The sequence below is a fragment of the Pleurodeles waltl genome, chromosome 8, assembly GCF_031143425.1.
Source record: "Pleurodeles waltl isolate 20211129_DDA chromosome 8, aPleWal1.hap1.20221129, whole genome shotgun sequence".
Classification (NCBI taxonomy): domain Eukaryota; kingdom Metazoa; phylum Chordata; class Amphibia; order Caudata; family Salamandridae; genus Pleurodeles; species Pleurodeles waltl.
Window position 1 is genome coordinate 642,105,529 of NC_090447.1, and position 288,358 is coordinate 642,393,886.

Genomic DNA, 288,358 nt, shown 5'->3' on the forward strand with positions numbered 1-288,358 from the left:
GACCTCTACTGCCAGCACCTGGACTCTCTGTTGAGACTCCTACCCTGCCAAGTGGTGCCCCATTCAGTCCCGGGGCCCTTAAGAGGTGGAGCTGTCAGAACAGACTGAAATCTACGCACAGAACATCGTGAGGGGAACATTTTGTTGCACCACCTGAAACGCTGCTTCAAAACGATGCACCACCTGCTTTGTGGATGAAATCGATGCCCACCTGCATTGCGGCTGGGAAATCAATGCATCACAGCTGGAGAAACAATGCAACACCCGCTTGTGGCTGCTGATAACAACGCAAACCCCACGCAGTGCTGTTTTTCAACACCGTGCGACTGGGTTTCTCACGCGTCATTGCTGGGCATCAAAGTCATTGTGAACTTGCACGGAACCGAGGTGCCCTGTCCCAAAATCGAGGCATTGTTTTCTCTTGCAGGAGAGAAAAACGATGCATCCTTTACCGACCGGAGAAGAAATGATGCACGACCTCACTTGCGAGTAAGGAATCGACCATTCGCTGACATTTCTGATGCACGCTCGCTTGTGCGGCTTTATTTTTATGAAAGCCAAGTACATTTGTATAAAATCAACATTTCCATTGTTTCCTATGGAGTAAGGCCCTTTCTGCTTTGAAAATTCATATCTTGACTTGTGTATATTGGATTTTTGTTGTTTTGCTCTTCTTGATTTAGATAAATATTACATATTTTTCTAAACTGGTGTGGTGTCCATTTTGTAGTGTTTTCACTGTAATATTGTGTGTGTTGGTAAAAATACTTTACACATTGCCTTTGAGATAAGCCTGACTGCTTGTGACAAGCTACCAAGGGGGTGAGCAGGGGTTATCTATGTGTGTATCTTCATTGACCAGACTAGAGTGAGGGTACCTGCTTGGACAGAGTGCAAACTGACTGCCAACCAGATACCCCATTTCTAACATTGGTGATCAGCAGTGAGTACTGAACTTGTATTTGTATTTGACATACAGTGATTGAGTGTACACTGCTATTTTTCAGTGCAGACCATTATATAACCACATACTATTTGTTTTTGTGAGTTAGCTTTTTCTCTTTTTGGACTTTTCTACCCTCCATTTTTTTACTTTTGAACCTCTCATTGGAAACTCTGTGTTTTGCCTTTGTAGTTTGCACTTTTGACTTACCATCATGTCTCAATCTGGAGATGCACCAGCTGGAATTGTCTTTGAGTTGGAGAATCTGGCGAGATATACAGCTGCTCAACTGAAACAGTTCAATAAGGATCTTGCCTGTCCATTTAGTAGCTCCACCAGGAATGAGGAGCTACAAAAGGCACTGAGGGCCTAGGTGACAGGCAAGGAAGTTGGGGGGCACACAGAGGGATGAAATTAAGGTTGAGGAGGTGCAAAACAGCCATGAGGATGTAGTAGAGGTACCTGTATTGCCTGGCAAGGGGGTCTCCAGGGCAGGTAACAATGTGTTCTTTAAGGGACTGACTCCTCAAGAGTTGTACGACAGACAGGCATAAAGGGTGCACTTGTTTGAATTAGAGAAGCTTAAGATGGAGAGGGAGATGGAAGAGAGGAGGATGGTCATTGAGGAGAAAACATTTTCTTGGCACATGAGCTTAGTTTGAGGGAACTAGAACAGAGGAGCCAGTTTAGTAGAGATGGTGGCAGCAGTACCACAGTGCAGCCTGAGAGGAGGGTGCACATTCCTAAAGACCTAGTGAAGGATTATAAGAGGGAGGATGGCATTTACTTGTGGTTTAAGCGGTATGAGTCTGCTCTCCACATGAACATGGTCCCTGAAACACATTGGGGGGCAGGTCTGTGGAAGCACTTTGAGGCAGAAGGGAGGGATACTCTGACATCCTTAGGGGATCCGCAGGGGCTCACTTACTCTATCATGAAGGATGCCCTACACACAAGGTATGGTCTCACCCCTGAGCAGTGCAAGTACAAGTTTAGGTCCCACAAAAAGAAGGAATCCCAAACTTGGCTAGAATGTATTGACTCTTTCTGTAGGTCACTGGATGCTTGGGTGAAGGGCGGTAAGTAATAACTTATGAGGGGCTTTACAACTTCATTGCATGGGAGCACTTGTACAGTCTCTGTTTTCCAGAGCTGCACCAGCACCTGATTGACAGCAAGCTGACTGACCCCAGGAAGCTTGAGCAGGAAGTGGACCATTGGAAGAGCACCAGGGTCCCAAGGAGGAATGGGGGAGACCATGCCAAGGGTGGGCAGGGTCCCTCTCAGAAGAATAAGGGGGGGTACGGGTAAACAGGGGGAGTTTTCTAAAGGGCCCCAACCTAGTTCCCAGGGTAAGGATTCCAAGTCCCCAACTAATAGAAGCCTTGGTTTTCTGAAGGGAAACCTGCAGAGTGGGTTCACCGCAAGTGTTATGCATGTGACCAGGTGGGTCATGTGAAGGGGTTCCCAAATGTCCCAAGTGGACACTGGCAACCAATGGTGCTCAGTCACAGGGTTTGGCCAGTGTAGCGCTTGGAGAGGAGTTGGTTCCAGGTGGGTGGGAGCCACTTGAGATGACCCTTGTCTCACTAGGGGACTGTGAGATGGTCCAGAGAACCCTTGTGCCTGAGAACACTAAGAAGTACAGGCAGTAGGTGACCATCAATGGACAGAGAGTGGAGGCTGTGAGAGAGACACAGGAGCCAGTGCAAATACTGTGAGAAGTTACCTGGTGTCTGAAGAGCAGATAGATGCCCATGTGCTTCACCAAGTAGTTGCGGCAGACAACTCAAAGCACCTGTGCAGAGTAGCGCCGGTTCCCTTTGAATGGGGGGTCTCAGGTGGGTTGAGAGTAGCTATGAGTCCAATCATGCCTGTAGATTGTCTGCTTGCATTGACCTGGAGGATTCCCCTTGAAAGGAGGTAGACACAGGTCTTACTTGGAGATGTTTGGTCTGCCTGGGTGGGTGTATGTTTCCACCCTGCCAATGGCGGCCCGTCAGGGTGATCAGGAGACCCTGGAACCTGAAAGAGTACCCCAGGTGTCTGCCAGTAGGAGGAAGGGCAACGAGTGCGGGAAATACACCCCAGAAGTTCCCATGGCCCTGGAGGATGCTGAACCTAAGGGGGATGCCCCAGGACCTACAGGGGAACAGGTAGCTAAATTGGGGGAGGTCCCTGAGCTGACTTAGTGGCAGCAGGATTGGGGACCCATCAGAGAAGCATTCTGTGAGGCACAGAGTACATGCCCTTCTCTGGAGGGTTTGCAGCAGCTAGGAGAATGGCCTTCTATATAATGAGCCTAGAGTTGCTGAGCCTGGGTCAGCCCTTGTGATGGTGGTACCCCAGTTCTTCAGAGCCTTCCTACTGTGTCTGGCTCATGATATGCCTTTAGCTGCACATTTGCGGCAGGACAAGACCTTTGAAAGACTTGTCACCCACTTTTACTGGCCCCAAATATGCAGGCACTCTGATGCGGAATGTAGGTCTTGCCACACTTGTCAGGCAAGTAGCAAGAGTGGGGGAAAATGTAAGGCTCCCCTTCAACCTTACCCTGTTGTCAGCACCACCTTTGAAAGGGTTGGTATTGACATTGTGGGTCTCTGGATCCCAAGACAGCCATGGGCAACAGGTTTATCCTGGTCTTAGTGGACTTGCCACCCGGTACCCAGAAGCTATTCATTTGAGGTTAATTACCTACCCTGTGGTGGGACGTCCATTGATGAGGGTTTTTACCCACATGGGGTTCCCCAAGGAGGTGGTATTTGATAGGGCTACCAACTTCATATCAACATATATTAAGTCTCTGTGGAAGGGGTGCAGGTGACATATAATTTCACTACACCTTACCACCCCCAAAGTAACGGTCTGGTTGAGATATTCAACCACACCTTGAAGGGCATGATCATGGGCCTGTCAGAGCCCTTGAGGCATAAGTGGGACATCATCTTGCCATGCTTTCTGTTCACCTACAGGGAGGTGCCTCAAAAGGGTCTTGGATTTAGCCCTTTTAAGTTACTGTACGGCCACCCTGTCAGGGGACATTTGAGCCTGGTTAGGGAAGGCTTGGAGAAAGACTCCAGTAAGACCCCCAGGATGTATTCAGTCACATGCTGGCTTTTGGAAACCAGACAGCCCGCTTCAGAAAGCTCACCCAAGAGAACCTGGAAGCAAGCCAGGAAGATATGAAACGCTCATATGACCAGAATGCCACTCTGGTTGAGTTTCAGCCTGGCCAGAAAATGTGGGTGATGGCCCCAGTAGAGCCTAGGGCTCTCCAGCATAAGTGGACTAGGCTTTTTGAGGTAGTGAAGCGCAAGAGTAATGTCACATAATTGGTGAACTTGTGGACTCCCAGGAACCCTTTGAGGGTCCTACATGTGAACCGCGTAAAGCCTCATTTTGAGAGGACAGAGGTGACAATGCTCCTAGCAACAGATGATGGGGTGGAGGAAGAGAGTGAACTTCTTCCTGACCTCTTGTCTGCTAAGGAGAAAGATGGGTCCATGGAGGGTGTAAACTTCTCCACCTCACTGACCCCAGAGCAACAGAGGGACTGTCCCCAAGTGTTGGGACAGTTTGCCTCTCTATTTTCCTTGATCCCAGGAGTCACTCATCTGTGTACATATGATGTGGACACTGGGTACAGTCCTCCTGTAAAACATAAGGTTTACCGAGTGACTGACAAGCTTAGGGCTAACATCAAGGATGAGGTGTCCAAGATGTTAGCATTAAGGGTTATTGTGTTTTCCAGTAGCTCTTGGGCCAGCCCTTTGGCTGTGGAGAAGTGTGGCTCAATGGTTAGAGCGTCAGACCCTGAAGCAGAGATCTGGCTCAAGACCAGGGTTCAAGTCCCGCTTCAGCAGGTCTTGGGCTCAATTCCCCTTGACCAGATAATTCTCGCCTTGGTGCCTAATCTAATTCATGGGTCCACTCTGCAACTCTGGGCAATAGCTTGCTTAATCTCCACAACAGCCCCAACAGTGCTTGGATGCCTGGCTTCACCCTGGAGGTGCTCAGGAGTGGGCGCCTCACAGGGAAAAGCCAGGAGGGGTTCCATAGCAGTATGAGTACAGCACCTTGAGACCCTAACGGGTGAGTAGTGCGCTATACAAGTGCTAATTTACATTTTTTACATTTTTTTTACAAAAGCTGCTGCTCCTGGTGCCACTCCAGAACTCAGGTTCTGTGTGGATTACTGGGGCCTCAATGCAGTCACTAAGACTGAAACACACCCCATCCCCCAAGCTGATGAGCTCATTGATCGGTTAGGGGCTGCCAAATATCTCAACACGTTTGACTTAACATCTCAATATTGGCAGATCGCCCTGACTGAGGGAGCCAAGGAGATGTCTGCATTTCCTATCCCAGATGGGCACTACCAGTTTAGGGTGAAACCTTTTGGGATAACAAATGCCCTGCCACCTTTCAGAGTATGGTTAATCAGGTGTTGGCTTGATTGGATGATTTCAGTGCAGCCTACCTGGACAACATTGCTGTGTTCAGCTCCACTTGGAAGGAACACTTGCAGCACCTCTGTTAGAGGCCCTGCAGAAGGCAGGCCTCACCATTAAGGCAAGCAAGTGCCAAATAGGGCAGAGTTCTGTGGTATACTTGGGACACCAGGTGGGGAGTGGCCAGGTGGCACCCCTACAGCCAAAGATTGACTCCATTCTGGCTTGGGAGCCTCCCAAAACCCAGACTGAGGTGAAACTTTTTAGATCCGACAGGATACTATACGAGGTTTGTCAATGGGTATGGCACTATTATTGCTCCCCTGACTGAGTTAACCTCCAAAAAGCAACCCTTACAGGTGATCTGGACAGAGGGTTGCCAGACAGTTTTTGATGCCCTGAAGCAGCCATGTGCATGGCACCTGTGCTGGAGGCACCTGACTACGCTAAAGAATTTGTCTTGCAGACTGATGCTTCAGAGCATGGTGTAGGAGCAGTGTTGTCTAAGCTAAATGAAGAGGACCCAGACTAGCCTGTAGCCTTCATTAGTAGGAGGTTACTTCCCCAGGAACGTAGGTGGAGTGAAATTGAGTATGGAGCATTTTCTGTGGTATGGGCGCTGGAGAAGCTAAGACCCTACTTGTCTGGGACTCACTTCCAGGTTCAGACAGACCACAGGCCCCTCAGATGGTTAATGCAGATGAGGGATGAGCCCCCAAAACTGTTGAGGTGATCCATCTTCTTACAGGGAATGGACTGTATGGTGGAACACTGCACTGGAACAGAACACAACAATGCTGATGATCTATCCAGATTCTTCTGCCTTAGTGATGAGAACTCACATTAGCTTGCGGTGTCCCCCCACTTTCAGCTGGGGGGGGAAGTGTTAGACCTGGCATCCTTGGTGTGGTCACCCCCAACCTTTTTCTCTACTTCCCAGGTTGTTGCTGTGTGGGACTCTGTTTTTTCTGTTTTTGTTACTCTGGGCATTTTACTACTACTAACCAGTGCTAAAGTTCAAGGGCTGCCTATGTAGAATTGTATGTGTAATTGGCTTTTCCACAATTGGCATGTTTGATTTACTAGTAAGTCCCTAGTAAACTGCACTATAGATGCCTAGTGCCTGTAAATCAAATGCTACTAGTGGGTGTGCAGCACTGATTGTGCCCCTCACATGAATAGCCCTGTAAACATGGCTCCGACCTCCCACTGCAGCGTCTGTGTGTGCAGTTTCAAAACTGCCAATTCGATCTGGCCAGTGTACCCACTTGCCTGGCCTAAACCATCCCTTTTTGTACATGTAAGACACCCATAAGGTAGGCCCTAGGTACCCCCATGGGCAGGGTGCAGGGTATGTTAAAGGTAGGAAATGTACTTATGTGGTTTCACATGTCCTAACAGTGAAATACTGCCAAATTTGTTTTTCACTGTTGCAAGGCCTATCTCTCTCACAGGATAACATGGGGGCTGCCTTTAGCTATCCTTAAAGTGTAGTTCCCCCTTAAGAGCAAATGGAAATGTGGAGTTTGGGGTCTTTGAACTCACAATTTAAAAATACATCTTTTAGTAAAATTTGTTTTTAGATTGTGTGTTTGAAAGTGCTACTTTTAGAACGTAGGCATTTTTTGCTTTTACCATTCCGTGAATTTGCGTTTTTGTGGATTTCCTGTCTGGGTCAGACTGACAGTTGGGCTGTTTGTGAATCTTCTCTAGATAGTGACACAAAGGGAGCTGGGGTGTAGCCTGCATATCCTGATGAGCCATCTGTGCTAGAGTGGAGGGAGCGTTGGTCACAAAGACTTTTCTTCGAAGTGGGACAACCTCAAAGGCAGAAAGGGGTATAAGTATTGGACCCAAAACCCCAGATTCAAGAGGACCCTCTGCCAAGGAGAGGAGCTGAGCAGAAGTGTTGCCCCTGCCTGTGATTGTGCTTTGTTGGGCTATCCTCCAGTTGCTGCTTCTGCCTGTGAAAGGGGACAAAGACTGGACTTTGTGGTGAATTCCTGCTTGAGAGGTAGCTTCAAGAGCTGGGCTGAGCTTGCCCCCTGTTATGACGTCTCAGGGCCATCAAAGATTTCCTCTGTCAGTACCTGGAATCTCTGCTGAGACTCCAGCCCTGCCAAGTGGTGCCCCATCCAGTCCCTGGGCCCTTGAGATGTGAAGATGGCTGAAAAAGGACTGAAGTCCACGCACAGAACACCGTGTGGTGAAAATTTCAAAGCACCATCTGTAACGTGGCTGAAAAACGATGTGCCGCCTGCTTCATGGCTGAAACCGCTTGCAGCTGCTGATAACGATGCAAACACAACGCAGTGCATTTTTCCAACCCTGTGCAATCGGATTTCTCACCCACCATCACTGGGCATCAAAGTCATCGTGAACCTGTGCAGATCTGATGTGCACTGTCCGGAAATCGACACATCGCTCTCTTGTGGGAGGCGGAAACAACACACCATCCACCTGACCTGATTAGAAATGACGCAGGGACTCACTTGCGAGCAAGGAATCAACGCATCGCTGAGTTTTCCAATGCACGCTTGCCCGCGTGGCTTTATTTTTTATGCAAACCAGGTACTTTGTGTAAAATCAGCATTTCTATAGTTTTCTATAGAGGAAGATACTATTTACTAAGACGATTCATATCTTGACTTGTGCATGTTGGATTATTGTTGCTTTGGTCTTGTTTGATTTATATATATATATATTACCTATTTTTCTAAACTGGTGTGGTGTTGATTTTGTAGTGTTTTCACTGTATTACTGTGTGTGTTGGTACAAATACTTTACACATTGCCTTTGAGATAAGCCTGACTGCTTGTGCCAAGCTACCAAGGGGGTGAGCAGGGGTTATCTAAGTATATATCTCCATTGCCCTGACTAGAGTGAGGGCCCCTGCTTTGATAGAGTGCAAACTGACTGCCAACGAGAGACCCCATTTCTAACAGCAGCACTTACAGATGTACTGCCCAATATTGGGTATAGTTCCTGAAGCAGATTATAATACACTCCCATACATAAAATGTGCTTAAAATAGCAGCCACCTGACCTACTGTAACGGACATGTGGATGTGACCTAAGTCTGCCTAGGTAAGTCGTCATGTCAGTAGGCGGTCATAACTGCAGTGTTAATTTCCATTGGAACACATTGCTGCCTTTGGCGGACTTTGGCCGATGGCGATGTCAGCCGGCAGTGACTATCATGTACATTGTGGACATGACAGTCATCTTCTGCAGGATTGCTCACTTCATGACCTGAGCTGCTGTGTACTGCCTCTGGGAGCTATCATGCCACGGCCTGCAGGTGATAGGGCCTCAGCCTCCACCCTGGAAGAGATTGATAAGCTTGTGGAGGAGGTCCTAGCCCTGTATGGATAGCTACATGGAGCACCAGAGGAGAAGGTGAGTCCAATGTAATACCAATGTGTGATAGGTGTGGTGTATAAAGGTGTACGGTTAATGTAAACTAGTGAAGTTGTTGATGTATGCAGATGGCATATTGTGAAGGAGTGTGAGCTGAGAGGATGGGAAATGTTTGCCTTATTGTTGTTACTAAAGTGCTATGTCCGCTACTATTTGTATGGTTCACGTGGACATGACTATCTCCTTTTGTCTGTGTCATCCATGCAGGTCAACGTTCATCAGAAGAAGGGAATTTAGTGTGCCATCATCCTGGGGGTCCACAGCCGGTGGAGCACCCACTGTAGGATGCGGTGGGAGGACCTGGGACTCTGGGCCCGGAAGACAACAGAGGCACAGCTGGTGATATCTTCCCAATGAGGGAGGAGTGCACGCCGGACCTTGACCTCCCTAGTGGGCTGCATTTTGGCGGTGGCCTACACTGAGCTTGATGGGCAGTACAGCAGCCAGAAGGGAGTAGGTAGTGAAGGTACCCATGTTCTTGCCTCTGCCAGCTAAGTGTATGATTGCAAAGTGCTGATGTACAGGTGAAGTATCTCCAAGGAAAACATGGTACTTCAGTTTCCAACTAGAAACACAGATGTGGCCATTGTATTGTGTGTGTAGACATGTTAATCAACATGTCAACCATATAGTATGACTGAATGTGGAGAAACACATGTGATTGTGTTATATGTGTGACCCACCTCAGCGATATATATGTGTTACCTCCTGTGTCATCCTTCCCACCTAGTGTCCCCATGTAAAATTCACCCAATTGGTAAGTTATGTAGCTCAAAGCTGTCTGAACACTCCTATTTCACTGGATTTGCTCTATGTGCAACATTGTGTCTGGCAGATGAGTTACAGGGCCAATTAATCCTGTGTCCTGAAATAGTTAGACACTTCATGTGAGGTTGGCATCCAAGTCAGGCTTTGGCAAAGGGCAACTTAGTGCTGTCCCTATAAGGTCTGAGAAGGTGACCCCATTGTCATATCATAATCACACAATGCGAAATGTGTAATTACATAAGGCTGGTCATCCTACTATGCTAAAGTCATGTTGTCTAGTTTACCTACACATTCCATGTTATGACTGTAACATCGGTACAAATTACTTATATCCCAATGTCTTTGTTGTACAGAAGGCAAGTGGCTAGACTGCTTACCCCTTAGCCCATGTGTATTTTCCATACTAGATAGGCCAGTGCCTATCCTATAAGTGCTACATATGCCCTTTGCTGCCAGCATCATGTGTCAAATGATCCTTTGTGACTGAAAATATATTTAAAGCTCTTTTTCCCAGACTTACCTTAGCTGATCTGAGGCTGTTCGGACAGGTATGGTTATGGCTCAGATAATTTCTGCCTGACCTAATGATGTAGTGGATGTTCCATGTCACATACACCTGTTGGTGTCCATAGTTTTTTGTTGTAACTGTGCTGCCTGTGGTATACTGTGGATGTATCCTGTGTGTTAGGCCCTAATCGCAGTACATAGTGGTGTTGTGTATGTGACAGTGTTTCTGATTAGTGGGTGCTGAAACACCTTATGAATCTTTTACTAGTAATTAGTTGGATGTTTACCAGACATGCAGTGTACATTTTTGATGGGCACTGTATGACAATGCTACATCTACTGCATTCATCTGACATATTAATCAATATGTACATTATGTACAGAATGGTCAGTTAGGCATCAGAATGGAAGGCAACATGCTGTGTCGAATGTGATGTGAGATGACTTACCTTCCATGAAACCTGACTTTTGGTGATAGACTGGGCAGGTGTGTAGTCGGAGTAGGATTAATATTGTGTCATCAGTCACCTGCATTCCCTTAAACTGATGTGATTGAGACAGTGATGAACTGTATGTGGATATAGGTATTAGTTTAACTAATCCTTCATGTGCATGATGCTTGTGAGTAATAGATTAATAAAGGGGATGGTCAAGGAGTGGTTAGATGGTTGGCTTATGTTGTGGGTAAGACTGTTGTCAGATATAAAAGTTTGAAGTATCTTGTTGTGACATGATGTAGGCTCTGAAGACTTTTTAAGTGGGACTTTCATAGCAGGAGATGAATAGCTGCTCTTATGTATGTTGTAATGTTTGTGTATGTGAAGAATGTGATGACCCCCCCTCTCTCTCTCTGTTTGTGTGCATCAGCATCGGCAGGTGAAGTAGATGGAGCACAGGCAAGTGGGGAAGATGCCGGCCACAGGTCCCAGAGTGCTGACACCACGGACAGCGAGAGACCCACTGGTCTAGAGGGGGAGGGGAGTGCCACAATGGAGACAGAATCCAGTTCTTCATCATCAGAATTCTCCTCCAGTGGACACTCCCTGCTGGTGGTGGACCTAACTGGGACCACTCAAGCACCATTTTTGTCCACCACCCCGCTTTCTACCACTGCCCTACCTGTAGCCCCAACCCAGTTGTCTGTGCCCACTCACCCAAGAGGGTGGGCATCTCCTTTGCCGCAGGCACCTCAACATCCCAGGGTAGCTCAGACAACCACAAGCACCACAAGACACACAACAGGGAATCACACAAGCAACATCCACCTGCAGACAAAGCAACAGTCAAAACCTGCCCTGACACCCCACCACCCCATGCATCACAGACAGTACACCAGGCAGACCTGCAGACACCACAGCAACACTCACAGATCCAGCCACTACACCTATCTTACCCACAGACAGCATGACAGCAAACCCTCAGACATCCACTCCAGTCACCACATCCGCAGACACAACAACCACAGACATGCCTATATGCAGCACATCCACCATACCTGCAGTCACCACCCCAACAGACAGTCACCCATCCACTACATCTCCCAGCACCTCAACCCCCTCTCCTCCCAAGACACATAGGGGGTCATTATGACCCTGGCGGAAGGTGGAGAAGCGGCGGTAAGACCACCAACAGGCTGGGGGTCTTTTTGTTTGTATCATGACCATGGCGGTTACCACCATGGTCATCCGCTGCTTCTCCGTTCCGCCCGCTAGGGAGGAGACGACCGCTGGGCTGGAGACCTGGGTCTCCAGCCCGGCGGCCGTCACTTTACCGCCAGCGGTATTTGGACCCGGCTGACCGCCTTGGATTTCATGCGGTTTGAAACCGCCATGAAATCCATGGCAGTGAGCACTATCAGTGCCAGGGAATTCCTTCCCTGACACTGATAGGGGTCTCCCCCACCCCCCACCCCCACCCCGACTCCCTCCCCTAACGCCCCACCACCCCTGCCACCCCCCAAAGGTGACAGGACCCCCCTCCCCTCCCCGACCCCCAACATTACATCACCCATACACCCACGACACGCACTCAGGCACCACCAACACGCACACACACCGACATACATGCCAACATCCACACACACAGTCAGACACGCACACCCACATTCAAACATACACGCACACATCCATACAGACATACCTACAGACATACACGCACTCATTCCCAAACACACAACACCCCGCAAGCATACACGCACTCACACACCCCCCCTACATACACACACGCACACCCCCATGCACGCACACAACACACAACACCCCCCCACCCCCTCCCCTCATGGACCATCGACTTCCCTGGTCCGACGATCCTCTGGGAGGGGACGGGAGCCATGGGGGCTGCTCTGCCGACACCACACCGTCAACAGAACACCGCCACTGCGAATCACAGGACGTGATTCGCTGGGCGGTGTTCTGTTGGCGTGGCGGTGGAGGTGGAGCAACCTCCACTTCCCGCCTGTATGGCTGTTGGTGGCTCTCCGTCCCTAAAAGGACGGAGAGCTGCCAACGGTCATAATAGGCCGAGCGGCAAACTGCCACCACTGGCGGCCTTCCGCACATCGGTCCCTAGGCGGTCTTGGAAGAAGACCGCCGAGGTCAAAATGAACCCCATAAATGCCCACACTCACCCACCCAACAGACACCCATCACCCACAAGCATATGTTGCACAAACATGCACCCAAGATATCCAAACCAACACCTCTTACAACTACTCCCTGTCCTCCACAAACAAACCCTTTTGCTATGACCATCCCCGTGTGTGTAAGAAAGCTTTCCTTTTGGAGTTTACCCTCTTCCCTACTCCTCTCCCACCCGTGCTACCCCTAAACATGCAGTGTACCTCCCCAAGTCCAGCCCTTCCATCTCCAAGACCTCCCCTGCCCCCCTGCAAGTACCCATTCCCCTCCCCCACCAAGAAGTCCACCTCTCCCAAGAGTACCCAGCCCACCCCTAACCATAGACCTAAATCCCCACAGCCCATTCCCAAAGGTCCCCCTCCCAATCCTAAGCCGACCCCCACATATCACTCCCATAAGCCCTTAGGTGCCCGCCTGCCCCCTTGATGCCCCTACCTCGGGAAGTAACATGGCAGTCAGGAGTCACACATATATGCACCATGTGCATACTACATTTTAATTGTGGACTAGCCTATGGCCTTTGAGTTAAAAAAAATATATATATGGTTAATATATTTAAACCAACATGTTGGTTCACAGCTTCAATCTCTGTTAAGCATTTTTTTGCCAAGTATGGAGCTGTTCCTGGCTGACATAAGTTGTGTGTCTGTATGTGTGTGGAGCTTGGGCTACATTTGTTATTTAGACAGTATGTGAGGTTGTATGCAGTGCGTTTCCCCCCAGTGATGGGTGTGTGTTGCATGATGGGCATGTGTATGTTGGGGACATGTTGTTGTGATGGTATTGAGTGGAGTTTTTTTTGACATATGTTTGTTTCAGTGTTGTGTGGCTTTGTCTGCTTGGACTGTGTGCATGAGCGTGTGTGGTGAATGGTATGTCAGATATGTTGTGATGTGTGATTGCAGGGTATATGGACAGCTGTGTTGTATGATTGGTATGCTGTGTGTGCCTATGTACTTAGACATTTTACAACGTTGACAGGTAAATGTGCATACTTACAGTTGCTGTTGTCATCATCATTGCAGATTCCGTAGTTGTTGGATGTAGGAGGCTGGCCTGGTTTGTAGTGGGTGTCTTGGGTACTTACATCTTATACCAAGTCCAGTTATCCCCTATTAGTGAAATGTAGTAGTGTTCTAGCAGCTTAGGCTGATACAGATAGCTATAGCAGAGCAGCTTAGGCTAAACTAGGAGACCTGCAAAGCTCATGCCATACCACTTATAGTTACACAGTCCTTATACATCAGTAAAGACAATACTCAGTGTTACCAAAAATAAAGGTATTTATTTGAGTGACAGTAACAAAAATATCTTAAAGACAATACTCCTTCTGGATGTAAGTATAATACACAATATATATACTAGACACCAAAATTAGACAAGTTAAGAGTCATAGAACAGTGCAGATAATAGGAAATGCTGTAGAATGCAATAGGATAAAATAGGTCTAGGGGCAACACAAACCATATACTATGAAAGTGGAATGTGAATCATGAATTCACCCCTAGACAAGTACAGTGTGTGCAGAATCGCTGGGAGAGTAAGAATACAGTAAAGGTAAGTAAATTACCCCCCCGAGCCCAGAAAAGCAGGAGAAAGTACTGCAAGTTTCCTTAGGACACACTACACATCGTGATTGGGATATTGCAGTAACCAACTGTTAGAAATGGGGTCTTTGGTTGGCAGTCAGGCTACCCCTTGTCCAAGCAAAGACCCTCACTCTAGTCAGGGTAAGTCACACACAATCCAAATTATCCTGTGCCCACCCTCTGGTAGCTTGGCACTGAGCAGTCAGGCTTAACTTAGAAGGCAATGTTTAAAGTATTTGTGCAATAAATCATACAATAACACAAGATAGCACCACAAAAATACACCACACAGTGTTTAGAAAAATATATAATATTTATCTGGATATTTGCAGGTCAAAACGCTAAAAGATGCAATATGAATTTGTAGAGATATCACTGAAAAGTGATATAAAGGGGGTCATTCCGACCCCGGGATGCGGGAGCACCGCCAACAGGCTGGCGGTGCCCCGCCGGGCATTCTGACCGCGGCGGTTTGGCCGCGGTCAGACAAGGAAAACCGGCGGTCTCCCGCCGGTTCTGACACCCCCTACCGCCATCCTGTTCCTGGCGGTTCGCCCGCCAGGAACAGGATGGCGGTAGGGGGTGCCGCGGGGCCCCTGGGGGCCCCTGCAGTGCCCATGCCAATGGCATGGGCACTGCAGGGGCCCCCGTAAGAGGGCCCCACTGTGTATTTCAGTGTCTGCAATGCAGACACTGAAATACGCGACGGGTGCAAACTGCACCCGTCGCACATACCCACTCCGCCGGCTCCATTCGGAGCCGGCTTCCTCGTGGGGAGGGGTTTCCCGCTGGGCTGGCGGGCGGCCTCCTGGCGGTCGCCCGCCAGCCCAGCGGGAAAGCCTGAATGGCCTCCGCGGTCTTTCGACCGCAGAGCGGCCATATGGCGGTTCCCGCCAGGCGGGCGGCGACCACCGCCCGCCGGCCTCGGAATAAGGCCCAAAGTGTCTTAAGTCTTTAAAAAGCAAACAAAGTCTCTTTCAAGCACAAAGTACCTGGTTTGGAGTGGAAAATCCCAGCAGAGGGCCACAGAGGAGGAGATGCATGGAAAAATGGTGTGTGCGTCGGTTTCGCCCCTTCACACACGGACTTGCGTCGTTATTATCCACGCGGGGAAGACGTGCATCGTTTTCCGGGAAAATGGTGTGTGTCGGTTTCGCCCCTTCACACACGGACTTGCGTCGTTATTTTTCACGCGGGGAGGACGTGCATCATTTTCCGGCACGCAGACCGTCTCCTTCTGTGGGTCGTGGGTTTACCAGATGTTCTGTGCGTGGAATCCTAGGCTTGTTATCCGGCTGTGCGTTGTTCCGGTGGGCTGTGCGTGGAATTTTCTTCCTCACGGCAGGCGTTGCGTCGATTTCCTCTCTGGAAGTCATGCGGCGTTGTCCAGGAGGGCCATGCGTCAAAGTTCCGGTCGCACCGCAGGCGTCGCGTCGATCTTTTCCTTGCTGGTCAAGCGCCGTCTTTCTGGATCGGAGTGCAGTGAATTTTTCACCGCAGAGCAAGCTGTGCGTCAAATTATTCGGCGCACAAGGAGTCCAGTTCAAAAGGAGAAGTCTTTTTGGTCCTGAGACTTCAGGGAACAGGAGGCAAGCTCTATCCAAGCCCTAGGAGAGCACTTCTGCAGCAAGGCAGCAGACCAACAGCAAGGCAGCAGTCCTTTGTAGAAAGCAGTCAGGTGAGTCCTTTGAGCAGCCAGGCAGTTCTAATTGGCAGGATGCAGGTTCTGGTTCAGGTTTCTTCTCCAGCAAGCGTCTGAGGTGGTAGGGCAGAGGCCCTGTTTTATACCCAAATGTGCCTTTAAAGTGGGGGAGACTTCAAAGAGTGGCGGAGAAGTGCACTAGGTCCCCTTTCAGTTCAATCCTGTCTGCCAAGGTCCCAGTAGGGGGTGTGGCAGTCCTTTGTGTGAGAGCAGGCCCTCCACCCTCCCAGCCCAGGAAGACCCATTCAAAGTGCAGATGTATGCAAGTGAAGCTGAGTACCCTGTGTTTGGGGTGTGTCTGAGTGAATGCACAAGGAGCTGTCAACTAAACCTAGCCAGACGTGGATTGTAAGGCACAGAAAGATTTAAGTGCAAAGAAATGCTCACTTTCTAAAAGTGGCATTTCTAGAATAGTAATATTAAATCCAACTTCACCAGTCATCAGGATTTTGTATTACCATTCTGACCATACTAAATATGACCTTCCTACTCCTTTCAGATCAGCAGCTACCACTTCAATTATGCATGAGGGCAGCCCCAATGTTAGCCTATGAAGGGAGCAGGCCTCACAGTAGTGGAAAAACGAATTTGGGAGTTTTACACTACCAGGACATGTAACTACACAGGTACATGTACTGCCTTTTACCCACACAGCACCCTGCTCTAGGGGTTACCTAGGGCACACATTAGGGGTGAATTATATGTAGAAAAAGGGGAGTTTTAGGCTTGGCAAGTACTTTTAAATGCCAAGTCGAAGTGGCAGTGAAACTGCACACACAGGCCTTGCAATGGCAGGCCTGAGACAAGGTAAAGGGGCTACTAAAGTGGGTGGCACAACCAGTGCTGCAGGCCCACTAGTAGCATTTAATCTACAGGCCCTGGGCACATACAGTGCACCTTACTAGGGACTTATAGGTAAATTAAATAGTCCAATTTGGTATGATCCAATGTTACCATGTTTAAAGGGAGAGAGCATAGGCACTTTAGCACTGGTTAGCAGTGGTAAAGTGCGCAGAGTCTAAAAGCCAGCAAAAATGAGGTCAGAAAAAGAGAAGGAGGAAGGCAAAAAGTCTGGGGATAACCCTGCAGAAGGGCCATTTCCAACATATCCCCCTTCCAGCCTAAAGCCAAGGTAGACTAATGGACACTCTGATGGACTTCCCTGCTTAAGGCGCTAGAACCTGGACAATGGCCCTCTACTGCAGGGGCACTTGCCAGTTCTATGCCTTTCTGAACTCAATGAGGCTTCTTCGTCTATACTCTTTGGGGCCACTGAACTGGCCCATGGGCAACCCTTCTCATCACTTGGGGACCCCACCTGTGAAGCTCCTAATTTTAACATGCTCACAGATGCATCCCAGTATGCAGACAGTACCACCATGGCCAACAAAGTGATGTGGCTCGTTCCATTCCTTGGGTCTGACTTCTGTCCCCAACCCAGGGAAAACTCTGCCCATAAGGACAGAAACCAACAGACGCCACTGACAGCTGTCAGTGTCATGAGCTAGGCCCCAGACCATCCACTGCTAAGTGGAGACCCTGAGGGGGGCCGTTGGATGAGCTTCTCCTCCAACTGGGGGTCTGGTAGGGAGCTCTCAAGGGGCTACTGAAGCATCCCAAAATGGGGGGCTGTAGCCCCAGGGGTCTTGCACCCCTTCTCCATTCTCACCAGTTCAGGGGTGGGTCCCTAATACTGGTCACTCAGCCCAGGGTCTGTGCCCTGAGGCTGAACAGAGGACAAGGGTGAGTCCTTCCTTACTGTGCCTCCATATCTGGGCTCACATACCCTCCTCTGGGGAGTGGTACTGCCAGACATCTGAACTGTCAGGGCACCCTTAGAAGTCAACCCTCTCAGCTCCCCTGACACTAGGGGAAACTCATTCCCCAGAATGCAGTCAATGGGCAGCTGGGGACTAACTATGACCCGCCTGTGGGTCACCTCCCCACCCCACTCTAGGAACACCTGGGCCATGGGGTGGAATAAATCTTCCTCAATGGCTGGAGTCACTCTACACACCTGTCTGGTGTACTGCTCTGGTGACACTAGTCTCTCCACAATCATGGTAAGACTAGCCCCTGTGTCTCTCAGAGCAGTGACTGGGACCCCATTCACTCCCACCTGGTGGAAGTGACGACTCCCACCCTCAGGGATCATCAGTTTACCCTCTGAGTCCACCTCCCAACTAAAAGAGATGAAGGCATGGTCTACGACCTGCCCCTGGGGACTACTTTCCCCTAAGGCCACATGGGCCACCCCTGTAGAGGTCCCAATACTGGGTGAGTTCTTTGGACAGACAGAGTCCCCCTTCCTGTGTCCTAGCTGGGAACACTCAAAGCAGCGGGATTGGGAATGGGATGCTTTGGGCCACTGCCCACCAGAACCACCACCCTGTTTCTCAGATGGGGCATGGGAACCCTTTCCTCCCCCCGTACTCTGGGACTTGTCTGGGTCATCTCTAACCTCCCCCTCACTCTGTCGGGTGGAACTGGAACCACCCTTCTCGGGGTCACTCCCAGATAACTTTTTGGACACCCTGGTGCTAGTCCAGAGGTCCGCATCCTCAGCAAGCTTCCTGGGATCAGTCAGCTTACTATCTACCAAGTGCTGGCGCAACTGTGTAAAAGAAATACTGAGTATATGCTCTCTCAAAATCAAGTCCTATAACCCTTTGTAATCATCTACTTTGCTGCCCCGCACCCATCCATTCAGTGCCTTACTGGAAAAGTCCAAGAAATCTACCCATGTTTGTGTGGATTGTTTGATGCTGTCCCTGAACCTCTGACGGTATCCCTCAGGGGTCAGCCTAAACTTGGCAAGTAAAATGGCTTTCTGAAGTGGGTATGTGTTGTGATCCTTTATGTCCAATGTGAGAAGTGTGTCCCTCCACAAAGGTGGCACATAACCCCAAATGGCTGTACCCCATTGCCCTTCATGAACCTCATGAGCCCTTAGTGCAACTTCATAAGCAGCTAACCATTTATCTATGTCATCTCCCACCACAAAACTGGACACCACATTTTTAGGTATACGAACCTTCTTTTCTCCAGCAGGTCCTGTCAGTATGCTGCCACCATTACTGCTGGATTCAGACTGTCTTGCCTTGATCTCCATGAGACTCAGTTTATGAGCCAACAATAGTTTCTTTTTAGCCAAAGCTCTCTCAGCTGCAGCTTCAGCTCTTTCAGCTTCCATCTGTTTTGCTGCTCTTTCAGCCTCCAACTGTTTGGCTGCTCTTTCAGCTTCGGCTCGCTTTGCTTCTCTCTCTGCCCTCCTTATCTCCTGTTGAGCCTCAATTTTCAGTTTTGCCATTTGCAATTGGAACTCCCTTTCTTCTCTCTTTTCCTCTGCGGTCAGGCTTTGCTCAGAGACACTGCTCCCTGGTCTGGAAGGGGGCACAATTGCAGTGGTAACATCACCCACTGATGGCAATAAATCCTCTGAGGGGCCATTTTCTGGCTCCTCTTCTTCATCATCCTCCTCTAAATGGGCTTCTGCCCAGGCCCTCAGCGCCACTTGAAAGTCCCCCTTTCTGGAGGCCTCTTAGGTGGGTACTCTCATCACACTGCAGAACCCTTTTAGCTGTTTGACAGTATGTGTCTCCAACAGGGCTAGGTCCAAATCTCCTGCTTGAGACCCAGCCAGAGACATGTTGAGTGAGGATTTAGTTTTTGAAAATTGTCAGGAAAAACTAATTTGCAAAAAGAGATAAAAATCAAGTTGACCTTCAACTGTGGGTAGGTAGTAAAATACTTAGCTACTGTATGTTACTGCACAAATACAAGTCCTATCCTCACCGCTAATAACCAATGTTAGAAATGGGGTCTTTGGTTGGCAGTCAGGTTACCCCCTGTCCAAGCAAGGACCCTCACTCTAGTCAGGGTAAGTCACACACAATCCAAATTATCCTGTGCCCACCCTCTGGTAGCTTGGTACTGAGCAGTCAGGCTTAACTTAGAAGGCAATGTGTAAAGTATTTGTGCAATAAATCATACAATAACACAAGATAGCACCACAAAAATACACCACACAGTGTTTAGAAAAATATATAATATTTATCTGGATATTTGCAGGTCAAAACGATAAAAGATGCAATATGAATTTGTAGAGATATCACTGAAAAGTGACATAAAGGGGGTGATTCCGACCCCGGCGGTCCTTGACCGCCAGGGCCGGGGTCGGCGGGAGCACCGCCAACAGGCTGGCGGTGCTCCTAAGGGCATTCTGACCGCGGCGGTATGGCCGCGGTCAGAACCGGAAAACCGGCGGTGTCCCGCCGGTTTTCCGCCGCCATGGGGGATTCCGACCCCCTCACCGCCATCCTGTTCCTGGCGGTTTCGACCGCCAGGAACAGGATGGCGGTGAGGGGTGTCGTGGGGCCCCTGGGGGCCCCTGCAGTGCCCATGCCAATGGCATGGGCACTGCAGGGGCCCCCGTAAGAGGGCCTCACTTTGAATTTCAGTGTCTGCTTAGCAGACACTGAAATTCGCGACGGGTGCTACTGCACCCGTCGCACACCTTCCACTCCGCCGGCTCCATTCGGAGCCGGCTTCCTCGTAGAAGGGTGTTTCCCACTGGGCTGGCGGGCGGCCTTTTGGCGGTCGCCCGCCAGCCCAGTGGGAAACCCAGAATGACCGCTGCGGTCTTTTGACCGCGGTACGGTCTTCTGGCGGTTCCCGCTTGCTGGGCGGCTCCCCCCGCCCGCCAAGCTTGGAATGACCCCCAAAGTGTCTTAAGTCTTTAAAAAGCAAACAAAGGGGGTCATTACAACATTGGCGGTAAAAGGCGCTTACCGCCGTGCAGAAGACCGCCAATACACCGCGGCGGTAGTCCGCCACAGCTATTATGACACACATCTCGGAATCCGCCGAAATTCAGACACCCACAGAACTCCGCCACACCAAAGGTCATTGTTAAACTGGCGAAAACAAAACCTCCACCTCCACGCCAACAGAAACACGCCCATGCTGTTACGACCCACGAATCCACGCGGCGGTCTTTCAACCGCGGTATTCCATTGGCGTTACACACCGCCGCACTCAAAATACACACACATCTCCAAAACACCGCCACTTTGGACAATTCGAAATACACACACCTGATACACATACACACACCACTCCCACACACCCAACACAATATAAAACACACACCCAAATCACCCACAAACCCCTACGACCACAATTTCGAGACAAAGGCCAGAGAGAAAGCACAGCCAAGACAACACCACCATACAGAGGCACACAACACCATCACCCACACCACATCCACGCAAAAAACACCACACACCACTACACATCACCACACACATCAACACTCACACCGCCCCACACATCACACACACCACCCCATGTCACGCCAAAGACTCCCCCGCTTCTCTGAGGAGGAGCTCAGGGTCATGGTGGAGGAAATCATCCGGGTAGAGCCACAGCTATTTGGCTCACAGGTACAGCACACCTCCATAGCCAGGAAGATGGAGATATGGCGAAGAATCGTGGACAGGGTCAACGCCGTGGGACAGCACCCAAGAAATAGGGAGGACATCAGGAAGAGGTGGAACGACCTACGGGGGAAGGTGCGTTCAACGGTCTCCAGGCACAACATCGCGGTTCAGCGGACTGGCGGCGGACCCCCACCTCCTCTCCCACAACTAACAACATGGGAGGAGCAAGTCTTGACCATCATGCATCCTGAGGGCCTCAGAGGAGTCGGTGGAGGATGGGACACTGATAAGTCAAATCTTAACTATCATATCCCCCACCCTACCTGCATGCTTTCACACACACCCACCCTCACCCCCTCCCCTAACACTACAACTGTTCACTAATGTACTCATAACACAAACCACCCATCCCAACACCAAGCCCTGCATGACATAACTAAGCATGGACACCCAGCACTAAAGCATGCCCACTGCACATACCCATACAACCCCCAAAACCACCATCACACAAGCTCCCACACAGGAATGCTTGCACTGGGGTACACGCTCACCCACCCATTGCACACCATTACACACACACATGCAATAATCATGCTCTGCAGGAACTCGAAGGACCGTCACCACACCAGAGGGTCCAGACCACACCACTCCACCCCCAGAAGAGGCCCACAGTGACGATAGCAGCTCTGCCCTACTGGATCCTGATGACCAGCCCGGACCATCGTGGGCCTCGGGACAGTCGGTTCCCCCTGCACAGGCACAGCCCAACACCGACCTTCCACCCTCTGGTAACACCAGCACAGCACCCACCCAGCGGGCCCAAACCTCCGTACCCAGGACAGGTCAATCAGCGGTGTGTCCACCACTACAGGGAACCCAGGAGAACCCACCACCCCAACAACAACAGGGACCTGGGGGCAGTGGTAGTGGGCACACGGTCCAGGGGACGGAGGCACAGGAACACAGGGGAACTGGGAGGGCTGCTGTGCGACAGGGGGCAGACAGGCCAAGGGAACCCACTCTCCACGAGGCCCTATCCTCCATCATGGGAGCATACCACCACTCCCAGGAGACGATGGCGACGGTCCTGGACAAGTTGCAGGAGACCCTGCGCCTGCAGGAGGAACAGTATTTGGGGTTCAGGGAGGAGCTCAGGACCATCAGCTCCGCCCTGGGCACCATCGTAGGGGTGCTGAAGGACATACAGCAGGCCTTGAGGGACACCGTGGCACTCCAAGGGTCCCCTGACACTAGCCAGGACGATGAAATGCCCACCACCTCCACCGGCGCTAGTGGACAGGATGCCCCGCCACAGGACCACCACACCAGCACCCCACCCCCTGCAGACGGACAACCACTACGCAAGCGGTCCCTGAGATCCAGGAACAGGACAGAGCAAGACCCCCGGCAGGAAATGAGACCACCCTGTTTGTCCTCCCACTGTCCCACTTTGTTACCCTGTCCATACATAAACTGCCCCAGCTCCACTTCCTATGCCCAGATGGGCAGTGCACCTGTGAGACTAATAGACTGGACTCTGCCATGGACATTCCTCCGCCATCACCCATCCTCATTTTACAACACCCTCCCATTTCTGAGCACTTCAATAAACACCCTCGAAACACAAAACAATCTGGAGTCAGTCTGTGATTTAGTAAATATGTATTATCAATGACAGTGTCATAATGCGTTTCCTATTGTAAAGCTAACATACCTATGTCACACATCACAAGTCCTTGAAGGATGCAAACAGATGACACGTTGGTAACCACACTTGTGAAACCGTAATGGAAAGGTACAACTCAGTTACCAAATACTGGTTGAAATCGAAAGACAGGATAGAGGTAGACGTGTGAAAGTTAATGTAATGGTAAAAATGAAAATGTTCTCACCTGTGTGTCACTGGAAATATTGCTGTATGACTGACTCCCTGTTGTCGTTGTCTTCTTCCTCAGCTTCCTCCTCATCACTGTCCACAGGCTCCACAGGCTCCACAGCTGCTAAAACACCATCATCTGGATCATCCTCCTGCAGAAAAGGCACCTGGCGTCGCAAAGCCAAATTATGAAGCATCGAGCAGGCGATGATGATCTGGCACACCTTCTTCGGTGAGTAGAATAGGGAACCACCTGTCATATGGAGGCACCTGAACCTTGCCTTCAGGAGGCCTAAGTTGCGTTCGATCACCCTCCTAGTCCGCCCATTGGCCTCATTGTAGCGTTCCTCTGCCCTGGTCCTGGGATTCCTCACTGGGGTCAATAGCCAGGACAGGTTGGGGTAACCAGAGTCCCCCAATAGCCATCCACGGTGCCTCTGGAAAGGACCCATCATATCAGGGATGCTGCTATTCCGCAGGATGTAGGCGTCATGCACTGAGAAAGGGAACATAGCATTTACCTGCGAGATGTACTGGTCTGCCAAACAGACCATCTGAACATTCATAGAATGATAACTCTTCCTGTTCCTGTACACCTGTTCACTCCTGTGGGGGGGGACCAGAGCTACATGGGTCCCATCAATGGCACCTATGACGTTGGGGATATGTCCAAGGGCATAGAAGTCACCTTTAACTGTAGGCAAATCTGCCACCTCGGGGAAAATGATGTATCTCCTTACGTGTTTCAGCAGGGCAGACAACACTCTGGACAGCACGTTGGAAAACATAGGCTGGGACATCCCTGATGCCATGACCACTGTTGTCTGAAAAGACCCACTAGGAAGGAAATGGAGCACTGACAGCACATGCACGTCAGGGGGGATTCCAGTCGGATGGCGGATTGGTGACATCAGGTCTGGCTCCAACTGGGTACATAGTTCCTGGATTGTGGCACGGTCAAACCGGTAGGTGACGATGACATGTCGCTCTTCCATTGTCAACAGGTCCACCAGCGGTCGGTACACCAGAGTATTCCGCCATCTCCTCACATGTCCCAGCTGACGGTGCCTACGAAGGACAACAGCGACAAATCAGTCATTATTCCTCCAGGTATGTACACACAGTTACACACAAGACTACACCACTCACAAAACCCTTCCTGTATGTGTGTTGAGTGTAGGCCTAGCTATGTGTGACGCAGAGGTAAATTAAGCCATGTGGGCCCCTGAAATGGCGGCTGCCTGACCTCTAAACTGGGACAATGGGATTGTGGGGTAACTGCGCTGGCGTTGCACACCGTCGCGGCGCAATGCTGCATTGGTTGACATTGGACCCTATGGGTCCCAGGAGCCAATGAACAGGTCCGCTGGTGGTGATGATGCGCACCGCCACGGACGTCACCGCCATTTTCTGTCTGTTCAATCACTAGATACCTGACCTTCGACAGGAGAGGACCTACACTGCAAGTGCTGCTGTGACCTTGGTCTGGAAGCGACGATGGCTGCTGCGTCTGGGGAAAGGACCCCTGCCTTCACTTCACAGGAGTTGGAGAAACTGGTAGACGGGGTCCTCCCCCAGTACACGCTACTCTATGGTCCTCCAGACCAACAGGTTAGTACACAGGGAGCACGTTGTATGGGTAATGCCTGGGTGAAGAGGGCTGGTTGGAAGAGGGATGGGGGCCGAGTTCATAGAACATTAATGCATGGGAATGAATGGGCCACATGGCCAGAGTAGGGAGGGGGCCACTCACATGGACGGTGCAGTTGGTAATGACTGTTCCTCTTTCCTTGTGCATGTCATGTAGGCCAGCGCCCACCAGAAGAGGGACATCTGGCGTGCCATCGCCAAGGAGGTCCGGACCCTGGGGGCCCACCAGAGACGGGGCACCCACTGCCGGAAAAGATGTGAGGACATTCGCCGCTGCAGCAAGAAGACGACGGAAGCTCAGCTGGGGATGGCCTCCCAACGTGGGAGGGGTGCCCGTCGCACCATGACCCCCCTGATGTTCAGGATCCTGGCGGTGGCCTACCCGGAGTTGGATGGGCGCTTGAGGGCATCACAGCAGCCGCAAGGGGGTGAGTACACTCTCATTCTGCTGACTTTGCGTGCAGTGGAGGTGTCTGGGTGGGGGAGGTGGGCTGTGGGTTTCCCTAGGCCAGGGCGAGTTCGGTAGGCAAGGCCCCTCCGTAAGGCAGGCCATTTGGCACTCTACCCCACCTCAACAGAGCGCCAAGTACAGGTATAGTTGCCCCTGTGGCAACCATGTGTGCAGATGTCCACCATTGCCATGTAGGCCATATCACAAAAATTGCATATGCAGAGGGCAGGAGCACGGCGTAATGCAGGGGGCTGCTGTGTCTGTCTTGTCCGCCAACGGTAGCGGTATGCCATGCACTCAAACTCTCTTTCTTCTGTCTCCCCCCCCCTTTTTCTGCTCTCCCTGTCCTTTTGTACATCAGCATCATCAGGCGGAGGTACAGTGGCACCGGAGCACGAGGGAGCTGCATCCCACATGGCCATGGAGGGCCACACCACGGACTCTGAATGCACCAGTGGAACAGAGGGCGAGGGGAGCTTCACGTCGGCCACCGGATCACAAAGCAGCGACACGGACTCGTTCGCCGATGGGGGCTCCCTTGTGGTGGCGGCACCATCTGTGCGCCCCACTTCTACAGGTACAGCCGCCACCTCCCCTACCAGCACCGCCCTCCCAGCAGCCCCTCAGCGTTCGCCCCGTGCCCGCTCACCCAGGAGGGTGGGCATCACCTTGCCCCAGGCACCTCAGGCCCTGCCCCAGTCACCCCTGCTGCCCTCAGTGAGGAGGCCATTGACCTCCTCAGGTCACTCACTGTTGGGCAGTCTACCATTGTGAATGCCATCCAGGGTGTAGAACGAGAGTTGCAACACGGTAATGCATTCCTGGAGGGCATTCATTCTGGTCAGGCTGTCCTTCAGCGAACCCTGCAATCTCTGGCCTCAGCACTGATGGCAGCCATTGCCCCTGTGTCTAGCCTCCCCCCTCCAACCTCCTCCACCCAGACCCAATCCCCTGTACCCCAGCCCATCCCAAGCACACCTACAGACCAGCATGCACACAAGTCAGCACACACAAGTAGCTCAAGCACCATGAATCGCACAAGGAGACCCAGCACCCCAAGCCGCTCACCTGCACTCACCACCTCCACTGCCATTTACACGTCCCCTGTGTCCTCTCCCAGTGTGTCTGTGACGCCCCCTCCCAAAGTACACAAACGCCGGCAACCACACACCCAACATCCATCCACCTCACGACAGCCTCCAGTACCTGCACCTGCACTCAAAACACCTAAAGTGACACCTCCGACAACCACCTCCTCTTCCTCCACTCCCAGACCCCCTCCAACTACCCATCCCAGTATACGTCAGAAACTGTCCCTCTGTAAAGCTGACCTTTTTGACCCCCCCTCCAATTCATCAGTCCTGTCGTAGCGCCTCAGCCAAAAAGCCTCCAATACCAGTGGTGCCTGTTCAAGGTTTGTGGAGTGCACCGGCCACCAGGGCAGGCAGTGTGACCGGAGCCAAGGCACTGGCAGCCCACCCCTTGTAAAGGCTCTAAAATTGGAGAGTGGACGACGGGACCGTGTGAAGACTCCTGGTGGGAAAACAACTGACATGGGTTCCAAGGGGATTGGAGAGTCAGCTGTGACTCCACCAAAGGTGGGGAAGGGCCAGAGGAAGTCTGCCCAGCCTGTTGTGAGTGTCACGGCAGAGAAGGGCAGCATCATTCCCGGCGTTCGAGACACAACCGCCAGCACCGTCGTCACTGGTCAGGAGACCCCCGCCTCCGCCAGAGTCAGTGCCCAGGAGGGCCCAAGTATCTTCACTGGTCAGGAGACCACCGCCGGAGTCACAGCCCAGGAGGGCCCAAGTATCGTCACTGGTCAGGAGACCACCGCCGGAGTCACAGCCCAGGAGGGCCCAAGTATCGTCACTGGTCAGGAGACCACCGCCAGAGTCACAGCCCAGGAGGGCCCAAGTATCGTCACTGGTCAGGAGACCACCACCACCGCCGAAGTCAGTGCCCAAGAGGGACCCGGCTGCCACAGCCCAGGTGGGCTATGATGGAACATCATGCCACACACCAATGCCCAGTGTAGGGAACCTCATCCCACACACCAATGTCCGTACCAGAACCGCCATGGCAAAGCACCGCTGAACAGTCCAGAACCGCCATGGCAAAGCACCGCTGAACAGGGCAAAGACCGCCATGGCAAAGCACCGCTGAACAGGGCAAAAACCGCCATGGTAAAGCACCGCTGAACAGTCCAGAACCGCCATGGCAAAGCACCGCTGAACAGGGCAAAGACCGCCATGGCAAAGCACCGCTGAACAGGGCAAAGACCACCATGGCAAAGCACCGCTGAACAGTCCAGAGACCGCCATGGCAAAGCACCGCTAAACAGGGCAAAGACCGCCATGGTAAAGCACCGCTGAACAGTCCAGAACCGCCATGGAAAAGCACCGCTGAACAGTCCAGAACCGCCATGGCAAAGCACCGCTGAACAGTCCAGAACCGCCATGGCAAAGCACCGCTGAACAGTCCAGAGACCGCCATGGCAAAGCACCGCTGAACAGGGCAAAGACCGCCATGGCAAAGCACCGCTGAACAGGGCAAAGACCGCCATGGTAAAGCACCGCTGAACAGTGCAGAACCGCCATGGCAAAGCACAGCTGAACAGTCCAGAACCGCCATGGCAAAGCACCGCTGAACAGTCCAGAGACCGCCATGGCAAAGCACCGCTGAACAGGGCAAAGACCGCCATGGTGAAGACCGCTGAACAGGGCAAGCACCGGGTAGGAATGAATAGACCGCCACATCAGTCATCCTTATCCCATGTGCAGCTGGGACAGTGACAGGACAGGAACTTTCACGGGGAGAATCATCCAGTCTGGGCACCAGTCCCCCTCCAGAACCAGTGGAGACATGCATCCACTACCTCAGTCCTGCACAGGATGAAGCACTCTGGGCACCAGTCCCCCCCCAGAACCAGTGGAGAATGTTATCGACTTGAGAGACTGTGGCTTTGCACTCCCCAGGATACATCAATCGGCATGGAGCCCCATCATGGATCTGGCTTTGCAGTCATCCGGCTGAGGTGCCCCCCTTCCCTTCCCCCTGAGGTGCCTGTAGTATTTCTATCTGATGCCCCGGCAGTGTTCTCTCCGATTGTGGTCAGGTATCTTTTGTGGGCCTCGCCCATGCATTTTTGGACTGTTGGTGCACGGATATTGTTATGAACATATCTGCACTACTTCTCGTAATGTATATATTTCTGACTGAATTTCGTATATATCTGTATATTTTTAAAAGACATGTATATTGCAACATTACAATGTTTGAACGGATTTCGCTTTGTCTTTTCATTCTTCCAGGGGGATTGTGGGTTGTTACTGTGATTTTTGTGGATGCATTGGTGTGTATGTTGTAATATGTGAGGGTGGGGTTGGGGGTGTTTGGTGGGTGTCCCCCTAACTTTTGCCTCCCCCCTTCCCCATGTCGTAGGTGCAGTACTCACTGTTGTCTTTGGCGCCTACGTAGATGGTGGTCGTAGAGGAGCAGAAAGACAAGGGCAGGGAGTATTTGGAGTTCCGGGTCCATGGAGTCCTCGTTCCTCGTGGGATGTGTTCAGGTGAGCGTTTTCCCATTGCAAAAACTGTTTCTGTCGTGTTTTTATCCATGGTGAATCCGCCCTGGAAAAGGTGGCGGATTGGCGGGTTGTGATACTATGGGTGGTACATTGTCTTCCGCCTGTCTGTTGGCGGTGACCGCTGCGCTGCTTGTCTGTACCGCCGTGGCGGGCGGTGTGTTAAAGTGGCTGTCTTTGTTGGCGGTTTCCGCCTGGGTCATAATTCCCTTTTGTTTTATCCGCCGCCCTGTTTGCGGTATTACCGCAGCTTTAACACCGTCCGACAGGGTTGTAATGACCCCCAAAGTCTCTTTCAAGCACAAAGTACCTGGTTTGGAGTGGAAAATCTCCGCAGAGGGCCGCAGAGGAGGAGATGCGTGGAAAAATTGTGTGTGCGTCGGTTTTGCCCCTTCACACACGGACTTGCGTCGTTATTTTCCACGCGGGGAAGACGTGCGTCGTTTTCGGGGAAAAATGGTGTGTGTCGGTTTCGCCCCTACACACACGGACTTGCGTAGTTATTTTTCACGCTGGGAAGACGTGCGTCGTTTTCCGGCACGCGGACGGTCTCCGCCTGTGGGTCGCGGGATTACCAGATGTCCCGGGGTCTGTGCGTGGAATCCTAGGCTTGTTTTCCGGCTGCGCGTTGTTCCGGTGGGCTGTGCGTGTAATTTTCTTCCTCACCGCAGGCGTCGCGTCGATTTCTTCTCTGGAAGTCGGGTGGCGTTGTCCAGGCGGGCCGTGCGTCGAAGTTCCGGTCGCACCGCAGGCGTCGCGTCGGTCTTTTCCTTGCGGGGTCGAGCGCCGTCTTTCCGGATCGGCGTGCAGTGAATTTTTCACCGCGGAGCAAGCTGTGCGTCAAATATTTCTGCGCACAAGGAGTCCAGTTGAAAAAGAGAAGTCTTTTTGGTCCTGAGACTTCAGGAAACAGGAGGCAAGCTCTATCCAAGCCCTTGGAGAGCACTTCTGCAGCAAGGCAAGAGTTCAGCAAGGCAGCAGGCCAACAGCAAGGCAGCAGTCCTTTGTAGAAAGCAGTCAGGTGAGTCCTTTGAGCAGCCAGGCAGTCCTTCTTGGCAGGATGCAGGTTCTGGTTCAGGTTTCTTCTCCAGCAAGTGTTTGAGGTGGTAATGCAGAGGCCCTGTTTTATACCCAAATGTGCCTTTGAAGTGGGGGAGACTTCAAAGAGTGGCTAAGAAGTACACCAGGTCCCCTTTCAGTTCAATCCTGTCTGCCAGGGTCCCAGTAGGGGGTGTGGCAGTCCTTTGTGTGAGAGCAGACCCTCCATCCTCCCAGCCCAGGAAGACCCATTCAAAATGCAGATGTATGCAAGTGAAGCTGAGTACCCTATGTTTGGGGTGTGTCTGAGTGAATGCACAAGGAGCTGTCAACTAAACCTAGCCAGATGTGGATTGTAAGGCACAGAAAGATTTAAGTGCAAAGAAATGCTCACTTTCTAAAAGTAGCATTTCTAGAATAGTAATATTAAATCCAACTTCACCAGTCAGCAGGATTTTGTATTACCATTCTGACCATACTAAATATGACCTTCCTACTCCTTTCAGATCAGCAGCTACCACTTCAATAATGTATGAGGGCAACCCCAATGTTAGCCTATGAAGGGAGCAGGCCTCACAGTAGTGGAAAAACGAATTTGGGAGTTTTACACTACCAGGACATGTAACTACACAGGTACATTTCCTGCCTTTTACCCACACAGCACCCTGCTCTAGGGCTTACCTAGGGCACACATTAGGGGTGACTTATATGTAGAAAAAGGGGAGTTTTAGGCTTGGCAAGTACTTTTAAATGCCAAGTCGAAGTGGCAGTGAAACTGCACACACTGGCCTTGCAATGGCAGGCCTGAGACAAGGTAAAGGGGCTACTAAAGTGGGTGGCACAACCAGTGCTGCAGGCCCACTAGTAGCATTTAATCTACAGGCCCTGGGCACAGACAGTGCACCTTACTAGGGACTTATAGGTAAATTAAATAGTCCAATTGGGTATGATCCAATGTTATCATGTTTAAAGGGAGAGAGCATAGGCACTTTAGCACTGGTTAGCAGTGGTAAAGTGCGCAGAGTCTAAAAGCCAGCAAAAATGTGGCCAGAAAAAGAGAAGGAGGAAGGCAAAAAGTCTGGGGATAACCCTGCAGAAGGGCCATTTCCAACACCAACCAAGTCTGCTGGATTCCTGGACCTGAAGATGTGCAAAAGAAGGGGACCAAGTCCAGAAGTTGAAAAACGTTCCAGGAAGTACAGGAGCCCCTGCCAACCCAGAAGAGGGTGCCAAAGAAGAGTCCCCGGTTAGTCGAAGACTGCGGAAATGCACCCTAGGAAGATGCCAGTGGGTTCCTGCATGATGCAAAGGATGTCCATCGATGTGAAGATGGATGCAGATGTGATTTTGTGTTGGAAGTCGCCAACAAGCCTTGGTTAAAACAAAAGTGCATTTTGAGTCAAGATGGTGCTGGCTGGACCCAGGAGGGATCTGGAGGCCTCAACTCTGTGTGAGGAGGAAGAGGGGGCTCTCAGCGCTTTAGAGAACCCTCAGGATGCCAGACAGCACACACGGGAGTCCCAGGACATGGGGACAAAGGAGGTGCAAGATGCGGTTGGTGCAGCACAACAAAGGAAGGTCCCACGCCACCGAACTCAGCGAGTTGAGCGTCACAGGATGGAGTGCTGGGGACCTGGGCCATGCTGTGCACAAAGGAATTTTGCAAATAGTGCACAGAGGCACTCAGGAGGTGAAGAAGACGTAGTACACAGGGGTACCATCACTCTCAAGGAAGGCAAGGTCTTACCTCCTCCAAATTGCGTCAGCAGGACCTCAGGACAGTCTATGTTGATGATGTCCAACCTCTGTGACCTTAGGAGCACTCTCATCACTGTGAGAGGAGTCCAAAGGTACCAGTCATCATCTTTGAAGGTGCCTGCTTGAGCAGGGGAGTGACTCCATCACCCCACAGGAGATTTCTTCAGTCCTTCTGGTCCAGGGTGAAGACAGGGAGTCCACAGAGCGTGCACACCGTAGACACTGTTGCAGTTGCTGGCTGGAACTGAAGTTGCAGAGGAAAGGTATCTCTGCTGGATACTTTGTTGCTGTTACAGCGGTTCCTGGAGCAGGCTGCGGTTGATCCAAGGTCAGATGATGAAGTAGTAGTTGCAGAAGATTCCTGAAGGAAACTTGCAAGCAGAATCTGAAGAGAACCCACAGGAGAGACCCTAAATGGCCCTGAGAGGGGGATTGGCTACCTCATCGGGAATGGACCTATCAGAAGGGGTCTCTGATGTCACCTGCTGCACTGGCCACTCAGAGCCTCCAAAGTGCCCCCACATCTTGCAAAGCAAGATGGCTGAAGTCTGGAACACACTGGAGGAGCTCTGGGCACCACCCCTAGGGTGGTGATGGACAGGGGAGTAGTCACTCCCCTTTCCTTTGTCCAGTTTTGTGCCAGAGCAGGGGAGAAGGGGTCCCTGAACCAGTGTAGACTGGTTTATGCAAGGAGGGCACCATCTGTGCCCTTTAAAGCATTTCCAGAGGCTGGGGGAGGTTACCCCTCCCCAGCCTGTAACACCTATTTCCAAAGGGCGAGGGTGTAACACCCTGCTCTCAGAGCACTGGGCTGCCCAGACCCCAGGAGGGCAGAATCCTGTTTGTGAGGTGGCAGCAGCTGTAGCTGCAGTGCAAGCCTCAGAGGGCTGGTTTGGCAGTACTGGGGGTCCATGGTGGAGCCCCCAGGATGCATGGAATTGGCTCCAACATACCAGATTTGGAGTGGGGGACAATTCCATGATCTTAGACATGTTACATTGCCATATTCGGAGTTACCATTGTGAAGCTACATATAAGTATTGACCTACATGTAGTGCACACATGTAATGGCATCCCTGCACTCACAAAGTACTGTGAAATGGCCTTGAACTATGTGGGGGCACCTTTGCTAGTGCTAGAGTGGCCTCACACTTACTAACTTTGCTTCTAACCTTCAGCAAGTGGAGATTAGACATTTAGGTGACTTTTAAGTTACTTAAGTGCAGTGAAAATGGCTGTGAAATAACTTGTTTGTTATTTCACGCAGGCTGCAATGGCAGACCTGTGCAAGAGTTTGTCTGAACTCCCTATGGGTGGCAAAGGAAATGCTGTAACCCATACGGATCTCCTGGAACCCCAATGCCCTGGGTACCTAAGTACCATATAATAGGGACTTATAAGGGGGTTCCAGTGTGCCACTTGAAATTGGTAAACAAATTCACTAGCCTACAGTGACAAATTTAGAAGCAGAGAGAGCATAAACACTGAGGTTCTGGTTAGCAGAGCCTCAGTGACACAGTAAAGCACTATACAGACACACACATTCGGCCATAAACTATGAGCACTGGGGTCCTGACCAGCAGGATCCCAGTAAGACAGGCAAAAACATACTGACATACAGGTAAAAAATGGGGGTAACATGCCAAGGAAGATGGTACTTTCCTACATTGGGCGAACAGGAGCAGCAGGAAGACGTGTAGTTCTGGATCCATGGCAGCTCCAGACGAGTATGTTTTCCTGAAGGTGAGTGTCTCCTTTTATACAGTTGATTTCTGCCTGGGTTTACGTGGTGGTGTAACTGCGTCGAAAACCTTGGTAGTGTGCTGCATTGTAACCTGTCCGGCTGAAACATGTTCTCCTCCGGCCTGCAGGTGGCTACTGTCGTCCGTGGCGGCCTGACCCCTGTGGCGGTGTGGGCGATGCTATGGCTGTATTCAGTAGAGAATACCACCATGGTCATAATTTGGAGTTCTTCTCTGCCAGCCTGTTGGCGGTCTGACCACCACCGCCAATATGGAGGTCCTCAGACCACCAGGACCATAATGAGGACCTCTAGTTAAAACTATGTGGCTAATTACAACCTTGACGAATGGGATACTTCATCACAAATGTGACTAATATCCCGTCTGCCGTATTACAAGTTCCATTATAGCCTATGGAACTTGTAAAATGGCAAGCGTTATATGTGACGGGTTATCCCATCACCCAAGGCCGTAATCAGGCCATTTGTCACAGAACTAATCTTAAATGAATGGTCCTCATGTTGACTTTTCGAAATAGCGCAAGATCTTTCTAAAATGTCGTTATTATTTTAATATTACATTGCTGGAACTGTCAAATAATAGATTAAGCATTTATTAAAGTTCCTCCAGAATGGAGAAAGGCATGCACATGAAATATTATTTGTCCTAATAGCATTTCAATGAACATTGTTTCCTATCATTGTTTACAAATGATCCCTTAATGGATTGTGCATCAAACCAGACGATCTATGAGTCAGAGACATCTTTTTCAGAGAATAAGGTATATTGATGAGTTGTATGCCCCAGTCGTTTGCATGACTCATTGTGCCCCGTTGTGAAACCAAGATGACAGAGTTCATACTGTGCAGGTTAATATCGCGATTCTATAACATGTCAAGCAGCACTGTCACATTTGGCATTGGGTAGCTGACCCTGGCCCATATTGGAAAAAGACGCCAATTAATGTCCGTTTTCTGATAAACTCGTAAATGCTATGACAGTTATGCCTTGCAAATGAAATACCATTGATGTCTTCTGAAAAAAGAACATCGTGCTATCCTTGGCATTTACAGCATCATTTCTTACACTGACAGACTCCGTTTCTTCACTCTGACCAGAATTGAATCAGTTTCCTCAGTAACCCCGAGTGTTTGTCATTTGTTATATTCGAGGCGGCGCGCACGGGCGCGCACACACACACACGCATTGAATCTTCCATTAATTTGTATCCTTCGAGTTAAATTGGCTAAATCGGATTAAGCCTGCTGCTGTCTGATAGCAGCCACTCTGTGGTCATTTCCTGCCATTGCAAAACAAGCTATTATGTGCTGAAGAGGTATTGAGGGAGAGAACAACTGAAATCTGTCATGCACAGCCCAGTCTGTGCGAAAAGCTTAGATGGAATGTTTGCCAGGTCTGACTCCATCTGTGAATCACCAGAGTACTCCTTAGTAAAGAAAGCTCATCTGCCCATTAATTGTTATGCATTTTATAAAGAGACAAATAAAAAGTTTTTTTAAATGACGCATACTATTTTGTGACATATAAAGAATGTTCGAATTAAAGCTCTTTCAGTGTCTGAGTCGATCAACCACTGCCATATTCGCTGGCTCTTGCGCCAATACAACATTCACAGAAAACGGTCCTTTTTTAGGGTCGAGGGCGCAAAGCACTCTGTCCCTGGTGTAATCCCTCTGTGGGCTTTAAACCACGCCCATCAGTTTGGTTGGTTCGCGTGCTTGCCTTTTGAAATTCGCTTGATTTAATTAGAGAAAGGCATGCATACATGATGCCTTTTCCAGTGTTTAGCCCGCCTCGAGCGCACCGGTCAACCACTGAAAACATACGAGGCTCCATGTTTTCGGTATGGTTTCTAAACTACTTTTTCTCTTTATTTCGTAGGCAGTGTGATCTCGCTGGGCAGTAGTCTGTAGTGTTGGGGCCCTAGGCCCCCATGCTACTGAATCAGAAAACACGGACACCGTTATTTGGTAGGTACGACTGGCCCTTGGCACGTGCGCCCGGCCCTTTTTATTGCCAGGGTCACCTGACCAGTAACGCCTGTGTTGGGTGGGTGTGGGGTGTATGTGGGAGGCCAGCCCTCAGCAGAGAGGCTGGCCAAACACTAGAACGTGTCCAGCAGGACACTACATAGTCGAGCGCTTTCCATGACATTGACCCTGTTACATGGATATTTGCATTTTTGCTGGCTACATGGATAATTGTACTTTTACCGGATACATGGATAATTGCTCTTTCTGAATCACATACAATTGGAATCGATGTCACAGTTGGGAAACAGAGAATGATTATCTATTTCCATTTCTGAGCTCTGCTGTGCGCAGTGAATTTGTTACTCTGAAAATTCTGACTTAAGTGTATACACTTTAGAAAGCCCAATCGTATAACAGAAGCAAAGCTGTGCCATGCAGAAAAACAAAGACCCGAATTTAAGAAAAGTGGTGCTGAATCCAATTCAGCGCTACTTTTCTTGGGCTTCTTAGCACCCCCCTATCGCCACCATGTGTGTGCTGCATGTAATATATAGCCCAGCATGGCACAAGGTAGGGGCAATAGAGTCCAAATGTTCATGCTATTGATGTACTGTGAAGGATTATTGCCAAAATGTTGGTGCTAATCCTGCAGAATACAGAGGGACCAATTGAAAACAATGGTATGCCCCCCTTTAATACCTGCTTGGTTCAGGCATTAAAAATAGTCGCTAAAAATGACGCAGTCAAATCTATTAGATTCCACTGTGCCATTTTTGTGGTCCCCCTGATGGGGGAACGCTCCCCCTTGCATACATTATGCCTGGTGCAGGCATAATGTGGCACAAGGGGTTACAAAGTTTGTAAATATGTCACAGAAAATTTGGCCTCGTTAGGCCATATAAGCATTATAAAAAATTATGCTAATGTGGCACAAGGAGGCCCTAGGCCCTTTTAAATGTGGGCCACACTTTCATGGTACGGACCCCAGAATTTATCAGTGTATATTTTTGCTACAATTGATAAAAGTTGAAGTTGCATAGAGCAACACTTATATCTGAAATTTCTGAAAATCTGTTATATTCCTCTTAAGCCCCAAAGTGTTAGAAAAGTGCAGAAGCAACATCACCAACACCTCAGAGTACTCCATTTCCGGGACGTGGAAGAATGGTTTCATCCTAAGGCTCACTCTTAAGAATTGGAAATTACCAGATTCTCAAATTTAAAGAGATTATTTTTCAATAATGGATCAAGTTTCTTCAAAGAGTTAGTTGATGCTATGCAACAATCTACATATACTGATATTGTCATTCCTCCAACCACATTGATGAAATTGAATTTATGTTTACCTGTCCCTTCTTTCAATTGAGAATAGTTATTTGCGGTAAAGCTCTTTTAACGTTTGAAATTAATGCAGAATTCATCTTTACATAAAAGAACCAAGGTAAACAGCCTTGACCCATTTAGGCTCATTTCTGGAAGCTGCTGTCGCAGCCCAGTAGACTAGCAAACTTTCTTGTGGTTGGTGCCTCTCTTTAAAAACTCAATTACCAACTTGCCTGTTGAAGACAACGCTTTTAGAATGTTGGTCAACCAGCTCATTGCCATCTGGTTCTTTTGGAGTTCTCCGTCCCAGCTGATATGATCATCCACAAGGCCTTCTTTCCTATATTTATCAGATGCATGAGGCTAAGAAGTAGGAATTCAGAATGCTTAATGGAGTTTTTTTGTGATTAGATGTATCTTACCAAATTTGAATCACCCATATGTCCTCCCATTTCAGCGTCCGATAGCAGAATGTTCTACATTGTTACTTTATCTCTTTAATAACCGTATGAAGCTACTAAGTGATCTAGTAAAGTTGGGGGCCCTTCTTTATACACGTCTACTAATTATACTCAGTTCCATTTTGAAATTTCTCCCTGGGATATTAAGCATCTACAAGAAGCTGATCCCCATGAAGATTGTCTTCCTCATTTTAGGTCTTGCTAAAGAAGTGTTTGCTGTAATGTTTCAAAAACTAGTCATTTATGTTAATAAAGGAGTAGCATGCATGCTAACATTGGTGTGAGATCTTAAGTACATACTTGCCCTCACGGAGGCCATCTTTGGTAAATCACAGCTGCAATTCGAATTTCGAATGAGGTGCAATACCCATCAGTGCCTCATGGAAACATGGCCCAAGGGGAACTAGATGTTGAAGATGAACAACAGTACCTGAATTTAGTGAGTGCAGGAAGCTGGAAGTCGATGATGGATCATGTTCACTCCTTTTAGGAGGTGAATAGGAAAGGTGCAGACTCTAGTATGAAAAGAAACAGGAGGCAATGACTTCATAGCAGGTGAGGTTGCAATGCACCTCCTGCTTCATCTTTAGGTTAGTGGATTTTTCACTTTTATTGCTCTTATTCAATAGTGTTCTCCTGACTCCCCAAAGATACTTTGAGTAATAGCTCATGAAATGCCATTCTTCTTTCGCTTTTATGCCTTACGGAGGATATTAGAGGATACTGTGCTCATTGAGTAGTTACAGCCTCTATGTCAAGAGCTTGCTCTCTGTTTCGCCTGCAGCACTTACATTAGTCACCATTGAGATCGTTTCACTTAGCTGGTAACTGGTTGGGCACAATGTAAGAGTAGAAGTAAGTTCTCAGACAGCTAGAAAGAAAGCAATAAGAGCCAGCAACACTCAGGCTGTCTGTGGATATCTTAAAAAGGGTTCTGTTTGTCATCTTACACTAAAACTGCTTGATAATTGGTACAGCTGCAAGGTTCTATGGGGGCATGTTCAAGAAAAGTGGCGCTGTACACAGTGCAGCACCACTTTTCTTGCACCCCTTAGCGCCCCTCATTGCCAACTTGTGTGCGCCGTTTTTAAAATATGGTGCACCATGGCAGTAGTAAGGGGACTAGCATCAAAAGTTTTAATGCTAGTCCGGTGCTTTGCAGGATTAGCATAAAAAATTTGACTCTAATCCTGCAAAGCACCCAGAGGCCCATTGTAACCATTTGAAGCCACCTTTTAACGCTTGCTCTGAGCACGCATTAAAAGTTCTGAAAAAAATGGCGGCAAGAAATCTTGTAGATTTCCTTGTGTCATGTATTTTCTCCCCCTAATGGGAGAACACCCCCTCTGCATAGTTTATGCCTGGCACAGGCATAATGTAGCGCAAATGGTTACAAAGTGGTGCTATGCATGCATTGTGCCACCTTGTAAATATGGCGCAGCGTTTTTGGCCTTCACATTATCAAAAAATGATGCAAATGTGACGGAATTGAGCTGGGGGCTCTTAAATTTGCCCCAAAGTTTCAAATACTTCACTCGAGGATAGTTTCTTCTGGAGGTCTGAGTTATAAGACTCTGAACATTTGTTAGGTGCATTGGACTTGACATTTAAAAAAGTAGAAAGCCTGCACATGCAGGCTTGTGAAGTTGACTGGGTGCACAATGCTGACGTTTTGAAATTCACCCCATGACAGTAGTTAGTTTTTAGGTGTACTCCTGGAGAACTAGGTACAGATTCACTAACATTGTATGCAATGCAGCACAGCATCAAAGCTTCTGCACTGCAAGTGCCAAAGGGGGAGAGCAGAAAGGTGCCACATCTACTAAGATATGGGGTTGTTTTCTCACCCCAGGACTGGCCATCTATGGGCATCTTTACACCACACACAAACAAATTTGCAGGATAGTGCAAGTCTGTGTGCATGGTGGCTTTCACACGTTTGTTTTCTTTTTAATGGAATTGAACTCTTCTAGTACAAAATACTATGGCCCAGATTTACAAGAATCTGGTGCATCAGTACTGACGCACCAGATTTCTTGCGCCGTCTACCACTGCCACCTAACAACACCATGGGTGCACCATATTTACAATGCGGTGCACCATGGTGCACATGAGGCCAATAGCGTCAAAATGTTTGATGCTATTGTGGCACTTTGCTGCACTTGCATTAACAGTTTGATGCTAGAGCAGCAAAGTGCAATGAGGCCCATTGATTTCAATGGGAGTGTCCTTTTAACACCTGCTTTGAGTAGGCGTTAAAGATGAAGCCAACAATGACGTAATTAAATTGTGTAGCTTTAATTGTGTCATTTTGTAGGCCTCCTAACGTGGAAACGTCCCCCTTGTATACATTATGCCTGGTGCAGGCATAATTTGGCACAAGGGGTGGCAAAATGGCACAATGCATGCATTGCGCCACTTAGTAAATATAGCGCAGCGGTTTTTGCCTTGTTAAGCCACATTTGCGTAAAAATAAATGATACTAATGTGACGCAAAGAGGTGCTAGGGCCTTTTAAATTTTGCCCTATGTTTATATGTATGTTAACACGTTTCCAGGTTTGTCTATATGCTATAGAGTACAGCGCATATGCAAAGTTATAAATGTTTGGAGAATTGAAACCTTTCGCCAACGGTATACTGGCCTCAAGGAGGCATACATTTGTGTTGGATATTCCTATCTATCGGTGCTCGGAGATAGGAGTTTGCGTCAAAACCCATGTGTGGTCACATGGTAATGCCCATGTACCACCCATGGTATGCCCACTTTAGGAAAAGAAGCACAGAGTAGTGTATAGTGCTACTTTGCATTACTGTGCAAAATACGCTCCCTTTCTTTCCTCATAGATTTAGTTGAACATACATACAGGTGAGTAAATCATTCATGAGCCCACAACAAACTTTTGGAACTATCAAAGGTGTTTTTTATGTTGTAAACACAGCCTATTTGCATTTGAAGTTAGACGTAAATGAGTAAAAAGGTAGAGGATAGAGCCCATTGTGTGCATAATATAGTTGTTCAACTATAAATATTTTTTCAGATTCAGAAACTTGTAAACTACAATCTAGGTAGAATTATTTGGCTTGTGAAGGAAAATAAGGCCCATATTTATGTTTGTGCCGCCATAGCTTAATTTTTTATATGCTAAAGCAGCGCTAACTTAACTCCATATTTATATTTTGACGCTAGACCCATCTAGTGTCAAAATATCAGAGATAGTGCCATTTTTAGGAAGCGCCAACCCACCTGGTGTCTCATTGTAACAATGAGATACAAGGTAGGCTATCCCTTCATAATCATGATGTTAGCCCCCTAGCGCCATATCTTACTCCCTACGCTAAAATCACACACACCTAGAAAGCGGACCCAAAAAATGACGCTAAGTCTGATTAGCTTCAACATTTAATGTCTGGTTATACCATGCATTAAAGTGCAGCTAGGCACATTTCCTTAGGCAAACACCATGGATTCCACCATGGTGTCCCTATTTTGGGCACATAGATGCCCACCCCAAACCCCAGCATCACCCCACCCACACCACAGGGACACTGCAGGTGGATGGAGTCCTTTCCAGGAAAGTTTCGGTAAGTATATATTTTTACTATTATTTGCCACTGGGTGCCACTTATATGTGGCCCCCTGGATGGCACTGGGTATGTTGGGGTTGACACTGGTCCCCAGTGGTGGGCATTGGGGTTGTGGTAATGACTCCTGTCTATATTTAGACAGGAGTCATTCTTTGGCTGCTTGTGCGTGAAAAAATGATGCTAGGCTGACTAGTGGCACATATTTTGCCGCTAATCTGCTAAGTGCCATTTTTTCTACCACCATCCAGCCCTGGCTACTGTCATTTTTCATGACACTAGCCATTTCATAGCACCATTGTGCATCATTTTATAAATATGGTGCACAAATGACTCTAAAGAATGGTGTTAGCTCGCACTACATTTTTTGCATGGTTGTGCATCATTTTTCATAAATATGGGGCTAAATGCACCAACAATCAGGGTACCTCCCATAATTGAGCTAAACACAATTTTCTCTATAGAAATTATAATACAGCAAGGCACGATGCAAGATATTCCAGTTTTATTATAACAAAATATAACTACCTCCCCTGTCTCCACCTACTGCAGCATATCTGCTAAGAAGTTCCAAAATCACCGTAGCAAAGATCATCAGAGCAAACACTGAAAGGCAATGTAAACCTATACCTAACAAAAAGTACATCTGAATGTCTGTAGTATGCCTAAAGTGCCTGGAGGTTCTATTTATTGATGGTGCTTCATGACCTTTACTGAGTTTCAGCTTTTAAGGTGGTTTACCATCAAATTTACTCATGCTGGGGATCGATAAAATCAGCTCATTCCCCTGGTTGCTATTGGATGCTTTTGTCAGTCTTTATTTTCTTCTCTGCATATTACAGCCTCAGGCCATGCAGCAAAGCAGCTCCTATATGTGCTAGGGGCAAGCTTTGGTGCTTTCTATAAGAGTTAACTACCTTTTAGCTACCAAAAAAACCTAGGCAGTGGTTCTGAACTGAGAGAGCATAACTTGGCTGTGCCATTATGCGTTCTAGATATGTCAATAAAATAGTAATCACAACAATATATATAATGTGTTTAGATTGTATACATGTAATCGTGGTGCACTGAAAGTCTCATAATCGAAGTGCACTTATAAGTAGAAATGTACAAAAGTCATATGCAAGTCACATGTATGCAACTTTATTCAAATATCTTGGTATTATAATATCTTAGTTAAATGATATTTTCATAGTTATTGTTCATTTATATTGTTTATATTGTTTATGAGAAAGGCATATATTATCATGTATTCAAATGTGCATTGAGTTCTGTGGTAAGATGGCTGGAATTAAGGCCTGAGATGTTCTGTGTTTAACCTTCAAAGTGGAGTTTTGCTATTGCTGCTTGTGTCTTTATTTGCAGGTGCATCTGCAGAAGTCTTTAGTTAATGAAAAGCTTATTGTTAGCTTTAGATAAAGGGTAATGGGAAGACAGGTTGCCAAGGACAAGGAGTGTTAACGAGGAACCATGAAGAAGAACTCCCCTCCGGATTCCTGGACACAGGAGTGATCCAAGGTTGTCCTGATGCTTTGTCCAAGAGATAAGAGGCTAATGAGAGTAATACATTTCAAACCCTGCACTGACTGTGGAAAGCTACTGACAGTGACTTTTACCCTTGGACTAGAGCGGACCCTTAGAGGCTTAGGGCCTGATTACAACCTTGCCGGAGAGGATTACTTCATCATAAACATGAGGATATCCCGCCTGCGGTATTACAAGTTGTGACAGAGCAATCCCCTCCACCAAGGTAGTAATCAGGTCCTTAGGGGTTTGTCACAGATGGTTACACTGGCACAAAGCTGACGGATATCCCACCTGCCGTTTTTTAAATTCCTAGCCTATGGAACTTATAATATAGCAGAAGGGATATCTGTCACATTTGTGATGTAGTATCCCCTTCACCAAGCTTTAAATCAGGCCCTCAATGAGGGACATACCTCTTCTCCTTAGCTTTGGCATATGTAGCTTTATGCTATGCACATCTCTCTCTTTTAGAACTCCTACAGAGGTTCCGTTACGCTGACTCTTGATTAATTTCCTATTTCCATGATCTGGAGATTTCTTAGGTTTTCCCTTAGCTTTGTAGAGCAGTTAGAGTTCTGTAGGTTCAATGGTTAGGCAGGATAATCAAAGTCTGGCATCTGAAGTGTTGCTTCTTAACCTTTGCATTGCCGCTACAGAGATTCTGGTATGCATTATGCTTTCACAAATATATCTGATTCAAAGCTATAACTCACGTTTTGTGATTATGTACTTTTATAAGATGTTTTGGAGACTTATTTATATGTCTGGCTTTGAATTTTTGTTAAACCTTTTGAACTTTAGTTTTGCCTCCAAGATTCAATGTGTGGCTTAATGGGTTGCTCCATAAATCAACTGAAATTGATTTAACGTGTCTCCCCTTACCTCTCAGAACTCCTAAAAAGTTTCATGGGGCATAGTAAAATAGTGAATAGGCCAGATGTTGGATCAGAACCTTTGATTAGGAGACCCCTCAGGGTTTTCAAACCCTACTCAGGGGGTCTGCAACTGCTTAGAAAATTAAATAATTTTAGCAGATTATTAAAGTGCACATAAATATAGAAGCCAAATATAAACTTGAACATGTTAAAACGTTCAGTAAATGGAAAGGAATTTGAAATTGGTTGCAAAAAATTATGGGGCATATTTATACTCAGTTTCCCCCAAATGTGCGTCATATTTTTTTACCCAAATTCGGCGTAAACCTAACTCCATATTTATATTTTGACATTAGGCACATTTAACGTTAAAATATAGGGGTTTGCACCATTTTTTTGATGCAGGCACCTACCTTGCGTCAATGAGATGCAAGGTAGGCGTTCCCATCTAAAAAATGGTGCTATCCCCATAGCCCCATATTTATCCCCTGTGCTAAATTGATGCACAGATGGGAGGAGGGGCTAAATAATGGTGCAAACCTTGCTTTGCACCATTATTTAACGCCTGGGTCAGACCAGGCGTAAGGAGACCTGTTGACCCATTTCCATGGTTAAACACCATGGAACGGGTCCACAGGTGCCCTCCCCAAGCCCCAGGAACACTCCCACCCCCACCAGAGGGACACCAGAGGACGGGGGACCCCATTCCAGGTAAGTAGGGTAAGTATTTTTTAATTTATTATTTTATGCCATTGTGGACCCTAACTTGGGGCCCCCTGCATGGCACAGGGTGCAATGGCCATGCTCAGGGGTTTCTTGTCCCCTGTGCTGGCTATTGGGGTGGTGGTCATGACTCCTGCCTTTTTTAAGACAGGAGACATGTTTTTGGTGGTTATGTGCCAGTAAATGGTGCTAGTCTGGTTAGAGACATTTTCTTTACCTCTAACCAGGCTAGTGTCATTTTTTGATGCACAACACCCTCCTTCCCTACCTCCACTCCAACCCAGCTCGTGTATTTTTTAAGATGCTAGCCCAAGTTTAGTGCCGGCTTGTGATATTCCTTTAATATGGTGCCCGGCTGGCTCTGTGGAATGGCGCAAGCCAGCGCTATACTTTTTGCTGCAAAACTGGATTGTGCATTTTTGTTGCAAAAAGTATACACCTGGGTCTATGTTTCCTCAGATTGATTCATGAGAGCAGTGTATGTCAGTCAAACAGAACATGGTATGGACAATGAGTGGCCTCAGTTGAATTTAGACTAGCAACAACCTTCTGATTAAAATTGTGTATTTTTATATTTGTTTTTTAATTAAATTAAACATTTCATCATTTGTGTATGTGTTTGCTGAATGCTTGTTTCTGTATTTATTGTGCATTGTTTTGAGGTTCAAATGATTGAATATTGTTAGCCGGTTTCCTCAGTTTCCAGAAATGACTGAGCGGAGGTTTCCTTATTCCAATAATGATTCACTAGGGGTCCCCTGGTTCCAATACCACTGCGCTAGGGAAATACATTTAGACATAACCTTGTCCTTTTTAGGTCTTTTGACTAACCCAAAATACATCTTTAAAAAGTACCTAGATATGCGACATAGCACATTGGCACCCTCACTACAGAAGGGTAGAAGACAAGGGGAACCTCATAAAATGTTCTTAAAATCAGAATACTCATTATTGCCATTTGGGGCACACTGCCCCAATGCTTAGGTAGATCACTCATTCTGGATGGTGTCAAGTAACCTCATATGCAGAACATAGAATTGTATAAGTTTAGACCAAACATTGTGGGAGATCTTATGAGGCAATTGCAACAGCCCCTCCCATTCTTCGTCATTAGATATTCGACTTATGTCCACTTGCCATTATCCCTGGGTAGCAGCAGCAAAATTAATTTATGGTCTATGAAGCCAACTAATAAGCCTTCATCCTTCCCCTATGGTATTTAGCACGTGTAAAACTGCATGTATAGGTGAGTCACTGCATGATATACCTCAGTGTGCTCTGACCTTTTTCACCAATCTAATGTTTGACAAAAATGGACCCACCTGATGGCCCCATCTGATTGCAATGATTGGAAATCTGCCAGCGTACCCTCATGGAACAGACCGACGATCACTGTGATCCCAACCTCCTAATAAAGCATCAAATGGCTTGTTTGTGCCTGTGTGGATTGGGTAAACCCTTCAGTGGAATTGATGGGCATATGGTTTAGTCAAGCATGACAACCAGAATTTGCATTGCAGGAAAGCCCATGCAGTTAGGACAAGTCTAGGAGAATCCTTTGGGGGTTCCCTCTGGGGGATAATGACAGTGTGTAACCACCACTCCTGTCTGTAACTGCTTAGAAAATTAAATAATTTTAGCAGATTATTAAAGTGCACATAAATATAGAAGCAAAATATAAACTTGAACATGTTAAAACGTTCTGTAAATGGAAAGGAATTTGAAATTGGTGGCTAAAAATTCTGTGGCATATTTATACTCAGTTTGCCCCAAATTTGCGTCATATTTTTTTACTCAAATTCGGCGTAAACCTAACTCCATATTTATATTTTGACATTAGGCACATTTAACGTCAAAATATAGGAGTTTGCACCATTTTTTGGATGCGGGCACCTACTTTGCGTCAATGTGATGCAAGGTAGGCGTTCCCATCTAAAAAATGGTGCTATCCCCATAGCCCCATATTTATCCCCTGTGCTAAAATGATGCACAGATGGGAGGAGGGGCTAAATAATGGTGCAAAGCTTGCTTTGCACCATTATTTAATGCATGGGTCAGACCAGGCGTAAGGGGACCTGTGGACCCATTTCCATGGTTAAACACCATGGAATGTGTCCACAGGTGCCCTCCCCAGGCCCCAGGAACACTCCCACCCCCACCAGAGAGACACCAGAGGACGGGGACCCCATTCCAGGTAAGTAGGGTAAGTATTTTTTAATTTATTATTTTTATGCCGTTGTGGACCCTAACATGGGGCCCCCTGCATGGCACAGGGTGCAATGGCCATGCTCAGGGGTTTCTTGTCCCCTGTGCTGGCTATTGGGATGGTGGGCATGACTCCTGGCTTTTTTAAGACAGGAGACATGTTTTTGGTGGTTATGTGCCAGGAAATGGCGCTAGTCTGGTTAGAGGCATTTTCTTTACCTCTAACCAGGCAAGTGTCATTTTTTGATGCACAACACCCTCCTTCCCTACCTCCACTCCAACCCAGCTAGTGTATTTTTTAAGATGCTAGCCCAAGTTTAGTGCCGGCTTGTGCCATTCCTTTAATATGGTGCCCGGCTGGCTCTGTGGAATGGCGCAAGCCAGCGCTATACTTTTTGCTGCAAAACTAGTTTGTGCATTTTTGTTGCAAAAAGTATACATCTGGGTCTATGTTTCCTCAGATTGATTCATGAGAGCAGTGCAAGTCAGTCAAACAGAACATGGTATGAACAATGAGTGGCCTCAGTTGAATTTAGACAACCAACAACCTTCTGATTAAAATTGTGTATTTTTATATTTGTTTTTGAATTAAATTAAACATTTCATCATTTGTGTATGTGTTTGCTGATGCTTGTTTCTGTATTTATTGTGCATTGTTTTGAGGTTCAAATAATTGAATATTGTTAGCCGGTTTCCTCAGTTTCCAGAAATGACTGAGCGGAGGTCTCCTTATTCCAATAATGATTCACTGGGGGTCCCCTGGTTCCAATACCACTGCGCTAGGGAAATAAATTTAGACATAACCTTGTCCTTTTTAGGTCTTTTGACTAACCCAAAATACATCTTTAAAAAGTACCTAGATATGCGACATAGCACATTGGCACTCTCATTACAGAAGGGTAGAAGACAAGGGGAACCTCATAAAATGTTCTTAAAATCAGAATACTCATTATTGCCATTTGGGGCACACTGCCCCAATGCTTAGGTAGATCACTCATTCTGGATGGTGTCAAGTAACCTCATATGCAGAACATAGAATTGTATAAGTTTAGACCAAGCATTGTCGGAGGTCTTATGAGGCAATTGCAACAGCCCCTCCCATTCTTCTTCATTAGATATTCGACTTATGTCCACTTGCCATTATGCCTGGGTAGCTGCAGCTAAATTAATTTATGGTCTATGAAGCCAACTAATAAGCTTTCATCCTTCCCCTATGGTATTTAGCACGTGTAAAACTGCATGTATAGGTGAGTCACTGCATGTTATACCTCAGTGTGCTCTGACCTTTGTCACCAATCTAATGTGTGACAAAAATTTACCCACCTGATGGCCCCATCTGATTGCAATGATTGGAAATCTGCCAGCGTACCCTCATGGAACGGACCGACGATCACTATGATCCCAACCTCCTAATAAAGCTTCAAATGGCTTGTTCGTGCCTGTGTGGATTGGGTAAACCCTTCAGTGGAATTGATGGGCATATGGTTTAGTCAAGCATGACAACCAGTATTCGCATTGCAGGAAAGCCCATGCAGTTAAGACAAGTCTAGGAGAATCCTTTGGGGTTTCCCTCTGGGGGATAATGACAGTGTGTAACCTCCGCTACGGTCTGCAACTGCTTAGAAAATTAAATAATTTTAGCAGATTATTAAAGTGCACATAAATATAGAAGCAAAATATAAACTTGAACATGTTAAAACGTTCTGTAAATGGAAAGGAATTTGAAATTGGTGGCTAAAAATTATGTGGCATATTTATACTCAGTTTGTGCCAAATTTGTGTCATATTTGTTTACTCAAATTCGGCATAAACCTAACTCCATATTTATATTTTGGCATTAGGCACATTTAACATCAAATTATAGGAGTTTGCACCATTTTGTGAATGTGTGCACCTACCTTGCGTCAATGAGATGCAAGGTAGGCGTTTGCAGCTGAAAAACCTTTTGTAGTTAGTCTACATCCCACCAACCAATTGACCACACTTTACAACTGGGCTGCATGGTAGTTACCTTCAGAATCTGGGACTCCTAAATCTCTTTATAAGTTGGTGACTGTTCTTTCGTTAGGCCACCCTATGTCTATTTGATTGCCAAATTGAAGAACCTAAAAGACCCAATACTTCCTAGGGATCAATGAGGAGGTTAGAAAAATAATAAAGGAGGTGCAGCACCACAATCATCTTCACCAGTGTAATTCTACCTACTACTGAAAGTGGAAGTGAAGACCCGAACATCATTTTAGAACACAGGGAGCGAATAACCGCTCATATACTACCTTCCAATAAGTCAGCACCTGTATGGTATATTTTGATACCTAGATACTGAAACATATGATGGTCCCAGCACAAACTTCCATTGATCAGGCTGGGTGGAGTGTTGCAGTCCATGTGCAGAGCTTGGATGAAAGGAACAGGGGTTACTTCAATTAATTCCAAAACCAAAATCTCCTGAAAGGCTCACAGGGCTTTAGATAAATTGGATAAATCTTTATTGTATATCAAAGGTCATTGTGAATATTAAAATAGCATGGGTAACACCTCTGATTCTGAGACCTTAAGCCTTAACAATATCCCTGATCCAAGTTCCATGACCAGAGCTGAGGGGACACAGGGCAGCCCACCCTTTCCCCCTATTAACCTTGAATGCCTTAAAGAGACCTACCCTATTTGCACCCTAGATGAATGGTTGGAGGAGATCACTTTGCAAACCACATAGGTTTTATAAAATTCAATTTGAAGCTCATTGGAGCCAGTGCCTACTAATTGCTAAATCTAAACACAATCTTGTAATCTCTTGTTCTGTGATAGGTTGTTCCAGAACTGCAGGCTGTTGAGAGGTCTAGCTGGATAGTTTCACTGCAGAGAAGATATAATTAACTTTTTCCTTCACCTGGGTTCTATCTTCTATGTACGATTGGTTATGGGACTCATGAAAGGCAAAGCTGATGTCAACCTATGTGTGGAACATTCTACTGGAAAAAATCTTTATTTGCCCCTATCAGGAGTTTAAAATGCCATGGACACAACAGCTAAGCCAGAAGCATAACTGTCTATGCACCTCTGCATGCATTTTGGCTCAATAATAATTTTGATCCATATGCTTCAATCATTCAAGCACCTCTGCATGTTTTTGTTTTCTTGTATTAGTGCTACATACCCCGCTACAGTCTTAGCAGCTTCTTGTTCTACTTGTAAGAGTGAATTTTCTATCTTTCGGATGCAGGGGAAGATTTAAGGAAAGTCCTTGTGCCCCTTAGAGCACCTCTTAGAGCACCCCTATTGCCACCATGTGTGTGCTCTATTTAAAATACAATGCACCACGGTGCAGGGATAGGGGGGAATAGCATCAGAATTTTTTATGTTATTGATGTACTGTTCAGTGTTAGCGCAAACATTTTGGGACTAACCCTGAATAGTAGATAGGGGGCCATTGTAACCAATAGTGTGCCCCCTTTTAACGCCTGCTCTGAGCAGGCGTTAAAAATGCTGAAAAATGGCACAAAGAAATCTTTTTGATTTCTTTGCACCATTTTTTTGCCCCCTAATGGGGGAACGCCCCTCTTGCATACATTGTGCCTGGCATAGGCATAAAGTGGCGCAAGGGGTTACAAAGTGACACAATGCATGCATACATTGAACCACTCTATAAATTTGGTGCAGCGTTTTTGTCATGATACCCCCACATCAGCATCTAAAGAATTACACTAATGTGGTGATATATGGCACAAGGGGCTCTTAAATCTGCCCCACAATTTTCAATTGTCTAGGAAGTTTCAGCCTTGGCATCAATACAAGTCCCCCTAAAAAAAAGTTTTGAAATCCTTCCGTTCAATGAAGGGGAGGAAACCCTGGCCCGTGCTGCACAGTGTAGGCCCCAACCCTCCAATCCTTTAAGGAAGACCCATTCAGCCAATGCATATATGTGAGAGATGGGAGACTGAGGAGTTCCTCATCTCATTTTGTAGGGCGAGGGGATAATTTTGTGTTACACCACTAAGAAGTCCCAGCCTACATTTAAGGTACAATAATTCTCTGGAGTTGTAAGCCTGTTGAGAAAACAGCATCCTCGAACTAAGCAGGCTGCAGTTACCACATAGGGATCACAGTGGGAATCATATCCCAATTAATACACAGTTCTAATTAGGTGTGGCAGGAAATGTTCTTTCCCATGTAGGCAGTTTTTGTAATATAACTCTGTACATCTTTGGCAAGAAGAAAGCGATCAACCCTGACAGTTAAGTAGTGCAGGGTTGCTAGACCTGGCATCCTTGGCACATTTGATTTACTAGTAAGTCCCTAGTAAAGTGTACTAGAGGTGCCCATGGTCTGTAGCACAAATGCTACTAGTGGACCTGTAACACTGGTTGTGCCACCCATTTTAGTAGCCCTGTTAACATGGCTCAGACCAGCCACTGCAGTGTCTGTGTGTGCGGTTTTAACCTGCCAATTCGACTTTGCAAGTGTACCCACTTGCCAGGTCTAAACCATCCCTTTTTATACATGTAAGGAACCCCTAAGGTAGGCCCTAGGTAGCCCCATGGGCAGGGTGCAATGTATGCTAAAGGTGGGACATGTACTGATGTGTTTTACATGTCCTAACATGTCCTAACAGTTAAATACTGCCAAATTTGGTTTAAGTGTTTCAAGGCTTATCTCTCTCATAGGTTAACATGGGAACGCCTTTATATATTTTTAAACTGCAGATTCACTTAAAGAGAAGAGGGAAATTTGGAGTTTGGGGTATCTGAACTCACAATTTAAAAATACATCTGTTAGTGAAGTGGTTTTTTAAATTGTTAGTTTGAAAATGCCACTTTTAGAAGGTAGGCATTTTCTTGCTTTAATGATTTTGTGACTCTGCCTCTTTGTGGATTCCCTGTCTGGGTCCGACTGACATTTGGGCTATTTGTGAATCCCCTCTGGACAGTGACACAAAGGGGGCTTGGGTGTAACCTGCACATCCTGATGAGACATCTGAGCTGGAGTGGAGAGAGGATTGGTCACTCACACCTGAATGGGCTGTGCTCACACAATGCAGTCTCCAACCCCTTGGTGTGTGTCTGGGGCCTGGCCTGGGCAAGGCAGGATTTTGTGAACCACAGAAACTTTCCATTGAAGTTTGCCTACTTTAAAGGTAGAAAGCGGGATAAGTAGTGGACCCAGAGCCCCAGACTTTTAGATCACTTCTAGAGCCAAGGGGAACCTCTGCCAAGGAGAAGAGCTGAAGAGCTGAGGAGAAGTGCTGCCCCAGTCTGTGACTGTGCTTTGTTGTGCTATCCTGAAGTTGCTGCTTCTGCCTGTGAAAGGGACAAAGACTAGAATGTGTTGTGCATTCGTGCTTGAAGGAGAATCTCCAAGCTTGCCTCCTCTTTTGAAGTCTCAGGGCCATCAAAGACTTCCTCTGCCAGCACCTGGACTCTCTGGTGAGACTCCCGCCCTGCCAATGGGTGCTGTATCAAGCCTTTGAGAGGTGAAGTTGGCAGAAAAAGAGCTGAAATCCATGCATAGAAAGCTAGACGGAGACATTTTCGATGCACCATCTGCAACACGGCTGACGAATAACGCACCACCTGCTTCACGGCTAAAATCAATGCTTCCCCCTGCATTGCGGTTGGGAGATTGACGCATCACAGCTGGAGAAATGAGGCAACACTGTTTGGGGCTGCTGATAACGACGCAAACCCCATGCAGTGCAGTCTTCTACAATTGTGCGACCGGATTTCTCACGCATCATCCCCGGGCGTCAAAGTCATTGTGAACCTGTGCGGACCTGAGGTGTCCCATCCCGAAATCGACCGACCAGAGAAAAAAATTATGCACGGCCTCACTTGCATCGCTGACTTTTCCGATGCACTTTCGCCCGTGTGACTTTATCATTGACACAAACCAGGCAGTTTGTGTAAAATCAATGTTTCCATTGTTTCCTATGGAGTAAGACTCTCATTCTTTCGAAAATTCATATCTTGACTTGTGCATTTTGGATTTTTATCATTTTGGTCTTATTTGACTTAGATAAATATTACTTTTTTCTCTAAACTGGTGTAGTGTCCATTTTCTAGTGTTTTCACTGTATTACTGTGTGTGTTAGTACACATACTTTACACATTGCTTCTGAGATAAGCCTGACTGCTTGCCAAGCAGGTTAGCTAAGTGTGTTTCTCCACTGCCCTGACTAGAGAGTCTCTGCTTGGACAAACTGACTGTCAACCAGAGGCTGTATTTCTAACACTAGTGATTAGAGGTGAGGATTGGACTTGTATTTGTTCTTGATACTCAGGGTCATATTTATACTCAGTTTGCTCTGAATTTGCGTAATTTTGTTTTGCAAATTCAGCACAAACTGAACTCCATATTTCTACTTTGACACTAGACCTGGCTAGCGTCAAAATATTGGAGTTAACGTCATTTTTTGGATGCGTGAAACCATCTTGCGTTAATGAGATGCAAGGTAGGTGTTACCGTCCAAAAAATGACTTAAAGCCCCTACAGTCATATTTATCCCCCTATGCAAAGATGATGCACGAGTGGAAGGCAGACCCAAAAAATGATGATAATACTTTTTTGTGTCAAATTTTAACACCTGGGTCTGACCAAGCATTAAAATGTGGCACATACACCACTATATAAGGAAAAGTCACCGAAGGAAGATTTGCTACCTCCAGGACAACATGGAAGTCGTACTGCTCCAGCTAGACACATGCCGCAGACATCCACAACAAAAGCCTCTTCCTCCACCTACTCAACAGCAACCCCAAATACCATCACAGCACCCACAAAGGCAACGAAGAAGGCAGGAGAGGATATTTCGGCAGAGGACAACCCTCCTTGGCCTCAGATAGCAAGACATAATCAGGACTTTCCATCTCAACCGGGCGTCCATTCTACGTCTGCTGAACCAGATTGCACCAGGCATTACAGCAACACTGCAAACTTTCTACAACATACTACCCAATACAAAGCTCCTCACTGTTCTGCATATGCTGGCTTATGGATCATTTTAGACAACAGGAAGACTAGTGCCTGGTGTCTCCCAGCCATCAATATCTGTTATCCTGCCTAAAGTCCTAGATGCGATCATCCCCCACGCACCCCATCACATCTGCTTCCCAAACATTCAGCAACTGCAGTAGGAGAACAAGCAAGGATTCTTTCTGATTGCTGGGTTTCCGCATGTGCTGGGTGCAATGGACTGCACCCATATACGACTGGTGCCACCTGCAGCTACGGAACACCTATACAGGACCCGCAAGCAAACACATTCGATAAATGTGCAGGCCATTGTGGACCACCGTGGGCTCTTCACCAAAATCTCAGCCAAATACCCCAGCAGTGTCCATGATGCTTACAAATTCTGGCACTCCACCATCAACGGTTCCAGGATGGACAATATGGCAACAGCCTACTTGTCAGTAAGTCAAGCAACCAACCAATCACTACACACACCACACACCAACCCTGTAGGGCAAACAACATATACACCACAACAAAGACGCATGGGCATGGGACCACAGATGTTGTATTGGCAACAACACATATATAACATGCCACAGTACACCATAATGATTTGACATCACAAGCGCAGACACCCACATGTATCTAACACAGCCACAAACTAACAGCCACACCACATGAAGGACAGGAAGAGCTATGTTCTCTCTGCATACAGAATAAAACCAAAAACCACTACAAGTGTCTACTGGTTGACTACTAAGTATACTTCACACATAATAGACCAAACCAAGAAAAGCTCCACCATGCCAGTGGCCTATGGCATGAGCATGTAAAGAAAGTCACACCTAGGCACATCCCCACATCATTCACGGTGTGCAAGACTCAGGCACAATCCACATCAAATGCCACTCAAGTGGTGCCAACTACAATTACATCCCATGTACATGTGCCTGACATACCTGTAGGCTGCACATACATTTGTCAAATGCATTGCATTGCACACTTGGAAAGACCAATGTACCTGCCATTATAGACAATGGGGCAGAATCATGAGAAATGGTGCCACAATTACTCAACTGACACCTCATATGCCCCACATAGCTCCTCATTACACCATCATGCATGCCTGTACTGTAGACTAACAATAGTACACCATGGCGCAGATTGACTGCTACACTGTAATGTACATGGATGCGACAGTAGACCCCTGTCGGAGTATGGAGGACATGTGTTGAAAAATGGGTTATTGGTAAGGGTAGATAAGTATCTACACTCAGCAATAGGCCACTAACCTCCACTTAGGTCCAGTTAGGTCTCTGTAAATTAAACCTAGATCAACCCTTGGTAGCTTGGCAACAAGCGACAGGGCTTAATTTAGGAGACAAAGCGTAAAGCATTCAAAAATCACAAAACAGTAATTAAGTAAAATACAGGAAACAGTTTCAAAATTCCAAACCAATTTATAAATATAGGAAATAATTTTATCTGAATCGCTAGTAAACTAGGGAGCCGCCCCATAGGCACAATGCTGGACACTTACAGGGCTAGAGTTGTTTCCACTGGTTGCGTATGGTACCGGGGTGTGGGGTTACACCAAAAGTGGTCCCCTACAATTAGAGAATTGTTTCCTAAAACGCATGTTATGTCTACCCATATCAGCTTCTAATTGGATCACGCATCAAGAAATGGACATACAATATTTGGAAAATGTGCTACAGGTGAGACCTCTGCTTCTATGGCATAGCATATGGCCTAAGGAAGCCACTGGATTTACTAAATATCTCATATTAGACTGTATGAAACTGGACAACGCTATGTGTAGACGCTGGTTAGCTTTTATTGAATCCTCCTTTAAATCTGGTTTTGACAGATCTATAAAACATAATCCAGAGGAAGTGCTGTCACTATAAAAAAATGTATCAAGGACATTTTTATGATATATAGGAAGCTAACTGAATCTACCAAAACCACTGTTGGTTTTTACTTGTCTTACTCATTGGATGAAAGTAGGTTCGGTTATCTTTCCACAGTCACCAACATGCAGCACAGGTTTGTGTTAATTAGACTAAGACTGGGCATTGCGCACCACATAGTAGCATTTTCCCAAACTAGGCATTGCCCACTAGAATAAGATAGATGCCCTTGTGATTCAGTTAGCAAACAAAGCACTTTGCATTTTGTCCTATTCTGTAAATTCTATGAACATCTTAGAATTACCTACCTTAAACCGCATTTTAGTGTACTTAACATAAGAACTTATCAGGATGCACTGGAATTCTTGTTAGCCTCAGACACCCCGAATGTATGCTACAGGGTGGCAAATTATATCCTGAAAGCAATTCTTTTGAGGAAAAGCCTTACTGCACTTTAAAAAATTGTTTAAAGTATCAATTATAGTTTATTTATTTTATGATTTTATATTTTATATTTTAATTTCCAATCCTTGTTGTGAGCTTATTGATTCACGTCCTACTGTTTTTATTGTATTTTATCATGTGCTTTTATGTCTTACTTTTGGTATAGCCGAATAAAGATTATGAGCTGAACTGAGCTGAACTGAGCTGAACTGGAGAACCTGGTTGTCCCTCAGCAACACCTACTTGGTCATCAGTACCAAAATACTGACGCCCATAGCAACACTGTTAGCTACCCCATGGCTGTTGTGAATCTCAACTGGTGGTGGGGTTACTGGTCCTAAAAAGGTTGTGGTATCCACTGACTTACCTGTAGAGTGTCTATTGGGCAATGATTTGGAAACTTCAGTTTGGGTTGAAGTGGAGTTGGAGGACCATGCAGCCATGCTGGGCATTCCAGGGCACATCTTTGCTCTAACCAGGGCTCAGGCCAAGAAGCAAAGAGGACAGGGCAACTTCGATCCTGGATCAATGGACCTTGTGCTCCCAAACACGAGGGGTAGAAAGGGCAAACCCTTGTCCACTATCCCTCCCTCTCCAGATGATTTCCCTTTTGATGACAAGGAGTCAACTCCTTGTGCAGAACCTACAGCAGAGGAGCTTCAGGCTGACACAGCTGAGCTATTGGGTGCAGGGGAGTCTGCCAGGGAGAAACTGAGTGTGGCACATCGGACCAGTCCCACACTAGAGGGTCTAAAACAGCAAGCTGGGGATATCAGTGACTCACACAGAAAAATCTCCTTTACACTGAGGCATGGGACCACAAAGCCTGGTGCTACCAGGAGACTAGTCATTCCCTTGCAGTATAGGGAATTCCTCCTAACTCTTGCCCATGATATTCCCCTGGCTGGACATCTGGGGCAAAGTAAGACCTGGGACAGACTCAAATGTCAGAAGACACAAAAGAGTTCTGTCGCTCTTGTGTTACTTGCCAAGCCAGTGGGAAAACTGGTAGCACCCCAAGTGCCCCATTAATCCCACTACCTGTGGTTGGGGTCCCCTTTGGAAAGGTAGGGGTTGATATTGTTGGCCCCCTTGACCCTCCAACTGCTTCTGGAAACAGATTCATCTTAGTGGTAGTGGGCCATGCCACAAGATACCCAGAAGCAGTCCCCTTAAGGACCACTACAGCTCATGCAGTGGCAAAGGCCCTACTGGGAATATTTTCCAGGATGGGCTTTCCTAAAGACATAGGGCCTCATTCCGACCCTAACAGAAGCACCGCCAACAGGCTGGCGGTACTTCAGTGCCCATTCTGACCGCGGCGGTAAAGCTGCGGTCAGAAAAGGGGATCCGGCGGTTTCCCGCCGGATTTTCACTGGCTGGGCTGAACCTCCATGGCGGCGCTGCAAGCAGCGCCGCCATGGGGATTCCGACCCCCTTCCCGCCAGCCTGTTTCTGGTGGTTTTGACCGCCAGGAACAGGATGGCGGGAATGGGTGTCGTGGGGCCCCTGGGGGCCCCTGCACTGCCCATGCCACTGGCATGGGCAGTGCAGGGCCCCCATAACAGGGCCCCAGCATGATTTTCACTGTCTGCATAGCAGACAGTGAAAATCGCGACGGGTGCAACTGCACCCGTCGCACCCCTGCAACACCGCCGGCTCCATTCGAAGCCGGCCTCTGTGTTGCAGGGCCTTTCCCGCTGGGCCGGCGGGCGCTCCACTGGCGGGCGTCCGCCGGCCCAGCAGGAAAGTCAGAATGGCCTCCGCGGAGCGGCCACTTGGCGGTTCCCGCCCGGGTCAGAATGACCCCCATAGTATCAGACAGGGGTAGTAACTTCATGTCTGCATACTTAAAAGCTATGTGGAAGGAGTGTGGTGTAACCTATAAATTCACTACTCCGTATCATCCACAAACAAATAGACTGGTTGAGAAATTTAACAAAACTCTCAAAGGCATGATCATGGGACTCTCTGAAAAACTCAGACGAAGATGGGATGTCCTCCTGCCATGCCTCCATTTTGCCCACAGGGAGTTACCCCAAAAAGGAGTGGGCTACAGCCCCTTTGAACTCCTATTTGGTCACCCGGTTAGCGATCCCCTAGCTCTTGTCAAAAAGGGGAGGAAGCAACCCTTGAAGCCCCTAAACAAGACATTGTCGATTATGTACTTGGCCTAAGATCAAGAATGGCTGAGTACACGAAAAAGGCCACTAAAAACCTTCAGGCCAGCCAAGAGCTTCTAAAGCAATGGCATGACCAGAAGGCTGTCCTGACTGAGTACCACCCAGGACAGAAGGTGTGGGTTTTGGTGCCTGTAAGAGCACTCCAATACAAATGGAATGGACCACATCTTATTGTGGAAAGGAGGGTGAGGTCACCTATTTGGTAGACCTTGGCACTGCAAGAGGTCCCCTAAGGATACTTCATGTCAACTGCCTTAAAATCTACTATGATAGGGCAGATTTGACCCTACTCATGGCAACAGACGAGGGGCAGGAAAAACTTTCAGGCCAGCCAAGATCTCTAAAAGCAATGGCATGACCAGAAGGCTCTCTTGACTGAGTACCATCCAGGATAGAAGGTGTGGGTATTGGAGCCTGTGGCACCAAGAGCACTCCAAGACAAATGGAGTGGTCCACATCTCATAGTGGAACAGAAGGGTGAGGTCACCTATCTGGTGGACCTAGGCACTCCCAGAAGTCCTGTTAGAATACTTCAAGTGAACTGCCTGAAACCCTACTATGATCGGGCATACTTGACCCAATCATGGCCACTGATGAGGGGCAGGAAGAAGAGAGTGACCCTCTCCCTGACCTCTTCTCTTACACTGCGGCTGATGGCTCAGTGGAGGGAGTTATACTTGCAGACTGCCTTACTGCAGAGCAAAAGGGGGACCACAAGAACCTCCTAGGCCAATTGTCCGAACTTTTTTCACTCACATCTGGTCAAACTACTTGGTGTGATCATACCAATGATAACAGAGACAGTTTGCCTGTCAAAAGTAAGATTTATAGGCAGCCTGACCACGTCAGACACTGTATTAAATCTGAGGTTTAGAAAATGTTGGACCTAGGTGTTATTGAGCACTCAGACAGCCCCTGGCCCAGCCCAGTGGTGCTTGTCCCCAAACCTCATAATAATGATCGAAAGAGAGAAATTAGGTTTTGTTTAGACTACAGAGGGCTCAATACAGTTACAAAAACAGATGTTCAACCTATATTCAGGGCAGATGAGCTCATAGATACAGTGGCATCTTGTCAACATCAGGGCAGTGCGCGCTCTACGGGTGACAAGAATGCAAAAACGCAACAGTTTCAAGCTAATATAATTTATGCATTGTGATGATATGATGTTGTTTCACCTTTTGCATTGCAGAGTTTAATCTTAAAGACTTATGTTCAGCATGTATATAAATACTGTTCACATGCTATGTACTGCTGCAGGTTTCCAGACTGTGTCAGGGTGTGGTCCCCTTCCAGGGCCTTCTAGAAGCTTTCCCTGCAGCATGCCTGGCTGTGGTTTGTGGGCTGGGCCAAGACTCTATATAAGGGAGCCAGCCCAGCTCCACGTGCTCACTATTCAGAGGTACCGGTGCAGAGCAGTTGCAACTTCCTGAGCTCCTGTTCCGGTGGCCTACTTTGATCTTCCAGGCCTCTGCCCTTCATTTTACATTGGTGATCCTTAATCAGGGCGGTAAGACGGAGGTTGGGCTGGGCCCCCGACCCCGTTATCGAGGACGCTCGAGTTCTTGGGCCTAATTCTTGCATGATAAACATTTTTACTCTTGCGCGTGTGAATGTGCGCTTGGGCGTTTCGTGGCATTTGCATGCTGATCCTCGAATTGGCAAGACGTGCGATTCATTTTCTTGTGATTAAACCCTTGATATTCATTGTGTGCTACCAATCCTGGGCAGTTACATGGTGGCATTTGAATAGGCAAGACGCGTGATTCTTTCCTCGTGCTTAATTCATGTTATTCATTGTGCGCTACCATTCCTTGACAGTTACATGGTGGCATTTGAATCGGCAAGACGCGAGATTCATGTTCTTGTGATTTGACCCTTGATATTCATTGTGCGCTACCAATCCTGGGCAGTTACATGGTGGCATTCGAATCGGTAAGACACGCGATTCATTTTCTTGTGATTTAACCCTTGATATTCATTGTGCATTACCATTCCTTGGCAGTTACATGGTGGCATTCGAATCGGCAAGACGCGCGATTCTTTCCTCGTGCTTAATTCATGTTATTCATTGTGCGCTACCATTCCTTGGCAGTTACATGGTAGCATTCGAATCGGCAAGACGCGCAATTCTTTCCTCGTGCTTAATTCATGTTATACATTGTGCGCTACCATTCCTTGGCAGTTACATGGTAGCATTCGAATCGGCAAGACGCGCGATTCTTTCCAAATGCTTAATTCATGTTATTCATTGTGCGCTACCATTCCTTGGCAGTTTCATGGTGGTACGCGAATCGGCAAGACGCGCGATTCATTTTTCTGTGTTTTGAAATCATGGTGTTCATTATGCGCTACCATTATAAGGCATTTACTTGGTAGTTTTTGAGTTGACAAGTCACGTGATTTATTCCTCAAATCTACGTTGTGTTATTCATGGTGCACAATACTTCTATGGTGTTTACTACCTATGTGAAAATCTGCAATGTGCGTAATTCATGTTCCGACAATTTGAGAGAACAAAAAAGGCCAAAGTTCTAGATGTAATGTTGTGTGTTCCTAATATGTTTTTCTAAAAAAAGATTCATATGATGGTTTAGAAATTATTCAGATTGTTTCCTGATTCTCAGGCAAAGGAAAGTACTTGAATTTGAAAGTTTCATTTAACCTTTCTTGATTCCTTCACAGGTATTCAGTCACCTTGAATCCTAGTCATTTTAAGTCTATGCTTAGATTGTTCATGTTTTCAGAATGACGATGCTTAGAGTCATAGCCTAGTACTGATTTCATGAGATGTAATTTTGATGTTGTGTGTTTTAACTTTTTGCTTCCTACAGGTCTCCTTCCCAGCTGTTCCCTTCCTAATCCCCTTTTCCCCACTTGGACTCTCTTAGACTCTGTGACAAATCTAATCAGAGTATTGGAGCTGTCTTGTGGTGGAAGTGTTGGGAACGTGCACAGACCCCGAGGATCTGGTGACTCTGACAGAATAGTGAGCCCACAAATTATTATCCTCCTGGTTTGTGTATGTTCTCAGCATGGCCACACTGGACGAGCTAGTCAAGGCTATCACTCAGCTCCAGGCAGAGGTGGTATCATCAAAAGATTTGGCAACTAGCCTAGCTGAGAGATTGAGTCAGTTGCAGGATAAGGTAGAGAAGAAGGAACAAAGTCCCACAGGTGTGTCTTGGCCAGGTACTTCTTCTCAGACTTCTGGAGGTAATCCGACAAACATTTCCCTCAATGTTCCTTCAGCCATTCCTTTAGCTCCCCCAGAACGTTTCTCAGGTGACCCCTTGAAAGCGCAATCTTTCCTGGTTCAAGTGGAATTACACTTCACCTGCAGACCACATACTTTCCCCGATGCCCAGTCCAAAGTAGCTTTCTTGCTTTCATATCTGTCTGGAGATGCAGCTACCTGGGCTATTCCTCTTGTGCGTAAAGATAGTCCTCTGTTGTACAACTGGAGAAATTTTGTTTGCAATTTTGAGCGAGTTTTTGATCGTAGAACTGTAACACTGTCAGCAGATCGTGAATTATTAGACTTACGCCAAGGGAATCAGGACTTAGTGTCATATTTAGCCAACTTTAATTGGCTGGTCGCTGAGACATCCTGGCCTGAAGAAAAACAAGCAGCCTTGTTTTACAAGGGACTCAAAGAGGAGCTAAAAGATATCCTAGCGCAAATCGACCCGCATCCTACAGACTGTCAAGAATTGATAAACCTTGTCTTGAGGCTTGATCATCGTTTAACAAAACGAAAAGGAACGCACAAAAAGACTGAAAAATATTCCTGGCGTGTTCACGATAATAGAGACTCAAGAACTCCGAAAGAAAGAACGCCGGAACCAATGGAAATTGGAACCATCAGGAGACCTTTGACCAAAGATGAAAAGGACCTACGTAGAAAGAATGGACAATGTCTCTATTGTGGGCGGAAGAGTCATTTTGCCAAAGATTGTCCAATCAAACCAAAGAGCAAACGAGGTCCAGTTCAGAAGGTTGCAGCCAATGCACAAGTCGAGTCGGAAAACTAAAGCACCCAAGATGCAGAGAAGGGTTGCTCTTGAGTATCACCGTGGACCCTTCACAATCTAGACATCTCAATCTGGGAATAAGAGTTCAGGTTAAGAAAAAGACCTATCTCAAGAAGGCTCTAGTCGATTCTGGGGCTACCGGGAACTTTGTTGACGCCCAATTGGTTCGTGCATGGGGGATCCCATGTATTGAAAAGAATACCCCAGAAAGCATCCAGGCAGTCGATGGAAAACTCTTGACTGGAGGTCCGGTAACTCTTCAGAATGTCCCCTTGTCGGTGATTTGTGAGGATAAGAATCAAAGAGGGAAACATAAAGAGAAACTCATCCTTGATGTGATCCATGCTCCCCAGTATGGGATTATCCTTGACTTGCCATGGTTAACTCATCACAATCCAGAGATTAATTGGGCAGAACGAAAGGTCGTGTTCACATCTGCGCTATGTAAAGAACAATGCCTCTAAAAGATTCAAGTATCAAAAGTTTGCAACTCTTACATAGCTACTGCCGTGGAGAAAGAAGTTCAGTTGCCCAAACAGTATTCATCTTATGAAGATGTATTTGATGAGAAAGAAGAAGAGAACTTACCTCCTCATAGATCTTATGACTGTCAAATTGATCTAGTCCCAGGTGCGATACTTCCCAACTGTCGTGTGTATGCCCTGTTAGAACATGAAAATCAACATTTACGAAAATACCTAGATCAATTCTTGGAGAATGGTTTCATTCGCCCTTGTAAGTCTCCTGCAGCTTCTCCTTTGTTTTTTGTTCCGAAGGCGAATGGAGAACTTCGAACTTGTATCGACTATAGGGGATTGAACAAAGTCACCATCAAGAATAAATATCCTTTGCCCCTAATTCCGGTCTTACTGGAGCAAGTAAAGAAAGCAAAAATCTACACGAAGCTTGATCTTCGAGGTGCTTATCATTTGGTCAGAATGAGAGAGGGTGATGAATGGAAAACAGCGTTCAAGACAAGATATGGCCTTTTTGAATACACCGTCATGCCTTTTGGTCTGTGTAGTGCTCCGGCAGCATTTCAATTTTTCTTGAATGCCGTTCTTAGAGAGTACCTCGACATATTTGCCATAGTCTACATCAATGACATTTTGATCTACTCAGACAATGAAAATGAACATGTCCAACATGTCAAGAAAATTCTAGCAGCCCTTCAAAAGCACCATTTATATTGCAAACTAACCAAGTGCGAGTTTCATTTTACCACAGTTGAGTTTTTGGGGGTTAGCCTTACCCCTCAAGGGATGATAATGGCTGAAAAGAAAGTAAAGGCCATATCTGATTGGCCCACCCCAAAAACTGTTTGTGATGTACAATGTTTCCTGGGGTTTGCAAATTTTTACCGGAGATTCATTAATCATTTCTCCCAGACAGTGGCTCCAATCACCAAGTAATTATGAAAGAAGGAGAAATTTGTATGGTCCCCATAAGCTGACCAAGCCTTTTCAACTTTGAAAGAAGCTTTCTCCACTGCCCCAGTCTTGACTCATCCTGACGTGGATCGACCCTTCATAGTGGAAGCTGATGCTTCAGATGTGGCAATAGGAGCAGTCTTGTCGCAACGAAACAAGGACACTGGTCAACTTCATCCTGTAGATTACATGTCTCGGAAGTTGAATGAAGCCGAACAGAACTATGTCATTGCTGAAAAAGAGCTTCTGGCGATTCGTGACACCTTTAAAGAATGGAGACATCATTTGTTGGGTGCCAAATACCCTGTCACGGTATACACTGATCATCGTAATCTTCAATTTATGAGTTCCGCCAGACTTTTGACTCCTCTGCAATTACGCTGGATGCTGTTTTTTGCCGAATTTGATTTTGTGGTAACCTTCCAGCCTGGTAAAGATAATTGGAAAGCTGACGACTTGTCCTGCCAAGAGTCTACCACGTTGCCTGCAGTTCAAACCTCCAGAGCTATCATTGCTCCTGACAAAGTCCTATGTATCATAAAACTGAAGATTTCTTTGAAGACATCTGCAATTCTTTCAATGTTGAGAAATGGCAGACATGGACCCAAGCAGATCCCAAAAGGTCAATCAAGCAAGGACTACCTTTTCATGACGCTCGTTTGTTCGTGCCCACTACCAAACGTCGTAAGATTGTGTTTCATTAGTTGCATGTTATACCTACGGCAGGTCACCCAGGTACTCCTAAAACTCTTGAATTAATCCAACGCTATTTTTGGTGGCCTACCCTAACAAAAGATGTAAAAGCAATGGTAAACAACTGCGAAGTCTGTGCTCGCACTAAAACAAGTCATTCAAAACCGAAAGGGTTGTTACACCCACTCCCAACCCCAAGTCGTCCATGGGAGCACATTTCTTTAGACTTTACTACCGGTCTGCCAGTGGTTCAACAGCATTCAGTAATTCTGGTGGTAGTAGATAGTCTCACGAAATATGGACATTTCATTGCCTGTAAGAGATTGCCCACCTCCAGTGAACTGGCAACTATTTTACTGAATAGAGTGGTTCATTATCATGGACTGCCAAAAATGATCCTCTCCGATCGGGAGTCACAATTTGCCTCCAATTTCTGGAAGACATGGTGTAAAACACTCCAAGTGACATCTACACTATCTACTAGCCACCATCCTCAAACAGATGGTTAAACGGAGAGACTAAATCAGACTTTGAAGAAATACCTACGTGCTTACGCTGAAAAAGCACTTCATTCTTGGATATCAATGCTCTGGTTAGCTGAGTTAGCCTACAATAACTCATTCCACACTTCTACTGGCGTTACACCCATTTTTGGTTTGTTTGGCTATCATCCTGACACCTTACCCATCACAATCCCTCAAGAAAGTTCTCTTACTCCAGCTGTGTCAGAAACCATTCAACATTTGCATCAAACCCAGAAATTGATTCAACAGCATTTAGAAAAGGCCAAACAAAAATACAAAAAGCATTATGACAAGACCCATTGTGAGGGACCGCAGTATCAACCAGGTGACAAAGTGTGGCTTTCCACAAAACATATAGACTTCAAAAAGAAGCACATGTTCAACCCCAAATTCATAGATCCTTACACTGTCCTTCAGCAAATCAATCCTGTGACCTATAAACTGCAATTGCCATGATCATTACGGATTCATCCAGTATTCCATACTTCCCTCTTGAAAAAAGCAGTCCAGAAGGTCCGCCCTCATCCAGCTCCAGTTCTCGTACAGGGAGAAGAAGAATACGAAGTCAAGAAAGTGTTGAATTCTAAACTGAGAGGGCGTAACCTATGGTACTTAATCTCATGGAAAGGTTATGGCCCTGAAAGTAACTCATGGGTTTCCGCATCTGATATCCATGCTCCAGTACTTGTGAGGTGTTTTCATCGTCTCAATCCAGACAAACCAGGCCCTAGAGCGCGTCTGGGAGAGGGGAGTACTGTCAACATCAGGGCAGTGCGCGCTCTACGGGCGACAAGAATGCAAAAACCCAACAGTTTCAAGCTAACATAATTTATGCATTGGATGATATAATGTTGTTTAACCTTTTGCATTGCAGAGTTTAATCTTAAAGAGTTATGTTCAGCATGCATATAAATACTGTTCACATGCTATGTACTGCTGCAGGTTTCCAGACTGTGTCAGGGTGTGGTCCCCTTTCAGGGCCTTCTAGAAGCTTTCCCTGCAGCATGCCTGGCTGTGGTTTGTGGGCTGGGCCAGGATTCTATATAAGGGAGTCAGCCCAGCTCCACGTGCTCACTATTCAGAGGTCCTGGTGCAGAGCAGTAGCAACTTCCTGAACTCCTGTTCCGGTGGCCTACTTTGATCTTCCAGGCCTCTGCCCTTTATTTTACATTGGTGATCCTTAATCAGGGCGGTAAGACGGAGGTTGGGCTGGGCCCCCGACCCCGTTATCAAGGACGCTCGAGTTCTTGGGCCTAATTCTTGCATGATAAACAATTTTATTCTTGCGCGTGTGAAGGTGCGCTTGGGCGTTTTGTGGCATTTGCATGCTGATACTCGAATCGTCAAGACGCGCAATTCATGTTCTTGTGATTTAACCCTTGAAATTCATTGTGCGCTACCAATCCTGGGCAGTTACATGGTGGCATTCGAATCAGGAAGACGCGCAATTCTTTCCTCGTGCTTAATTCATGTTATTCATTGTGCACTACCATTCCTTGACAGTTACATGGTGGCATTCGAATCGGCAAGACGTGCGATTCATGTTCTTGTGATTTAACCCTTGATATTCATTGTGCGCTACCAATCCTGGGCAGTTACATGGTGGCATTCGAATTGGCAAGATGCGCAATTCTTTCCTCGTGCTTAATTCATGTTATTCATTGTGCGCTACCATTCCTTGGCAGTTACATGGTGGCATTCGAATTGGCAAGACGCGCGATTCTTTCCTCGTGCTTAATTCATGTTATTCATTGTGCGCTACCATTCCTTGGCAGTTTCATGGTGGTACTCGAATCGTCAAGACGCGCGATTCATTTTTCTGTGTTTTGAAATTATGGAGTTCATTATGCGCTACCATTCTGAGGCATTTACTTGGTAGTTTTCGAGTTGACAAGTTGCGTGATTTATTCCTCGAATCTACGTTGTGTTATTCATGGTGCACAATCCTTCTATGGTGTTTACTACCGATGTGAAAATCTGCAATGTGCGCAATTCGTGTTCCGACAATTTGAGAGAACAAAAAAGGCCAGAGTTCTAGATGTAATGTTGTGTGTTCCTAATATGTTTTTCTCAAAAAAGATTCATATGATGGTTTAGAAATTATTCAGATTGTTTCCTGATTCTCATGCAAAGTAAAGTACTTGAATTTGAAAGTTTCATTTATCCTTTCTTGATTCCCTCACAGGTATCCAGTCATCTTGAATCCTAGTCATTTTAAGTCTATGCTTAGATTGTTCATGTTTTCAGAATGACGATGCTTAGAGTCATAGCCTAGTACTGATTTCATGAGATGTAATTTTGATGTTGTGTGTTTTAATTTTTGCTTCCTACAGGTGTCCTTCCAAGCTGTTCCCTTCCTAATCCCCTTTTCCCCACTTGGACTTTCTTAGACTCTGTGACAAATCTAATCAGAGTATTGGAGTTGTCTTGTGGTGGAAGTGTTGGGAACATGCACAGACCCCAAGGATCTGGTGACTCTGACACATCTGCCAAGTATCTAAGCACCTTTGATGTGACAGCATGTTATTGGCAGACCAAATTATCTGAGGATGCTAAACAAAAAACTGCATTTTCAATCATTGGAAGGCATTATCAATTTACAGTTATGTCCTTTGGTCTGAAAAATGCACCTGCCACTTTCCAGAGGCTGGTGAACACAGTCCTCCAAGGGCTGGAAGCATTCAGTGCAGCATATCTAGATGATATTGCTGTATTTAGCTGCATCTGGGATGACCACCTGGTCCACCTGTGGAAAGTTTTGGAGGCTCTGCAAAAGGCAGGCCTCACTATCATGGCTTCTAAATGTCAGATAGGGCAGGGGAAAGTGGTTTATCTGGGACACCTAGTTGGTGGGGAACAGATTGAGCCACTACAGGGGAAGATCCAGACAATTTTGGACTGGGTTCCCCCTACTACTCAGACCCAGGTGTGAGAAAGTAGCCTCTTTCTAGCATGGTTACCCCTATTTTTGTCTTCTTTGTGAGTGTTTGTCAGTGTGTTTTTACTGTCTCACTGGGATCCTGGTAGCCAGGACCCCAGTGCTCATATTTCAGAAACCTATTCGTCAGTGTGTTTTGCCTTTCTCACTGGGATCCTGCTAGCCAGGACCCCAGTGCTCATAGTTTGTGGCCTATGTCTTTTGTTAGTATGCTTGACTGTGTCACTGTAGTTCTGCTAACAAGAACTCCAGTGCTTATGCTCTCTCTACTTACCAAATTTGTCACTATAGTTTAGTGACCCCATATTCTAATTCTGATTGGCACACTGGACCCCCCTTATAAGTCGCTAGTATACGGGACCTGGGTACCCAGGGCATTGGGGTTCCAGGAGCTCCTTATGGGCTGCAGCATTTCTTTTGCCACCCATAAGGAGCTCATACAATCCTTTCATCAGGACTGCCACTGCAGCCTGAGTGAAATAGTGTGCACACTATTTCACTGCCACTTCAAACTGCACTAAGTAACTTATAAGATACCTATATGTCTAACCTTCATTTACTGAAGGCTAGGTGCAAAGTTAATGTGTGTGAGGGCACCCTTGCACTAGCAGAGGTGCCCCCACGTTATCCAGGGCCAATTCCCTGGACTTCGTGGGTGCGGGGATCACATTATAAGCATGCACTACATATATGTCAAAACATATATGTAGCTTCACAATGGTAACTCTGAATATGGCCATGTGAGGTGTCTAAGAACATGGAATTGTCCCCCCAATCCAAATCTTGTATTGGGGGCCAATGCCATGAATGCTGGTGGCTCCACCATGGGCCCCCAGTACTGCCAAACCAGCTCTCTGAGGTTTCCACTGCAGCCCCAGCTGTTGCCACCTTGCAGACAGGTTTCTGCCCTCCTGGGGATTGGGCAGCTCAATCCCAGGAAGGCATAACAATGCATTTAGGAGAAGGATGTTACCCCCTCTCCCATTGGAAATAGGTGTTACAGGCATGGGAGGAGTAGCCTCCCAGAGCCTCTGGAAATGCTTTGAAGGGCACAAATGGTGCCCTTCTTGCATAATCCAGTCTACACTGGTTTAGGGACCCCCAGTAGCTGCTCTGGCATGAAACTGGACAAAGGAAAGGGAAGTGACCTCTTCCCTGTCCATCACCACCCCAGGGGTGTTGCCCAGAGCTCCTCCAGAGTGTCCCTGGCATTAGCCATCTTGAATTCCAAGGTGTGGGGACTGTCTGGAGACCTCTGAGTGGTCAGTGCCAGCAGGTGACATCAGAAACCCCTCCTGATAGGTGCATACCTGGGTAGGTAGCCAATCCCCCTCCTAGTGCTATTTAAGGTCTCTCCTCTGGGTGTTTCCTCAGATTCGGCTTGCAAGATTCCTCCATGACTCCTCTGCATCCTCTGCTTCAGCTTCTGACCATCGGATCAACCGCAGACTGCTTCAGGAACCGCTGTAACTGCAACAAAGTATCCAGGACGACTCCTGTGACCTGCAACTTCAGCTCCAGCCAGCATTTGCAACAGTTTCAAAGGTGTGTATTCTCTGAGGACTGCCTGTCTTCATCCTGCACCAGAAGAACAGAAGGAATCTCTTATGGAGTAACGGAGTCATTTCCCTGCTTCTGCAGGCACCCTTCTGTGATGACAACTGGTACTCTGTGACTCCTCTCCTGATGAGGAGCATTCTCCCTGGAACACAGGTCAAGGACCGAAGTGACCCAGACTGTCCAAAGGTCCAGCTGTCCAAATTTGGTGGAGGTAAGAGCTTGCCTCCCTGTGCTGCAACAGTACCCCTGTACACTGTGTCTTCTACAGCTCTTTGGGCTTCAGTGCAGTTATTCTAAAAGCTCTTTGTGCGCAGTGTAGCCCACGTCCCCAGCACTCCATCCTGTGATGCAGAGCTCCCTGAATTGTTCTCTGGCGGCGTGGGACCTTCAAGTGTAGCGCAGTGAAGACCGCACGTTGCATCTTCTTTGTCACCATGTACTGGGACTCCGGTGGGTGCTGCCTGGTCTTCTGAAGGCTCTCTGAAGTGCTGAGAGCCCCCTCTGTCTCCTCAGTCTGGGTTGAGACCCCCAGGACCCTCCTGGGTCCAGGCAGCTCCTCTTTGATGCAAAAAGCATACTTGTTTGAACCAAGGCTTGTTGACGGAATCCAGTGACGCAAACAGCCTGCATCCAACAACTCAATGTTGGACATCTCCTGCACCAAGTAGGAACCCGCAGACATCTTCTGGTGCACTTCTGTACTTTTCTTCTGACTGGAGAATCCACATTTGCACCTTCTTCCGGGTTGGCAGGGGCTTCTGTCCTTCCTGGACTCTTCTTCGACTTCTGGACTTGGTCTCCTCTCGCCACAGGTCTTCAGGTCCAGGAATTCATTGTTGGTTGCTTACAGTCTTGCTTGGTTTTTGCAAAATCCTTTATCACTATTTGTAGTGTGTTCTGAGGAAACTTGCTGTACTTTACTCCTGCTTTCCTGGGCTGCAGGTTTGTTTTGTGCTGCTCCTAGGCCCATTGCAATCTATTGTATTTTCTACTGTTTGCACTATTCTATGAGTGTTTACTTACATGATTTTGGCTACTAGTGTATATATTGTGTATAATACTTACCGCCAGAAGGAGTATTGCCTCTAAGATATTTTTGGCCCTGTGTCACTAAAATAAAGTACCTTTATTTTTGGTAACAATGAGCATTGTATTTTATTGTGTATAATTACTGTGTGACTATATGATATTGTAAGAGCTTTGCATATCTCCTAGTTCAGCCTTGTCTGCTCTGTTACAGCTGCCCCTAGACAGCCTAAGCTGCTAGACACTGCCTACATTTCACTAAGGTGGATCACTGGACCTGGTATAAGGTGTAAGTACCTCTCGTTCCCACTACAATCCAGGCCAGCTTCTCACAGGGTATCACCCCTCATCAGTCAGACTAACTTGAATGCAGTGGCACAGTGAGCCTGGGACCCACATCTGGACATAATCTTCCCAATTAGGGTGACAAGAGCAAAAAGAAAAGATGATGGACGGAAGACTGAACAATGCAAGCATTCACCCCCAGTTACAGATCTGGGTTTGATCCATTGTTTTTTTGGCCGCCGTGCCACACTAGCTGTGACCGAACCATATGCAAACTCTTTCTTGACCCTGCTTCCCATGGAAACAGTCCAGCCAGAAATGCCGGCCAGATCCTCCCTGGAATGGATAAGCATCTCAGGACTGGTTTCAAGTTATCGCCCTTCATCGTCAGACTAGCTTGAATGCATCGGCGCAGTAAGCGTGGGACCCACGTCTGGGCATACCATTCCCACTTAGGGAGACAAAAGCAAGCAGAACAGTTGATGGACACAATTCTGAACAATGCAAACAATCACCCCCAGTCACTGATGTGGGTTTAGTCCATCATTCTTTCACCCACAATGCCAGCCCAGCCATATGAAAATCTGTCTTGACCCTGCTCCACATGGGAACAGTCCAGCCCAAACTGCCAGCCTAGGACCTCCCTGGACCGGAAACAAGCATTCTGGGTCAGGTTGCAGGGTATCACCCCTCATCAATCGGGCTAGCTTGAATGAAGTGGTACAGTGAGCATGGGACCGATGTCTGGCCATACCCTTCCCATTTAAGGTGACAAAAGGAAAAAGAACAGATTATGAATAGAATGGTGAACAGTGCAAACATTCACCCCCAGTAACAGATCTGGGTTTAACCAAGGTGCGGCTCCTCCATAAGGGCGGAGGAGCGTCGCCCCGCGCCAGCAGCAGAAGCTGCAAACCTTTCAGAAAAAAAAGATCTGAAAGGGGTGGGTGTGAGATGGTAGCCTCTTTCTAGCATTGTTACCCCCACTTTTCACCTGTTTGTGAGTATATGTCAGTGTGTTTTTACGGTCTCACTGGGATCCTGCTAGCCAGGACCCCAGTGCTCATAGTGAAAACTCTATTTGTCAGTGTGTTTTGCCTGTCTCACTGGGATCCTGCTAGCCAGGACCCCAGTGCTCATAGTTTGTGGCCTGAATGTGTATACCTGTGCAGTGCCTAACCGTTTCACTGAGGCTATGCTAATCAGAACCTCAGTGCTCATGCTCTCTCTGCCTTTATATTTGTCACTATAGGCTAGTGACCACTTTTACCAATTTCAGTTGGCATACTGGGACACCCTTATAATTCCCTATTATATGGTACCTAGGTACCCAGGGTATTGGGGTTCCAGGAGATCCATATGGGCTGCAGCATTTCTTTTGCCACCCATTGGGAGCTCAGACAAACCTTTACAAAGAACTGCCACTGCAGCCTGAGTGAAATAACGCACACGTTATTTCACAGCCATTTTCACTGCACTTAAGTAACTTATAAGTCACCTATATGTCTAACCTTCACTTGCTGAAGGTTAGGTGCAAAGTTACTAAGTGTGAGGGCACCCTTGCACTAGCTAAAGTGCCCCCACATAGTTCAGGGCCATTTCCCCGGAGTTTCTGAGTGCAGGGACACCATTACACGCGTACACTAATTATAGGTCAATACCTATATATAGCTTCACAATGGTAACTTCGAATATGGCCATGTAACATGTCTAAGATCATGGAATTGTCTCCCCATGCCAAATATGGTATTGGGGTGTCAATTCCATGCATCGCCGGGGCTCCACTATGGACCCCGGAGACTGCCAAACCAGCTTTCTGGGGTTTTCTCTGCAGCTACCGCTACTGCCACCCCACAGACAGGGTTCTGCCCTCCTGGGGCCTGGGCAGCCCAGTCCCAGGAAGGTAGAACAAAGCATTTGTTCTGAGAGCAGGGTGGTACACCCTCTCCCTTTGGAAATAGGTGTTACAGGCTGGGGCGGGGTAGCCTCCTCTAGTCTCTGGAAATGCTTTAATGCCCTCTTTACATAAGCCAGTCTACACCAGTTCAGGGATCCCCCAGCCCCTGCTCTGGTGCGAAAATGGACAAAGGAAAGGGGAATGACTACTCCCTTGTCCATCACCACCCCAGGGGTGCCCAGAGCTCCTCCAGTGTGTCCCAGACCTCTGCCATCTTGGATCCAGAGGTGTGAGGGCACTCTGGAGGCCTCTGAGTGGCCAGTGCCAGCCAGTGACGTCAGAGACCCCTCCTGATACGTGCTTACCTGACTAGGTGGCCAATCCTCCTCTGAGGGCTATTTAGGGTCTCTCCAGTGGGCTTTTCATCAGATAACGACTTGCAAGAATTCACCAGAGTTCCTCAGCACCTCTCTCTTCGACTTCTGCCAAGGATCGACCGCTGACTGCTCCAGGATGCCTGCAAAACTGCAACAAAGTAGCAAGAATACTACCATCGACATTGTAGCACCTAATCCTGCCGGCTTTCTCAACTGTTTCCTGGTGGTGTATGCTTTGGCGGCTGCTTGCCTTCATCTTGCACTGGAAGCCACAAAGAAATCTCCCGAGGGTCGACGGGATGTTCCCCCTGCTTCAGCAGGCACCAAACTTCAAGCATCACCGGTACTCTGGGACCCCTCTCATCCTGGACCCTAGTGACCAAGACTGTCCAGTGGTCCAACTGTCCAAATTTGGAGGAGGTAAGTCCTTGCCTCCCCTCTCCAAACAGTAATCCTGTGCTCCACGTGAACTGCAGCTACAAGGGCTTCTGTACACATTTCCACAAACTCCTGCATGCACAGCCAAGCCTACGTCCCCAGTACTCCGTCCTGCAATGCTCAGCTTCCTGAGTTGATCTCCGGTGTCGTGGGACCCTCTTTTGCAGTGTTGAGACGACCGCTGTGTTCAGACTTCTTGAACCCATGTTTAAGGACTACTTCTGCAGGTGCTACCTTCTTGTGCGTGGGCTCTCTACGTTGCTGAGGGCCCCCTCTGTCTCCTCTCCCAAGTGGCGACATTCTGGTCCTTCCTGGGCCTGGGCAGCACCCTTTTTCTTCAACTGCGACTCTTGCAATTTTGCAGAATTTTGCCAATGAAACAACTCTGCATCCTCCAGCACTTCGTGGGACATCTTCTGCATGAAGGAGAAGTTCCAAGCACCTTTCGTTGTTGCAGAATCTTCAGCTTCTTCACACCAGAGGCAGCCATTTTGCACCTTCATTTGGGGTTTAGTGGGCTCCTGCCCCCCCTGGACACTTTCGCGACTCTTGGACTTGATCCCCTTCCTTTGCATTTCCTCAGGTCCAGCAATCCATCTTCAGTGCTTTGCAGTCTGTTGTGGTCTTTGCAAAATCCTTTATCACGTCTTTATTGTGTTTCTGGGGAAATAGTAGTACTTTACTCCTACTTTCCAGGGTCTTGGGGTGGGGTATCTTGGTCACCCTTAGTGTTTTCTTACACTCCCAGGGACCCACTACACCAACCTAGGGGTCCATTAGTGGTTCGCATTCCACTTTCTTAGTATATGGTTGGTGTTGCCCCTAGACCTATTGCATCCTATTGTATTCTACAGTGTTTGCACTACTTTCTGACTGTATTACTTACCTGATTTTGGTTTGTGTGTATATTTTGTGTATTTTACTTACCTCCTAAGGGAGTATATCCTCTGAGATATTTTTGGCACATTGTCACTAAAATAAAGTACCTTTATTTTTTGTAACTCTGAGGGCCATATTTATACTTTTTGACGCAAAACTGCGCTAACGCAGTTTTGCGCCAAAAAAATTAGCGCCGGCTAACGCCATTCTGAAGCGCCATGCGGGCGCCGTATTTATTGAATGGCGTTAGCTGGCGTTAGTCGACCGGCGCTGCCTGGTGTGCGTGAAAAAAACCCACGTACACCAGGCAGCGCCGGCGTAGGGAAAAATGGCGTTTGGGCGTCCAAAAATGGGGCAAGTCAGGCTGAGGCAAAAAAATCGTCTTAACCCGATTTGCGCCATTTTTTTTGGCGCCCAGACGCCATTAACCTGACTCCTGTCTTAGCAAAGACAGGAGTCATGCCCCCTTGCCCAATGGCCATGCCCAGGGGACTTCTGTCCCCTGGGCATGGTCATTGGGCATAGTGGCATGTAGGGGGCACAAATCAGGCCCCCCTGTGCCACAAAAAAAAAATAAAAAAAATACTTACCACAACTTACCTTTTCTTCCCTGGGATGGGTCCCTCCAGCCTTGGGTGTCCTCCTGGGGTGGGCAAGGGTGGCAGGGGGTGTCCCTGGGGGCTTGGGAGGGCACCTCTGGGCTCATTCTGAGCCCACAGGTCCCTTAACGCCTGTCCTGACCCAGGCGCTAAAATCCGGCGCAAATGCGGGTTTTTTAGTCCCGCCCAATAGCATCGGAGTCATTTTTTAAGACGGGAACGCCTACCTTGCATATCATTAACGCAAGGAAGGTGTTCACGCAAAAAAATCACGCTAACTCCATGAACTTTGGTGCTAGACGCGTCTAACGCCAAAGTATAAATATGAAGTTAGTTTTGCGTCTAATTTGCGACGAAAAAAACGACGCAAATTCGGCGCAAACGGAGTATAAATATGCCCCTGAGTATTGTCTTTCCTATGATATAGAACCCATATGATATAAGTGGTATAGTAGGAGCTTTGCATGTCTCCTAGTTCAGCCTTGGCTGCTCTGCTATAGCTACCTCTATCAGCCTAAGCTGCTAGAACACTACTAATCTACTAATAGGGGATAACTGGACCTGGCACGAGGTGTAAGTACCATTGGTACCCACTATAAGCCAGGCCAGCCTCCTACAGTGGGACCATGGGGTGACGTACACTGATGGAGAGTGCTCAGCACTCCCTCAGAGCACATAGGTGTTTGGCCATCTTGGGCCGGCCAAACAGACATGTGCAGTAGGCTGTCTCCAGCCTGGCACAGTTGCCGGGCTGGAGAGATCCTGCACAGGCTTCCAGTCTGCCTGGGAGCACTCTGGCTGGGCACTACCAGCCAATCCTGACGCTGCTTTGAGCAACATCAGGATTGGCGCAGGGCAGGCTGGGAGCCTGTGCTGTAGACAGCTGCAGCACAGATGGAGGAGTGGCACGACCTGCATTCAGGTAAGTTTTTATTTTTTTAAATAATTTAATGTGTCCTCCCTGGCTCCCCCATCCCCCTGTGCCCCCTTCCCCTCCATGTCGCGCTGCACTGCACCGCCCTATTAAGAGCTGCAAGCCTCGTCTGGTTTAACCCATCATTTTTTTGCTCACTATGCAGCCCCAGTTTGGCCCCAGTCATATGCAAATCATTCTAGACTGTGCTCCCCATGTAAACAATCCAGCCCAAACAGCCCGTGCTGTGAGCATGGGACACACGTCTGGGCATACCCTTCACACTTAGGGTGACAAAAGAAAAAAGAACAAATGATGAATGGAATGCTGAACAATGCACACATTCACCTCTAGTCTCATTCACAGCTCTAAACTGAGCCAGAAAGATTGAAATTGTATCAATGAAAAGAGGTTAATGGAAAACAATGAATTATGAGTAAATGATTGTGTGGCAGAACTGATACATTCTAAATCCATCCAAGTGAAAGAAATATAAAATTCAATGAGGAGGAACAAGTCTCAATTCTCTAAGCGTAGCTGAACTGGATTGAAATTGTATCAATGGGAAGAGGCATATGGAATAAATGAATTATGAGTAGATGATTGTGGTGCAGAATTGATACATTATAAATCCATTCGAAAGAAAGAACTAAATAATCCATAAAGCTTATACACAGATAATCAAGATAATGTTCTTGTGCGAGAAATACAGTAATCATGTGACATAATGTGTGAGCAGTGCTTCTTACAATTCATAATCCCAAAATGACTGTCACAAAAAAGATTCAATAAATAACACTATATGGGGTTCTTTCTGTGCTCATTCCAACCACATACATGTGCCACTCTTCCACAGTGTTTAGTCCTTGGTATATTGAGTCACAATGCTCAATCCATTTACATTCTATTTTCCGTAGTATCTGTGTGAGGCCATCACCTCTCTATGGAAAATGTGCATATCAATGACTTGCCATTTAATGTCCTATATGGTGTGGTTTTGTTCTATACATTGTGTTACCAAATGAGCACTTAACAGTTTGCATTTAATCCTGTTGTGGGGATGGCATATCCTTTTCTTTATAGGTTGTGGGGTTTGTCCTATATACAGCATTCTGCAAGGACACCATATTCAGTATATCACTCTTTTTTTTGTTACAGTTCAAAAAATATTTCAAATCAAATTTGGTTACAACTTATTCAAATGTTTTTGTATTCAAAGTGTATTTACTTGCAACATACTTATCACATAAATAATGCCCTTTCACCCACATACTTTCCAATGTTGTTACTAGTGTTGGAATTTATGTTTTTCGCTATCTAATGAACCAGATGGTTTATGATGTTTTTGCCTCTTTTGATCTGGGACATCCAGCCACTCACTGCACAATATCAAAGGAGGGACAAGCAAGGTAAAGAGCTGGCAGGACAATTAAATCAATTGGGCCTTTGTGTTATAAATGGTAGAGTTGCACCAGACATCCCAGAGGCTTACACATAGTCCTCTGCTTTCAGAATGGTCACCTGTTAGAAATGGGGTCTCTAGGAGGCAGAGGTATACACCCTTGTGCAAGTAGGGACCACAATCCTAGTCAGAGTAAGTCACACACAATCCAAATGATCCTGTGCCCACCCTCTGTAGCTTGGCAATGAACAGTAAAGCTTAACTCAGAAGGCAATGTGTAAAGTATTTGTGCAATAAATCATACAGTAATACAGAGAAAACACCAAAAAAATACACCACACAGGTTTTGACAAATATATGATATGTATCTGCATAACATAAGGTCAAAACCATAACAATTCAATAAACACAAGCTGAGATATCACTTTTGTAAGTTGAAAAAAAAGAGTCTTAAATCTTAAAAATCAATAGTTGTCTCTTGATTACACAAAGTACCTGGTTTGTGTCAAAAATAACATGAACGGAGACTTCAGAGGAGGAGATGTGTGGAAAAATAGGGTGTGCGTCTTATTTTCTGATGCGGACAGACAATGCATAATTTCTTTCCACACTGCAAGGGGCTTTGCGTTGTTTTTCGGCTCGCAGTCTTAGTTCCTCACTGCGATGCGGGGGATCTTTTTGATGCCCAGGGACAATGGGGGGAAATTCTGGACATGTGGGATGAAGTCACAGACGGTGTGTCGACCTGGTGTGGCGATGCATCGATTTTTCTGTCACAAGGCAGGCACTGCGTGTATTTTCTACTCAGGGAATCAGCTGCGTCGTTCCAGTTCGGATGTGCATCCATCCGGTAGGGCTGTGCGTCGGTAGGGCTATGCGTCGAATTTCCAGTTGGAAGGCAGGCGCTGCGTCGAATCTTCACTCAGGAAGTTGGGCTGCATCATTCCGGCTCAGATGTGTGGCGATTTCTCACTTGCAAAATGGATGTGCATTGTTTCTGGCAGGCTGTGCGTCGATTTGGTGGGGTCAGGGACCCAGTTTTTATACCCAAAAATGCCCTTGAAGTGGGAGAGACTTCAAAGAGTAGTTTTGTAGTGTGCAAGGTCGCCTTTCAATACAGGTCTGTCTGTCAGAGTCCCAGTAGAGGATTTGGCAGTCCATTGTGTGAGGGCAGGCCTCTAGTCTTTGAAATGTAAGTGTCAGGCCCTCCACTCTTCCAGCCCAGGAAGACCCATTCAGTATGCAAATGAGTGCAGATGTGACTGAGTAGCCTGTGTTTGTGGTTGTCTGGGTGAAATGCACATGGAAGCCGTCAACCAGCCCAGCCCATACATTGATTGGAGACAGGCTGTAAGGCACAGATGGATTCTAAGTGCAGAGAAATGCTCACTTTCTAAAAGCGGCATTTCTAAAATAGTAATATAAAATCCAACCTCCCCAATAAGCAGTATTTTCTATTGCCATTCTGGACATACTAAATATCAGCTGGTGATCAGAATCTACCACTCAAACAGTATATGAGGGTAGTCCTAAAGCTATCCTATGAAAGGAGCAGGCCTCAAAGTAGTGGAAAACAAATTTAGGAGTCTTCCACTAACAGGACATAAAACACACAGGTATATGTCCTGCCTTTACCTACAGAGCACACTACGCTATGGGTTACCTAGGGCCTACCGTAGGGGTGACATATGTAGAAAAAGGGGAGTTTAAGGTTTGACAAGTACTTTTAAATGCCAAGTCGAAGTGGCAGTGAAACTGCACATTCAGGCTTTGCAATGGCAGGTCTGAGCCATGGTTAAGGGACTACTTATGTGGGTGGCACAACCAGTGCTGCAGGCGCCTTAGTAGCATTCAATGTACAGGCCCTGGGCATATGTAGTGCACTTTACTAAGGACTTAAAAGTAAATCAAATATGCCATTTGGGAATGAACCAATGTTACCATGTTTAACGGAGAGGGCATATGCCTTTTAGTACTGGTTAGCAGTGGTAAAGTGCGCAGAGTCCTAAAACCAGCAAAAACAGTGTCAGAAAAGTAGAGGGAGCCATGCAAAAAGTTGGGGGATGACCACCCTCACGCTGTCAGGTCTAACATGTGTCCCCCCTCCAGCCCCAGCTAAAAGTAGGGAGAGAGCCCCTTCCCTTGGGAGCTCTCATCACTAAAGCAGAAGAATCTGTAGATGCCATTGGCATTGGTGTGGTCAGTCCCCGGGCGATGCTCAACAGTAAAGTCCATCCCCTGTAGGGAAATGGACCACCTTCAGAATTTAGGATTTTTACCCCTCATCCGCATTAGCCATCTGAGGAGACTGTGGTCTGTCTGAACCCGGAAGTGAGTCCCAAACAGGTATGGTCTCAGCTTCTTCAGTGCCCAGACCACAGCAAATGCTTATCTTTCAATGGCCCTCCACCTTTGTTCCCGTGGTAATAGCCTTCTGCTAATAATGGCTATTGGTTTGTCTAGGCCCTCCTCCTTGAGCTGTGCTAGAACCAACCCTATGCCATGCTCTGAAGCGTCTGTCTGCACAATGGACTCCTTGGAGTAGTCAGGGGCCCTGAGCATGGGTGCCAAGCACATGGCTTCCTTTAGAGAGTCAAAGGCTTTCTGACAAGCCTCTGTCCAATTCACCAACCTAGGTTTCTTTTTGGATGTTTGTTCTGTTAAGGGGGTCACTATGGAACCATAACCCTTAACAAACCTAAGGTAGTACCCAGTGAGGCCAAAAAAAGGCTCTCCCTCCTGTTTGTGTTCTAGGTGGTAACTAGACTGTTATTGTCTCAATCTTGCCTTGGAGGGGCTGCACCTTGCCACCACCTACTAGGTGTTCCAAGTACACCACGGAACCTTGCCCAACCTGGCATTTACTGGCCTTGATTGCTAGGCCTTCGTGTTACAGGGCCTGGTGCACCTCTTGGAGGTGGAGCAGGTGTTCTTCCCAGCTGGAACTGTAGACGGCAATGTCACCAAGGTAGGCAGAGAAGAACGCACCCTTTCAAGCTAGGACCCCATTAACCAACCATTGGAAGGTAGCAGGGGCATTATTTAACCCAAAGGGCATAACTCTGAACTGGTAATGTCCCTCAGGAGTGGAAAAAGCTGACCTCTTTTTGGCCCCCTTAGTCAAGGCAATCTGCCAGTACCCTGATTTGAGATCAAAAGTACTGAGGAATTTGGCAGCACCTAGCCTGTCCACGAGCTCATCAGCTCGGTGGATGGGGTGAGCGTCTGTCTTTCTGACAGAATTGAGACCCTGGTAGTCTGCAAAGAACCTAAGTTCTGGTTTTGCACCAGGTGCGGCAGCCTGGGGTACCTGCACCACAGGGCTTGTCCAGGGATTGCTGGACTTCTCAATCACCCACTCCTCCAGTATCTGGTAGAGGTCCCCTCACTGGCCCATTGTCAAAGAGTCAGAGAGATTGACACCCTCCACTGACCTATCGCCTTCCTTGCCTGAGAGGAGGTCAGGGAGAAGTTCACTCTACTCCTCCACGCCTTCATATGTCACTAGAAGCATGTTGACCTCATTCCTCTCAAAATGAGGTTTCAGTTGATTCACATGGAACACCCTTAGGGGGTTTCTATTGGACTGGAGGTCCTCTAAGTAAGTGGCCTCCTCTTTACGCTCCTTGATCTCAAATGGGCCATTCCAGCGGTCCTGGAGAGCTTTTGGCTCCACTGGCACAATTACCCAGGCTTTGTCCTGAGGCTGAAACTCCACTAGGGTGGCCCTCTGGTCGTACCAGCGTTTCATCACATCTTGACTGGCCTCGAGGTTGCTCCTGGCCTTTTTCTAGAAGCATTGCATTTGGTTGCAGAGGGCTAGCATGTAGCTGACCACATCCTGAGGGGGTGCCTTGGGAGCTTTCTCCCACCTGCTCTGCTAACGGTAGCCATGCTGGTTCCTGTGTCAGGCGGAGCTTCTACCCGTTGCCCATTGATGGTGACCCACTGCCTATACTTGGAAGTATTTGCAGGCATGTGCGCTTTTGGGACCATCTCTGCATCCCACAGGGACACTAGGGTTACCTCCATCTGTTCCCCAAAGCTAGCTGGGACTACCTCCTCCCCGAGCCCTACAGTAGCCAACCCAGGTGTCTGCCCTCCAGTGGGGGGCTGTGCCCTCTTGGGATCTTGGAGTCACCCTTAGAGTGAAAATACTTAGTACACTCTATGCAGCGGGGTACAAACCTCTATGTCTTACTGTCAAGTAACCCTTTCTTTTTAGACTGAGACTGGGGCTGGTTACCACTATTCCCTTGGGAATTATTTTAGGGGCCTTTTGAGAACTCTTTTTACGTTTTTCTCCCCCCTCTTTCTTTTGTCCAGAACCCTGATCACCTATGTGGGAGCCCCCCCCCCAGATACTTTTTTAACACTCTGGTGCTAGCCCAGAGGTCCACCTCCTCAGCAAGCTATATAGGATCAGTCAGTTTACTGTCAATCAGGTGCTGGCGCAACTCTGTAAAGCAAATACTGAGCATATGCTCTTTCAGGATCAAATTGTATAACCCTACATAATCATTTACTTTACTGCCCCACACCCATCCATTCAGTGCATTGCTAGAAAAGTCAAAAATGTCTACCCAGGTTTGGTTCGGGAGCTTCGTACTGTGTAGGAAAGTACCCTCTTTTTGGCATGTTACCCCCAATTTCTGCCTGATGTCAGTGTGTTTGACTGTGTCCCTGGGATCCTGCTTACCATGACCCCAGTGCGTATGCTCTCTCTCCTCTAAATTTTGTCACTGCATACTGGTAACACAGTATTTCATCCAAAAATGGCATAGTGGTCAGCCCTTATAAGTCCCTAGTATATGGTACCTAGGTACCCAGGGCATTGGGATTCCAGGGGATCACTATGGGCTGCAGCATTTATTTTGCCACCCATAGGGAGCCCATGCAATGCTTCTACAAGACTGCCATTGCAGCCTGTGTGAAATGGTGCATGCACTCTTTCACTGCCATTTACACTGCACCATGTCATTTATAAGTCACCAATATGTCAGGCCTTCCAACCCTGAAGGCTGGGTGCGCAGAGTACCTGTGTGTGAGGGCACCCCTGCACTAGCAGAGGTGCCCCCAAGTCATCCAGGACCATTTTCCCTGACTTCGTGAGGGCAGGTACACCATTTTATGCATGCACTATACATAGGTAACTACCTATGTACAGCTTCACAATGGTAACTCTGAATACGGCCATGTGTGATATCAAACATGTTGGAATCATGCCCCAAGGCTTTTGCAAGCATTGATTGTATGATTAAGTGCACTCTGGGGGCTCCTTAGAGTACCCCCAGTACTGCCATTACAGCCTTCTGAGGTTTTCCAGGCAGCCCCAGTTGCTGCCACCTCACAGACACGCTTTTGCTCTCCTGTTGCATAAGCAGCTCAAGCTCAGGAAGGCAGAACAAAGGATTTACTTTGGGAGAGGGATGTTACAGCCTCTCCCCTTGAAAATAGGTGTTACAGGCATGGGAGGGGTAGCCTCCCAGAGCCTCTGGAAATTCTTTGAAGGGCACAGATGGTGCCCTCCTTGCATAATCCAGTCTACACCGGTTCAGGAACCCCCCCAGTCATTGCTCGGGTGCGAAACTGGACAAAGGAAAGGGGAGCAACCACTCCCCTGTCAATCAGCACCACAGGGGTGGTGCTCAGAGCTCCTCCAGAGGGTCCCTGGGTTTTGTCATCTTGGATTCCAAGGTTGTAGGGAACTCCGGGAGCATCTGAGTGGCCAGTGCCAGCAGGTGACGTCAGAGCCCTCCCCTGATAGGTGCTTACTTGTGTAGCTGACCAATCCCCCTTTCAGGGATATTTAGGGTCTCTCTTCTGAGTGTTTTCTCAGATTCAGATTGCAAGACTCCAGCAGGAATCTTTTGCATCCTTTACTTCACGTTCTTACTGAAGAAACTGCATCTGGACCCTCCAGGAACTCGGCACCCCTCTGCAGCGACGACCGGTGGCTTGGGGCCCCTCTACTGAAGAAGTGCATTGTAGGAAAGTACCATCTTCCTTGGCATGTTACCCCCATTTTTACCTGTATGTCAGTATGTTTTTGCCTGTCTCACTGGGATCCTGCTGGTCAGGACCCCAGTGAGCATAGTTTATGGCCTAATGTGTGTGTCTCTATAGTGCTTGACTGTGTCACTGAGGCTCTGCTAATCAGAACGTCCGTGCTTATGCTCTCTCTGCTTTTAAATTTGGCACTGTAGACCAATGACCTCATTTACAATTTCAATTGGCACACTGGACCCCCCAATAAGTCCCTAGTATATGGTACCTAGGTCATTGGGGTTCCAGGAGATCCATATGGGCTGCAGCATTTCTTTTGCCACCCATAGGGAGCTCAGACAAACCCTTGCACAGGCCTGCCATTGTAGCCTGCCTGAAATAACGCACACATTATTTAACAGCCATTTTTACTGCACTTAAGTAACTTATAAGTCACCTATATGTCTATCCTTCACTTGCTGAAGGTTAGGTGCAAAGTTACTAAGTGTGAGGGCACCCTTGCACTTGCAAAGGTGCCCACACATAATTCAGGGCCATTTCCCGGGACTTTGTGAGTGCGGGGACGCCATTACACTCGTGGCCTACATATAGGTCAATACCTATAGAGCTTCACAATGGTAACTCTGAATATGGCCATGTAACATGTCTAAGATCATGGAATTGTCCCCCATTCCAAATCTGGTATTGGGGAGCCAATTCCATGCATCCTGGGGGCTCTACCATGGACCCCCAGTACTGCCAAACAAGCTCTCTGAGGCTTGCACTGCAGCTATCGCTGCTGCCACCTCACAGACAGGGTTCTGCCCTCCTGGGGTCTGAGCAGCTCAGTCCCAGGAAGGCAGAACAAAGCATTTCCTCTGAGATCAGGGTGTTACACCCTCTCCCTTTGGAAATAGGTGTTACAGGCTAGGGAGGGGTTACCTCCCCCAGCCTATGGAAATGCTTTGAAGGGCACAAATGGTGCCCTCCTTGCATAAGCCAGTCTACACTGGTTCAGGGACCCCTTGTCCCCTGCTCTTGCATGAAAGAGGACAAAGGAAAGGGGAGTGACCACTCCCCTGTCTATCACCACCCAAGGTTTGGTGCCCAGTGCTCCTCCAGTGTGTCCCAGACTTCAGCCATCTTGCTTTGCAAGGTGTGGGGGCACTCTGGAGGGCTCTGAGTCACCGGTGCCAGCAGGTGACATCAGAGACCCCTCCTGATAGGTCCATACAGGATAAGGTAACCACTCCCCCTCTCAAGGCTATTTAGGGTCTCTCCTGTGGGTTCTCTTCAGATTCTGCTTGCAAGTTTACTTCAGGAATCCTCTGCAACTACTCCTTCATCCTCTGACCTTGGATCAACTGCAGCTTGCTCCAGGAACTGCTGTAACAGAAATAAAGTATCCACAAGGGATACTTTTCTTCTGTAACTTCAGCTCCAGCCAGCAACTGAAACAGTTTCCACAGTGTGCATACTCTGGGCACTCCCTGGCTTCATCCTGCACCAGAAGTACCAAAGTAATCTCCCATGGGGAGTCACTCCCCTGCTGTAGCAGGAACCTTCTAAGACGACGACCGGTATCCTTGAACTCCTCTCACAGACACGAGCATGCTCCTAAGGACACAGAGGGTGGACCCCATCGCCATAGACTGTCCTGAGGTCCTGCTGATGTTATTTGGAGGAGGTAAGACCTTGCCTTTCCTGAGAGCAACAGTACCCTTGTGTACTGCATCTTCTTCACCTCCTGAAGTCTCTGTGCACTTGTGCACTTCCTGGCCCGGGTCCCCAGCACTCCATCCTGCGACGCTCAACTTGCTGAGTTGTTCTCCGGCGGTGTGGGACCTTCCTTTGTTGTGCTTCACCAACCGCGTTTTGCACCTCTTTTGTCCCCGTGTCCTGGGACTCCCGTGGGTGCTGTATGACATCCTGAGTTCTCTCTCTTCCTCCTCCTGGCGACTTCCAACATGAAATCACGTCTGCATCCATCTTCACGTCATGGGACATCCTTTCCATCATGCAGGAACCTGCTGGCATATTCCTAGGGTGCATTCCTGCAGTCTTTGACCAACCAGGGACTCTTCTTTTGTACCCTCTTCTGGGTTGGCAGGGGCTCCTGTCCTTCCTGGAACTTCTTTCGACGTCTGTACTTTGTCCCCTTCTTTTGAAGGTCTTCAGGTCCAGGAATCCAGCAGTTGTTATTTGCAGACTTGGATGGTTACTGCACAATCCCAATCACGAGGGGTAGTGTGTCCTAAGGAAACTTGCAATACTTTACTCCTGCTCTTCTGGGCTCTGGGTTGGGATAATTTACTTACCTTTACTATATTCTTACCCTCCCAGAGATTCTGCACACACTACACTTGTCTATGAGGAAATTCGTGATTCACATTCCACTTTCTTAGTATATGGTTTGTGTTGCCCCTAGACCTATTTTCTCCTATTGCATTCTATAGTGTTTTCTATTGTTTGCACTATCCTATGACTATTTACTTGTCTAATTTTGGTGTCTAGTGTATATATTGTGTATAATACCTACAGAAGGAGTTTTGTCTCTAAGATATTTTTGGTACTGTGTCACCCAAATAAATAGCTTTATTTTGGTAACACTGACTATTGTCTTTACTTGTGTATAAGTACTGGGTAACTATAAGTGGTATTGCATGAGCTTTGCATGTCTCCTAGTTCAGCCTAAGCTGCTCTGCTATAGCTACCTCTATCAGCCTAAGCTGCTAGAACACTACTGCATTTCATTAATAAGGGACAACTGGACCTGGTATAAGGTGTAAGTACCCAAGGTACCCACTACAAACCTGGCCAGCCTCCTACAGTGGGAAAAACAACACTACAAATAGCCAGTCCAAGGGTGTAGCAGGGCTAAAACTGGGTAATGTAGTGGGGGTCAGTTTAGTTAGGGAAACCACTAAGGCTGTTTTTGTTTCTGATGGTGGCACTGACCTTGCCACCCTTGTTGCTTGTCCTCTTAATATGGACAAGTACAAGCAACAATCCCTAATAAATGGTGTTCAGGTCGAGGACTACAGGAACACAGGTGTCAGTGTCACAATGGTGATGGAAAAACTGGTAGCCCCTGAGCAACACCTACTTGGTCATCAGTACCAAGTGACTGAAGCCCATAATAACCTTGTTGGCCATCCCATGGCTGTTGTGAATCTCAACTGGGGTGGGGGGGGGGTTACTGGTCCAAAGAAAGTTGTGGATCCACAGACCTACCTGTAGAGTGTCTATTAGGCAATGATCTGGAGATTTCAGCTTGGGCTGAGGTGGAGATGGAGGCTCATGCAGCAATGCTGGGCATTCCTGGGCATAACTTTGTTTTGACTAGGGCTCAGGCCAAGAACCAAAAAGGATAGGGAAACTTTAATCCTGGTACAATGGACCATGTGCTCCCAAAAACTAGGGATAGAAAGGGTAAAAACATATCCACTATCCCTCCCTCCACTGAATATTGCCCTTTTGAGGAGGAAGAGTCTACTTCCTGTGGAGAACCTATACCAGCGGAGCTTCAGGCTGACACAGCTGAGCTTTTGGGTGCAGGGGAGCCTGCCAGGGAGGAGCTAAGTGTGGCTTAGCAAACCTGTTCCACACTTGATGGTTTAAGACAGCAGCAGTACAACAGGAAGCAGGGGGTGTCAGTGATTGGGGTGCCCTTTGAAAGGGTAGGGGTTGACATAGTTGGCCCCTTTGACCATGCTACTGCTTTTGACAATAGGTTTATCTTGGTGGTAGTGGACCATGTCACTGGATATCCAGAAGCAATACCTCTGAAGACCACTACAGCTCCTGCAGTGGCAATGGCCCTCCTGGGAATATTTTCCAGGGTGGGCTTCCCAAAAGAGGTGGTGTCAGACAGAGGTAGTAACGTCAATGAAAGAGTGTGGGGTAAACTACAAGTTCACCACACCATACCATCCCCAGACAAATGCGTTGGTTGAGATATTTAACAAAACTCTCAAAGGTATGATTATGGGACTATCTGAAAGGCTCAGAAGGAGATGGGATGTCTTGTTACCATGTCTCCTTTTTGCATTCAGGGAGGTACACCAGAAGGTAGTGGGCTACAGCCCATTTGAACTCCTTTTTGGTCACCCTGTTAGGGGTCCATTAGCTCTTGTAAAAGATGGAAGGGAACAAGATATAGTGGATTATATACTTGGCCTAAGATCTAGAATGGCTCAGTACATGAAAAGGCCACTAAAAACCTTCAGGCCAGCCAAGAGTTACAGAAACAATGGCATGAGCAGAAGGCTGTCCTGACAGTGTACCAACCAGGATAGACGGTGTGGGTACTCGAGCCTGTGGTACCCAGGGCACTCCAGGACAAATGGAGTGCTCCACACCTGATACTGGAAAAGAAGGGTGAGGTCACTTATTTAGTGGACCTAGGCACTCCCAGAATTCCTGTTAGAGTACTACATGTGAACCGCCAGAAACCCTACTATGATAGGGCTGACTTAACCTTACTCATGGCCACTGACGAGGGACAGGAGGATGAGAGTGACCCTCTCCCTGATCTCTTCTCCAACACTGCAGCTGATGACTCAGTGGAAGGAGTCATTCTTGCAGACTGTCTTTCTGAAGAGCAGAAGGAGGACTGCAGGAACCTCCTAGGACAATTTTTCTGACCTTTCCTCTCTCACGCGTGGTCAGACCACTTGGTGTGAGCACACCATAGATACCGGAGATGGTTTAACTGTCAAAAGTAAGATTTATAGACAGCCTGACCATTTCAGGGTCTGCATTACGTCTGAGGTTCAGAAGATGTTGGACTTAGGAGTGATTGAACACCCAGATAGCCCCTAGGCCAGCCCAGTGGTGCTTCTACCCACACCTCATTCTCAAAATGGGAAAAAGGAGATGAGGTTCTGTGTAGATTACAGAGGTCTCAACACAGTCACTAAGACTGATGCTCACCCTATACCCAGGGCAGATGAGCTTATAGATAAACTGGCATCTGCCAAGTATGCCAGCACTTTTGACTTGACTGCAGGGTATTGGCAGATTAAGCTATCAGAAGAGGCTAAACCCAAAACAGCTTTCTCTACCATTGGAGGGCATTATCAGTTTACTGTTATGCCCTTTTGCTTGAAGAATGCACCTGCCACTTTTCAGAGGCTGGTAAACACAGTCCCCCAAGGCCTGGAAGTTTTTAGAGCAGCATTTCTTGATAATATTGCTGTCTTCAGCTCCATCTGGAATGACCACTTGTCCACCTCTGGCAAGATTTAGAGGTCCTGCAAAAGGGAGGCCTCACTATCAAGGTTTCAAAGTGCAAGATAGGACAGGGGAAGGTGGTTTATCTGGGACACCTAGTTGGTGGAGAACAGATTGAACCACTACAGGGAAGATCCAGACTATTTTAGGCTGGGCTCCCCCTACAACACAAACCCAGGTCAGAGCCTTTCTTGGTCTCAATGGGTATTACAGGAGGTTCATTAAGCACTATGGATCCAAGAAGATTCCTAAAATGGTATTATGGACAGCTAGCTGTCAGAAAGCTTTTGAGGCGCTTAAGCAGGCTATATGTACTGCATCTGTCCTAAAAAGCCCAAACTACTCAAAGACGTTTATCGTCCAAACAGATGCTTCAGCGGTAAGGGTTGGGGCTGTGCTATCACAACTTAATTCAGAGGGCCAGGATAAACCTGTTGCTTTTATTAGTAGAAGGTCGACCCCTAGAGAAAAGCGTTGGTCAGCCATAGAAGAAGGCCTTTGCTGTGGTCTGGGCCCTGAAGAAGTTGAGACCATACCTCTTTGGGACCAAGTCCAGGAACAGCTGAAGAGTCCAGGAGTAACAGGAGCCCCTGCTAACCCAGATGGAGGTGCAAAAGTGGAACCTCCGGATGGAAGAAAAAGTCAGAGATGCACCAAAGAAGACAGCTGCAGGTTCCTGCTTGGTGCAAGGGATGTCCCACATTGAATGCATGGATGCAGGCCAGTTTTAATTGCTGGATTCAGCCAACAAGCCCTGGATCACGCAAAAGACACATTTGGCAGGAAAAGGCACTACCAGAGCCCAGGAGGGACCTGGGAGACTCAACTCGGACTGAGGAGACAGGGGGTTCCAAGCACTTTTGAGAGCCCTCAGAAGACAAGGCAGATCTCACAGGAGTCTCAAGGCACGGGGACAAAGGAGTCATAAATCACGGTCATTGCAGTACTACACAAAGGGATCCCACGCCACCGGAGACCAACTCAGGGAGCTGAGCATCACAGGATACAGTGCGGAGACCTGGGTTACGCTGTACATGAAGGATTCCTTGGAGAAGCACACGGAAGCCCTAGGAGCTGCAAAACATGCGGAGTACAGAGGTTCTGTCTGGCTCGGGAAGGCAAGCTCTTACTTCCCTCAAATTTGGACAGTTGGACCTTTGGACAGTCAGGGTCACTTCAGTCCACCACCTGTGTTCTAGGATCCACTCTTGTCGTCAGGACAGGGGACCCAGAGTACCGGTCGTCGCTGCAGAGAGGTGCCTGTTGAAGCAGGGAAGTGATTCCATCACTCCACTGGAGATTCCTTCAGTCCTTCTGGTGCAGGATGAAGACAGGCAGTCCTCGGTGCATGCACAACCAGGAAAATGTTGCAGTTGCTGGCAGGAGCTGAAGTTACAGAGTTGCAGAAGCCTTCTTGGATGCTTAGTTCCAGTTGTAGAGTTCCTGGAGCAGTTCTGCAGTTGATCCAACGGTAAAAGGTGAAGCAGAGGTTGCAGAGGATTCCTGCTTGAGTCTTGCAATCCGAATCTGAGGAAACACCCAGAGGAGAGACCCTAAATAGTCCTGAGAGGGGGATCGGTCACCTATTCAGGTAATCACCTATCAGGAGGGGTCTCTGATGTCACCTGTTGGGACTGGCCACTCAGATGCTCCCAGAGATCCCTGACCATCCTGAAAACAAGATGGCAGAACACAGGGACACTCTGGAAGAGCTCCGGGCACCACCGCTGGGGTGGTGATGGACAGGGGAGTGGTCACTCCCCCTTCCTTTGTCCAGTTTCGTGCCAGAGCAGGGACTGGGTGTCCCTGAACTTGTGTACACTGGACTATGCAAGGAGGGCACCATCTGTGCCCTTCAAAGCATTTCCAGAGGCTCTGGGAGGATACCCCTCCCATACCTGTAACACCTATTTCCAAAGGGAGAGGGTTCAACACCCCTCTCCTTAAGGAAAAGCATTGTTCTGCCTTCCTGGAAGCCCCAGTACAGCAGAACCCTTTCTGTGAGGTGGCAGCAGCTGGGGTTGCAGTGGAAACCTCAGAGAGCTGGTTTGGCAGTATTGGGGGCCAATGCTGGAGCCCCCAAGGTGCATGGAATTAGACCCCCAATACCAGAATCAGACTGGGGTACACTTTCCAGTTCCTAGACACCTCACATGGCCATATTTGGAGCTACCATTGTGAAGCTATATATATATATATATATATATATATATATATATATATATATATATATATATCAAAAACGAAGTTGTCCTTATGTGAAAGCGCACTCCCAACAGGTTATATAAACGGGCAAAAAAAAAAAAGTTAAAAAAAAGCAAAGGCAGCAACTCACAGTGAATTCTTTAAGCAGTTTCATTATTCCAGGCCTTAGGTGATAAAATCATCTCTGGACACGTGTTTCTAGGTCAATCCTTTCTTCAGCAGAGAAAAATATGTGTTCCAGGCATTTCTTTCTTTCTGAAAAGACCGGCATGGCTTCAGCTTGTCTATTTACAGGCACCTGATTAGTTTCTTTAAATACCAGTCCGCCCCAGTGGGCCTCTCAAGTGAGTAACAGTGCATGCTGGTTGTGGTGGTCCTGCAATTTTTTCATTTTGCCCCAAGTGGGTTGCTGGAGCCAAAACGAAATAATGAACCAAAGTGCAAAACCTTCGTAGGCGAATCCAAAGAAAATTGTCAGATTTGCTGTGAATATCCCAACCTGATTGATCTTATGTGACAATCCATTTTTAGTCACACAGACCTGCTACGATGTGCAGTGGTGCTGCTTTCCCGGCTGGACAGGCCGGTTAATTATCAAAAACGAAGTTGTCCTCATGTGAAAGCGCACTCCCAACAGGTTATATAAACGGGCAAAAAAAAAAAAAAAAAAAGCAAAGCCAGCAACTCACAGTGAATTCTTTAAGCAGTTTCATTATTCCAGGCCTTAGGTGATAAAATTATCTCTGGACACGTGTTTCTAGGTCAATCCTTTCTTCAGCAGAGAAAAATATGTGTTCCAGGCATTTCTTTCTTTCTGAAAAGACCGGCATGGCTTCAGCTTGTCTAATTACAGGCACCTGATTAGTTTCTTTAAATACCAGTCCGCCCCAGTGGGCCTCTCAAGTGAGTAACAGTGCATGCTGGTTGTGGTGGTCCCGCAATTTTTTCATTTTGCCCCAAGTGGGTTGCTGGAGCCAAAACGAAATAATGAACCAAAGTGCAAAACCTTCGTAGGCGAATCCAAAGGAAAATTGTCAGATTTGCTGTGAATATCCATCACTTGAGAGGCCCACTGGGGCGGACTAGTATTTAAAGAGACTAATCAGGTGCCTGTAATTAGACAAGCTGAAGCCATGCCGGTCTTTTCAGTAAGAAAGAGATGCCTGGAACACCTCCAGCACTGGCTGCACCTACGAGGGTGAAGAAAGGATTGACCTTGTAACACGTGTCCAGAGATGATTTTATAACTTAAGGCCTGGAATAATGAAATTGCTTAAAGAATTCACTGTGAGTTGCTGGCTTTGCTTTTTCTTCCCGTTTATATAACCTGTTGGGAGTGCGCTTTCACATGAGGACAACTTCGTTTTTGATAATTAACCGGCCTGTCCAGCCGGGAAGGCAGCACCACTGCACATCGTAGCAGGTCTGTGTGACTAAAAATGGATTGTCACATAAGAGCAATCAGGTTGGGTTATTCACAGCAAATCTGACAATTTTACTTTGGATTCGCCTACAAAGGTTTTGCACTTTGGGTCATTATTTCGTTTGGCTCCAGCAACCCACTTGGGGCAAAATGAAAAAATTGCAGGACCACCACAACCAGCATGCACTGCTCACTTGAGAGGCCCACTGGAGCGGACTAGTATTTAAAGAGACTAATCAGGTGCCTGTAATTATACAAGCTGAAGCCATGCCGGTCTTTTCAGTAAGAAAGAGATGCCTGGAACACCTCCAGCACTGGCTGCACCTACGAGGGTGAAACACTTTTATATTTTTCTCTGCTGAAGAAAGGATTGACCTTGAAACACGTGTCCAGAGATGATTTTATAATTTAAGGCCTGGAATAATGAAACTGCTTAAAGAATTCACTGTGAGTTGCTGGCTTTGCTTTTTCTTCCCGTTTATATAACCTGTTGAAAGTGCGCTTTCACATGAGGACAACTTCGTTTTTGATAATTAACCGGCCTGTCCAGCCGGGAAGGCAGCACCACTGCACATCGTAGCAGGTCTGTGTGACTAAAAATGGATTGTCACATAAGAGCAATCAGGTTGGGTTATTCACAGCAAATCTGACAATTTTACTTTGGATTCGCCTACAAAGGTTTTGCACTTTGGGTCATTATTTCGTTTGGCTCCAGCAACCCACTTGGGGCAAAATGAAAAAATTGCAGGACCACCACAACCAGCATGCACTGCTCACTTGAGAGGCCCACTGGGGCGGACTAGTATTTAAAGAGACTAATCAGGTGCCTGTAATTAGACAAGCTGAAGCCATGCAATCTTTTCAGTAAGAAAGAGATGCCTGGAACACCTCCAGCACTGGCTGCACCTACGAGGGTGAAACACTTTTATATTTTTCTCTGCTGAAGAAAGGATTGACCTTGAAACACGTGTCCAGAGATGATTTTATAACTTAAGGCCTGGAATAATGAAACTGCTTAAAGAATTCACTGTGAGTTGCTGGCTTTGCTTTTTCTTCCCGTTTATATAACCTGTTGGGAGTGTGCTTTCACATGAGGACAACTTCGTTTTTGATATATATATATATATATATATATATATATATATATATATATATATATATATATGTATTGAGCGATATGAAGTGCACACTTATAATGACGTCCCCACAATCACAAACTCCAGGAAAATGGGTCTGGAGGATGTGGGGGCACTTCTGCTGGTGCAGGGGTGCCCTTACACACAGTAAAATTGCACCTAGCCTTCAGTGACTGAAGGTTAGACATATATGTGACTTATAAGTGACCTGGTGCAGTGAAAATGGCTGTGAAATAGTGCTTACACTATTTCACTCTGGCAGTAACTCCAGTCCTGAAGAAGTGTTTGTATGAGCCCCTTATGGGTAGCAGAAGATATGCTGCAGCCCATAAGGCTCTCCTGGAAACCCAATGCCATGGGTACCTAGGTACCATGACTGTACGACGAAACAACGACTTCAAAAACAACTACTGCCTTAACAACGAGGTCTGTGCTACTACTAATGATTTTACCACGAATGCCTTAACAACGATATTTCGTTGTAAAGGCATTCCTGATAAAATCATTAGCAATAGGCACCATTCACCCTACATCCCTCACCCCCCCCAACCCCACCCCAAAATCTAAAACCCTCTGACCCCCCACCCACTCCCCAAAACCAAAAACACCCCACCCCCCCAACCCCACCCCAAAACCTAAAACCCCCTGACCCCCCACCCACCCCCCAAAACCAAAAATGCCCCACCCCCGCAACCCCACCCCAAAACCTAAAACCCGCTGACTCCCCACCCCCTCCCCAAAACCTAAACCCACCACTTACCTTCGCCAACTCACTTCTTTGTACCTTAACCACGCATGTTCGTTGTTCAGAACATACGTAGTTAAGGCACAAAAAAACGGAGTCGTGGTTAAAAAAAGCATTGTTGCGCTTTCGTTAACCACGACTTTCGGAAAAAAAAAGTCGTAAAAAAGGATGTTCCCCAGGTACCATATACTAGGGACTTATAAGGGGGTCAGTATGCCAATCTGGAGTGAAATAAGTAGTCAATAGACTATAGTGACAAATTTGGAAACAGAGAGAGCATAAGCACCAGAGTTTTGATAAGCAGAACTCCAGTGACACAGACAAGCATACTAATAAAACAGTAAAACATATTGACATGTAGGTCACAAACCATAAGCACTGGGGTCCTGACTAGCAGCATCCCAGTGACACAGTCAAAACACACTGACAATCAGGCAGAAATTGGGGGTAACATCCCAAGAAAGACAGTACTTTCCTACACAATCCCCCTCCAAACGAGGGTCAATAAGGCTAACCTTGCCCAGATAAGTCTTCATTGTCTAAGTGGAAATATCTGGAGAGTCCATCTGCATTGGAGTGGTTACTCCCAGGTCTATATTCCACTGTAAAGTCCATCCCCTGTAGGGAAATGGACCACCTAAACAATTTAGGGTTTTCTCCTTTCATCTGTTTTAAACATAAGAGAGGTTTGTGGTCTGTCTGAACTATGAAGTGAGTCCCAAAAAAGTAGGGTCTCAGTTCTTCAGGGCCCAGACCAAAGCAAAGCCCTCCCTCTTTATGGCTGGCAGATACATTTCTTTAGGGGTCAACCTCTTACTGATAAAAGCAACAGGTTGATCCTGGCCTTCTGAGAATGGTTGTGATAACACCGCCCCAACCCCCAGTTCAGAAGCATCTGTCTGGATAATTAACTTTTAGAGTAATTTGCGCTTTTTATGACAGATGCAGTACACATGGCCTGCTTAAGCTCCTCAAAAGCTTTTTGACAGCTGGCTGTCCATAATATCTTCTTGGGCATTTTCTTTAAGGTGAGGTCATGAAGAAGGGCAACAATGGAGCCATAGTTCTTAATGAACCTCCTGTTAATATCCAGTGAGACCAAGAAAGGCTCTGACTTCGGTCTGTGTAGTAGGGGGAGCCCAGTCTAAAATAGTCTGGATCTTCCCCTGTAGTGGTTCAATCTGTTCCCCACCAACTAGGTGTCCCAGATAAACCACCTTCACCTGCCCTATCTGGTATTTTGATGCCGTGATAGTGAGGCCTGCCTTTTGCAGGGCCTCCAAAACTTTCCACAGGTGGACCAGGTGGTCATCCCATGTGGAGCTAAATACAGTAATATCATCCAGATATGCTGCACTGAATGCTTCCAGACCTTGGATGACTGTATTCAGCAGCCTTTGGAAAGTGGCAGATGCATTTTTCAGACCAAAGGGATTAACTGTAAATTGATAATGCCCTCCAATGGTTGAAAATACAGCTTTTGGTATATCGTCCTCTTATAGCTTAATCTGCCAATACCCAGCAGTCAAGGCAAAGTTGCTTAGATACTTGGCAGATGCCAGTGTATCTATCAGCTCATTTGTCCTGGGTATAGGATGAGCATCTGTTTTTGTAACTGTATTTAGCCCTCTGTAGTCTATCCAAAACCTCATTTCCCTTTTTTCTATTTTGACTATGAGGTTTGTGGACAAGCACCACTGGCCTGGCCCAGGGCTGCCTGAGTGCTCAATTACTCCTAGATCCAACATCTTATGAACCTCAGATTTAATACAGTCTCTGACATGGTAAGGCTGCCTATAAATCTTACTTTTGACAGGCAAACTGTCTCCAGTATCAATAGTATGTTCACACCAAGTAGTCTGACCTGGTGTGAGTGAAAAGAGTTCAGAGAATTGGCCCAGAAGGTTCTTGCAGTCCTCCTTTTGCTCTGCTGTAAGGCAGTCTACAGGCATAACTCCCTCCACTGAGACAACAGCTGCAGTGTTAGAGAAGAGGTCAGGGAGAGGGTCACTCTCTTCTTCCTGCACTCATCAGTCGCCATGAGTAGGGCCAAGTCTGCCCTATCATAGTAGGGTTTCAGGCGGTTCACATGAAGTACTCTAACAGGACTTCTGGGAGTGCCTAGCTCCACCAGATAGGTGACCTCACCCTACTTTTTCACTATGAGATGTGGACCATTCCTTTTGTCTTGGAGTGCTCTTGGTGCCACAGGCTCCAATACCCACACCTTCTGTCCTGGATGGTACTCAGTTAGGATAGCCTTCTGGTCGTGCCATTGCTTTTGGAGCTCTTGACTGGCCTGAAGGTTTTTAGTGGCCTTTTTCATGTACTCAGCCATTCTAGATCTTAGGGCAAACACATAATCCACAATGACTTGTTTAGGGGGCTTCAAGGGTTGTTGCCACCCCTTAACAGAGTGACCAAAAAGAAGCTCAAAGGGGCTGTAGCCCACTCCCTTCTGGGGTACCCCCCTTTAGGCAAAAAGGAGGCATGGCAGGAGGATATCCCATCCCCTTCTGAGTTTTCCAGAGAGTCCCATGATTATGCCTTTGAGAGTTGTGTTAAATCTCTCAACCAGTCCATTTGTCTGTGGATGATAGGGTGTGGTGAATTTATAGGTTACACCGCATTCCTTCTACATTGCTTTTAAGTATGCAGACATGAAGTTACTACCTCTGTCTATACTATCTCTTTAGGGAGGCCCACCCTAGAAAATATTCTCGCAGGAGCTGTAGTGGGCCTTAAGGGTATGGCTTCTGGATAGCTTGTGGCATGGTCCACTAAGATGAGCCTGTTTCCAGAAGCAGTTGGATGGTCAAGGGGGACAACAATATCAACCCCAACCCTCTCAAAGGGCACCCCTACCACAGGCAGTGGGATTAAGGGGGCCTTTGGGGTGCCACCAGTTTTGCCACTGGCTTGGCACGTGACACAAGAGCGCCAAAACTATTTTGTGTCTTCTGACATGTGAGGCCAGTGAAAGTGAGGGACTGGTCTGTCCCAAGTCTTATTTTGCCCTAGATGTCAAGCCAGGGGAATATCATGTTCAGGAGTTATGAGGAATTCCCTATACTGCAAGGGAATGATCAGTCTCCTGGTAGCACCAGGTTTTCGGTCCCTTGTCTCAGTATAAAGGAGATTGCTCCCCCAATAACCTCTATGTGAGTCACTAATATCCCAAGCTTCTTGTTTGACAGCTTGCTGCCTTAGACCCTCTAGTATGGGACAGGTCTGGTGTGCCACACTCAGTTCCTCCCTGGCAGGCCCCCGTGCACCCAAGAGTTCAGCTGTATCAGCCTGAAGCTCCTCTGGTGTAGATTCTGCACAAGGAGTTGACTCCTCTTCATCAAAAGGGGTATCTTCTGTAGAGGGAGGGATAGTGGACAAGGGTTTGCCCTTTCTACCCCTGTTTTTTGGGAGCACGTGGTCCATTGTTCCAGGATCCAAGTTTCCCTGTCCTCTTTGCCTCTTGGCCTGAGCCCTGGTAGGAACAAAGATGTGCCCTGGAATTCCCCTCATTGATGCATGAGCTTCCAAATCCACTTAAGCCCAAGCTGAAGTCTCCAAATCATTGCCCAGTAGACATTCTACAGGTAGGTCAGTGGATACCACAACTTTGTTAGGACCAGTAACCCTCCCCCCCACCAGTTGAGATTCACAACAGCCATGGGGTGACTAACAGTGTTGTTATGGGCGTCAGTAACTTGGTACTGATGACCAAGTAGGTATTGCTCAGGGGCTATCAGTTTTTCCATCACCATATTGACACTGGCTCCTGTGCCCCTGTAGGCCTCAACCTGCACACAATTTATTAGGGTAGTTGCTTGTACGTATCCATATTAAGGAGACAAGCAACTAAGTTGGCAAGGTCAAGGCCACCATCAGAGACTAAAACAGCTTCAGTGGTCTCCCTAACTAGACCAACCCCGACTACATTACCAAAAGTGAGACCAGCTACACCCTTAGATTGGTTATTTGTAGAGTTTTTCCCATAACCACTGCTATTACTAGGGGCACTAGGAGGAAGCAATGGGGGTTGTGGTGGTGGGAGGTTTGGTGTTCTTCTTGGGTCAAGTGGGGTCACTTGCTTTTACACAAATAACACCAAGGCTTTTTCTGATGGTTGGAAGAGGATTTGGACCCACCACCACCAGAGGATTTTGGTGGGCCTGATGAAGACTCTGGGGGTCATTACAACCCTGGCAGTCTTTGACCGCCAGGGCTGTTTTGGAGGAAGCACCGCCAACAGGCTGGCGGTGCTTCCAGGGGAATTACGACCGCGGCGGAAGCGCAGCAGTCACACCGTCGGGACCGGCGCTTTCCTGCCACTTTTGTCCCGGCAGATTTAATCCTCCAGGGTGGCGCTGCTTGCAGTGCTGCCCAGGGGATTACGAGTCCCCCTCCCGCCAGCCTTTTCATGGCGGTTTGAACCGCCATGAAAAGGCTGGCGGAAAGGGGAGTCGCGGGGCCCCTGAGGCATGGGCAGTGCAGGGGCCCCCTGCCACGGCCCCATGCAGCTTTTCACTGTCTGCATAGCAGACAGTGAAAAGCGCGACAGGTGCAACTGCACTCGTCGCACAGCCGCAACACTGCCGGCTCCATTTGGAGCCGGCTCCCGTGTTGCGGCCGAGATCCCTGCTGGGCCAGCGCGCGGAAACCAGGTTTCCGCCCGCCGGCCCAGCGGGTATTTCATAATAGACCCCGCGGGAGTGTGGCCGCATTGGCGGCCACCCGGCGGTTCAACCTTGGCGGGCGGCCTCTGCCGCCCGGCCAAGGTTGTAATGAGGGCCTCTGACTTTTTATATTTGTCCCCCCCTTGTCATGTGACTTACCATCCTTCTACTTGTTGTCCTTGTCACCCCCTGTATAAGCTTTTCTGCTCACCCTTGTTTTGACCCATTTGCCTGCCTTCTTTCCCAGTTCTTGGGGAGAGGTCAGATCGGAGTCTACTAGATACTTGTGCAACAAGTCAGACACACAATTGTTAAGAACATGCTCTCTCAGGATTAGATTATATAGACCCTCATAATCAGACACCTTGATGCCAATCAACCAACCTTCTAAGGCCTTCACCTAACAGTCCACAAAGTCAATCCAATCTTCTGAAAACTCTTTTCTGGTTTTCTCTGAACTTAATCCTATATTGGTCAATGGTTAAGCCAAATCCATCCAAGAGTGCTGCCTTCAAAACATTGTAATTATTTGAATCAACTTCTCTGACACTAAGGAGCCTATCTCTCCTCTTGCCAGAGAAGGGCAACCACAGAATAGCAGCCCACTGTACCTGAGGGACCCTATGAACTTTACTGGCCCTCTCAAGTGCAGCAAACTACTTGTAGATGTCATCCCCCTCCTTGTAAGTGGGAACAATGTTATGCAAGTTTCTAGAATCAAATGCGTTTTCTCTGACACTGTAATTTCTGAAACTGCTAATGCTGCTGCCACCATGGGGAACTAACCTAACCCCTGTCTTTTCCTTTCCATAGCTAAGGCTTCCCTATCAAAGGCTAACTGTTACATCCTCAGTCTGGCCTCCTCCAACCTCAGCTTTCTAAGCTCCCTATCCAGGGAGTTGTCCTGAGGGGTGGATGTGTGGGACACTTCTGAGACTGAAGTGACATAGGAATGATCAGAGGCTGATCATTCTCTGATTGATGTAACCCTAGTGACCTGGCCTTTAGGTGTGATTGGAGCCCTACTTGTATGTGACCCCTCCCTCTACCAGCAGTCTGTCATTGGAAAGATCTGTGGAATGACGCTCCCCTGCATCTTCAGGAGCCTCTCCTGAATTTACCAGGTTAGAATCTCCCTCCACCTCCTCTCCTACCTGGTGACCAGAATGTTCTTGGTCATTCTGGAGAAGGAGTTTCAAAAGGAAATCTTTGTATGGGTTCTTCCCAATCCCCAAGTTTCTCTCCAAGCAAAGCCCCCTCAAACTTTAAAAGTTTGCATTCTCAGAAGTAGTTTTGATAACCCTAGGGGTGGCCTCAGAGGAAGACATAGTGAGAGAAAAGTTAGAGTGCAGTTGAGAAAAGAAAAAGTCCTACTTTATCTAACTTTTAGACATTTTTAGATTGCAAGTGAGACTGCTAGGAGTACTTATGTATAGCTCTAAGTACAGAGTACACTTTCCTGTGGAAAGCACTAGTGACAGAGTGATAAGGCAATTGCAAGTACTTATCCCACCACTGCACCACCAATGTAGGAGGCTGGCCTGGTTTGTAGTGGGTACCTAAGGTACTTACACCTTATACCAGGTCCAGTTATCCCTTATTAGTGAAATGTAGGCAGTGTCTAGAAGGCAGGCTGTCTAGAGGTAGCTGTAAGCAGAGCAGACAAGGCTGTACTAGGAGACATGCAAAGCTCTTGCAGTACCACTGTAGTCACACAGTACTTACACACAAGAAAGACAATACTGAGTGTTACTAAAAATAAAGGTACTTTATTTTAGTGACACAAGGGCAAACATATGTTAGAGGCTATACTCCCTTAGGACGTAACTATTATATATAAAATATAGACTAGTAACCAAAATCAGGTAAGTAAACAGTCATAAAATAGTGCAAATAGTGAAAAGGACCATAGCTTACAATGGGCCTAGGGGGAACACAAACAATATGCTATAATAGTGGTATGCGAATGTCGGTTTCCCACCTAGGCAAGTCAGTTTCCCACCTAGGCAAGTCGGCTTCCCACCTAGGCAATGCAAGCCTCAGTAAGCAGCAAGCTGGACTACGGCAATGCCCTCTATGCAGGAACCCCGGCCAAACTCCAGAAGAGGTTGCAACGCATCCAGGAAGCCTCTGCACGCCTCATCCTGGACATCCCCCGCCATTGCTACATCACAGACCACCTGAAAATCCTGCACTGGCTCCCAGTCAACAAGAGAATCACTTTCAAACTCTTCAACCACACTCACAAAGCCGTGCACAACACCGGACCAGAATACCTTAACAGACAACTCTCCTTCTAAACCCCGACTGGGCATCTCCGCTCCGCCGACATCGCCCTCGCTACCGTCCCATGTGTCCGCTGTACTACAACTGGCGGTAGATCATTCTTGCACCTTGCCGCCAAAACGTGGAACACTCTTCCCACCCACCTGCACCTGCACCAGACCAAAGACCTCCTTACCTTCAGGAAACTTCTCAAGGCCTTGCTGTTTGAGATGTAGAAGCACCCCACCTCCTTTCCCCCCTCCCCTCCTCAGCGCCTTGAGACCCTCACACGTGAGTAGTGCGCTTTACAAATTCCTGATTGATTGATTTAGTAGTGTGTAGAGGGGCGTTGGGAGTGTAAGAAAACACCAAAGGTAAGTAAAGTACCCCACCACAGAGCCTAGGAAAGCAGGAGTAAAGTACAGCAAGTTTTCTCAGAACACACTAGAAGTTGTGATAAAGAATTATGCAAAAGCCAAGCAAGACACCAACAATGAATTCCTGGACCAGAAGACCTGCGGAGAGAGGAGACCAAGTCCAAGAACAGCTGAAGAGTCCAGGAGTAACAGGAGCCCCTGATAACCTGGATGAAGGTGCAAAAGTGGAACCTCCTTTCACAAGAAAAAGTCAGAGATGCACCAAAGAAGACAGCTGTAGGTTCCTGCTTGGTGCAAGAAATGTCCCAAGTTGAATGGATGGATGCAGGCTGGCTTTCATCATTGTATTCTGCCAACAAGCCTTGGCTCACGCAAAAGATGCATTTGGCGAGAAATGGTGCTACCTGGGCCCAGGAGGGACCTGGGGGTCTCAACTCGGACTGAGGAGACAGAGGGGGCTCTCAGCACTTTAGAGAGCACTCAGAAGACCAGGCAGCACCCACAGGAGTCCCAGAATATGGGGACAAAGGAGTTGCATACTGTAGTTGTCACAGCACTAAACAAAGGGATCCCACACCACGGGAGAACAACTCAGGGAGCTGAGCGCTGTAGGATAGAGTGCTGGGGACCTGCGCTATGCTGTTCACAAAGGATTCCTTGGAGAAGTACAGAGAAGCCCTAGGAGCTTCAAAACATGTGGTGCACAGTGATATTGTCTGGCTGGGGAGGCAAGGTCTAACCTAGGTCAAATTTGGACAGTTGTACCTTTGGACAGTCAGGGTCACTTCGATCCACCACCTGTGTTCTAGGATCCACACTCGTCATCAGGAGAGGGGACCCAGAGTACTGGTCATCGCTGCAGAGAGGTGCCTGCTGAAGCAGGGAAGTCACTTCATCACTCCACGGGAGATTCCTTCGGTCCTTCTGGTGCAGGATGAAGACAGGCAGTCTTTGGAGCGTGCACGACCTGGAAACTGTTGCAGTTGTAGAGTTGCTGGAGCAGTTTTGCAGTTGATCCGACAGTTGAAGATGAAGCAAAGGTTGCAGAGGATTCCTGCTGAAGTCTTGCAATCTGAATCTGAGGAAACTCCCAGTGTCACGGTTTCGGGCGGGTCTGATCAGGACTTTGGTTGGGACACCCCTTGAGGTCACCGAATATCCTAAAGAGGTAGTACACTGGGGCAGAGGAGCAGCTAAAGGCATACACGGAAAGGACAGCTATGGATAGGCACAGGAAACAGGAAAGTAAAAGCAGAGCAACCCTTGTGCGAACAAACAGGAAACAGATTACCAGTGGACAAACACGCTGGGGTTGTACACAGAGTAAGGCGCAGAACCTCCCACAGTGACAGGGAATCTCAATGCCTCTGTGCAGTTTGCTCTTACAGATAGTCACCCTGCCAGCCCCATAGAAAGGAGGCGGCAGAAGTGATTCTGTCTCTGGACCCTAGAGCACAAACAAGGATAGTACTTACATACACAGGACACGCTCTTGTGGGTCCAGCTGGAAACACAGTGGCGATTCCTGAGAAAACAGCAATAGCACACTGTCACTGTTAGGCACGATATACAACGTATAACACTGGACAAGGATGGGGGCTGGAATTGCCTCCTGGAAACCAGGAGCCAACCCCAGTACACAGGAGGACACGTATACACTGGTGAAGACTGATAGAACACTTACCAGACACAAAGAACCAAGAAGAAACAGAAACAGAAGGGAACAAACAAAGAGGCAGAGGCAAGAACTAGGAACAGGCTCAGGCTGAAGCAAAGGCGGGACTAGGACTTGAAAACAGGGCGCAAACTTCTGTCTGGGACAGACAGAGACAGGACTGGGAAACTGAGAACAGGCTCTGGCTGGAACAGGCAAGGACAGGACTGGAATACAGGGAGTAGGAAATGAGCAGTAAACAGGACTGGGAAACAGAGAGAAGGTTCAGGCTGAAACAAGGCAGGAGCAGGGCAGAGAAACAGGGAGCAGGCTTTGGAAGAAACAAACAGGTACAAGGCTAAGAAATAGGGAGCAGACTCTGGCTGGAAAAATCAGGAGCAGGGCAGAGAAACAGGAAAAAGGATCAGGCTGGAACAGAACAGGAACAAAACTGGAACACCATCCGACAAGGGGTCTGTAACACAAAGGAATTGAAGTCCGATGCACGACGGGGAGCTTGAGGAAATAGCTGCTTATAAGCAGTTCCAAGCTGGGCTGCACAGGAGAGGTTTCAGGTGTGTGTGGTTTCGGACACTTGCAAGTCCTGGAGGAGAGGATCCAGTGAAAAGGAGCAACTGGACTTCTCCCATTGAAAACAATGGGAAACAGAATCCGGGTTTTCCTGACTACCAAGCTGTGCATTATGGGATTTGCAGTCCCAAGAAGCAAATGTAGTCCTACACAAGTGTACCATGGAGAAAAGAGAAACCAACAGGAGTCAGCAAGGGACTCTAGATAGGTGTTCAAGGTGATTCCCAGGCTTCTGACAGTCCCCTTATAGCGCCCCCTGGAAATGGGACGACCGAGTCGTAACAGTATACCCCCTCCCACCAGTCTGCTCAAGAAGAGAAGGCGATCCTTTGGCTGAAAAAAGTTGAAGAGGAACAGCCACAGCAAGAAAATCCAACACCAACCTTGGTGGATAAGTTTACAGTCCTGCCATAGGTGAAACTTCCAATGAGCAAAGCATGTATTAATGCCCATATGGGCTCCGATGTCTTTCCTCTCTATTGTTCGATTGATATGGGAGGAGTGCATGGAGTTGGTTTCTGGTGAAGTAGATTCAGGAGCAAGGAGATCTGGAATGGCATTACGGGCAGTTATCTTTATGACATTAGTTTCCTGTTCAATACTTTCCTCTTTGGAGGAGCTGATTGGTGTATTAGTAACTGTCAGGTCTGTAACACCTTCTGACAAGCAGGATTTGTCTGTTTCTGCAGCAGTATTTGCATTGATTGTGGTCTGAGGCTTGCAAAGCATAGAGACTGGGGAGACATGGGTAACTGGTGTTCTCAAGGTAAACATGTAAAAGTCAGACTTTTCTTTAGTTTTGGATGACTTCGGAGTATCAAATTCAGGAGCAACAAGAGTTTTCAAGTCTTTAGAAACTGGATTAACATCTGAAAATGTAGAGGTTCCACAAGCTAATTCTTTGGGGTGATCTTCAGACAAGACTGAGATTTCTTCATTGCAAGTGCTCTGTGGCGTGTTCGTGGTATCAGAAATGGTTTCTTTGCAAGGTGTTTCTACTACAGGTAGTTGATCTTCAACTCTGTTAACATTGAAAGGTTGTTCTTTGGAAAGAAATAGAACTGGAGTCTCTTCAGAAATCACCTTTACACTGTTACCTAAATTTTCAGCTCTAGCCTTTGAATTGATGATGGTTTCTTGCAATAAAACACTAAGAACAGTACTTATCATCAGATCTTCGAATACAAGATTCAAATTCAAGTCTTTAGTTTTAGTGGGACATATTATATCTTTCAGTACTTGAGCTTCGGTTTCAGATTGCTGGTTTTCAGGAGTCTTTAATTTCAGAGACACAGCAGGTGGCATTGGTGTGGCTGATTTTACATCAAAATCAGATACCGGTAGATCAGAGATCTGTTCTTCACTAACCGTTGAGTTGGAAACAGGCAGCGCAGTGGCAGGGAACAGCAAGTCAGAATCAGTGGTTGAGGCTGCAACTGTGTCCTGTTCTAGGAGAAGGCTCTTATTTCTTATGGCAGGCTGTTCAATTTCAGATTGCTGGCTTTCTTCCTTGTTTGAAATCTCCACAGTTTGCTTTGACACAGAAGAGATTTTTAAACTTTCTGAGAAGTCCATTACATTCTTAGTAAATGCGGGTATTTCTTCACGGTCAGAAAAATCCATTAGTTCACTTGAAACAGGAACTGTCTCTTCATTATCTGAAAATTCTATGATATTGTTTGAAAGGGCAGGAGTATCCTCACAATCTGAAAATTCGGGTGTGTGCGCCATTTGAACAGCACTATCTGCAGGTTTGTTCACGGCAAGACAGGAACCACTGTCATCACTAGATTCAGATTTGTCAACACTATTGCACAACTTGCCATTAATCTCCAGTAAAGTCATATCTTGGTTTCTTAAGGTGCAGCTATTGTAGTCTGTATCAGAACTCTCTTCTTCCTTTGGCTTTATTTGTTCTGATAGAGGGGCTGAGACACTTCCTTCTGAAGACTCTGATCCATCCTTTGAATCAAGAGGTGTCAAATCTCTCAGAGATGTCAGAGATTCAGTCAACTGTACAGGAATTTTCACTGGAGAACTACAGGCTGAGAGAGAGTCTGAGGAAGAGGCTGATATATTTATAACTGGAGCTGTCTTTTGACTGTCATAAATAGAAGGGACAATCTGCTCGATAGAAGTCTTTGGAGAGGCACACAAAGTAGCATACTGTTCTTTAAGCCAAAGCTGGTGATCATTTTCTTTTTTCAGGTTTTCAAATTGCTTTGCAGTAGTTTCCATCAGCTGCTCTGTTACTTCTTCTACCTTACAGATAAACAGAATGTCTGGCTCTGGCAACAGTGAAATATGCATTGATGAAAAGAGCCCACGTGCGCGATTTCTTGTGTATGTTACAACATATTCATCATAGAAGTCCAATATCTGCCTTTTAATCTGCCAAAACTGCTCTTTTAGTGTGTGTATGTCCATATTGTTATCAAACCCACTCAGAATAGAAAAGGGTTTAGCAGAGCTTTTAGGGATTGAGACTGGTGTATTATCCAGTTTGGGAAGAGCACAAGCCTTTTGAGTTGAACTAAGGAATCCCACAGTCTTTACTGATCCCTTTGATACAGGTTCTATCCTGCTCACTTGAAAGCACTGAGGGACTGGTAGATCTTTACACGAGTCAGCACAACACTTAGGAATTGAGACTGATGTACTGTCATCCAATTTGGGAGGAGCACAAGCCATTTGAGTTGAACTAAGGAATCCCACAGTTTTTACTGATCCCTTAGATACAGGGTCTAGCCTGCTGACTTGAAAGCTCTGAGGGACTGATAGGTCTTTATAAGAGTCAGCACTGCACTTTGAATTCTGAGAAACTGGCCTAGATGGGCTAAAGCACTCAACAGAAAACAAGGGAATCCCTAGTGTGGCTTCTTGAACAGTGTCAGGGTTCTTTGTATTGACAGAGTCCTGGAAGTGAATCTGGGATGCACTAGCATGAGGCAAGGAATTAACCAGGTTTTCTTGAGAGTAAATGTCTTGTGCAGAAGTAGCAAAAGCACTTTCACGGTTAGGAACATTCTCCCCTGTTTGAGGTAATAGAACCTCCAAAAACTCATTATTACTTTGTAATTCTTCTACAGACAGGGATTGTGGGTCATAATCACATATATTATAATAGCTGAACATTGATGAATCAGCAAGCCACGCAATGTAGTACTGCATTTGCAATCTTTGATTTTCTTTAACAAGTCTATCCTTTAAACTAAGGCCTTTTTTAGAGGTCTTCTGAGAAAGTCTAGGTTTAGAAAGGGGTGTCTTAACATGATAGGAAAGCATTTTAGGTTTGTGTGTGCCTTTACTGCCAGGGGAGCTTGAAATGTTTGGGTCGTGCATTCTGTCACGGTTTCGGGCGGGTCTGATCAGGACTTTGGTTGGGACACCCCTTGAGGTCACCGAATATCCTAAAGAGGTAGTACACTGGGGCAGAGGAGCAGCTAAAGGCATACACGGAAAGGACAGCTATGGATAGGCACAGGAAACAGGAAAGTAAAAGCAGAGCAACCCTTGTGCGAACAAACAGGAAACAGATTACCAGTGGACAAACACGCTGGGGTTGTACACAGAGTAAGGCGCAGAACCTCCCACAGTGACAGGGAATCTCAATGCCTCTGTGCAGTTTGCTCTTACAGATAGTCACCCTGCCAGCCCCATAGAAAGGAGGCGGCAGAAGTGATTCTGTCTCTGGACCCTAGAGCACAAACAAGGATAGTACTTACATACACAGGACATGCTCTTGTGGGTCCAGCTGGAAACACAGTGGCGATTCCTGAGAAAACAGCAATAGCACACTGTCAGGCACGATATACAACGTATAACACTGGACAAGGATGGGGGCTGGAATTGCCTCCTGGAAACCAGGAGCCAACCCCAGTACACAGGAGGACACGTATACACTGGTGAAGACTGATAGAACACTTACCAGACACAAAGAACCAAGAAGAAACAGAAACAGAAGGGAACAAACAAAGAGGCAGAGGCAAGAACTAGGAACAGGCTCAGGCTGAAGCAAAGGCGGGACTAGGACTTGAAAACAGGGCGCAAACTTCTGTCTGGGACAGACAGAGACAGGACTGGGAAACTGAGAACAGGCTCTGGCTGGAACAGGCAAGGACAGGACTGGAATACAGGGAGTAGGAAATGAGCAGTAAACAGGACTGGGAAACAGAGAGAAGGTTCAGGCTGAAACAAGGCAGGAGCAGGGCAGAGAAACAGGGAGCAGGCTTTGGAAGAAACAAACAGGTACAAGGCTAAGAAATAGGGAGCAGACTCTGGCTGGAAAAATCAGGAGCAGGGCAGAGAAACAGGAAAAAGGATCAGGCTGGAACAGAACAGGAACAAAACTGGAACACCATCCGACAAGGGGTCTGTAACACAAAGGAATTGAAGTCCGATGCACAACGGGGAGCTTGAGGAAATGGCTGCTTATAAGCAGTTCCAAGCTGGGCTGCACAGGAGAGGTTTCAGGTGTGTGTGGTTTCGGACACTTGCAAGTCCTGGAGGAGAGGATCCAGTGAAAAGGAGCAACTGGACTTCTCCCATTGAAAACAATGGGAAACAGAATCCGGGTTTTCCTGACTACCAAGCTGTGCATTATGGGATTTGCAGTCCCAAGAAGCAAATGTAGTCCTACACAAGTGTACCATGGAGAAAAGAGAAACAAACAGGAGTCAGCAAGGGACTCTAGATAGGTGTTCAAGGTGATTCCCAGGCTTCTGACAGTCCCCTTACAGCGCCCCCTGGAAATGGGACGACCGAGTCGTAACACCCAGAGGAGAGACCCTAAATAGCCCTGAGAGGGGGATAAGCACTTATCAGGAGGGGTCTCTGATGTCACCTGCTGGCACTGGCCACTCAGATGCTCCCAGACTTCCCTGACCATCCTGAAAACAAGATGGCAGAACCAGGTACACTCTGGAGGAGCTCTGGGCACAACCCCTGGGGTGGTGATGGACAGAGGAGTGGTCACTCCCCTTTCCTTTGTCCATTTTCATGCCAGAGCAGGGACTAGGGGTCCCTGAACCGGTGTAGACTGGATTATGAAAGGAGGGCACCAATTGTGCCCTTAAATGCATTTCCAGAGGCTCTGGGAGGATACCCCTCCCATGCCTGTAACACCTATTTCCAAAGGGAGAGGGTGTAACACCCCTCTCCTAAAGGAAATGCATTGTTCTGCCTTCCTGGGATTCAGCTGCTCAAGCCCAAGGAGGGCAGAAGCTTTCCTGTGAGGTGGCAGCAGCTGGAACTGCAGTGGAAACCTCAGAGAGCTGGTTTAGCACTACTGGGGGTCCATGGTGGAGCCCCCAGGGTGCATGCAATTGCCCCCATACCAGAATCAGATTGGGGGTACAATTTCCAGTTCCTAGACACCTCACATGGCCATATTCGGAGTTACCATTGTGAAGCTACATATATGTATTGACCTATATGTAGTGTACACTTATAATGGCATCCCTGCACTCAGAAAGTCCAGGAAAATTAGCCTGGAGGATGTGGGGGCACCGCTGCTAGTGCAGGCGTGCCCTTTCACACAGTTACTATGCACCTAACCTTTAGGGTCTGAAGGTTAGACATATAGATGACTTATAAGTGACCTGGTGCAGTGGAAATGGCTGTGAAATAGTACTTACACTGTTTGACTCAGGCTGCAATGGCAGTCCTGAAGAAGTGTTTGTATGAACTCCCTAGGGGTGGAAAAAGAAATGCTGCAGCCCACAATGATCTCCTGGAACCCCAATCCCCTGGGTACCTAGGTACCATATACTAGGGACTTATAAGGGGGTCCAGTATACCAATCTGGAGTGAAATAAGTAGTCACTAGACTATAGTGACAAATTTGGAAACAGAGAGCATAAGCACTGGAGTTCTGATTAGCAGGACTCCAGTGACACAGTCAAGCATGCTAACAAAACAGTAAACCATACTGACATGTAGGCTATAAACCATAAGCACTGGGGTCCTGACTAGCAGGATCCCAGTGACACAATCAAAACACACTGACAATCAGGCAGCAATTGGGGGTAACATGCCAAGAAATATGTTACTTTCCTACACAGGACACCAGTGCTTATGCTTGTTCTCCTTTAAATTTGTCACTGCATACTGGTAACCCAGTATTCCATCCAAAATTGCACAACTAGTCACCACTTATAAGTCCCTAGTATGTGGCACCTAGTGTAGGAAAGTACCATCTTCCTTGGCATGTTACCCCCAATTTTACCTGTATGTCAGTATGTTTTTGCCTTTCTCACTGGGATCCTGCTGATCAGGACCCCAGTGCTCATAGTTTATGGCCTAATGTGTGTGTCTCTATACTGCTTGACTGTTTCACTGAGGCTCTGCTAATCAGAACCTCAGTGCTTACGCTCTCTATTCTTTGAAATTTGTCACTGTCAGCTAGTGACTTAATTTACCAATTTCAATTTGCACACTGGACCCCCATTATAAGTCCCTAGTATTTGGTACCTAGGTACCCAGGGCATTGGGGTTCCAGGAGATCCATATGGGCTGCAGCATTTCTTTTCCCACCCATAGGGAGCTAAGACAAACCCTTGCACAGGCCTGCCATTGCAGCCTGCGTGAAATAACGCACATGTTATTTCACAGCCATTTTCACTGCACTTAAGTAACTTATAAGTCACCTATATGTCTAACCTTCACTTGCTGAAGGTTAGGTACAAAGTTACTATGTGTGAGGGCACCCTTGCACTAGCTAAGGTGCCCCCACATAGTTCAGGGCCATTTCCCGGGACTTTGTGAGTACGGGGACGCCATTACACATCTGCATTACATATAGGACAATACCTATATGTAGCTTTACAATGGTAACTCCGAATATGGCCATGTAACATGTCTACAATCATGGAATTGTCTCCCCATTCCAAATTTGGTATTGGGGAGTCGATTCTATGCATCCTGGGGGCTCCACCATGGACCACCAGTACTGCCAAACCAGCTCTTGGAGGCTTGCACTGCAGCTATAGCTGCTGCCACCTTGCAGACAGGGTTCTGCCCTCCTGGGGTCTGAACAGCTCAGTCCCAGGAAGGCAGAACAAAGTATTTCTTCTGAGAGCAGGGTGTTACACCCTCTCCCTTTGGAAATAGGTGTTACAGGCTGAGGCGGGGTCACCTCCCCCAGCCTCTGGAAATGCTTTAAAGGGCACAGATGGTGCCCTCTTTGCATAAGCCAGTCTACACCCATTCAGGGATCACTTGTCCCCTGTTCTGGTGTGAAAATGGACAAAGGAAAGGGGAGTGACCACTAACCTGTCCATCACCACCACAGGGGTGGTGCCCAGAGCTCCTCCAGTGTGTCCCTGTGCCATATTGCTTTGCAAGGTGTGGGGGCACTCTGGAGGGCTCTGAGTGGACAGTGCCAGCAGGTGACGTCAGAGACCCCTCCTGATAGGTCCTTACCTGATAAGGTAGCCAATCCCCCTCAAAGGGCTAATTAGGGCCTTTCCTGTGGGTTCTCTTCAGATTCTGCTTGCAAGTGTCCTTCAGGAATCCTCTGCAACTACTTCATCATCCTCTGACCTCGGATCAACTGCAGCCTGCTCCAGGAACCGCTGTAAATGCAACAAAGTATCCAAAAGGGATACTTTTCTTCTGCAACCTAAGCTCCAAACCAGCAACTGCAACAACTTCCATTATGTGCACGCTCTGGGGACTCCCTGTCTTCATCCTGCACCAGAAGGACCCATGAAATCTCCTGTGGAGTGACGGAGTCACTCCCCTGCTCCAGCAGGCACCTTCCAAGATGACGACCAGTACCCTTGGTCTCCTCTCACAGCAACAAGTGTGCTCCTAAGGACACAGAGGGTGGACATCATCGACATAGACTGTCCTGAGGTCCTGCTGACGCAATTTGGAGGAGGTAAGACCTTGCCTTCCCAGAGAACGACAGTACCCCTGTGTACTGCATATTCTTCACCTCCTGAGGCCTCTGTGCACTATTTGGGACATTCCTTTGTGCACAGCCTGGTCCAGGTCCCCAGCACTCCATCATGCAACGCTCAACTCGCTGAGTTGTTCTCCGGCGGCGTGGGACCTTCTGTTGTTGTGCTGCAGCAACTGTATTTTGCACCTCCTTTGTCCCCGTATCCTGGGACCTCCAGGGGTGCTGGCTGGCATCCTGAGGGCTCTCTAAAGTGCTGAGAGCACCCTCTTCCTCCTCAGACAGAGTTGAGGCCCCCAGGTACCTCCTGGGTCCATCTAGCGCCATTTTGACGCAAAACGCACTTTTGCCATAGCCAAGGCTTGTTGGTGACTTCCAACACGAAAGGACATCTGCAACAATCTTCCCATCATGGGACACCCTTTACATCATGCAGGAACCTTCTAGCATCTTCCTAGGGAGCATTCCTGCAGTCTTAGACTAACCGGGGACTCTTCTTTTACACCCTCTTCTTGGTTGGCAGGGGCTCCTGTCCTTCATGGAACTTCTTTCGACTTCTGAACTTTGACCCCTTCCTTTGCAGGTCTTCAAGTCCAGGAATCAAGCAGTTGTTCTTTGCAGACTTGGTTGGTTGCTGCAAAATCCCAATCACGAGGTGTAGTGTGTGTTATGGAAACTTGCCGTACTTTACTCCTGCTTTTCTGGGCTCTGGGGTGGGGTAATTTACTTACCTTTACTGTATTCTTACTCTCCCAGTGATTCTGCACACACTACACTTGTCTAGGGTGGAATTTGTGATTCGTATTCCACTTTCTTAGTATATCGTTTGTGTTGCCCCTAGACCTAATTTCTCCCATTGCGATCTATAGCCTTTACTTTTGTTTGCATTGTTCTATGACTAATTACTTGTCTAATTTTGGTGTCGAGTGTATATATTATGCATAATAGGAGTATTGTCTCTAAGATATTTTTGGTGCTGTGTCACCCAAATAAATACCTTTATTTTTGGTAACACTGAGTATTGACTTTACTTGTGTATAAGTACTGTGTAACTATAAGTGGTATTGCACGAGCTTTGCATGTCTCCTAGTTCAGCCTAAGCTGCTCTGCTATAGCTACCTCTATCAGCCTAAGCTGCTAGAACACCACTACATTTCACTAATAAGGGATAACTGGACCTGGTATAAGGTGTAAGTACCCAAGGTATCCACTACAAACGGGGTGGAATTTAATAAAATATCTACTTGTCCATGGGACAGCCCGCTTGTTAAATCTACTTGCCCTTCAAAAAATCTACTTGTCCCTTTGGTTCCATGTAGTGCAGCAACAAATTATGGCAGCAATGTCATTATGTAAGAGCTCTGATAATAGCCCCCTCTGATTATGCCAGGGCTACTACTATAGTAATGCTTGATTACTTGTAATCTAAATCCGCACTATAGCAATTTCTTTATTTTGCCACCTTTCCGCAGATCTCCATGCTTGGGCTGGAGGGAGCAGTAAGCAATAGTTCCAAGGCTGGAATGCCATTGAGTCTGCACACCTACTTACTTTTATGTTTTAAGGATTCTCACCAGATCTTCTCTAATTTTTCCCCATAATGAGAAAGGTTGCAAATTTACACCTGACAATGGCAGTAGAAGTTCTTCCAGGGTTGGGGAAAAAAGTGGTTAGAGAGAAAGTGAACACGTAAACGCTCAATAGATTTTCACATGAGCAAATCTACACATGCATATTTGCTCGTGCTAAAATACAGTTCACAAATATTTTGTAGGAGTACAATTTCCTGATCCACTTCTGTAAGTTCTTGTGAATTCATGAAAGGCACTAATTCAAAGACATATACCATGGGTGCACTTTTATGACTTTCTTTAAGAATTGGGTCCATAATTAGGTCTGGTGTTAACAAAGACATTTTGTTTTTTATTACATTTCTATTTCTTTCTCTATCTTTTGGCTGGCTCTACTGTGAGTGATTGCATTTTGCTCTTCCACAATGAGCATATTGGCACAGAAATTTTTGTTCAGTGCTAGGATCTACTGTGGCAATTGGTATCGGAACAAAACTGGAGGTGGTCCCCCTGCAAAGACCCCTCACCGCCAAACCCCAGACTCCCTCAGCGCAGGTGCCGTGCTGAGTGGGCCCTCTGGAGGGGGGTTGCTGGGCCTTTGTTAGGCCACTGGTGGCAATGTGTGCTTTTTGAGACCCAAAAACTTTTTATGCTTTTTGTCAATGTTTGTTACAATGGTGAGGGCCTGGCAGCTCCCACAACAATAACGGGTTACAAAAGTCATGTCAAAACAAGACATGCATTGACAAAACCAAAAAACTCACAAAACTGTTGGATCGGTTGGCTTTGCCAGTGCTGGTTTATTTTCATTCTCCCCATACTCTCATTTAAAATGGTTACACTGATTTTCCATTAGGAGTATTTTTTAGAAATACTAGCATGCATCAACACATTTTACTAAATGATGCTTCAAAGAAATAACATATAAAATTTCATAGTAGCAAAACTTATTTTTCCTACTTGCATTTTTTCTGAACTCATGCTTACAAGCTTCTGCAAATATTTGCATCTAATCAGAGAGCATTTTGGGAGCATTATACTTAGCCTCATATTGTTAAACTTTTCAAACGTGTATGTACACTTTTTTATTTTAACTGGAACCACTGTCAGAAAGTGCACTGTGACCATAAAACGTGTATTTACAGCGCATACTCTAATAATGAAGTCTATTAATTAATGAACCATAAATACAAGTTTGAACAGCACTAATTACTTCAATTGCAGACAGTTCATTTCTATGTAAACTGGCAGCAAAAGGGTTTGTTCTGCAGGGGATTAAGCCTACTTGTCCTAAGGACAAAATAAACATGAAAACTTGTTGTCCTTGATCTCAAACAATATGTCCCAGGCGTCAGGCAACAGGAATTCCACATCCCTGTACAAACCAAGCCAGCCTCCTACACCTAGGACATTGGGGCTCCACGGGATCCCTATGGGCTGCAGCATTTGTGTTGCCACCCATTGGGAGCTCTTTCAAAGGCTTCTACAGGACTGCCATTGCAGCCTGGGTAAAATCATACATGCACCCTTTCATTGCTATTTACACTGCACCAGGTCACTTATAAGTCACCCATATGTCAGGCATTCCAACCCTGAAGGCTGGATGCAGAGTACCTGTGCATGAGGGCACCCCTGATTTGTCAAAGGTGCCCCCACGTCATCCTGGACCATTTTCCCAGACTTCGTGAGTGCATGGATGCCATTTTAAGCGCGGACTATGCATAAGTCACTACCTACGTACAGCTTCACAATGGTGGCTCCGAACATGGACATGCTTGGTATCAAACATGGAATCATACCCCAAGGCTTTTGCAACCATTGGTGGTATGATTCCTTGTACTCTGGAGGCTCCTTAGAGGATCCCCAGTACTTCCATTACAGCCTTCTGAGGTTTTGCAGACAGCCCCAGCTGCTGCCACCTCACAGACAGGTTTCTGCGATCCTGTTGCTTGAGCAATTCAATCCCAGGAAAGCAGAACAAAGGATTTCCTTTGGAAGAGGGATGTTACACCCTCTCCCCTTGGAAATAGGTGTTACAGGCATTGGAGGGGCAGCCTCCTAGAGCCTCAGGAAATTAAGACCCCCCAGTCCCTGTTCTGGCACAAAACTGAACAAAGGAAAGGGGAGTGACCACTCCCCTATCCATCACCACTCCAGGGGTGGTGCTCAGAGCTCCTCCAGAGGGTCCCTGGGTTTTGCCATCTTGGATTCCATGGTGGTAGGGAACTCCGGGAGCATCTGAGTGGCCAGTGCCAGCGGGAGATGTTAGAGCCCCCACCTCATAGGTGCTTATCTGTGCAGCTGACCAATCACCCTTTGAGAGCTATTTAAGGTCTCCCCTCTGGGTATTTCCTCAGATTCAGTTTGCAAGACTCCAGCAGGAATCCTTTGCGTCCTTTACTTCACCTTCTTACCAAATAAACTTCATCTGGACCCTCCAGGAACTCTACAACTGCAACAAAGAAGCAAAGACAACTTCTGCAACATTGTATCTTCAGCTCCTGCCAGCAACTGCATTTGTTTCCCGGTTGTGCATCCATAGCCAGTATTCAGCCTGCACAAGAAGAAACGAAAGAATCTCCCTTGAGGTGAAGGAGTCACTTTACTCCTTCAGCAGGCACCCCTCTGCAGTGATGATGGGTGACTTGGGTCCCTTCTCCTGAAGAAGTGCGTGGATCCAGCAACACGGGTGGTGGACTGAAGTGGTCCAGACGGTCCAGACGTCCAACTGTCGAACTTTGGTGGAGGTAAGAGCTTGCCTCCCCACGCAAGACAGTACCCATGTGCACTTGCTAAGGCTTGTTGGCATCCTTCTACAAAGTTCTTCATGCACTGTGCAGCTCCAGCCTCCAGCACTCCTTCCTGTGATGCTCAGCTTTCTGCGTGGCTCTCCTGCGGTGTGGGATTCCTTTGTGTAGTGCTGCATGGGCCTCCTTTGCACCTTCTTTGTCCCTGTACTGTGGGACTCCTGTACACACTGGCTGGTCTTCTGAGGGCTCTCTGAGTTGCTGAGAGCCCCCTCTGACTCCCCCTCTTGGGTAGAGGCCACCAGTTTCCTCCTGGTGCCAGACAGTGACGTTTTCTGCTAACCGCGAGCTTTGCGTGTGCCAAGGCTTGTTGGCAGAATCCATCGACACAAACCAGACTGCAATCATCCATCCGGCGTGGGACATCATCTGCACCAACCAGGAACCTGCATCGTCTTCTTGGGTGCAGTACTGACTGTTCTTCTTTATCAGTGGTTCTTATTTTGCACACTCATCCGGGTTAGCAGGGGCTCCTGTTCACCCTGGACTCTTCAGTGCTTCTTGGACTTGGTCCCCTTCTTCGACAGGTCTTCAGGTCCATGAATCCATTGCTGATGTCTTGCAGTCTGTTCTGGTTCTTTCATAATCTTCTTTCTCGTGCTCTTGTGTGTTCTGGGAAAGTTACTGTGATTTACTCCTGTTCTCCTTGGCTCTGGGGTAGGTTCTATTACTTACCTTTGGTGTTTTCTAATACTCTCAGTGCCCCGCTACACACTACACTTGTCTAGGGTGGAAACCGACTTTTGCATCCCACTATTTTAGTATATGGTTTGTGTTCCCCCTAGACCCTTTTCTAACTATTGTGATTTTCACTATTTTCTAACTGTTTTTACAGCTATTTCTGCATTCTAGTGTATATACTGTGTATATTACGTACCTCCTAAGGGAGTATAGTCTCTATGGTATTTTTGTCATTTGTGTCCCCAAAATAAAGTACCTTTATGTTTGTAACACTGAGTATTTTCTTTCATGTGTGTGAGTATTGTGACACTACAGTGGTATTGCATGAGCTTTGTACGTCTCCTAGTTAGGCCTTGGCTGCTCATCCACACTACCCCTAGAGAGCCTGGCTTCTAGACACTGACTACACTTCACTGATAAGGGATAACTGGACCTGGTATAAGGTGTAAATACCTTTGGTACCCATTACAAACCAGGCTAGCCTCCTATAGTACTATCCTTGGATCTTTGGCAATACTTTTCAGGGGTCAGTACAAATTTGGCTTTTATAGGGGCATACTTGTTCAGATCCCCAACCTCTAGTGTAAGAAGTGTGTCCCTCTCAAGTTCTGGCATATGTTGCCACAAGCCCGCCTCCCATTGCTCTTCAGGAACCCCAGGAGCCCTTAGTACAACTTCATATGCAGCAAACCACTTATCAATGTCATCTCCCATCACATAGCTTGGCACCATATCCTTGCGTATACAAACTTTTTTATCTCTAGCAGATCCTGTATGTATGGTGTTACTATCACTGCTGCACTCAGACTGCCTAGACATGAGCTCCAGCTCATTCAGACTCCTTTCATGAGCCAGAACTAGTTTCTTTTCAGCCAAGGCATTTGCAGCATCAGCATGTTTGGCTTCTCTCACAGCTTGTTTGGCTGCTCTTGCAGCCTCTCTTTCTGCTCTCCTCTGTCTCCATGTTTAATCTGGCCAACTGCAGTTGAAACTCTTTTTCCTCCCTCCTTTTCTCTGCAGCCAGGCCATGACTTGAGACACTGCTCCCTGGTTTAGATCTAGGAGTGTCATCCTCCACTGCTGTTGGCACATCCTCTGGAGAGCCATCCTCTGGCTCTTCTACCTCATAATTCTCCTGTGAACGGGAATCTACCCAGGTCCTCATTGCCTTTTGGTAGTCCTCCTTCATGGAGGCACCCTGGGTAGGTACTCCCATCCCCTTGTAAAACCCTTTCAGCTGGCTGACAGTGTATGTCTCCAGCTTAGTTGGGTCAAATTTGCTAGCTCCTCCTTGAGACGCAGCCAGAGACATGTTGTTTAGGATTAGATTAAAATGTCAGGCAGGAAAAATTGCAGCAAAAAGAGAACAAATCAAATTGACCTTCAACTGTGGGTAGGTAGTGTAGATGTAGCTACTGTATGTCATTGCACAAACACAAGTCCTATCTTCACCACTGATCAGCAAGTTAGAAATGGGGTCTCTAGTTGGCAGAGGTATGCACCCTTGTCCAAGTAGGGACCACAATCCTAGTCAGGGTAAATCACACACAATACAAAGTATCCTGGACCCACCTTCTAGTAGCTTGGCACTGAGCAGTGAAGCTTAACTTAGAAAGCAATGTGTAAAGTATTTGTTCAATAAATCATAAAGTAACACAGTGAAAACACCACAAAATACACCACACAGATTTAGAAAAATATATGATACTTATCTGGTTAAAATAAGGTCAAAACAATAAATATTCAATAAGCATAAGCTGAAATATCACTTTTGTAAGATAAAAAAAAGAGTCTTAAATCTTAAAAATCAACAGTTGTCTCTTGATTCCACAAGGTTCCTGGTTTGTGTAAAAAATAACATGCACAGAGACCGCAGAGGAAATGCATGGAAAAATAGGGTGTGCGTTGGATTTTCCGACGCGGCACAGACGATGCTTAATTTCTTTCCACGCTGCAAGGGGCTTTGCGTTGTTGTTCAGTGCACAGTATAGGTTCCTCACCGTGATACGTGGATCTTTTTGACTCCCTGGGACAATGTGAAGAAATCCTGGGGTTAGGGAAGAAGTCACAGGTGTTGTGTCAATCCGGTGTGGCAATGTGTCAAATTTTCTTTCTCACAGCAGGCGCTGCATCGATTTTCCATTCGGGGAACTGGCTGCATTGTTCCAGTTCGGCTGTGAGTCGATCCGCTAGGGCTGTGCATCGAATTTTTAGTCGCAAGGCAGGCGCTGCATCAAATCTTCACTCGGGAAGTGGGCTGCATCCTTCTGGCTTGGCTGTGCGGTGATTTCTCAGTTGTAAAACATCTGGGTGTCGTTTTCGGCAGGCTGTGCGTCGATTCTCTCCACACAAGGAGTTTCCTGAAGAGATGAAGTCTTTTTGGCCCTGAGACTTCAGAAAACTGGAGGCAAGCTCAATTCAAGCCCTTGGAGAGGACTTCTCAGCAAAGTCAGAGGGCAGCAGGGCAACAGCAGGGCATCAGTCCTTCTCAGCAAAGCAGTCCAGGTGAGTCCTTTCGGCAGCCAGGCAGTTCCTCTTGACAGGCTGCAGGTTCAGGTCTAGAAGTGACTGAGTAGGTGGGGTCAGGGCCCCATTGTATATACCCAAAAAGGCCTTTGAAGTGGGGGAGACTTCAAAGAGTGATTTTGAAGAGAAGAAGTTCCCCTTTCGATACAGGTCTGTCTGCCAGGGTCCCAGTCGGGGGTTTGGCAGTCCATTGTGTGAGGGCAGGCCACTAGGCTTTAAAACGTAGGTGTCAAGCCATCCACCCTTACAGCCCAGGAAAACCCATTCAGTATGCAGATGAGTGCAGGTGTGACTAAGGGGGTCATTACAACATTGGCGGTAAAAGCTGCTTACCGCCGTGCAGAAGACCGCCAATACACCGCCGCGGCCGCTGAATTCCGCCACAACTATTATGAGCCACATCTCGGAATCCGCCGAAATTCAGACACCCACACAAGTCCGCCACACCAAAGGTCAGTGTTAAACTGGCAAAGACAAATCCTCCACCTCCATGCCAACAGAAACATGCCCATGCTATTACGACCCACGAATCCACGTGGCGGTCTTTCAAACGCGGTATTCCATTGGCGGTACACACCGCCGCGCTCAAAATACACACACGTCTCCAAAACACCACCACATTGGACAATTCCAAATACACACACCTGATACACATACAAATAACACTCCCACACACCCAACACAATATAAAACACACACCCACATCACCCACAAACCCCTACGACCAAAAATTAGTCACAAAGGCCAGAGAGACAGCACAGATTAGACAATCCCACCACACAGAGGCACACAACACCATCACTCACACAACATCCACGCACCAAACACCACACACCACTACACATCACCACACTCATCAACACATACACCACCCCACACATCACCCACACCACCCCATGTCATGCCAAAGACACCCCCGCTTTTCCGAGGAGGAGCTCAGGGTCATGGTGGAGGAAATCGTACGGGTAGAGCCTCAGCTATTTGGCTCACAGGTGCAGCACACATCCATAACTAGGAAGATGGAGCTATGGCGCAGAATAGTCGACAGGGTCAACGCTGTGGGACAGCACCCAAGAAATTGGGAGGACATCAGGAAGAGGTGGAACGACCTACGGGGGAAGGTGCATTCAACGGTCTCCAGGCACAACATCGCGGTTCAGCGGACTGGCGGCGGACCCCCACCTCCTCCCCCACAACTAACAACATGGGAGGAGCAAGTCTTGACCATCATGCATCCTAAGGGCCTCGGAGGAGTCGGTGGAGGAATGGACACTGGTAAGTCAAATCTTAAATATCATATCCCCCACCCTACCTGCATGCTATCACACACCCCCAACCTCACCCCCTCCCCTATCACTGCAACTCCTCACTAAAGTACTCATAACACAAACCACACATTCCAACACCAAGCCCTGCATGACACAACTAAGCATGGACACCCATCACGAAAGCATGCCCACTGCACATACCCTTAACAACCCCCTAACCATCATCACACAAGCCCCCACACAGGAATGCTTGCACTGGGGTACACGCACACCCACCCATTGCACACCATGACACACACACATGCAATAATCATGCTCTTATGCCCCTGCAGGATCACGAAGGATCGTCACCACACCAGAGGGTCCAGACATCTCCACACCACCCACAGAAGAGGCCCACAGTGACGATAGCAGCTCTGCCCTACTAGAGCCTGTTGACCAGCCCGGACCATCGTGGGCCTCGGGACAGTCGGTTCCCCTTGCACAGGCACAGCCCAACACTGACCTTCCACCCTCTGGTAACACCAGTACAGCACCCACCCAGCAGGCCCAAACCTCCGTACCCAGGACAGGTCAATCAGCTGTGTGTCCACCACTACAGGGAACCCAGGATAACCCACCACCCCAACAACAACAGGGACCTGGGGGCAGTGGTAGTGGGCACATGGTCCAGGGGACGGAGGCACAGGAACACAGGGGAACTGGGAGGGCTGCTGTGCGACGGGGGCGGACAGGCCAAGGGAACCCACTCTCCACAAGGCCCTATCCTCCATCATGGGAGCATACCACCACTCCCAGGAGACAATGGCCACAGTCCTGGTCAAGTTTCAGGAGACCCAGCGCCTGCAGGAGGACCAGTATTTGGGGTTCAGGGAGGAGCTCAGGACCATCAGCTCCGCCTTGGGCACCATCGTAGGGGTGCTGAAGGACATACTGCAGACCATGAGGGACACCGTGGCACTCCAAGGGGCCCCTGACACTAGCATGGACGATGAACTGCCCACCACCTACGCCGGCGCTACTGGACAGGACGCCCCGCCACAGGACCACCACACCAGCACCCCACCCCCTGCAGATGGACAACCACCACGCAAGCGGTCCCTGAGATCCAGGAACAGGACAGAGCAAGATGGCAAGACCCCCGCCAGGAAATTAGACCACCCTGATTGTCCCCCCACTGTTCCACTTTGTTACCCTGTCCATACTTAAACTGCCCCAGCTCCACTTCCTATGCCCATATGGGCAGTGCACCTGTGAGACTAATAGACTAGACTCTGCCATGGACATTCCTCCACCATCACCCATCCTCATTTTACAACGCCCCTCCATTTTTGAGCACTTAAATAAACACCCTTGAACCACAAAACAATCTGGAGTCAATCTATGATTTGGTAAAATGTATTATCAAGGACAGTGTCAAAATGCGTTTCTAGTTGTAAAGGCAACATACCTATGTCACACATCACAAGTCCTTGAAGGATGCAAGTAGATGACACACGTTGGTAACCATACCTGTGAAACCGTAATGGAAAGGAACAACTCAGTTACCAAATAATCCCATTAAATTACACCCAGGATAGAGGAAGACGTGTGACAGTGAATGTAATGGTAAAAATGAAAATGTTCTCACCTGTGTGTCACTGGAAATATTGCTGTATGACTGACTCCCTGTTGTCGTTGTCTTCTTCCTCAGCTTCCTCCTCATCACTGTCCACAGGCTCCACAGGCTCCACAGCTGCCACAACACCGTCATCTGGACCATCCTCCTGCAGAAAAGGCACCTGGCGTCGCAAAGCAAGATTGTGAAGCATCGAGCAGGCGATGATGATCTGGCACACCTTCTTCGGTGAGTAGAATAGGGAACCACCTGTCATATGGAGGCACCTGAACCCGGCCTTAAGGAGGCCGAAGGTGCGTTCAATCACCATTCTAGTCCGCCCATGGGCCTCATTGTAGCGTTCCTCTGCCCTGGGATTCCTCACTGGGGTCAATAGCCAGGACAGGATGGGGTAACCAGAGTCTCCTAATAGCCACACACGGTGCCTCTGGAGTTGACCCATCATATCAGGGATGCTGCTATTCCGCAGGATGTAGGCGTCATGCACTGAGCCAGGAAACATAGCATTTACCTGAGAGATGTACTGGTCTGCCAAACATACCATCTGTACATTCATCGAATGATAACTCTTCCTGTTCCTGTACACCTGTTCACTCCTGTGGGGGGGGATCAGAGCTACATGGGTCCCATCAATAGCACCTATGATGTTGGGGATATGTCCAAGGGCATAGAAGTCACCTTTCACGGTAGCCAAATCTTCCACCTCAGGGAAAATGATGTATCTCCTTACGTTTTTCAGCAGGGCAGCCAACACTCTGAACAGCATGTTGGAAAACATAGGCTGGGACATCCCTGATGCCATGGCCACTGTTGTCTGAAAAGACCCACTTGCAAGGAAATGGAGCACTGACAGCACCTGCATGTCAGGGGGGATTCCAGTGGGATGGCGGATTGGTGACATCAGGTCTGGCTCCAACTGGGTACATAGTTCCTGGATTGTGGCACGGTCAAACCTGTAGGTGACGATTAAATGTCGCTCCTCCATTGTCAACAGGTCCATCAGCGGTCGGTACACCGGAGGATTCCGCCATCTTCTCAAATGTCCCAGCTGACGGCGCCTACGAAGGACAACAGCGACCACCAAGTAATTTTTTTTCAAGGTATGTACCCACAGTTACACAGAAGACGACACCAAACACAAAACCCTTCCTGTATGTGTGTTGAGTGTAGGCCTAGCTATGTGTGACGCAGAAGTAAATGAAGCCATGTGGGCCCCTGAAATGGCGGCTGCCTGACCTCTAAACTGGGACAATGGGATTGTGTGGTAACTGCGTTGCCGTTGCACACTGTCGCGGTAGGCGGTTGTAGACCGCGGCGCAATGCTGCATTGGTTAACATTGGACCCTATGGGTCCTAGGAGCCAATGAACAGGTGTGCCGGCGGTGATGATACGCACCGCCGCGGACATCACCGCCACGAACGTCACCGCCATTTTCTATCTGTTCATTCACTAGATACCTGATCTTCGACAGGAGAGGACCTACACTGCAAGTGCTGCAGTGACCTCGGTCTGGAAGCAACGATGGCTGCTGCGTCTGGGGAAAGGGTCCCTGCCTTCACTGCTCAGGAGTTGGAGAAACTGGTAGACAGGGTTCTCCCCCAGTACACGCTACTCTACGGTCCTCCAGACCAACAGGTTAGTACACAGGTAGCACGTTGTATGGGCTAGGCCTGGGTGGAGAGGGCTGGTTGTAAGAGGGAAGGGGGCAGAGTTCATGGAACATGAATGCATGTGAATGAATGTGCCACATGGCTAGGGTAGGGAGGGGGGCCACTCACATCGACGGTGCAGTTGGTAATGACTTCGCTTCTATCCTTGTGCATGTCATGTAGGTCAGCGCCCACCAGAAGAAGGACATTTGGCGTGCCATCGCCAAGGACGTCTGGACCCTGGGGGTCCACCAGAGACAGGGCACCCACTGCCGTAAAAGATGCGAGGACATCCGCCGCTGGAGCAAGAAGACGGCGGAGGCTCAGCTGGGGATGGCCTCCCAACGTGGGAGGGGTGCCCGTCGCCCCATGACCCCCCTGATGTTAATAATCCTGGCGGTGGCCTACCCTGAGTTGGATGGGCACTTGAGGGCATCACAGCAGACAAAAGGGGGTGAGTACTCTCTCATTCTGCGAACTTTGCGCGCTGTGGAGGGGTCTGGGTGGGGGAGGAGGCCTGTGGGTGTACCTAGGCCAGGCAGAAATACGTAGACTAGGCCCCTCCGTAATGCAGGCCATGTGGCACTCTACCCCACCGCAGTAGAGTGCCAAGTACAGGTATAGATGCCCCTGTGGCATCCATGTGTGCAGATGTCCACCATAGCCATGTAGGCCAGATCCCAGAAATTGCATCTGCAGAGTCCAGGAGCACGGCGTAGTGCAGGGGGCTGCTGTGTCTGTATTGTCCGCCAACGGTAGCGGTATGCCATGCACTCAACCTGTCTTTCTTCTGTCTTCCCCCCCCCCCCCTTTTGTGCTCTCCCTGTTCTTTTGTGCATCAGCATCATCAGGCGGAGGTACAGTGGCACCGGAGCACAAGGGAGCTGCATCCCACATGGCCATGGAGGGCCACACCACGGACCCAGAATGCACCAGTGGTCCGGAGGGCGAGGGGAGCTTCACGTCGGCCACCGGATCACCAACCAGCGACACTGTCTCGTCCGCCGATGGGAGCTCCCTTGTGGTGGCGGCACCATCTGTGCACCCCACTTCTACAGGTACAACCGCCACCTCCCCTACCAGCACCGCCCTCCCAGCAGCCCCTCAGCGTTCGCCCTGTGCCCGCTCACCCAGGAGGGTGGGCATCACCTTCGCCCCAGGCACCTCAGGCCCTGCCCTAGTCACCCCTGCTGCCCTCAGTGAGGAGGCCATTGACCTCCTCAGGTCACTCACTGTTGGGCAGTCTACTATTGTGAATGCCATCCAGGTTGTTGAAAGGGAGTTGCAACACAGTAATGCATTCCTGGAGGGCATTCATTCTGGTCAGGCTGTCCTTCAGCGAACCCTGCAATCTCTGGCCTCAGCACTGATGGCAGCTATTGTCCCTGTGTCTAGCCTCCCCCCTCCAACCTCCTCCACCCAGACCCAATCCCCTGTACTCCAGCCCATCCCAAGCACACCTACAGACCAGCATGCACACACGTCAACACACAAGGGAAGCTGTGCCAAACATAGGCACCACACAACCCACAGGCACACACACAATCATCACCCACATGCAGACACAGCAACATCCACTGCCTCCAGTGTGTCCCCCTCCTCGTCGTCTCCCTCCTCCCTCCCAGTCTCGTCTACACTCTCACCTGCATGCACTACATCTACAGGCACCAGGAGTCGCACCAGAACACCCAGCACCACACTCCGCTCACCTGAACTCACCGCCTCCACTCCCATTTACACGTCCCCTGTGTCCTCTCCCAGTGTGTCTGTGACGCCCCCTCCCAAAGTACACAAACGCGGGCACCCACACACCCAACATCCATCCACCTCACGACAGCCTCCAGTACCTGCACCTGCACCCAAAACACCTAAAGTGACACCTCCTACAACCACCTCCTCTTCCTCCACTCCCAGACCCCCTCCAGCTACCCATCCCAGTGTTCGTCAGAAACTGTCCCTCTGCAAAGTTGACCTTTTTGCCCCCACCCCTCCCTCCAATTCATCAGTCCCGTCGTAGCGCCTCAGCCAAAAAGCCTCCCGTACCAGTGGTGCCTGTTCAAGGTGTGTGGAGTGCACCGGCCACCAGGGCAGGCAGTGTGACCCGGAGCCAAGGCACTGGCAGCCCACCCCCTGTAAAGGCTCTGAAATTGGAAAGTGGCCGACGGGACCCTCTGAAGACTCCTGGAGGCAAAACAACTCACAGGGGTCCCAGGGGGATTGCAGAGTCAGCTGTGACTCCTCCAAAGGTGGGGAAGGGCCAGAGGAAGTCTGCACAGCCTGGTGTGAGCATCACGGCGGAGAAGGGCGGCATCCTTCCTGGCGGTCGGGACGCCACTGCCAGCACCGTCGTCACTGGTCCGGAGACCACCGCCAGAGTCATTGCCCAGGAGGGCCCAAGTCTCGTCACTGGTCCGGAGACCACCGCCAGAGTCAGTGCCCAGGAGGGCCCAAGTATCGTCACTGGTCCGGAGACCACCGCCAGAGTCAGTGCCCAGGAGGACCCAAGTATCGTCACTGGTCCGGAGACCACCGCCACCGTCAGAGTCATTGCCCAGGAGGGCCCAAGTCGCGTCACTGGTCCGGAGACCACCGCCACCGCCAGAGTCATTGCCCAGGAGGGCCCAAGTCTCGTCACTGGTCCGGAGACCACCGCCAGAGTCATTGCCCAGGAGGGCCCAAGTCTCGTCACTGGTCCGGAGACCACCGCCAGAGTCAGTGCCCAGGAGGGCCCAAGTCTCGTCACTGGTCCGGAGACCACCGCCACCGCCAGAGTCATTGCCCAGGAGGGCTCAAGTCTTGTCACTGGTCCGGACACCACCGCCAGAGTCAGTGCCCAGGAGGGCCCAAGTATCGTCACTGGTCAGGAGACCACCGCCAGAGTCAGTGCCCAGGAGGGCCCAAGTATCGTCACTGGTCAGGAGACCACCGCCGGAGTCAGTGCCCAGGAGGGCCCCGGCTGCCACAGCCGCGCTGGGCAATGAGGGAACGTCATACCACACACCAATGCCCAGTCCAGAGAACGTCATGCCACACACCAATACCCAGTCCAGAGAACGTCATGCCACACACCAATGCCCAGTCCAGAGAACGTCATGCCACACACCAATGCCCAGTCCAGAGACCGCCATGGCAAATCACCGCTGAACAGTCCAGAACCGCCATGGCAAAGCACCGCTGAACAGTCCAGAGCCGCCATGGCAAAGCACCGCTGAACAGTCCAGAACCGCCATGGCAAAGCACTGCTGAACAGTCCAGAACCGCCATGGCAAAGCACCTCTGAACAGTTCAGAACAGCCATGGCAAAGCACTGCTGAACAGTCCAGAACCGCCATGGCAAAGCACCGCTGAACAGTCCAGAACCGCCATGGTAAAGCACAGCTGAACAGTCCAGAACCGCCATGGCAAAGCACCGCTGAACAGTCCAGAGGCGCCATGGCAAAGCAACGCTGAACAGGGCATGCACCGGGGAAGAATGAAAAGGCCGCCACATCAAGCATCGTTATCCCATGTGCAGCTGGGACGGTGACGGGACAGGAACTGTCACGGGGAGACTAATCCAGTCTGGGCACCAGAGTCAGTGCCCAGGAGGGCCCAAGTCTCGTCACTGGTCCGGAGACCACCACCACCGCCAGAGTCATTGCCCAGGAGGGCCCAAGTCTCGTCACTGGTCCGGAGACCACCACCACCACCAGAATAATTACCCAGGAAGGCCCAAGTCTCGTCACTGGTCCGGAGACCACCGCCAGAGTCAGTGCCCAGGAGGGCCCAAGTATTGTCACTGGTCAGGAGACCACCGCCAGAGTCAGTGCCCAAGAGGGCCCAAGTATCGTCACTGGTCAGGAGACCACCGCCAGAGTCAGTGCCCAGGAGGGCCCCGGCTGCCACAGCCCCGCTGGGCAATGAGGGAACGTCATGCCACACACCAATGCCCAGTCCAGAGAACGTCATGCCACACACCAATGCCCAGTCCAGAGAACGTCATGCCACACACCAATGCCCAGTCCAAAGACCGCCATGGCAAAGCACCGCTGAACAGTCCAGAACCGCCATGGCAAAGCACCGCTGAACAGTCCAGAACCGCCATGGCAAAGCACCGCTGAACAGTCCAGAAATGCCATGGCAAAGCACCGCTGAACAGTCCAGAACCGCCATGGCAAAGCACTGCTGAACAGTCCAGAACCGCCATGGCAAAGCACCGGTGAACAGTCCAGAACCGCCATGATAAAGCACCGCTGAACAGGGCATGCACCTGGGAAGAATGAAAAGGCCGCCACATCAAGCATCGTTATCCCATGTGCAGCTGGGACGGTGACGGGACAGGAACTGTCACGGGGAGACTAATCCAGTCTGGGCACCAGAGTCAGTGCCCAGGAGGGCCCAAGTCTCGTCACTGGTCTGGAGACCACCGCCACCACCGGAGTCATTGCCCAGGAGGGCCCAAGTCTCGTCACTGGTCCGGAGACCACCGCCACCGCCAGAGTCATTGCCCAGGAAGGCCCAAGTCTCGTCACTGGTCCAGAGACCACCGCCACCGCCAGAGTCAGTGCCCAGGAGGGCCCAAGTATCGTCACTGGTCAGGAGACAACCGCCACCGCCGGAGTCAGTGCCCAGGAGGGCCCGGCTGCCACAGCCCCGCTGGGCAATGAGGGAACGTCATGCCACACACCAATGCCCAGCCCAGAGAGACGTCATGCCACACACCAATACCCAGTCCAGAGAAAGTCATGCCACACACCAATGCCCAGTCCAGAGAACGTCATGCCACACACCAATGCCCAGTCCAGAGACCGCCATGGCAAAGCACCGCTGAACAGTCCAGAAACGCCATGGTAAAGCACTGCTGAACAGTCCAGAGCTGCCATGGCAAAGCACCGCTGAACAGGGCATGCACCGGGGAAGAATGAAAAGGCCGCCACATCAAGCATCGTTATCCTATGTGCAGCTGGGACAGTGACAGGACAGGAACTGTCACCGGGAGACTAATCCAGTCTGGGCACCAGTCCCCCTCCAGAACCAGTGGAGGCTGTTATCTACTTGTGAAACTGTGGCTTTGCACTCCCCAGGATGGTACAGTGGGCAAACCACCCACTGTAGACACTTGAGAGACTGTGGCTTTGCACTCCCCAGGATGGTACAGTGGGCAAACCACCCACTGTAGAGACTTGAGAGACTGTGGCTTTGCACTCCCCAGGATGGTACAGTGGGCAACCCACCCACGGTAGAGACTTGAGAGACTGTGGCTTTGCACTCCCCAGGATGGTACAGTGGGCAAACCACCCACTGTAGAGACTTGAGAGACTGTGGCTTTGCACTCCCCAGGATACATCAATGGGCATGGAGCCCCATTGTGGATCTGGCTTTGCACTCATCCGGCTGAGGTGCCCCCCCATTCGCCTCCCTTCCCCCTGAGGTGCCTGTAGTATTTCTTTCTGATGCCCCGGCAGTGTTCTCTCCGTTTGTGGACAGGTATCTTTTGTGGGCCTCGCCCATGCATTTTTGGACTAGTGGTGCACGGACATTGATATGTGAATATCTGCACTACTTCTCGTAATGTATATACTTTTGAATGATTTTCTAATATATCTGTATATTTGTGAGACATGGATATTGAAACATTACAATGTTTGAACTGATTTTGTTTTGTCTTTGCATTCTTCCGGGCAGGTTGTGGGTTGTTACTGTGATTTTTGTGAATGCATTGGTGTGTGTGTTGTAATATGCGAGGGTGGGGGTGTTTCGTGTGTGTCCCCCTGACTTTTGCCTCCCCCCTTCCCTATGTCGTAGGTGCAGTACTCACCGTTGTCTTCGCCGGCGCCGGCGTTGCTCTTCGTAGATGAGTAGGAATACAAGGGCCGGTAGGATCTGTAATTCCGGCTCCATGGTGGCCTCCTTCCTCGTGGGATGTGTTCAGGTGAGCGTTTTCCCATTCCAGTAACTGTTTCCGCCGTGTTTTTATCCACGGTGAATCCGCCCCGGAAAAGGTGGCGGATTGGCGGGTTGTGATACTATGGGCGGTACATTGTCTTCCGCCTGTCTGTTGGTGGTGACCGCCGCGCTGCTTGTCTGTACCGCCGTGGCGGGCGGTGTGTTAAAGTGGCTGTCTTTGTTGGCGGTTTCCACCAGGGTCATGATTCCCTTTTTTTCTCCGCCAGACTGTTTGCGGTATTACCGCACCTTTACCACCGTCCGCCAGGGTTGTAATGGCCCCCTAAGTGTCTTGTGTTTGTGGTTGTCTGGGTGAAATGCACAAGGAAGTTGGCAACCAGACAGGCTGTAAGGCACAGATGGATTTTAAGTGCAGAGAAACGCTCACTTCCTAAAAGTGGAATTTCTAAAATAGTAAAATAAAATCCAACCTCCCCAATAAGCAGGAGTTTCTATTACCATTCTGGCCATAACAAATATGATCTAATTACCCCTTCCTGATCATACTCTACCCCACAAACAGTATATGAGGGTAGTCCTAATACTATTCTATGAAAGGAGCAGGCATCACATTAGTGGAAAATGAATTTAGGAGTTTTCCACTACAGAGACATATAAAACACAGAGATACATGTCCTGCCTCTTACCTACATAGCACCCTGCCAATGGGTTACCTAGGGCCTACCTTAGGGGTGACATATATGTAGAAAAAGGGGAGTGTGAGAAAACAGGGCTGATTGCAGAGGCCCCCTAACTTTTTGCCCCCATTTTTCACTTTTTGATGGTGTTTTCCTGACTCTGATGGTGCCCTGGGTACTGCTAACCAGTCCCAGGGCCTGTGCTCTGTATAACATCAGTATGCAAATTAGGCTAATTATGATTGGCTAAGTCAACCTAACTATAAGTCCTTAGTATATGGTAGGGCATGTAGGTTTAAGGACCCCAGCATAGGTAGTGCACCCATAGGTGCACTGCTGAGGTTCCCAGTGTCATTTTAAAGGCAGGCCTGCCTTGCTGGATGCTTTTAAATTAAAGTTACATGCAAATTCGACTTTGGAATAAAAATTAGTTCCAAAGCCTTAAACTACCTTATTTTGTACATATAAGTCACCCCTAAGGTGTGTCTTATGTGCCTCTAGGGCTGGGTGCCATGTAACTATAAGCAGGGACCTTATACAAATAGTTTTATAAGCTCTGGTGAGGTAAAACAGCCAAATTTCTGTTTTCCTCATTGTAGTGAATGGCCTCCATAGGCTAGAATGGGGAAACTTTATTTTAATTTAAAAAATCCCCTTAGGTAACAGATACTACAAGTTTGGTATCAAGTTATTTGTTGTAATAAATCCCACAACTTCCAGTTGTGGGATTTAATATAACTTGTTCAGGTAAAGAGTTTTAAACTTTACCTGAAAATTTCCCAAATTCAGCCCTGCAGTGCTTTTGCTGCTTTGCTCTGATTGGCAAGCCTCTGGCAGCCTGGTATGAAGTGGCCTTGCTCCACACAAAGAGATGTGCCTGGTGGAGGAGATCTCCCCTCAGCAGATGGGGAAGCAGGAAGTGGGGAGGGCTGCCAAACTGGTCTTCAAAGGCAGGGAACGACATTTGGAGCAACCCAGTAACACCCTCACATCCTGCAAACCAATGCCAATTAGATGCCCCCTTGATTAGATTAGGAGAGGGCGGGAGAGGGGTGTGTTTAGGATTTTTAGCCACACTAGTGGGAGGGCTCAGCCAGATATAACCTCCAAAAATCATTTTCAGCCATGATGGATTTTTGAGGAATGTTGCTCCCCGGTATTGATTTTTGCCACACTTCCCAGGAAGTGGTCATCACAAGGGGAAGGGCCCTGCCTCTGATTGAAGAACCAGGACCCCGCTGTTTTTCACCCAGGATCAAGGATAAAACTGGCAGACCTGCAGCTGGTTCAAGGAGGGACTCCCTATTTGCTACTGGTGAAAAATTGCTAACCAGAGTCCCCTGCACCAACTCCTGAAGAAGCCAACCAGCTGACCACTGTCCAGTGGCCAAAAAGGAGTTTGCACCAGGTGCATTCTGGGAGTTGTAGTCCTCACCCTCAAGGAGCATCTTAGAGCTTCTAGAACCTTTGGATGAGCTGTGGACCTCAAAAAGAACCTTAAAAGAACATCTGGAAAAAGATCCTGAAGTTTGGAGAACTTTGGAGAACTTTTGGAAAAAAGCTCCATAGAGGCAACTCTAGCCGGCTTGCCTCATCCGTGACCCGACCTGACTTGCAGGTTCGTCCCGGTGAAGAAAATCTCCAAAAAAGAGACTAAGTCCAAACATAGGAAGTTGACCGGGACCTCCCAGGCAGTGTATCCGAAGAGGGCTCCAAGGACATCGGATCAAGATTCAGGTTTGCCCCGGTGTTGGAAAATGGGTTATTGGTAAGGGCAGGTAAGTACCTACACTTAGCAATAGGCCACTAAACTCCACTTAGGTCCAGTTAGGTCTCAGTAAATTAAACCCAGCTCAACCCTTGGTAGCTTGGCAACGAGCGTCAAGGCTTAACTTAGGAGACAGAGTGTAAAGCATTCAAATATCACAAAACAGTAATTAAATTAAACAAATAAAACAGTTTAAAAATCCAAAATCAATTTATGAAAATATATTATATTTTTATCTTTAAAATGATACAAAAAAAGAATAAAATCGGGTAAGGGGAACCGGAGATATGATTTTTTAAAGAATTATTGCTTTCTAGCACATAGAAACAAAAAGCACCAATCTGGTCATCTGGTTGCACCTCGACCGGGGCAAAGTCAAAGTTTAAGGCCGACCGCAATGGATCCCGGCTCGGCTACAGCCCGTGGGAGGCCTCGGTCAAAAGTTTACCTTAAGACTTAGTCGTTTTTCTGAAGATTTTCTTCAGCGGTACGAACCTGCCAGTCCAATCAGACCTCCTGGAACTCTTCTTCGGATACGCGTCGCGGGAGCCCTCGGTGGAGATTTTACCTTCGGACCTAGTCATTTTTTCGAGGTTAAAAATCCCTTGACCGGGGCAAACCTGGATCTTGATCCGACGTCCTTGGAGTCCTCATCGGATACGCTGGCTGGGAGGTCCCGGTCAACTTCCACGTTTGGACTTAGGCGGTCATTATGAACATGGCGGGAAAGACCGCCGACCGACGTGTTGGCAGTGAACAGAATCCCGCCGTTGGCGGTGAGTGGAAACCCGCTATATAATGAACGAAAAACCCAACCCCGCCAAAAATTCACAGACCACCACTACCCGCCATGACTCTGTCGGCGGGAATCCCGGCCCACCCCACCCCACCACCGCCCAGCACACCCACATCCCGCCCTCCAAATAATGATGCACAAATCACCTCGGCGGACAGTGGAGGCCGGACGACCATTGGCGGCTGCGACTGCCACGGGCGACAAGTGGACTCAACAGCAACAAGTGCACACATAGGATAGGTGTATCACACACACACCTGACACACATCCAGAACCCCAAAAAACAACCCCAGACACACCCCACAATCCCTTGCCATGAAACCAGGACAAGAAGACGGAGAGCACCAGAGCCAGACAGTGAACAGCAGCATACAGGAGACGCACATCGACCCACAGAGGAGCACCCTTACCCTGTCCCCAGTCCCGACGCCATCAACCACACTCACCATGCCCCCCAAAAAAATCCTCGCTTCACCGAAAGAGAGCTAAGGACCATGGTAGATGAGATCCTGAAGGTGGAGCCACAAATATTTGGGGCCGAGGTGCAGCACACACCCATCACCTGGAAATTGGAGCTGTGGCAGACCATTGTCAACAGGGTGAATGCAGTGGGACACCATCCACGCACCAGGGACGACATCCGGAAGAGATGGAACGACCTGCGGGGGAAGGTCAGGGCCATGTAATCTAGGCACCACATCGCAGTGCAGAAGACTGGGGGAGGGCCGCCACCAACACCACCGACTACACCGACTGGGAGGAGAATGGCCTCACCCTCCGGGACCCAGAGGGACTCACTGGACTCACTGGAGGAATGGACTCGGGTAAGTCATCTACAATTACCCCATATACACCACATCTGCAATGCATGCACCAACCCACCCCACCCCACCCACACCCACCTGGACCTACACCCCACCCAGCCATTACCCACCACATCCACCACCCTGCATGACCCACAACCCGCTAACAGGCCCACATTACTCCCGCTGTGCACAGCCACCCACCCCTGCACATACCCACAATGGAACAATACCCCCCACCATAATGCAACCCCACCACTGGCGCTAAATGCTATGTCAACCTCACAAAGGCACCCTGGAAGGCCACTGAAATTAACACCAGCACAAAATAGCACAGTCCTGTACACCTCAAACATACATGCATATGTAACAGACATGTGTATATCCCCCAACAGGCACCACCACCCATGCAACCCTAACGGACAGGACAAGGAGTGCCAATGCCCTCCAGGGAGACAGAGCCACCTCACAAGACCTTGGCGAAGGATCCCTGGACACTGATGAGCAGGCAGGCCCCTCACACAGTCCTGGATTCTCACCATGCAGCAGCCCCAACCAGGAAACCACTGTCACCCCTAACACCCAGTCAAGACCAGCAGTCCAGGGGAGGCGTACCCACACCAGTGTACCCAGGGCACAGACTGGTGGAACACAGCTACAGAGGCCACAGTCTCCCACTCCCAAAATGCAGGAAGCAAGGGCCCCAGTACAAGTGGCACGTCCAGACCGGTGCAGGGGACACAGGCACAGGGGGCTAGGGCAAGTTCAAGTGTCCCAGTGGGCCAGGGGGAGGCCACAGGATGGATGCAGCAGCCCAGGATATTATTGCAGAGGTATTGGGGGCCTACCAACATACCCAAGACAGGTTGGCACAGATTGTGTCCACCCTGGAGCAAAGTCAGAGGATGTAGCAGCAACAACACCAACGGGCCATAGAGCAGTGGAAAGAGCACAATGTCACAGTGGCCACCATTGCTGGAGCACTGCTGCAGTTGGTAAAAAAACAGTCTGACACCCACACCGGACAAGAGGCCCCCACAACAGCCCTGGACAACCAGCATCTGATGACCCAAGCAGCAGAAACATCCTAGGAAATACCCTCCCAGGAAACCCAAGGGCCAACCATGCCACCCCACGAAGCTCCAGAGCAGGCACCCAAACATACTCTTAGGCCAAGATATGGCACTGGAAACCCAGCTAAGAGCAAGGCCCCCTCCAAAAATTGACTCTGCTACTAATGCAAAGCAACCATCCCACCCATTCACCGACAACGCTGAGGGCAATATGAAGTACTGTTTGACAAAATGGACCCATCTAAACCATCCAAAAAGGCTGCCACCAAGTTGGTTTTGAGGACACCCAACCCTTACGACTCCCATCACTGTATATAGCACAATTCACTCAATTGTACCAATAAAACACATTTCACACCTGTAACACTGTCCCCTGTCTTAAATTGTGAACAAAGTGGAGTATGGATTAAAATGGCAGACAACAACTTTATTGCCAATTTGTGCTTGATGGTGGTACTGTGTGCCCAAATGGTGGCAAGGAGGGAATGCATATATTTGCTGTCAGTACCATGCAGAAGTGGTCCATGTATAGCCTAACATGACCAACCCCCCCTATATGACAGAGCACACTGACAGTATTAGTCACTAACCCCAATGACAGGCTTAAGTCCCACACAGTTATTGGAAGTAGAGTTGTATCAGTTGGTTCCTGGAATGGACATCTCCCCCTTCCTCATCCTCACCATCACTCTCCTCACCTCTCTAGGTAGCTGATCAGGACCTATAGCACCCTCCAAGAGTGGGATAGAATGTCTCACTGCCACGTTGTGCAGCATGCAGCAGGCCACCACTATTCTACACACCTTATCAGGCCCATAGGCCAGGGAACCCCCACATATATATAGACACCGGAATCTAGCCTTCAGGAGACCTATAGTATGCTCTATTACCCTCCTAGTACGTCCATGGGCCTCATTATATTTCCTCTCTGAATCCATCCTGGAATTCCTCACTGGTGTCAGGAGTCAACACAAGTTTGGATAGCCAGAATGACCTACAAAATGGTTCAATATAGACTCGTCATTGTTATACCCCTTAGTCAGACAGGCTGGTTTTCTGCAATGTGTCAGTTATTGACAGGCAAACTTACCTATGATCCACCCTCTGTCCTCTTGTAGTTGTTCCATCTTCTGTGGCACACTCCTGTTCCTCAACACAAATGAATCATGGACTGAACCTGGAAACAAGGTATTTACATGTGAAATGTACTGGTCTGTAGTACACACCAATTGGATTTTCATGGCGTGAAAGTTCTTCCTGTTTCTGTACACCTGTTCACTCACTCTTGGGGGGATGATGGGTATGTGTGTGCCATCGATGGCACCTATGACATGGGGAATGTTTTCAAAGGCATAGAAGTCAGACTTGATGGCAGGGAGGTCAGTACTTTGGGGAAACCGCACATAGGATTGACCCATGCACACTGTCACTTGAAATGAGCCTGTGGCCAGGAAATGGAGTGCAGAGAGCACCTGCACCTCAGTTGGAATGGCATGCTGATTACGATTTCCCGGAGTTAGTGCAGGATCCAGTAATGCACAAAGGTCCTGAATAGTTGCACGTGTGCGTCTGTAAGTGATTATGATCTGACGCTCCACCATGGTCCCAATATCCACAAGTGGTCTGTACACCGATAGTGCCCTTCCTCGCCACAGGGGTCGGTACCTACGAGGGGTTACAAAAAGGAGTGATGAAGACACATACATAGGCACACTTCTCATCATTTCTGTATTGCATTGTTCATTGTAGTGTCTCGACAGTAACTGCCACCCGACAGATGTACATGTATATCACAATGAGGGAACAGAGTAATTCATGTTTGCTACTAAACGGAATAGATAGAGGCCTAGGTGCTTCATGTGGCTAGTAGGCCCTGCATTGTGAGTAGTAGGAAATTCTAGATGCGTAGGTGATGGCAAAATGTCTGCCCACTGTAGATCTGCCCCTTCGTTGTGGAGGTGACCTCATACCGCTAGCGGTTGACGTCACAGCGTAAGGCTGTGTTGACCGCTGTTCGCACAATCATTGGCTAACATGGGTGCCAATGGTGAAACCTGGTGTATCATGATCGCCGCCGGCAGTAACGGTGCATACCGCCGTGGAACGTACGCGCGTTCATCATCGTTTGATCACTTGACTCCCTGATCTCGTGCGGACAGGTACTCCACTCTGTGTACTGCTGTGGCCTGCCTCTGGCTATGGAAGTGCCACGTGGTGCAGGTGAAAGGGCCCCGGCCTTCACCCAGGAAGAACTGGAGAAGCTAGAGGACGGGGTCCTGCCCCTGTCCGGCAAACTCTACAGACGGCCAGAGGTACAGATGAGTCTGAGTTTGGAGGGCACTGTGTGTGTAATAGATGGTGTGGATTGGACATATGTGTGCTCCTCTGAGCCTGCATGGGCCATGGTGCATGGAATGCTGCGTGCGACTGTCGTGTATGTCTGAGAGTACTGTCCGTCCCATGTTGGACAATCTGCCAGCTGTTCCTTTTGTGCAAGTGCCTGACCTCTGTGTTACATTTCTGTGTCGCCCTTCTAGGTCAGCGCCCACCAGAAGAGGGCACATTGGCATGCCATTGGTAGGGAGGTATGGACCCTGGGGGTCTACAACCGGCAGAGCACCCACTGTCGAAAGAGGTGGGAGGACCTGCGGCGCTGGGCGCTAAAGATCAGTGAGGCCCAGCTAGGGAAGTCCTCCCAATGTGGAAGGGGTGCCCGTCGGGCACTGACCCCCTAATGCAGCGGATCCTGGTGGTGGCATACCCAGACCTGGATGGGCGCTTGAAGGCTGCACAGCAGTCACAAGGGGGTGAGTACTCATTGACCATACTTCAGTCTGGAAGGATGTCTGGGTGTGCAATAGGGCTCATGCTGCTTAGAGCAGGGAATTTGACTGGTGTACATCTACTGTATGTTCCCCAAAGGGTGTAGGGGTGTCCCTGTCAGGTTTCACCTACCTCAGCTCCAAAAGTATTTCAGGGGATGGGTGTAGAGCAGTATTCTGGTCAGTAGTCAGGGGCATGGCCATGGGCATAGTGTACGGTGCTGCCTGTTGGGTGTGTTTGCTGGGTGGGTGTATGTCTGGCCATTCTGTATCTGCATTCAGCTATTTACAAGTGTCTCTCCTGTTTTGTCTCCCCATCCCTGTTCTCTTGTATTGGTTTGGTACAGCATCAACATCAGGCGACGGAGCTGAGGCACCGGCAAGTGGGGAGGAGGTGGCCCACGGATCCTCCGAGGCAGAGACAACGGACGCCCAGGGGACCAGTGGGTGGGAGGGCGGGGGGACTTCCACAGGGGAGGCTACTACCACAGGAGGTAGTGACTCTGAGACCTCCTCTGATAGGGTCCCCCGGCGGTGGCGGACCCTAGTGCACACACCACTACTGTGAGATCTACCGCCACCCCCATACCATCACCGCCCTCCCTTCTGCTCCCCACCGAGTTGCCGTGCCCGCCCACCCAGAAAGGTGGGCGTCTCCTTCGCCCCAGACACCTCTTCCCCTGCCCCAGTCAGCCCTGCTGCCCTCACAGAGGAGGCCATTGACCTCCTGAGAACCATCTCTGTAGGGCAGATAACCATCGGCAATGCCATCCAGGGGCTAGCATCAGAGGTGCAGCAGACAAATGCCTATCTGGATGGCATTCACGGTGCTGTGTCTGCCCTACAGAGATCTTTTCAGGCTCTGGCCTCCTCTCGGACGGCAGCCAGTGTCCCTGGCCATTCTGTCCACCCTCCAACCTCCTCTACCCCTTCCAGCACCCCATTCCCTTCACCTGTCCAAAGCACACAATCAGACCAGCTGTCAGGCACATCAGCACACAAGAAGCACACTTCAAAACACAAGCACCACACCTCCCACCACAAACATTTGCACAGCCAACAGACACCTGCACACACAACAACGTCCACTTCACCCAGTGTGCCCACCTCTTCCGCCTCCCTGTCTGTCCCCTCTACATCCACACCCTCATGCACTGCACCTTCACTCACTGTTACTGCTCCTCTTCCTGCACTCACGACAATCGCAGACAGCCATTCATGCACCCCATATACCACACCTGCACTCACCACCTCTACTGTAGTTGGCACATGCAGCACACTCACCAGACTTGCAGACACCCACACAACATACATTCACACTAGCTGTCTGTCTTCTCCCACTGTGTCCACCCCCACCTCCCAAGACACACAAACGCACCAAGACACCCACCCATCAGACATCCACCACACAACAGCATACTGAGCAGTCACTTGCACCCACTACACGCACCCCTACACCCCATACATCTACTCCCTCTGCCTCCACTCCCACGCCCTCATCCACGCCCACCCCAATTGCTCCCAAGAAACTTTTCCTCTCCCGTGCTGACCTCCTCCAACCCACGGGCCCACCATGTCTTGTCCCCAAACGTGCCCACCTCCTTGCCCTTTCCGCTCCTTCCACATCACAGCCCACCCTGGTCCACCCTTCACATTCCTGTGCCCCTTCCCCAGAGAAGAAGAAGGCCCGGTCAGAGCCTAGGCCATCCAGCTCCACCCGAGCCAAACAGCCCCCACCCCCTTCAAAGGAGAAGCCCACCCCCCTCCACCCTCCACAAGAAAGTCAGAGGCCCACCCCGTCGAAAATCCCCATCATCCCCTGCTCCCCTTCCGTGAGGTGCCTGGATCCCCATATGGTGCCCCGTTCTGTGGAGTACCCAGCACTTGTGGGAGTCAGATGGGGCCCGTTGTGGCCCATGACGATTGGGATTTTACTGACTGGCCATTGGCTCTGTTTGCACTGTTTGGCTCAATGTGTTTATTAATAAAGTTTCTGTGTGGCCTGTGTTTGGGCTGCACGCAGTGTTTGTTTTACTTTTTTATGGGTGTGGGGCTTTTGTATATACTTTGGTCAAGTTGCATTAGCCTTTGGTCGGGTATGTACCTCTTGGTGTGGGGTGTATGACTTGTACTGCTGGGAAGGGTTGGGGGGCGTTGCCTGATGGGTGGAGTGGGTGGGTATGTAACTGTGTCCTTTCTTCCCTTGTGTCGTAGGTTGCAGTACTTACCGTCATCGTCTTCGTCGGCGGTCTCGGTCGTGTAAGTATATGGCAAGGAGCAGGGCTGGCATGATCTGCAGCTCTCTATCCCTGGCTGCCGCTGCACGTTCTGTGGGACTCTGGTACGTGGATCCTTATATTTGGTTCATTTCCGCCTGGCTTTGTGTGGCGGTGGTTCCCGCCCCGGAACTGGCGGCGGAATGGTGGTTCATTATTTGATGGGCGGGTTGGGCCTTTCCGACGGACTGTAGGTGGACTCTGCCATCGTCGGTGGGACTCCTCTCCTGGCGGTGGGTGATTCGCAGGATGCGTGTGTTTCGTTTGGTGCATTATTTTGGCGTCCGGACCGCTCCTCTGTTGGCGGTTTCTACTGCCACTGCTGGCGTAGCGGAACAGACCACCATGTTCGTAATGAGGGCCTTAGTCTCTTTTTTGGAGATTTTCTTCACTGGGACGAACCTGCAAGTCAGGCCGGGTCGCAGTTGAGGCAAGCCGGCTAGAGTTGCCGCGGCGGGTCAGTGCCTCTATGGAGCTTTTTTCCAAAAGTTCTCCAAAGTTCTCCAAACTTCTGGATCTTCTTCCAGATGTTCTTTTAAGGTTCTTTTGGGGTCCACAGCTCACCCCAAGGTTCCAGAAGCTCTGAGATGCTCCTTGGGGGGTGTGGACTACAACTCCCAGAATGCACCTGGCACAAAATCCTTTTTGGCCACTGGACAGTGGTCAGCTGGTTGGTTTCTTCAGGAGTTGGTGCAGGGGACTCTGGTTAGCAAGTTTTTACCTGTAGCAAACAGGGAGTCCCTCCTTGAACCAGTTGAAGCCAGGCAAAGTCCTTCTTGTGGTGAAGCCCAAGTGTGCAGCTGGTGCAGTCCTTCAGAGTGCAGGGTCCAGGTGCAGACCAGGGGTCCAGCAGGGCAGTCCTTGTTCTCCTGTAGTTCTTCCTTGTTGGAATCTGAGGGGGATCTGAGGTGTGGGTGCAGGTCTGCCAGTTTTATCCTTGCTCCTGGGTGAAAATCAGGGGGGTCCTGGTTCTCCAATCAGGGGCAGGGTCCTTCCTCCTGTGATGACCACTTCCTTGGAAGTGTGGCAAAAATCAATCCAAGGGAGCAACATTCCTCAAAAATCCATCATGGCTGAAAGTGATTTTTGGAGGTTACATCTGGCTGTGCCTACCCACTGGTGTGGCTAAAAATCCTAAACACACCCCTCTCCTTCCCTCTCGTAATCCAATCAAGGGGGCACCTAATTGTCTGGGTTTGCAGGATGTGAGGATGTTGCTGGGTTGCTCCAAATGTCCTTCTCTGTCTTTGAAGACCAGTTTGGCAGCCCTCCCCCTTCCTGCTTCACCATCTGCTGAGGGGAGATCTCCTCCCACAGGCACATCTCTTTGTGTGGAGCCAGGCCACTTCACACCTCATCAAGGCAGTCTGGCTAGGCTGCCAGGGGCTGGCCAATCAGAGCACAGCAGCAAAAACACTGCAGGGCTGAAGTTGGCAACTTTTCAGGTAAAGTTTAAAACTCTATACCTGAACAAGGTATATTAAATCCCACAAATGGAAGTTGTGGGATTTATTATAACAATTAATTTGATACCAAACTTCTTGTATCTGTTACTTAAGGGGACTTTTAAAATTAAAATAAAGTCTCCCCATTCTAGCCTATGTAGGCCATTCACTACAATGAGGGAAAAACGAATTTGGCTGTTTTACTTCACCAGGGCTCATAAACCTATTACTATAAGGTCCCTGCTTATAGTTACAAGGCGCCCATCCCTAGGGGCACATAGGGCACACCTAAGGGGTGACTTATATGTAAAAATTATATAGTTTAAGACTTTGGAACTACTTTTAATTCCAAAGTCAAATTTGCATGTAACTTTAATTTAAAAACAGCCAGCAAGGCAGGCCTGCCTTTAAAATGACACTGGGCACCTCAGCAGTGCACCTATGGTGGCACTACCTATGCTGGTGTCCCTAAACCTCCATGCCCTACCATATACTAGGGACTTATAGGTAGGTTAATTTTGCCAATTATAATTAGCCTAATTTGCATATCCACTTTACACAGAGCACTGGCCCTGAGACTGGTGAGCAGTACCCAGGGCACAGCCAAGAGTCAGTAACCACCAGTACCTGTCCAAAAAGTTTGGGAGTGACCAGGGCAAAAAGGAGGTCTTTCCTACACCCGGTCAAAGGATTTTCACCTTGAAAAAATGACTAAGTCTGAAAGTAAAAATCTCCATTGAGGGCTCCGGCGACGCGTATCCGAGGAAGAGTTCCAGGAGGTCAGATTGGACTGGCAGGTTCGTCCCGCTGAAGAAAATCTCTAGAAAAACGACTAAGTCCTAAGGTAAACTTTTGACTGAGGCCTCCCGCGGGATGTAGCCGAGCCAGGCTCCATCGCGGTCAGCCTTAAATTTTGACTTTGCCCCGGTCTAGGTGCGATCAGATGACCAGATTGGCGCTTTTTGTTTCAATGCGTTAGAAAGCATTAATTCTTTAGAAATTCATATCTCTGGTTCCCCTTATCTGATTTTATTCATTTTGGTGTCATTTTAAAGCTAAAAATATTTCCTACTTTTATAAATTGATTTAGGATTTTAAGCTGTTTCCTGTGTTTTATTCAATTACTGTTTTGTGATATTTGAATGCTTTATGCTTTGTCTCCTAAGTTAAGCCTTGTTGCTCGTTGCCAAGCTACCAAGGGTTGAGCTGGGTTTCATTTACTGAGAACTAACTGGACCTAAGTGGGGGTAAGTGGCCTATTGCTAAATGTAGGTACTTACCTGCCCTTACCAATAATCAATTTTCCAACAGGGAGTTTAAGGTTTAGCAAGTACTTTTAAATGCCAAGTCAAAGTTGCAGTGAAACTGCACACACATGCCTTGCAATGGTAGGCCTGAGACATGGTTAAGGGGCTACTTATGTAGGTGGCACAACCAGTGCTGCAGGCCCACTAGTAGAATTCAATTTACAGGCCCTGGGCACATGTAGTGCACTTTACTAGGGACTTAGAAGTAAATCATATATGCCAATTGAGAATGAACCAATGTTACCATGTTTAAGGGAGAGAGAATACGCACTTTAGTACTGGTTAGCATGGTAAAGAGTGCAGAGTCCTAAAACCAGCAAAAACAGTGTCAGAAAAGTGGAGGCAGGCAAAAAGTTGGGGAATGACCACCCTAAGGCTGCCAGGTCTAACATCACTCTTGACTACATCTGAGAGTATTTATGACTTTGGTTAGTGTTCATGCGATCCTCAGTTGTGAAGTCATAATTTCACAACCCTAATGCGGTCCTCATTGGATAGCAAGATGATCTTGAACCAATCAATAGGGTGAGGTGTTGTATGGAAAATCCGGAGGAGTATGTAACATGTGTAGATGTGTGCCTTGAGATGATTTGAATCGAGGGTGAGGAACACCCCACCTAAATCTTTGGGGAAACCTGACTGCATTTTTAAAGGAGACGAATGGCTGTCTCACATGAAAAAATTGGCTGCAAGGAACCATTCAACTAACTTTGGTAAGACCCAACTCAAGCCACATAGGGGCCCTAAAACAACAACTAAATATTGTCCTGAAGATTAGAAGTCACAAAAAGAGGGAGAATAAGTGGCTGAGATTTCAGATCTCCACACTAAGGAAAAAATACAGAAAGGCCCTCTACATCCAAAAAAGGAGGAGGAAACAAAGAAATGGGTTGACTCACAGCAAATAATAAAATCAAAGTATCAAAGAAAATTATTGAGGTGAATCAACAACACCCTCACCTCAAAGCCTAAGGTGACGGGTGACAATGTCACTCCATCCGACTGGGAATTATATGTTTCAAGTTTATACAGAGAACAGGGGCAAGCTATTAGCAGAAGGGGAAATGAAATTGTGGGCCCCAGCAAGACTTTTATTTTGCCTCTGAGACTATCAAGCCCTAGGGACGATGCCTCGGTTGCGGTCCCTCTTTTTCAACAATACTTGCTAGGGTCAGCCATCCCTGAGTCTAAGAGAGGCTCACCACTTGTACCAATAAACAAAATGGGGCCCCAGTCATATCCCACGAATTATAGGTTAATTGCGCTCCTGGACACAGCAGGGAAGCGCTTTGCTAACATCTTAAATACAGAGCTCCAAGCTTGGAGATGCCACATTGAGGATAATCTTCCCTGCTTAGCCCATCTGAGTGAAGTAACTATGGCTACAAAGGGAAAGGCTTTATTTGCAGGCTTTATAGACTTTCCTTTTTACAGCATTTCAAGATCGAGGCTGTGGGAAAAGTTAAAGGCCTGAGCAACTCCAAATAACCAACTAAACACCATCATTGCGCTTTACACGGATACGTGGTAAAATTAAAAGTCAGTACCAAATAGGGCCCCACAACAAATATCAAGACTCATAAGGGCCTAAAACAAGGATTCACATCGGCATCACTGCTATTTAATTTGTATCTGGCTGACCTGCCAATGCATTTAGATAGGCTGAGGGCTTTCCCTCCTAAAATTGCCGGCACCAGAATACAATCGCTACAATATGCAGACAACACTTTACTCCTAGACCAGATGCCTATCGGGCTGCATTGACATTTCAATGCGCTTGCAGTCTATTGTCAAAAAACAGCATGAAGACAAATATCACAAAAACAAATGTTTTGGTAATTTCATCTAAATTGGAAAAGTGTGGGTCCTGGTTTATTGAGGGGAGCTCTGAGAAAGTGGTGGAAGCCTGCAAATATCTGGGGGTTTGGTTGCACCATAGAGGCGGCACTTCAGCTCATATGCATGCCCAGCAAGCAGCTTCAAATTCTTTGGAGTGGGCTTTTCATAAACCACAGAAGTCATTGGTGAACCTTAACTTAAGACCATTGCTAAAGGTGATGGGTTGTAATATACTACTAATTATAACACACAGTGCAATTATATTCAGACAGAGAATGGCAAATTGGCTTGACAGGATCCAATCAATCTGCTACTGCAGAGTATTGTCTCAACCTCATTGCACAGCACATGCCCAAATTTGTCTGGAGTTTTATCTTCCTTCCCAACTTTGGGCTCTTAAAGCCAAATTTTCAATATACTGTGTGAAAGCTAAACAGGCAAAAGAAGGCACGCTAAAAGCATAATCTGGGAAACAATAAACTATCAGACTAATAGACATAAGTATTTTAATCAAGCACTGGATACTCTTGAGGGTAGGGAGATCTGGGTAAGTGGTCTCCTAGTGCCAACCGCCTGTAGATTGATAACCAAGCAAGCAGGACTCCAAGACAATTAAGAAACTCACTCACAGTAGGTCGTCATCCACTCTTTATGAGCCGGGGGTTTTGCCAATCTATCTTTCCATGCCTTTCAGTATGTCTTTAAAACAGGAGTGAATGAGATTGTGTCTGGGGCTAATTCTACTAAAAACATATGGGTATGACCGGAGACATTTTAGCCCAGGACAGGCATTGTAGATTCTGTACCTGGCAGAAGGAATCACTAATCCATATTCTTTGTGTATCGGAGAAGCTGCTCCCACTTAGAGTATTCTGGTTTCGCCCAATGTGGCATGCTTTAGATATTCGCACTTCCAGACTGGCCATGGAGCATGCTTGAAAAGTGAGTGTTCACATTTGGCAGCTAGAATCATAAACTTTCTGAGAGCGGTCTGGGCCCTATCAATAAATGCATCAGACAACATGGACCTCATTACGAACCTGGCAGTCTCTTGACTGCCAGATTCATGGTGGCGATCGGAATTCCACCAATGCAGCGATCCGAGTGCCATATTACATCTGTGGCGGTCATTCCATGGTAGGACTGCCAGCACCACCAGAATTAGTCGTCCCTGTGGTGTGGCGGTCAGGGCAGTCAGGGCTGACCTGCGGATTACGACTTCATTCTCCGCCAGCGATTTTATGACGGTAGCACCACCATGAAAGGGCTGGCAAAAAACAGCTGCAGGGGGCCCCAGTGGGGCCCCTGGGCTGCCCATGCGTCACAATATTCACTGCTTTGCAAACTGTAAACGTTGCAAGGGTGCTGGTGCACCCTTTGCACTACAGCATTGCCGCCGGCTCTATTATGAGCCAGAGACAATGCTGTAGGCCATTTCCTGCTAGGCTAGTTGCGCAGAAAATGTGGTTTTCCCCCGCTGACCCAGCCGGAAACTCGGAATGGGCCCAGCGGATTGGCAGCCACAATGACAGCAACTTCCCCATTGGAATTTCGTTGGACGGGCTTTCCCATCCACCAAAATTGTAAAGAGGCATTATATTGTGCACTTTAGATTAGACTTCTGCTTGCCTCTGGGAGCTCATAGAGGCCTTGAGCTCAGACGAAGATTAGTTTGGGACTCTATCAACGAGCTACACTTTAGACTCCCTTTGCTATTTAATGTTATTAAATTGCATAGGTTGCGTTCCCCCCTTGGCCAATGCAAGCACCATTTTATTGTGGTCACAAAAAGATAATTCACATATGTTTGTTTTATTGTAAAAATTGTAAATAATTGCACAATAAAGACTCTATCTATCTATCTATCTATCTATCTATCTATCTATCTATCTATCTATCTATCTATCTATCTATCTATCTATCTATCTATCTATCTATCTTTTGAATGAACACAATGAAAGTTCAATTGAGGGATCAATATTTTCAATGATGTGCCAATTGTTTTTGACGACGTCTCTAATCTCATTCATGTGGGGACAAAACATGGTAACATTCTAGTTTATCATTAACTTCTTTATTTTTAACCTGGAGCAGTTCTTTCCTGTGACAGTACCGGGCTCTTTTAAGGGAGAATCTTACAATCTTTTTAAGATAGACTCTAATGAGAAGTCTTTCTTGTAAGATGTTCACCTCTCTAAAGTAATCATTTGTGTATGTTCAGTTTCTCTTAAGGCAGAGCAGCTGTCCAAAGGGAGGACCATCTCTCAATGCCTTCAGATGAAATCTACAATAGGGAATAAAGTGTTCCTTTCTGATAGTTTCCTAAATAAGGTGGTCCATAAATTCCCATTTTCTTGTCTGATATTTAAAACACCGAAGGAGATCTCTGGTTTGTCGAGACAAAAGAGAACGTAAGGTCTTTTTGATGTATTTTCAAGTATTCTGAAATATGATGAAACATATCTTCTGTCCCAGACCAAATAAGAAAAATATTGTCAATATGTTGTTTCCAACATTTTATGTTGGAACAATCAGTGTTAGCTTCTTTTAGTAAGAACTTGTGTTCAAAATCATTGGTGAAGATATTTGCCAGATTTTGTGCGCAAATGGCACCCACTGAAGATCCTGAACACAGCTGGTAGTAGTGATTATCATATTTAAATTAGTTACACTGTAAAGCAATTCTCAATAAGCAAATGCTAAAATCTTTTGGAGCTCTTCTCCGTTGGAGGCACATTTCGAGTAATTTCTCAATTATCAGGATGCATTCTTTTGGGGGAATATTAGTTTAAAGTGAAGTATTGTCCAGGGTAACTAACAGATCACTGTTGATGTCAAACAGCATAGCTTCAATTAGATTAATCATGTAGGTAGTGTCCCTTTCATAGGTCTCCAGTTGTGAAACATAATTCTTGATAAAGACATTGATATACTCTTCTAAAGGTTCCAATTAGGCAGACAGAATAGGTCTTCCCAGGGGATGATTCATATCTTCGTGCATTTTTGGAAGAGTGTAAAGGACAGGAGTGTGCAGATTATCATTATTCAGAAATGTAAACTCTTTATCAAATAGAAAACTCAGGTCCTTAGCTTTTATAGTTACCACCCACATTTTAGATTTTAGATTTTCTACGGCATTCTGGGTTAGCATTTGGTAATTCTTCACACCCTACATAGTTTATAATTCTTTAAGCACTAGTTTTTCAAAGGAGAAAAATTCTGGTGGTGTCAACATGTCAAGTAGACATAAGTTTGAGGTAGGTTTAAAACCAGTGGCCAAATCATTAATGGGGTGAGATTTCTCTAAAACTTTCCATTGTAATTTACAGAAAAAATAGGATATTTCTCTCTTTGAAGTGAAAAAAACCTGTTCTCTCTATGATGACAAAATACAGACATTTACTAAGAAAGGAAATCTCTGTGGAGGATAAGTGTGGTGAGACAGGTTGAAAATAGGTATCTGTTAGGAAACTCTAGTGGATGTCTGTGTGGTTAGTGCTAGGATCCCTCCGGTCCCCATCTGTAATATTTCCTCCTTGGTTGATGTTCTTCTGGGTACTGGCTCAATGATCTGTATCTCCCTCTGCCCCTTTGACCTTTTGCTAACAAAGGTTGTCCAGGATGATCACTGGCACTACTTGGTCCTTTCCGGGGATCAGAATCATCTAAACTTGCAGAAAATTCAGAAAAGATAATTGTTTTCTTATTTTTTGATCTTTCCAAAGTATATACTCTATAGTGTGCTTGCATTTTTCTGCTGTAGTTGTCTCTCTAAAATGCATGCGCTTTCTCTTTAGAGAAATTTGTATTATCTTTTGTTACCTTACCAGCCATTTTTTTGTTCAATTAGGTTGAATTAATCAATAGTTTTATTCTTCAATGCTTATTTTGCCTCTGTCAAACCATAATCCATATTCGCTCTTTTTCAAGTGTCTCAATTTCCTCTGTGGTGGTTTCTAAAGCATTTTGCACTCTTAACACCATCTAGTGGTGTGAGCAAGTTGTGGATATATGACTAAAGCCACCATGTAAACTCCTGTCCTCCCTAAAAATGTGTGGGATGTACCTTATTTGAAGGCCTAGAAGTATAATCCCAGCTTTCAAATTTCTGTCAGCATTCATACATGTAATTCAGTGGGTACCTTGTTTTTTCAGCTTTTTTGATTTTTCCCAGAAGAGCATATTTGGGATTAACCCCTTTCTCAGGGTGATTAGAAAATAAGGTAGAGCCACTGGCAATTTTAACAATATATTTGTTGGTATACAAGGAGGTTCTCCATCAGACATATTTTTTTTGGATCAAAAGCAGAACCCTGAATATAAACAGGGAAGAGATCAGTTAGAGCCCTTTCAGTGCAGCCACCTCTAAATATCTCCTGAAGAAACAAGGACGACCCTTACACCATGGGAACCAGGGAATACAACACTTTTAAGTAACAGTGGTTCTCATTGGATTCATAATGTCTCTGAATACACAAAACTACTACAAATAATAGAAAAGAAAAAGCATCATGCAAAGTCAATCAATCAATCAATCAATCAATTAATCAGTTTTTGTAAAGCATGGCTTCTCACCCGTGGGGGTCTCAAGGTGCTGGGGGGTAGGGGGTGGGGGGAGAGGAGCCTCATCCAAAGAGCCACGTCTAGAGGTTCTTCCTGAAGATGGTGAGCGATGGGCTTTGTCTGAGGTGCAGGGGGAGGTTGTTCCAGCTCTTTGCTGCTGCGTAGGTGTTTCTACAAATGCAGGGGATGGTGGCCAGGGGGAGCTTGGCGGAGCGAGGGATCTGGCAAGGCTGTGGAAGTAGATATGGTGGTTCAGGGAGGCTGGCCTGCATTGTGTATGGCCTTGTACGTGTGGCTGAGTAGCTAGAAGGTGATTCATTTCTCGACCGGGAGCCAGTGGAGGGTTCTCAGGTGTTGGGAGATATGTTCTCGGTGATAAATCTGCTCCTTTTCTTGAATAAGACTTTTAAGTTTGTTTGAGCATTTAGTGTTGATGGCATTTCGACCCTGATGTCGGTATAAAGTCTCCTCAGGACTATTCAATATATGAACACCTATAAAGGTAAAGAATGATTTCTATAAAAATCAAGTTGAAGGATCGCCATGATATGTATTAGAATTATGTGTATTAGACACTATACCTTTCGTTATGTTGTCTTCAAGACAATACATAACGTTTATCCAAGAGTGCTCACCAAAGGCGTAGGTATGAAAAACGTTTACCTACTCTGAGAATCCAATAAGGGAAATCTTGGGGGTAAATGCACAAATATTTATAAATGCTAAATTGAATGAATCATAATATGTTTAAATTGAAAAGACGGATTAATAATATATAACGTTTCACTTATCCCTGAGGTACGAGGCACCAACAACAGAACTAAATAGGTCAGAATGTCATGAAGGCCCGGGCTCAGGGTCCTAGCTGTTTGTGTGAGTCACGTTAGTCGGCTCTGCTAGCAGCTTCTCAGTCACTTTGCGAGTGAAGACGCAGGAGCACGCTTCCTCGAGACACTGGCCCAGGCTAAAAAGAGGCTTGGAATGTTCGCGTTCCAAGCTACAAGAGGAGGGAAAAGTCTCATTCAGTGTTCTAAACTAAAGCTAAACCAAGCCAGACTGGATTGAAATTGTATCAATGGAAAGTGGTATATGGAAAAAAAAAATTATGAGAGGATGACTTTGCGGCAGAATTGATACATTATAAATCCATACGGAAGAAAGAAATATAATAATAATAATAATCAATGAATCTCCTTCAATGCTCTAAACCAAACCATACTGGATTGAAATTGTATCAATGGAAGCAGGCATATGTTAAAAAATGAATTGATGATTGTGCTCAGAACAAACTAAGAAATATACAATTTAGTCTAAGCCATAAGTCAAGTGAGTATATTATTTGGTCACAGGCGAACATTAGAATCATTGGTTCGCAAAAATTCTTCACCAAAGCTTCTTCAAAAATTAATAATCCACATTCTCAGATCTGTCTATTTCATGCATGCTTATATTTTATAATGGTCGAAGCAAACAATATAAACATTGTTTTATATTACGAACAGTCACATCACACTAAAAACATGTCAAAAGACAAATCCAACAAATAACATTCAATATGACACATTAATTAATTAGATATTTGTGTTGTCTTCCACTAATTTTCTGGACGGCTGCGTCCTTATTATGTCAATGCAGTCCTTAGGGGAGGTAGCCATGCATTTCACTACAAAATCTGAAGCCAACATTAACATGTGCTACATTTTGTAATTACACTTTGCTTTACATTTAAAACAAACAGAAATTCACTGAAAACCCTAAAGGTTAAGGTGGTGCTACAGCTAGTTATGGTAACAATATCTATATTTATGTTTAAAAGAAACCTTAGAAGTTCACAGAAACACTAAGGGCCATATTTATACTCCGTTTGCGCCGGATTTGCGTCGTTTTTTTTGCCGCAAATTCGACGCAAAACGAACTCCATATTTATACTCTGGCGTTAGACGTGTCTAGCGCCAAAGTCCATGGAGTTTGCGTCATTTTTTAGCGTGGACACCTACTTTGCGTTAATGATATGCAAGGTAGGCGTTCCCGTCTAAAAAATTGACTCCGAGGCATGTGCGCCGTATTTACACTCCCGGGCAAAAATGACGCCCGGGAGTGGGCGGGTCAAAAAAAATGACGTCCAGCCGATTTTGCGTAGTTTTTTAGCGCCTGGTCAGGGCAGGCGTTAAGGGACTTGTGGGCTCGGAAGGAGCCCAGAGGTGCCCTCCCATGCCCCCAGGGACCCCCCCTGTCACCCTTGCCCACCCTAGGAGGACGCCTAAGGATGGAGGGACCCATCCTAGGGAACATAAGGTAAGTTCAGGTAAGTATTATTATTATTTTTTTTGTGGCATAGGGGGGCCTGATTTGTGCCCCCCTACATGCCACTATGCCCAATGACCATGCCCAGGGGACAGAAGTCCCCTGGGCATGGCCATTGGGCAAGGGGGCATGACTCCTGTCTTTGCTAAGACAGGAGTCATTTCAATGGGGGTTGGGAGTAAAAAAAAATGGCGCAAATCGGGTTGAGGCGAAAATTTTGCCTCAGCCTGACTTGCCCCATTTTTTGGCGCCCATGCTCCATATTCCCCTACGCCGGCGCTGCCTGGTGTACGTCATTTTTTTTTACGCACACCAGGCAGCTCCGCCGGCTAACGTCATTGAATAAATACGGCGCCCGCATGGCGCTTCAGAATGGCGTTAGATTTTTTGACGCACAACTGCGTTGGCGCAGTTGTGCGTCGAAAAGTATAAATATGGCCCTAAAGGCTTAAGTGACGCTATAATAGGGTGCAAATATTAGTCCTAACATCATGTTTTAAACCTGATAAACCAGTGAAATTCACCAGTTTTTGTTGACTACGCTAATTATAGCTTGCGCCCTTGCCATGCACTGCTTATGACTTCACAAATGACAACATTGATAACATTGATATTAGAAAATATAAAAAAAATTAGATTTTGCAATTACATTCATATAATGAAGCAATTAATTAACCTTGCTATATATTTATCAATATCTATCGATCTATCTATCTGTGTGTGTATATATTGTGTATATATATATATTTATGTATATATATGTATATATATATATATTTATATATATATATATATATATATATATATATATATATATATATATATATATATTTATTTATTTATCGATTGATAGTATTGTTGTAGTTTGGTGAAAATGTTAGTTAAAACATACGGATTTAAATAAACAAATCCACTAAAATTCACCAGCTATAGTTATCTCAAGTAACAATAGCTTGTGCCTTAAGGTAATTATAACTCGCCTCCCCACCATGCACACTTTTCTCATCATTAATTTTATTGCAAATGTTGCAGTAATACTATCAGTGGAGCGATAGTGGATGTCATGGGTGATGTAATATGTGGGGCAATTACCAGTGCATGGGGAGGGCACAAGTAATAGTTACGTTGAGGCACATGGTATTGCTACTTGAGATAACTGTAAATAGTCAATTTCAATTGTTTTATTTGTTTACAACTGTATGTTTTAACTGCCATTTTCAACTAACTATAACTTTACTTTAACCTTTGCTTTTTTCAGTGAATTTATATATTTTTTTTAACGTCAAATAATATTTTATTTCCATATATAAAAAACAACTCCCTCTTTGTCCAGGCGCAGTGGGGGTGCTAGCCGCAGTGGGGTTTCTTGGCTTTCTTTCAGGTTAAATGCTACTGACAGTTGTCATCCAGGAAGAAATGGTGAATTGCTGAAGCAGATTCATAGTCTGGAGCCAGGATAAGGAATCGAAGATGCTCAGATGCTCAGGTATGAAGATAGCTTCTCCTTAGCCAAGTTTGACAAAGCCAAGGAAAGGCGTGACAGTTAGGGCATGGCTTTTATAGTCATACGTCCAAAAATGCCTGCCTGGTCACCTGACCCAAGGCAAATCCTGCAAGATTTGCACTGATTCTAGTTTCAAAGCAGGTATTGAGTCAAAAGGTTATGATGTAGGGAGTGGACGGCTTGAGAGCGAATGTGTACCTGGACTCGAGCTGAAGACCAGGAGGCATTTTTTGAGGTATGAATTTCATTTGAATTGGGGGATTTTGGAGACGAGGTTTCCATTTACATGGAGAAGGGAGAGGGTTCCCAGCCAGGAGTAAATACAATTTGGAATTTGGAATGTTCTACGTACAGCACATACGAAACAGGTTGTGCCAGTTGAGACACTAAGGGGGTCATTATGAACACGGCGGGAATCCCTGCCGCAGACCCCTAGCCTCCTTGAGACAATGTTTCCGCCCACCGGCCCAGCAGAATGCTGGGCCGGGACATTGCCGACAACTCCACATGGAGCCGTTGTCAATGCCGATGTGCGGTAGCACCCGTCGCACAGATCACTGCCTGACCTGCGTGATGGGGCTGTGCACGGGGACCCCTGGAGCTCCCCTTCCGCCAGCCGTTTCCTGGTGGGTGAACCTGACAGGGAAAGGCTGTAGGAACAAGCGTTCTTTATCCGCAGGTCAACGCTGCTTGCAGCACTGCCCTATCGGATGAAGAATTCCGCCATTGTCTGGCTGCCTGTCGGCGGTGGAAGGCCGCCTGTGGAGGTCCCCACTGCCTTTATTATGTGGCAGTCGAGACCGCCATGCCGGTGGCGGTGATTTCCGCTGCCACCCGCATGGCGGTCTCGGCCGCCAAGTTCATAATGAGGGCCTAAGTCAGCCCTTCAGGAGAATTTCATCCTTTATATGGATGACAGTTAATGCCTTTCAGCTATAGCCTTTGTCAAACTATAGATGCTCCACATACACCATGGAAAATACGTACATCAGTGGCAAAGACATAGTAGACTATGTCCACTACATGAATGTATAATTCATCATTCATTTATCCCATAATATTTTAAATACCAATTTATCAACACAGAATAAAGGCTGAACAACATACGGGCATAACTATTAAAAGAAGTACGACTCACATTAGCAACATTGTATCAAATCTCAGTATAAATGTAACAATCTTGAGCAACAGCTTAAAAATCACCCAGTATTGTGCAAACATATAGATTATCTAACATTGTTCATGCATGCTGAGGGAGTAATTTCAATCAGTTATGGCTAGAACAATCATTGGTATTGTACATCATCATGTCATCATGTGTTCCAGTGCAACATCTCCAATGCTGTCTTTAATTCACACCAATTTCCATGTGTGCTCATACCGCCATCACTGTTTCCCTTTTTTGTCTCTACACTTACTTGGAAGACGGCAGTATGTTGGTACAGCCGAGTTTTAAGTTATCTGGAGAGAGCGTATTATGCAAATTGGGCCATTTGTGACCACTAAAAAGCCTTTTTACATGTACTAACCCTAGTTTGTGAGTCAGTAACCTATTACCAACTTGCAAAATAGGATTTGTGATTCGTGTAGGAGGCTGGCCTGGTTTGTAGTGGGTACCACAGGTAATTACACCTTATACCAGGTCCAGTTATCCCTTATTGGTGAAATGTACTCTGTGTCTAAAAGCCAGGCTATTTAGAGGTAGCTGTAGGCAGAGCAGCCAAGGCTGAACCAGGAGACATGCTAGTCTCATGCAATACCACTGTAGCCACACAGTACTTGTACACAAGAAAAACAATACTCAGTGTTTCCAAAAATAAAGGTACTTTATTTTAGTGACACAAGGCCAAAAAAGTCTTAGAGGCTATATTCTCCCTTAGGAGGTAAGTATGATACATAAAATATACACTAGTAACCAAAATCAGGTAAGAAAACAGTCATAAAATAGTGCAAACAATGAAAATCACCATAGGTCACAAAGGGCCTGTGGGAAGACAAACCATTTACTAAAATAGTGTAATACGGATATCGGTTTCCCACCTAGGCAAGAGTAGTGTGTAGAGGGGTGCTGGGAGTGTAAGAAAACACCAACAGTAAGTAAAGTACCCCACTCCAGAGCTCAGGAAAGCAGGAGTAAAGTACAGAAAGTTTCCTCAGAAGAAACCAGAAGCCGTGATAAAGAATAATGCAAAAAAACAAGCAAGAGTAACAGGATCCCCTGCTAACCCGGATGAAGGTGCAAAAGTGGAACCTCAGGTTGGAAGAAAAAGTCAGAGATGCACCAAAGAAGACAGCTGTGGGTTCCTGCTTGGTGCAAAAGATGTCCCACGTTGAAGAGATTAATGCAGGCTGGTTTTCATCACTGGATTTCACCAATAAGCCTTGGCTCAAGCAAGAGACATGTTTGGTGGGAAAAGGCGCTACCCGGGCCCAGGAGGGACCTGGAGGTCTCAACTCAGACTGAGGAGCCAGAGGGGGCTCTCAGCACTTCAGAGAGCCCTCAGAAGACCGGGCTGCATCCACAGGAGTCCCAGGACATGGGGACAAAGGAGTTGCAAATTGCGGTCATCACAACACTACACAAAGGGATTCCACACCACTGGAGAACAACTCAGGGAGCTGAGCATTGCAGGATAGAGTGCTGGGGACCTGAGCTATGCTGTACATGAAGGATTCCTTGAAGAAGTGCACAGAAGCCCTAGGAGCTACAAAACACGTGGTGCACAGGGGTACTGTCCGGCAGGAGGAGGCAGTTGGACCTTTGGACAGTCAGGTTCACTTCGGTCTCCATCTGTGTTCCAGGATCCATGTTCGTCGTCAGGAGAGGAGACCTAGAGTATTGGTTGTCACTGCAGAGAGGTGCCTGCTGAAGCAGGGAAGTGACACCGTCACTCCAGATGAGATTCCTTCGGTCCTTCTGGTGCAGGTTGAAGACAGGCAGTCCTCGGAACATACACGACCTGGAAACTGTTGCATTTGTTGGCAGGAGCTGAAGTTACAGAGTTGCAGTAGCCTTCTAGGACACTTTGTTGCAGTTGTAGAGTTCCTGGAGCAGTTCTGCGGTTGATCCGATCGTAGAAGGTGAAGCAGAGGTTGCAGAGGATTCCTGCTGGAGTCTTGCAATCTGAATCTGAGGAAACACCCAGAGGAGATACCCTAAATAGCCCTGAGAGGGGGATTGGTCACCTAAACAGGTAAGCAGCTATTAGGAGGGGTCTCTGACTTCACCTGCTGGCACTGGCCACTCAGATGCTTCTAGAGTTCCCGGACCATCTTGAAAACAAAATGGTAGAACCCAAGGACACTCTGGAGGAGCTCTGGGCACCATCCTTTGGGGTGGTGATGGACAGGGTAGTGGTCACTGCCCTTTCCTTTGGTCCCTGAACCGGTGTAGACTGGGGCACCATCTGGGCCCTTCAAAGCATTTCCAGAGGTTTTGGGAGGTAACCCCTCCCATGCCAGTAACACCTATTTCCAAAGGGAGAGGGTGTAACACCCCTGTCCTGAAGGAAATGCTTTGTTCTGATTTCCTGGGATTGGTCTGCCCAAGCCCCAGGAGGGCAGAAGCCTTCTGTGAGGTGGCAGCAGCTGGGGCTGCAGTGGAAACCTCAGAGAGCTGGTTTGGCAGTACTGGGGGTCAATGTTGGAGCCCCCGCGGTGCAGGGAATTGCCCCCCCAATACTAGCATCAGTATGGGGTACAATTTCCAGTTCTTAGACACCTTACATGGCTATATTTAGGGTTACCATTGTGAAGCTACATATATGCATTGACCTATATGTAGTGCACACTTATAATGGTGTCCCCGCCCTCACGAAGTCTGGAAAAATTGGCTGGACGATGTGGGGGCACCTCTGCTAGTGCAGGGGTGCCCTCACACACAGATAGTATGCACCTAGCCTTCAGGGTCTGAAGGCTAGATAAATAGGTGATTTATAAGTGACCTGGTGCAGTGAAAATGGCTGTGTACTAGTGCTTACACCATTTCACTCTGGCTGCAATAGCAGTCCTGAAGAAGTGTTTGTATGAGCTCCTTGTGGATGTGAAAAGAAATGCAGCAGCACATAAAGATCTCCTGGAACCCCAATGCCCTGGGTACATTCCAAATCTGGTATTGGGGAGCCAATTCCATGCATCCTGGAGGCTCCACCATGGACCCCCAGTACTGTCAAAACAGCTCTCTGAGGCTTGCACTGCAGCTACAGCTGCTGCCACCGCACAGACAGGGTTCTGCCCTCCTGGGGTCTGGGCAGCCCAGTCCCAGGAAGGCAGAACAAAGCATTTCCTCTGCGAGCAGGGTGTTACACCCTCTCCCTTTGGAAATAGGTTTTACAGGCTGGGGAGGGGTAGCCTCCCCCAGCCTCTGGAAATGCTTTGAAGGGCACAGATGGTGCATAAACCTGTCTACACCAGTTCAGGGACCCCTTCTCCCCTGCTCTGGCGGGAAACTGGGCAAAGGAAAGGGGAGTGACAATTCCCCTGTCCGTCACCACCCCAGGGGTGGAGCCCAGAGCTCCTCCAGTGTGTCCCAGACTTCAGCCATCTTGCTTTGCAAGGTGTGGGGGCACTCTGGAGGCCTCTGAGTGGCCAGTGCCAGCAGGTGACGTCAGAGACCCCTCCTGATAGGTCCATACCTGATAAGGTAGCCAATCCCCCTCTGTAGGAGGCTGGCCTGGCTCATAGTGGGTACCAATGGTACTTACACCTTGTGCCAGATCCAGTTATCCCTTATTAGTAGATTATTAGTGTTCTAGCAGTTGAGGCTGATAGAGATAGCTATAGCAGAGCAGCTTAGGCTGAACTAGGAGACATGCAAAGCTCCTACTATACCACTTATATCATGTAGGTACTATATCATAAGAAAGACAATACTCAGAGTTACTAAAAATAAAGGTACTTTATTTTAGTGACAATGTGCCAAAAATATCTCAGAGGATATACTCCCTTAGGAGATTGTAGGAAGGTAGCCTCTTTCTAGCTTTGTTACCCCCACTTTGGCCTGTTTGTAAGTATATGTCAGAGTGTTTTTACTGTCTCACTGGGATCCTGCTAGCCAGAGCCCCAGTGCTCATAGTGGAAACGCTATGTTGTCAGTGTGTTTGATATGTGTCACTGGGATCCTGCTAGCCAGGACCCCAGTGCTCATAAATTTGTGGCCTATATGTATTCCCTGTGTCGTGCCTAACTGTACCACTGAGGCTCTGCTTACCAGAATCTCAGTGTTTACGCTCTCTCTGCTTTTAAAATTGTCACTGCAGGCTAGTGACTAATTTTACCAATTTTGATTGGTACACTGGGACACCCTTATAATTCCCTAGTATATGGTACCTAGGTACCCAGGGTATTGTGCTGCAGCATTTATTTTTTGCCACCCATAGGGAGCTCAGACAATTCTTACACAGGACTGCCACTGCAGCCTGAGTGAGATAACATCCACGTTATTTCACAGCCATTTTACCCTGCACTTAAGTAACTTATAAGTCACCTACATGTCTAACCCTCACTTAGTGAAGGTCAGGTGCAAAGTTACTTAGTGTGAGGGCACCCTTGCACTAGCCAAGGTGCCCCCACATTGTTGAGGGCAAATTCCCCAGACTTTGTGAGTGCGGGGACACCATTACATGCGTGAACTACATATAGGTCAATACTTATGTGTAGCTTCACAATGGTAACTCCGAACATGGCCGTGTAACATGTCTAGGATCATGGAATTGTCCCCCCAATACCATTCTGATATTGGGGGGACAATTCCATGTATCCCTGGGGCTCCAGCATGGACCCCAGGTACTGCCAAACTACCTCTCTGGGGTTTTCTCTGCAGCCACTGCTGCTGCCAACCCACAGACATGTTTCTGCCCCGTCCCAGGAAGGCAGAACAAAGGATTTCCTCTGAGAGAGGGTGCTACACCCTCTCCCTTTGGAAATAGGTGTTAAGGGCTGGGGAGGAGTAGCCTCCCTCAGCCTCTGGAAATGCTTTGAAGGGCACAGATGGTACCCTCCTTGCATAAGCCAGTCTTCACCGGTTCAGGGATCCCCCAGCCCCTGCTCTGGTGCGAAACTGGACAAAGGAAAGGGGAGTGACCACTCCCCTGTCCATCACCACCCCAGGGGTGGTGCCCAGAGCTCCTCCAGTGTGTCCCAGACCTCTTCCATCTTGAATGCAGAGGAGTGAGGGCACAATGGAGACCTCTGAGTGGCCAGTGCCAGCAGGTGACGTCAGAGACCCCTCCTGATAAGCTCTTACCTGGTTAGGTAGCCAATCCTCCTCTGAGGGCTATTTAGGGTCTCTCCTGTGGGTTTCTCAGCAGATAACAAATGCAAGAGCTCACCAGAGTTCCTCTGCACTTCCCTCTTTGACTTCTGCCAAGGATCGACCGCTGACTGCTCCAGGACCCCTGCAAAACCGCAACAAAGTAGCAAGAAGACTACCAGCAATATTGTAGCACCTAATCCTGCAGGCTTTCTCGACTGTTTCCTGGTGGTGCATGCTCTGAGGGCTGTCTGCCTTCACCCTGCACTGGAAGCCAAGAAGAAATCTCCAGTGGGTCGACGGAATCTTCCCCTGCTAACGCAGGCACCAAACTTCTGCATCACCCGTCCTCTGGGTACCCTCTCATCTTGACAAGCGTGGTCCCTGGAACACAGGAGCTGGATCCAAGTATCCCCGACAGTCCAGTGGCCCTTCTGTTCAAATTTGGTGGAGGTAAGTCCTTGCCTCCCCACGCCAGACAGTAATCCTGTGTAGTGCATGAACTGCAGCTGCTAGGGCTTCTGTGCACTTTTGCAAGACTTCCTTTGTGCACTCCACAGCTCAGGTCCCCAGCACTCCGTCCTGCATTGCCCAACTCGCTGAGTTGGACTCCCACTTTGTGGGACCCTCTTTTGTTGTGCTGAGATGACCGCTGTGCTCATATCTTCTGAATGCCTGTCCAGGTGCTTCTGCTGGTGCTGCCTGCTTCTGCATGAGCTCTCTCTGTTGCTGAGCACACCCTCTGTCTCCTCCTCCAAGGGGCAACCTCCTGGTCCTTCCTGGGCCCTGGCAGCACCCAAAACCTTTAACCGCAACTCTTGCAGCTAACAAGGCTTGTTTGTGGTCTTTCAGCATGGAAACAACTCTGCATCCTCCAGCACACCGTAGGACATCATCTGACTAAAGGAAAAGTTCCTGGCACCTTCCGTTGTTGCAGAATCTTTGGCTTCTTCCCCCCGGAGGCAGCCCTTTTGCACCTTCATCCGGGGTTGAGTGGGCTCCTGCCCCCCCGGACACTTGCGTGACTCTTGGACTTGGTCCCCTTCCTTTGCTGGTCCTCAGGTCCAGGAATCTGTCTTCAGTGCTTTGCAGTCAGTTGTTGTCTTTGCAGAATCCCCTATCTCAACTTTACTGTCTTTCTGGGGCAGTAGGGTAATTTTATTCCTACTGTTCAGGGTCTTGGAGTGGGGTATCTTGGACACCCTTAGTGTTTTCTTACATTCCCAGCGACCCTCTACACACTACAATGGGCCTGGGGTCCATTTGTGGTTCGCATCCCACTTTTGGAGTATATGGTTTGTGCTGCCCCTAGGCCTATTTTCTCCTATGCGTTCTATCGTGTTCTACAGTGTTTGCAGTACTTTTCTAAGTGTTTTACTTACCTGATTTTGGTCTGTGTGTATATTTTGTGTATTTTACTTACCTCCTAAGGGAGTATATCCTCTGAGATACTTTTGGCATATCGTCACTAAAATAAAGTTCCTTTATTTTTAGTAACTCTGAGTATTGAGTTACCCGCAGAGATCACCAACTCATCAGGACCGCCAAGAAGACCATCTTCAAGGACCGCCTAGACAACAACGCACACAACACCAAAGAGCTCTTCAGCATCGTGAAAGAACTCTCCAACCCCAGCTCCATCACCAACGACATCCCGCCATCTCAAGACCTGTGCGACTCCCTGGCCACCTTCTTCCACCGCAACATCACCGACATCCACAACAGCTTCAATCCCGACCCCCCCGCACCCACCACCGAGTCCACCACCCCTGCCACTACCACTCGCACCAGTCACCTGACCGTCTGGTCCAGCGTCAGCGACGAAGACACCATCAAAACCATGAACTCCATCCACTCCGGATCCCCATCGGACCCCTGCCCTCACCACGTCTTCAACAAAGCCAGCGCAGCCATCGCACCCCACCTCTGGAAAACAATCAACTGTTCCTTCGAGACAGCAACCTTCCCAGAAAGCTGGAAGCACACCGAGATCAACGCCCTTCTGAAGAAGCCCAAGGCGGACCCCAAGGACCTCAAGAATGTCCGGCCCATCTCCCTGCTCCCTTTCCCGGCAAAAGTGAACGAGAAGATTGTCAACAAACAGCTGACCCGCTACCTCGAAGTCAACAACATCCTGGACCCTTCCCAATCCGGTTTTCGCAGTAACCACAGCACCGAGACCGCCCTCATCGCCGCCACTGACGACATCCGGACCCTGATGGACAAAGGAGAAACAGCCGCCCTCATCCTCCTGGACCTATCAGCAGTCTTTGACACGGTCTGCCACCGCACCCTATCAGCACGCCTCCATGACGCCGGTATCCAAGAGAAGGCCCTGGCATGGACCACATCCTTCCTCTCCGGCAGAACCCAGAGCGTCCGCCTCCCACCCTTCCGCTCCAAAACCACTGAGATCATCTACGGCGTCCCACAGGGATCCTCCCTTAGCCCGACACTGTTCAATATCTACATGGCCCCCCTTCGCCCACGTTGCACGACAACACAACCTCAACATCATCTCCTACGCCGACGACACCCAGCTGATCATATCCCTCACCGAAGATCCCCACACTGCCAAAGCTAACCTCCACCGAGGAATGAAGGCCGTAGCCGACTGGATGAAGGACAGCAGACTGAAGCTGAACTCAGACAAGACGGACCCACCCCATCAGCCTGGGACGACTCTTGGTGGCCCACGTCACTAGGCTCAGCCCGGAACCCACGGACCACGCACGCAACCTGGGGGTCTTCCTCGACTCCACTCTCTCCATGACTAGGCAAGTCAACGCCGTCTCCGTGTCCTGCTTCAACACCCTCCGTATGCTCCGCAGGATCTTCAAATGGATCCCCCTCGACATGAGAAAAACCATTACCCAGGCCCTCATCACCAACAGACTCAACTACGGGAACGCCCTCTACTCAGGAATTACAAACAAGCTCCTGAGACGACTCCAACGCATCCAGAACGCCTCGGCCCGACTCATCCTCGATGTCCCCCGCCGCAGCCACATCACACTTCACCTGAGAGGCCTGCACTCGCTCCCTGTCAACAAAAGGATCACCTTCAAGCTCCTGATCCATGCACACAAAGCACTGCACAACACCGGACCCACCTACCTCAACAACCGACTCAGCTTCCACACCCCCACCCGAAGCCTCCACTCAGCCAACCTCGCCCTCGCCACAGTCCCCCGCATCCGAAAAACCACCTCCGGCGGCAGATCCTTCTCCTACCTTGCCGCCAAGACCTGGAACACTCTCCCCACCATCCTACGACAGACCCAGGACCTGCTGGCCTTCAGAAGACTCCTCAAGACCTGGCTCTTCGACCAGTAGCACCCCCCCCCAGCGCCTTGAGACCCTCGCGGGTATGTAGCGCTCTTTACAAATGCAGTGATTGATTGATTGATTGATTATTGTGTTTTCTTGTGATATAGTGCTATATGATATAAGTGGTATAGTAGGAGCTTTGCATGTCTCCTAGTTCAGCCTAAGCTGCTCTGCTATAGCTACCTCTATCAGCCTAAACTGCTAGAACACTGCTAATCTACTAATAAGGGATAACTGGACCTGGCACAAGGGGTAAGTACCATCATGTACCCACTATAAGCCAGGCCAGCCTCCTACAGAGGCAAGTAAAATACACAAAATATTTACACAAACGAAAATCAGGTAAATAAAACAGTCAGGAAGTAGAGCAATCAGTGTAGAATACAATAGGATGCAATATGCTTAGGGTCAACACAAACCATATACTAAGAAAGTGGAATGCAAAGCACAAATGGACCCAGGCTAGTGTAGTGTGTAGAGGGTCACTGGGAGTGTAAGAAAACACTAAGGGTGTCCAAGATACCCCACCCAAGACCCTGGAAAGTAGGAGTAAAGTACTACTATTGCCCCAGATACACACTAGAGTCGTGATAGAGGATTTTGCAAAGACCACAACAGACTGCAAAGTACTGAAGACAGATTCCTGGACCTGAGGACCTGGAAAGGAGGGACCAAGTCCAAGAGCCGTGAAAGGGGGGGCAGGAGCCCACTAAACCCCGGATGAAGGGGCAAAATGGCTGCCTTTGGATGAAAGAAGCTGAAGATTCTGCAGCAACAAAAGGTGCTAGGAACTTCTCCTTTGTTCAGAAGATGTCCCACGGCGTGCTGGAGGATGCAGAGTTGTTTCCTTGGCAAAAGACCACAAACAAGCCTTGCTAGCTGCAAGAGTTGCGGTTGAAGAAAAAGGGTGCTGTCCGGGCCCAGGAAGGACCAGGATGTCGCCACTTGGGAGAGGAGACAGAGGGGGTCATCAGCAACCTAGTGAACCCACGCAGAAGAAGGTAGCATCCACAGAAGTACTTGAACACGGGTTCAAGAAGTCTGAACACGGCAGTCGTCTCTACACTGCAAAAGAGGGTCCCACAAAGCCGGATATCAACTCAGGGACCTGAGCATCACAGGAAAGAGTGCGGGGGAAGTAGGCTTGACTATGCATGAAGAATTTCATGGAAATGTGCCCAGAAGCCCTTGCAGCTGCAGTTCACGCAGTGCACAGGATTACTGTCTGAAGAGAGGAGGCAAGGACTTACCTCCTCCAAATTTGGACAGTTGGACCACTGGACAGTCTGGGTCACTTGGGTTCACCATCTGTGTTCCAGGGGCCACCCTCGCAGGATGAGAGGGGTCCCAGAGTACCGGTGACGCTGAAGTTTGGTACCTGCTGGAGCAGGGGGAAGATTCCGTCGACCCACTGGAGATTTCTTCTTGGCTTCCAGTGCAGGATTAAGGCAGGCAGCCCCCAAAGCATGCACCACCAGGAAACAGTCAAGAAAGATGGCAGGATTAGGCACTACGATGTCGCTGGTAGTCTTCTTGCTACTTTGGTGCAGTTTTGCAGGCGTACTGGAGCAGTCAGCGGTCTATCCTTATCAGAAGTCGAAGAGAGAGGTGCAGAGGAACTCTGGTGAATTATTGCAAGTCATTATCTTAGGAAAAGCCCACTGGAGAGACCCTAAATAGCCCCCAGAGGAGGATTGGCCACCTAGTCAGGTAAGCACGTATCAGGAGGGGTCTCTGACGTCACCTGATGGCACTGGCCACTCAGAGGCCTCCAGAGTGCCCTCACACCTCTGGATCCAAGATGGCAAAGGTCTGGGACACACTGGAGAAGCTCTGGGCACCACCCCAGGGGTGGTGATGGACAGGGGAGTGGTCACACCCCTTTCCTTTGTCCAGTTTTGCACCAGAGCAGGGACTGGGGGTTCCCTGAACCGGTGTAGACTGGCCTATGCAAGGAGGGCACCATCTGTGCCCTTCAAAGCATTTCCAGAGGCTGGGAGAGGCTACCCCTCCCTAGCCTTTAACACCTATTTCCAAAGGGAGAGGGTGTAACACCCTCTCTCAGAGGAAATTCTTTGTTCTGCCGTCCTGGGACTGGGCTGCCCAGACCCCATGGGGGCAGAACCCTGCCTGTGGGGTGGCAGCAGCCGTAGTTGCAGAGAAAACCCCAGAGAGCTGGTTTGGCAGTACCCGGGGTCCATAGCGGAGCCCTGGGGATGCATGGGATTGGCACCCCAATACCAGGTTTGGCATGGGGGGACAATGCCATTATCTTAGACATGTTTCACGGCCATATTTAAAGTTACCATTGTGAAGCTACATAGAGGTATTGACCTATATATATGCACGTGTGGAATGGTGTCCCCGCACTCACAAAGTCCAGGGAAATGGCCCTGAGCTATGTGAGGGCACCTTTGCTAGTGCAAGGGTGCCCTCACACTTAGTAACTTTGCACCTAACCTTCAGCAAGTGAAGTTTAGACATATAGGTGACGTATAAGTTACTTAAGTGCAGTGAAAATGGCTGTGAAATAACGTGTGCGTGTGCAGTGGCAGTCCTGTGTTAAAGTTTGTCTGAGCTCCCTATTGGTGGCAAAAGGAATGCTGCAGTCCATAGGGATCGCCTGGAACCCCAATACCCTGGGTACCTAGGTACCATATACTAGTGAATTATAAGGGTATTCAAGTGTGCCAATTGAAATTGGTAAAAAAGGTCACTGGCTTATAGTGACACATTTAAAGGCAGAGAGAGCATAAGCATTGAGGTTCTGATTAGCAGAGCCTCAGTGACACAGTTAGTCACTACACAGGTACACACATTCAGGCCACAAATTATGAGCACTGGGGTCCTGGCTAGCAGGATCCCAGTGAGACAAGCAAAACACACTGACATATAGGGTTTTATCTATTAGTGTATAGGTAACTATAAGTGGTATTGCATGAGCTATGCATGTTTCCTAGTTCAGCCTAGCTACCTCTATCAGCCTAAGCTGCTAGAACACTACTACTTCACTAATAAGGGATAACTGGACCTGGTATAAGGTGTAAGTACCCAAGGTACCCACTACAAACCAGGCCAGCCTCCTACAAGCCATACCCAAACTGGAAAGGGTCCCAACTAGATCCCTTCCCCTTTGTGACTGGGGGAGCCAAACATTTTTCAGATCAGGCAGTAGTCCCACGGGTCACTGCCTAATCTTAAAAAATGAAAACACTTCATTTTTTTTGTTTGAAACGCATCCCATTTTCCTTTAAGGAAAATGGGTTACATTTCATTAAAAAATCTGCTTTATTTAAAAATCAGTCAGAGACATGGTGGTCTGCTGACCCCAGCAAGCCACCATTCCTGTGAGTGCTGGCCATTCCCAATGGGTCGCAAATTGCGACCTGCCTCATGAATATTAATGAGGCACTCCCCTTGCTACCCTTTTGGGAATTGCAAACAGTGTCTGAGATACAGTTGTACATCACATTTTGCAACTCGCAAATTGTGAGTCTCTAAAAATTGCAATTTGTGACTCACAAGTTGTAAAGGTCGTACATGTGGCCCTTGGCTCATATCAACTTGATCAAGCACCTTAGGGACCACAATACTACACAAATGCAGAAGCGCTTGGATACCCTTTCTGGTGATTAGTGCACCCTACATACCGTAACAAAGCTCACAAATGGTTTTAGATAATACAAGAGAAATGTTAGGGCCCTAATAAATAAGGCCATCAAGGTAATGGCCAGGAGGAAGACCTGAGGCACAGATGTGCTTTCAACTTAGTTTTTCCTCATGGATGCAGGCATATTATCACCCCAATTGGCCTGCATGAGTATGATGGCATTGGGATAAGACAGTCTCCCAGGGACAGTGAGAGAGGTCCTGATAGTATCCCTGCCCAATCCTCACAGATACCACTTGGAAAGAACCATGAATGAATACTATAGCAACAGCAACTACCGATTTGGAATGTTATATGGGAGAAACAACCCTTTATAATCATGAGGGTAGGACTGTTTCATCTAGGAGACAAATTAATTTAAAGGAACCTGTGAGTCACCTTGAGATCTCTGAAAGGGAATATTGATTTCTAGAAGTCTCTAATTCTGTCAGTTATGGGACAGATAGTCCTTTCTGAAATTGTGATGCTACCCAGGCTCATAATATTTTAGCAACTTACCAATTTTGATGCAATTGAAATGGTTCATGGAATTAGATATGCTCAGAGACATAACATATGGGGTGAAGGTAGTCTTAGTGTAACCATAAATGTTTTGAAAATATCAAATTCTCAAAGGGGGTGGGGTGGCATCCCCTGACTTTGAGCTTTATTACTCCAAGGAATGGGTGTATTGGGAACTGAATGTAATCCGGGGGCATTTATAGGATTGCTCTAAATCAGCAGTGGGAGACTATTTGAGCAGCTTTGATTAATGAGATTAGCTCAGAGATGCTGTAGGAGATATGTAAAACAGAAATCGATAAGACCACTATATCTTTTACCATCCAATTATACAGGCTACTTAGAAAACAGGGATGGCTAAGATGGTGCACAGTTTGTGTCCTTGACCAATGCTAGTTTGCTCATGATGGACGATTAGTGTCAGGCAGAGAAACTAATGTCCTTGATGACTCTGATTGAGGAATATGGATTACCAGCCTCCCAATTTATAACATAAAGAGTCAAGGTTGGGCACCTAAGTCTAAGGAAGGGGAACAGGCACAACAGAGCTACAGACTTCAGAAGCATTGCAACTCCTATACAACATAGTCCACTGCCTTAAATTACTGACTTGGTGCTAGATGTACAATGGATTTTTACAGTTTCAAAAATGGGATTGCGACCTCATACAACATTTGCATTAGTAAGGGGTGTGTTGTAGGTGTCCTTTTAGATATTGAATCAATATGAGATGTATCAATGTTCCTCCAGCTACATCTAGTCACAAACCATTGAAAAATTACAAACTCTGGGTTGGTGTAGTAAGCCATTTGCAAGAAGGATAAGAGTCCCCTTAGGACTCCTTTCCCTTAGTGAAAAGAAAATACGGTTTGTTTTGGGAGCTGGCATTGATCTCTGTGACAAATCCCAACTAAATAAATATCTCAAAAAATATTTTTTTAAACGCAGCCCAATTTATTAAAGGTGAATGGGATGAGTTAAAAAGATAGTTTATTTAATGGTGATCACAGAAAAGAGCTAGTCCCTTAGCTTACGCTCGTCTTTGTGATTTCCACAAATTGGAGTGAGTCTAAATTTGCAACCTACCTAATTACCATTCAAGATGAAAGATTGGTTTATGACACACTCTGAATCAGAAGTGTATGAACTGACCTATATGTGTAAAAGTATTTACTGGTCTCAAATTTCAACCAACTTTTTGAGGCAAATATTTCTTATATCGGGCCCTTTGGTCTATAAATTACTTTTGAATATAGTCAAGCACAGTCTACAGAAGATTAGGATAAAATGAGTGAATAACATTGGTAGTGAGTCTGGGTAAGTCTGAAACACACCCAGATGGTATCTAGAAATGCAAGACTGAAATCCACTAATTCCAACTCATTTACATATTACTTATATGACCCCCAAAAGACACATCTGGGTCTTGCCTCCTCTATAAAATGTCCAAGATGTTATTATCCAGTGTAGAACATTTTACACGCTTTCTACTTGTAGCCCATTTGCACATTCTGGAGGAAAATAAGGGAATATTTGAAACAAGACACAGAATAGGGAGAATTTAAATGTCACAGAAGTGTTTCTGCTGGTTTTGTTTTTTGGACTGAAATCTTAGAAAGCAGGTAACAGATTTTTGGACCTAGTGTTTCTGTTAAAGAAGTATAGCAAAATGTTTGGGGGCAGGATGGCATCCCCAAGTAAAAATAGAAGCAGGACATGGCGAGATGGTCAGAGAGTGAGATGACTGCATTAAACATGGAAGGAAAGAGACCAAACCACAGGAGGCTGATAACACACCTGTTGGACAAAATAGTCTCCACTTTCGAAGAACCTCAACCTGTAGGTTAAGTATGCACCAAAATAGTCATATTTGGGTACGGAAATAGGGTTACCTTCCTGGGCACAGACAGATAGGCGGGTGGCTGATGACACTGCCAGAGAATAGTTTGAAAGAAACAGTAAGAGACACAAGTTATTGCATTGTTGTATTTATTGAAGTGAGGACACACCTTTGATATATTCAGTTTGCTATTCCCATAGTCTGAGAACACATAAAGAAAGATGCTGGAAGATACTACATAATACTGAACTAGGATTGAAAATTATTAAAGAATGTGTTGATGACTTTTGCTTGTTCATAATGCTAGCGCAGGTGTTTTAATAAAAATTATTTATGAGTGCTTATGTATTTTGAATAATAAGTTTATGTAGAAAATAAAATAACGTAGAAAAATAATGCACACATTTGAAAATGTGATTATGAAGAATGGCCACCAATGTTAACGAAATGTACTAATCAATTATGTCATATTATGAAATTTTGAATATATGTTACACTAATGCAGTAACATGTCATATTAAGGGTTATGAATTAAGCTTTACCGTTATTAATTGCAGGCCTTAACTCAGCGAGTGTCTTAGCCTACTTGTCAGGCCTCATGTAAAACGTGTGTGTCTTAGCGTTTAAAAGAATAGTTGAGCAAAGAAAGGTAAGCTGTGAATTTCTATTGTGTTGCTTAAATGTGCTCATGACAGAAGCTTCTCATGTGAACCGATTGCTAGGAGATGATGTTCCTGCTAATGCAACATTTTATGTGTAATGTGTGTGAGACTGACTTTCCCAGGACAAGAACAATGAAGATACTCACTAGAGCAGAAGCTACATCAATATTGTTACCTGACAAGCCAGATGATGAGGACATTGCAAGACAAACCAATCACCGACATGTGAACGGAGTAATATTAGAATTCATAGATTTGGGGTTTTAGTTTTATTGAACAAAGTGTAAACATACGATTAACTGAACATTAGGGATTTGGGGGGTAGTTTAGATAACTTTGACTTAACGACACCGCAGAGAGAGAAGACAGCCCATTGCCTATTTTCTTCCTGACCGAAAGGTTACTACTTTCTTATTGCGTCTTGAAAAGAGACATGCTTAATCTTTAATGCTTAAAGACTTTGCCTTTTTAAATTCTGATGCTGAATCCTGATACCTTGCTGATCGACTGATGTCGTGAGGATGAAGACTGATTCTGCTTTGCTGATCCACTCTGAGGATAGGTATACCCAAAACTGTGATTATTATGCATATTTGCTTTTCCTTTCTAGGTACCAACTGTGCTGTTTTGATAGAACCATAGTTAGATGTTTTTCCAAATTTGTGTTACTAAATTGTTTTGCATGAAGCCCAACATGCTGATGCTAATCTGATGTCAGTTAAGGATCCTCACTAATGAAATTATGATAACAGGGACTAATGCTTGATGAAATTCTCTGCTAAACTTCATGTATATTATCACATTGACACAGTTGACTTTGTTATTGATTTGAACCATAAACATAGAATGTGTTGTTGATCATGCTTTGATTAGATTACTTTTCTTCCACCTCTTTGGGCAGCCAGTGTTGTTTCGATATGTGTTTCATTTGATTTTGAGATTAATCTACATGACCTTAGCATTGTTAATATAGGGAAATAAACATTCTAAACGTTTACTAAAGGTGTGGTTATTCATGACTGAAAGGTCATGGTGCGTGACAATTACTGACTCCATTGATTATTGATTTTGTACTGGATCTATGGTAAGAACATCTTAATTGTGAGTCAAAAGGTTCATCAACCTGTTCACGTCCCCTTCTAAGTTTACCTATTAAGATCAGACGCTCTAACAATAACTGTACAAAGACCAAAAAACTAATTAAAAAAAATCATTGTAGTAGTTACCTTTCTATTAAGAATGTAATGCCGTTAGTGAAGGGGTACGGGCTTGAAACTGGGTTTAATTCAGTCTCTTAGAGACGGTACTACGCACTGCCCAAGGGAGGGTACATAGCACTGACTTTATAACAGATGCTATCTTAGTTTTAAATGGTGAAGCACTGTTGCATTGTGATACGCAGTGTTATTGTCATGCATGCCACATGTTTTCTTTCGAAGGCTCTTCGTGCACGCGGTGTTCCGTGCGGCAGCATTCCTTGGCAGCTCTCCTTTTACTAAAGGTGTGGTTATTCATGACTGAAAGGTCACAGTGCGTGACAATTACTGACTCCATTGATTATCGATTTTGTACTGGATCTATGGTAAGAACATCTTAATTGCGAGTCAAAAGGTTCCTTAACCTTTTCGCGTCCCCTTGTAAGTTTACTTATTGAGGTCAGACGTGCTAACAGACATGATAGCAGACTGATGATTAGTGTCCTTAAGAGCTTACCACAGACGTCCGGTATAGAATAATAGACAAACAAACGTGGTAGCAGTTTGATGAGTTGGTCCTTTTGAGAATTCATTATTATTGAGATTTGGATTTTGTTTTTCAATGCTGATAATTGGAGAGAAAATTATGTTCCCTTAGGTCCAGAAATGACTTTCCCAGATCCTGGATCAGGCTAATGATTGTTTGAGGATGTTCCCGTTGTTCTAGTGATAGGGTCGGTGAAATAGGTTGCGCTTGTACAGCTTATGCAAATCACAGGAGAATTGTGAGGTTTGTGAGAGTTATAGGGAGTTTGCTTACTCCAAATAAAGTTTTAGTAGGAATGTACGTACCCTGCAGTGTGAGAGTAGGGAAGTCGTCAAACTTCATATGTGTGTGGCGCTTTCTGCTAAAAAATTGTCCACATGGTTGTTGATGCACAGACCCTGAGTAGTCTAAGACTCCGGAGTATATTGAAAAGTGCATGAGACACTTGGTTTTATGTTATAATCTGTCTGGTTTAGTAGGTTGATCGGACGTGGTCAACAAGCCAGTGTGTGAACTAAAGTGAGTGAAAGAAAATTTTGACTGAGATTTGGCGAATTCTATGTGCACCAGGACAGACCCATTGATCAGTTGAGAGTAAAATTTGCGGGTCGATTTTTGCTTGCGAATCTGGGAGACTGAGAAAGAAGGAGTAGCTGTAAGTGCGGGAAGAACCATCAGTGAGAAATCCGCGATTGTGTTATCTTTCCTATAGCAAATCAGCAGATTTGTTTTTGGTTTTTGATTAGTGTCCGCAATATTTGCATTCGTTTTGTGTGAATTGGAGTGAAGGAGGACAAGCCGCAAGACTTTGTCAGCTGCAGTACATGTGAGTGTGATGTCATTGGAGCTGCGCTGGGATAGGTCGGTTAGTGAGAAGGGTTGCGCACGGATTGACAGCTGCCCGTGAGAGGCAATTGGTTGAGAAGTGTTAGCGTGCCTGGGGGGGGGACGCGCATCGTTTGATGAACCTTTTGATTCGCATGGCGTATCCTAGGTAGGGTATGGTTGTACTCTAAATGATCAATACACAAACTTAATAAGCATTAGTCATCATCAGAAATGAATCAAAGAACACAACACCCCATCACCCTTCAGTCATGAATAACCACAACTTGTTATACGTTTTAGTGATTTTATTTCCCTATTTGTTACAATACTAATTCATAAGATTAATTCAACACAATTCAAATCAAATAAAAAATTCCATATTAGTTTATTATAAGGCGCCAAAAACATAATCTAACCTAAACTTGCATCAAAACATATTCTAATACATTACTAAAAATCAACAAAAAGATCAAAGGTAATATGTTTTCCCTATTCATAAAGTTCAGCAAAACAGTCCGCCAATCATTTGTCTCTAAATCTGTCAGTTGTCATATATGGAAAACCTCATCTTGTCCAGATTAGCATCAGCATGTGGGACTTCATGCAAAAACAATTTAGAACAAGAATTTTTGGAAAATCATCTAGCTAAGAAAACTATTGGACAGCGAAGTTGGTAGCTAGAAAGAAAAGGCACAAAGTTATTTTCAGTCACATTATCATATCTACCTATCCTCGGTATGTATCAGCAACAGAGTCAGTCTTCGTCTTCAGGTTATCAGTCGGTCAGCATCACATCAGGCTCACAAGAGTATGAGCTCAATGACAGATTCTCGAAACACCTCTGGGATCTCGCAGTCTCGCTTCCCCAACATCTAGCACCTGCGTCTAACATCTAAACTCTTGTCTCTCCGTCATGTTGTTATATTGAAGTTACCCAGACTGTCCCCCAATTTCAAATTGGTCAATTAATCACAAGTTATGATTCTACCCAATAGTTGTTTTATTCCAAATCTATGTATTTGTATATTTCACAGTTCTCATGTCATTGATTGGTCCACTTTACGATGTCCTCATCATCTGGCTCGTCAGGTATCGAAACTGTTGCTTCTCCAGTCAGTGCCTTCATTGTTCAAGTCCTTGGAAAGTACACTCAGTGCGTTTTACACACTAATCATTACAATTCTAGTTCCATCATCCCCTGTCCGTTGGTTCACATAGAGGTTTCACCTAAGCAAATTTTATTAGACAATGAGCAGTTTACTGTTAGTTCACCTTGTCAGCATTTTCCATTAAACGCAAAGAAATACAGCTTCTCCATCAGGGCTGGCAAAACTAGGCCAAGACATTAGCTAAGTTAAGGCCTACCATCATTGTAAAACATAGGTTAGATCTCTCAATGTGACACATTACTACATACATTTTATATGTTTTTCTATATTTCATGTATGCTAGTCATTTCTTAGTACATTCGTGAATTCGGACAATCTCCGAAGTCACCATTTCTAACATGCACATACATTTTTCTACGTTAACCATTTTCTAACAAACTCATTATTAGAACACATGAACCCTCATTAATAATTTTTAATGAAGTCATTTTGAGTTAACATTCCCTCCTCTGTTGACTAAATATGTAATCACACTACTTTTTCCTTTTACCATTCACAATACTGTCTCTTCAGCATTTTGTCTTCTCCTTAAATCTTCCCTATAGATTCTTTCTCTGTTTCCTTCTTCCCTCCTCTGATTAATTTTAGACATTTTCAATTTAATCTTTTGACACAATTTACATAATCCCCATATTCTTAATATGCAAGCAATTACAATCAATATTCCCTGTATGATTTTTAGTAATACCCCACTCCAAATGTTACTAAGCCAATTCCCCTGAAGCAAATCCTTTTCCTACCTTTTCCCACACACCTGGTTCTTTCAATTCCTTCAAGTCACTACTTGAGTTATTCAGATTAGTAAGGTTAGTAAGTAAGTCTCTTATCTCCTTACTATTGTTAGGAATGCATGAGCAGCAATGCCTAGAGTTAATCATTTTACAGACTCTGCCGTCCTTCGCTAGAAGGATGTCTAAAGCAAGACAATTTTGGAGTGTCATAGCTCTTTCCGCAGCCAATTTAGCATCTATCAGGAGTATTGCCCCTGTAAAATTTGTCAGCATGTTATCCACAATTGTAGACAGCATTTGAATCTTGATTGAATTCAGGATGACTCCCAATGAAGGAATCACTGCACCAAATATTTTCCCCACTATTGCAGAAGAGGATTCTGTCCTCTGTCTCTTATGATGTAATTCAGTCAATTTCAGAAACTTTTTCAAGTCCTCTATCTGGTCAATTTTTGGGAACACTGTTCCCAAAATGTCATATACCATCCTTTTGGAAGATGGTAATAAGCATTAAGTCCACAAATATAGTAGATACCCGGAATTGCGGGGTCCTGACTGTTCAGCATAAAAGTCCATTTACTCTGAAACAGAAACACATGCCTACATTCACTTGTTCCCACAAATAAAGTGTCAGTGCGTGACTTTGGCCTATATTTACAAAGCTTCCCTATATGTAATGCATCTAAAGCTAGTTTTCCTTGTGTCTTAATTGCACTGTACGCATAATCATTCTTGTAAGTCCTTTTCTCTAAGCCTTTCTCTACTTTTTCTTTTAATGCTTTTCTTCTATCGTCAGTATGCCCTATGAAGCTCTTCTCCAAAGGTGTAAACGCGCATGTTAGATTGTTTTTATGAGCATAAGTCATCCCAAACGTTAGTGTAGGTTCAAAGAATCCTCTAACCAATACTATGCCATGGTCCTTAGCTACTCTACTCAAATACCTAATGATAGGGACAAACGAAAACACTACATCATAATTGGAATAAAAATACTGAATATACTCCTGATCATAGAACCTTGTTAGTAGCAGACTACAACTTACCCCGTATGTTAATGGACGACTATGGTACGTAACTTCCTCTACTGATGAAGGAATTTGCGTTCACACAAGACAATCCCTTGCATCCATCATCTCAACATACTCACTCAACAAACGATAGAAGACGTTAGAAGAAAGTTCTCCTTGAGCATAAGTATAATCATGCAAATATTTTTCATCTGATTTAAACTTCTCCAAAGCCGTTAATGTAGTAGTTTCAAAAGCAGTAGTATGGATGGACCTTTAGCATCAAGAACAGACATACCCACAATCACTACGATAAACAAAATCCCACACATAATTGCCAGTCCAATGCTCATATATTTACAGAGCTTAGCATCCATAATCTGATTATTGAACTCAGCCATGATCTGTAAAGAATCAGAAAAAATAAGTAACTTAGGAAAATGCAGCAAAAATCAAAAATAAACAATTCTTCTTTCAGTAGTTCAGTTTCACATCCAGGAACCCTTATCCTTGTCAATATCAATTAGCAGCTTGTCACATCCGGTTTTCAAATGTCAAATCAGGTTATCAATGTTTTTTCCAGTTGGCTTTCAACAGTCTCTTTTTCTCAAAGTAATTCTTAGATAATTTTCAACAGCTCATTTCCGTTGCTTATCTTCAGGTTACATTAAAATATTGACTCAGAACTTCACTTTTAAAACAAAAAGACATAAACTTGTGCTGCCATTCGTTTGTAGCTGCATATGCCCATTCAGGACCTGCGTATTTCCGACCTGCTATTCTCTTTCTTTTCACCACTCAACTCTCCTTCACTTAATTCTTCTTTTCTTGTAGTATCTACTTCTTCCTCTATTGTTTAATCAATAACAACTTCCTTTCTTTTCTCTCCTTGTGACTCATGCCAATTATCTCCTTTCCTCGAGCCTTCTGTCAATATTTTTCTCAAGATTGGACTCTTCTCCTTTTCTTTTTCTATGGTGTTTCCTCTTGATGGACCTGCAACAGGCTCAGCAGGAGTCAAATCATCTTGCCTTTGATCCAACTCTACACCCTTCCCTTCTTGGTCTGGCACTTGCTCTTTTTGTTTCTCAAAAACCTTTACTTCTGGGAGAGCCCCTACTGTGCTAGGCTCCCCTGCTGCATCCGTTGGGATTGATTTTCCAGCACCCTCCTGTAATTCTTCACTTTCGTCTCTTTTAGGGGTAATAGAACCATCTTCCACAAGTTCTTGTTCGATTTCAGGCTCCCCTTGCTACTTTTCTGGTTCAGGTGCTGCAACTTGTTTCGCGATTGTTGGTGCTCTCAACAATGCTTCTTCATGATCCAGTGGACATGCCACTTTCTTCGTGTGACTCGCATGAATCCAGTTCAGAAGTCCTGCCCACTTTACAGCTGTAGTAGTTGTCAAGATCACCTGGTACGGACCCCGCCAACAAGGCTCTAAACACGTCTTACGCACGTGCTTGCGGACAACAACCCAATCGCCAGCTCTCAGGTTGTGCCCAGGATCGTGAATTGGTGGCAGTTTGGTGGCCTCCACCTGCTGAGAGAAAGAGCGAACCACATCAGCCAGACCCTTGCAGTAGTCCAACACCATATCATCTGTAATATTGACAAGTGCATTGGCTGGAACTGCTGGTAATCTCATTGCCCTGCCCATAAGAATCTCGTGGGGCGACAGTCCTGTCTTCCTGTCGGGTGTATTTCTCATTGACATCAACACCAAAGGCAATACATCTGGCCATTTCAAATTCGTAGCTGCACATACCTCGGCAATTCTTGATTTCAAAGTACCATTCATCTACTCCACTAGTCCTGATGCTTCAGGGCGATAGCTACAATGCAATTTCTGTTCAATGTTTAGTGCTGCACACAAAAGTTTGATCACCTCGTTATTGGAGTGCGTTTCACTATTTCATTAAAAAGAGATCGGAAATCTGAAATGTGGTATCAACTCTCTAAGCAACAGCTTCGCTACTGTGAAGCTATCATTCATTCTTGTAAGGTATGCTTCAATCCAATTTAAAAATGCACACAATCACCAACATGTATTTCAGACCTCCACATGCAGGCAACTCAATGAAATCCAATAGCATTCTGCTGAATGGATCTCCTGCTCTTCCAATGTGGCTCAAGTTTACCACGGTCCCTTTCCCCGCATTTAACTGCTGACAAATAACACAGCGATGACATTCTGCTTTTGCAGCTTGTCCAAACTTGAGGTTAAACCAATCAATTTTGAACAAACAAACCATGGCATCCCTCCATGGCAATGTGTGCCTGACCATGATAGTTTCTTGCCATTTGTGATAACAAACTGTTTGGCAGAACCATTTGACCCTCTTCTGATACCCATAGCTCATCCTGTCTCTGCATGCATTTCATTTTCAACTCTTCCATTGTGTCAAACACTTTAATGCATAACTTGTACACGAGGTGTCTTCTTCAGACATCAATTCCCACTTGTCTTTAAATGATATACAGTTCAATGCGCAAAACTTTGCGACTTGATCCGCATATCCATTTCCCAGTGACACATAGTCCCGTGATTTCAAATGTGCACTGCATTTTACCACGGCAATTTCTTCAGGCAATTGTATTGCATTCAGTAATTCTTTTATTCTTTGGCCATTTCTCACTGGTGAACCATTAGCTGTCAGGAAACCTCTTTGCGACCACAATTGACCAAAATCATGAACAATTCCAAATCCGTATTGTCTATCTGTATAGATAGTGACTCTTAATCTTGCAGACACATGGCACACTCTAGTAAGAGCAACCAGTTCTGCTACTTGTGCAGAATATACCCCTCGAAGCCAAGAAGCTTCTAAAGTACCTGTAATTGTGCAGACGGCACAGCCTGCTCTCAGTGTTCCTGTCCCATCTCTGAGACATGAACCATCAACAAAGACAATTTGATCATTTTCTTACAATCGAGTATCTCTGATGTCAGGACTTCCTCCTTTTCAATTTCAACAGTATCACTTGGAAGTAAAGTTGCCGGATTCAGTACTATACATCTTTTCAATGTTACATTTGGAGCACCTAAAATGCTTGTCTCATACCTTGTCAGTCTGGCACCAGTCAAATACTGCGTTTTTGGCCTTGTCAGTAAAATCTCAACTGAGTGAGGGACCATTACCGTCAGGGGATATCTCATCACTTCTCCCTCACATTGTGAAAGGCTTTGACCAATTGCGGCAACTGCATGCAAACAACCCGGTAAGGCTGCTGCAACTGGGTCCAAGGTAGCTGAAAAATAAGCTATTGGGTGATAAGCACCTCCATGGACCTGTGTCAAGACAGACAAAGAACAAGCATCACGTTCATGACAAAACAATGTGAATGGCTTTGTGTAATCAGGCATACCCAACGCTGGAGCTCTGCACAAACCCTCTCTCAACTCAGTGAATGCTTTCATCTGTTCATGATCTAATGTTATGAGAACAGTAACATCCTTATGCATCAATTTCTGCAATGGATTTGAAATCTCAGCAAAATTTGGAATCTACTGACGACAATAATCCACCATTCCCAGAAACATCTTGACATCTCTCTGTGAAGTCGGGGGACTTCTCTGCAATATCATTGTGATCCTTTCTCTGGAAATTCTCCTTGACCCTTTCTCAGTTTGGTGACCCAGATATTTCACTGTCTTCTGACAGTACTGTAATTTCAATGGTGACACTTTATGACCAAATTTTCCCAAATGAATCAATAGGGCAATCGAGTCATATTTACACTCGTCCCTTGTTTTGGAGGCAATGAGCAAGTCATCAATGTATTGTACCAGAGTCGATTGAAATGGCAATTCCAATGACTCCATGTTCTTTTTCAGGATCTGGTTAAACAAGGATGGTGACTCTGTGTACCCCTTGAGGAAGTCTGCACCAACTATAGACTCTGTCTAAGAATTTGAAACTAAAGAGAAACTGACTGTCCTCATAAAGAGGCACAGAAAACAAAGCCTGCAACAAATCAACCACTGTGAACCATCCTGCATCGCATGGAATCTGGAACATTATTACTACTGGATTTGGCACCACGGGTCAACATTTGACCACTATGTCATTTACCTTCCTCAAATCCTGCACAATTCGCACCTTTCCATCTGGCTTTTTCAAACCCATTATCAGTGAATTACATGGGCTGCTTAGCACTTCCTTCAAGACTCCCTGCGTCACAAAGGCGGTCATTCTGACCGCGGCGGTCGCCGCCCGCCAAGCGGTTCCCGCCGAAAGACCATTCCGGCTTTGCCGCTGGGCCGGCGGGCGACCGCCATAAGACCGCCGGCCGGCCCAGCGGGAAAGCCCCATCAACAATGAAGCCGGCTCCGAATGGAGCCGGCGGAGTTGAAGGTGTGCGACGGGTGCAGTGGCACCCGTCGCGATTTTCACTGTCTGCAAAGCAGACAGTGAAAATCTTTGTGGGGCCCTGTTAGGGGGCCCCTGCACTGCCCATGCCAGTGGCATGGGCAGAGCAGGGGCCCCCAGGGGCCCCACGGCACCCATTCCTGCCATCCTGGTTCTGGCGGTTGACACCGCCAGAAACAGGCTGGCGGGAAGGGGGTCGGAATCCCCATGGCGGTGCTGCAAGCAGCGCCGCCATGGCGGATTCCCTGGGCCAGCGGGAAACCGGCGGGAAACCGCCGGCTCCCCTTTTCTGACCGCGGCTTTACCGCCGCGGTCAGAATCGCCCAGGAAGCACCGCCAGCCTGTTGGCGGTGCTTCCGTGCCCTCCGCCCTGGCGGTCATGGACTGCCAGGGTCGGAATGACCCCCAAAGTCTCCAATTATCAGTGCTACTTTCATCAAGACATCTTGTGACATATTGTGCTTTGGAAGCTGCTGAAACACTACATTCGGCTTCAAAGTAACCTTAATCGGTTCCACTCCCTTGATCAAACCCACTTCTTTGCCTGTTAGATTCCATACATTTTCCTGTACTGTTCCCTGCAAATGTGAATGAAGCTCTTTTTCTGTCAACATTGGGAAAATCTCAATTAATGGGTACTCTTCAGTGGTATTGTAATTTTCATTTTCTAGAGTTAGTTCTTCTTCATCATCACTATTTGTCTGAATCTCTATTCCATCAGTTGAGCAAGAGATATACATTTAGGCCCTCATTACAACCCTGGTGGTAAATGCCGCCGACCGCCGTGCTGACGGCCGCCAAAATACTGTGACCGCAGCGTTATACCGTTACGGGTATTATGACTTACACAGAGAAATCCACCACTATACAGACACCAACACAAGTCCGCCAGCCCAAAGGTCAGTGATAAACTGGCGGTACCAAAACTCACACACCGCTGCGTTCAAAATACACACACACTAACAAAACTACACCACATTGGACAATTCAAGCTATACACACCTGACACACATACACACACCACACCCACACACCCAATCCAATATAAAACACACACTCATAATACCCACAACCCCTTACAATGAAAACAAATATTGCCAACTGAGAGAGAGGCAAGCAAGGAGCACCCACTGAATCTGAGCAACATAACACCATCACCCATACACCATCCACGCACCTCACAGCACACACCCCAACACATCACCCCACACACCCTCACACATACTATTCACAATACACCCATGGCACCACAAAGACACCGCAGGTTCTCTGAGGAGGAGCTAAGGGTCATGGTGGAGGAAATCATCCAGGTAGAGCCACAGCTATTCGGATCACAGGTGCAGCAGACGTCCATTGCAAGGAAGATGGAGCTATGGCGGAGAATCGTGGACAGGGTCAACGCCTTGGGACAGCACCCCAGAACAAGGGATGACATCAGGAAGAGGTGGAACGACCTACAGGGGAAGGTGCGTTCCATGGTAGCAAGATACCAGGTAGCTACAAAGAGGGCTGGCGGTGGACCCCCACCTCCTCCCCCACAACTAACAACATGGGAGGAGCAAGTCTTGGTGATCATGCATCCTGAGGGCTTCGCAGGAGTAGCAGGAGGACTGGACTCTGGTAAGTCAAATCGTTACTACTATTTCCCCCACCCTACCTGCATGCCATCACAAACTCCTACCCCTACCCTCACCCTCATCACTCCGCCACCTCACATATACCCCACTACCACAACCCAACCATCCCAATACCAAGCCCTGCATGCAACACCAATGCATAGACACTCATCACAGACCTGCATAAACACCCATCACCACAGCATGCACACTAGTGACAGTCACTTAGCCAAACCAATAACATCTCACACAACCCAAAAGTGCCTTGCTAATAACAACCACAGAGGGAAACATATCCATGCACAAGATGGCACACGCAGATACAATAACACCTCATTTACATCTCCACAGGACCCCTACTCAACGTCACCGGAGAGGAGCTGCCGCCAACATCCAGTCCCCCCACAGAAGAGGCCCACAATGATGATAGCAGCTCTGCACGCCTGGATCACGATGACCAACCTGGCCCATCAGGTTACCCTGCCACAGTCCCAACCCACCACAGAGCCTCCCCCCTCAGGAAACACCAGCACAGCACCCACCCAGCAGGCCCATCCCTCTGTCCCCAGGGCACGTCAATCAGCAGTATGTCCACCACTACAGGGACTCCAGGCAACCCCACAAACCCAAGACAATCAGAGACCTGGGGTCAGTGGCAGTGGGCACACAGTTCAGGGGACAGAGGCACAGGACAACAGGGAAGCTGGGAGGACTGCTGTGTGAAAGGGGGAGGACAGGCCCAGGGAACCCACTCTCCACAAGTCACTTGCATGGATCCTGGAGCATACCACCATTCCCAGGAGACCATGGTCCAGATACTGTACAAGTTGCAGGAGACCCAGCGGCTGCAGGAGGGACAGTAGCTGGGTATCAGGGAGGACCTGAAAAACATCCACACCACCCTGGTCACCATTGCAGGGGTGCTGGCAGACATGGCTAACACCATGAGTGAGGCAGTGGCACAACAACGGGCCCCTGACACTAGCCACACCGAAGAACAGCCCTCTACCTCAGTCGACGCTAGTGGACAGGAGGCCCCGCCACAGGAACAACAGGCCACCAGCACCCCACCCCGTGAAGAAGGAGAACCACCCCGCAAATGGTACCTGCCATCCAGGCAGAAGCCAGAGAACATTGCAAGGCCCCCGCCAGGAAATAAGACATTCCTGAATGTCACCCTTGTGTCCCACTCTGTCACCCTGTCCACCTTGTACTGCCATTGCTCCCCTTCCTATGCCCTCTTGTACAATGCACCTGTGATACAAATAGATTGGACTCTACCCTGGACTTTCCTCCATAAGCAACCCAACCCATTGCAATACCCCCTCCACTTATTAGCACATAAATAAACACCCTTGGAACAAATACAAATTTGGAGTCTGTCAAATGATTGAAATATGTATTAGTTTAACAAGCTGTAAACATTGCAATTCAAATGTACAGTTATATATACATAGGTATGACCTGTAGTGGGCAGCAGTAAACACACCAGGAGCCAGAGTCGGGCACAGAGATCTGAAAATAGAAATGCCAAAGGTTACAGTAAGTGGCCATAGACAGAGAAATCAGGCTGCCATTTTCAATGTCTAACACAATACTGCAATGGAAAGTGACAGTGTCTTACCCGTGTGTAACTGGAAGTACTGTTGAATGAGTGAACATCTGTTGTCCACATCTTCTTCCTCTGCCTCCTCTTCCTCACTGTCCACAGGATCCACTGCTGCCACAAGACCATCTCCAGGCTCACCTTCCTGCAGAAAAGGCACCTAGCGTTTCAAGGCCAGGTTGTGCAACATGCAACATGCAACGATGATCTGGCACACCATCTTGGGTGAGTAGTACAGGGATCCACCTGTCAGATGGAGGCACCGGAATCGGGCCTTCAGGAGGCCAAAGGTTTTTTCAATTATCCTCCTTGTTCGCCCATGTGCCTCATTGTAACGTTCCTCTGCCCTTGTCCTGACATTCATCACTGGGGTCAGTAGCCATGAGAGGTTGGGGTAACCAGAGTCACCTGCAAATATCGAGGGATACCTGTTGGACACACACTCACCCTCAGGGACAACCCCACACCCATAAACCTACATCAACTGAGTGGGGACCATGGGCTCATCTATTAGCCACACCCGGTGCCTATGGAGTTGAGACATCACATATGGAATGCTGCTATTCCTCAAGATAAAGGCATCATGCGCAGAGCCAGTATACTTGGCATTCACATAGGAGATGTACTGGTCCGCCAAACACACCATCTGCACATTCAGAGAGTGAAAGCTTTTTCTATTCTTGAACTCTTGTTCATTTCCCCCGGGGGGGGGACAAATGCTATATGTGTACCATCAATGGCAACAATGATGTTGGGGATATGTCCTAGGGCATAAAAGTCAGCCTTCACTGTGGCCAAATCCTCCACCTGGGGGAATACGATGTAGCTGCGCATGTGTTTCAGCAGGGCAGACAACACTCTGGTCAACACATTGGAGAACATTGGCTGAGACATCCCTGATACCATGGCCACTGTTGCTTGGAAGGAACCACTAGCCAGGAAATGGAGCACTGACAGGACCTGCACTAGAGGGGGGATACCTGTGGGATTAAATCAGGTCTGGCTACAATTGGGCACACAGTTCTTGGATTGTGGACCTATCAAGTCTGTAGGTAAGGATAATGTGTCTGTCCTCCATTGTCGCCAGGCCCACGAGGGGTCTGTACACGGGGGGATGTCTCCATCTCCTATTCATCCTCACCGGTTGAACTGTAGGGTGGAAAACGGTGAGCAGAGGGTCATATTCACACATATGTGAAAATAAAAATGCATTTTTCCCTTTACAGAAACAGCATGTGAATACGAAAGTCAGTTGATGTGCCACTGTCTGCTGTGACGCAGTTAGGTGCCATGGCCTATGCCCCCCTGAAATGGCGGCTGTCTGACCTGTGAGGAGAGACAAGTGGAAATGAGGTAATTCCGCTGGCGTTGTGTGCCGTTGCAGTCGGCAGTCAATAACCGCCACGCAACTTCGCATTGGTTATCATTGGGCCCTATAGTAGGAGGCTGGCCTGCCTTATAGTGGGTACCTGATGGTACTTACACCTTGTGCCAGGTCCAGCTATCCCTTATTAGTAGATTAGTAGTGTTCAGCTTAGGCTGATAGAGGTAGCTATAGCAGAGCACCTTAGGCTGAACTAGGAGACATGCAAAGCTCCTACTATACCACTTATATCGCATAGCACTATATCATAAGAATCACAATACACAGAGTTACTAAAAATAAAGGTACTTTATTTTAGTCCAATATGTCAGAAATATCTCAGAGGATATACTCCCCTAGGAGGTAAGTAAAATACACAAAATATACACACAAACCAAAATCAGGTAAGTAAACAGTTAGAAAAGTAGTGCAAACAGTCTAGAATACAATAGGATGCAATAGGCCTAGGGGCAACACAAACCATATACTAAGAAAGTGGAATGCGAACCACTTAGGGACCCCAGGCCTATTGTAGTGTGTAGAGGGTCACTGGGAGTGTAAGAAAACACTAAGGGTGTCCAAGATACCACACCCCAAGACCCTGAAAAGTAGGAGTAAAGTTACTCTATTTCCCCAGAAACACATTAAAGTCATCATAGGAGATTATGCAAAGACCACAACAGACTGAGAAGCAAAGATGGATTCCTGGACCTGAGGACCTGTAAAGGAAGGGGACCAAGTCCAAGAGTCACGAAAGTGTCCAGGGGGGGAAGAAGCCCACTAAACCCCAGATGAAGGTGCAAAAAGGCTGCCTCCGAGTGGAAGAAGCTGAAGATTCTGCAACAACGGACGATGCCGGGAAATTCTTCTTTGCACAGAAGATGTCCCACAGCGTGCTGGAGGATACAGAGTTGTTGCCATGCAGAATTACCGCAAACAAGCCTTGCTAGCTGCAAATGTCACTGTGAAAAAAATGGGTGCTGCCCGGGCACAGGAAGTACCAGGCGGTCGCCCCTTGGAGGAGGAGACAGAGGGGGCACTCAGCAACAGAGAGAGCCCATACAGAAGCAGGCAGCACCCGCAGAAGCACTTGAACAGGTTTTCAAGAAATCTGAGCATGGCGGTCATCTCAACACAACAAAAGAGGGTTCCACGAAGGCAGTGGTCAACTCAGTGAGTTGGGCAATGCAGGACAGAGTGCTGGGGACCTGGGCTATGCTGTGCATGAAGGATTCCATGCAAAAGTGCACAGAAGCACTAGCAGCTGCTGTTCATGCAGTACACAGGATTACTGTCTGGCAAGGGGAGGCAAGGACTTACCTCTGCCAAATTTGGACAGATGGACCACTGGACTGTCGGGGTCACTTGGATCTAGCTCCTGTGTTCCAGGGACCAGGCTCGTCACAATGAGAGGGGACCCAGAGGACCGGTGAAGCAGGAGTTTGGTGCCTGCGTTAGCAGGGGGAAGATTCCGTCGACCCACGGGAGATTTCTTCTTGGCTTCCAGTGGAGGGTGAAGGCAGACAGCCCCCAGAGCATGCACCACCAGGAAACAGTCGAGAAAGCCGGTATGATTAGGCACTACAATGTCACTGGTAGTCTTCTTGCTACTTTGTTGAAGTTTTGCAGGCATCCTGGAGCAGTCAGTGGTCGATCCTTGGCAGAAGTCGAAGAGGGAGATGCAGACGAACTCTGGTGAGCTCTTGCATTTGTTCTCTGAAGAGAAGCCCACAGGAGAGACCCTAAATAGCCCTCAGAGGAGGATTGGCCACCTAGTCCGGTAAGCACCTATCAGGAGTGGTCTCTGATGTCACCTGCTGGCACTGGCCACTTAGAGGCCTCCATTGTGCCCTCACACCTCTGCATTAAAGATGGCAGAGGTCTGGGACACACTGGAGGAGCTCTGGGCACCACCCCTGATGTGATGGACAGGGGAGTAGTCCCTCCCCTTTCCTTTGTCCAGTTTCGAGCCAGAACAGGGGCTGGGGGATCCATGAACCAGTGTAGACTGGCTTATGCAAGGAGGGCACCATTTGTGCCCTTCAAAGCATTTCCAGAGGCTGGGGGAGGATACTCCTCCCCAGCCCTTAGCACCTATTTCCAAAGGGAGAGGGTGTAACACCCTGTCTCAGAGGAAATTCTTTGTTCTGCCTTCCTGGGGCTGGGCTGCCCAGACCCCAGGAGGGCAGAAGCCTGTCTGTGGGTTGGCAGCAGCGGTAGCTGCAGTGAAAACCCCAGAGAGCTAGTTTGGCAGTACCCGGGGTCCATGCTGGAGCCCCGGGGATGCATGAGATTGGCACCCCAATACCATGTTTGGCATGGGGTGACAATTCCATGATCTTATGCATGTTACATGGCCATATTCAGAGTTACCATTGTGAAGCTACATATAGGTATTGACCTATATGTAGTGCAAGCGTGTAATGGTGTCCCCGCACTCACAAAGTCTTTGGGAAATTGCCCTGAACTATGTGGGGGCACCTTGGATAGTGCCAGGGTGCCCTCACAATTAGTAACTTTGCACCTAACCTTTACCAAGTGAGGTTTAGACAAAAAGGTGACTTATAAGATGCTTAATTGAAGTGTAAAATGGCTGTGAAATAACGTGGATGTTATTTCACTCAGGCTCAGGCTGCAGTGGCAGTACGGTGTAATATTGGTCTGAGCTCCATATGGGTGTCAAAATAAATGCTGCAGCCCATAGGGATCTCCTGGTACCCCAATACCCTGGGTACCTAGGTACCATATACTAGGGAATTATAAGGGTGTTCAAGCGTGCCAATCAGAATTGGTAAAAATGGTCACTAGCCTGCAGTGACAATTTTAAAAAGCAGAGAGAGCATAAGCACTGAGGTTCGGATTAGCAGAGCCTCACTGACACAGTTAGGCACCACACAGGGAACACACATTCAGGCCACAAACTATGAGCACTGGGGTCCTGGCTAGCAGGATCCCAGTGAGACAGTAAAAACACCCTGACATATACTCATAAACAGGCCAAAAGTGGGGGTAACAAGGCTAGAAAGAGGCTACCTTCCTTCACCTATGTGTTCCAGGAGCCAATGGCGATGTACGCCAGCTGTGACGGTACGCACCGCTGCGGACATGACCGCCATTTTCTATCTGTTCACTCACTTGCTACCTGACCTTCAACAGGAGAGGACCTTCACTGCAAGTGATACTGTGACCTGTGTCTGGAAGCGACAATGGCTCGAGTGTCTGGAGAAAGGGCCCCCGCCTTCACTTCGGAGGAGTTGGAGAGACTGGTGGTTGGGGTCCTACCCCAGTACACTTTACTCTATGGTCCTCCAGACAAACAGGTGAGTACACTGTGAGCATGATGGGTGGCCCATGAATGTATGGATTGCTGTGTGTGTAAGCCTCGTGTAGGGGGAGGGGTTGAGGGGTCCTGGACAGAGTGCTGCATGTATGGTGGTCAATGTCTGTGCGTAAGGGGATGGGAGGGATATTGTGGGCCATGAGTGTAACAGTCCGGACGAATCCCTTTTTTCAACGCATATTTTCCTGCAGGTCACCGCCCATCAGAAAAAGGGTATTTGGCGTGCCATCGCCAATGAGGTGCGGACCCTGGGGGTCTTTGACAGGCGGAGCACCCACTGCCGCAAATGGTGGGAGGACCTTTGCCGCTGGGCAAGGAAGACGGCAGAGGCCCAGCTGGGGCTGGCCTCCCAACAAGGAAGGGGTGCCCATCATACCCTGACCCCCCTGATGTTCCGCGTCCTGGAGGTAGCCTATCCGGAGGTGGATGGGTGCTTCAAGGCATCACAGCAGCCACAAGGGGGTGAGTACAGATTCTGAATCATCACTTTGCGTGAGTTAAGGTTGTACCTGGGTGGGGGATGTGGGCTGTGGGTGCCCGTAGGCCAGGGCGAATTGGCAGGGTAGGTCCCTTGTTGGGCAGGCTCTGAAGCACTTCAACCCCAATAGTCTTAGTGGGCATCTACTTCTGGGCAGGGTCCTGTTGGTTTCAGGTGTGCAGCCAAAGGCGTTGGGCAATGTACCCCATGGGCTGGTGACTAGCTTTATAACTGGTAGTGCATGGCCTGATTCATAGGGCTGATCCCTGTGTGTTGTGTACGCCAACGGTAGTGTTGTTATGGCATTGACCAAGTGTATCCTCTGTCTCTCCCCCCTCTTCTTTTTTTGTCACCCTGTCCTTGTGTGCATTAGCATCATCTGGCGGAGGAGCAGAGGCACCGGCAACAGAGGGTGCTTCATCCCACATGGGCCTGGAGGCCGAATCCACCGACGGTGAGGGCACCAGTGGGACAGAGGGCGAGGGGAGCACCACGACAGAGACAGGAGGGGACACTACAGACAGCGACTCCTCCTCTGATGGAAGGTCCCTGGCGGTGGTGTACACCTCTGTGCCCACTCCAACAACAGGTACAGCCGCCATCCACCTTACCAGCACCGCCCTCCCGGCAGCCCCTTAGTTTGTTTCCCGTGCCCGCTCACTCAGGAGGGTGGGCATCTCCTTTGCCCCAGGAACCTCAGGCCCTGCCCCAGTCAGCCCTGCTGCCCTCAGTGAGGAGTCTATTGACCTCCTGAGATCCCTCACTGTTGGGCAGTCAACCATACTGAATGCGATCCAGGGTGTCGAAAGACATTTGCAACAAACAAATGCATACCTGGAGGGCATTCATTGTGGCGTGGTGGCCCAACAGAGAGCATTTCAGGCTCTGGCCTCCGCACTGATGGCAGCCATAGACTCTTCTTCCAGCCTCCCCCTCCAACTTCCTCTACCCAGTCCCAATCCCCTCAACCCCAACCTATCCCAAGCACACCTCCAGACTAGCATTCACCCAAACCAACACACAGAAGTGGCTCAGGCAAACACAAGCACCACACTTCATCTCACAGGCACTCACACAAGCACCATCCCAATGCAGACACACCAATATCCACTGCCTCCACTGTGTCCTCCTCCTCCTCCTCGTCCACCTCCATCCCAGTTGCATCTCCACTCATACCTGCATGCACTACATCCTCATCCACTACCTCCATCTGCCAAGGCCAAGAAGATTCCGCCACCTGGCAAGGGCAAGAAGGGGACAGCATCCAGCAAGTAAAAGGAGGCACATCCAGCTAGCAAGGCCACATCAAAGACTCCAGCTGCCAGAAGCAAGGAGGCACCACCATCTGCCAGGGGCAGGAAGGGGCACAGAACACCAGCCAGTGTTTAGCCGTCCGAGGCTGTAGGGGAAGACTGGTGCTTCCCCCCACCACTGCCAGCACCGCCACCTGCACTGCGGCCAGCACCGCCACAAGCACTGCCACCTGCACCGCCACAAGCAGCACCACTGCCAGCAGCAGCAGCCCGAGTGGGCAGTCGTCCGAAGCTGCAGGGGAGGGGCTTGAGCCTTCGCCCACCACTGGCAGCACCGACACCAGCGCTGGCACTGCCACCACTGTACAGCCGTCCCCACCAGCGGATGGACTGTAGTCCTGCCTCCATGGAGTGTCATGCGTCCTGCCCAGAGAAAATTGTGTGGGTCTGACACCTAGGTGAGTGACTGGGACCTTGCACTCCCCATGTGCTGCATCACAGGGCATAAAGCCCCCTCCAGAACCAGTGGAAGAAGGCATCCACTCACCCCATCCTTGACAGGATGAAGCACACTGGGACAAAGCCCCCTCCAGAACCAGTGGAAGAAGGCATCCACTTAGCCCCTCCATGCCAGGATGAAGCACACTGGGCACAAAGCCACCTCCAGAACCAGTGGACGAAGGCATCCACTCACCCTATGCTTGCCAGGATGAAGCACACTGGGCACAAAGTCCCCTCCAGAACCAGTGGAAGAAGGCATTCACTCAGCCCTTCCTTGCCAGGATGAAGCACAGTGAGCACAAAGCCCCCTCCAGAACCAGTGGAAGAAGGCATCCACTAGAGAGACTTTGGCCTTGCACTCCCCAGGATCAAGCAGTGGGCAAACCACCCACTTGAGAGACTGTGGCTTTGCACTTCCCAGGACCAAGCAGTGGACAAACCACCCACTAGAGAGACTGTGGCTTTGCACTCCCCAGGACCAAGCAGTGGGCAAACCACCCACTTGAGAGACTGTGATTTTGCACTCCCTAAGGACCAAGCAGTGGGAAAACCACCTACTAAAGAGACTGTGGCTTTCCACTCCCCAGGATCAAGCAGTTGGCAAACCACCCACTTGAGAGACTGTGGCTTTGCACTTCCCAGGACCAAGCAGTGGGCAAATCACCCACTTGAGAGACTGTGGCTTTGCACTCCCCAGGACCAAGCAGTGGACAAACCACCCACTAGAGAGACTGTGGCTTTGCACTCCTCAGGACCAAGCAGTGGGCAAACCACCCACTTGAGGGACTGTGATTTTGCACTCCCCATGACCAAGCAGTGGGCATGGAGCCTCCTCCAGGAGCAGTGACTTTGTACCATCTTCCGGCTGAGGTGCCCCCCTTCCCCATCCCCCTGAGGTGCCTGTGTGTTTTTGACCTGATACCTGTTCAGTGTTCTCTCCGTATTGAGGCAGGATTCAAGAGTGGGCTTGGCCTATGTGTTTTGACCCAGTGGGCCACAGACATTTTGAGTGGGCATCGTCCCGCCTTTTGTATATATTGTTTATATTGCAAATACTGTTTTTGATTTCTGAACGTATTTCTAAGTATTTCTAATATTGCACCCATTTGACTTCATTCGTTTTTTCCTTGTGTTTAATCCAGAGGGTTACGGGTGTATATGTAATGTTGTGCATATGTTTGTGTGTATGGTGTTGGGGTGGGGATGGGGGTGTTGCGTGTTGCGTGTGTGTGTGTCACTCTCTTTTTCCTCCCACCCTCCTTTGTGTGCTACGTGCAGTACTCACTGTGGTCGTCGTCGCCGGCGTTGGTGCTCCTGGTGTATGAGCAGATACACCAGCATGAGGAAGACCTGCAGCTCGTGCTCCATGGTGTCCTGGTTCTTCCTTGAGTGTCGAGAGGTGAGTCATTTCCCTTCAGAACACTGTTTCCGCCGTGCTTTTGATGGAGTTGGTACCACCCCGAAAAAGGTGGCAGATAGGCCTCTTGTAATACAGTGGATGAAACCTTGTCTTCCGCCTGGCTGTTGGCGGTTACCACCGCAGTGTTTGTTGCTACCTCCGTGGCGGTCGGAGTGTTAAAGTGGCTGTATGTGTTGGCGGTTCCCGCCGTGGTCATGATTCCATTTTTTTTTACCGACGGCCTGTTGCCGGTGTTACTGCCGCTTTAACATCGACAGCCATGGTTGTAATGAGGGCCTTAGTCTTGCACAATAAATCCCTTCCCAGTAGGGATACTGGGCTGGAATCGCAGACTACAAACCTATGCAGTCCCTGAAAGTTGCCAATCTCAACTTGTACTGGATCAGTGATCGGATTTGTCAAATGCTTATTCGCTACCCCCAAAACCTGAACTGTTCTTCCTGAAAGAGGTAAATTCAGGACTTCTACACTCCTAACTGTGGAGTGTGGAGCTCCTGTGTCCACCAGAAATGATACTTTGTGACCCTTCACTCTTCCCTTCACGAAAGGCCCCCTCTGATCCACCTCTAGGGACGCTAAAAGCATGCATGGCTCTTCATCCAAACTATCACTCATCTAATCACCGTCTATTTCATTCTCACTGTGTAATGGAAATTGGTGCACGGTGTTATTACATCAGTCTTGTCTCTGACCTATGACCTGTTGAGTAAACATCACCTGTTCCTGCTCCATCGGGGCTTGAGGTATTTGCATTTGCTGTCTAGATACCATAGGAACCTGCTGCTGCACTGGTTGCAACTGTGCTATTTGTCCACGAGGCATTGGCACCTGCTGCATGGGTTGAAAATTCTGCATCTGATTCACATTATTCTGAAAATTTGGATTAGGACCCCTCTTTCTTGGTATTCGTACATTTTGAAATGTATTGACGTTACCACTTTGCTGAACAACACCTTCCTGCACCATCATCGGACACTCCCGCTTCCAGTGTCCCAAGGCTCCGCAAATGTGGCACAGTAACATCTTCTTCATCCCTTTCACATCATTTTGAACCACTATAGCACTCAGATCCATGATTTATATTGGTTCCACGACCCCTACCTCTCATCTGAGGCTGGAACGTGACAGTTCCCTGTTGTTGTGGTATCTCCTGAACAAAAGTCCCTTGCACTCCTGTTTGAGCTGCCTTAATCTGCATCACCATCGCTTTCTCCTTCAACTTTTTCTGCTTCAACTCAATCTCATCACTACAGTATTTTGCATACTGCAACACCTCATCAATTGGCTTCGCTTGCAAACAAATCAAATGACTCGTAATCATCTGACCTATTTCAGGTCTCAATCCCTCCACAAACCTGAGCACAAAATGCAACATGTCTTTTGGCTTGATCGCTTCCTTGCCACTGTACTCCTTGAATGCCTTCAACAATCTCTCATAGTATGCATGTATTGACTCCTTTACCTCCTGCACTGTCCTGTCAATTCTTTGCCAATCAATTTTTTTTAGGCGAAATTCTCGTCTTCAGGCATTTAATCACCTTATAATAATGCTTCGTTACTTCAAGAGATGGTGCACCTGTAGTCCTATCTCTTTTTGGTTCACTTGTCGGCCAATCTACAGCTCTTTTGCATTCAACCCACAAATCAGCTGGAACTGCTATTTCTAGTAAAGTATTCAGTTCTTCCCACAAACAGTTCCATAGCTTCACAAATCTATCTGTTTGCTGGTACCACTCAACCGGTTTATCCCTCAATTTTGGATAATCATTTGTGAATGACAGAATATCACTCCTGTGCCAAGGAACATGAACAAACTGCCCTCCTGGAATCTCCCTCATTGGTAAAATTTTCACTGGATCCTTATCTTTCTGTATACTGTCAGACCCTTCTTGCGAATCTCATTTCCGTTTATCCTTCTTCTTCGCCCATCTACCTTCCCACTTTTCTAATGCTCCCCATATCTGAGCACTTTGCAATAATTCCTTAAGGTGCGCTTTCATTTCGGCTGACCTCATGTGTTCAAAATCCTTTGCTTCAAAATCTAACCAGTAACTCCTTTTCAAATGTTTTGTCTTTTCAATATCATGTTTTTCTTCTAAGTATGCAGTCTCTGATGTAGGGTGCCCACCTCCCTCGTGATCTTTAGACATAACTATCTTAGCTCTTCTTCTGTTTAGGATTCTAACCTATTCACTCCCATTGTCCCTTTGACGAGTTCGGTTATTTCTGTACTCAACCTAACACGATCAATCTGTTCTTCACTCGTGGGCATATTCTGTGGGATTTTCAGACTATCTAACCACTCATTCAACTGCTGTGCTGTCAATCCTTGTAACGTAATGTTGCTCGCATTTGGTGATGGCACCTGCTGCACCACTATACCTGGAGATTGAAGTGTCAGGAGCTTTAAGCTCTGACTTACACTCAGACCATTTACAGTATCAGGAAGTGCGACTAGTGGACAAAGATCCATCAGTGGCCTGGATCCATCAAAAGTCTGACCCATTGAAGAAACCACCTGCACATGTTCTCTCACCCTCCTCCTCACGAGGCTCTGTGACATTTCACCTTGTTCTCCAGTGATTGATTTCTTCTGCGCAAACAATGGTACCGCTGGACCAACAGTAATTGGCAATGATATTGCATTTGGAGCTGCTCTAGCTCCTGCATTCTGTGGAAGACCTGGGGCCAGATGTAGCAAAAATAAAAATTGCGACTCGCATTTTGCGAGTTGATGCGACTCGCAAAATGCGAGTCGCAATATGTAATGCCAGAAAAAAAAACGCTCCGAATTTGCGACTCGCAGCCGGACTCGCAACGCAGTGTGCGAGTCCGCAGATTACGAGGTCGCTTTTTGCGAGTGTGCAAAAAACGAACTCGCAATTAGCGAGTAGGTGTCGCAAAATGCGATTACCCTGAAAATTGCTTACAGGTGCAGCAGAACACTCCAGAAACCACACCAGAACACTCTGGAAACACTTCCTGGCACATGATGATGACATCACAGCCAGGAAGTTTACAAATACACCTGGGAGGAGGGAGGACCACACCCTTTTATAACTGCCGGTTTTCACACAGAACAAAAAGCAGCTGCCATAGAGGGAACCCCAAGAAAGAGGAAGCTCAAATTTTCTGAGAGGGAGCTGGAGGTGCTGACAGAGGAATGCTGTCAGCACTATGATGAGCTATTTGGGAGAGAAGCCCTCAATGTTCCTGAGGCCACAAAAAAACCACTCTGGCAGGACATTCAGGATAAGATCAATTCCCTGGGGGTGAGCCACAGGACAATCGAGGACATCAAGAAGAGGTGGTATGACCTCCGCTCCCGGACCAAGGAGAGGGTGGCTGAAAGGCTCCTGGAGATGAGAGGCACAGGGGGGGGACCATCGTCTGTGCCACCTCCCACACCCCTGGAAGAAAGGGTGGAAGAAACATTGGAGCAGGAGGCAGTGTGTGGATTTGGGGACCTGGCACCTCAGAGCCCAGCACATCAACCGGTGAGTACCATGTGATATGCCTGTACCCCTATCAATGCCATACCCCCACCCACCATGTACACAGGTGCATGCACAACCAATATAGCTCCATTTCAGGGTAGAAAATGCCAGAATGATGCATTATGGGAAATGTAGTCAAGTAGGCAGTTCATAGGCAAATGTTTATTAGGAAGTGTGCAATAGATAGTAGACACTGACAGTCTGTTCCCCATGTCCCACAGGTCTCCAGCAAGACACCCCCAACACCCCAAGCACCCAGGCCCAGGAGGACACCCCAGGACCCGCAGCACCCCCACCTGCACGGTCAGCAGCATCCCTGCAGTAGCCACACCTGCTGCAACAATTACGCAAGAGGCTGCCCCAGCAACAGGCAGGGAGGACACAGGTGGTAGCACAGGGCAGCCACCGCTGCGCAGGCGTCGCAGGTCAAGTCCATCTGGCCTGCAGTCTGCATCCGGGATACTTCCCCCAACCACCAGTGAGGCACATCTGCTGCGTGGTCAGCGCCTGCAGAACAGAATTTGTGGCAGAATTAGTGGTGTGCTGCACCGCTTTGTGCGAAACAACCATGCCAGCATGCAGCACCTCAACAGACATATGGACATGATGTGCCAGAACACTGAGGACCTTGCCCTTGCCATTAGGGAACTGGCGGGAGGACTGCTGGCCCAGGCAGAGGCTGGGGGGCGCAGAGATCGGCAGATAATGCACAGACTGGACAGGATGGCCACATCCATCGGCAGGCTCGCCATGAATACCACAAGCCTGTCGAGGAGGACAGTTGGGCTGCAAGTAGAGATGTTGCTAGGGGCCTGGGACATCTCACCCACATCATCGAACTGATGGAGACACGGGAAATGTCGAGGGCCACAGGGGAAACACCCCAAGACAGTGAGGAGGGCTCAACAGTGAGCAGTGTCTCTGCCACTGACAGCAGGGTGCTCAGGAGTGGTAGGCAGAGCACCACGGAAGCAGCAGGGACCAGCCAGGCTGGCAGGAGGGGCAGAAGATCGTAGAGAACACCCAGGACCATTAAATGTGGCACATGGCGTTAATGTGCCACATGACTGGTTGGCATTTTCCTGCCCATGGACAATTTCGACTTGTATATAGTTTCTTAATTACACTAATAAAACAGTTATTTTTGTTCCACTTAACAAATTGAGTTTTTGGTTAATAGGTGAGTATGGTGGGAGTTGACACGCACCGTCCAAAATATTGTGTTGCAATGTGGTCCCGTCTCAGTCTGCCTTGATTAGCTATACTCCGATCCCCATGATGGCGATGTGGTTGTTCTTGCTCTTCATCATCCGGATCTGGGTCTGCAGGGGTGAGAGGTAGCCCACGTCGGGTGGCTATGTTGTGGAGGATGGCGCATGCCACCACAATTTTGAATGCGGTAATGGGGGTGTATTGGAGGGCACCTCCACTGCGGTGGAGGCATCTGAATCTTGCCTTCAGGAGTCCGAAGGTGCGCTCTATCAGGTTCCTGGTCCTCTTATGTGCACTGTTGTATTGCCTCTCTGATTCAGTGCTGGGTGTTAAAAACGGAGTCATGATCCAAGGCCTGAGAGCATATGCATTGTCACCTGTTGGGCACAAAAGTACACGGTTAGGAAGTCCAGATTGTCGTGCACAGTGACCTGTGTGTATGTCTGCAAGTGTCTGTGGCTCTACCTAGGAGGTAACCGTCTCCGAATTCCCCACGTTCCAGGCGTTGATGTATCCCACTATGCCTAAAAATGTATGAGTCATGGGTACTGCCTGGAAACTTAGCTACAATGTCGGTGAGGACATAATGGGCATCACAAACAACCTGTATATTGAGTGAGTGGGTACACTTTCTGTTGCGGAAAATGTGTTCAAGATTTGCAGGGGGGCATATTTGAATGTGTGTCCCATCTACACACCCTATGACATGGGGAAAGTGGGCAATGCGGTAAAAGTCCAGCTTGGTGCTGTTCATTTCTGCCTCATTCCTTGGTAAGTATATGAAGTGAGACATGTGCGTGACTAAGGCATCTAGGAAGGCCCTGAGGAACCTTGACACTGCACTTTGGGATACCCCACCTGCCACAGCAATGACCCCCTGATAGCTCCCTGAGGCCAAGAGGTGCAGTGAGCATAGTACTTGCACATGCGTAGGAATGGCGCAGCCACGCAGAGTCTGGTGTTCTAGCTGTGGTTTCAGTAAATCTATTAATTCTAGTATGGCTGCGCTGCTAAGGCGGTATTTGTCATAGATCTCCTCTTCAGTTTGCTGAAAAAGAGTCTGCCTGGTTCTATATATCTTCTCCTGTCTGTGGCCCCTCATCCTCCTCTGCTGGGCTGCATAGACTCTCCTCCTCACTGCTATCAGGTATATCTTTGCCATCTTGAGTAACCCAGATGGCTTCTGGGTCCCCTTTTATACTTTGGTAATGGTTACCACCTGCTCTGAGTTAGTGGTAAATGGGACATGCAAACTGGGCTTTTTGCGACTAGTCGCAATTTGCGAGTTGCAATTGCATATGGTTTGCGACTCGCAAATTGCGACTTGCTATTTGCGTGTCGCAAAATGGGGTCGCAACGGATGCGACTCGCAAACGGGTCCCATCGCTTTTTGCGAGTCGGAAATGGGCTTTTTGCATCCCATTTCCGATTTTGCACTGTCGCAAATTGCGATTCTGCCCGTTTGCGAGTCGCTAACCTTTGCTACATCTGGCCCCTACTCCCATACCCTGTGGCTGTGCCTGGGGAATCAATATCAGAGTTGGCTCAGTCTGGACTAGTAATGGTCTTGGAACCACTTGTTCCGTGGGTACCACTAAGTGTGAAGAATTGGTACTTCAGGATAAATTCTCTGTATCGGTGGCTGATGCATCTGTGCCTGGGCTACTGAAGCAGTCAATGCATTAGGAGTACTCCGCACCACACCTTGTACTTGTCCATTATCAACCTGCACTGGACCCACAGTCCCTGTTGCCTGTGCTGGGGCAGTTGGAGCTGAGCTAGTACTCGGACCCCCCTCACGCACCGCACATAGTGGAGGTCAGTCCCTTAGCATCTGAGTAATAAGATCTTCGACATCTGAGTCTTCCTCCATAATGGAAGCCTTTTTCGCCTTTTTATTCCCAGATGAACTCTTATCACTTTTGCTATCCTCATTTTTCCCGTCCATCTCATCTTCCTCTGTGATAACAGGAAACAACTTAACATCCTGCAAGGTCACTGTTCTCCACTTCTTCTGTTCCCAATACCTTCTCGCTTCCGATGGAGACTTCTCTACCTTTCTTATTCTCCTCTGAAACTTTATTTCCTGCTGCTGTCTCGCTATCAGCTCCCAAACTTCTAACACCTCAAACTGTGCTGATCTAGGAAGGGGCCTTGTTTCATACAACGCCATCCGTAACTGATCTAATATTCTCAAATTAAACGTTCCATGCTCAGGAAACACTAAAGCTCCTTGTTTCTCTGTCAATTTATACCATTGCTTTAACCAAAAACATGGCGCGACACCTCGCTCCTCCATCACAATATAAACCAGGGAAATTTCCGGTGGGGTAGGCTCCCCCACAGTTGCCTTAATGTATGTATCTCCCTTCAGGGCACTCTTGAATGCTTTGAAAAACGTCATCTTTTCTACTTTTGGGATATTCGAATCAAATCAGGAAATGACATTTACTTCCAAGATTCCCTTCACCTACTTTCTCAACCAATTGCCTCTCAGTGACGACTGATAATCCGTGCGTGACTTTTCTCACTAACCAACCTATCCTAGTGCGGCTCCAATGACGTCACACTCACACACTGCGGCTGACAAAGTCTTGCGGCTCGTCCTCCTAAACTTCAATTCACACAAAACTAATCAAATTATTGGGAGCACTAACCAAACCAATAACCAAAACAAATCTGCTGGTTAACTACAGGAAGGTAACACAATCGCTTCAGAGACTTTCAGGATTTTCACTGATGGCCCTTTCGCTCATACAGCTATTCTTCTTTCTCAGTCTCCCACATTCGCAAGCAAAATTTGACCCGCAAATTTTACTCTCAACTGATCAATAGGTCTGTCCTGGTGCACATAGGAGTCGCCTAATCTCAGTCAAAAATGTTTCCCGTTCATTTTAACTCTCACACCGACTTGTTGACCACGCCCGATCAGCCTACTAAACCAGACAAATTACAACGTATAACCAAGTGTATCCTACACTTGTCAATATACTCCGGAGTCTTAGACCACGCAGGGTCCGTACATCAACAACGACGTGGACAATTTTATGGCACAAAGCGCCACACACATATGAAGTTTGACGACTACCCTAGTCGCATACTGCGGAGTACGCACACTCATACAAAACTTTAACTGGAGTACGCAGGCTCACTATTTTCCCCCATATACGTAACAATTCACCTGCGATTTGCATAAGATTGTGCAAGTGCAACCTATCCCTTTCACTCTGTCACTTGAACGCCAAGAACATACCCAACTCTACTTGCAGGATCCAGGATCCAGGATCTGGGAAAGTGATTTCTGGGTTTAAGGGGACATCATCTTTGCTACAATTGCCATTTCAGAAAACAAAACCCAAATCTCAATAATGAATAACTAACCAACCTTAAACTATCACCATAACCATCTAACTAGTTCTCCAAGGAAACTAACCATCAAGCTGCTACCAAAAACTGTTAGCGCGCCTGGTCCTTTATAAGTATACTTACATGGGGACGTGCATAGGTCGATGAACCTTTTGACTTGCATGGAGTATCATAGCTAGGGTATGGTTGGTACTCTAAATGATCAATACACAAACTTAATAAGCATTAGTCATCATCAGCAATGAATCAAAGAACACAACCCCCCATGGCCCTTCAGTCATGAATAACGACAACTTGTTATACGTTTTAGTGATTTTATTTCCCTATTTGTTATAATACTAAGGCCTAAAATTAATTAAACGCAATTGAAATCAAATGAAAAATTCTGTATTAGTTTATTATAAGTTGCCAAAAACATAATCTAACCAAAACTTACATCAAAACATATTCTAATGCATTATTAGAACATTAGAATGTTGGCATGTCCATTGAAGACAATGGAGTGCTGCAGGCTTTTACAGGCCGGTAAAAGCCTGCAGCGCCAACATTCCAATGTTCGCTTTGTTCACAGCAACAGCTGTGAACAAAGCCTCACGGAGCCCGAGGGAATTTTAATCCCCTCGGGCTCCGTGAGCAATTTGTTTTTTTTTTAATAGAACATTCTGCCCTGAGTGGCAGAATGTTCTAATAGCCTTAGAACCCGCCGTAGCAGGCTCTACCGGCTATTAAAGGCCCTTTCCCTTGTTAAATGCCCTCGCCTTCGGCTCAGGCATTTAACGCAGGAGCGGGCCTTTAATAGCCGGTAGAGCCCGCTACGGCGGGTTCTAAGGCTATAGTAAAAATCAACACAAAGATCAAAGGTAATAAGTTTTCGCTATTCATAGAGTTCAGCAAAACAGTCCGTCAATCATTTGTCTCTAAATCTGTCAGTCGTCATATAAGGAAAACCTCATCTAGTCCAGATTAGCATCAGCATGTGGGACGTCATGCAAAAACTATTTAGAACAAGACTTTTTGGAAAAATCATCTAGCTAAGAAAACTATTAAGCAGCGCAGTTGGTAGCTAGAAAGAAAAGGCACAAAGTTATGTTCAGTCAGATTATAATAGCTACCTATCCTGGGTATGTATCAGCAACAGAGTCAGTCTTCATTTTCAGATTATCAGTTGGTCAGCATCACATCAGGCTCACAAGGGTATGAGCTCAATGACAGAATCTCAAAACTTCTATGGGATCTTGCAGTCTCACTCCTCCAACATCTAGCACCTGCATCTAACATCTAAACTCTCGTCTCTCTGTCACGTTGTTATATCGAAGTTACCCAGATTATCCCCCAATTTCCAATTGGTCAATTAATCACAAGTTATGATTCTACCCAATAGTTGTTTTATTCCAAATCTATGTATTCTAATATTTCACAGTTCTCATGTCGTTGAATGGCCTGCTTTACGATGTCCTCATCAACCGGCTTGTCAGGTATCGCAAATTTTGCATCTTCTTCAGTCGGTTCCTTCATTGTTCAAGTCCTGGGAAAGTACACTCAGTGCGCTTTACACACTAATCGTTACAATTCTAGTTCCATCATCTCCTGTCCATCGGTTTAAATAGAGGTTTCAGCTAAACAAATTTGAGTAAACAATGAGCAGTTCATGGTTAGTTCAGCTTGTCAGAATTTTCCATTAAACGCAAAGAAATACAAATTCTACATCAGGCCTGGCAAATCTAGGCCAAGACATTAGCTAAGTTAAAGCCTACAATCATTGCAAAACATAGGTTATATCTCTCAGTATGACACATTACTACATTAATTTTATACGTTTTTCTATATTTCATGTATGCTAGTCATTTATTAGTACATTCGTGAATTCTGCTGAACAATCTCCGAGGTCACAATTTCAAACGTGCACATAAATTTTCGTACGTTAAACATTTTCTAACAAACTCATTATTAGAACACATAAACACTCATTGATAATTTTTAATTAAGTCATTTTGTCTTAACAGAAGCGGAGGTAAGAGGAAATTTGGGATTAAAAGTCACTTCCTGATTTGATTTTGAATAATAAAAAGAACAAAAAGATGACATTTTTCAAAGCATTGAAAAGTGCCCTAAGGGGAGATACGTATATTACGAGTGTAGGCGAGGCTACACCGCCAGAAGGTACATTGGCTTACATTGTAATGGAAGAGAAGGGTGTTGCGCCATGTCTTTGGCTAAAGCAATGGTGCAAATTGACAGAGAAAGATGGGAACTTAGCATTTCCTACAAATGGGACGTTCAATTTGAGGGTTTTGGAGCAATTACGGATGGTGCTATATGAATCAAAGCCCCTTCCAAGACCAGCACAGTTTGAGGCATTACCAATTTGGGAGCTAGTAGCTAAACAGCAACAGCAACTGAAATTTGAAAGGAGGAGGAGAAAGACAGAGAAGACTCTAGCAAAGGCTATATGGGACTGTGTTCAGAAGGTTTGGAGGATGGAGACTTTGCAAGGGATTAAGGCCCTCATTACAACTCTGGCAGTAAATCCCGCTTTCTGCCGTGCTGAAGACCGCCAAACATACCGTTGCGGCGGCGGATTCCGCTACAGGTATTACGACCCATATCTTGGAATCCGCCACAATACAGACACCCACACAAGTCTGCCACACCAAAGGTCAGTGATAAACTGGTGATACCAAAACGGTCACGCCAACAAGAATATGCCCACACCATCGCGACCCACGAATCAACGAGGTGGTCTTTCAACCGCGGTAATCCATTGACGGTACACACCGCCACGCTCAAAATACACACACACTTACAAAACACAACCACATTGGACAATTCAAAATACACACACCTGATACACATACACACACCACACCCACACACTCACAACACTATAAAACACACACCCACATTACCCATAACCCCTTACAACGTAAAATTTTGAAGAAGGCCAGAGAGAGAGATCAGCAAACACAACGCCAGCATCCACAGACACACAACACCATCACTTATACAACATCCAAGCACCTCAAACAACACACACCAACACATCCCCCCACACATCACAACAGACAGCACTTCACAAATCACCCACACCACATCATGGCACCTCAAAGACACCCCAGGTTTTCAGAGGAGGAGCTCAGGTTCATGGTGGAGGAAGTCATCCGGGTAGAGCCACAGTTTTTCGGATCACAGGTGCAGCACACCTCCACTGCGAGGAAGATGGAGCTATGGCGGAGAATCGTCGACAGGGTCAACGCAGTGGGACAGCATCCAAGAACATGGGATGACATCAGGAACGACGTACGGGGGAAGGTGCGTTTAGTGGTTTCAAGACACCAGATTGCTGTACAGAGGACTGGCGGTGGACCCCCCTCCTCCCCACAACTAACAACATGGGAGGAGCAAGTCTTGGCAATACTGCATTCTGAGGGCCTCGCAGGAGTAGCAGGAGGACTGGACTCTGGTAAGGCAAATCTCTATTACTATATCCCCCACACCCTACCTGCATGCCAACACATACCCCCACCCTTACCCTCACTCCCATCACTCCATCATCTCACATATGTACCACTATCACAACCAATACATCTCAATACCAAGGCCCTGCATGCAACACCTATGCATGGACCACCGTCACCAAAGCATGTCCGGTACAGATACCCACACAGACCTCAAAACAACTATCACAAAAGGGCAAACACAATTATGCAAGCACAGGAGTAGAGGGCACCTCACCCAATGCACAAGATGGCACACACAGATACTAAAACTATGCATTTACACCCCAACAGGACCCATACCCAATGTCACCGGACAGGAGGTGCCAGACATATCCAGTCCCCCCACAGAAGAGGCCCACAGTGATGACAGCAACTCTGCACGCCTGGATGAAGATGACCAGCCCGGCCCATCAGGGACCTCGGGACAGTCGGTTCCCATTACACAGTCCCAAACCACCAATGAACCTCCCTCCTCAGGAAACACCACCACCGCTCCCACCCAGTGGGCCCATCCCTCTGTCCCCAGGACACGTCAATCAGCAGTGTGTCCACCACTACAGGGAACCCAGGCAAACCCACCAACGCAAGAAAATCAGGGACCTGGGGTCAGTGGCAGTGGGCACAAAGTTCAGGGGACAGAGGCACAGAATAACAGGGAAGCTGAGAGGACTGCTGTGTGACAGGGGGAGGACAGGCCCAGGGAACCGACACTCCACGAGGCACTCTCCAACATCATGGGAGCTTACCACCATTCCCAGGAGACCAAGGGCACGGTACTGGCCAAGTCTCAGGAGACCCAGCGGCTGCAGGAGGAACACTACCTGGGGATCAGGGAGGACTTAAAGTCCATTAACACCACCCTGGTCACCAATGCAGGGGTGCTGGCAGACCTTCTCAACACCATGAGGGACACAGTGGCACACCAACGGGCCCCTGACACCAGCCTGGACGATGAACAGCCCTCCACCTCCGCCGGCTCTAGTGGACAGGAGGCACCGCCACAGGACCAACAGGCCACCAGCACCCCACCCCCTGCAGAAGGAGAACCACCCTGCAAACGGTCCCTGAGATCCAGGAACAAGACAGAGAACATTGCCAAGACCCCGCCAGGAAATAAGACCCTCCTGAATGTCACCCTTCTGTCCCACTTTGTCACCCTGTCCACCTTAAACTGCCATAGCTCCACTTCCTGTGCCCCGTTGGACAATGCACCTGTGAGACCAAGAGACTGGACTCTGCCATGGACATGCCTCCACCATCACCCCAGCCCATTTCACACCCCCTCCACTTATTTGCACAGAAATAAACACCCTTGAATCACCAAAAAATCTGGAGTCAGTCTGTGCTTTAACAAATGTGTAATTGCAAAATCTCTGGAATATAGCAATGTCAATGTACTTGTTCACATACCAACGTTACACAGCTGTAGGCCAGGAGTAAACATAGCAGACGGCACAAATTGGGACCCAAATCTGTGAAATAGAAAGCCAAAGTGACAAGTTAGGGTCCATACACAGAGGTAAAAAGGCATACTTATGCTAGGTCTGACAATAGTTTGAGATATGGGAAGCAGTTCCATCTTCTTACCTGTGTCTCACTGGAAGTATTGCATGATGATGTTGTTTTGGTTGTCTACATCTTCTTCTTCTGCCTCCTCTTCTTCACTGTCCACAGGCTCCAAAGCTGCCACAAGACCAGCATCAGGCCGATCCTCCTGCAGAAAAGGCACCTGCCATCGCAAAGCCAGGTTGTGCAACATACAGCAGGCCACGATGATCTGGCACACCGTCTTCGGTGAGTAGTATAGGGGTCCACATGTCAGATGGAGGCACCGGAATCTGGCTTTCTGGAGGCCGAAGGTGCGCGCTATTATCTGCCTAGTTCACCCATGTGCCTCATTGTAGCATTCCTCTGCCCTTGTCCTGGGATTCCTCACTGGGGTCAATAGCCATGACACGTTGGGGTAACCAGAGTCACCTACAAATATTGAGGGACAACTGTTAGACATACTCCAAACCTTAGGGAATCTCCCATACCGAGACAGCAAATGAAACCGTGTGGGGACTTTAGGCTCACCTATTAGCCACACACAGTGCCTCTGGAGTTGCCCCATCACATTAGGGATGCTGCTATTCCTCAAAATGTAAGCATCATGCACTGAGCCAGGATCCTTGGCATTCACATGGGAGATGTACTGGTCTGCCAAACACACCATCTGCACATTCATTGAATGGTAGCTCTTCCGGTTTCTGTACACCTGTTCATTCCTGCGGCGGGGGGGACAAATGCCACATGTGTACCATCAATGGCACCAATGATGTTGGGGATATGTCCCAGGGAATAGAAGTCACCTTTCACTGTTGGCAAATCCTCCACTTGAGGGAAAACGATGTAGCTGCACATGTGTTTCAGCAGGAGTGACAACACTCTGGACAGCACGTTAGAGAACATTGGCTGGGACATCCCTGATGCCATGGCTACTGCTGTTTGAAAAGACCCACTGGCCAGGAAATGGAGTACAGACAGAACCTGCACCAGAGGTGGTTAGAGGGGGTATTCCTGTGGGATGGTGGATAGCTGACATCAGGTCAGGCTCCAACTGGGCATACAGTTCCTGGATTGTTGCACGATCAAGTCTGTAAGTGATAATGATGTGTCTGTCTTCCATTGTCGACAGGTCCACGAGGGGTCTGTACACCGGAGGATGCCGCCGTCTCATCACCTGCCCCAGCGGACATGCCCAATGGAGGAGAACGGTGAGCAGAGGGTCATACAACAGTTAGGTATCACAAGGGTATTTAGCAAAAACATTACATTTTATCTATGTGCCTTTGTCTGTCCGTTTTCCTGGCCTAAATAGGTGTGATGCAGTTATTTGGCCTGCCATGTGGCCCCCTGAAATGGCGGCTACCTGACCTGTAAGGTGGGACAAGGGGAAGTGAGATAACTGCGCTGGCGTTATACACCATCGCGGTAGGCAGTCGAAGACCGCGGCGCAATTCAGCATTGTTTAAAATTGGGTCCTATGGGTTCCACGAGCCAATGACGATGTACGCCGGCGATGATGGTACGCACCGCCGCGGACGTGACCGCCATTTTCTAAATGTTCCCTCACTTGATACCTGACCTTCAACAGGAGAGGACCCACACTGCAAGTGCTTCTGTGACCTGTGTCTGGAAGCGACAATGGCTACAGTGTCTGGGGAAAGGGCCCCTGCCTTCACTTCTGAGGAGTTGGAGAAACTAGTGGATGGGGTCCTCCCCCAGTACACACAACTGTACTGTCCTCCAGACAAACAGGTGAGTACACTGTGAGCTTGGTGGATGGCAAATGATTGTATGGAGTGTCTTGGATGGAAGAGGGAGGGGGGAAAGGTCAGCATGTGAGGATAGTGTGTGTGTATGTATGTCTGGGCCAGGGTGGGAGGTTTGTAGGCAATGTGTGAGAAGAACTGTACGGGAGAGTAACATCCATTATAACTTCACTTTTCATCTAGGTCAGCGCCCACCAGAAGAAGGGTGTTTGGGTGCCATTGCCAACGGAGTGCGGACCCTGGGGATCTACCATAGACGGAGCCCCCACTGCCGGAAAAGATGGGAGGACCTGCGCCGCTGGATCAAGAAGACGGCGGAGGCCCAGCTGGGGATGGCCTCCCAACGTGGAACGGGTGCCCGTCGCACCATGACCCCCCGATGTACCGGATCCTGGCGGTGGCATATCCGGAGTTGGATGGGCACCTGAGGGCATCACAGCATCCACAAGGGGGTGAGTACACTCTCATTCAGCTGACTCTGCGCGCTGGACGAAGTGTCTGGGTCGGGGTGGTGGGCTGTGGGTTCCCCTAGGCCAGGGCAGACACGCAAAGGTAGATCCATTGTTTTGCAGCCTCATACCTACTCCAACCCCAAAGGTGGTATTAGCCCTCTACACCTAGTCAGGCTCCCATGGGTTCCAGCTATGCATGAAATGGGTCTAGACAGAGTCCCCCTTGTGCATGTGCTTTTCCCCTGCACCACAGTGCATAGGGCTGCTCCCTGTGTGTTGTGTCCGCCAACGATAGGGGTGTTGCATGCATTGACCATGTGTCTCTTCTGTCTTCCTCCCCTTTTTGTTTTGTCAGCCTGTTCTTGCATGAATTAGCATCATCTGGCGGAGGAGCAGTGGCACCGGAGCAGGTGGGAGTTGCATCCCACATGGCCCTGGAGGGTGAAGTAACAGAGTCTGAAAGCACCAGAGGGACGGAGGGAGAGGGGAGCTCCACGACGGGGACAGGAGCATACACCAGCGACTCCTACTCTCATGGGAGCTCCCTTGTGATGGCAGGCACCTCTGTGCCCACCACATCAACAGATACAGCCGCCACCCCCCCACCAGCACCACCCTCCCAGCAGCCCCTCAGCGTGTTTCCCGTGCCCGCTCACCCAGGATGGTGGGCATCTCCTTCGCCACAGGCACCTCAGCCCCTGCCCCAGTCAGCCCTGCTGCCCTCAGTGAGGAGGATATTGACTTCCTGAGATGCCTCACTGTTGGGCAATCTACCATTTTGAATGCCATCCAGGGTGTTGAGGGGCATTTGCAGCAAACAAATGCATACCTGGAGGACATTCATTCAGTCCAGGCAGCCCAACAGAGAGCATTTCAGGCTCTGGCCTCAGCACTGATGGCAGCCATTGTCCCTGTGCCCAGCCTCCCCCCCCAACTTCCTCCACCCAGAACCAATCCCCTGTACCTCAGCCTATCCCAAGCACACCATCAGACCAGCATGCATACTCATCAGCACACAAGAGTGGACATGGCAAACATAAGCACCACAAATCCCACAGGCACTCACACAAGCACCATCCACATGCAGACACAGCAACATCCACTGCCTCCACTGTGTCCCCCTCCTCCACGTCCTCCTCCTTCCTCCCAGTCTTGTCTCCACTCACACCTGCATGCACTATATTCTCATCCACTACCTCCATCACCAGCACACCCATCACCAAACACCGCTCACGTGTACTCACCACCCCCACTACCATTCACACATCCCCTGTGTCCTCTCCTAGTGTGTCTGTGAGCCCTCCTCCCAAAGTACACAAACACAGGCACACACTCACCCAACAGCCATCCACCTCACAACAGCCTCCGCCCATACACCTTCACCGAAATTCAGCAAACGTACACCTAGTACAACCACTACCTCTTCTGCCACTCCCAAAACCCCTCCATCTTCCCGTCCCAGTGTGTCTAAGAAACTTTTCCTGGCTAACATTGACCTCTTCCCTACACCTCCCCCATCCTTCCCCTAGGGCCAGGCTGTCCAGGTCCCAGCCCAGCACCTCAGCCACCAAATCCTCAAGCACAGTGGTCCCAGCAACTCCATGCTCATCGCGGGCGCCACCCATCAGGGCTGCCAGTGTGCCACCTAGCGAGGCCAAGGAGCAGGCCATTCTGCCACCTGCCAAGGTGAGGAAGGTGCCCACATGCCAGAGGGAGAAGCTGCACCTACCAGCAAGCAAGGGCTCCTCCAAACCAAAAGGGGACAGTGGCAAGACACCAGCAGCAACATCAAAGCTGGGGAAGGGACACAAGCTGAAGAGCAGGTCAGGACAGGGCATGGTGGCTCCGGCTGAGGGACCAGAGTCACCACTTCTGTCAACCACAACATCAACCTGTATGGCGGTGGACACCGCCACCTGCATCGCCACCAGCACCGCCACCAGCACCGCCACCTGCATGTCTAATGCCTCACCAACAGTCCCCAGCATCATCCCCACTGGGCAGCCGTCCGTGGCTGCAGGAGACATCCTGCTGTGTCCCTCAACAGGTGTAGACACATGCACCACCGCCAGCACCTCCGCCAGTACCTCCGCCAGCACCGCCACCAGCCCCGTGACGTGTTCAGAGTGCCACCACAGCTGACATGGCAATCATCCCCAGTGGGCAGCCGTCCGAGGCTGCAGGAGACGTCCTGGACCCTGCCCAGTGTCCATGAAGCATGACTCCCAGCACTGTTTGTACCTGCAGGTGGCAGGCGAAGTCGCAGCAGGGTGGAGTGTATATCTGCCTCCATTACGTATCATGCTACCTGTTCCCAGGCAATCTCATTGCACACACACCCAGGTGAGGGAATGGGACCTGCCACACTGCATGTGGAGCACTCTGGGAACAAAGCCCCCTCCAGAACCAGTGGAGATTGACATCCACTACCTCAGTCCTTGGCAGGATGAAGCACTCTGGGCACAAAGCCCCCTCCAGAACTAGTGGAGACTGTTATCCACTTGCGAGACTGTGGCTTTGCCCTCCCCAGGATACAGCAGTGGGCATGGAGCCCCCTCGTGGAGCAGTGGCGTTGTGCATTCATCCGGCTGAGGTGCCCCCCCTCTCTGTCCCCCTGAGGTGCCTGCTTATTTTCCATCTGATGCCCATGCAGTGTTCTCTCTGTTTCGAGTCAGGTATCTTGTGTGGGCTTCGCACATGAATTTTGGGACACTGATCCACGGACAATGATTTCAGTAATATCCGGACTTGTGGAGTTGGTGTACATCTTTGTATATACTGATTTTTTTAATTTGCCGTATCTGATTTTTATTGATTACACTTGTTACAATCATTTCCTTTTGTCCTTGCGTTCTTCCAGGGGGTGACAGGGTGTATATGTAATGTTGCTGCATGTATTTGTGTGTATGGTGTTGTGGGTGAGGGTGGGGGTGCTGCGCGTTGCGTGTGTGTGTCACTCTCTTTGCCCTCCCCCCATCCTCTGTGTGCTGGGTGCAGTACTCACCGTGGTTGTCGACGGTGTCTGTCCTGCTCCTGATACAAGAGGAGAAAGACGAAGATGGGCAGGACCTGTACTTTAGGCTCCATGGCGTCCTGGTTCCTCATTGGGTGTCGAGAGGTGAGTGGTTTCCATTCCAAGTCCTGTTTCCGCCATGCTTTTGATAGCATTGGTACCGCCCCGGAAAAGGTGGCGGATAGGCGTGTTGTAATACTGTGGGCGGAACCTTGTCTTCCGCCTGTCTGTTGGCGGTTACCCCTGTTTCTACCCCCGTGGTGGTCGGAGTGTTAAAGCGGCTATCTATGCTGGCGGTTTCTGCCATGGTCGTGATTCCATTTGTTTTTCCGCCGGACTGTTGGTGGTATTACCGCTGTTTTAACACCAACCACCAGGGTTGTAACGAGGGCCTAAGTTGTTTCCGGCAATAATGCAGGACAATGGGAAGGAAGGAAAGAAAGCTATTAGGAAAACTTTTAGAAGTCCGTCCGAGAGGGAGGAGACTAGAAAGTCTTCAACCGTAGAGGAGGAATCGGACGATAATGAGTTTATTACACACTTATTGAGAGATCAACCACCACCATATACAGTACATGAGAATGGTCCAAGTACCGTTGTTGATCAGAAAACTCCGACCCAGATTAATGGGACAATGAGTACGGGACAGATTAATGCTAACCTCACACAGAATGCGGTGAAAAGTGGTCTTAATGTGCCTGCTACTCCTTTAGTGCAGACCCAGATGCAACCGCTGCAGGTTCAGATAATTTATCCTGATGTGCCCATTATGGAAACAAATTCGAATTTAGTGGTGCCAAAGGAACAGGTCTTCCCGAGACCGATATTGGTTCAGACTGAGACAACTCTCATTTTATTTCCCCAAGTACAGCCCCAGGAAATGCCAAGATTTACGCCAGTGAAAGGGACACAGTCAGATATGACTCTGATGAATCAGAATATGGGAGTTACTACTCCACAGAGCGTAGGAGCCAGAGCAACCCCGGATACTATATCGCTACCAATTACTGTTGGTCCAGCGGTACCATTACTTGCGCTGAAGAAGCGGACTGTAGGTGAGCAGGGGACATTGTCCCAGAACCTAATGAGGGGAGAACTTAATGAACATGTTCAGGTAGTCTCTCCTGTGGGATAGACTTTTGATGGATCAAGACCATTGCTATACCTTAGTCCACTTGCTGCACTTCCAGATATGGTGACAGAGCCAAACTTTAGTCAGAGCTTAAAATTATTGACATCGCAGACTACGAATGAAGTTGGACAGCAGGTGCCACCGATCCAAGCAAGAAACATTTCGTTATAAGGTTTGACAGCTCATCAGTTGACCGAATGGTTAAACAAGTTGAATACCCCACAGAGTGTCCCTAAAGGAGAGGAGAATTTGAATTATACTAGGCTAAGCATGGAAGCAGGTGAACTCATTGAGTGAACGACAGGGGTGAATAGGTTAGAATCCTACACAGAGGCAGAATTTAGATATTTGTGCCCAAAGATTATGAGAGAAGAGAGCAATGTGCATCAGAGACTATCAGACTTGGCAGAGAAATACGGCATAGAAATAGAGAAAACGAAGTGTTTGAAAAGGAGTTACAGATTAGAATTTCAAGCAAAAGATTTTGAACACATGAGAACTGCTGGAATGAAGGCACACCTTAAGGAATTGCTTCAAATTACTCAGACCTGGGAAGCATTAGACAAATGGGAGATGGATAAAAAAAAGAGACAAGAGAAAAAGGGATTCTTTGGAGCTGACTGAAAATGTGCAGTAGGATAAAGATCCAGTAAAGATTTTACCAATGATAGAGATTCCAGGGGTGGATTCTGTTCATGTCCCTTGGAGCAGAAGTTACATTCTGTCTTTTACAAATGATTATCCAAAATGGAGAGAAAAGGCAGTAGAGTGGTATCAGCAGACAGACAGATTTGTGAAACTTGGGAAGTGTCCGTGGGAGGACTTGAACACATTACTAGAGATAGTAGTTTCAGCTGATCTGTGGATCGAGTGGAACAGGAGTGTAGATTGACCAACAAGTGAACCAGAGAGAGACAAAAATACAGGTGCACCATCTCCTGAAGTGATGAAATATTACTATAAGGTGATTGAGTTTCTGAAATCAAGAATTTCGCCCAAGAATTTTGATTGGCTTAGAATTGACAGGACAGCTCAGGAAGCAAAGGCATCGATACCTGTGTATTATGAAAAATTGTTACAGGCATTCAAGCATTACAGTTGTACAGTCAATTGAGGCGAAAGACATGCTCCATTTTGTGTTCAGATTTGTGGAAGGACTGAGACCTGAGATTAGTCAGATGATTAAGAGTCATTTGATTTGCTGGCAAGCAAAGCCAATTGATGAGGTGTTGCAATATGCAAAATACTGTAGTGATGAGATTGAGTTGAAGCAGAAAAAGCTGAAAGAGAAAGTGATGGTGATGCAGATTAAAGTCGCTCAAACAGGAGTGCAAGGGAACTTTTCACAGCAGTTACTGCAGCAGCAGGGAAATATCATGTTTCAGCCTCAGATGAGAGGTAGAGGTCTTGGAGGCAATATGAATCATGGTCCAGACTTGAATACCGTAGTAGTTCAGAATGATGTGGAGAGAATGAAAAAACTATTGTCATGCCACATTTGCGGAGCCATTGGACATTGGAAACTGGAGTGTCCAATGATGGTGCAGGAAGGTGTCATTCAGCAGAGTGATGACATCAATTCATTCCAGAATGTGAGAGGACCGAGTGTGAGGGGTCCTAATCCAAATTTTCTGAATAATGTGAATCAAGTGCAACATTTTCAGCCCTTGCAGCAGGTGACAATGTCCCATGCACAAATGTCACAGTTGCAGCCAAGGCAACAGCAGGTTCCCCTGGTACCTAGACAGCAAATTCAAATGCCTCAAGCCCAGATGGAGCAGTAACAGATGATGCTTTCTCAGCAGGTCACAGGTCAGAGGCATAACAAAAGTAGTTACACAGTGCACCAATTCCAGTTACACAGTCAGAATGGATTAAATGATGAATGGATGAGTGACAGTTTAGATGAGGAGTCTTGTGTGCTTGCGACTTCCCTAGAAGTAGATCAAAGAGGTCCCTTTATGAAGGGAAAGGTTATGGGTCACAAGGTTTGATTTTTTGGTGGCACAGGAGCTACACGCTCTACAGTGAGAAGTGCAGAGGTTCCAAATTTGCCCCTTTCAGGTAGAACATCCAGGTTGTGGGAGTATCAACCCAGTATTTGACAAACCCGATTACAGATCCAGTTCAGGTTGAGATTGGCAACTTTCAGGGATTGCATAAATTTGTAGTCTGCGATTCAAGTCCGGTATCCCTACTTGGATGAGACTTACTGTGTAAAACAAGGTTTTAATTACTTGCTCAAATGATGGAATTGAGATTTAAACAAATAGTGATGATGAAGAACAACAAACCCCAAAGGTAGAATGTGAAACCACAAATGAGGAGTACTTTTTGATTGACTTTTGCCCGATGTTCACACTGAAAGCGCTTTATCCTGATTACGGGTAACTGTAAAAAAGAAAGTGTGGGATTTGCTAGCGCGCCTGGTCCTTAGTAAGTAAACTTACAAGGGGACGCGTATGGGCTGTTGAACCTTTTAGATCGCATTGAGTATCCTAGCTATATAGTAACTGATGACCATCAATAATCAATGTACGTATCAATAATCAATAAGCAAAACACTAATCATCAATCGGTACGTCAACATTTCATGAAAATCACAACTCAATTATGCATTTTATCAATTTTATTTCCCTATTATTTACAATACTAGTCCATTGGTTAATTCAAACTTTATTCAATCAGCACAGAATTATTTTATTAATGACCACCAATAACATAATCTAATTAGAACTTGAGAAAACATATGCTCGAATGCTTTAGCATAAGCCAACAAAGATTAATATAACATCATTAATAGCAGAGTTCAGCAATCAGTTTGTCAATCATTTGTCACCATCAACGTCACCCAAAGGAACCTTACCTACCCCAGATTAGCATTAGCATGTGGGACTTCATGCGAAAACAATTTAGAACACAAATTTAGAAAACATCTAGCTAAAAGAAAAACTAGCACCTAGAAAGAAAGGCACAAAAGTTAACAGTCACATTGTCTTAGCTACCTATCCACAGAATGGATCAGCAACAAAGTCAGTCTTCATCTTCAGGTAATCAATCGATCAGCAACGCATCAGGCTCTCAAAAGCATGAGCCCAATGACAGATTCTCGAAAGGCGTCTTCTGGCATCAGCATTCCACCCCTCACATCTGAAGTTTTTAAGCCTTTGTTCATGACTTTTTATTGAGGTTTTCCAGTCCATCCCCCTAATTCCTAATTGGTCAGTCAATTGTCAGTTATTACTCTACCCAATAATATTAATTTTGCAAATCAATGAATTCTAAAATTATGCCGTTCTCCGTTCGTTGATTGGTTTACTGTACGATGTCCTGATCATCCGGCTCATCAGGTATCGAAAATGTTGCTTCTTCTTTTTCAGTCAGTGCTTCTATTGTTCAAGTCCTGGGAAAGTACATCAAGTCTGTCTTTCACCAAAATTGTTAAATGTCTAGTTCCATCATCTCCTGTCCGTCGGTTCACTGCAGAACATTCTAGCTAAGCAGATTTTATTAACATATGCGGTTCATGGTCAGTTCAGCGCACCAGCTTCTCTACAGTACGCTAGTAATTCTGCTTCTGCATGAGGCCTGGTAACTAGGCCACAACTTCGGCTAAGTTAACTCTACAATATAATGCAAAACATAAGTTATACATCTTAATATGACAAATTACTACATTATGATTACTCTTTTTCACATTTTTAATCATTTTAGTACAAGTTCATTTAAACTGGATGTCTCCGTGAGCACATTTTTTTATCGTGCACATTAATTTCTTTACATTTAATTTTTCTAACAATTTCTTGTTAATCAAAACACATATTCATTAATAATTTCTAATTAGCATATCTGCTTCAACAGATAATAGGAAAAAAGTAGGTTTGATAAAGGGAGTGGAGCCAGTCAAAGTTACTGTGAAGCCGAATACAGTTTTTCCTCAACTTCTGCAGTACCACATGCCACAAGATGTCCTGATGAAAGTAACCCAGATAATTGCAGATTTTGTAAAGCAAGGGGTTCTGAAGGAAATATTGAGCAGCCCATGTAATTCACCAATAATGGGTTCGAAGAAGCCCTGTGGGAAGGTTTGGATTGTTCAGGATTTGAGAAAAATAAATTAGATTGTGATCAAATGCTGTCCCGTGGTTCCAAATCCAGCTGTGATAATGTTCCAAATTCCATGTGATGCTGAGTGGTTCCCTGTTATCAATTTGCCACAAGCATTCTTTTCTGTGCCTCTTCATGAGGATAGTCAATTTCTCATTCGTTTCAAATTCCTGGCTCAAGTTTATTGCTGGTGCAGAATTCCTCAAGGGTTTTCAGAGTCACCTTCCATATTCAATCAGATCTTGAAAAATAATTTGGAGTCATTGGAATTGCCTTTCCAATCGACCTTGGTGCAGTACATTGATAACTTAATGATTGCATCTAAAACAAGGGTTGAGTGCAAGTATGGTACGATTGCCCTTTTGAACCATCTAGGAAAGAATGGTCACAAAGTGTCTCCGCTGAAATTGCAGTACTGTCAAAAGGTAGTGAAATTGGTTGGTCACCAGATTGAGAAGGGTTCAAGAAAGATATCCAGAGAAAGGATTACAACCATATTGCAGATACATCCCCCCATTGCACGGAGAGATGTCAGGATGTTTTTGGGAATGGTAGGTTATTGTCACCAATAGATTCCAAACTTCTCAGTCATTTTGAGACCATTGCAGAAGCTGACTCAAAAGGAAGTTACTGATCCCATAGTTTTAGACCAGGATAAAATGAAAGCGTTCACTGAATTGAGAGAGAGTTTGTACAGGGTTCCAGTGTTGGGTGTGCCTGATTACACGAAACCTTTCACATTGTTTTGTCATGAGCGTGATGCATTTTCTTTGTCTGTCTTGACACAGGTCCATGGGGGTGTAAACTGCCCAGTAGCATATTTTTTAGCTACTTTGGACCCAGTTGCAGCAGCCTTACCAGGTTGTTTGCACGCATTTGCAGCAGTTGGTCAAAGCATTACACAGTGTGAGGGCATTGTGATGGGACATCCCCTGACTATAATGGTCCCTCACTCTATTGAGATTCTACTTACAAGGAAGAAAACCCAATATTTGACTGGTGCGAGGTTGACTAGATATGAAACAAGTATTATAGGGTCACCAAATGTATCATTGAAAAGAAGTACAGTGCTGCAACCGGCAACCTTACTTCCAAGTGAAAATGCGGAAATTGAAAAGGAAGTAGATGTTGAGCATCATTGTCTTGAAGTAACTGATTTGTGCACAAAACCGAGACCTGACATTAGAGATACCCGATTGGAAGAAAAGCATTTCCTTTTGTCCTTGTGTTCTTCCAGGGGGTGAAAGGGTGTATGTGTAATGTTGCTGCATGTATTTGTGTGTATGGTGTTGTGGGTGAGGGTGAGGGTGCTGTGTGTGGCGTGTGTGTGTCACTCTCTTTTCCCTTCCCCATCCCCTGTGTGCTGGGTGCAGTACTCACCATGGTTGTCAACGGCGTATGTTCTGCTCCTGATACAAGAGGAGATAGACCAACATGGGCAGGACCTGTAGTTTAGGCTCCATGGCCTCCTGGTTCCTTATTGGGTGTTGAGAGGTGAGTGGTTTCCATTCCAAGTCCTGTTTCCGCCGTGCTTTTGATAGCATTGGTACCGCCCCGGAAAAGGTGGTGGATAGGCGTGTTGTAATACAGTGGGCGGAACCTTGTCTTCCGCCTTTCTGTTGGCGGTGACCCCTGCGGTGTTTGTTTCTACCCCCGTGGCGGTCGGAGTGTTAAAGTGGCTGTCTGTGTTGGCGGTTTCTGCCATGGTCGTGATTCAATTTTTTTTTCCGCTGGCCTGTTGGCGGTATTACCGCTGCTTTAACACCAACCACCAGGGTTGTAATGAGGGCCTAAGTTGTTTCTGGCAATAATGCAGGACAATGAGAAGGAAAGAAAGAAAGCTACTAGGAAAACTATTAGAAGTCTAGCCGAGAGGGAGGAGACTAGAAAGTCTTCAACCGTAGAGGAGGAATCGGACAATAATGAGTTTATTACACACTTATTGAGAGATCGACCACCACCATATACAGTACATGAGAATGGTCCAAGTACTGGTGTTGATCAGAAAACTCCGACCCAGATTAATGGAACAATGAGTCCGGGACAGATTAATACTACCCTCACACAGAATGCTTTGCAAAGTGGTCTTAATGTGCCTACTACTCCTTTAGTGCAGACCCAGATGCAACCGCCTCAGGTTCAGATAATTTATCCTGATGTGCCCATTATGGAAACGAATTAGAATTTAGTGGTGCCAAAGGAACAGGTCTTCCCGAGACCGATATTGGTTCAGACTGAGACAACTCTTATTTTATTTCCCCAAGTACAGCCCCAGGTAATGCCAAGATTTACGCCAGTGAAAGGGACACAGTCAGATGTGACTCCGATGATGAATCAGAATATGGGAGTTACTATTCCACAGAGCCTAGGAGCCAGAGCAACCCCGGATACCATATCGCTACCTATTACTGTTGGTCCAGCGGTACCATTATTTGCACTGAAGAAGCGGACTGTAGGTGAGCAGGGAACATTGTCCCAGAACCTAATGAGGGGAGGACATAATGAACATTTTCAGGTAGTCTCTCCTGTGGGACAGACTTTTGATGGATCAAGACCATTGCTATACCTTAGTCCACTTGCTGCACTTCCAGATATGGTGACAGAGCAAACGTTAGTCAGAGCTTAAAATTATTGACATCGCAGACTCCGAATGAAGTTGCACAGCAGGTGCCATCGATCCAAGCAAGAAACATTTCTTTATAAGGTTTGACAGCTCATCAGTTGACCGAATGGTTAAACAAGTTGAATACCCCACAGAGTGCCCCTAAAGGAGAGGAGAATTTGAATTATACTAGGCTAAGCATAGAAGCAGGTGAACTCATTGAGAGAACGACGGGGGTGAATAGGTTAGAATCCTACACAGAGGCAGAATTTTGATATTTGTGCCCAAATATTATGAGAGAAGAGAGCAATGTGCATCAGAGACTAGCAGACTTGGCAGAGAAATACGGCATAGAAATAGAGAAAATGAAGTGTTTGAAAAGGAGTTACAGATTAGATTTTGAGGCGAAAGATTTTGAACACATGAGAACTGCCGGAATGAAGGCACACCTTAAGGAATTGCTTCGAAGTGCTCAGACCTGGGGAGCATTAGACAAATGGGAAGGAAGATGGGTAAAAAAAAAAGACAAGAGAAAAAGGGATTCTTTGGAGCTGAATGAAAATGTGCAGTAGGATAAAGATCCAGTAAAGATTTTACCAATGATAGAGATTCCAGGGGTGGATTTTGTTCATGTCACTTGGAGCAGAAGTTACATTCTGTCTTTTACAAATGATTATCCAAAATGGAGAGAAAAGGCAGTAGAGTGGTATCAGCAGACAGACAGATTCGTGAAACTTGGGAAGTGTCCGTGGGAGGACTTGAACACATTATTAGGGATAGTAGTTTCAGCTGATCTGTGGATCGAGTGGAAGAGGAGTGTAGATTGACCAACAAGTGAACCAGAGAGAGACAAAAATAAAGGTGCACCATCTCCTGAAGTGATGAAATATTACTATAAGGTGATTGAGTTTCTGAAATCAAGAATTTCGCCCAAGAATATTGATTGGCAGAGAATTTACAGGACAGCTTAGGAAGCAAAGGCGTTGATACATGTGTATTATGAAAGATTGTTACAGGCATTCAAGCATTACAGTTATACAGTCAATTGAGGCGAAAGACATGCTCCATTTTGTGTTTAGATTTGTGGAAGGACTGAGACCTGAGATTAGTCAGATGATTAAGAGTCATTTGATTTGCTGGCAAGCACAGCTGATTGATGAGGTGTTGCAATATGCGAAATACTGTAGTGATGAGATTGAGTTGAAGCAGAAAAAGCTGAAAGAGAAAGCAATGGTGATGCAGATTAAAGCCGCTCAAACAGGAGTGCAAGGAAATTTTTAACAGCAGTTGCTGCAGCAGCAGCAGGGAAATATCATGTTTCAGCCTCAGATTAGAGGTAGAGGTCCTTGAGGCAATATGAATCGTGGTCCAGACTTGAATACCGTAGTAGTTCAGAATGATGTGGAGAGAATGAAAAAACTATTGCCATGTCACATTTGCGGAGCCATTGGACATTGGAAACGGGAGTGTTCAATGATGGTGCAGGAAGGTGTCATTCAGCAGAGTAATGACATCAATTCATTCCAGAATGTGAGAAGACCGAGTGTGAGGGGTCCTAATCCAAATTTTCTGAATAATGTGAATCAAGTGCAAAATGTTCAGCCCTTGCAGCAGGTGCAAATGTCCCATGCACAAATGTCACAGTTGCAGCCAAGGCAACAGCAGGTTCCCCTGGTACCTAGACAGCAAATTCAAATGCCTCAAGCCCAGATGGAGCAGTAACAGATGATGCTTTCTCAGCAGGTCACAGGTCAGAGGCATAACAAACGTAGTTACACAGTGCACCAATTCCAGTTACACAGTCAGAATGGATTAAATGATGAATGGATGAGTGTCTTTTCAGATGAGGAGTCTTGTGTGCTTGTGACTTCCCAAGAAGTAGATGAAAGAGGTCCCTATATGAAGGGAAAGGTTATGGGTCACAAGGTTTGATTTTTTGGTGACACTGGAGCTACACGCTCTACAGTGAGAAGTGCAGAAGTTCCAAATGTGCCCCTTTTAGGTAGAACAGTCCAGGTTGTGTGAGTATCAACCCAGTATTTGACAAACCCGATTACAGACCCAGTTCAGGTTGAGATTGGGAACTTTCAGGGATTGCATAAATTTGTAGTCTGCGATTCAAGTCCGGTATCCCTACTGGGAAGAGACTTAGGCGGTCATTCTGACCGCGGCGGGCGCCAGTCGCCGCCCGCAAGGCGGTCACCGCCAAATGGCCGCTGATGCCATTCTGGCTTTCCTGCTGGGCCGGCGGGCGATCGCCAAAAGGGCGCCCTCCGGCCCAGCGGGAAAGCCCCTGCAACATAGAAGCTGGCTCCGAATGGAGCCGGCGGTGTTGCAGGGGTGCGACGGGTGCAGTAGCACCCGTCGCGATTTTCACTGTCTGCAAAGCAGACAGTACAAATCTTCATGGGGCCCTGTTAGGGGTCCCCTGCACTGCCCATGCCAGTGGCATGGGCAGTGCAGGGGACTCCAGGGGCCCCACGACACCCGTTCCCGCCATCCTGTTCCTGGCGGTAAGAACCGCCAGAAACAGGGTGGCGGGAAGGGGGTCGGAATCCCCATGGCGGCGCTGCAAGCAGCGCCGCCATGGAGGATTCCCTGGGCCAGGGGAAAACCGGCGGGAAACCGCTGGTTCCCCTTTTCTGACCGCGGCTTTACCGCCGCGGTCAGAATGGCCCTGGAAGCACCGCCAGCCTGTTGGCGGTGCTTCCGTGGTCCCCGGCCCTGGCGGTCATGGACCGCCGGGGTCGGAATGACCCCCTTACTGTGTAAAACAAGGTTTTGATAACTTGCTCAAATGATGGAATTGAGATTTAAACAAATAGTGATGATGAAGAACAACAAACCCCAAAGGTAGAATGTGAAACCACAAATGAGGAGTAGTCTTTGATTGACTTTTGCCCGATGTTCTCAGTGAAAGAGCTTTATCCTGATTTACAGGCAACTGTAAAAGAGAAAGTGTGGGATTTGCTAGCGCGCCTGGTCCTTAGTAAGTAAACTTACAAGGGGACGCGTATGGGCTGATTAAACTTTTAGATCGCATTGAGTATCCTAGCTATATAGTAACTGATGACCATCAATAATCAATGTACGTATCAATAATCAATAAGCAAAACACTAATCATCAATCGGTACATCAACATTTCATGAAAATCACAACTCAATTATGCGTTTTATCAATTTTATTTCCCTATTAGTTACAATACTAGTCCATTGGTTAATTCAAACTTTATTCAATCAGCTCAGAATTATTTTATTAATGACCACCAATAACATAATCTAATTAGAACTTGAGAAAACATATGCTTGAATGCTTTAGCATAAGCCAACAAAGATTAATATAACATCATTAATAGCAGAGTTCAGCAATCAGTTCGTCAATCATCTGTCACTATCAACGTCACCCAAAGGAACCTTACCTAACCCAGATTAGCATTAGCATGTGGGACTTCATGTGAAAACAATTTAGAACACAAATTTAGAAAACATCTAGCTAAAAGAAAAACTGCCACCTAGAAAGAAAGGCACAAAAGTTAACAGTCACATTGTCATAGCTACCTATCCACAGAATGGATCAGCAACAAAGTCAGTCTTCATCTTCAGGTCATCAATCGATCAGCAACGCATCAGGCTCTCAAGAGCATGAGCCCAATGACATATTCTCGAATCGCATCTTCTGGCATCAGCATTCCACCCCTCACATCTGAAGTTTTTACCCTTTGTTCATGACTTTTTATTAAGGTTTTCCAGTCCATCCCCCTAATTCCTAATTGATCAGTCAATTGTCAGTTATTACTCTACCCAATAATATTAATTTTGCAAATCAATGAATTCTAATATTACGCCGTTCTCCGTTCGTTGATTGGTTCACTGTACGATGTCCTGATCATCCGGCTCATCAGGTATCGAAAATGTTGCTTCTTCTTTTTCAGTCAGTGCTTCTATTGTTCAAGTCCTGGGAAAGTACATCAACTCTGTCTTACACCAAAATTGTTACATATCTAGTTCCATCATCTCCTGTCCGTCGGTACACTGCAGAAAATTCTAGCTAAACAGATTTTATTAACATACGTGGTTCATGGTCAGTTCAGCGCACCAGCTTTTCTACAGTGCGCTGGTAATTCTGCTTCTGCATGAGGCCTGATAACAAGGCCACAACTTCGGCTAAGTTAACTCTACAATATAATGCAAAACATAAGTTATACATCTTAATATGACATATTACTACATTATCATTACTCTTCACATTTTTTATCATTTTAGTACAAGTTCATTTAAACTGCCTGTCTCCGTGAGCACATTTTTCAATTGTGCACATTAATTTCTTCACATTTAATTTTTCTAACAATTTCTTGTTAATCAAAACACATATTCATTAATAATTTCTAATTAGCATATCTGCTTCAACAGATTATAGGAAAAAAAGTAGGTTTGATAAAGGGAGTGGAGCCAGTCAAAGTTATTGTGAAGCCGAACCAGGTTTTTCCTCAACTTCCACAGTACCACATGCCACAAGATGTCCTGATGAAAGTAACCCGGATAATTGCAGATTTTGTAAAGCAAGGGGTTCTGAAGGAAATATTGAGCAGCCCATGTAATTCACCAATAATGGGTTCGAAGAACCCCTGTGGGAAGGTTTAAATTGTTCAGGATTTGAGAAAAATAAATTAGATTGTGATCAAATGCTGTCCCATGGTTCCAAATCCAGCTGTGATAATGTTCCAAATTCCATGTGATGATGGGTGGTTCACTGTTATCGATTTGTCACAAGCATTCTTTTCTGTGCCTCTTCATGAGGATAGTCAATTTCTCATTTGTTTCAAATTCCTGGATCAAGTTTATTGCTGGTGCAGAGTTCCTCAAGGGTTTTCAGAGTCACCTTCCATATTCAATCAGATCTTGAAAAAGAATTTGGAGTCATTGGAATTGCCTTTTCAATCGACCTTGGTGCAGTACATTGATGACTTACTGATTGCATCCAAAACAAGGGACGAGTGCAAGTATGATACGATTGCCCTGTTGAACCATCCAGGAAAGAATGGTCACAAAGTGTCTCAGCTGAAATTGCAGTATTGTCAAAAGGTAGTGAAATTTGTGGGTCATCAGATTGAGAAGGGTTCAAGAAAGATATCCAGAGAAAGTATTACAACCATATTGCAGATAAATCCCCCCACTACACGGAGAGGTGTCAGGATGTTTTGGGGAATGGTAGGTTATTGTCACCAATAGATTCCAAACTTCTCAGTCATTTTGAGACCATTGCAGAAGCTGACTCACAAGGAAGTTACTGATCCCATAGTTTTAGACCAGGATGAAATGAAAGCGTTCACTGAATTGAGAGAGAGTTTGTAAAGGGTTCCAGCGTTGGGTATGCCTGATTACACGAAACCTTTCACATTGTTTTGTCATGAGCGTGATGCATTTTCTTTGTCTGTCTTGACACAGGTCCATGGGGGTGTAAACCGGCCAGTAGCATATTTTTTAGCTACTTTGGACCCAGTTGCAGCAGCCTTACCGGGTTGTTTGCACGCATTTGCAGCAGTTGGTCAAAGATTTACACAGTGTGAGGGCATTGTGATGTGACATACCCTGACTGTAATGGTCCCTCACTCTATTGAGATTCTACTTACAAGGAAGAAAACCCAATATTTGACTGGTGCGAGGTTGACTAGATATGAAACAAGTATTATAGGGTCACCAAATGTGTCATTGGAAAGATGTACAGTGCTGCAACCGGCATCCTTACTTCCAAGTGAAAATGTGGAAATTGAAAAGGAAGTAGATGTTGAGCATCATTGTCTTGAAGTAACTGATTTGTGCACAAAACCGAGACCTGACATTAGAGATACCTGATTGGAAGAAAGCAACCAAATTATCTTTGTCGATAGTTCCTGTCTGAGAGACAATACAGAGACACTGAGAGCAGGATATGCTGTGTGCACAATTACAGGTACCTTGGAAGCTTCTTGGGTTCGAGGAGTGTATTCTGCTCAAGTAGCAGAACTGGTAGCCCTTCCTAGAGCATGCCATGTCTCTGCTCAGTTAAAAGTTACAATCTATACGGATAGCCAGTATGGATTCGGAATAGTTCATGATTTTGGTCAGTTGTGGTCACAGAGAGGTTTCCTGACCTCTTCTGGTTCACCAGTGAGAAATGGTGAGGGAATTAAAGAATTGTTACATGCCATTCAAATGCCTGAAAAGATTGCCGTGGTGAAATGCATTGCACATCTGAAGTCACAGGACTTTGTGTCATTGGGAAATACATATGCGAATCAAGTAGCAAGGTTTTGTGCATTGAACTGTATATCATTCAAAGACAAGTTGGAACTGTTACCTGAAGAAGACTAAGGGCCTGATTACAACTTTGGAGGAGGTGTTTATCCGCCCCAAATGTGACGGATATACCACCAGCTGTATTACGAGTTCCATAGGATATAATGGACTCGTAATACGGCTGGTGGTAAATCCGTCACTTTACCGTCACTTTTGGGACAGATTAACACCTCCTCCAAAGTTGTAATCAGGCCCTAAATTTGTACAAGCCATGCATTGAAAATAATTGTCACTATGGAAGAACTGAAAATGTTTCAGAATGATGTTGACAGGGAGGAAAAACGTTCATGGAGCAAAATGAAATGTCTGCAAAGACAAGGTGAATTGTGGGTTTCAGAAGAGGGTCAATTGGTTTTGCCAAATAGCCTGTTGTCTCAAATAGCGAGGTACTATCATCGTCAAGCACTTATTGGGAGGGATGCAATGGTTAGTTTGTTCAAACATGATTGCTTTAACCCAAAGTTTAGACAAGTTGCTGAAGCAGTTTGCCATCGATGTGTCATTTGCCAACAACTAAACACAGGGAAAGGGACAGTGGTTAATTTGAGCCACATTGGAAGAGCGGGAGTTCCATTCAGCAGAATGAAAATGGATTTTATTGAGATGCCTGTGTGTGGAGGTTTGAGATATGTGTTGGTGATTGCTTTTATCTTTAGTCACTGGATTGAAGCTTACCCTACACAAAGAAATGATAGTCTCACAGTATAAAAACTACTGCTTAGGGAACTGATACCTCGTTTTGGGTTTCCGATCTCTTTAGAATCATATAGGGGAAGTCACTTCAACAATGAAGTAATAAAATTACTGTGTGCAGCATTGAACATTGAGCAGAAGTTGCATTGTAGTCACCGTCCTGAAGCATCAGAACTAGTGTAACAGATGAATGGCACACTGAAGTCAAGAGTTGCAAAGATGTGTGCGTCAACCAATTTGAAATGGCCTGGCGCATTACCTTTAGTACTGATGTCAATTAGAAACACACCTGACAGGAAGACAGGATTGTCGCTGCATGAGATCCTCATGGGCAGAGCAATGAGGTTACCAGCGGTGCCAACAAATGCATTTGTCAACATTACAGATGATATGGTGTTGGATTACTGCAAAGGTCTGGCTGATGTGGTTCGCTCTTTTTCTCAGCAGGTGGAAGCCACCACACTGCCACCGATCTATGACCCAGGACACATCCTGGAAGCTGGGGACTGGGTTATGATCCGAAAGCACGTGAGAAAGACGTGTTTGGATCCTTGTTGGTAGGGAGCTTATCAGGTAGTTTTGACAACTGCACACAGCTGTAAAATGTGCAGGAATTCCTAATTGCATTCATGCAAGCCATACGAAGAAAGTGGCATGTCCACTGGGTCATGACGAAGCGTTGTTGAGAGTACCAACCACCGTAAGACAAGTCTCAGGGCTGGAAGGAGAATGAAGGGGAACTGAGACCGGATCTGAGCCCGTTGAGGACGGTTCAGTCACTCCTGTGAGAGACGAGGGAGGAGACCTCCAGGAGGGTGACAGGGAGCCTATCTCAATTGAGGCAGCAGGAGAGACAAGTCAGAGGAGCGCTTTCCCAGAAGCAGACGATTTTGAGAGACAAACAGAGAAATTGCCAGATCCAGAAGGGGAAGGAGTTGAGGTGGATCAAAGTCAATGTGATCTGACTCCTCCTGAACCGGTTGCAGGTCCGTCAAGAGAAGATACTACCAAACAAGGAGAAGGTTCAAGTTTGACTCTGAAGAGAACACTGAGAAAGGGTCCACTGAAAGGAGATAAGTGGCTGGAGTCACAAGTGGAGAAAGGGAAAGAGGTGGTTGTTGAACCAACAACTGAGGAAGAAATAGATACCACAAGGAGAGAAGATCTAAGTGAAGGAGAGCTGAATGGTGATCGAAAATTGAAAAGAAAGAGAATAGCAAGTCAGAGATACACAGATCCTGAATGGGTGTATGCAACTATGAATGAATGGCAGCAAGAGTTTATTTCCTTTTGTTTTGATAGAGAAGTTCTGGGTTAGTATTTTGGTACGTGAAGAAAGCAAATTAACTGAAACCGTTGAAACAATCTGAGAAAAAGTTTTAAGAAAGAGACTGTTAAAAGTAACCGGAAGAGGCATTGATAACCTGATTTGATTTTTTTAAACCTGATTTTGACAAAGCTGCTAACTGATTTTGACAAGGGATCCAGGAAGTGAAACTGAACTGCTGAAAGAAGAGTTGTCTATTTTTGATTTTTCTTGCAAATTTTTCAAATTTTCTTCTGTTTTCTGATTCTTTACAGACCATGAGTAACATCAGTTAACAAGGTAGGGATGCTAGGCGCTGTAAATACATGAGTATTGGTTTGGCAATTATGTGTGGTATATTGTTTGTGGTGTTGATTGTGGATATGTCTGTTCTTGATAAGAGGGAAGCCAACCATACTTCTGCTTTTGATACAACTACTGCACTAACGGCATTAGAGAAGTTTAGGTTTGATGAGAAACATTTGCTTGAGGATACTAATGCGCATGCAGAACTTTCTTCTAATGTTTTCTATCGCTTATTGAGTGACTATGTTGAGACAATGGATGCAACAAATTGCTTTTTGTGTACCCAGATTCCTCCATCAGTCAAGGAAGGAGTCACCTATCATAGTCTGCCTCTAACCTACGGGACAAGTTGTAGTCTGTTACTAACAAGTTTTTATAACCAAGAGTACATCTAGTACTTTTATTTTAATTATGATGTTGTGTTTTTGTTTGTTCCTACAATTAGGTAATGGAGTGGAATAGCTAAGGATAATATATAGTAATAGTTAGAGGTTTCTCTGAACCTACATTGACGTTTGGCACAGCTTATACCCATAGAAATAATTTGACATGCTTGCTTTCACCTTTAGGGAAAAGCTTCTAGATCACACGGATGACAGGAGGAAAGCATTAAAAGAGAAATTAAAAAAAGGCTTAGAGAAAAGGACTTACAAGAACGATTACGCTTATAGTGCAAATAAAATCTCAAGGGAAATTACCTTTAGATGCACCACACGTAGGGAAACTTTGTATATATAAGCCTAAATCGCACACTGACACTTTATTTGTGGGAACGACTGAATGTAGGCATGTGTTTTTGTTTCAGAGTAAATGGACGTTTAAGTTGAATGGACAGGACCCTGCAATTCCAGGTATTTACTACATCTGTGGACTTAATGCTTACTACCGTCTTCCAAGAGGATGGTATGGGACATATTATTTGGGGATAGTTTTCCCAAAGATTTATTAAATGGAGGATCTGAAAAAAGTTTCCGAAAGTGACTGAATTACATCATAAGAGACAGAGGAGGGAGTCCTCTTCTGCTATAGTAGGAGATATATTTGGAGAAGTGATTCCTTCAGTGGGAGTTATTCTGAATTTTATTAAGATTAGAAAGTTGCCTACTATTGTGGATAACATGCCGACACATTTTTCAGGAGCCATACTCCTGATAGAAACTGAATTAGCTGCTGATAAAGCTATGAATCTTCAAAATCATCTTGCTTTAGACATTCTTTTAGCGAAAAATGGTGTAGTCTGTAGAATGATTAATTCTAGGCATTGTTGTTCGTATATACCAGACAACAGTAAAGAGATAAGAGACATTGGGCCAGATGTATCATTATATACAATAGCGATTACCTATTTGCCATTTATTGTGAATCACAATTAAGTAATCGCTATTGGAATGCCTGAAACTCCGGGAGTTTCATACTGCGATTCAAAAGGGCTCACAAATGGACCTACCTCATCAATATTCATAAGGTAGGTCGCAATTTGCGAGCCATTGCGAATGCCTACAATCACAGGAATGGTGTCCTGCTGGGCTTAGCAGACCACCATGTCTGTGATTGCTTTTCAATGAAGCAATCTTTTTTTTTAAATGCAGCTCGTTTTCCTTAAAGGAAAACGGGATGCGTTTAAAAATGAAAAGTGAAACGTTTTCTTTTAATTTTTTATGAGTAGGCAGTGGTCCGTGGGACCACTGCCTGCTCTTAAAAAATGTTTTCACATGCATTCACAAAGGGGAAGGGGTCCCTTGGGGACCCCTTCTGTTTTGCAAATGGGATACCACCTACTTGAAGTAGGTGGTAACTGTGATTGTTTTGTGACCGCATTCATGGTCACAAAACAATCAAACATACCTCTGTGATTCGGTATTAGGAAGGGACGCCCTTGACACGCCCCTTCCTAATACCGAATCGGTATGTAGTTGCAAATCCAATTCACGATTCGGTAGCACGTTACCAAATCGCAAATTGGACTTGTTATATACCAAAACCCATTTTTGCAATCGCAAAAATGTTTGATACATCTGGCCCTTACTTACTAATCTGACTAGTGAAAGTGCTGATTTGAAAGAATTGAAAAAACAGGTGTTTGGGAAAAAGTTGGAAAAGGGTTTGCTTCAGTGGGAAATCGGCTCAGCAACATTTGGAATGGGATTCTATTGAAAATATTACAGAGGATATTAATTGTTGTGGTGTGTCTATTGGGGATATGGGGGTTGTGCAAATTATACAAAAAAGATGAAATTGAAAAGGTTAAAGAATAATCAGAGGAGGGAAGAAAGGAAAAGGGAAAAATTGTACAGAGAAAATTTAAAGGGGAAACAAAAGTATGAATGGATTGAATTGTCAGAATTGTAAGTCGTGCAAAAATTTGTGGGTAATAGTTAGTGTGATGACAAATTTAATCATCAGAGGAGGGATTGCTAGCACAGGTGTTTTAATAAAAAATATTAATGAGTGCTTATGTATTTTGAATAATAAGTTTATGTAGAAAATAAAATAACTTACAAAAATAATGCAAACATTTGAAAATGTGATTACGAAGAATGGCCACCAATGTTCACAAAATGGACTAATCAATGATTTATTATTATGAAATGTTGGATATATGTTAGACTAATGCAGTAATATGTCATATTAAGGGTTATGAGTTAAGTTTTAGCTTTATTAATTGTAGGCCTTAGCTTATCGAGTGTCTTGGCCTACTTGCGAGGCCTCATGTAAAATATGTATTTCTCAGCGTTTAATAAAATAGCTGACCAAAGAAAGTTAAACTGAGAATTTCTATTGTATTGTTTAAATGTGCTCATAATAGAAGCTTTTCATGTGAACTGACTGCTAGGAGATGATGTTCCTGCTAAAGCAACATTTTATGTGTAAAGTGTGAGACTGACTTTCCCAGGACAAGAACAATGAAGATACTGACTAGAGTAGAAGCTGCAACAATACTGTTACCTGACTAGCCGGATGATGAGGACATTGCAAGACAAACCAATCAACGACATGTGAACGGAGTAATATTAGAATTAATAGTTTTGGGGATTTAGTTTTATTGGACAAAGTGTGAACATACGATTAACTGACCAATAGGGATTTGGGGGTAGTTTAGGTAACTTTGACTTAACGACACCGCAGAGTGAGAAGACAGCCCATTTTCTTCCTGACCGAAAGGTTACTACTTTCTTATTGTGTCTTGACAAGAGACATGCTTAATCTTTAATGCTTAAAGACTGCCTTTTTAAATTCTGATGCTGAATCCTGATACCTTGCTTATCGACTGATGTCCTGGGGACGAAGACTGATTCTGCTTTGCTGATCCACTCTGAGGATAGGTATATCAAAACTGTGATTATTATGCATATTTGCTTTAACTTTCTACTACCAACTGCTCTGTTTTGATAGAGCCATAGTTAGATGTTTTTCCAAATTTGTGTTCCTAATTGTTTTGCATGAAGCCCAACATGCTGATGCTAATCTGATGTCAGTTAAGGATACTCACTAATGAAAATATTATAACAGAGACTAATGCTTGAGGAAATTCTCTGCTAAACTTTGTGTATATTATCACATTGACACAGTTGACCTTGTTATTGATTTGCACCATAACCTTAGCATGTGTTGTTGTTCAAGCTTTGATTAGATTACGTTTCTTCTGCCCCATTGGACAACTAGTGTTGTTTCTATATGTGTTTCATTTGATTTTGAGATTAATCTACATGACCTTAGCATTGTTAATATAGGGAAATAAACATTCTAAACTTTTACTAAAGGTGTGGTTATTCATTACTGAAAGTTCATGGTGCATGACAATTACTGACTTCATTGATTATTGATTTTGTACTGGATCTATGGTAAGAACATCTTAATTGCAAGTCAAAAGGTTCATCGACCTATTCTCAATCACTTGTAAGTTTACTTATTAAGGTCAGAAGCGCTAACAATAACAGTACAAAGACTAAAAAACAAATGTTTAAAATCATTGTAGTATTTACCTTTCTTTTAACACTGGAATGCTTAATAAAGGGGTACCGGCATGAGACTGAGTTTAAATCTGTCTCTTATAGAGGGCACTTCGCATTGCCCAAGGGAGCGTTAGCCTTTATAACAGATGCTGTCTTAGAATTAACTGGTGAAGCACTGTTGCATTGTGATACGCAGGTTTATTGACATGCATGCACATGTTTTTTTTCGAAGGCTCTTCGTGCACGCGGTGTTCTGTGCGGCAGCATTCCTTGGTAGCTCTCCAACGACAACCATCTTCCCACTTCACACTCCCAGGGTGTTCTGGGATTGTCTTTGACCACATTACAACCCGGGGCATCCGGCGTCTGCCTCTAAGAATATACATAGTGCAACAAAGGCACGAAGTTGCATCTATGAGATTTCAGGAAGTGCTATACTAGGAGGAGCGAATCAGTCTAATGAGTTTCACCTCTTCTACGAAATTGTTGGGCAACACGTATTTTAGTCACCCCTTGAAGGGATTTCATTTGTATTATCTGAACTTTATCATAGACAAGGAGAAGTGTTGAGATGGGTTATTTAATTCTATTTTTCTATTCAACATTTCAGACTGTTTTTGGTGCTTCAAAACATGGCAGTCAGTCAGATGTGTCAGATAATCGATTTTTACAGATCCCAGATTAACCAAGTGTTATCTAACAGCAATTGTTTAGAGCTTTTGAGAATTATACAATGGTCATTGATGGGAAGGATTTTTCATCTGAAAGGAAAACGCGTTATTGTTCAGTATGTTTGCCGATGCTGCAGAAAAAAAGTATTTGACAACCTCCTGCAATTTCAGTCCTTGGTATGAGTGGAGCCATCAAATGCCTTAAAAACGATTTATTGAACAACCAGGTACAATGCTTGAGAGGTAAAACATTTTGCAACTGAAACAATTTGTTGATGAAGCTGTGGAGGACTACATTTCCAGCTTGTACATTGTGGCCTCAATTTGTTTTCAATTGTTACTGGCTTATCGAAATTTGACGTTAAATAATGCTTTGGGTATTGCCAAAGGAACAAAATGATCTTCTCTTTCTGCTAAAGCAATGGCTAGCACAGACATAAACTCTGATACTCTTTGCATTATATCAAATAGGAGAAAAAAAATTGAGGCCCTAAAAGGCAGAAACACATTATCTCAAAGTATAAAATTGTTGCAATACAGATGCGGGTCAAAGTTACATCTGGGAAATAGTCCCAGTTGTCCTTCATTGGGTAGAAAGTGTAATAAGTATATAAAGCGTGGGCATTTTCAGAGCGTGTGCAGGCCCTCTGTGGCAAACCAATACAGTTCAGCTGTTGAAGTGAATGTAATGGATGGTTTGGAGGATGAGGTTACTTCTTTTAAAGTTACCTTTGGGATACCACTGATCAAAAAAGTCTCTGTGGAAGTCATGGCAGACTCTGATTCACCAATAACTATACTATCTGATGCCACATTCTAGAAAGAGAATTTTAGTAAGGATTTCACTAAAACTAATGTTTATCCAAAGACCTTCGAAGGGCAGGACATATATATGCTGGGGTATTTTTCAGGATACTTTAAGTCTTTTGGGGGATATCATCTCTACTAAAATATATGCTGTCAATAAAGGGCTGGTCATGGTGGGGTGGGAGGATTTGGGTAAAATGGGCATCATGTTGAGACCGGGTAGTGCCAACCCCACTGTATTGGGTGAAATGTCTGTTGCTTCTTTTGATGTCATAGGTGACAAACCATCCTATTATATTACAAAGATATTTTACAAATTCTCAGATATCTCTGAAACCAGAGCTGGATGCATAAAAGGGGTGGAAAATGATATTTAATTGAAACCTAGGAGAATACCTGTTAAACACAGGGTCAGGCAAATACCACTCAGTGTCAAAAATGATTTGGAGGAATTGTTGAATGAGATGTGCAAGGATGGCATAGGTCAGTCTACAGACTCCTCGGAGTGGGTCACTGCTAGTAAATTACACTTATGCAACAATTTGCATTCTCTAAACAGGATCATTATTGTGGAGTGCCACCCTTTGCCCAGGAAACAAGAAATGTTGAATGTGATTTGTGGATCTAAATATTTCACTATCTTAGACATGGTATCTGCTCATGCTCAGGTTTTCCTAGAAAGAGATCACAAGATTTAATAACATTCATAACACCTTTTGCCACCTTTAGGTATTTGAGACTACTTTTGGTTTGGCATCAGCAGCAAGCTTGTTTCAAAGGCTTACGGACATGGTGTTTTATAGGAAAAGTATGGAAGAGCATAAAAACATTTTGGAATGCATCTTGGGAGTTCTGAGTAAAAGAGGCATTGATGTATCGAAAGATAAGTGCAGATTTTTGGTAAGAGGACTTAAGTGTTGGGTCATGCTATCACCGTTGATGGTATAACACCTAAAAAGGATCTCATTGTTGCCATTGTCAATGCTCCACCACCCACTGATAAGGATTCATTAAGATTGTTCTTAGTTTTGAGCATGTAATATGCTTATTTTGTAAGAGGGTATTCCATCAATGTGGAACTACTAAACATCTTGTTCATAAAAAGAAGTTTGTGTGGTCAGCTGAACAAGATGAAGCATTTCAAAGGGTCACACACATAATTCCTTATTCCTCTTCCTTCTTAGATTCTTTCTCAAGTAATGATAAATGTATTGTAATTGTGGATGCCAGATCAGGTGGTCTTGGTGCTGTTTTTAATGCAGTCATACAACATCACTGAATGCACCATAGTTTTTATCTCACACACACTAAAGAATACAGAACGTCCTTACACTACAATAGAAAGAGAGGCTATACCATGTGCCCGGGCTGTTGAAAAATGTAAAACGTATTTGTTGGGCAATCGTTTTGATTTGTTAACCAATCATAAACTTCTGTTATTTCTCCTGTGTGATAATGGTACTGGTATGGCATCTTCTAGGCTAGTAATGTTACTGTCCAATTTTGAAATTAAGTATAATCTGGGGGGGTAAACTTTTCAGGGCAGCTTGTCTTTCACACATGCCTAATAGAGACAGGTGTGAGAAAAATGCCAGTCAGCAAGAGGAATGTGTGGTTTTAGTTGTTGTGTTTGTTCTATCAGTAACATGTATGGGTGAGAAGAAGTGGATTGATGCATGTTAAAGGGATGATGTGGTGTTTGACATCAAAAAACATTTTTACTGAAGGTTTCCCAACAATTAGAAACTGCCCAGGGGGGCTCATTGTTTTCCAGCAAGTTTCAGTGGAACTATTGGAAAATGGAATGTTAACAAGACAATGTTTGTCCCATCTGCCAGTTTAAGGGAGAGGTTATTGTGTGCAGCTCATGAGAGACACCTTCAGATGTCTAATACAAAGAAATATTTGACATCTGTGTCTTTTATGAAAATCAGATTCTCTTGACATTAAAACTTTGAGAATCGCTATTTCATTACAAGACCTGAGGCTACCATTATGCATGTTGGTAGTCCTCTAAAACAACATTCGACATGGCTTCAATAGGTTTACAGTAGTGTTTAGCAAAAGTGGCAGCATTAGACCAATCAGCTGCTTTCATAATGTCCTCTAATCCTGCACCCTTCCATAAGGCTTGGCTGGTCATGGCATTGCTCAAGGAATGTGCACAGAATGTTTGTGAGACAACACCAGCTTCTTGCATAATATATTTTACACACCTCGCAATTGTTGCTGTGAAAACTTTAAAAGTTAAACAAAGGAAATTAGTAACTGATTAACACCATCGGGTCTAAATTCAATAACATAATGAATCATATTCCCTTACGTACTTGACTACACACATTGTTTTGCAAGAAACAAACCTAGGATAGGAGATAGTATCAGACATTGTCTTTGTAATTTTTGTAATATCAAAGGTGACCCCAAAAGTGTCATACATTCTATTACTAGCCTCCAATGCTTTGACTTCTGAAATGATATGAGAAGAGATTAAGCATAAGAAACACACCAGTTTCATAGAGTTTTTTTAGTATCTAAGTATCTGTTAACTGGCCAACCAAAAAAAAGGTAAGAACTAAGTTTACATCCGAAAGAATCTGATAACTTTCTCTTGGGGGTCTTTTTACTCTAATGCTCTCAAGGACGCAACAAACTACAACATTATACTTTACACTTCAACCATTAACCATGTTGTGACTGGCAGAAATAGCAGGTCTGTAGCAATTAATAGTGCTATAACTAAGACCTTTAGCAAATTGATTTACAAAGAAGTTAATCACTTCAACTACAGGAGCCTCCAAGGGAACCAAGTCGCTTTCCAAGCACCAATGTACGCAGGTCTTCCAAATCCCCTTATATCTGGACCGAGTTCCTGGAACCCAAAATTCTTCTAGGCACTCCGCAGCTATTCCCAAAAGGCTTGACAAATTAGAAGGTCACCGGACACCTTCCATGCAGGAATGTTCAAAGTCCCTGTTTGCAACAGTGGGTGGTCCCTTACATCTACGTCTTTCAACAGACCCTCCGCGGCAGGAAGAAAGAATGGAATGTTGCAAGTGAGTTCCAAAGTCATTCGAAACCACGCTTGTGAAACCCAAAATGGAGTTCATAGATTAAGGGAGCATTTCTCCTGTCCCACTTTCTGAATGACTCTCTGGATCATTGTGAAAGGTGGAAAGGCAAATGTTTTAATTCCTTTCCAAGCCTGAAGAATGCATTCACTGCTAGAGCACCTGGGTCTGGCATGCCACTGTAGTATTTCTTCAGTTTAAAGGTTAGTCTGCTCGCAAATAGATCTATCTGTAGTGGGCCCCAAATATGGTATATTTTCTTGAAACACACTTAATTCAGGTTCCAGTCGCTGTAATCCTTTAAACATCTTGAATTCCAATCCACAGAAACATTTGCCTTCCCAGGCAAATATTCTGCCCTTAGGCTGATCTTGTGTTCTAGAGAGAAAAGCCAAAGTTTCCTCGCTATCCATGGATTTGGTACTTCCTAAGCGATTTATGCAAGCTATCACAGAGACATTGTCCATTTTAAATAATACTGCTTTACCTTCTAAGCAGTGTTTGAAACTCATGAGAGCGTAAAGTCTTGCAGTTAACTCTAAATAATTTATATTTTGTAGTCTCTCTGTGTTTGACCATAATCAACCAGCCTCTTGAACACCCAGACGTGCACCCTAGCCAGTCAGACTTGCATCCGGTTCCAGAATGAAATCTGGAGAACAACCAAATATTGCACGGCCATTCCAGGCATCTAAATGTCTGAGCCACCAAGTCAGCTCTGTCTTTGCTGCGTGATCTAGTGAAACTTTGTCCCCATTCCAAAGACCTGAACACAGAGCTCTCACTTTTATCCTCTGTAAGGTACGGTAGTGTAAGTGGCCTGGGAAGATAGGCTGTCAGGAAGAGGATAATATGCCCAAAAGTACTGCCAACTCTCTCAGAGTTAAAGAATTCCGACTGAGAACATATCTTATTTCTCTCTGAATGTTGTTGATCTTCTATAAGTTAAGGAGAAGAATGGCATTTACAGGATCTATTTTTAAATTTATAAATTCCAGAGAACGAGAAGGGATAAGAACTGATTTCTCTTTGTTGATTATAAAACCCAAACTTTTCAGTAGGGACACAACTAGTTTCAAGTCTTCCAGAACTGCAAATAACTTTGGGACATCATCAACATGTCATCTAGAGAAACAATCATTCTGACACCTCTTTCCCTGAGATAGGAAGCTACTGGTCTCATTACCTTGGTAAAGCACCAATGAGCTTAAGACAATCCGAATGGGAGAGAGCAAAATTGGTAGAGGCGATTCTACCAGGTGAACTGAAGATAGGGTTAGGACTCTAATGCCATGGGGATCGTGAAGAAGGTCTCCTTCAGATCCAACTTCACTAACCAGTCATCTTTTAGTACTATGGCCCTCATTATGACAATGGCAGTAAATGCCGCTTACCGCCCGCTGACGGCTGCCAACATACCGCTGCGGTGGTGGATATGCGTTTTCCATATTATGACACACATGCACCAGTCTGACAGAATACTGCCACACACACAAATCCGCCAGCTCAAAGGTCCATGCTAAAGTGGAGGTACCAACACCCATATCGTTAAGCCAACAAAACAATGCCCACCACATCATGACCCACGGATCACCAAGGCAGACATTCAATGGCAGTAAACCATTGGCGGTACATACCTCCACGCTCAGAATGGACACCCACGAACAAAACAACACTACATTGGCCAATACTAAAAACACACACCTCACATTCATACACACACCACACCCACACAACTATAAAACACATACCCACATTACCCACAAACCCTTGCCAACACCAAAAGACTGCAAGAGTTAGCCACTGACATCTAACAGACAACTACACACACACCACTTACACCCTTACATCCCTCACGCACCCCACATCACACAACCCACCACATTACTCAACACACTCTCACCAACACACAACATTAGACACCCATGGCACCAAAGAGGCACCCCGTTTCACTGAGGAGGATTTAAGGGTCATGGTAGAGGAACTTGTCAGGGTAGAGCCACAGCTGTTTGGAGCACAGGTACAGCAGATTTCCATTGCCCTGAAGATGTAGCTATGGCGGAGAATCGTGGACAGGGTGAACGTCATTGGACAGCACCCAAGAACAAGGGACGGCATCAGGAAGAGGTGGAATGACCTACAGGGGAAGACACATTCCATAGCAGCAAGACATCAGCTCACCATACAGAGGATTGGTGGTGGACCCTCACAGCGTGGGAGGAGCAAGTCTTGGCATTACTGCATCCTGAGGGACCCGCTGGAGTAGCCAGAGGACTGGACATTGATATGTCAACATTTACTACCTATCACCCCCCATACCTGCATGCCATATCACACCCTCACTGCCATCACTACACTCCATCCCACGTACTGCACCTACATATATGACTAACCCCTATGCCAGCCCCTGCATGCTATACCAATGCATGACACCCCTCCCAGCCCTGCATGGACACCCGTCACCAAAGCATGCACAGCATAGGGAAACTAACAACTCCACAATACATTACCATACACAAACAGAAGGTGGCAGGGCAACAGCAACCATGGGGAGGAAGCCAGGGATGTACAATATGCCATACACATAAAGCATAATACATCACTTACATCCCCACAGGTACCCCAGCCAATGTCAGTGGAGAGGATGTGCCATGACTATCCAATCCGCTATGAGACGATGCCCCCAGTGATGACAGTAACTCTGGACTTCTGGATCTGGATGACCTATCTGGCCGATCAGGGACCACTGGACAGCCGGTCACCCAAGCCCACTCACAGACCACAACAGAGCCTCCCTCATCAGGATCCAACACCATAGCACCCACCCAGCGTACCCACACCTCTGTCCCCAGGACACGTCAATCAGCAGTGTGCCACCTGTACAGGGACCCCAGGCCACACCTCGCCTCCAAGACAATCAGGAACCTGGGGTCTTTGGCAGTGGGCACACCGTTCAGGGGGCAGAGGCACAGGCCATCAGGGACACTGGGAGGACTGCTGTGCGCCGGGGGTGGACAGGACCAGGGAATTCACTCTCCAGGAGGCACTCTCTGAGATCCTGGGAGCCTACCAACATTCCTAGGACATGATGGGCCAGATGCTAGACAACATGCAGGAGAACAGGTGGCTGCAGGAGGGACAGTATCAGGGGATCAGGAGGACTACCCTGATCTCCATAGCAGGCGTGCTGGCAGACATGACCAACATCATGAGGGCGGCATCAGCACACCAGCAGGCCCCTACCAGTAGCCAGTCCATCACCCAGCCCTCCACTTCCGCTGCTGCTAGTGGGCAGGAGGCCCCGCCACAGGACGCACAGGCCACCAGCATCCCTCCCCCTGCAGAAAGTGAACCACCCCACAAACGTTCCCTGCAACCCAGACAGAAGCCAGAGACACTTGCCAAGACCACCGTCAGGAAATGAGACTCTCCTGATTGTCCCCCTTGTGTCCCACCCTGCTACCTTGTCCACTTTGAATTGCCGTTACTCCCCTTCCTATGGCCACTTGGCACTGGACCTGTGCTACAAACAGACTGGAACAATACCCTGGACTTTCCTCCATCATCACCCCATTGCATTGCACTTTAACCTCTATTTCTTAGCACTACAATAAACACCCTTGGACACAACTCGACTGCTTGTATGTCATGTGTTGAAAATGTGTATTCATGGAAACAGTTTCATCCATTGCAAATGTACTGTACATTGTGAGAGCATAGAAATAATGACCTGTAGTGGACTGTAGTCAGCACATCATTACACAGTTGCTATATCAACAACATCTGCAAAATGACAAACCATAGGTGGCAGTAAGTAGAGGTAAAAGAAAATGATTGCCATCATGCCACAGCCACACAGAATACACCAATAGTCATAGAAATGTTACACCCGTGTGTCATTGGAAGTACTGATGGATAACTGATGTTCTGTTGCCCTCATCCTCAGCCTCTTCATCCTCACTGTCAGCAGGGTCTACTGCTGCCACAGGGGCATCTCCAGTCTCCTCCTCCTGCAGAAAAGGTTCATGGCATCTGAGGGCGAGGTTGTGTAACATGCAACATGCCACTACTATCTGGCAGACCTTGGGTGAGTAGCACAGGGATCCACCTGTCAGATGGAGGCACCTAAACCTGGCCTTCAGGATGCCGAAGGTCCTCTCGATGATCTGTCTGGTTCACCCATGTGCCTCATTATAACGTTCTACAGCCCTTGTCCTCGCATTCCTCACAGGGGTCAGCAGCCACGATAGGTTTGGGTAGCCAGAGTCACCTGCAAGTATTGAGGGACAACATTTAGCCACCCACAATCCTATGGGGTTGACACCAGAGTAATACACTAAATTACAGTGTGTGGGGACCAAGGCTCACCTATTAGCCACACCCTGTGCTTCTGTGGTTGGGCCATCACATTTGGGATGCTGCGATTCCTCAGAACAAAGCATCATGCACCAACCCAGGATACTTAGCATTGATGTGGGAGATGTACTGGTCTGCTAGGCACACCATCTGCACATTCATTGAGTGGAAAATCTTACGATTCCTGAACACATGTTCATTCTGGCAGGGGGGGACAAAGGCAATATGTGTCCCGTCAATTACACCAATAATATTGGGGATATGTCCCATTGCATAGAATCCGGCCTTCACAGTGGCCAAATCTTCCACCTGGGGAAAAGCTATGTAGCTTCACATGTGTTTTACCAGGGCAAACATAACTCTTGTCAGCACGATTGAAAACATTGGCTGTGACATTCCTGCTGCCAAGCCCACTGTCACTTGGAAAGAACCAGTTGCCAGGAAATGGAGCACTGATAGAACTTGCACAAGAGAGGGGATCCCAGTGGGATGACGAATAGCTATCAGGTGAGGCTCCAACTGGGCACACAGCTCTGTGATTGTGGCCCTGTCCAGTCTATAGGTGAGTATTATATGCCTCTCCTCCAGTGTAGCCAAGTCCACCAGAGGTGTATACACGGGGATATGTCTCCACCTCCTATTCATCCGCTGCGGTAGGTATCTAAGGGACACAAGAGTGAGTGGTGTGTCACAATTGGAACAACAAAACCACAACTGCAGACCACATGGTGCACTTATGTATTGGGACAGTGTAAATGGTGAAGTATGTGCCAATCTAATCTGTGATGCGGTAATTGTCAATAGGCCTGTTCCCCCCCCCCCGAAATGGTGACCACCTGTCCTGTATGGAGGGACAGGTGGAAGTGAGGTAATTCTGCTGATGTTGGACGTCATGGCGGAAGGCGGTCTTGCACCGCCGTGCAATTCCTCATTGGATAATATGGGGCTCTATGGAGTACAGTGGCCAATGGAGATCTACACCGGCGGTGACGGTGTACACCGCCACGGACGTGACCGCCATCTTCTATCTGATTCCTCACTTGTTTCCTGACCTTCAACAGGAGAACACCTATACTGCTTGTGCTGCTGTGACCTGTGTCTGGAACCTACCATGGCATGTGTGATGGGGAAAGGGCCCCAGCCTTCACTTCGAAGGAGTTGGAGCGACTGGTGGATTGGGTCCTACCCCAGTACGGACAGCTGTATGGGCCTCCAGACCAGCAGGTGAGTACATTTTGGGCACGATGCATATGGAAAGGACGCATGGAGGTGTGTATGCCAGCATAGTGTAAGGGGGGAAGGGGGAAGGTCTAGTGGTAGTATACATGTTGTGCGCTGGGCTATGTGTGTGCCAATGGAGATGGAAACGGGTATGGTGGGTTATTTGTGTGACAGGCTGGAATGTTTGTCCTATGGTGTTCTCCTGTATGTATTACCTCTGCAGGTCAGTGCCCATCAAAAGAAGGGAATGTGGCGTGCCATCACCAAGGACATGCAGAACCTGGGAGCCTATGGCAGATGGAGCACCCACTGTCAGAAACGGTGTGAGGACCTGAGACGCTGGGCATGGAAGACTGCGAAGGCCCAGCTGGGGATGGCCTCCCGATGAGGAAGGCGTGCCCGTCGGACCCTGACCCCTGATGGCCCGCATACTGGCGGTGGCCTACCATGAGCTGGACGGGCGCTTGAGGAAATCACAGCAGCAACAAGGGGTTATCAGTACATATTTTGGCTAGTGGGGTGGTATGTGTGTTAGTGGGTGCCCCAAAGGCCAGGCCAGACATTGCAGAGTGGGTCAACTGAAGGGTAATGGGTGTATGGCAAATACAGATAACCAGCTTGTTAGCTGTCCATTTCAGCCAGGGCATCGTGGGTTCCAAGAGTGCTGCAGTTGGCTGTGTGTGGTCCTCATCTTGCCTTAGTGACTAGCCATATCACTGGTAGTGCAATGCATAGTGCATAAGCTAGTTCCCTGTGTGTGAAGGTGATGTGCATGCCAATAGTGGTGTTGGTGCAGTCATTGACCCGTGTATCCTTTGTCTCCCCCCCCTTTCTTGTTTTGTGATCCTGTCCTTGTGTGCATTAGCATCATCTGGTAGAGGAGCAGGGGCACAAGCGACAGAGGGAGCTGCATCCCACAGGACCCAGGAGACAAGGGCGAGGGGAGCAAGGCGGCGGAGACTGGAGGAGACAGCACAGACGCAGATACCTCCTCCAATGGAAGCTCCTTGGTGGTGGTGGACACCTCTGTGATCACCCCAGCTGCAGGTACAGTCACCACCCCTGTACCAGCACTGCCCTCCCAGTAGCCCCTCAGTGAGTTGCCCGTGCCCGCTCACCCAGGAAGGTGGGCTTCTCCTTTGCCCTAGGCACATCAGGCCCTACCTTAGTGAGCCCTGCTGCCCTGAGTGAGGAGGCTATTGACCTCCTGAGATCTATCTCTGTAGGGCAATCAACCATTGTGAATGCCATCCAGAGGCTGGCATCCCAGATGCAGCAATGCAATGCATTCCTGGAGGGCATTCACAGTGGATTGGTGGCCCAACAAAGATCGATTCAGGCTCTGGCCTTCTCTCTGATGGCAGCCATTGTACCTGTTTCTACCGTCCCACCTCCAACTACCACTTCCCAGTCCCATTCCCCTCAACCCCAACCCATCCCAGGCATACATACAGACAAGCATGCACACAAGACAACACACAAGAGTGGAACAGGCAAACACAAGCACCACACTTCATCCCACAAGCACTGACACAAACACCATACAGTTGCAAACACGACAATATCCACTGCCTTCACTGTCTCCCCCTCCTCCTCCTACTTCACCTCCCTGAACCATCTTTAGGGTCTGTGGAGAGGAGATCAGGGAGAGGTTCACTCTCAGCTTCCTGGTCCTCATCTGTTACCATCAACATGTCATGGAAGAGTTTGAGGCGGTTCACTTGGATCACCCTTTTGGGGGTCCTGCTAGTGCCTAGGTCTACCAGGTAGGTGGCCTGACTCTTCTTTTCTAGCACTGTGTAAGGGCCACTCCATCTGTCCTGAAGTGCCAAACTTCTGGAGTTGTTGGCTGGCCTCAAGGTTTTTACTTGCCTTTTCCATGTACTCTGCCATCCTTGAACGTAGGCCTAATACATAGTCCACTATATCTTGTTTAGGCTCATGAAGAGGTCTCTCCCAGCCTTCTTTTACAAGAGCTAGTGGTCCCCTTACAGGATGGCCAAACAGAAGTTCAAAGGGGGAAAACCCTACTCCCTTCTGAGGCACCTCTCTGTAGGCGAAAAGCAGACATGGCAAGAGGACATCCCATCTCCTTTTGAGTTTTTCAGGAAGCCCCATGATCACGCCTTTCAATGTCTTGTTAAATCTTTCTACAAGTCCATTGGTTTGTGGATGGTATGGTGTGGTGAATTTGTAAGTCACCCCACACTCATTCCACATATGTTTCAGGTATGCTGACATAAAGTTGGTACCTCTGTCAGACACCACCTCCTTAGGAAATCCCACTCTGGTAAAAATACCAATGAGTGCTTTGGCTACTGCAGGGGCAGTAGACAACCTAAGGGCAATTGCTTCAGGGTATCTAGTAGCATGATCCACTACTACTAGTATGTATTGGTTCCCTGAGGCTGTGGGAGGTTCAAGTGGACCCACTATGTCCACACCCACTCTTTCAAAGGGGACCCCCACCACTGGAAGTGGAATGAGGGGGGCCTTTGGGTGTCCACCTGTCTTACCACTGGCTTGACAGGTGGCACAGGAGACACAAAACTCCTTGCCCTTCTGGGACATGTTTGGCCAATAGAAGTGGTTGACTAATCTCTCCCACGTCTTGGTCTGTCCCAAATGCCCAGCAAGAGGAATATCATGAGCTAAGGTCAGAATGAATTCCCTAAACTCCTGAGGCACTACCACTCTCCTAGTGGCCCCAGGTTTAGGATCTCTTGCCTCAGTGTAAAGGAGTCCATCTTCCCAATAGACTCTATGTGTTCCTGTTATTTTTCCTTTGGACTCTTCAGCAGCTTGCTGCCTAAGGCCTTCAAGAGAAGGACAGGTTTCTCCCCCTTACACAACTGCTCCCTTTAGGGTCCCCCTGAGCCTAGGAGCTCAACCTGATAAGGTTCTAACTCCAGGGGCTCCGTTCCCTCAGAGGGCAGAACTTCTTCCTGGGAAGAGAGGTTCTCTTTTTCTTGTTGTGTTGAAACTGGTTTCCCAGTTTTCTTTCCTTTTCTCTTAGAGGGTTGGGCCCTTTTTCCAGGCTCCAACACCACTTTTTCACCCTGAGCCTTGCACTGTGCCCTTGTCTTGACACACACCAGTTCAGGGATACTCAGCATGGCTGCATGGGTTTTGAGTTCTACCTCAGCCCATGCTGAGGACTGCAGGTCATTTCCAAGCTAATAGTCTACAGGAATATTTGAGGAGATCACCACCTGTTTCAGGCCATTGACCCCTCCCCACTCTAAAGTTACCATAGCCATGGGAAGTACTTTAGTCTGATTGTCAGCGTTGGTGACTGGATAAGTTTGTCCAGCCAGGTATTGACCAGGGAAAACCAGTTTCTCTGTCACCATGGTGACACTGGCACCTGTATCCCTCAGGCCTTCTACACTTGTCCCATTAATTAAGAGCTGCTGCCTGTATTTTTGCATTTTAGGGGGCCAGGCAGCCAGTGTGGCTAAATCCACCCCACCCTCAGAGACTAATGTAGCTTCAGTGTGAACCCTGATTTGCTCTGGGCACACTGTTGATCCCACTTGGAGACTGGCCATTCCAGTGTTAGCTGGAGCAGAGTTAGAAGTGGAACCTTTCTTGGGGCAGGCCTTGTCTCCAGTTTGGTGTCCTGGCTGATTACAGCTACGACACCAGGCCTTTTTGGGATCAAAGTTTTTACCCTTGTACCCAAAATTGGATTGTGAAGAGGCTCTGGGCCCCTTCTCCTGAGCAGGTTTTTGGGGCCCTATAGAAGACTCTTTACTTTTCCCTTTGGATTTCTCAACACTCTTCCCCTGGGGAGTCTTTGTGACCCCTTTCTTTTGGTCACCCCCTGTGGAAGTCTTGGTCACCCTAGTCTTGACCCAATGGTGCGCCTTCTTTCCCAATTCTTGGGGAGAAATTGGTCCTAGGTCTACCAGATGCTGATGCAGTTTATCATTGAAACAATTACGTAACAGGTGTTCTTTCACAAATAAATTGTACAGCCCATCATAATCATTTACACCAGTGCCTTGAATCCAACCATCCAGTGTTTTCACTGAGTAGTCAACAAAATCAACCCAGGTCTGGCTCGAGGATTTTTTAGCTCCCCTGAACCTAATTCTATACTCCTCAGTGGAGAATCCAAAGCCCTCAATAAGGGTAACCTTCATGAGGTCATAGGATTCTGCATCTTTTCCAGAGAGTATGAGGAGTCTATCCTTACACTTTCCAGTGAACATTTCCCAAAGGAGAGCACCCCAGTGAGATTTGTTTACTTTTCTGGTTGCACAAGCCCTCTCAAAAGCTGTGAACCATTTGGTGATGTCATCACCATCTTCATATTTAGTTACAATCCCTTTAGGGATTTTCAACATATCAGGAGAATCTCTGACCCTATTTATGTTGCTGCCACCATGGATGGGACCAAAACCCATTTCTTTTCTTTCCCTTTCTATGGCTAGGAGCTGTCTCTCTAAAGCCAATCTTTTGGCCATCCTGGCTAGCAGGAGGTCCTCTTCATTGAGGCTATCCTCAGTGATTCCAGAGGTGCTGGACTCTCCTGTGAGAGAAGCAGCATCTCTGACTATCACATGTGGAGTCAGGGTTTGAGGAGCCCTGGCCTCCCTAACTAGGACTGGAGGTGGGAATTCCTCCACTTCACTAGCTTCCCCCTCTGGGAGGTCATCCTCAGAGGGGTTGTTCTTGGCAAACTCTGCCAAAAGCTCCTGGAGCTGTATTTTGGTAGGGTTTGAACCAGTTCTAATCTTTTTTGTTTTGCAGAGAGACCTTAACTCTGACATCCTAAGATCCAGGTAAGGGGTGACGTCGAGTTCCATCACATTCTCTTCTGCATTAGACATTAGGGGCCTGATTACAACTTTGGAGGAGGTGTTAATCCGTCCCAAAAGTGACGGTAAAGTGACAGATATACCACCAGCCGTATTACGAGTTCCATAGGATATAATGGACTCATAATATGGCTGGGGGTATATCTGTCACTTTACCGTCACTTTTGGGACGGATTAACACCTCCTCCAAAGTTGTAATCAGGCCCTATGTTTCTAAAAGTTGGAATACTTTTTAAGAATCTAAAACTATCTCTAGAACTTAATTCAAACTTTTACAAAACTTTTAAACTCTAAAAGAAATGCTAACAGGGACTAACACAAGGCCCTAGCAGGACTTTTAAAATTTTTGAAAAATAGCTCAAAGTTCAAAAATCAGTTTCTAATGACAGTTTTTGGAATTTAGTAGTGTGATCAGGTATTGGCTGAATAGTCCAGCAAATGCAGAGTCTTGTACCCCACCTCTGATCCACCAATGTAGGAAGTTGGCTCTGTATGTACTATTTCAAAGTAAGAAATAGCATGCACAGAGTCCAAGGGTTCCCCTTAGAGGTAAGATAGTGGCAAAAAGTGATAATTCTAATGCTCTATTTTGTGGAAGTATGGTCAAGGAGAAGGCTTAGCAGAGGGTAGTGTTAAGCATTTGTTGTACACACACAGGCACTAAATGAGGAACACACACTCAGAGACAATCCCAGGCCAATAGGTTTTTGTATAGAAAAATATATTTTCTTAGTTTATTTGAAGAACCACAGGTTCAAGATTTACAAACAATACTTTAAATGAAAGGTACTTCACATAGAAACTTTAGGAACTTTGAATTAGCAAAATAGAATTTACAGTTTTCACACAAATGACACATAGCTATTTTAAAACTAGACACAGTGCAATTTTCGACAGTTCCTGGGGGAGGTAAGTGTTTGTTAGTTTTTGCAGGTAAGTAAACCACCTACGGAGTTCAAAGTTGGGTCCAAGGTAGCCCACCGTTGGGGGTTCAGGGCAACCCCAAAGTTACCACACCAGCATCTCAGGGCCGGTCAGGTGCAGAGGTCAAAGTGATTCCCAAAACGCATAGGCTTCAATGGAGGAGGGGGAGTCCCGGTTCCAGTCTGCCAGCAGGTAAGTACCCACGTCTTCGGAGGGCAGACCAGGGGGGTTTGTAGGGCACCGGGGGGGACACAAGCCAGCACAGAAAGTACACCCTCAGCGGCACGGGGGCGGCCGGGTGCAGTGTGCAAACAAGCGTCGGGTTCGCAATAGGTTTCAATGGGAGACCAAGGGGTCTCTTCAGCGATGCAGGCAGGCAAGGGGGGGGGGCTCCTCGGGGTAGCCACCACCTGGGCAAGGGAGAGGGCCACCTGGGGGTCGCTCCTACACTGGAGGTCGGATCCTTCAGGTCCTGGGGGCTGCAGGTGCAGTGTCTTTATCAGGCGTCGGGTCTTTGAAGCAGGCAGACGCGGTCAGGGGGAGCCTCGGGATTCCCTCTGCAGGCGTCGCTATGGGGGCTCAGTGGGGTCAACTCTGGCTACCACGGTCTCGTAGTCGCCGGGGAGTCCTCCCTGTGGTGTTTGTTCTCTACAAGTCGAGCCAGGGGCGTCGGGTGCAGAGTGCAAAGTCTCACGCTTCCGGCGGGAAACGTGTGTTGTTTCAAAGTTGCTTCTTTGTTGCAAAGTTGCAGTCTTTGTGGAACAGAGCCGCTGTCCTCAGGAGTTCTTTGTCCTTCTAGATGCAGGGTAGTCCTCTGAGGCTTCAGAGGTCGCTGGACCCTGGGGAACACGTCGCTGGAGCAGTGCCTTTAGAAGTGGGGAGACAGGCCGGTAGAGCTGGGGCCAAAGCAGTTGGTGTCTCCGTCTTCTCTGCAGGTTTTTCAGCTCAGCAGTCCTTCTTCGTCTTAGGTTGCAGGAATATATCTTGCTGGGTTCTGGGAGCCCCTAAATACTTGATTTAGGGGTGTGTTTAGGTCTGGGGGGGTTAGTAGCCAATGGCTACTAGCCCTGAGGGTGGCTACACCCTCTTTGCGCCTCGTCCCTGAGGGGAGGGGGGCACATTCCTATTCCTATTGGGGGAATCCTCCATCTGCAAAATGGAGGATTTCTAAAAGTCAGAGCCACCTCAGCTCAGGACACCTTAGGGGCTGTCCTGACTGGCCAGTGACTCCTCCTTGTTTTTCTCATTATGTCCTCCGGCCTTGCCGCCAAAAGTGGGGCCGTGGCCAGAGGGGGCGGGCAACTCCACTAGCTGGAGTGCCCTGGGGTGCTGTAACAAAGGGGGTGAGCCTTTGAGGCTCACCGCCAGGTGTTACAGTTCCTGCAGGGGGAGGTGAGAAGCAACTCCACCCAGTACAGGCTTTGTTACTAGCCACAGAGTGACAAAGGCACTCTCCCTATGTGGCCAGCAACATGTCTGGTGTGTGGCAGGCTGCTAAAACTAGTCAGCCCACACTGGTAGTCGGTTAAGGTTTCAGGGGGCACCTCTAAGGTGCCCTCTGGGGTGTATGTTACAATAAAATGTACACTGACATCAGTGTGCATTTATTGTGCTGAGAAGTTTGATACCAAACTTCACAGTTTTCAGTGTAGCCATTATGGTGCTGTGGAGTTTGTGCATGACAGACTCCCAGATCATATACTCTTATGGCTACCCTGCACTTACAATGTCTAAGGTTTTGCTTAGACACTGTAGGGGCACAGTGCTCATGCACTTATGCCCTCACCTATGGTATAGTGCACCCTGCCTTAGGGCTGTAAGGCCTGCTAGAGGGGTGACTTATCTATACCTGTAGGCAGTGTGAGGTTGGCATGGCACCCTGAGGGGAGTGCCATGTCGACTTAGTCTTTTTATCCCCACTAGCACACACAAGCTGGCAAGCAGAGTGTCTGTGCTGAGTGAGGGGTCCCCAGGGTGGCATAAGACATGATGCAGCCCTTAGAGACCTTCCCTGGCATCAGGGCCCTTGGTACCAGGGGTACCAGTTACAAGGGACTTACCTGGATGCCAGGGTGTGCCAATTGTGGAAACAAAAGTACAGGTTAGGGAAAGAACACTGGTGCTGGGGCCTGATTAGCAGGCCTCAGCACACTTTCAAATCATAACTTGGCATCAGCAAAGGCAAAAAGTCATGGGGTAACCATGCCAAGGAGGCATTTCCTTACAGTATCCATCTCAAAGATGTTGAAAGTCAAAATACATCAATGTGGTCAAGCCCTGGAACTCTGTTTCCCATCTGAAACTTAATCCAGTAAAATAAAAAAATCTCCTAACTACACCGACCAAGTGCACCATCCCAATTCAGGTCTGGCTGAGAGAAGAAAGTACTTCTTAACACAACTCCATTTATTGTGGTTTCTGCAATATCGCTGGGCTTCATTCTGGATAAACATTTGAACCTTCAGGTTCACATCAACACTGCTAACATCTAAAGAGCACAAAGTTACTTTGGCTTTAAATTCCTAAATGAAATGCACTGAAAATATGCATACAGCCCTTCTGAACACTCCCAGTCTATGGAACTCTTTCACTCCTAAGATGAGGGCAATAACCTTCCATAAAAGATTTACACTAAAGATAAAAAATGTTCTTTTTGAGCAACACCTCCTCCTGTCAAAATCCACTGTTTTTCCAACTGGAGATTGACAAATAGAAGGACACCTGTATACTGTGGCCCTCCATATCCTCTGCAGTTTTGGTGTGCAGGAATATTCTGGTCTTCGTTTCTCATTTATCACCTTGAGGACTCTGTACTCTCTGTTGCCACACAATTCTGAAATGCTTGAATTTATCATGTGATCCCCTCCAATTGGATTCAGTCTGGTTATCATCAGCTCAATTTCTATTGAATGTCTGCTCTTGGGTCTTTTCACATCCTCTGTGTACTGCACCATTCCTAAATGTCTTATCTTTTGCTTGATCATTTCTTTTAGAGTGTACTGACACCTTCAGGATTAAGGTCTACACTAGAAAAATAGTTTTAAATAATTTAATTGCTGCCCAGTGAGGACTTTTAGTTTCTAAAAAGAAAAGTACTTTATTGTACTATCCTATATAAAACTTGAATTGCTACAAATAATTGAAAAGAGGCACTTCCTGCTACTGATAGGAAAGGTTCCCAGTGTGTTGTTGGCCCATAGCCCTATTGAAGGATCTCAGCAGTATGTGGTAGGGCAGCTATTCAAATCACATAGTCACTGGGTGTTCCGCCTTGCTCAGGGGACAAGTTCACAGCACCTGAGTATGTTTGTACAGTCTCTTCATGACTCTGTTGTGAAGCTTTCAGCAGAAGCAAACCTGATCCGAGCAGTCTGAGGTGTAATGCCTGCCATACAGCCAGGTGCATACTTCAGCCCAATCAACAAAGTGCAGAAGGATGGCCTGCAGCCCCAACCTTCCAATAAGTAGCAGCAGTGGCATTATTAGTCTGTTGACTGTGCGCTGTATACAGTGGAGCTTGTGGCCATGTTGATTCTGCCACTTGAGTCTTCCTGGGCCCCAACTGCAAATTTCCTCATCCAAACAAGCCAGTGCCCACCTCTGGTTGCAGTGATGCCAGCCGCCCAGTGTGGTCTTAACATTACTTAGGTTCTTGTAGATTTTTGAGAGTGCCTCCATGTTGGATATTCTTAGAAGTTTTCAGGGGATGTCAATGACCAGAGAATATGTTGTTGGAATATGGGTTGGATCATACTGATAAATTTTAGTCATTTCCTAATGTGCCTCAAACTCTCCCTCTGCTTAGTGGGCAGTAGTGTCCTTTGGTGCTAGGTAACATGCTCTTGTTGTAGCCGCAGATGGAATTATATGATCAGAATTTTAATTTCTTGTTGCCTGATTTACAGGTAAATGTGTGTGGTCCATGGCGGTGGCCATAAAATTGTGTGAGGGGTGGGGACATATGCGTCTCTTTTCTTCTTAAGCCTCATATTTGATTACATGTATTCCATGTTATCCAGTTTAGGCAATGGTGTGTCGAAATGTTACTTCATTGTAAAATATTACATAAATTAGTTTTCAATATTAAACTAATTGATGTCAGCTTTGGTCACATAATTGTGTTTCATAACATTCCGTCTTCGGTAAATACATTTTAAATGCTTGGTTACGATATGCAAGACGTACCACCTGTTCTGTGGTGGAGTAGAACTTTGTTTCTAATTTATCATGGCCTTCATTACAAGTTTGGTGGTAAAAACAGCCAAATAAATACATAAATAATAAATAGGTAAATACAGATTCTGTAGAGTTCAGTAAATAACAGGTGATCATCATCATCATCATCATTCAACTTTATTTCGTTAAGTAGAAACATACCATAAAAGTACAGTTCAGACAGTAACATTTAAAATTAAGGAACACTAAAAATACGTACACAATAAAAAATTAAAAAGTAAAAAAAGATTAAGATCCAAACAGAATATCAAAGGGCGAGTCTCTTGACAATAAAGGGGGCCCCTCAACAAGGGACCAATTCCCAGGGTCCATAAATACTCAATAGTATGATGAGACAATATCTTTATGCTAAAAGCAAGAATGTTAGAATCAATCATCAAGAATCAATAAATATACATAAATAAATCTAAAAGTTAACTACCCAATCTTATTCTTTAAAATAGCTAGTCTAAAACGCCAAATTGCTTTGAGAAATTTTGCCACTGGTAAAACTACCTGGACAGATGAATCAGATGTTAAAATTCTCTCAGCATGAAGATAAGACCTGACACTTATAGATTTACAAAGTGGAGTGATCCAAAGGGCTCTTTGTTTGTGATATGCATGGCAATAGAAAAAACATGTGAGACAGACTCTTCACTTTTACAACCCAACGGGCAAAACTTGGATCTATTGGTAGAACTAGGCCATTTGTGCGTTAAAGTGCATAAAGGGAGAGACCCTACTCTAAGTCTGACAAAAAGAGCTCGTGCAAATGGAGATAATGCAATGTCCATGAAGGGCTCAAATTCATAATGACATTTAGCTGATAAGTAACTGTCAGACATAGACAGTGGGCCAATCTTAGCAAATTGCATAGTCTGGACATTGAGCCAAAAAGCATCCTTCAGTACCTGTACAGCCTTTTTAGGAATAGAAGATGGGTCCAGCCAATAGGACCCTAGACCGAGGTGAGTTAAAGACTGTTCGACATAAACACACCATTTGGTTTTAGTGATAATGTTACGGCCCACCGAATTAAGAAGCCTGCAACGAAATGGAGAGAGGGCGTCTGTTAACCAAAGCCGGATCCAGAATAACAAGGGCCTTAAGGCAGCAATCTGCGAAATAGAAAAAAGGTTTATATCCATTCGGATGGGCAGAGATGGAGTACTGGAGGGGACTTTTAGCAACATTTTCAAGAACTAGTTTTCTGCCCTTGCCAAGTTCACCAAATTACAATGGCCCCAGAGTTCAGCACCGTATACGCCCCCCCCCCCCCGGCTTGAGATTTGTATATTTCGAGGGCAGGAGACATTGCAAATTTGGGAGATCTAGAGGCAAATCTTACGATGCCACCCGCCCTTTGGTTCAAGCACAGTAAAGATTTCTGGCGGTGGGCATGCCAAAGATGCAAGTCTTCCAATTTGATACCCAAGTAATCGAAGGAAACCACTCTTTCAAGGGGAACACCTTCTAGGTATACCGGCCTCTTCATTTTGCGCCTATTGTCCCCAAAGACCATATATTTAGTTTTTGCTGAGTTGATTTCCAACCCATGGTCCTTGCAGAACTCCGTAAATCGAGAGAGCAATCTTGAAAGGCCCATAGCAGTTCGTGAGAGTAGCAGGGTGTCATCCGCAAACAAAAGGCAAGGGAACTTTTGCCCACCCAAACTTGGGGCATCACCATGGGAATCTAAAAGGTATGGAATACATGCATTAATAAACAACAAAAATAAGGTAGGCGCAAGAACACACCCCTTCCTCACGCCACGGACTGTAGGAAAAGCTGAAGACAAATTGCCAGCCGAACACCAACGAACTCTAGCATAATTATCGGAATAAAGATCTTTAATAATGTTGATCATAGAACCCGGAACTCCAGTGATACTCAGCACCTCCCAGAGCTTGGCACGCGGGACAAGGTCAAACGCAGATTTCAGATCGACAAAGGCCACAAATGAGTGGCCTCGATCTGCGTCTACGATCTTCCACTTGATGGTAGTAAATCGGAAGACCTGATCGATGGCACTGACCTTGTCCCTAAATCCAGCCTGGAGATGACTTAAGACCTGATTTTTCGTTATCCAGTTTTTTAATCTGGATAGGAGCTGGAAAGAAAATATTTTTTGCAAGTTGTCTAATAGACTGATAGGTCTATAGTTCCCTGGGGAGCTCTTATCTCCTTTTTTGTGGATGGGGACAATAATTGCCAACTTCCACGAGTCCGGGTAAGATCGAGTTGACAAAATACTATTCGATACCCTATTGATGTCCCGGGCCATACGGATAAGTCCGATTTGAACAAATCCGAAGGGATACCGTCTGAACCAGGAGCCTTCCCTATTTTTTGGGCACAAATTGCCAGCTCTGTTTCTTTTAATGTAAAAGGCGGGACAGCAGGAGAACACAATAAAGAATCAGTAGGAGTGTTGTCCAGATCCGGGCAAGACCCATACAGATCCCCAAAGTGAGAGAGCCAGGTTTCTGCATCAATGTGACACTCAGGAATAGAAGAAAGGGCAGGATCTTTACGTGAAACCAGAGACCAAAATAATTTGGCATTGCGAGAACTGGCCGCCTCCGCCAAACACTTCCATAAATTTTCCTCATATTTAAGTTTAGATAACTTGCACGTAGAAACGTAGTTTTGTCTTGCCTGTACAATGGCATCCCGGATCTTTAGCTTTAAAGCTTTGGACAAAAGGCTCTTAGCCTCCCGACACTCCTTGTCAAACCATTTGCAATTAAATGCAGGAGATTTCTTGTGAATTATAGGAGATTTAGAAAAAAGCTCCTTGAGATCCGCAAAAAGAGCCACATGAGAAGACATGACTTCTAAGGGAGAAAATACAGTAGATTCATCAAAGAGCTGGTGGCAGGAAATTAAGGCGCGAAACTTGTCATTAAGCAAGTTCGATTTCAAAAACGAAGACCATCTCACCACGCGCCTATTGCTGGATAGTTCCAGTAGATCTTTGGAAGCATCCAAGGCATAAGGTAGAGCGTGCCCTTTAAAAAGAGTTGCATTATATACAATTTGGAGAGGGGCATGGTCACTAGTACACCGGGATCCCACCTCTACATTGATTATAGAGTGCCAGACTCGTAGATCAAAGATGGCATAATCCAGGATACTACTATAAGAACCTCTAAAAAAGGTAGGTTTGGCAGGATTGTCATTTGGAAATCGACCATTTCCAAAACGGAGGCCGTTTGTTACTGCAAGATCTATTATCTGCAGTGCCCTGGGGGGAGAAATACGTGATGCTGGTTGAATAAAAAGCAGGGGAATATTCCACACTTCATCTTCAGCCTGGATAGATTCAGCGAAAGCGGAGTCAAATTCAATTTGGGCATTAAAATCGCCTGCGATACTAACATGATATTTAAAATGAAGTTCAGATAGGAGGTTGTGCAGCAGATGGATAGTGTCAGACTGGAGATTAGAGGGACCTGGTCTGTTGTAGATGTTAATGCATAACACGGGAACACCTGAACTTGGCCAAATTGCTATTGCTAGAATATCGCAAGAATCAACAGCAATTTCCTTTACCCTGCCCACCTCAATCAACTTGACCCAAGTGCATAGACCCCCAATCGCCCTTCCCCTAGTGGACTGAATTGCCTTTTTAGTAAAACAGCAATAACCTTGCCTATACACACAGTCCATAGACCAGGTTTCCTGGAACATGCATATGGAAAAAGAATCAACATAAGACCCCCACTCTGGATCAGATAATTTGTTCTTAATGCCAGCCACGTTCCAAGACAATAATTTCCCTGGTGTGGTGCTACAATCTGGCTTGGGCGAGACAGCATCAAGAACTAAATTGGAGGTCACATTAGTGATACAAGATGAGGCCCCTGTAATGTTATCACCCATGCCAAGAAGAGATCTTGGAAGTGGCACTTCCTGTTGGTATGGAACACTATATTTGCCAGAGATAGAATGGCGTAGTCAATCCACATCTGATGTGTCCCCTGGGCAAACGGGGTCTCGAATGTTCACACCTTTGATGTTGCAAACCATTGCAGCCCCATCACCGGGGAAAGGCAACAAACCAGGGGGGGCAACAGAAACAGGGACATTACAAGGAATTGGCATAGCCCTAGGTGGACAAGGGGACAAGTTCTTATGACCCAAAGCAGGCAAGCTTTCTCTAAAAAATATGTCAGAGACCGGTCTTAGTGTATTGCGAGCTTCCATCTGCAAGAGCCCCTTGACTAAAGCGGGGCTGGCAAGATTGAGTTTAATGGTGTCCAGCCCCCAAGGGCAACCTCGGACGCGTGAAGCGTAAACAAAGTCAGCATGGGTGATAGAGCCGCAACCCCTGGTGTGACGAATCCAATACGACACCTTGTTAATAAGAGAGGAAGTATCTTCCCTCATATGGGGTGGAAGTTGGGGTACATTGCACATGTCAATACAATTTGGTTTGGACACATGAATAGAGTGAGCCCTAGGGTAATCAAGGTTAAGAGGAGCTGGAACTAAGGTCGAATGGTTTCTGTAATGAGGTCTATGACTGGGACCCTTGTCAGCTTCCCGTAGCAGTGGAAAAACTACTGGCAGATCAGCAGGAGCCGAAGGGCAAAGAGCTTGTACTGGCACTGGGGGCAAAGTGCACTGAGAGGTTAAATCAGGTTTTTAAAGAAGTTTTAAGACTTCAAACAGTAAACTCTTCAGTTCCCCGACTTTGCATTTCAAACCAGAGATCATTGTTAAAACGTCTTCGCTGGGAGGATCACAGTTGGAGTTAGGAACCACTGGAGGCAAAGACTGCTCGACACCCGCCAGATCTGGGTGATCCAAAACAGAAAAACGATTTATACAAGGAATACCATTGAGGATGAGGTCGGAAGAAGTTACATCCAGATTGGAACAGGAACCAGGCGAAGACGAAGGGTTAGCCAAGCAAGTCAGGCTGGAGGAAGCAGGGACAAGGGCTGAGATTTTCAAAGTCTGTGCATCAATGGAGTTGTTAGGGCCTGTTGTTAAAAAGGGGAGTAAAGATCCTGATTTCAGTCTCTTACGGGCATTACCCTCTTTTTTCCTTAAGAATAGATTCCACTTCCTCAATTAGGTTATCAATTTCTCTAGAGACGCAATTAGAGTGGATTTGCGTTGCCCTGTTGGATTTGGAAGATTTAGACTTAATTGAGGCTGGGTCGGGGCTAGAGCGTACCTTACGCTTCCCCATACTGAGGAAAAAGAAAGAGGCTCACTCAACACCACTAACAGCACAAAAAACAAAATTTAGGAGATGTGGCCCAGCCCAGATATGGCACAGCCCAGCCCGGACACTGACGGGCAAAGGAAGGGCCCGCCCAAAGGGGAACTTGGCCCCCTTGTTCCACGAATAGTCCTTTGGTGAGCGCGACCTCTCCTTTGATGAGAGTATTCACTTATCTTTTAATCTGACTATCTATGTCACCAACAATGGATCTGTAGGGCCTCAAAGGGAGGGGTACCGTAGTCTTCTGTTATCTTTTCATTAAGAGAGGGTGGCGTTCAGCCAAGTGCTGTCTCTACGCGCTGAACCCACTACATCGACACATCCCTGCCTCGTCACTGCTGTAAACCACCTGCTGAACAGTGAAGCTCGTTACCTGCTGACAGATTACTCTGAGTGGGGCTGCAGGGATCAGACAAACCACTTGTGTTGTTGTTGTGAAGAGCTCTCCCCCGCAGCTTTCTCCGTGACTCTGGCTGCCGGTATAAGGTGGTACCGCTGTGTCTCGCACATAGATGTGCTTCGCATCGCTCGGGTGCCCTGAAACGTCAGGGGCCAGGAGGGCTGTCAAAGCTTGGCGCGAGGTTTATCACGGAAGGCAGGGGCTATGGCTGTTCATTTTTACAAATTATGAGGGCAACGCCGTGGTCATTCACGCATTCTGCTACCACCCGCCATCTTGCGAGTCCATCAGCCCTAGCAAGTCCATCCTCCCGTTGCTAGTCCCTCCTCCTGTTGCGAGTCCCAGCGTCAGCTCAGTGTTCCTCCCAGCGTCATTGTCAGCCTGTTCCTCCCAGCGTCCTCGTCAGCCTGTTCCCACCAGCGTCCTCGTCAGCCTGTTCCCGCAGCGTCCTCGTCAGCCTGTTCCCCAGCGTCCTCACAGCCTGTTCCCCAGCGTCCTCTCTGCCTGTTCCCCTAACAGGTGATCAATAACACTGATTATGAGTTTTTATTGTCTACCATAAAATTAGTATTTACCACATGTGCTGAATAACAAATGTGTGCTGTTAGATATGGGGTCGCTAGTTGGCACAGATATTCACCTTTGTCCAAATAGGGAACACAATCCTAGTCAGGGTAAGTCACACACAATCTAAATTATCCTGTGCCCACTCTCTGGTAGCTTGACACTGAGTGGTCAGGCTTAACTTAGAAGGAAATGTGTAAAGTATTTGTGCAATAAATCATACAGTAACACAGTGAAAACACCATAGACATACACCACACAGGTTTGAAAAAATATATGACATTTATCTGGTTAAATTAAGATCAATATGATAAAGATTCAAGAAGCACAAGTTGAGATATCTCTTTGGCAAGATTAAAAAGAGTCTTAAATCTCAGAAATCAACAGTTGTCTCTTGGTTTCACAAAGTACCTGGTTTGCGTAAAAAATAACAAGCATGGGGCAGCAGAGGAGGAGATGCAAGGAAAAATAGGGTGTGCGTTGGAATTTCCGGCATTGCACAGATGTTGTGTCATTTCATTCCACACTGCATGCGGCTTTGCATCAATTTCTGGCACACAGTCTTGGTTCCCTGATGCGATGCGGGGATCTTTTTGATGCCCTGGGACAATACTTCAAAATACTGGGAGTGTGGGACGAAGTCACAGGCATTGCGTTGATCAGCTAAGCGATGCGTTGAATTTTCTGTTGCACATCAGGCGCAGCATTGATTCTTCTCTCGGGAAGTCAGGCTGCATCGTTCCGGTTCAGCTGTGTGTCAATCCAGTAGGCTGTGCGTCAAATTTCCAGCTGCACAACAGGCACTGCATCAATTCTTCACTCGGGAAGTCGGGCTGCGTCATTCCGGTTTGGCTGCTGTGTGGTGATTTGCTTGTCGCAAGGCAGGCTGTGCATCGTTTCCCATAGGCTGTGAGTCGATTTTCAGCACACAAGGAGTTCCTTGAAGAGATGAAGTCTTTTTGGCCCTGAGACTTTAGAAAACAGGAGACAAGCTCAAGCCAAGCCCTTGGAGAGCACGTCCCAGCAAAGACAGAGGGCAGCAGGGCAGCAGGGCAACAACAGGGCAGCAGCCTGTCTCATGAAAGCAGTCCAGATGAGTCATTTGGACAGCCAGGCAATTCCTCTTGTCAGGTTGCAGGTTCAGGTCCAGCAGTGTCTGAGTTGGTGGGGTCAGAGACCCAGTTTATATACCCAAAAATGCCTTTGAAGTGGGAGACTTCAAAGAGTAGTTTGGAAGTGCACAAGGTCCCCTCTCAGTACAGGTCTGTCTGTCAGAGTCCCAGTAAAGGATTTGGCAGTCTATTGTGTGAGGGCAGGCCTCTAGTCTTCGAAATGTAAGTGTCAGGCCCTCCACTCTTCCAGCCCAGGAAGACCCATTCAGTATGCAGATGAGTGTGGATGTGACTGAGTATCCTGTGTTTGTGGTTGTCTGGGTGAAATGCACAAGGAAGCCGTCAACTAGCCCAGCCCAGACACTGATTGGAGGCAGGCTGTATAGCACAGATCGATTTTAAGTGCAGAGAAATGCTCACTTTCTAAAAGTTGCATTTCTAAAAAAGTGATATAAAATCCAACCTCACCAAAAGCAGGATTTTCTATATCCATTCTGGGCATACTAAATATGACCTGGTTGCCTCTTTCAGATCAGAATCTACCACTCAAACAGTATATTAGGCCAATCACAATGCTAGCCTATGAAAGGCAGTAGTGGAAAATTAATGTAGGTGTTTTTCACTACCAGGGCATATAAAACACATAAGAACATGTCCCACCTTTTACCTATATAGCACCCTGCCCAATGGGTTGTCTTAGACCTACCTTAGGGGTGACTTATATGGAGAAAAATGGGAGCGTAAGCCTTGGAAAGTACTATTAAATGCGAAATCAAAGTGACAGTGAAACTACAAATACAGGCCTTGCAACGGCAGGCCTGAGACATGGTTAAAAGGCTACTTATGTGGGTGGCACAATCAGTGCTGCAGGCCTACTAGTAGCATTTACTTTACAGGCCCTGAGCACAGGTAGTGCACTTTACTAGGGACTTAAAAGTAAAATAAACATGCCAATTGGGTATGAGCCAATGTTACCATGTTTTTAGGGAAGAGCTCATGCACTTTAGCACTGGTTAGCGATGGTAAAGTGTCCAGAGTCCTAAAGCCAGCAAAAAAGAGGCCAGAAAAAGAAGAGGAGGAAAGCAAAACGTTTGGGGGAGACCCTGCAGGGAGGCCATTTCCAACATGTGCTATTTACCATGGGTGATAAATAGCACACCTGATAAATACCATGTGCATAAAACATTATGAAGTGGCCATTTTCAGGTATCGGAAATTCCTTGAGTGAGAATATGAACCCTAGGGAACAGAAAATTCAAGAGCAACACACAGTAGGACCTCAGTACCCCCCAAAGTACAACATCAGATGCTTCATGTGTGGGACTGTGCAGGTATTAACTTTCTGTGGACAAAGCACCTTAAGACAACATACGCAAAACCCATTGCCATACTTGAAATGAAGGTACTAATGTGAGTTGCCAAGCAAAAGTACTAAGGGCCAGATGTAGCAAACGTTTTGCGACTCGCAAACGGCAAAATTTGCCGTTTGCGAGTCGCAAAATGCGTATCCCAATGCAGAAATGCATTTTGCGAGTCGTTACCGACTCGCAAAATGCATTTCAGACTCGCAAATAGGAAGGGGTGTTCCCTTCCTATTTGCGAGTCGCATTGGGATGCAATACCATTTGCGACCGCATATGCAGTCGCAAATGGCATCGCAGTTACCATCCACTTCAAGTGGATGGTAACCCAATCGCAAATTGGAAGGGGTCCCCATGGGACCCCTTCCAGTTTGTGACTGGAGCCCAAAATATTTTTTCAGGGCAGGGAGTGGTCCAAACCGAAACTAAAGGTTTTTTTTTTTTTTTAAGTGCAGCTCGTTTTCCCTTAGGGAAAACGGGCTACACTTCAAAAAAAAAAACTGCTTTATTTAAAAGCAGGTCGCTAACATGGAGGTCTGCTGACGTCAGCAGGCCTCCATGTTAGCGAGTGCCTATACTCGCAATGGGGCCGCAATTTGCGACCCACCTCATGAATATTCATGAGGTGGGTCATTGCGACCCCATTGCGAGTTGCACTCGGTGTCTGAGACACCGTACTGCATAGCAATTTGCGACTTGCAAATTGCGAGTCGCAGGGACTCGCAATTTGCAAGTCGCAAATTGCTTTTTTCCTACATCTGGCCCTAAATCATGGCAACTGTTGGTAGTTCTCCATATCAGCTGTACCTCAAGCCATTGAAAGAAAAAACTATGAAAATACTCAACATGTATGGACAAGACGTGAAAAAGGGTCTCTAGGTGGGAAGAATCCAAGTTAAGGGACAGAAGAGTTGCAGTGAAAGCGCATGTGGTTGGTAAAAATTGGATGAAAATCATCACCATTGTGGATAGCATTGGTTTTATTTTTTTACATGTATTTACATGGATCTATGTATGCACTGCCATATGGATTAACAACTCTCTAATGGTATTATTGACATGTATTGAGATTGAACTACAACAATCATAATGCATTGTAATCTTGATGAAGAAGGGTTGTTCATCCACCCAGTATGTTGAGGGTGATGTGTAACCAGAGCATAACTATCATCGCTTCTCCTTATCATCATGGCTTTGTGGTTCAATCCAGGGCATGAAACACAGTAGTTCAGTATACACAGGTCCACATCACATAGCATTTGCACATTAACAGTGTGCTTCATATCTTGGTTGCAGCACACTTGCTCATGTCTATGTGAGGACACCAGGTGTGCAGGGGTGCAGTGAATGAATCCTAGGATGTCTTGAAACCCTGTTGTAGCAAATATGCTTACTGTGCTACTACTGGTTGTGTGGGTGTCCAAGGGGAACTCTATATGCTAGTCACTCAATCTCTGTGAAGCATGTATTACTATACTGTATTTTGCTCAAGGCTGACTGACAGTTGCCATGCACCAGTCCTACTGTCTGCTGTGAGGTGTTTGCAACAGAGAATTCTAGAACTGCTAGCATTTTCTGGAAAGGGTGGGTGCCAGGGGAATCCTTTGTGGGTTCCACAGCATCTGTAACAATTAAAATATGTTTTTACAGTGCACACGTCGAGCCTCAGTGGCGTAGTGAAGCCCTTGCTTTAGCAGCTATAGTTGGGGGGTGCAGTGGTGAGGAGTGGGCTTCTTCTGTCTGCAACTCAGCAAACAAAGGCTAATAGCGTGAAAGGGTGAATGGTTGGTTGGTTGAGTGTGTGGAAGAATGGTCGGATGGATAGATGTGTGAGGGAAAGGGTGGATGAGTGTCTGAAAGGGTGGATGAGTGGATGGATGAATGAATGAAAGGAAGGATGAGCCAAAGAATGGATGGATGTGTGAAGGGGTGGATAGATTTAGAAGTTAAAGAAATGATGGATGAATGAAAGGGGGGTGGACGGATGTATGGAAAGAACAATGTATGGATGAGTGAAAGGGTAAATGGATACTGAGAAAGAATGCATTGAGTGAAAGGGTGAATAGATGGATGGAATGAAATGGTGAATATATGGATGAGTGAAAGAATGGATACTGGGGCACTATGAACCTCAAACCTTAGAAGCTACAGCATAGTGGAGTCCTTGATGAACCTCTTATGTCTACAACTGGGCAGACAGGTGTGATTGAGTGGATGGATGGATTGTTTGATGGATGGATGAGAGAAAGTGTGGATGCATCATAAGAGAAAGGATGCATGGATGAGCGAGTGAAAAGATGGATGGCTGAGTGAAAGAGAGGGTGGATAGATTGATAGAAGGGATGAGTGAGAGGGAGGATGGGTGGATGGATGGAGTGCAAGGATGGATGGAGTGAAATTGTGGATGGATGAGTGAAAGCACGGATGGATGAGTGAAATTATTAATGAGAGAAAGGATTGATGAGTGAAAGAATATTTAAGTATAAGGGAGAGTGGATGGATGGGTGAAAGGGTGGATGAGGGATGGATCGGTGAAAGAATGAATGAGTGAAGAAGAGAGAGGATGGATGAGTGAAAGAAGGGATAGATGAATGAACAGAAGGGTGAAGGGCAGATGAATCAAAGCATGGTTGCATGAGTGAGTGGATGGATGGCGGAGTGAAAGGGTAGATGAATGGATGACAGGTGGATTGGTGGAAGGAGTAGTGATAGAATGGATGGCTGAGTGAAAGCATCGATAGGAGAGTAATAGGGAGAATGGATGGATGGACTGAAACGATGGATGGACTGAAAGGATGGCTTGATGGATGGATGGATGAGTGAAAGGGTGGATGGAGAGATTGAGGAGTGGAAAGATGGGTGGATAGGTTTGGAGATGATGGATAGGTTTGGATATGGATGAGTGGATAGAAAGAATGGTGAATGACTGAATAATAGATAAAAGAATGAATGGTTTACAGAATGTAAAGATACAATTGTGGACATCAGCAGGTGGATGGAAGAATTAAAGGATAAATAGATAAGTGTGTTGATGGAAGATACAAGAGCGTTTTGGGGAGGGTCGTGATGACTTGCTTCCTTCACTTTGTGCCATAACAGTTTGTATTGAAGTGGGGGAAATATTTTAATTGTCTGACTACTCCCTTTTCAAGCCTGTAAATGCTCTGGATGTCAAACTGACTCATGGTTATGAGCTCCAGCCTTACAGTGTCACTGCTGGCTTCCCTGCATTACTGCCCAATTTGAGGTAATTGACTTTTGGCCTGGTTTCCATCCTCGTTCTGCGTGGTTTATTGATCCAGAACATGGATCTGGCAAAGCATGATATAGTTGCCTGGAAGTGCTGAATACATGCTGCTGTATTGTGGAATGAAAGTGTTAGCTGCTGCAGTCAGCCTGAGAGATCTTCACCTGTCAATGGCTGTTTATGTAGGTCTGGACCTGTGAGGAGGTGCTTGTAAGAGTTTATGTTTTTTTAGCTCAAACAGTGCATGTACCGGGTTTTAGTTCACATTATTGTGTTGGTTTTAGTTTGTTATATTGTTTTATAGTTTATCTTTCATTTCTTACATTTATAGCACCTGCGTTTGACTGGAGGAATTTTAAGGTGATACTTTTCAGTGGTTTCAGTGACCTTTCATACTTGTTTTTGGGTGGTATTGTCCACATGCATTCTTTTTCACATATGCTAAACATTGCATGCAGTAAACACCACATGCGCAAATATAAGCATGTGGACCAAGCAAATGCCGAATTTACTATATGATATAATTGGCACATGCGTTTTTTAAATTGTTATTTGAGGAGCCGGTAAATTCAGGTGTTGTTTACCCTAGCTTGTGGTAATTACCATTAGGCCTAACACTTGGTCAGGGTTCATATCTTTGCAATATTCCAGCAATTTGTAATCTGTATTTTTTATTTTTTTAATGTAGTATTACAGACTGTGGTGATGGAAAGACCATTGATGCTGGTATGCTGTACCCAGTATTTCTGCATGCGCTAATGCTGCTTGTGGCACAACTTGCTAATATGTGGAATGGTTAATATACATGACTGTTAACTGATGTATGCACTCGATTCCTAAAATTGCTCAGAAATTAACTTACATAACTAGGTGACATAAGGACGAATGTAACTTCCTGAAGAGCCTGGACACTGTTCTAGTTCACCCAACCTTTATACAACAGCTCAATGGATGAGAGGGTGGAAGTGTGGTGAGATAAATAAAGTGCAAGGAGCTTTAAGAGAGTGGCAGTCGTATACTGGAAGCTAAGGAGAAACAAAAACAATTCTCTTGTATGTACTGGCTGAGAGAGAATCGAGAATGTTGTACCTACAACTCTGTGCGTCAACCCACGTTGATACGCATGGCAGCTGCCCAGCGTGTCCATATCTATGACACCCTTTGCTATCTTCAACTTTCTGTTAGACGCGTATCACTGCTGCTACCTTAGGTGTGTACTGCCAACTGTACCTCGTAATAATATGCTACGTGTCTTCCAACGAAGAAACACAGATTTAACTAAAAACAAAAATCGATTTTAAGAGCAGCACGAAATATGCAATAAATTATGCTTGAAAACTTTTATTTTATTTTTACTACTTTAAAAACGAGACAGAAAAAGCACAAGAAAGAAAATCATCTTTGTCATTTGAATTTATTAGATAGCTACTCATAAAACAGAAACAGAGGAGGCAAAGAAATATCTCTTTAAAAAAAAGCACGAATATGTGCCTCTGTCATTATGTCCACGTTTCACAACTATTTCAATCTTGAAGGGAAAAAAATGTGAGCATGGTGCTCATGACATATGACAGACAAGGAAATGCTGTCCTTTCTATTACAATATGATATGGCACGTGCTCCCTTGAATACTAATAGGACCAGCAACCAGAGCTCCTAAATTAGAAGTGATAGAGGTTATTCATTCATTTCAAAAATCCATTTATTTGTTAATGTGAAAGATAGGTTTCCTTCATAGAGCCATTTTATTCAATCTGTTTTTTTTCACAAAAAAATCGTAAGTGACTTTTGAATTGTGATGAGCTTTTGAGGCCTCGATTTAAAAAAATGTCTTTCTTTGGAGGGAAGCTACGGCAGCTAAATCGCGAACAATTGAAATCATACAATATGCATGATTGACAAAGTGAGTTATGTACGCAAGTCACTATATCGAACAATGACTGGGCAGAAGGATCCATAATTGGTTCGCACATAAGAACTTGGATTGGGATGAAGGTAGATGGAAACGAGTCTCTGATTAAATTAAGGACTGATAAAGAAATGCTCGAACTTTGAGAATAGTTTGGGTGTGCTATTGAAAGAAACATCACGGTTTCAAACAAAAAATGAGGATCCGAATACGTTCAGAAATTGTTACATTTGAGTAGTGTTAGAAATGGGGTTTCTGGTTGGCTAGGGTATGCACCTCAGTCAGGCAGAACTTACCCACTCTAGTCAGGGCAAGGGAGTTACACGTCCAAGATAACCCCTGCTCACCCCCTTGGTAGCTTGGCACGAGCAGTCAGGCTTAACCTGGAGGCAATGTGTAAAGCGTCTGCACAACACACACAACACATGTGACGCAATATCCCCACCACAAAGGAAACACAACACCAGATTATATGAAAATATACTGTATTGTACACAACTCAATTATCAGACCAAACATCACATATCAGTACTATCCTGCTACCTTAGCAGTTGTCAGAACGTTACACATTAGTTACTCTGCAAATTAGCAGTAGTCACACATAACACACAGGTTACTCAGTATTCTGCAACATAAGCAGGGTCAGGAAACACGTTATCACATTAGAACACTTGTCATAAGAATATCATAAAACGCCCATAGTAGGGACATTAGAAAACATATGGCAAGTTAGGGAAACATATTAGCAAGTCATGCCCATAAAAGGAACATTTGCATACATATGTATAAAAGACACCATAAAAAAAAACCAGGTAGGCAATATATAAATGCGCAAAGTCTATAGTAAGAACTTAGGTTCTATACTGTATACTGGTCCTTTAGGGAATACCTGTGAGAGATGAAGAGGCACTTCCAGTGCCTAGAATGAACAATGGGGCCCCCGGTGCTCCTCAGCGCAAAACAGGGGCCTCCCTGATCTCCTGGGGTCAGAGGAGGGCGACATGCACCTCCTCTTGTCCATGAACGGGCCCCTCTGGGGACCATAAAAAATGGGGGCCCCCCATAGGCCTCCACCGGTCCTCACGACCAGCTGATGGCAAGGAGGTTTTCTTCGTGCCCCAGGGGCACTAGAAGGTGCGTGAGTCTCGCGCTTTGTAAATAAAGGGCACCCGGGCTGCGGCGGTGATCTGGGGCATCCAGGAAGCGCTTTTCAAAGTGCTAAGGCCATACTTATAGCCTGGGTTGCAGCGGTGATTCCAGCAGGAAACAGGTGCCTCGAAGTGCCTGAGGGCACAGAAGAGCGCTCTCTCAGCGCAAATGGGATATCAAGGCAGCACTCCTCGTGCAGGGAAAAGTTACAGTGGTCAGGGGCCACGGCACCCTGCCCCTGGGAACAATGAAGCAGGAAGGAGCACAAGGCTGGTGGGTCCGGCTTCAGGCCAGCACAAGGGGTGCAGATGGTGGCAGTTCCTCCTAGTGACCAGGCAGGTCACAGGTTAGCACAGCAGCAGCAGTCCAAGGTGGTTTCAGCAGCGTCTTGTGTCCAGGTTTAATTTCCAAGAGTGTTCAAATTGTGGGGGAAATTCCCCTGTACTTATAATCAGTTCTTACAGTGTTTTACAATGGTAGGGAGAGGAGGTTCCAGCCAGTTACAACTGGTTCTGGGAGTGCCCCCTCTCTCCTTTCAGCACAGGCTCCAAACATCAGTGGGGGGTTAACGACCCTATTGTGTGAGGCCAGGGCAAAGCCTTTACAAATGTAGGTGTGCCCCGCCTCTCCCTTCTCTCAGCCCAGGAAGACTATTCAGTATGCAGATGCACCTCTGTGACACCTCCACCCTCCCTGTGTACAGGCTGTCTGAAAAGTATGCACAAAGCCCCAACTGTCACTCTGCCCAGACGTGGATTGGAGTCAAGCTGCAAAACACCAGAGTCATAAGCACAGATAAATGCACACTTTCTAGAAGTGGCATTTCTGTGATAGTAATAAAAAATACACTCACACCAGTAAGCAGTATTTATATCACCATCACAACCATACCAAACACGCCTACGCTACCCCTCATAAATCAGGCAATACCCTTTACACATAAGGCAGGGTATTTCTACTGCAATCCTATGAGAAGGCAGCACTCACAGCAGTGTGACACCAAGTTAGGCTGTTTGTCACTACCAGGATAGGCCATGCAATATGGCACATGTCCTGCCTATCTACATACATGGCACCCTGCCCATAAGGCTAGCTAGGGTGTACCTTAGTGGTGACTTACACGTAGTAAAAGGGGAGTTCTGGGCCTGGCAAGTAAGTTTAGATGCCAGGTCCCTGTGTCAGAAAACTGCGCACACAGGCCCTGCGCTAGCAGGCCTGAGACAGGTTTAAAAGTCTACTTCAGTGGGTGGCGCAAGCAGCGCTGCAGGCCGACTAGTAATATTTAATTTACAGGCCCTGGGTATAGAGATACCACTGTACAAGGGACTTATAGGTAAATTAAATATGCCAATTAGGTATAAGCCAATCATACCAACTTTAGATGGGAGAGCACCTGCACTTTAGCACTGGTCAGCAGTGATAAAGTGCTCAGAGTCCTAGAGCCAACAGCGAGAGGTCAGAAAAACCAGGAGGAAGGAGGCAAAAAGACTGGGGATGACCCTGCGTAAGGCCAAAAGTCCAACAAATAGGGTTTTCAAATAAATCATGCAGAGCCACACTTTATTTGTACCTGACAACGAAGATTTTCCAAGTCAACACGGTGGAAGTATACATTTTATTAAAGAGTCGGATCCAATTCATCAAAGCATTGTTGAAGTGTGAACTACTCTCCCTTAGTTGCATTCCTACATATGGAGTACATTTCAGGGTTTTGTTGGAATTCTAAAAAAAAATATAGGAGTAGTTTTGCAAATCTGCAACAGACACGACATCCCGATAGTACTCAATTGTATATAGAATCGTACATAAATTAAATGCAGCCAGTTCTCATTTCTGCGTGGCTAATACAGGATAAGTGCATTTCCACTATTATATGTTTTTCACTGTTTCTAATTACGGAAATGCGTTTCCCAAGAGAGAAAACCCATGTGTGATACCTAAAACAATTAAGCTGATATACTGTCCGCGTCACAATCCGAAGAGATATTTAATCCTGCTCTTTAAAAAGATACAATCTTTGACCATTTTCATATTTGTAACCTGCCTCTATGAGCAGATTTACGATTTACTCACACTTAAAAGTTAGCCCTACTGGTGCAGTGCTAAGTGGAATTATATTTATTTACAATGACACTATCCCACCATTCTTCATTCTGCGACTGTTGAACAGGATCTATGTATTGTAAATGTGGCTATTTACACAACATAGACACGTGCACAATTAGTTTTATGAATCAGGGCCAAAGTACAGGATATTCTATACATTTACCCTCTAATTGTGGACTTCCTTAGACTTCCTAAAGTAATTAGTACACCATAAAGGACAACAATGATTTCGAGGCTTCACAGCTACTACCTCCTTGCACATATTATCTTTAAATGCTCGAATGTGAACAAAGTATCTCGATACAACCAAATGATTATAAAAGCTAAAAATAAATCCATACTCCAACAGCTCATTACTTGGAAGGGATGCAGACGAATGGGATCAGCGTCACCGCAATCGAAACTCTACATGATAAAAGAAGGAAACTCCTGGAATGATGAAAGCACTGCCCCCAGACCAGGTGGGAAACAAGGTGAGGCAGGTCGAATATAACAATCGTGATGTGCTATAATTTAGTTCAAGCACCTGTGTGACTTGTAAAGCCTCTCAAAGGTGGACAGCTTTGATTCTAACACCGGTTCGTAAGTATTGGTAGAGATGACTGCCATCCTTGCTCATTTGAGGCAAAGCAAACATTGGAGAATGACAATGTAATATGGCATCTTGTTAACGGGTACTTATTACTAATTATTGGTGACTTCAGAGGGGTGGATGATACACCGCTATTGCTAGTGAAAAGAAGCTCAAGTGACAAGTCAGAATGGAGTTTTGGAGCATGGTCAGATTTCCAACACTGATTGCAAGGAAGGTGGAGGCCAGCACTAGGGGGGTGTGAGAAAACAGGGCTGATTGCAGAGGCCCCATAACTTTTTGCCCCCATTTTCCTCTTTTTGCTGGTGTTTTCCTGACTTTGATGGTGCCCTGGGTACTGCTAACCAGTCCCAGGGCCTGTGCTCTGTGTAAAATGGATATGCAAATTAGGCTAATTATAATTGGCTAAGTTAACCTACCTATAAGTCCCTAGTATATGGTAGGGCATGTAGGTTTAGGGACCACAGCATAGGTGGTGCACACCTAGGTGCACTGCTGAGGTGCCCAGTGTCATTTTAAAAGCAAGCCTGCCTTGCTGGCTGCTTTTAAATTAAAGTTATATGCAAATTCGACTTTGGAATTAAAGGTACTTCCAAAGTCTTAAACTACCTTATTTTTACATATAAGTCACCCCTAAGGTGTGCCCTATGTGCCCCTAGGGCTGGGTGCCATGTAACTATAAGCAGGGACTTTATAAAAATAGATTTATAAGCCCTGGTGAGGTAAAAACAGCCAAATTCGTTTTTCCCTCATTGAAGTAAATGGCCTTCATAGGCTAGAATGGGCAGACTTTATTTAAAATTTTAAAGTCTCCTTAAATGTTACATACCAAGAATTTGGTATCAAATTGATTGTTATAATAAATCCCACAACTTCCAGTTGTTGGATTTAATATAACTAGTTCAGGTAAAAAGTTTAGACTTTACCTAAAAAGTTGCCAATTTCAGCTCTGCATTGTTTTTGCTGCTGTGCTCTGATTGGCCAGCCTGTAGCAGCTTCTGCCAGGCTACCTTGATGAGGAGTGAAGTGGCCTGACTTCACACAAAGGAATGTGCTTGGGGGAGAGAAATCTCCCCTCAGCAGATGGTGAGGCAGGAAGGGGGAGGGCGGCCAAACTGGTCTTCAAAGGCAGAGAAGGACATTTGAAGCACCCAGCAACACCCCCACATCCTGCAACCCCAGACAATTAGGTGCCCCCTTGATTAGATTAGGAGAGGGCAGGAGAGGGGTGTGTTTATGATTTTTAGCCACACCAGTGGGTGGGCTCAGCCAGATGTAACCTCCAAAAATCAGATTCATCCATGTTGGATTTTTAGAGACTGTTGCCTTCTGGGATGGATTTTTGCCACACTTCCCAGGAAGTGGTCATCACAGGGGGACGACCCTGTTCCTGATTGGAGAACCAGGGCCCCCCTGCTTTTCACCCAGAAGCAAGGATAAAACTGGCAGACCTGCACCCACACCTCAGATCCCCTCCAGAATTCAACAAGAAAGGAACTAAAGAAGAAGAAGGACTGCCCTGCTGGACCCCTGGCCTGCACCTGGAACCTGCACTCAGAAGGACTGCACCAGCTGCACACTTGGGCTTCACCACAAGAAGGACTTTGCCTGGCTTCAACTGGTTCAAGGAGGGACTCCCTGTTTGCTACAGGTGAAAAATTGCTAACCAGAGTCCCCTGCACCAACTCCTGAAGAAAGCGACCAGCTGACCACTGTCCAGTGGCCAAAAAGGAGTTTGCGCCAGGTGCATTCTGGGAGTTGAAGTCCGCACCCCCCAAGGACCATCATAGAACTTCTGGACCCTTGGGGTGAGCTGTGGACCCCAAAAGAACCTTAAAAGAACATCTGGGTGAAGCCCCAGAAGTTTGGAAAAGATTTGAGAATTTTTGGAAAAAAGCTCCAGAGAGGGACCGACCCGCCGCGGAAATTCTAGCCGGCTTGCCTCAACCGCGACCCGGCCTGACTTCGTGGTTCGTCCCGGTAAAGAAAAACATCCAAAAAAGAGACTAAGTCCGAACGTAAAAAGTTGACCGGGACCTCCCAGCCATCGTATCCGAGAAGGGCTCCATGGACGTCGGATCAAGATCCAGGTTTACCCCGGTCGAAGGATTTTCATCTCGAAAAAATGACTAAGTCCGAAGGTAAAAGTCTCCACCGAGGAAACCCACATCGCGTATCCGGACAAGGGCTCCAGGAGGTCGGATTCAACTGGCAGGTTCGTCCCGGTGAAGAAAAACTTCAAAATAAAGACTAAGTCAGAAGGTAACTTTTTAACCGAGGCCTCCCGCGACCTGTAGCCGAGCAGGGCTCCATCGCGGTCGGCCTGAAAGTTTGACTTTGCCCCGGTCGAGGTGCTACCAGATGACCCGATTGGCGCTTTTTGTTTCTAAGCGCTAGAAAAGTAATAATTCTTTAAAAATTCATATCTCCGGTTCCCCTGAACCGATTTTAATCGTTTTTGTGTCATTTTAAAGATAAAAATATAAACTATTTTTATAAATTGGTTTTGGATTTTTAAACTGTTTCCTGTGTTTTATTTAATTACTGTTTTGTGATATTTGAATGCTTTACACTTTGTCTCCTAAGTTAAGCCTTGACGCTCGTTGCCAAGCTACCAAGGGTTGAGCTGGGATTAATTTACTGAGACCTAACTGTACCTATGTGGAGGTTAGTGGCTTGTTGCTAGGTGTAGGTACCTACCTGCCCTACCAATAACCCATTTTCCAACATAATTGGAAGCAGCGACGGGATCCTGTACTTGTGTTCAATATCACGTTACAGTTTTAGGTAAAACAAATAAAAAATCCTTTAAATTGTCCTAGTGCAAAAATTGTTTTTAATTTTTAATTTGGATTAATTTCAATTATTGAATTTTTGTAATTTTTCTAAATTCTTGTTTCCAATTTTTGCAAAAAGTTTTTGTTAACACAAAACTAGGGAACCATGGAGCTTGATCTGGCTAGCCTACCCACACTGACAGTAGTCCAGCTTAGGGGGTTGTGTATTGAAAGAGGGTTGCCTGCAACCACTGATCTCAGGAAGCAAATCCTGATCAAATCCCTGACAGCATGGGCTGAGGCCCAAGAGGTAGAGTCAGAGGAAGCTCCAGAGGAGGGAGAAAGAAGGGAGGATGCAAGCTCTAACCACTCGGGGGAGGGAAGGCATCTGACCCTAAGTGAGGATGAGGAAGAACGGTCCTCAGTAAATACAGTCACTAGGGGCAGATCCAAAGCTAGTGATGGGAAGGGGGCCCTTTCAGGAGGAGAGAACCCATCCATCAGAGAAAGAGAGCTGGAGGCCCAGCTAGCATACATAGCTTTGGAAGCAGAGAAGCTGGCCCTAGAAAAGAAAAAGTGGGCATACAAAGAGAAAAGAGATGGAAGCAGCGATAAAGAAGCTGAGGTGTCCATGGGTGGGGGAGTTTGCCCCAGATTACCCAAGGGGGTAGTTCCTGCTTATGTAGAGGGGGATGACATAGATAAGTGGCTGGGGGCCTTTGAGAGGGCACTCCAAATGAGAAGGGTTAGGCCTCAATACTGGGGTTCCCTTTTGTGGGAGTTGGTCCCCAACTCAGGGAGGGATAGGCTTCTGACCTTAAGGGGGGAGGAGGCAGATTCATACCCTAGTATGAAGAGGTGCTTAGCCAAGAAGTTTGGTCTGACCCAAGAGCAATATAGAATGAAGTTCAGGGACACCCAGAAGGTCAGTACCCAGTCTTGGGTTGACTTTGTGGACATTTCACTAAAGGCACTAGAGGGCTGGATTATTGGTAACAAAGTAGATACTTATGAGGGGTTATACAATCTGATCATGAGAGAGCACATCTTGACCAATTGTACCCAAGAAAGGTTACGCCAGCATCTAGTGGACTCTAAGCAGACCAACCCTAGAGAGCTAGGGGAGGCAGCTGATGAGTGGTTGAGAACCAGGGTGGTTGTCAAGTCCCAGGGGGGAGACTCCAAGAAGGGGGGGACAGGTCCCCAAAAACCTAAGGAGGGAGGTGGTAAGCCCACCACAGAGACTCCCTCTGTACCCCAGAACCCTAAGAAGGAAGAGAGTAAATCCCACTCCCACTCTGACCAGCAGAGACAGTTAGACCCAGGGTTAAAAAAGCTCTTGGACAGTAGGGCTTGCTTTGACTGTCAGCAGACAGGTCACTTCAGAGGAGATGCAGCCTGTCCAAAGAAGGTGGTTAGCACTGGGCTGTCCAGTGTAGCCATAGAGGAGGATTCCTCAGATGATGAAGTCCTCCTAGCATTGAGCTGGGAGACAGGACCAGATGGTAAGCTGGTGATCCCTGAGGGTGGGAGTAGGCACTTCCACCACATTCAAGTGAATGGGATCCCTACCACTGGCCTGAGGGACACCTGTGCCAGTCACACTATAGTGAGTGACCGGTTAGTGACGCCAAACATGTATGTCCCAGGAAAGACAAAGAAAGTCAGGATAGCCACAGGGGAGGTCACCTCCAAACCTGTAGCCATAGTGCCCCTAGAGAGGGAGGGTATCCTTGACTGGATTAGGGTGGTAGTCAGTGCTGACCTTCCCCTAGATTGTATCCTGGGCAATGACCTCCCAGAGGTGAGTCTGATCACAGATGGGGTGGTCGCCCAGGGCGCCCCCCCAACCCAAAGTCCTGGGGAGTCAGTCCCTACAGTTAGGAGACAGGGGTCCCCAAGAAAAGGAAAGAAGAAAAGGAAGGGTAGGCCACTCTTAAAGAGAGTTCCAGGGAGCCAAGGCCCTCTGCCCCAGTAGGGGGGGATCCCAGAGTTGGCACTGGTGAGGCCTCACCTGACCCCAAGGAAGTCCTGAGTAGTCAGGCAGCTGTCCAGATGCAAGGTGTTGCCCCTGCACTGACAGAAGGGAGAGTGGAAGGAGGGTGTCTGCCACAGGAGGTGGTAGCCCCCCCACTCTAGACAGCAAGAGGGGTGCCAGGACCCCAAAGATGCCCCTAAAGCAGCTCAGCCACCTGTCAGTGGAGAGCTTAGGGTGTGGTTCTGGGTACTGACAGCTGTCAGTAGCCTCTGCTGGGTGCTAGCCTTCCTGGCAGCACTGTACTTGGCCTGGGAGGCAGACCCCAGGGCCAATAGCAAAGTAGGCCCCCTGACCCTATTGGTCATGGTGGGGTTGCTCAAGTGTTGGGTGACCTCTTTGGGTAAGCTAGGTGTTGCCCTAGCAAAGTTTGGAGTAGGGGAGTTGGGCACCTCACTACCCAAGTTGGCAGAGAGAAAGGAGGAAGACCCCCCTAGAGGAAAGTTTCAGTTTGTGTTGGGTCCTTTTACTGTTGGGATGGCTTCACTACCCATAGGGAGTGACCCTGACAGGAGGAGATAAGGCAGAGTAGGCCCTGCAAAGGGACAGCCAGTTTTCTTCACTGTCTTCCTCGCCTAACAAGCCAGGAAGACTCTCCCAGGGTTGGGCTGAGTCTCCTGGGCGTGTGGGCTGGGGGGGGGTTGTGTGAGAAAACAGGGCTGATTGCAGAGGCCCCATAACTTTTCGCCCCCATTTTCCTCTTTTTGCTGGTGTTTTCCTGACTTTGATGGTGCCCTGGGTACTGCTAACCAGTCCCAGGGCCTGTGCTCTGTGTAAAATGGATATGCAAATTAGGCTAATTATAATTGGCTAAGTTAACCTACCTATAAGTCCCTAGTATATGGTAGGGCATGTAGGTTTAGGGACCACAGCATAGGTGGTGCACACCTAGGTGCACTGCTGAGGTGCCCAGTGTCATTTTAAAAGCAAGCCTGCCTTGCTGGCTGCTTTTAAATTAAAGTTATATGCAAATTCGACTTTGGAATTAAAGGTACTTCCAAAGTCTTAAACTACCTTATTTTTACATATAAGTCACCCCTAAGGTGTGCCCTATGTGCCCCTAGGGCTGGGTGCCATGTAACTATAAGCAGGGACTTTATAAAAATAGATTTATAAGCCCTGGTGAGGTAAAAACAGCCAAATTCGTTTTTCCCTCATTGAAGTAAATGGCCTTCATAGGCTAGAATGGGCAGACTTTATTTAAAATTTTAAAGTCTCCTTAAATGTTACATACCAAGAATTTGGTATCAAATTGATTGTTATAATAAATCCCACAACTTCCAGTTGTTGGATTTAATATAACTAGTTCAGGTAAAAAGTTTAGACTTTACCTAAAAAGTTGCCAATTTCAGCTCTGCATTGTTTTTGCTGCTGTGCTCTGATTGGCCAGCCTGCAGCAGCTTCTGCCAGGCTACCTTGATGAGGTGTGAAGTGGCCTGACTTCACACAAAGGAATGTGCTTGGGGGAGAGAAATCTCCCCTCAGCAGATGGTGAGGCAGGAAGGGGGAGGGCGGCCAAACTGGTCTTCAAAGGCAGAGAAGGACATTTGAAGCACCCAGCAACACCCCCACATCCTGCAACCCCAGACAATTAGGTGCCCCCTTGATTAGATTAGGAGAGGGCAGGAGAGGAGTGTGTTTATGATTTTTAGCCACACCAGTGGGTGGGCTCAGCCAGATGTAACCTCCAAAAATCAGATTCATCCATGTTGGATTTTTAGAGACTGTTGCCTTCTGGGATGGATTTTTGCCACACTTCCCAGGAAGTGGTCATCACAGGGGGACGACCCTGTTCCTGATTGGAGAACCAGGGCCCCCCTGCTTTTCACCCAGAAGCAAGGATAAAACTGGCAGACCTGCACCCACACCTCAGATCCCCTCCAGAATTCAACAAGAAAGGAACTAAAGAAGAAGAAGGACTGCCCTGGTGGACCCCTGGCCTGCACCTGGAACCTGCACTCAGAAGGACTGCACCAGCTGCACACTTGGGCTTCACCACAATAAGGACTTTGCCTGGCTTCAACTGGTTCAAGGAGGGACTCCCTGTTTGCTACAGTTGAAAAATTGCTAACCAGAGTCCCCTGGACCAACTCCTGAAGAAAGCGACCAGCTGACCACTGTCCAGTGGCCAAAAAGGAGTTTGCGCCAGGTGCATTCTGGGAGTTGAAGTCCGCACCCCCCAAGGACCATCACAGAACTTCTGGACCCTTGGGGTGAGCTGTGGACCCCAAAAGAACCTTAAAAGAACATCTGGGTGAAGCCCCAGAAGTTTGGAAAAGATTTGAGAATTTTTGGAAAAAAGCTCCAGAGAGGGACCGACCCGCCGCAGAAATTCTAGCCGGCTTGCCTCAACCGCGACCCGGCCTGACTTCGTGGTTCGTCCCGGTAAAGAAAAACATCCAAAAAAGAGACTAAGTCCGAACGTAAAAAGTTGACCGGGACCTCCCAGCCATCGTATCCGAGAAGGGCTCCATGGACGTCGGATCAAGATCCAGGTTTACCCCGGTCGAAGGATTTTCATCTCGAAAAAATGACTAAGTCCGAAGGTAAAAGTCTCCACCGAGGAAACCCACATCGCGTATCCGGACAAGGGCTCCAGGAGGTCGGATTCAACTGGCAGGTTCGTCCCGGTGAAGAAAAACTTCAAAATAAAGACTAAGTCAGAAGGTAACTTTTTAACCGAGGCCTCCCGCGACCTGTAGCCGAGCAGGGCTCCATCGCGGTCGGCCTGAAAGTTTGACTTTGCCCCGGTCGAGGTGCTACCAGATGACCCGATTGGCGCTTTTTGTTTCTAAGCGCTAGAAAAGTAATAATTCTTTAAAAATTCATATCTCCGGTTCCCCTGAACCGATTTTAATCGTTTTTGTGTCATTTTAAAGATAAAAATATAAACTATTTGTATAAATTGGTTTTGTCTCCTAAGTTAAGCCTTGACGCTCGTTGCCAAGCTACCAAGGGTTGAGCTGGGATTAATTTATTGAGACCTAACTGTACCTATGTGGAGGTTAGTGGCTTGTTGCTAGGTGTAGGTACCTACCTGCCCTACCAATAACCCATTTTCCAACAGGGGGGCTGAGAAAGGAGCTCATGGTAATGTTGGAGTGCAAAATGGAGCTTATTTTGTGATGGGCCAGGTTTGTGCCAAGTGTATCCTTAATACAATTTCTTAACAACAGTATCTTCCAGTAAATCACTAATACAAAACAGACAGTAATAGACCATTTTGTATAAGAAAAAATATTTCTTAGCAGTTCAAGCAAAAATGTATTCCCACCCACAACACACTCATCCTCTAAATCCAACAAAACACATTCCCAAACACATATTACATACTCTATCCACAACACAGCCACTCCCTCCATACAACCATGAAACCATACAGTAGCCACCTCTCCCCAATAAAAACTACTCCCACCACCCACAGTAAACCCACTACTACCCCCAACCCTCATGATATACAAACCAACTACACTACCCTCCACAACACATTCCATAGACTTACCTATTATAAAACCCTTCCTACACTCCAACACTCACAAGATGAGATCTACTGTGGGTAAGTTGGAGGGGGCTGCTTTTTGAGGGCAAGGGCTACATCTACAGTCTCAACAGCTTTGGTTGCCCCATTCTCCTGATGGCTTACGTCCCTTGAAGGTGATTGCAAGAGCCGCTCCATCCTACCTAGAGCAATAGAAGTACGATATTCTTTATTCATGGGATTTCTTGCACAGAAATAATATTTACCACACTTACCATTTATTAATGAACATCCACCTGCACATTTAGGGGCATATTTTTACTCTGCTTGTGCCGTTTGTGTTTCATGTTTTTTGACACAAAAACGGTGCAAACATTCACTCCATATTTATATTTTGACGCTAGACCCAACTAGCTTCAAAATATTAGAGTTGGTGTCATTTCTTGGATGCATGAGGCCATCTTGCATCAATGAGATGCAAGGGAGGCCTTCCCATCCAAAAAATGACAATATCCCCATAGCGCCAGATTGATGCCCCCATGCTAAAATGACGCACCGGTGGAGGCAGGCCCAAATAATGGCATTAAGTTTGTTTAGCACCATTATTTACTGGCAGGGTCAGACCAGATGTTAGGGGACCTGTGGACCCATTTCCATGGCTAAACACCATGGAATGGGCCTACAGGTGCCCACCCTAAGTTCCAGGAACACCCACACCCACACCAGAAGGACACCAGAGAATGAGGGACCCCATACAAGTTAAGTAGGGTAAGTATAGGCAAATATTTGTTTAAAACTTTTGAAGTGCCATTTGAGGCCATGACAGGGAGCCCCCTGCATGGCACTGGGTGCAATGGCCAGGCCCAGGGGACACTGGTCATTGGGGTGGTGGGCATGACTCCTGTCTTTTATAAGACAGGATTCATGTGTAATGGATGGGTGCGAGTCAGGAAATGACGCCAAGCTGGTTAGATGCATTTTTGCGCCTCTAACCAGCCTAGCGTCATTGTTTGATGCTCAACTTCTTCTCCTCTACTGCCACCCCCACCCTGCTAGCGTCTTTTATTTTGACGCTAGCCCAAGTTAGCACCGGCTTGCGCCATTCCTTAAACATGGCACTCAGCTGGCACTGTAGCATAGCGCTAGCCGGCGCTAAACTTTTTGATACAAAACTGTGTTATTGCAGTTTTGCATCAAATTATAAATATGGCCCTTATTATTTTAGCTCAAAGTATTGAACGAAGTTACCAAAAAAGTACCCCACATGGTTGTTAATTAAAAAGCACCACAAATGGTTGACATACGTTGACACAACGTTTGCAAGGGTCTCATAATGGGTCAATTTTCAGTTGCTCATGTTTGGATGTTGTTCAAATTATACCAAACAGCGATCTGAAATCTTTGCCCAGACAACATTAAGGTATATTAAAATGACCAAATGACATCAAGTTATATGTCGTAGAAAAATGTGGCCCGGTAATTTGTGCCAGAAAATATATTTCACTTTTTATAGCATATAATTAATTTATTTAAATCTGCCACATAATATGTGTTAGCTATAGCTGCATGATAATTCCAGTCACCCTAACTTTAAGCTACCCAAACCCTGAGTCCTAACCCACAACCTTCCCTCAAATTTGTTATCAGTAGTTTAACAAACATTGTTCTTGGGTCTGATTGAGTGGGAATCATGTAAGAGTGACTTTACAACTTGGTATTGGATTGTTAACACGTTTGGAATTGTGTTAAGGAAGGTGCACTGCTTACCCTAGCAGCCACTACCTGTTTGCTCACCTACCCTGGTGTTCCTCTTCCTGTGTTGCCCCAGACAAAAGGCACTGATTTATCAGAATCAGTAGCTTCATCTTAACGAAAATGTAATATTACCTAAAGAGTATCAGTTTCAAGTGTTTTATTTAAAAAATGTAAAAATGTAAATAGTAAACTATCTAACATAAGAACAATTCGAAAATATACCCAAGACAGGATCAGGAAAACAATGAAGAAAGGAAAGAGAGAGAAGAGAAGGGAAAGAAGTGGAGAGGCCTAAATAGATATTTGAGAGGTTTCTCCCATTACAGAAAAGAAGAAAAGGAAGGGAAGGGCAAAACAAAGGAAACAGGAAGAAATAGGTTGAGGCAAAATAGGAGAATGTGCAAAGAAACAAAAATAGCTATGCAGGGTAAACAAACACCAAACAAGATAAAAGTAGAAGATGGGAAAATTAAAAAAATAAATAGATATATTGAGAGTGGGATAGTAGGGAGGAATTCAAAGTGTTAAAATTAAGGCGATATTAAGACTAAAATAAGTGTAACATGCGAAGTAAAAATGTGAAGTAATACTTTTGGGAAAAAAACATTTTTTTTAAAATCACAAAAAGTTAAACAAATCTAGTTCAATCACCAGTACACATCCTACTTAGCCATAAAAGCTAAATTTCTAGTAATCAAACAGCTCTTATGTTCATTGTTTAAACTGCAGCTGTGATAATTGCTCTGTGACCTGCCTTTTAATTTGGCTGTCTGCTTTGGCAGGAGGCATTATAACATCACGACTCAACTATATTATGACACTTGAGCAGCTTGTAATTTTTTTTATTGCAGATGAAGAGAGATGCCACACCTCGTATATTTAAAAGGAAATTAGAGACTGTTTTTTATTTCCAGTGTTATATTATATAGTGGTCCTAATTTATCACTTTAAATATAATACTCATCTTTGGTTTCAACCAGATGAGTATTTTACCCAATATCCAGTTATTACCTTTGTCCTTTTCTTGTGATTAGAGTGTTGATATGAATCCAATTAAAAGTGCAATAATGTAGGAGGAATGTAATAATTGGTGTAAGCTGTATCTGAAGTGGGAAGCATGAGTACAACAGAGTAGATATTGAATTGGGCGTGGCATCATGATGTAAGGGCTTTAAATGTATGCAATAACTGATGTCGGCGTTTTACAACTCTAAATGCCCAATCACTTTAAATCAGGCACTTCTTCCTGTATTTATTGAACATGTACTTTAAACCAGGCATCTTATTTTGTATTTGCTTCATATGAAATGTCAGCGCATGCACTCCATATCAGGTCCTTCAGTCAAACAAACATTTTAGTGTAATAGTCTCAAAATATGCGAAGATTGTTGCTGTGTGTTTACGGGTCTATCATGCTGATAGAGTGCACCTTAATTGGGTAGTTTACCCTGGATTTAGTAAAACGTATGCATATGCACTTTACAACATGCTCCATGCTCTGCATCTATTTAACATAGAATATCATGAAATGTTAGGAAGAGTAGTAGAATTTTAGAAATTATTTTTTGTTCTATTTTAAATGCAGTTGTCATAATACATGTAAATCACTCGCACTCACACACCCACTGACTTGTACAGCCAATCACACCACCTGTGACTCAGTCAATGCAGCCACTCACAAAGTCGCTCATTCTCCATTCGCTCATACGTACACATCCACTCAATCACCCATACAATAACTGACTCAATCACATACTCACCCATAGACCTGCTCACACCCGCATAAACACACCCATACAACTACTTACACTCAGTGAATGATGTAATCAGTAATGTCATTTGAGGTGTCATCAGTGATGTTACTGAAGATGTCATGAGTGATGTAATATGTAGGTCATAAGCAGTGCATTGTGGATACATAAGTTGTAGTTTGCTTAGGTGACTATCACTGCTGAATTTCACTGGTTTTGTATGTCTGAAATATGACCTAACCTTAACGTTCTTGTAACCTTTAGCTTTTTTCATTGAATTTTTAAGGTATTTTTAATTCTATTTCCTAACTATAACCTCCCACTAGCCTTTGTTTTTTCAGTGAATTTTCTATGTGACTTTAAAATCTATGTCCTAACTGTAACATCCCTGTAACCTTTGTTTTTCACAGTGCATTTTTAGGGTTTTTTAATTCGTTTTCCTAAATATACTCTCCCTGAAACCACTGGTTATTTTAAGTGAGTTTATTTGTATTTTCTATTGTGATTTCTTTTTGTTAATATGTGTTAATGTAAAGGCTGGTGTAAGAGGTGTTAGGATGTCTGGAGCACTGAATGTCACCATGGCGTGTCCTGTGACTAAAAAGTGTTGGCAAATATTGGTAACATGCACTCCTATATAGCCATACAAACCTGTTTTCACTGCTACATAGATTGCAGGTCTCTAACTGTGAAATAACCTAACTTAGGTGTGTTGCGATTTTTTATTTGATTGGCCACACCGTCTGCTTACAATAGCTTCTTCCAATTACACTACCAGTAGAAGTCCGACTCTCTACAACATAAACTTAACTGACACACTATGGTGGTCATTCCAACCCTGGCGGTCGGCGTGAAAGCAGCGGCTAAACCGGCAACAGGCTGGCGGCAAAAAAAATGGCATTCCGACGTGGCGCTAACCGCCAACAGAGGCCGCCACTTTAACACACCGACCGCCACGGCGGAACCAACAAACAGTGCGCCGGTCACCGCCAACAGACAGGCGGGAGTCAATGTACCGCCCACAGTATCACAACCCACCAATCAGCCACCTTTTCCGGGACGGTAGCACCGCAGATAAAAACACGGCGGAAACCGCTATACCGAAGGGAAAACGCTCACCTCAATACACCCCACGAGGAGCCAGGACAGCATGGAACCGGAACTTCACATACTCCCAGCGATAGTATTCCTGCTCCTGTACCAGGAGTACGAACGCCGGCGCAGAAGACAACAGTGAGTACTGCACCTACGACACAGGGGAGGGGGAGGCAAAAAATTACGGGGACACACATACGCGACACACCCACCCCCACCCTCACCCACTACAACACACACATCAATGCATAGCAAAACATCACAGTTACACCCCCCAAACCCCCCGGAAGAATGCAAAGACAAAAGGAATTAGTTTGAAACATTTGAATATATCAAAAAACTACCTATTTAAATATTTACACCAAAACACAATAATAAATACAGTAATGTACAAGTCCGAGCATTGTAGCAGGCATTGTCCGTGGACCACTCGGCCCAAATCACATGGGCAAAGCCCACACAGGATACCTGAATCCAACGGAGAGAACACTGCAGGGGCATCAGATGGCAAAACTACAGGCACCTCAGGGGGAAGGGAAGGGGGAGCACCTCAGCCGGATTAGTGCACAACGCCAGATCCACGAGGGGCCTCCATGCCCACTGTTCAATCCTGGGGAGTGCAAAGCCACAGTCTCACAAGTCTATACAGTGGGTGGGCTGCCCACTGCTCAATCCTGGGGAGTGCCAAGCCACAGTCTCACAAGTCTATACAGTGGGTGGGCTGCCCACTGCTCAATCCTGGGGAGTGCAAAGCCACAGTCTCTCAAGTCGATGACAGTCTCCACTGGTTCCGGAGGGGGCCTGGTGCCCAGAGTGCATCATCCTGTGCAGGACAGAGGTAGTGGATGCCTTCTTCCACTGGTTCTGGAGGGGGCCTGCTGCCCAGAGTGCTTCATCCTGTGCAGGACAGAGGTAGTGGATGCATGTCTCCACTGCTTCTGGAGGGGCCCTGGTGCCCAGAGTGCTTCGTGCAGGCCTGCCCGACACAGATGCGGCCCAGCCCCTGCCGCTCATGGGCCAGCGGTGCTTGAGACGGCGGTGCCCGGGTCAGCGGTGCATGAGACGGCGGTGCCCGGTTCAGCGGTGCTTGAGATGAAGGGCCCAGTTCAGCGGTGCTTGAGTTGGAGTGCCCAGTTCAGCGGTGCATGAGACGGCGGTGCCCGGTTCAGCGGTGCTTGAGATGGAGAGCCCAGTTCAGCGGTGCTTGAGACGGCGGTGCCCGGTTCAGCGGTGCTTGAGATGGAGAGCCCAGTTCAGCAGTGCTTGAGGCGGCGGTGCCCGGTTCAGCGGTGCTTGAGATGGAGAGCCCAGTTCAGTGGTGCTTGAGACGGCGGTGCCCGGTTCAGCGGTGCTTGAGATGAAGGGCCCAGTTCAGCGGTGCTTGAGATGAAGGGCCCAGTTCAGCAGTGCTTGAGTTGGAGTGCCCAGTTCAGCGGTGCATGAGACGGCGGTGCCCTGTTCAGCGGTGCTTGAGATGGAGTGCCCAGTTCAGCGGTGCATGAGACGGCGGTGCCCGGTTCAGCGGTGCTTGAGATGGAGAGCCCAGTTCAGCGGTGCTTGAGACGGCGGTGCCCGGTTCAGCGGTGCTTGAGATGGAGAGCCCAGTTCAGCGGTGCTTGAGACGGCGGTGCCCGGTTCAGCGGTGCTTGAGATGGTGAGCCTAGTTCAGCGGTGCTTGAGACGGTCGTGCCCGGTTCAGCGGTGCTTGTGAAGAAGGGCCCAGTTCAGCGGTGCTTGAGATGAAGGGCCCAGTTCAGCGGTGCTTGAGTTGGTGTGCCCAGTTCAGCGGTGCATGAGACGGCGGTGCCCGGTTCACCGGTGCTTGAGATGGAGTGCCCAGTTCAGCGGTGCATGAGACGGCGGTGCCCGGTTCAGCGGTGCTTGAGATGGAGAGCCCAGTTCAGCGGTGCTTCAGATGGAAGTGGGCAGGTCAGCGGCCCCGGCCATGGCGGGGTGCTCATTTCCCACCTGACTTGTGGCTGGCGGTGTCCTCCTGGGCAGCTGGGCCGGGCCTGTTGGTGGGGTCCTGCCCACATGGGATGGGGCTGGTGGGCCACTCCTGGGCAGCTGGGCTGATGGCGGTGGTGTCGGCCGTGCTGCCCTTCCCAGCCTTCCCTGTTCGCCCGTGGCCCTTCCCCACCTTGCCCGGTGTGGCAGCTGTCTCCACACTCCCTGGCGGAGGCCTGGTCGGGGTTTTGGTGCCTGATGTCATCTGCCTCTCCCGCCGGCCACTGCCTATCTTCGGGTGTTTCTCCGGGGGTGGGCTGGCCGTGCCTTGGCTCTGGAACAAACTGGCTGCCCTGGTGGGGGGGGGCACTCCACTGTTCCTGGCAGACCTTGATGGCAGGGCCCGGTTTTGTGGGGGCTGAGGAGCTCAATCGAGTCATATGACATGGACGGGGTGGGGGAGTTCGTGGGAAGAGGTTGAGTTTCGACAGGAAGAACTTTTTGGGAGCAGTGGGATGGGTAGGTGTAGTGGTTATGGGAGTGGAGGAAGAGGTAGTGGTTGTAGGAGGTGTATGTTTTGTGGTTTTGGGTGCTGGTGCTTGGGCTGGAGGCTGTCGTGAGGTGGATGGCTGTTGGGTGGGTGGCTGCCTGCGTTTGTGTATGTTGGGAGGGGGCGTCACAGACACACTGGGAGAGGACACAGAGGACGTGTAAATGGCAGTGGCTGTGGTGACTGCACGTGTGCGGGGTGTTCTGGTGTCTGTGCTGCTGAGGGACGTAGTGGCTGAAGATGGTGTGCATGCAGGTGTGAATGTAGAGGTGACAGGGAGGGAGGAGGGAGACGTGGAGGAGGGGGACACAGTGGAGGCAGTGGCTGTTGCTATGTCTGCATGGGTATGATGCTTGTGTGACTGCCGGTGGGATGTGTGATGCTTATGTCTGGCTGAGCCCCCCTTGGGTGTTGAGGTGTGTGCAGGCTGGTCTGATGGCGTCCGTGGGATAGGCAGAGGTACAGGTGATAGGGAATGGGTGGAGAAAGTTGGAGGGGGGAGGCTAGACACAGGGACAATGGCTGCCATCAGTGCTGAGGCCAGAGTCTGGAACGATCGCTGAAGGGCCGCCTGACCAGAATGAATGCCCTCCAGGTATGCATTGCTCTGGTGCACTTCCCTTTCTACACCCTGGATGGCATTCAAAATGGTAGACTGCCCACAGGAGGTCAATGACCTCCTCACTGAGGGCAGCAGGGGTGACTGGGTCAGGGCCTGAGGTGCCTGGGGCGAAGGAGATACCCACCTTCCTGGGTGTGCGGGCACAGAACAAACGCTGAGAGGCTGCTGGGAGGGCGGTGCTGGTGCGGGGGTGGCGGCTGTACCTGTTGTTGGGGAGGCCACAGATGTTGCCGCCACCACAAGGGAGCTCCCTTCAGAGGACGAGTCGGTGTCACTGTTGTCGGCCCGAGTCCCCGCTGTGGAGATCCCCTCACCCTCCGTCCCACTGGTGAACTCAGACTCCATGGTGTGGCCCTCCATGGCCATGTGGGATGCAGCTCCCTCGTGCTCCGGTGCCACTTCTCCTCCACCTGATGATGCTAATGCACACATGAACAGGAAGACCACAAAAAAGGGGGGGAAACAAATTAAAGACATGTTGAGTGCATGCATTGGCGACACCGTTGGCGGACAGGACAGACACAGAAGCACCCTGCACTACGCCGCGCACTTGGGGTCGACTACTCAATCCCTGGGACATGGCCTACAAGCCTATGGACGACATCCGCACACATAGATGACACAGGGCCATGATCTCCTGTACTTGGCACCCTACAGAGGTGGGGGGCGGGGGCACAGGGCCATGCCTTACGGAGGGGCCTAGCCTACAGAATTCGCCCTGGCCTAGGGAGACCCACAGCCCTCCTCCCCCACCCAGACACCTCCACTGCGTGCAAAGTCAGCAGAATGAGAGTGTACTCACCCCCTTGTGTCTGCTGTGATGCCCTCACGCGCCCATCCAATTCGGGGTAGGCCACCGCCAGGATCCGGGACATCAGGGCGGTCAAAGTCCGACTGGCACCCCTCCCACGTTGGGAGGCCATCCCCAGCTGAGCCTCCGCCGTCTTCCTGCTCCAGCGGCGGATGTCCTCCCATCTCTTCCGGCAGTGGGTGCCCCGTCTGCGGTGGACCCCCAGGGTCCGGACGTCCTTGGCGATGGCACGCCAAATATCTACCTTCTGGTGGGCGCTGACCTATATGAAAAGTACGGAGGGAGAAGAGAAGTCATTACCTTCTGCACCGTCAATGTGAGTGGCCCCCATCCCTACCCTTGCCATGTGGCACATGCAATCACCGTCGTTGCATGCACGCCTCAATCTCCCCCCCCCATCCCCCCCAACTTTCATCCACCCCACTCCACACAGGCATAGCCCATACAGCATGCTCCCAGTTTATTTACCTGTTTGTCTGGAGGACCGTAGAGTTGCGCGTACTGGGGGAGGACCCCATCCACTATTTTCTCCAATTCCTCAGTGGTGAAGGCGGGGGCCCTTTCCCCAGTCACTTGAGCCATTGTCTCTTCCAGACCGAGGTCAAAGCAGCACTTGCAGTGTAGGTCCTCTCCTGTCGAAGATCAGGTATCGAGTGATTAAGCAGATAGAAAATGGCGGTCACGTCTGCTGCGGTGCGTACCGCGACCACCGGCGCACATCGTCATTGGCTCCTGGGACCCATAGGGTTCTATGTTAACCAATGCAGCATTGCGCCGCGGTCTTCGACCGCCTACTGCCACGGTGTAGGACACCAGCGCAGTTACCTCACATCCCATTGTCACACTTCACAGGTCAGGCAGCCGCCATTTCAGGGGCCCACATGCCTTACTATTTTAACTGCGTCACACATACCTAGGCCTTGCCTCAACACTCATACAAGCCATTCTATGGATTAAGAATCGTGTTCTGTGCAAGCTGTAGTTACGTACCTCTGGGATGTTTGATTCTATGCTCGCTATTGTCCTTCATAGGCCCCGTCCGCTGGGACATGTGAGGAGATGGCGGCATCCTCCGGTGTACAGACCTCTGGTGGACCTGTCGACAATGGAAGAGAGACATGTCATACTGACCTACAGGCTTGACCGTGCCACAATCCTGGAACTGTGTGCCCAGCTGGAGCCAGACCTGATGTCACCTATCCGCCAACCCACAGGAATCCTCCCTCAAGTGCAGGTGCTGTCAGTGCTCCATTTCCTAGCAAGTGGGTCCTTTCAAACAACAGTGGCCATATCATCAGGGATGTCCCAGGCTATGTTTTCCAAGGTGTTGTCCAGAGTGTTGTCTGCCCTGCTGAAACACATGCAGAGCTACATCGTTTTCCCTGAGGTGGGGGATTTGCCTACAGTGAAGGGTGATTTCTATGCCCTTGGACATATCCCCAACATCATAGGTGCCATTGATGGGACCCATGTGGCTTTGGTCCCCCCGCCACAGGAGTGAACAGGTGTATAGAAACCGGAGGAGTTATCATTCGATGAATGTCCAGATGGTGTGTTTGGCAGACCAGTACATCTCCCATGTTAATGCCAAGTTCCCTGGCTCAGTGCATGACGCGTACATCATGCGGAATAGCAGCATCCCCTACGTGATGGAGCAACTCCAGAGGCACCGTGTGTGGCTAATTGGTGACTCTGGATACCCCAACCTGTCATGGCTACTGACCCCAGTGAGGAATCCCAGGACAAGGGCAGAGGAACGCTACAATGAGGCCCATGGGCGAACTAGGAGGGTGATCGAGCGGACCTTCGGCCTCCTGAAGGCCGGGTTCCGCTGCCTCCATATGACAGGTGGATCCCTATTCTACTCACCAAAGAAGGTGTGCCAGATCATCGTGGCCTGCTGTATGCTTCACAACCTGGCTTTGCGTCGCCAGGTGCCTTTTCTGCAGGAGGATGGTCCAGATGGTGGTGTTGTAGCAGCTGTGGAGCCTGTGGAGAGTGAAGAGGAGGAAGCAGAAGAGGACGACATAGACTACAGGAACACAGTTATACAGCAGTATTTCCAATGACAGACAGGTAAGAATACATAGCTGCCTACTACATGTACTTAACCACTACTACCTCTCTCCTGTCTGTCGTTTTCACACAGTGTATGGTAACTGAGTTGTCACTTTCCTTTGCGATTTCAGAAATGTGGCCCCCAGTGTGTGACATCTGCTTTGTTTACCCATGGACTACAGCTGTGTGACATTGGTATGTTGGCATCACAATGTAAATAAGCATTTTGGCACGGTAATGTCTGATACATTTGTTCAAAATCACAGCCAGACTCCTGAGTTTTTTGTGCAATATCTGTGTTTATTTGAGTGCTCTATATTGTGGGGTGGTTGCAAATTGGTGAGGGGGGATGGTGGAGGAATGTCCATGGCAGAGTCCAGACTATTGGGATCACAGGTGCATTGTCCAGATGCCTATGGAAAGTGGAGCTGGGGCAGTTTAAGGATGGACAGGGTGACAATGTGGGACAGTGGGATGACAATCAGGGTGGTATCCTTTGCTGGCGGGGGTCTTGGCATCTTACTCTGTCTTCTTCCTGGATCTCAGGGACCACTTGCGGGGTGGTTCTCCTTCTGCAGGGGGTGGGGTGCTGGTGGCCTGTTGGTCCTGTGGCGGGGCCTCCTGTCCACTAGCGCCGGCGGAGGTGGTAGGCAGTTCTTGGTCCATGCTAGTGTCAGGGGCCCTTTGTGGTGCCACGGTGGGCTGCAATGAGGTGGCTATCACATTCAGCACCCATACGATGGTGCCCAGGGCGGAACTGATGGTTCTTAGTTCCTCCCTGAACCCCAAATACTGTTCCTCCTGCAGGCGCTGGGTCTCCTGACACCTGGCCAGTACCGTCACCATCGTCTCCTGGGAGCGGTAGTATGCTCCCATGATGGTTGTGAGGGCCTTGTGGAGAGTGGGTTCCCTGGGCCTGTCCCCCCCCTGTCGCACAGCAGCCCTCCCAGTTGCCCTGTTTCCCTGGGCCTCTGTCCCCTGGACCGTGTGCCCACTGCCACTGCCCCCAGGTCCATGTTGTTGTTGGGGTGGTGGGTTAACCTGGGTGCCCTGTAGTGATGGACACACCGCTGCTTGACGTGTCCTGGGGACAGAGGTATGGGCCCGCTGGCTGGGTGCTGTGCTGGTGTTCCCAGAGGTGGGAAGGTCTGCTGTGGCCTGTGGCTGTCTGAGGGGAACCGACTGTCCCGAGGTCCCCGATGGGCCGGGCTGGTCATCTTGATCCAGGTCGACAGAGCTGCTGTCATCACTGTCGGCCTCTTCTGGGGGTGGGGTGGACATTTGTGGACCCTCCTGCGCGGTGATGTTGCGTTGGGGTCCTGCAGGGGTATAAAGGCATGATTATTGCATCTGTGTGTGCCATGGTGTGCAAGTGGTGGCTGCCCGTGTCCCCCAGTCCTTGCATTCCTGTGTGGGGGCTTTTGTGACGGGGCTTTGGGGGGGATGGGTATGTGCAGTGGGCATGCTTTGGTGATGGGTGTCCATGCTTTGTGGTCACATGCAGGGCTTGGTGTTGGGATGGGTGGGTTGTGATGGTGAGACATTTGCAAGGAGTAGGAGTGATGGGGGTGAGGGTGGGGGTATGTATTGGCATGCACGTGGGATGGGGGGGATGAAGTAGTGAAGATGTGACTTACCAGAGTCCATTCCTCCAGATACTCCGCCGAGGCCCTCAGGATGCAGGATCGCAATTCTGGGTGAGGAGGTGGGGGTCCGCCGCCAGTCCTCTGACCTGCAATGCGGTGTCTGGATACCACGGAACGCACCTTCCCCCGTAGGTCGTTCCACCTCTTCCTGATGTCATCCCGATTTCTTGGGTGCTGTCCCACAGCGTTGACCCTGTCCACTATTCTGCTCCATAGCTCCATCTTCCTGGCAATGGATGTTTGCTGGACCTGTGATCCGAATAGCTGTGGCTCTACCCGGATGATTTCCTCCACCATGACCCTGAGTTCCTCCTCCGAAAACCTGGGGTGTCTTTGCGGAGCCTTGGGGTGGTGTGGGTGATGTGTGGGGTGGTGTGTGTTGTGATGTGTGGGGTGATATTTAGTGGTGTGTTGTGTGCGGTGCGTGGAAGTAATGTGGGTGATGGTAATGTGTGCCTGTGGTTGCTACTTTGTAGATGATGGTGTCTCTCTCTGTGCCTCGTTCCTAATTTTTGGTTGTAGGGGTTTGTGTGTGATGTGGGTATGTGTTTTATATTTAATTGGGTGTGTGGGAGTGGTGTGTGTATGTGTATCAGGTGTGTGTATTTCGATTTGTCCAATGTGGCTGTGTTTTGTAGGTTTGTGTGTATTCTGAGCGCGGCGGTGTGTACATCCAATGGAATACCGCGTTTGAAGGACCGCCGCGTGGATTCGTGGGTTGTGATAGTGTGGGCGTATTTCTGTTGGCGTGACGGTGTCGGTTTTGTTTTCGCCAGTTTATCGCTGACCTTTGGTGTGGCGGACTTCTGTGGGTGTCGCTATTTTGGCGGTTTCCGTGTTGTGGGTCAGAATGACCGTGGCGGTTTACTGCGGCCGCGGCGGTATGGTGGCGGTCTTCTGACAGCGGTAAGAGGCTTTTACCGCCGATGTTGGAATGACCACCTATGTATATGATGGGAGATGAGGTGAGTTTATGATACCTTGCTGACAGTTTCTCCTGTATGGTGCAGGACCTAATTCCATCCTTGTGTTAATGCCATGGGGCTTTATGCTGAATTAAGAGGTTTTTTGACTACCAGTAATACCAACATTATTTGTTTTGTTTTTTAAACAAATTTAGGAGTGCATACCCAAGGCGAACCTTCATGCACACTGTTAGAAATGGGGTTTCTGGTTGGCTAGGGTATGTACCTAAGCCAGGCAGAACCCACCCACTCTAGTCAGGGCAGGGGAGTTACACGTCCAAGATAACCCCTGCTCACCACCTCGGTAGCTTGGCACGAACAGTCAGGCCTAACCCAGAGGCAATGTGTAAAGCGTTTGCACAACACACACAACACACGTGACGCAAGATGTCATTACAACACCTGGAATGCACAATGATCAGGAGACATATGTTAGCGAGCACCTGCTAAGTTCCTGGGTCCATGGACTGGAGCCCCAGCGCTCGTCCTGTGCGTGATGTAGCCCAAAGCTGGCCTC